The 213,571-nt window shown below is 38.3% G+C and overlaps 6 protein-coding genes, 3 long non-coding RNA genes and 1 pseudogene across 15 annotated transcripts in view; 6 read left to right on the plus strand and 4 right to left on the minus strand.

The window, feature by feature from the left end:
- LOC129771255 (uncharacterized) overlaps positions 1 to 576 on the plus strand; it is a 1,122-nt gene extending 546 nt beyond the window's left edge. Inside the window, exons 2-4 of one of the 2 annotated variants that reach the window (XR_008742318.1) lie at positions 1 to 159; positions 222 to 362; positions 448 to 576. The exon at positions 1 to 159 is cut by the window's left edge and continues 431 nt beyond it. This is a non-coding gene — a long non-coding RNA (uncharacterized LOC129771255). Of the gene's footprint in view, positions 160 to 221; positions 363 to 416 lie in introns of both variants that reach the window. The other variant, XR_008742317.1, reaches the window with a different exon arrangement.
- Positions 577 to 1,273: 697 nt separating this feature from the next.
- LOC129771572 (uncharacterized) lies at positions 1,274 to 2,372 on the minus strand. 2 transcript variants are annotated; one of them, XR_008742411.1, is made up of 5 exons: positions 2,313 to 2,372; positions 1,846 to 2,257; positions 1,668 to 1,780; positions 1,465 to 1,605; positions 1,274 to 1,410 (listed from the first exon to the last, which is right to left on the minus strand). It is a non-coding gene; the product is annotated as an uncharacterized LOC129771572 (long non-coding RNA). The 2 variants fall into 2 exon arrangements; XR_008742410.1 differs by having other exon boundaries at positions 1,668 to 2,257.
- A 15,323-nt stretch (positions 2,373 to 17,695) lies between these two features.
- On the plus strand, positions 17,696 to 140,338 carry LOC129767851 (bone morphogenetic protein 5). Its single transcript, XM_055769089.1, has 3 exons — positions 17,696 to 19,574; positions 121,467 to 121,641; positions 138,436 to 140,338. Exons 1-3 carry the CDS (start codon positions 18,990 to 18,992, stop codon positions 139,614 to 139,616), a joined length of 1,941 nt encoding a protein of 646 aa, XP_055625064.1. The 5' UTR covers positions 17,696 to 18,989; the 3' UTR covers positions 139,617 to 140,338.
- Positions 140,339 to 145,828: 5,490 nt separating this feature from the next.
- LOC129765801 (uncharacterized protein K02A2.6-like) lies at positions 145,829 to 150,029 on the plus strand. Its single transcript, XM_055766231.1, has 2 exons — positions 145,829 to 147,727; positions 147,870 to 150,029. Exons 1-2 carry the CDS (start codon positions 145,829 to 145,831, stop codon positions 150,027 to 150,029), a joined length of 4,059 nt encoding a protein of 1,352 aa, XP_055622206.1.
- A 7,211-nt stretch (positions 150,030 to 157,240) lies between these two features.
- Positions 157,241 to 159,392, plus strand: LOC129765803 (uncharacterized). The gene is made up of 5 exons (XM_055766232.1): positions 157,241 to 157,375; positions 157,514 to 158,390; positions 158,451 to 158,939; positions 158,998 to 159,192; positions 159,255 to 159,392. Exons 1-5 carry the CDS (start codon positions 157,290 to 157,292, stop codon positions 159,390 to 159,392), a joined length of 1,785 nt encoding a protein of 594 aa, XP_055622207.1. The 5' UTR covers positions 157,241 to 157,289.
- A 13,774-nt stretch (positions 159,393 to 173,166) lies between these two features.
- Positions 173,167 to 175,850, minus strand: LOC129770937 (zinc finger protein 501-like). Of its 5 annotated transcripts, none has more exons than XM_055774143.1 (13): positions 175,774 to 175,850; positions 175,575 to 175,651; positions 174,708 to 175,252; positions 174,569 to 174,652; positions 174,429 to 174,512; positions 174,290 to 174,373; positions 174,150 to 174,233; positions 174,010 to 174,093; positions 173,871 to 173,954; positions 173,732 to 173,815; positions 173,591 to 173,674; positions 173,452 to 173,535; positions 173,167 to 173,395 (listed from the first exon to the last, which is right to left on the minus strand). In XM_055774143.1, exons 2-13 carry the CDS (start codon positions 175,595 to 175,597, stop codon positions 173,214 to 173,216), a joined length of 1,506 nt encoding a protein of 501 aa, XP_055630118.1. In that variant the 5' UTR covers positions 175,598 to 175,651; positions 175,774 to 175,850; the 3' UTR covers positions 173,167 to 173,213. The 5 variants fall into 5 exon arrangements, with proteins under 5 accessions (XP_055630118.1, XP_055630117.1, XP_055630116.1 ...); XM_055774142.1 differs by having other exon boundaries at positions 175,707 to 175,844; XM_055774141.1 differs by having other exon boundaries at positions 175,722 to 175,843.
- A 7,651-nt stretch (positions 175,851 to 183,501) lies between these two features.
- On the minus strand, positions 183,502 to 183,630 carry LOC129772164 (U4 spliceosomal RNA; annotated as a pseudogene).
- Positions 183,631 to 186,173: 2,543 nt separating this feature from the next.
- Positions 186,174 to 187,147, plus strand: LOC129771034 (uncharacterized). The gene is made up of 3 exons (XR_008742262.1): positions 186,174 to 186,343; positions 186,403 to 186,515; positions 186,589 to 187,147. It is a non-coding gene; the product is annotated as an uncharacterized LOC129771034 (long non-coding RNA).
- Positions 187,148 to 188,292: 1,145 nt separating this feature from the next.
- LOC129768365 (actin-related protein 10) lies at positions 188,293 to 189,821 on the plus strand. Its single transcript, XM_055769965.1, has 2 exons — positions 188,293 to 188,482; positions 188,547 to 189,821. The coding sequence occupies exons 1-2, from the start codon at positions 188,412 to 188,414 to the stop codon at positions 189,616 to 189,618; spliced, it is 1,143 nt and encodes a 380-aa protein (XP_055625940.1). The 5' UTR covers positions 188,293 to 188,411; the 3' UTR covers positions 189,619 to 189,821.
- A 13,801-nt stretch (positions 189,822 to 203,622) lies between these two features.
- On the minus strand, positions 203,623 to 204,924 carry LOC129770432 (cytochrome c oxidase assembly factor 7 homolog). The gene is made up of 2 exons (XM_055773271.1): positions 204,680 to 204,924; positions 203,623 to 204,558 (listed from the first exon to the last, which is right to left on the minus strand). Exons 1-2 carry the CDS (start codon positions 204,777 to 204,779, stop codon positions 203,861 to 203,863), a joined length of 798 nt encoding a protein of 265 aa, XP_055629246.1. The 5' UTR covers positions 204,780 to 204,924; the 3' UTR covers positions 203,623 to 203,860.
- Positions 204,925 to 213,571: the final 8,647 nt, after the last annotated feature.

Below are 213,571 nucleotides of genomic sequence, written 5' to 3' on the forward strand. Positions count from 1 at the left end.
TGACTGAAGTTGCGTATTTCAATACATAAAAAGTAACAACCACCAGCATCATTAGGTAGATTGACTAACGGATCGTATAGACTGTGACTTTCAACAAAGTCCCCGGATATTGCCCTTCAATGGAGGTCTAAATTTAAAGCTCTTACCAAGGAATGTACGGTATGAGTATTGGGTTTCTATCGTTGTAGTCACATATTTAATGGATTAATGTTTTGTTTCAGTATTGAAAATTGGAGTGATTGCGATGGCAATTTGTTATCCCATTCGCACCAAACAAACACAGTTTATTTGTGCAATAATATACTAAGATGTTTTTATTGTGAAACTCGCAAAAGTTTCCCGAAACAGGACGAGCGGTCAGCGTAAGTTAGGTTATTTTGTTATAAATAACGATTTATAATTTTGTTATTTCCCAGAATTTATTGATTGTTTCGTTCTTCCCGACAGTACGCAGATTTCCAGAGGATGTCACGGTTTGATATAATGGAACGATCGGTAGAAAATCAAACAAAGTAGTAATAAATTTAAATCTCAAAATAGCCATGCATGTATTACAATGAAATGTAATGTGTTTGTGCATATAATAAAATGAACAATTCCATCCACAGCCTGTTTTTATATACTTTCTATTTGACCATGATCGAAAAATGGATAAAACCATAATAAGGGTCGAGCAATTTCGCATTCGGTCGACGTGGTGCCAGATTGGCACAATGTTGGTTCGTAATAGGTGGTCAAATACGAAGAGAAGGTCGACAAAATCATTGCAAAATGGCACGATATCGGCACCGTTGTCGACACCATTTGTTGAGACCAATCTGGCACAACAAAGTAGACTGGGAAGCCATACAAACTTCGATCTCGTTGTCGAAAAACAGGTACAAAGACTTATACGATGGCAAGCGAACCGCTCGTCGCAACTGTACATACACGAGTCGACGAGAAAAAAAAGCACACATTTAAACCAAGCCCGCGACGGTTGGAACCCAGTCTACTTTGTTGTGCCAGATTGGTCTCAACAAATGGTGTCGACAACGGTGCCGATATCGTGCCATTTTGCAATGATTTTGTCGACCTTCTCTTCGTATTTGACAACCTATTACGAACCAACATTGTGCCAATCTGGCACCACGTCGACCGAATGCGAAATTGCTCGACCATTATTATGGTTTTATCCATTTTTCGATCATGGTCAAATAGAAAGTATATAAAAACAGGCTGTGAATGGAATTGTTCATTTTATTATATGGACAAACACATTACATTTCATTGTAATACATGCATGGCTATTTTGAGATTTAAATTTATTACTACTTTGTTTGATTTTCTACCGATCGTTCCATTATATCAAACCGTGACATCCTCTGGAAATCTGCGTACTGTCGGGAAGAACGAAACAATCAATAAATTCTGGGAAATAACAAAATTATAAATCGTTATTTATAACAAAATAACCTAACTTACGCTGACCGCTCGTCCTGTTTCGGGAAACTTTTGCGAGTTTCACAATAAAAACATCTTAGTATATTATTGCACAAATAAACTGTGTTTGTTTGGTGCGAATGGGATAACAAATTGCCATCGCAATCACTCCAATTTTCAATACTGAAACAAAACATTAATCCATTAAATATGTGACTACAACGATAGAAACCCAATACTCATACCGTACATTCCTTGGTAAGAGCTTTAAATTTAGACCTCCATTGAAGGGCAATATCCGGGGACTTTGTTGAAAGTATCAGTCTATACGATCCGTTAGTCAATCTACCTAATGATGCTGGTGGTTGTTACTTTTTATGTATTGAAATACGCAACTTCAGTCAAAAGCTGATGTTTACTCACGTTCGCAGGAATTAACCTTGCATCAATTTTAATAATCTTCAATTGTTGCGCTATCAGCATTCCGTTAGATACGTTGGAATGGAAATGCAGAACCGGAACGTTAGCATACAATTTGATCACCGCACAACTCCAAGCACTTTTATGTAACCGTTATTGTGACGGTTCTCTTCATATTACCGTGACCACGCATAGCTTTCGAATGTGCTTAGGCTACATATCATTTTTACGAGCTTCGACAAATACATACTGTCGTTTTCATCTGCAACTGCTGCATTTTTATTAATTTCTCCTTCGAAATTAAAATATTTGGGGAAATCCGCCCATAGGATAAATCGAACAACTGCTTGGAGCTGCTGTGTTTTGCTTGCTGCATTATGTAGGTATCCCATTTTGTTAATGTTGTTCAGAAAATCTGGAAAAAAAGAGATTATGAATTATGATACAGAAACAACAAATATTGTACCTACGAAAATGATGAAAATGATTCTCGACCCATTTCATTCTACGTTTTATTGTTTTGAATGAACTGTCATTGGAAGAGAGAAAGAGATAAGACTTGATACAGTGATGCCGCTTCGCTCTGTACATGCAATCGTGTACAATTATAGCTTAAACTATAGGCAGTGCGGCCTACGGGAGCATTTTTGTAGCACGTTACTTCGTTTCGGTCGACATCGAATCGATAACTGCTCGATTATAATTGGATCTGGGAAGCGAACGAAAATCATAGCTCTCACCACTACAACGAAACCTAAAAAACCAATGCAGTATTTCACTTTGTCAATTTATTGTTCCATTATTTGCGTAAGGAGTCCAATATAATTACAATGCACTTTAAATCACTATAACAGAGCATACATTTGTCATATTTCGAAAATAAGTATAACACAGCACAAACGCGTACATCTTGTTCTCTCCGCTGAACACTTAAACGAAACTATGCGCGGAGCAACAGAAATTACGTCCGCACCCGACGACTGCCCGACTCTCTCCCAAAATCAGTACTGGTGCTAAGGTTACAAAACTTTATGGAAAGTTTTGTTTTAAAAAATCCTTAAGCGTTAATTTAGAAACTTTTTAACGGAAAATTTCAAAATGTAGCTTCGGGGTGAAATTGATCATTCTATGTTTTTCAGGATTTTCTAGTGTTATATGCACAAAAATGTATAGAGAATCAATTATTGCTCCACCCTAATGTAGCCAAAAACCCTTGAAATGCTCACTTATGAGCTAGTTTTGACAAACCAAGAAAAAATATACTACCACTACAGCAAATAAGTATCCCGTGAAAAAGAACATTCCTTGTTGTTTTGTAAGTGTTTCAAGTTTTTTCCATGTGCGGCTAAACGAATGTCTATCACTGTATTTCAATAATGATTTAAACAAGTTTGGACAAGAAAACATGCATAAACATGATGGGATTCCGTTCTGGTCATTCGTGGTGTTTTTTTTTGTAAAATAGTGTTTTCTAACTTGTTTCACTTGTTTGAATAGTAATTACAAGTATGTGTTAACTTATTCAACTCATCAAGTATCGGCCAGAAGTAAATTAATATGTTTAGCGTCTAGAAATATTGCTTTGATGTGTTGAAAATATGTTTCTTCACCATAATTGAAAATGGAAACGAAAATGCTATTTAGAAAAAAAATAATTTTCATGCAATTTAATAAGTGATTCGTTAAGAACCATTGACAAAAAGAACCTTCAGATGGTATTGAACATGTCCGATTAAAAAAAACTTAAAATTAAATTGCATCATACCTCTGAAAATGTATGTTTGTTTTCAGTAATACGTTTGATCAATTTCCCCCCGGTGATCAATTTGCCCCCGGATGACGGTACCAATATTGACAGCAATTACTGCAGTTACCCGCATGAATCAATGTGAGTGTGAGCAGAACAGCAGAACAGCGGGAAAAAGTTCATTGAGAACTAACAAGAACAATTGTCATTGAATTACTAAAAAAATGAAAAATGGAACTGGAAATAATTCACACAAGAATTACTCACAAAGTTATTTTTATTCAGTTTTCTGAAAACTTTTTTAACTATTTTCATGCATCACTCAGATGAAAAAAAATCATTTTTCAAATCAGGCTGCGGGCCGCATGAACAAAGCCGGAAGGCCGCTGGTTGGCCACCACTGCTCTAATTTATTCCTATCTTTAATCAATCGGCTTGAAAAAACGGTTGAACGTATATATGAAACGTTTACAAAAACGAAACGTTCACAGGAATGTAGGTGATACACTAGGCTAAAACTTTATCTGCAAAAATTAGAATTTACTGCAATATTTGCAAAATTACAGAAGATTTTCTTAAACACTTGAAGAAACGCGTTTTTGGTCCTTTTTTGGAATCGATGTAAAAAATTCAAATGAATATTTTATTCGACAAAGCAACAAAGCCTTGCACATAATTATTGGATTTATAGTGCCATAATAATGTATTAACCCTTTGCGGTCGTATTAAATTTGGGCATGGGTGTCGTACTGGTCGGAACTATTTTTCCTTGAAAAAGCAGTGATAAATACAAAATTATGAAAAATAAACATTGTTTTTATTTTTTTCTAAAATATATATATGTGTTAACTTAACAATGTCTTTTGATGTGGTGTTCTTATATAAAAATTATATTTTATTATTCGTCTTCGTGTGAAATCTTCCAAAACCCTCTCCAAGAGTAAATCATATGAAGTATAATCAACACATAACATTAGTTTTATTATCCGTTTAAATATGAGACACTTTTGCCATTGATGTAATAAATGTGTAATTAATGCCAGCAATGTGTATCCGAAAAGATCAGTACTTTTCTCTTTTAACAAACAAAGGTTTTTTTACATGAGATTATTCAGATTACATAATACACTTATGCAAACTATTATTTTGATCTTTAAACACAACTACTTCAACATAATTCGAACCAGTAGTTACTCAAATAATGATTTATCTGGTTCGAGATTATCAGAACTTTTCGTTTTAGAAGAACAAAAATTTTGTCGCTTGAGACACTTATGCTATTATTCAAATAACATGAGACTCTTATGCAAACAGTAGTTCTGATACTTATGAACAATCTTTTCCATCACAACGAAGTGTTACTATGGCTAAATTCTGCTGTTATGATTTTTGTCCCACATTCCTATGCAATCAACACACTATGGGCCTTATTCCCGAATACACTACACGTGAAAACAATGTGTAGTGAGTACAACCTTATTCCGGAATACACGCCACTGTAAACATTTGGTAGAATTCATTATCAATACACCGAGTTCATCCACCGACATTATTCTCATTTACACTTCACGCTCTCTTTTGTGTAAACAGTCATACACTCTTCCGAAAAATTGGTATATATGACGAGCTTTTTGGTAAATATTACCAATATTTAATAAATGTTTGCAATACGAATTCTTCGTACATATTACACGCTATGATGTCAAATCGGCCAGTATAACCCAGTATAAGTAGTCGGTTCAACGTTCGTTTAACATATACAACATGTTATATTAACCCTACCTTTATGCATATATTGTTATGAATTGAGCTTTTGTATGCATCTTTATTCATTTATTGAACTATCTGAACTATTTAAAATATTTATTGAACTATCTAAACTATTGACATCTGATCCTGTTCGATTGGGTCTGATCCATGGCTACAAATTAGGAAAAATACACAGTTATTACTATGAAAAGCTACGACAGACTACTCAATTCTCACCATTACCCTCTCCCAGGACCAGCTTGTAATTACTTCTCAGCCAAACACATTCGGGAGATATCATGAAACTGACAAAACCCAGATGGCATTAAGAGAAGCTAGCTTTATGCCCCGTTGCAACATTGACTTGACGCGCAGGATACGGAACCTGCGTCGTGACGAATCCGGAAAACATCTAATTGATTGAACCACCGATCACAATCGTCTGCAAAACGTTTATGAAGTTGTCCTTGACCGAATCCAACAGGTAGAACTAGGACTCGACAGGGCTAGTTTTTGTGTATCGAAGTACCCAGATTCCTTACTATTGAAGTTCTCCCGCAGCAGACGAGCACAAATCATTGCTATCCAATATGTATAAATATCAATTAAAGAACATAAATTGAATTGATTTTCACGAATATTACTTACCTATCCCAAATCTGAGTTAATACGACCTTCTTCTGTGATGAAATCAATATCGGAAAGTAGTGCCTTGCAACTCAATTAACAACTCGGTAATTAGGCTAATAAATTTATTTTCTTCGCGGTTGCCAGTAATGACAATCGTAAAAGTTACTAACACCGCGAAGTAAAATGAATCAATCGTTGGTAGGGATGTGTATTTCATCTGACATTCATTTTACAAACGATTGGTAATATTTACAGAAATATGTACATTCTACTGTTAGAATTACAAAAGATTTGGAAGCTTTTTAGTAATCCATTTTCTGGGTGTATCGACACAACTCGAGGATAAACAAAACAAAATACAGCTGACGTTTCTATTATGGTGGGTATAAACTAGTGATATATTCATGTGAAAAAATAGGATGAGATTTATAGAAATCGCATCAACCGTTTACACTAACGCGAACTTATATACTGAATATATTCATATTTTCAGTGAATTTATTCACCTAAAGTAGAACTGCATCCAACTTTAGTGATTTCTCACCAAAGAGAAATTCACCAGCGTTTACATATGCCTGAATTTATTCTATTCATAGTGGTTATATATACCTCGAAGAAGTGTATCATATATATTCTCACCCGTTTACATCTTTTTTCGTGTGAATAAATCCATCTATAGCTATAGATCTCCCAAATGTAAACGCGCCATTAGAAACGACATCGGAAATGAACACAAGGTCATTTTGGTATCCACTCCACATTCTACACGAAGTTCATTTTTACACTTCACGATCGGTGGAAACGCAAAAAAGGGAAGTGAGATGTAAGCGTAGTGGAAACGTTAGTGTAAGTGGATACGGGAATAAGGCCCTATGCGTTTTCTTGTGTGGGTGACTACTTTGTTTGATACTGAGTACCGTTATCTATTACTCGTAGGAGCACCGCATTGATCCGTGAACAGGTTCACTAGACATCAAGCTTAAACTGATAGGGGAACTGGGGAGAATGTGGTCGCCCAAAGAAACATGCCCATTTCCTGTGTCCACATACCACTAAAATTACCGTTCTTCGAAGAATATTGTAGCTCAACTTATTGTAGTTCAAGATAGTAAGCGGTTTTTATTATAAAAATCAAAAAAAGTATATTTTTCATTATTAGAATAAAGGTGAAAAAATTGCAAAAATTTTAGTTAGGAGGTAAAGTGGTCACTTGCACATGTCACGTAAGAAGGGACAGGTTAATGCATGTTTTCTTGTCCAAACTTGTTTAAATCATTATTGAAATACAGTGATAGACATTCGTTTAGCCGCACTTGGAAAAAACTTGAAACACTTACAAAACAACAAGGAATGTTCTTTTTCACGGGATACTTATTTGCTGTAGTGGTAGTATATTTAATTCAATTTTATTGGAAGGACGCGCGTCACAATCACACACACACAAGGCGGCATCGGTGGATATAAACATTCAAACGTCGTTTCTTCCCGAGACATACGTTTAGCCGCAGGGCATAAAAATCAGGTTTTCGCATAATCACTAAGCCTTTATCTGTCTTTTTTGAAAAAATGCTTGGGAATGTTCAATTTACAAGGTAAATATTAGATGTGCAATAAGAAGTAAGAAGTTGGTCAGATTAGTTATCTACGTAGAATGTAAAGCAGGGATTCTCAAACTATTTTGGGCAAGAGACCCCTTTTCCAGAATGAAGTGATACCTTAGACCCCCTATAGCCAAACTTCTTCAATCATACGAAATATTTAACAATTGAAAACTTTTCTGTTCATTAACCCTTTATAAGGCCGGGGAAACTAGGCGAGGAATCGACTCAAACTTCAGAGAACATGAAGAAGAACACATTTCTACCTTTGATAAAAATAAACTATTGAAACAGTTGAAAAAATGGTGGCAGTATAGTTGCCACTGCCCGTTAAACCCAGAAACAATGTCGCTGCCTTGTAAGTTCACCTTATTGCGCCTTTGGTTAAGCAAAAATTTAAACAATATTTCTAATGCAGCGAAAATTTTAATTTTCCATCAAATACACCATTTATTCAAAAACTGCATTAAAATTGAAAAAAACTATTACAGCGAAAAACTTATCAACTTGTTGCATTTTCAGCGAATTTAAACAGAATTTACTGCCGGTACTCTAAAATCGCGGGTTTTCTACATAAAAATGACTCGCAAATTAATATCGTAAATTTTTAGCAACCTAAAAAAATGGAGTATTGCCAGATACCTTTAGAAGTCCTTGGGTAAGCAAAATATTGAAATAATATTCGAAGTGGGGCGAAAAAAATATTTTTGTGGGTGACAATATAGTTATCACGGCCTCATAAAGGGCTAAGTGACCTGACATCATTTTCTCAACGAAATTCAGCAAAGTAAATAGACATAAAATTCGGTGAACACTTTGTTATCTCTTGAATTAAATGAATAGATGAATGTATTATCATTCAAGCTCCGATGAAGGTTCACAAAGCGTTCTCGCAATATACACTTAGAAAACTGTACAGTACTAATCTTGCTTTGGCATGGATTCTATAGGATTACGTCTTTCATTTCTGTACCGGTGTGTAAGTTAAAAGCTTCAGATTCTCAGAATTTGGTACCTAAGTGCAAGCTTGTTATACAGTAAAAAATAAGGATCATGTTTCAACTTGAATATGATCAAGATTGCCTCCTATTAAATCGAGTATATGTGTCAAATACAGTACAAGTCAAAACGTGCCTGAAAGACTTGTACACTCAAGCACATTATGTCGCACGAACTAGTTCACGCTTTTCTACTTGCAGATTTTCCAATCTTGTACGAATTTATGAACGATGAGCCTTGTTAAGTTTTTTAAAGATACAACTATAATATTAAGTAACAAAGGGAATATTCGGTACATTTTACAGGTTTTTTTTTTGATAAAGGTGAAAATGCAAGCCAAGCCGGAGATATTGTAAATGGTGTTTATGGTACCGATACTGTAACAGCTAATAACGTGCAATTTTGATTTAGTCGATTATATTCAGGCATTTTTGAAGATGAAGATGCAGCTCACACAGACATGATAAGAAATTGGAATCAGAAGAAGATTGTGAAAACGATCACTATAGTTTTCGCCAATAAGAACCAAAACTTCTATTTAGTAAAATAACGTGAATATTTTAAACAATTCATATAAAAAAAACAATTTTGGTCGGGATAAAATTCGCCGGGTCAGCTAGTATGATATACTTATCATGATCGTGGGTGTCACCCCTCTAAGAAGGACATCCGGGTAGACCGCGTCCCTCGTCCCCCGTACATTACGCTTCTGATCATCTATATGAAAATTTGCAATTTTTACCAACATTTTGTTTTGTTCAGGAAATGAAGATTCACATACATAGAAATTGAATGAAATCAGTTTTTTTTTGTTTTATTCGGTACCCCGTGCACGATAATATGTCGTGACAATCTGACAAATCAATGATGTAGGCACAGCACAGAAAAATCACATCTGTCAGTGACATTTATCAACGGAACCAAAAAAAAACAATCCACTGCACCCTCTGTTTCTCATTGATTTATTTCATCTTCTTTTAGGCATCAAACGACGAAAGGGAATCTACAATTTAGGACCAAAGATATAGCTAGCAATTAATTAACACATTTAATCCCGATATGACTGATGGCAGTGTAATTGCGGTAGCCGATTTGTGAAAACAACTCATATCGTTTGATCACATCGAAATTATTCACCATTTCGATCCGTCTAAATAGTTTCGTCGAGTGTTCAGTGGATGCAGTTCAGATATGTTAGCTAGATGCGCATTGTTATTATGAGACCGAATGATATCCAATTTCGGTTGGATTTTGGCTTAGTCACAGCTCCAGGCTTTTTTTATGATGCCGGATAAAAGTGAAAGCAGTCAGTCAGCCAAACGAATGCAAGTTGTTTCATTTCATGTTTTGATACATTTTTTTCTGCTGTAGAAAGCGTGTGTTTGTTTTGACTCTATAAGTAATAAATGTTAATAGCTTTCGGGTTGAAGTGCGAATCAAAACAAATTCAGAGGGTTCTGCTTATACCCGTTAATTATACATTTCCATCAACGCTTCGATGAGTAAGTCAACTGTTGGACTGGATTAATAAATGAGTAATTTTTGGGTGATTTATCGACATTCTCAGTTGTTAGTTGGGGAGAAAGCAAAACTGTATGCAATCAAAGCGCAGAGCTTTGAAAATTTGATTAGATGTAATAACAGCTGCCATTTATTTTATTACTCTTTTGAAGCTGAAAGGGGAATTGCTGGATCTTCCAACCGCTGTAATATATCTTGCACGCAAGCAACTGACTTGGGGAGTAATGCCAATCAATGTGTGGGAGTGGGAGTGAATGTTATCGGTAATCAAAATCAGTTATCTAGCACATTCGGGGACATTTCATCATTTTGGGTAATGTGACTGAGTAATTGCATCATATGGTGACAATTGTGGGAAGATTCTCTCCTCTTTCGACGATATGGATATAGTAACTCCGTGGTAACAAAATGCAAGCATCAGAAAACGAACATTTTGTTATTCCTTGTCAATGTTCATTCATACAGGTAATAACATTAAATCAAATCAAACTTGCACGACTTGGAATGAATCATTCCAATTCGACACATTCGCCCACATTAAACAATTGCTGATGAAGTCGTCCGATAGGACCACCTTTCGTCATTCGTTTAGCGTAATGAGCCGGCAAATTTACGAAAGAAATGAAAGGGTGAACAAAAACCATTATCATCGTGATCCAAGAGCACACAATTCTAACAAGGTGTACGGAATTCGCGAGAATTCCGCCCAAAAGTGAATGAATGGTAGTGCTCACCTGTCGATTCACGGGGAAACCCCGTGGTCCAAAAAATTAACATTTTCAGTTCCTTCTCCTTCTCCTCTCTGAACTTAATTGAATATTCAAATCAAATTAATTGCACCGCACATGTTACTCGTTTGGTTCATATTTGTAGGACTGAGAAAAAGTAATTAATCTTTTCCCCATTCGATTCCCAAATTCTATACTTACCGGAATGTTTTTACTATACTCATGAATAAAGTTGTATCAATTTTCAACAATGAAGTAGAAATCAATCGTTCACAGTACACTCATACCTAGCTATATGGCCGCTCTTCATACGGCATTTCGCCATAACGGCCCTAAAATTTTCGATTTATGGTCTAAAATGAGTCGCTATAACGGCGAAAAAACCTTTTTTCGATGTCGATATACAGCCATTCCATGCCAAACCGATATACACTCTGTCCAACTTCTATAAGACCAGGTGATGTTATTGCTGCTTTGTGTCATTGTGAACAAGCAATGCTTCAATTTATATTCTAGTGATATATTGATGACTGATGACTACCGAATGTATTCGTATTTTCAACTGTCAAGTTTCTATAAGACCAGTTACATTTTCCGTTGTTTTAGTTGTTTTGATCAATTAAATCTGGAAAATGCCGAAGGGAAAAGTCCTCACGGAGAGAGAAGAAAGACAAATCGGTGCAAATGAATCACCAAGAAAATGTTGTTATCAATGTTATCAAAGAAATTTCTCGTCGGATTAGACGATCCCATCAAGTAGTGCTCAATTATTTGACGAATCCTCAAGGATACGGTAAGAAGGAGAGAGCTCCACGTAAATCGAAGCACTCTGATAGGGATAAACGGGAAATAGCTAGAACAAGTTCGAATACCAATAGCAATATTTCAACTACTCAACTGCTCGGGTGACAATTCGTCAAATTTTTGTAAAAAATGCTCACATAAAGAGGGCTTAAATGGTTAGAACTCCTCATCTTACACCATCACACATCGGAAGACGTCTGAGTTTTGCCAAAGCTCACATGAACCGATAGTGGAACATGGTATGTTGTGACGAAGAATGTTTCCAAAAGAATACATTTTGCTATATACCATAACGAAAAGTTCTTCAATGTATAGGTTATCTTCACTGACGAAAAAAAAATTAATTTGGGTTGTCCTCATGGTTTCAACGGGTAATGGCGTGATTTATGGAAGAGGGAACAGTATTATTCAACCAGGAATTTTGGTGGAGGCTCGTGCATGGTTTGGGCGGGATTCTGTGCAACCGAAAAGCTCGAGATAGCTTTCACAACATTTAATGATTACACACGTGTTCTGGAATTCTTTCTCCTACCGTTTTTGCGTGGAAAAGTTCACATTCCAGCAAAACAATGCTACTATTCATACCAGCAAGTAAACTAAGCAATGGATTAAGGACCAAAAACTTAATTTTCTGGACTGGCCGGCTCGCTCTCCAGACTTGAATCCTGTTGAAAGTCTCAAGGGGGATCCTTGTACGCAGAATCTACACTGAGGGAAAACGATACACCACGATTGAAGAGCTCAAGGTCGCAATTTCACATGGAAAATATCGTGAAATCCGTTTAGCAGAATTTGGTAAATAGTATTCCAACACGAATTTTGAAGGTTATTTGTCGAAATGACAAGGTTATCAATTATTGTAAATGTAAATGTAAATCAGCCGATAGTTTTTCATTGATAATAATTATGAATTTTGAAGTGGTCTTATAGAAACTGGACAGTTGAAATTATCATATTTAAGCACAATAAACAAACAAACAACTCTTTTGAACGAAATTGACGTTAAATATACTTTATTCTAAGCATTCAACAATGTAGATTTGTAGTTTTATTTCTTTTCGCAAAATATTAGACCCGTTTTTTAATTGTTTTTTCATTGGGGTGCTCTTTTCCATCTTAGAGTGGTTCCAAAAACTTCCTTTTTTTTCTTTTTTCCCAAAAATGACTTTTTTAAAATTTTTAACTTTTGAACTACTGGACCAATTTAGATGATTCATATTTGGGAAAAAAAGAAAAAAAAATATTTTTCGGATCACCCTAAAATAGAAATGGGCAACCTTATGAACAACTTTATCGGTTTGATCTGGAATTGCTGTATACATACACTGGAATTGCTGTATACATACATGAAGTTGTTTCATATCTGTTTATGGATTATTGTTAGTTTTCGGAGTCTGTTATTATTTTATGTACAAATATACAGCCATTCCATGCCGAACCGGTATAGTGGTTCTCAGATTTTCGTCAAAAGTGGTAGTTTTGTTCTTCATCGCAAATTATTAGACCCGCATTTTTTCTTGTTTTGTTAGGGTGACCATTTCTATTTTAGGGTGATCCGAAAAATCATTTTTTTCTCATGTTTGCCAAAAATGACTTTTTTCTGAAATTCATAACATTCGAACCACTGGACCAATTCAGATGTTCGATATATTAAATTAAAGCTAATTAGCTGGTCTTTTTTGGAAAAATACTACAGTTGCAGAAAATTTGAATTATGTTTTCGTTATTATTGATTGTATTTGTTTTTTATAGTTTTCATGGTCTTTTTATATTTTTTCTGGAAAGCTGAGGATTTTTCACATAATATATCTCGAAACCAGGTAGGCATTGTTTTCGTTTTTGAGTTATGATTTTTCAAAATTATCCGATAGTCCAAAAAATCATTTTTTTCCCATTTTTTCCACCACAAAAAATCATAACTTTTTATCTACTAAACCGATTCACATGATCGACATATCAAAATCAAGCCAATGAGCTATTCTTGTTTGTAAAAATATTACACTCTGAATGAAAATGGATTTTGTTTTCTCAATTATTGATTATATTTCTTTTTTATAGCTTACGGGACCAAGGGCGCCATATTTTTTTATATTTTTTCCTGAAAGCTGAGATTTTTTCACATAATATATCCGAATACCAGAGAGGTGTTATTTTTCGTTTTTAAGTTATGATTTTTCATATTTTCAGTTTTCGTTCAATATTTCTATGTGACTAGACTGGATGTATGTGACTATAATGCAATTAATTGGCAAGTGTGTTATTTTTTTCAAAAAAGGCTAGCAAGTAGGCTTTAATTTGACATGCCGATCATCTGAATCGGTCCAGTAGTTCAAAAGTAATAAATTTTTCTCCCTCGATATTTCGATATTTCGGATCAGCCTAAAATGAAAATGGGCACCCTAACAATAAAATAAAAAAAATGCGGGTCTAATGTTTTGCGATAAAGAACAAAACTCTCCGCTTTTCACGAAAATCTGAGAACCACTATATCGGTTTGCCATGGAATGGCTGTATATGTACTCGTTATGAATCAAATGATGTATTAGGCTGTCAAAAAAGTCCTGCGGTATTTTTTTTTGAATTTTCATTTGTTCATAAAATTAGTTACATCTGTTAAATATGCGTCGTTTTGTTCGATGACTTGTTCCCAACGAGATGCCAACTTCATAATACCCCTGTTATAGAAGCTCGCTTCCTTATTGGCAAAAAAACTCGGATAGCCAATTTTCACAGGCCTCTTTTGTGGCTAACTTCTGACTACCTAGCTCGTTCGCCATGGACAAAAACAGGTGGTAGTCACTTGCTGCAAGGTCCGGACTATACGGCGGATGCAAAAGAACCTCCCATCCGAGCTCCCGGAGCTTCTGGCGCGTCACCAAAGAAGTGTGTGGCCTGGCGTTGTCCTGATGGAAGACAATGCGGCCTCTGTTTATCAAAGATGGCCTCTTCTTCATGAGTGCTACCTTCAAGCGGTCCAGTTGTTGGCAGTACAGGTCCGAATTGAGCGTTTGGCCATAGGGAAGCAGCTCATAATAGATTATTCCTTGACAATCCCACCAAACACACAGCAGAACCTTCCTGGCCGTTAATGAGGGCTTGGCCACCGTCTGAGCCGCTTCAGCGGGCTTCGACCACAACCGTTTGCGCTTCACGTTGTCGTAAGTGACCCACTTTTCATCGGCAGTCACCATCCGCTTCAGAAACGGGTCGATTTTGTTGCGATTCGCATGCGTCGATACGGTCAAAGATTTTTTTTGCGTCAACGTGTGTGGCACCCATACATCAAGCTTCTTTGTGAATCCAAGCTTCTTCTAATGGTTAATAACGGTTTGATGACTTATCCCCAGCTCTTGGCCGATGCTACGGCTGCTACTATGCCGGTCTTTCTCGGCTAATTCAGCGATTTTGTCGCAATTTTCGACGACAGGCCTTCCGGAGCGTGGCGCATCTTCGACGACCTCTACACCAGAACGAAAACGTTGAAACCATCGTTGTGCGGTGGAAATGGAAACTGTATCGGGTCCATAATCTGCACAAATTTTATTGGCAGCTTGAGATGCATTTTTGCCTTTGTCATAGTAGTACTGTAAAATATGTCGGATTTTCTCTTTATTTTGCTTCATATTTGCGACACTATAACTCACGAACGACTTAACCAAACAAAACACTGCCAAGGACTATATTATAGCGCGCAAAAATACCTTTCCAACAAGCTATAATATGACTCGATACAATGAATACAACTAGAACTACGCGCTTACAACGACATCTCGCGGAAATACCGCAGGACTTTTTTGACAGCCTAATATTATGTATTTTGTTGATCAAACGCATCTTTATTCAGATGTTTTAGCGTTTGCATGAACTCTTTCGTGAAAAAATATCCAATACCGTGCGGAAAAATCGTGAAATGCTCGAATGAAGAATCGGTAGGACTCTCACTTAATAAGTTAATCATTTTGAGTATGTATGACAAAAATGTCAAATAAATATTAGTCTACCACTTGAGTGTTCTCAACATGATTAATATGTTTCACAAATCCAAGGCAGATTCGGATTGGATTGGATGGACAAAAACAGGTGGTAGTCACTTGGTGCAAGGTCCGGACTATACGGCGGATGCAAAAGAACCTCCCATCCGAGCTCCCGGAGCTTCTGGCGCGTCACCAAAGAAGTGTGTGGCCTGGCGTTGTCCTGATGGAAGACAATGCGGCCTCTGTTTATCAAAGATGGCCTCTTCTTCATGAGTGCTACCTTCAAGCGGTCCAGTTGTTGGCAGTACAGGTCCGAATTGAGCGTTTGGCCATAGGGAAGCAGCTCATAATAGATTATTCCTTGACAATCCCACCAAATTCGGATTGGCTCATATCTGACAAGCACTAATACATGACAAGCATCAATACTTCCAGTGAGAGCTTTCTAGTCGCGTATGGATGCAGCAATTTCAAGGGTTTTAATTCAAGAATTTCCTGAATCTCATCACACTCAGTAGTCCGCAAGGGACTGCTTCCAAGACAGCTAGTGGTTTGCTCAATTTCATCTGGAATATGCTTACACGTAAAGAAGAGCATAAGGCATAACTATAGCAAATACTCTTCATAATGAAAAGCGCTGGACAATCTATTTGAAGCAAAGCGCCAAGCGAGTTGCCTGGTGAAGTCATAGTCATTGTCTTGTCCCTTTTGAACAACGAGACCATTTCGTTATACAACGTTCTAGAATCCGTTTCGGTATCTTGTATAAGAGCATAAAAACAATCATTCACGAACTGCATACCATCCTTTCAATGGCTAGTTCTGACTACTAAGGGTGCTCATACACTGTTTGACCAAAGCCAAATATTTGACTCATTAAAATGAAATTCGATCAATTCATTCGACACAAAATACGACAAGCACAAGCATATTCAGTTGTCTAGAAAATATTGGATACCTAGAATATTTGTTTGATCTATTCTCCGAACCTTAAATATTTCAGTCGATTTTTCCATGTTCGGTGTTTGACATTGTCTGCCACTGTTGATTATTGAAGAGTGGCAAACCAAATAGTGTATGTATAAATTTCAATCCAAACTTTATCTGTCAAAAAGTGCCAACTATTTGACCTCCGGACGAACAGCGCACTGCTACTTCAAGGCTAGTGACTATTTCTTCGACAGATTCGTCGATTCGTCGGCAATTAAACTGAACGGATTGCTTCGCGAATGCTACTATGAGCTACCACTTTGAGAAACCCTGCTCTAGAGCTTGCCCCTCGGAATACATTCAAGGCGTGTTATTTGGCTTAAGAAATCTCAACTAAGTATTAATAAATGACGCTAGTTAATGCATACGTTGAGGCGGCAAAAGTTCCCCAGGAAACGTTAACGCCATTCAAGAAGAATGACTAAACTATACTAATACACTTCAATAATACGAGAATTCGAGAATACGAGAATTCGTAAGCGAGGAGTTAAAATGCACACGTGTTAAAGGAACTTATAACTTAACTTCAAAATGGGTTTTTACTATGAAAAAAATACTAAATAAGCCTATCGAACGAATAGTGCGGAAATAAAACGAATTATTTCACACACATAATTCCCGGCTCCTGACAAACAAAACATAAACAACCCCAACCGATTTTGGCATCTCATAAAACATGTGCAATATCCGTGCAACACGAATCCGCTCCCGCTCTCTGTTAATTTTCCCAACAGCCCATAAATATGCCGCATGTATGCATGTGACATTTTTCAAACTCCACCGGCAGCAGCAGCAACAGCAGCAACGTGCATCGAAGCAACCAATGACACGGCAAGCTCTGCGAAGTGAAGCATGCATTTTCCCACGAAAACAGAGAGGACCTGAGAGAGCTCGCTCGCAACAACAAACAGAGAGACGAGAGAAAAGTGTGGAATGGAATATGCATCTCTCTCTGTGATGTCGTGATGAAATATTGCCGCCCGCCTCTCTCTCACACAGCATGATTTGTTTTGGCGCGCGCGGTTCCGTCTGCCTGGGGAGAGTTTTGCAAAGGAGGAAATTTTATGTTAAGTAACGACGGCCAGCATTGAACGGACGGCAGTTCAACCTCAGAACGCAAGCTGGTTACGTCGGTGTCGAAGTGTCACATGAACCCTCCGCCTATCTTCAAATCTCAAAGTTGCACATGTGCGAGACAAGTTCCACACGGTTGGGATCAAACGATCTCGGATCACGGTCGCTAATCACGCGTTCGCGTAGCACTTGAAGCAGCGATTAAGCTCGAAACTCGTCCGGATAACGCATTTTTTATTTTTGCGAAAAAAAGTCCCATTTCCCCAGTGAAACTTGAACAAAAATAAATCAAAAATTCGGTGCCGTTGAAGTGGAAGAAAAATAAAATAGTATTGGATGCGCCAACTAGACAAGTGCATCAGCATCATCGGAGCGCAGGTTGTGCGCGGTGTGATGCAGTTGTGCAAAGGAAAGCGAAGAGCAAATAAGTGAAAATTACAGTGCAAAGCAAATATACGATAAAATTAAAACATTACTGACAGGTTCGACAAACGTGCGACGGGGAGCATTCGAAAACGCGCAAGAATTTGGCCCTTGATGCACACAGGTCTTGCCACTGATAGTGCACTGAAAAGAATTCAGAAAAAAAAATACATATATGTGTAACAACCGAGCTGAACGCCAAATCACCTGATCATTATCGGGAACGTGTTCTCCGGCAGATGCCGGGTGGGAAGTGAATTTCGACACAGTTACAGTGAGGAAAAAAGGAAGGAAAAAGTGCGTGAGTCGTTTGGAGAAGTTTGGGGCGAAAAAATTGCGGTGAAACATTGGTGGGGCAAGAAGAGTGTCTTCAAGCTTGGGCTCAAGTGGTCATTGGAAGGTTGTTTTGTGGATTTGTGTATGTGTCTTTTTGTTTCTCGTGGTTCGCTGGGGGAGGAAAAGAAAATTAGCATATCTTATTCTCATGGTACACACAACCTAATTCTAAATAGTGAGTGTTGACGGCCAACAAGTTACTCCCATGCGCTAAAATTCAGAAACAACGGCATCTTTCGAGAAATCTATTCGGACTGTGCAGTGGAACGCACAATTTGAAAGTATAATATATTTGTGCGCGCGAATCACCGTACACTTTGGTGCAAAAAAAATTGCAATAGGTGGTGGCAATAAAACATCTCATCGTCGCAAAGGGTAGACCGTAGTATGTCCCTCGAGTGCTGCTGCATTCCAGTGCCTACGATCGGACGACAGCAGCAGCAGCAGCAGTAGCAGTAGTTGTAACATTAGTATTTAATACAGCCACGGAAACAGCGATCAATTAAAATTAATAACCGTAGCCAAGAAGAGTATCCCCACTGGGCCGTTTTCTTCAACCAGAGAATTATGAACTATGTTTAAGCTAGTGCGAACCATGCAACCGCCCGACGACAACTCATACCATCCGGCCAAATTGTGCGTCAGTATCAAGCGAACACTCCATCCGCCACATCCGCTGCCGCATGACAAACACTCCCACCGGTATCCTCATCACTATCAGTATCCGATCGGACGACATCTGCGCCATAGTAGTCAGAGCAGCAGCAGCAGCAGCAGCAGCAGTTTTAGTTCCACCACTAGCAGTAATTTAACAAAATTCCTGATTTTATTGTTCCTATCTATCTGTGATAATCGGGCGTGCAGAACGCTTACCTTAGCAGAGGCAGCTTCCGCTACTGTCGTCAGTAGCACTAGCAGTACCACCGTTCCCATTTTAGCCACCAGTAGTAGCAGTAGCCGTAGTTCCACCACTAGTATTTACCACAACACTATAGTGCATCATCAGCACGAGGAGCAGCAGGAGCAAGAGAACCTTTTAGACGATAGTGATAGTGATGGGTACGTCCCGGCGCCACCAGCTGTGGCGGTTAACCGTACCAAACTGCAGGAGATTGTCATGGAGGGGCTCGGAATCAGTGAGATTCCCAATATGAAAACGGTAAGTTTGGTTTAATTGTAGGGTTTTTATGCCGGCAGATAAGAAAGTGGCGCGTCTTTGGGGCATGTGTTTTAATTCCAGCGAGCGGGTATTTGAATGGGAATTAAATTGTTTGCTTCCGGCGTCGGGATAAACAGATCGGCAGACGGAGACGACCCCCCTATAGCAAGGGCGTCTTTATGGTGAGGGAGGGCCGGTTTGTGTCTGGCTTTATATATATATTTTGACGTAGGACTACGTCTTTGATTTCTATATAGGGGGGTCACTCTACGAAAAATGTAACGTTTATTAAGAGTTTTCAAATTACACAAAATCGTTCTCACGATATATGTTAGAATATATACCATTAAAGGGAAATTTTAACCAAAGTTTTTTTTGTTTGAGACATCAACAGTGGAAATGATAAAACAAGTGAGCTATACAACAAATAAAAGAGGTATGTTTTGCGAGCGGATGCGAAGGTAAATCATGTATTATGCATTCTTTCTTCGAACTTCGTTCCCATGAATGTTGTATGTAACACAAAATTGCGTGCAATAATTCGTTCTATCTATCAAATTAGCAAGATATTAAAGTAATCAGATGTAAGATTTCATGCATCACTCAAACTTCATGCAAGATTTCATTAAAGCAACGAGAAAAGTGTCAACCATACATTGATCGTTCATTTAGCCTTAGGGCACAGCAGTGGAACTCCATACAATTCACTGACTAAAAAGTGTCCACATTTTCACGCTTGTTTACGTGAAGAATATATTTTTTTCAGGCACACTTGATTTGAGAGTGTATGGATTTCTAGCTGTCTTGACGCAAGGTCTTTAATGAAGAATGAGAAGATGGGAAGGTTTATATAAACATGTTTATAATTACATAAGTTTATTCAAATATTAATATTGCTCTTATTTAACTATTCAGTGCAATTTTATCAAAATTTGAAAGAGAAATTAAAAAAGGAATGTTTTTTTTCAATATTTTTCTGAGATGGTTATTAAAAGTCCATGATTAATATTGCTTTATTATTTACCCTCCATTATTTGTTAATTTCTCCTGCTTTTCGTTCTTTGACCTATCATTTTAACAATTCAATTTGAGAGGTTTAAAATTGCGACAAGATAAAAATTTGGTGTGAAAGAGCGTGGAAAATTGTGGAAAATTAAGTCGCAAATTCTCTGAGCGTTATAATTAAAGTTCTTCTGTAGCATTTAATTTTTGAGTTTTTGTGAATGACAGATTACAGTTGATTCATAAAAGAATAAGATTTCATTTGATATGACGATTTTTGAAATCGACTCAATGGTTGTAAAGTTATAAGGTTTTGTAAGAAATCTTACTTACTTAATCAGCAAGAGGCCCTAGTGGCATGTGCAAACCAACATATCATATCTTTTCGTTATCCGCAAACATGCCAAGCAGTAACTTAAAAAAAAACAAACTCATAAACGACAAAAAGAGTATTAGATTGTATATTTTTTATATATTTTTCACAGTTTTACAGTACCATTTGCTTATTGGCGTTGTTTTAGTTGGAGTGCCTTTTAATTGGCGGTTCACCAGTTGGAGCACGCGCCAATCAAAAAGCAGTCATCTGTCATAATGGTATGTCAGTTTTACTATGTTGTTCCAATGCCATTTTTATCGAAGGGTCTTTGAACGTTAAACTCAAAAAATGAAGGCACAGTATAAAAGTATTTAGTTTTGCAGTTTGTTTGACAAATGTATTCGTTTGAAAATATTTATTAATATATATATATATATATATATATATATATATATATATATATATATATATATATATATAAACTGAGACTGAGACAACTTGCAGACGATGGAGTTATTTCCATCACGGGTACTAATCCCGTCGCTCTGCAAAAGTCGTTGCAAGATACCATGAACAATCTGTTCACGTGGGCCCTTAAGCTGGGTATCGAATTCTCTACGGAGAAAACTGAAATGGTCGTTTTTTCTAGGAAGCACGAACCCGCCCAATTCCAGCTTTACCTATCCGGCAAAACGATCCAACACTCTATGTTTTTCAAATACCTGGGTGTATATTTTGATTCTAAATGTACCTGGGGGAGACACATTGCGTATTTGAAACAGAAATGCCAGCAAAGAATCAATTTTCTCCAAACAATAACCGGAACATGGTGGGGTGCCCATCCAGGAGACCTCATTCAGTTGTACAAAACAACGATATTGTCAGTGTTAGAATATGGCAGTTTTTGCTTCCGATCAGCTGCCAGGATTCATATTCTCAAGCTGGAGAGGATACAATATCGTTGCTTGCGTATAGCCATGGGGTGTTTGCATTCGACACATACGATGAGTCTCGAAGTTTTGGCAGGAGTACCCCCGCTTACTCTTCGGTTCACAGAATTATCCTACAGATTTCTCATCCGTTGCAAGATCATGAATCCATTGGTGATTGATAACTTCGAAAATCTACTACAACTGACTCCTCAGTCAAGTTTTATATCTTTATACCATGAGTACCTTACCCACGACGTGCACCCTTCACCAGGCATCTTCAACCAAGTTTGCTTCCCATACTTTTGCAATTCCTCTGTCATTTTTTATCTGTCCATGCGACAAAAAATCCATGGAATACCAGATCACCTACGCTTCAATGTTATTCCGTCGATATTTTCGGAAAAATATGGGAAAGTTGGATCTGATAAAATGTTCTTTACTGACGGTTCATACATAAACGGGTCCACTGGCTTTGGCATCTTCAATGAAAATTCCAGTGCCTCTTTCAAACTCAAAGATCCTTGTTCCGTGTATGTCGCAGAAATGGGTGCGATATACTATGCTCTAGGGATCATTGAAACACTGCCCATCGACCATTATTTTATTTTTCAGACAGGCTCAGCTCAATAGAGGCAATCCGCTCAATGAAAGTTGATAAACGCTCATCTTATTTCCTAACAAGAATAAGACATCTATTGAGTGTTTTGGTCGAAAAATTATTCAAGATTACCTTAGCATGGGTTCCCTCTCCTTGCTCGATTCGGGGGAATGAGAAAGCGGACTCGCTAGCTAAGGTGGGCGCTTCAAAAGGCACACTTTTTGAAAGGCAAATTGCTTATAACGAATTTTTTCACATTCCTCGTCAGGACACACTCGTTAGTTGGCAGCGCATGTGGAGTGAAGATGAGTTCGGTCGTTGGTTACACACGATTATCCCTAAGGTCTCGACGAGTGCATGGTTCAAGGGATTGAATGTAGGTCGTGATTTCATTCGCGTGATATCTCGGCTTATGTCCAATCACTACAACCTAAACGCGCATCTCTATCGCATTGGGCTCGCAGCAAACAATCTTTGTGATTGTGGCGATGGCTACCACGACATCGAGCATGTTGTCTGGTCGTGTATCCGGTTCCATGCTGCTCGCTCTCAGCTCTCTAGAGCACTGAGAGCAAAAGGCAGACAATCGGATATCCCCGTCCGGGATATCTTAGGTAGCCGGGATCCTGATCTTCTGCTTCATCTGCTTCTGCATCACCTGTTCCTGAGAAACGCCGATGTCAACGTTTAATGATGTTTCCTTCGTTGTGTCCCCGTTTCATAACCCTCCTACCCGATCGATAAACTTTTACTTAGTCGCGGCAATACATACACACACTCTTTACAGATGCACGGGCCAAAGGTTGTGCAGTCCACTGATCATTCAACAAGAGCCAAAGGTTGTACCGCTCATGACAACTCTACACGAACTGATGATTGCGCCGGCTAGTGACCATTCTATCCTGGATTCCTCGAGTCGAGAAAGACGCACCACGCTAGATATGGGGTGCAGACTAGGGAGCGTTGCTGATTAATGGTCAGCTGCATCCCAATAGGAAGTAGCCCGTGTCGGGCACACGTATAGAGCATCGAAGACTGCAACATATCAATTATGAGAACACTTGTAATACTAACCTCGAGCCAACCGCGAGTAATCGGTTACATATTACTAACATAGTTGTAAGACAAAAATTGTCAAAATATTGGACTCCCGGCCCCGTCAGGCTAACGCCACATGTGCCTTAATAAAAAATATATTTTGGAAAAAAAAAAAAAAAAAAAAAAAAAAATATGCGTATATTTATATATATATTTCTCCTTTTTTCCAAAAATATTTTTTTTTAGATTCATATCTTTTGAACTACTACACCGATTCAGATGATCGACATATCAAATTGGCCAATTAGCCAGTTTAATTAAATACTATACTTGCAAAAAAAAAAATTTGTTTTCTTGATTATTGATCGTAATTGTTCTTTATAATTTTCATTCAAGGGCGCTATGTTTTTTATATATATAATATATATATATATAATATATAATATAATATATATAAATAAAACATAATATATATATATATATATATATATATATATATATATATATATATATATATATATATATATATATATATATATATATACATATATAAAGTGAATTATATCACATCCACTATTCAAGGAAGTTAATGATATTTTCTAGCATCAATCCAAATGTAGTAATTCTAATTATTATTATGGCCGCACTGAAAGACATGAAAAACAACAAGAAAAACGCGAACTTTGAAATTTGTCAACTATTGCAGTATTACTTCAGCCATTCCATGACAAACTGGTATATTGGTTTTCAGATTTTTCGAAAATTGGTAGCTTGTTTTCGTTATGGTAAAACATTGAACCTGTATTATTATTTTTTTTTGGGTGATTCGATTTTTTCACTTTTTCCCAAAATGACTTTTATCAAAAACTCATAACTTTTGAACCACTAAGCCGATAAAGATGATCGATACATCAAAGTGAAGTAAATTAGCTAGTCTTTTTGGAAAAATATCAAACTTCCAAGAAATTTGAATTTTGTTTTCGTAATTCTTGATTGTATCTGTTTTTATAGTTTACATGGTTTCGGGACCTATGGCGCTATATTTTTCTATATTTTTTCTTGAAAACTGAGGATTTTTTTACACATTTATATTTTTTACTCAAAATTAGATATATTCTTTTTTCTTTTTTGAGTTATAATTTTTTAGAGTTAACCGATAGTTCGGAATATCAATTTCTTCCCCTTTTTCCTATTCTCAAAAATTCATAACATTTGAACTGCTAGAGCGATTCAGATGATCGATATATCAAATTAAAGCCAAGAATTCAGAGTTGTTCGAGAAATAATAAAACGAAAAATAAATTTTGGAAAAATATTGCACTTGCGTCAAAATTATTTTTGTTTTCGTGATTAATAATTGTGTCTGTTTTTCGTAAATAAAAAAACAGGAAGTGGGTTATATCTATGGTATAACCGCAAGGGTGACGTAGGACTATCGTTGATTTAGAGATCATTTGTATGAAGTTGAATCTGAATTCATTCTGAATGAATGAATATTTGGAGAACTTCGAAAACGAGAGCGTTACGTTGGAGGCACAAGGTTTTATGCATCCAATATTGGATACGGAAATATCCTACTGATGGGGAAGAATAATCTTCAGTAGCTATCCTGTTGATTGCGATTGATTGAAAAATCACAAAACCTAATGTATTTGGTCACAGTGTTACATGGATAGAAAACATTAAAATAAACTTTTTCATATGAATGTAATTTTAAATTCCCAGAGGAACTGGCAGATTATTTTCAGTAACGATTAGATATTTCCACATTTTCCTCGATACTGGAAGCCCACCAGTGGTTAATGCTAACTCGATAACCATCTGTTAATAGCACTTGATTGAAACATATTTGGTCACAGTGTTACATGGATAGAAAACATTCAAATAAACTCTTTCACATGAATGTATTTTTAAATTCCTAGAGGAACTGGCAGATTATTTTCCGGATCTTTCTCGATCCAAACGGAAAGAATTCCGTGCGTGTATGTGTGTGTGTAGCGGCTGCTTCGAGATCTTCCCGGGGAACCATTTGTAGCATCACTCTCCTCCTGATGGATTCCCTTCTGGCCTAAGGTGCACAAACAGGCTCTTGGTGACACCGTTCATCCGCGCTTTCATGATAAATGAAGAGCTTCACCACAACAGCGACAACATGCTCCAATCGCTGTTCAATTAGAACTGAGTGGATTTCCGAGCGGCGCTCGCTTATATACCGATTGGTGATTTCAATAGCCTATTTTGAAAGCAAATTTAAGACTATTGAAACAAGTTTTTGGATCCTAAAGAAACAAGTATAGAACGCGTAGACATTTTATCTTTCGAATGAAGTGTTTATCATACCATTTCGTTCAGTTGTTTAGGAGCGATTAACACTCAAAATCTCGGTCTCCGGCGTAACGCTTTCGTTTTCGAAACATTGATTTTACACCCCGATATAGAAATGAAAGACGTAGTCCTACGTCAAAAATTTTTTGCACGTGTGAAATTATTGACTTAAATTAACTATGTCCATTATATGAATCGATTCAGTAGATAAAGGTTTTTGAAGTTTTAAAAAACGTCATTTTTGGAAAAAAAAAAAGGAGAAAAATGATTTTTTGAACCATCGGTTAATTTTGAAAAATCATAATTTAAAAACGAAGAACATATTTTTGGATATGTTATCTAAAAAATCCTCAGCTTTCGAGAAAAAATATAAAAAACATAGCGCCCTTGAATGAAAATTATAAAGAACAATTACGATCAATAATCAAGAAACCAAATTTTTTTTTTTGCAAGTATAGTATTTAATTAAACTGGCTAACTGGCCAATTTGATATGTCGATCATCTGAATCGGTTTAGTAGTTCAAAAGATCAAATCAAAAGAATCTAAAAAAAAATATTTTTGGAAAAAAGGAGAAAAGTAGATTTTTCGAACCACTCTGCAATGGAATGGGATCTAATATTTAACGAAAAGAAACAAAACTACCAATTTACACTAAAATCTGAGAACCACTATGTCGGTTTGGCATGGAATCTATATATAATACTAAAAATATATAGTTTGGTGTTAATTTCCCCTGCAACTAAAAAACTGATTACTAGAAACTAATTGACGTTAACGTTTTATTACCTTGTAAATTCTAGATACAATACCAACAGAGGGTATTTTAAAAAATAAAAATAGCTTTTTATGGGGTGTGTTCAAAACTAAAAAAAAAATATTCAGAAATCATATTTTTATGTTGTTTTTTAAGCGTACCTACATTATTTAGTCGTATAATTATTGTATCATTCAATTTATTCCGATGAGAATGCTTTAAAATATTTCAACTGATGCTCTTACCACATTTTAATTTTTTTTATTCAATGTTCAGTTTCTATGACGAAGCTTCATTCGTAAATTACACATTTGTCATCATTGGTGGAATACGATCATAAATGTTGTTATGAATAGCACAGCAAGTTATGATTACAATACATATGGATTTATTTTGATAATGCATTATACATAAACCGATAAAAATGCATTATAATATTTATCCACAGCGTTTTAGCGTCTATATGTATATTTTATTCAATGATGATCATGATGATGCTAACATTAATAACATTATATACGAACCTCCCACCTTATATATGATGTCTCCCACCCTTTTAGAGACATCTTAACATTATGTACAATTTTTAGAGCGTAAACTATCTGTCAATTTTTTCACTCTTTACATTTTCTTGCCACAAATCGTTGCCACTTTTTTCTCTCAAGTTCCACTTCTCTTCTCTGCTTAGGGCATCCATATACTAATACACAGCATTTGACAGCGTCAAACATGTCCGGGTCGCAAATGCAATTTGCGACCACTGTCACTCGCGAGAACTGCCAAACTCTCAAGCTGGCGTAAATCAAGGCGCCTCACATACTGCCAGGTGGTACAAAATGTGAAAACCACTCTACAGCCATTAATTTACAGGATGACATTAACACACTTCTATAATAAAAAATAATGAATGAAAATTTACTTTTCTATTTCGAATATGTATTCTATGCAATACAGTATTACGTAATATTGAACTGGAATTGTGTTTGATGATGATTTTATATTATAATGGCGAGTTTTTGTAAATGTTGTGTGTTGTGAAATATATAGCCTAATGGTTAAGAGAGCGTCGTTTTTTTCAGTAATCGAATAACTTAAGAATCTCCATTCAAATTTAAAGATTTAAAAAACTGCCTTGTTTAAATTTTCGCGAATTTCACAATTGTTTCGAGATAAATATGATTAGCGAATGGGCGCACCTTGTTACATAGATCTGCCTTGAGCTCACCGATAGTTTGGCAATGACAGCTAAATTTGCGACACATCTTGAATCGCGGATCATATCCTCTTGGCCGGGGCCTGCGTTCATTAATTAGGAGGAGGCAGCGATTATCATTCGGAGACTTATTGAGATCGGCATTACATCGCATCACAAAAATGAAACGAAATGAAATATTAATTCCTTCTATGATAGATTGAGCAGTACAACAAATACGACTTGATTGTGAAGTCTGCAAACGAACATTATTTCACCGAAATAGCTACTGGTCCCGATGCCTAATAATAAGAATAAGACAATGGAAAGAAATCACAATACCATACTGCCGTTCGACGCATAGTTGTCCCATGTTCCAAAACCAGCAATAAGAAAAACGCAATCAAAGCTTTCTCGGATATCTCTCTACCAAAAGCTTTAAGCATTTCAATTTAGCAATACACCGGATTTTTATAAGCACTATAGTATTGTTTAATGAAATGTGATGAGATCCCCTCACTGAATCAATCAAGCTTGATTACGGGTTTAAAAATTCATGGTGGGACTGTTATGCCTAGAATATCGACATGGGACAATTGAACTTGATGTTGTTTTTTGATATACTGGGAACAAACTATATTTTTTTTTATGTTTTTCCGAAAGATTATGCATAAAAACAACGTTCTATACAGAAAAGTGAAAATAGTCAAAAAGTAACATGGAACAACTATGCGTGGAACGGCAGCATAGCTATCCGTTAAAAATAAAGCAACTTCATAATTTCATTTGTATTTTACCTCAAAATATCACGAAATCGTGGGTATTTTTAACTTTTTCTTTCATTTCTTCCCCATAAATTTCACATTCAATGTAATGAATGACGATATTTTTTTTTGTTTACCGATTCACATATACTTCATCTATCATTCCACCCTGTTCCGCTGATATTCATTAATCATTAATCAATTGTTCGAATAATCACAGTCCTACGTCAAACTTCCGTCCGTGCCCCTAGGCTCAGACCCTTCTACTTTTTTGAAAAAGTGTCAGCCCAAGGAGTTCTATCTGTCTGACTCTCTGTACAAAATGTGCTCTCAAATCGTTCGAGTGAAGTGTACATTTTAGGTAACTTAATAGTTCATTGGAATTTCTGAGTAGCGTTTGGGGAAAGTTCAGACTCGATCAGTTTATTGTTACAATGAGATACGCAAGTTTTCCAATCATTTTTACTTTTTTCCTCATTTTAGTTTTATTACAACCTACAACCGTAGGAATTTCAAACTATTGAAATTTAATCTATCTATTCTAATGTTAGAATCAGTAGACGTTGGCACCATATATTGTTATTAAGGAGGTAGTACACTATGGAAACTTTAAAAAATCGATAAAAAAATCTGGACTAAAATGTTCTCTGGGACGTCTACTTTACTGTAGTTTTTGTCCTAGGATTGTTCAATTAATGGACCTAAGTCTTTGCGTAAGGAGCGCTGATCCAAAATTTAAAACGCTTTTTTCTCGAAACTAAGTTTTGCAAACTGGCGGGAGTTTTAAAACGGTCCATCCGATTTTGATGAAATAGTTTTTCCCAGATTCTCCACTAAATTTCCTGTCATCCATAATTCTGGTGAATATTTTTGTCTCGATTTTTGAGGCGAAAACGCATTTTTTTTTACAAAAAATGTCGTCGTTTTGTCGAAAATCAATATTTTGAAAAAATCCTACGTACGATGACAGGAAATATATCCAAGATTAGGTAGAAAAATCATTGGTTGAAATCGGTCCACTAGAAAAACTTGTGGAACTCCCACCAGTTTACAAGGTTCCGGTGCAAGGGGTCAACAAATTGGTTGCGGATATTCAGGTGACAGTCCAATTGATACAATTTTTTGTTTGTACGTTATGTAATATATACCTGATAAAACTATGATATCAGATTAATCATAGTAATTCATTTTTCCGTTGAAAAAAAATATGGGTAGTTGTGTCCAAGATACGACCACATTGTTGACGCAGAACTACGCTGTTATTTTGTTCAAGTCGTTCAAGTCTTGTTAATAACTTCGAATATTATTTTAGAATGTTGCGAAATTTTAGAAATAACTTTTTAGTAGAATGCTTTGGTCACTCTGAAATGTTTTATTGACGTAGAACTACGTCTTTCAGGAAGTGTGCCAAATCAGAAAACAGGCCACGTTTATGAAATAAAGTTAACGTTAATAACTATTTTCACTGTGAACGAGTTCTCATGATTTACATACCAATCGAATCGAAAATTTTCTAAGATTTGTTTGACATGCTATTACAATTCGCTAATCTCTAAAGGGTTTAAATTCATGAAAACTGGAAGAACTTTCTTTTTCCCATTCGTTCTGCCGATTTGTGCGCTAACCCTACCCGTATTTCGAATGCTTATAACTCGAACATTTTTTAACAGATCGGAAAGATGTTTGCATCACAATTAGGAAAATGTTATTTTTCATGAGATGAATAATTGAATAACTGTAAAATGTCAAGTGTTATCTAAACGCCCTAACTGCCAAGTTTTGATTGGCCAGATTTACGGTTTCTACAACACAGACTTCAAAATATATGTACCTTAGGGTGGCAATGGATGTATGGAAAAAATTTCATCATCTAATTTCAAAAACCGACCATGTACATTTTGTTTATTGGCCCAAAAAAATATCTGTGCAAAGTTTCAGCTTAATCGGACATGATTTAAGGGTGCCTCTCAGGCTAAGTTCCAAAAAATCGATTTTCGGCCAAAAGTTTTTCTTCGAGATAACACCAGATCAAGGGGTCTTCGTAGTCACTTGGTTACGCGTTAGCTTACTAAGCGATCGGTCGTGAGTTCAAACTCAGGACCCTCAATTGACCATCTTTGTGTTGTTACGTCCACGCAAACATCATCAGCGATGGAGATCGATCCACGGTCGAAAATAGATCGATTCATCGATACAACTGCTCTGCTCTGCAAGAAACATCGGGCTGCTGTTCTATAAATAACCCAACAATGATCACTATCAACTGTCTCCGCTGTCCGGTCTGCTGAACAATGGAAGAACAGAAAGAATACCCTTACGCCGAAATGGCTACTACTGTGTAATTTACCATAACGCCTACATGGCTACTACTAACTACTGTGTAATTTACAGTTTATAGAAACATAAAAACATATGTACATGTACACGATTAAAACCCGGCTCTGTTACAGCTAAAATGCTAATGAGCCTAATAAATAAATAAATGGGATAAAAAAAACACCAGATCTTGACGTTTTATGCATTTTCAAGTCATTTGGCATCGAGAAAAAAAATTCGATTTTCTAAATTTCCTTTACTCCTCCCTTGGAAGATTTTCGAGGGTGAAAAAATCAAAACTTTGAGCTTTGAGGCGTCGCTAAATCATGTCCGATTGAGCTGAAACATTGCACAGATCATTTTTTGGGCTAATAAACAAAAAGTACGTGGTCGGTTTTTGAAATTTGACATGACCATTTTCGCTGCCACCCTAATGTACCTGTGGGAATCCGCTTTGCAAATACATACAAGTCGGGGGTACTTTTTTGTGTTGAGTACTTTCGTACTCGCTTGTCGTTGTGCAGACCGGAGTATGTTTCCCTAAAACGTACTTTCAAACTAAGAAGCCTGGGAATTTTCAGATACTAGAGATGAATGAACTTTCGCGGTTCGAGAACTACGTAAACATGCGATGTGCAATAGTTTCAGAGGGAAATGTAAAATACAATGATCGTTTGACGATTCTTCCGTTCACATATTTCGGTAGTCCTAGGCATCATATCAAACGTAAAAGGACGTTCATCAAATTTATTTATAACGAAGAACATAATCTATTACAAAAATTTCGATGCAGTCTAAAATAATCGAAGTGGTAAACAGGTGGATTGCATAATATAATTGCGTAGTTCTATGTCGAAAATATGCGGTCGTGTGCTAGATACAACCCCTTACAATTTTTTATTGTAGAATCAGTTGACGATAATTTATTGATGATTGGTTGTTGTCCTCGCAGATCAATACACAAGCTGGTCGCATGTCGTACTTTATTTCTTGTCAATGCATTGAAAATTTCGAACGCTATTCTGGTGGCCTTTTTCGCAGTTGACATACACTCGGCTACAGGCGGTTATATATTTGTTGCACCAACATGATTATTCCACATCTCATAACTACATCAATCTTTCTTTGGCATCGAATGGACACAACAATAATGGTAATATTTGCAAGTATCAAATATCATGCTACATGTTGTTTAGTATTGTCTCAGTGGAATCGCACCTCTGAACATCGTTCGTACAACGAAAACCAACCAGCACCAAACAAGCGTTCAACAGAGCATACATACAGAGCCATACATTGATGGCTTGATGCGGCTAAGAATATAAACACTTCTCATCATCCATCATAGCATGAAGATATTAGGTAATTATTGCATCGCGACAGGACCAATGCACACGGGAGCAGATACAAATAGGGTTCCAGCGTAGCGAACGCATACAAAGCCATTTATCGATGGCTTGAAGCAACTAAATCAGGTGTATGACACGATTATCGCTATCTCACTCTACCTACCGTCACCGCCTATCTCACTATCCCTCTGCTGTAAAAGTTCATCATCGACATCACGATATGTCAGATGGTGGTAAATTGGTAATTCGCGATGACGTCGACGGCTGGTGGCGACTTCAAACTAGAGCCATAATTTGGGTCCCAAAATCGTTAGTGTAATCTCTACCAGATTAGAAGACACGGAGCCGGTTTTCAAATTTTAAAATTTGAATGAAAATTTTCACATTATGTTATTTGATTATTAGAAACACGTATTTCTGACTTTCATTCAACAATATGGTCATACAATTCCAACATTGTTGCTGATTTTTTTCTTTATAATATAAAGTTTTCTTCATAAACAATTTTCGTGTGAGACTTTTTGCCCACCTGCAAACAAGAATGTTTTCAATTTCAACAGAATACTAATTTCATATGGAAAAGCTAATTTACATTCACAATTTTAATTTTGAAAACGTTCACTCCGACTGAAAATCAACTATTCTTTGACGCTCCCATAAACTAGCTAACGAAGCTCACTGCCGTCAACACGGATCGCTGGTTTGAAGAAACCAAATGCTTCTGACGTTTTAGATGTTGGCACTAAATACATGGCGGGTGTCATACGGCTGAACTAAATATACACACACTCATCTCCGCTTTGCGCTCTTCTCAACAGAAGCCCTTTCAATTAATATTTCCGGTCTCGATTAGCTTGGCTGTCATCCTTGGTGGAGATAGTTTTGCTACTGTCATGCGAAACCAAATCACACACAAAATTCCTGAACAATTATTTTCTTGGTGCCAGCCTAATTTGATGACTCCCCACACAATTGTGTAGCTCAAAACCTTAATGGAATGGCGTCAGTTTGATACAATGATTTCAATGCCAGAGACATCAGCGAGTAAGAAATTTGGTCGCGACCACAGCTCAATCTGAAACGAAAACATGTGATGACACAAAACAAGGAAGAACAAGTGATGTTCATTGCTTGGTGTCTAGAACGATACTGAAAGTTTGCCTCAGCAAGATCCAATATTTATGCTCTAGGCAAATATACCCCTTCATTCTTCTTCTTCTTCTTCTTCTTTTCTTTATTCACGGAGACTTTAAGTAATTCCCCTTCGTTGATCTCCGATGAGTTGCTCGATATTGACGGCATGGGTAGGGAAACTCACAAATGAGCAGAACGAATGTATGGGAAAATGGAAATGCTTCTAGTTTTCATCAATTTAAACCGTGTACATACCAGTGGATTGTAATATATAGCATAAAAACAAATCTTAAGGAGTTTCCGATTCGTTTGGTATGTAAATCGTCAAAATCGGTTATTAACGGTAACTTTATTTCATTTATTTCACGTGACCTGTTTCCTGATTTGGCACCCTTAATGAAGGACGTAGTTCTACGGTAATAATTGCGAAAATCATATACTTTTTATGATGTTCATAGTGGGTAGTCTTAATGTTAACTTTATTTCATATAAAACGTGAATTGATTTCTCTAACGCCGAACCTGTGATGCAAAATTTTTAGTCTCAGACAATAACTATGTTATGTAATGAACAAGGAATTCTCCAAGGGACACTTCAAGCTGAATTTGAACAATTTGAGTTATCAATGAAGCAGTCTAGGGTGTGACAGTTTATTTGTGTTCATCTGAAATAATTAACCAGCAATAATTGTCATTTTATTTCCACATCGTGTAACGCAAAATCTCCTTTGCCTTTGGACGAAATCACTAGCATATAACATACCCTTTGCTAAATTTCTTTTTGGATATAATCGCGTGTGTTTCGAGGCGTTCCAAATAGCCTTTTTCATGGCCAAGAGTTTTGTTTAAGTTTAAGTTTAAGTTAAGAGAACTGAGAAAGATTAAATCCTCTATAATCCGAAACATCTTCATCATCTGCTTCGCTTCTATCACAACGTGTTTCATTCCACCGTTTACCAAGCAGAAGGATACAATTTATCAGTTCTTTCTAGAATTTTTTTCGGAAAGAACGCTACGGAAGACGGAACCACAAAACAGTGCGCAACCCGATCAACGCATGCATTATCGATCCAACACACACACAGTGGGGAAATTTTGATCGGTGCAAGTACTGCTACGATTTTCAAGTCGTTTGGTGAAGAGTGTATCCTTGCAGCACATGTACACATTATTGTTGTTTCCATGTGTTGCCAAATTCAGATTTGTGTCAATCATCTTTCACTGTTTCTACAGAACCACGCAAACCATCTGCCCTTTTCAGGGCCGCAAAAATTCTACTAACGAGTTGTTCATAATTTTCGATGCATTTTGAAGCAATATTTGAAGCGATAAACAATACAATAATTATGTAATTATCAGACAACAACGCGGACGTGTCTTTTTGACGTAGGACTACGTCTTTCATTTCTATACCGGGGTGTAAAATCAAAGTTTCGAAACCGAAAGCGTTACGCCGGAGACCGAGATTTTGAGCGTTAATAGCTCCCGAACAACTGAACGAAATGGTATGATAAACACTTCATTCGAAAGATAAAATGTCTACGCGTTATATACTTGTTACTTTTTGATCCAAAAACTTGTTTCAATAGCCTTAAAATTGTTCTCGAAACAGGCTATTGAAATCACCAATCGGTATATAAGCGAGCGCCGCTTGGAAATCCACTCAGTTCTAATTGAACAGCGATTGGAGCATGTTGTCGCTGTTGTGGTGAAGCTCTTCGTTTATCATGAAAGCGCGGATGAACGGTGTCACCAAGAGCCTTTTTGTGCACCTTAGGCCAGAAGGGAATCCATCAGGAGGAGAGTGATGCCACAAACGGTTCCCCGGGAAGACATCGCTACACACACACATACACGCGCGGAATTCTTTCCGTTTGGATGCCATTCAGCATCGAGAAAGTTCCAGAAAGATCTAATCATTTCTGGAAAATAATCTGCCAGTTCCTCTGGGAATTAAAAAATACATTCATGTGAAAGAGTTTATTTTAATGTTTTCTAACCATGTAACACAGCGATCAAATTCATTTGATTTTGTAATTTTTCAACCAAGTGTAATTAGCAGGAAAGCTTCTGAAGATTATTCTTCCCCATCAGTAGGATATTTCCGTATCCAATATTGTATGCGCACGCAATCGATTACTGCTCAGTCGCCGAAAGTTTCGAGCTCAGAGAGTTCATTCCCCTCTAGTTTGCCTTCCAAATTGCCATCGTAAACAACACCTTCTCTCGATTCAATCACACACAAAAGCATACTTAAGCGATATTCTGGTGGTGAGACGCATTCATTTTTCGTGAGGACATCGACAAGACAACACCGTTGCCTAACGCGCTGGAGGAAGTGGACGGCGAAGGATCGACACATACACGCGCAGAATTCTTTCCGTTTGGATGCCATTCAGCATCGAGAAAGTTCCGGAAAGATCTAATCATTGCTGGAAAATAATCTGCCAGTTCCTCTGGGAATTTAAAAATACATTCATGTGAAAGAGTTTATTTTAATGTGTTCTATCCATGTAACACTGTGACCAAATATTTTTCAATCAAGTGCTATTAACAGGTGGTTATCGAGTTAGTATTAACCACTGGTGGGCTTCCAGTATCGAGGAAAATGTGGAAATATCTCATCGTTGCTGGAAAATAATCTGCCAGTTCCCCTTGGAATTGAAAATTACATTCAAACGAAAGAGTTTATTTTAATGTTTTCTATCCATAAAATATCCATATAATACATTTGGTTTTGTGATTTTTCAATCAAGTGCAGTTAGCAGGAAAGCGTATGAAGATTATTCTTCAGAACAAGGTTTTTCGTATCCTATATTGGATGCATACAACCTTGTGCCTCCGACGTAACGCTCTTTTCGAAGTCCACCAATATTCATTTATTCATTCATTCAGAATGGATTTTAATTCAACTTCAAACAAATGATCTCTAAATCAACGATAGTCCTACGTCACCCTTGCGGTTATACCATAGATACAACCCACTTCCTGTTTTATAATTCTTTCTAACTTTTGCACATTTTCGGCAACTCTACAAACTACAAACTGAAGAAGACATCTTCAGCTTGATGAAGACATTGACAAAATAAAATGACTGGTGCTCGGATATCGTCATTTCAGCTTAAGAGATCTAGCCATTGCATCAAACATCCCTCCCGAAACCGTTCGTCATATTTTGGTTGATGTTTTGGGCATCAGTGGCAGCACGACTAGTGCCAAAACAGATCATTTTTTCAAAACTTCTTCGCCATCAAGAGCCGAAGACATGCTTTAACGATCAAATTCTGCTTCCTCGTTCATCCAAAGCACTGGCGACGAGACATGGCACAAATGACAATGATACAAATTACCACTTCGTGGGACCCGTTTTAGCAGCATTGAAGACATAAAAACGAATTCTAAACGTGAACTGGCAATTCCTGAATACAGCTATAAAACCGTTTTGTTGACTTGATTGTTCGATAGAAAAGAATATTGCTTCAGAAGTGGGGCTTTTTTGATGGCGATTATATAAATTTAGATAATAAATAAGCATTTTCTTTAAAAACACGAATTTCCGTAATATATTTGACAGAATGTATGTTATAGGAAGGCGCGACGGAAAAATAGCAATTTTGGAGATGAATTTCGCATCTGCCTGTAATATGTTTCTTTTTTCGGTTTTGCTTCTCACAGATTTGTAAATTTAAACGTTCTTTTGCGCGATGAACGATTGATTTCGACATGTCAACCTTTCTGGCCACTTCCCGTACTGAAACCTTTTTTTTTTACTCTATTTAAATAAGAACTGATAGAATCTGGTTTTCGACCCGTTTCCAGATTATCCTCAAACGTGTCAATTTTCACTGAATCACTGTTCGTTCGATTTTCTCACTTCCAGCTTTAATTTTCTTTAACTTTCTTAGTGACAAGTGGTATTTTGTGAGCAATTTTTCGACATTGTTCTGTTCAAAGTACAGAATACAAATAACACGTTGCTGCACAGGGGCCTATCAGATAGTAAACAACAGGACGCATTAACAAAAATTGGCTATAATATAGAGGATTGCGAAATGACATCCTTGTCTGACTTCGTCCATACTTTCTGGGACAGTTTCTGATTGTTTTATTGTTTTGTTCGTCACTGAATGTTCGAGAAGTACAAAACAAATTTCCAGTTAAAATTCTGTCGTTTTTATGTTGTTACTCTGGTTTTGTGTGTTTTTCTGTTTTTCTGTTTTTCTGTTTTTCTGTTTTTCTGTTTTTCTGTTTTTTTGTTTTTCTGTTTTTCTGTTTTTCTGTTTTTCTGTTTTTCTGTTTTTCTGTTTTTCTGTTTTTATGTTTTTATGTTTTTATGTTTTTATGTTTTTATGTTTTTCTGTTTTTCTGTTTTTCTGTTTTTCTATTTTTCTGTTTTTATGTTTTACTGTTTTTCTGTTGTTCTGTTTTCCTATATTTCTCTATGAACTACACCGTCTCATTACATTACACAATAACATGACTTGTATGCATTCTGAGTGGTAAACTCTAGAATATGCGTGATGACAGTGCATGTCTGAAGGAATTTCTTCAACGAACAATCCCCCGATTTTGGACCGGTGGCTTCACTCGATTATCCCTAAGGTTAGCCTTAAACCATGGTTCAAAAGTCTGGACTTGAGTCGGGACTTTATTCGCACCTTCTCTCGACTCATGTCCAATCACTGCTCGTTAGACGCGCTAGTCTTTCGTTTTAATCTTGCCGATAAAAATATCTGTGCTTGTGGCCAAGGTTATCACGACATCGAACACGTTGTTTGGTCTTGTGAGGTGTATCTTGTTGTCAGATCGAATTTAGAAAACTCTCTTCGGGGCCGGAGGAAGGCAGCCCAATGTGCCGGTGAGAGATGTGTTGGTTCGGTTAGACCTTGATTACATGTCCCAAATATATGTCTTCCTAAAAGTTATCGATCTTCGTTTGTGATTATCCTTGTATCCTTAGATTTTCCTTTTCCTTTTCCTTCGCGAGAAATCAAATCCATTCTTACTAACAATAGAATAAGATGAAATGTAAATACATATTAGATATAAGATAGGCTTAAGAATTGAGTATGATGAATGTTAATGTGAATGTGAATGTGAACATTGTCAACATATCCTTATATCCCTTCCTGTTTCTGAAGAAAATATGTCACCCTTCTAAACTCGAGCAAACCGCGAGTAATCGGTTCTCTACTTCATTAACACTAGAATTAATGAAAAATGTTTATATATACTTGTAACAATACTTGTAACTTGTAACTTGTAACTTGAGCCTGTAAAAATAAACGAATTAATAAAAAAAATCCACCGATCAGAGCATCGAACAGAGAACAGAGAATCGAACCCGAACATCCGGCATGATAATGTGTGATGCTAAGCACTCGGTCACGGATATACGGAGACCATTCTGACTGTTCCAAATAAAATCTTACGTAAAATTGTTGGGACTCCTTTTGCCCTAACCTCTATGATCTTGAATATAGGTTATTTCGTATTACGTTAGTGAAACTAGATTTAACCACGATATTACCCGGTACAAACTCTGTGTTTTAAGTGTTTTAGCACTAGTGTTATGTGAATTTATTTTCTCCAAAAGCATCACTTGATCGTAAAAAAGCAAAATATCAGCCGATCATGCAGTGTTCTTTAAGCGTTGAGTTCAGGACTTAGACAACCCGAGGCTATATCAATATAGTTTTGGTTTTGTTTTTGTTTTCGAAGCACTTCTCAGAGAAGTGAATCTACTTTTACAATTTTTTTGGTAAGTTACAGCTTTGTGGTTTCTACTATCTACTGTGAAAGAGCTTCTTCCCGTCATATGATGCCATGTGTCATGTCCTTTGTTTATCTCTTCCGAGTCGATCAATCACATATAACGATGCGCAATTAAATTAAAGTTAGGTTGACTCGTGACTAACAGCAGCACGAATAGCTAATTATGGAAGACTTAAAAACAAACCGAAACAGAACGAGTTTGAACTATGTTTGCAAAAAATGCGTTTTTTCTCTCGACAGCAAAACAAAACCTGCGATAATAATGATTGTTCTGATAGGAACACATCACGGGGTCCCCAGCTTCCCGCGAGGAACGACTTCTTTCGGACACAACACGTCAATTTCAATCGCTTCCAAATCTTGTGGCCCAACGCTGGGGGTCAATTGTGAAACCGAACACTTCAGCTGATGACCAACACTCCGATTTGGCTTTGAAGAGTGATCGAGAATTTGATCACACTTAAGCAAGTGAATTGATTGACGGACATTTTTTTGCAGCGGTATCAGAAATTGATGGTAGGCCTTCTGTTAGCCGACGTCACCGACAGAAAAATGTACTAAGTAGAATTGAGACAGTCAAAATCAAATGCGAGAAGTAAGATTCCGGCAGACATGCGCCATTTATCAGACCACATCCTATCCCTTGAAACATGTGGGGAAGTTGATGCCCAACTGAGAGCAGAAACAAAAAATTTAACTTTGATAAATTCCGCTGCAAACGCTAGTATACACTCGGCGCACACTATCGTGTTCATCTTGCACGGCCGGCTTCTCTATCGCATCTACCGAACAAGAGCTGACATCCTGTCGCATCCTCCATCGAGTCTCATTAGCCGCCTCTATCCAGCGGGAATCAGCATAATCCACCCCGTTCGCGTCGTCTCAAGATCGCTTCATATAAAATTAATAGCATCGAAGTTCTATATTTATACACACACAGGAGAAGACGCTGCTGCACCACATATGGCAAACGGTGGGGGTGTGGCGGGTACCGATTTGTCGGTACAACATTTTCAAAACCCCTGGTACTCCTTGCCTTAGTACTCGGAATTATACATACATATAGATAGTGAATATAGTAAAGCAGAGCAGTGGCATAATCATCGCCGGTTGAAGTCGCGGGAAAATTATCTCGATTACAGCCGCATTGAATTTTATTTATTAACAAATTCGGTCGGAATAAATACGGCCATACATCGGCGAGTGTCGAGTAGTACTGCACCGGAGAGAATCAAGAGCGCATAAGTGCCGCTTACAGTTTGCGGTGTGCACTGACAGTGACCAACAAAAATACAAAATACATTTGAGCAATACTTATCATTTCTGAAAAGAACTCATGATATTGACACATAAAAACCAAGTACTCAATATCCATTGAGGTTTGGCGATTTTATGCCAAAAATTGAAATGAAAAATGAAATGAGCTAGTAAGCTGTAAGCTAGAACATACTGCCCAAATATGCATGGTTGACGTAAACGCCAACTGTGTTTTTCGATACAATTAAAATTACAAAAATTATTAAACCCCTTTGGCCCGCTTTTGATCGTTAATATTTATTAAATAGATACAGATTCTTCTATATAAATTGTTCACGGTCATGGTTATTCTGCTAGAGAAAAGAAATTCCCGGCACTGAGTATTGTTGGTGGTTACGTCAACCATGCATATTTGGGCAGCATAGCTCAGCAACAAATTAGCGTAGAAATTACAACAACGACGATAATATGTAAATTGTGTTCATGAGATGTATACTTTTCATGAGATGTATCTTTTTTTTTCGAATGACATGGCTGCAACAAAAAACTCAAAACAGCTAATAACACAACTTACCTCTAAACTTCACGCCACTACGATGGAACCAATTACGTTTAATCTATGATAACCTGACTCAACAATACGTCAAACTCAAACCGTGTTGGCGGATATACATGCCTGTGCATTCCAAAAAAGTCAACACGAACTTTTGCCCCGTATTACTCTACTAATTAAAAAATCCGCTAGTAATACTACGTTGAGACGTCAAGTTTTCTTTAAGAACGTTAGTACTATCTAAGAAGAAGACGATTGTGGAGACAGAGGAAAACCATAACTATTTTCAAGCGGTGTTCGATAAATCACATAATAAAAAAAGACAGAAGTGGCAGAAGAATAGTGACTAGTCGTTGGATTGTGCATATCACGATAAAAGATGCCAAAGGGAATATTCTAAAAACTATCCTCGGGGGTCCTGGATGAGATGGCTGCTGCGTTATGTGTGGATAAAATAATGAAAAGTATATATGCTAAATTCCTCAACGCTAAATTGGACTAATAACAAAACAAAATAGACAGCTCAAATCGGACGATCCGTTCTCGAAAGATGCTAGAACGAATTCATTTTGATATTTGAAGATTGAAATAATTTGTTTCGTTTTTATAGCTATTTCCAACAAAACTGTCACCAGATAGTGTTACACTCACACTTATACACTTATTTTCAATATTGTATTATTTTTTCCTGTATACTGCTTCTTCCTCTTTGGTTGTCTTCAAGAGACTTTGAACTTTGCAGTTTATTCACATCTAACCTTTACTATGTGTCGTATCTAAAAAAACACCCGACTTTCGTGAACCTTGTGTAATTTTTTTTAGAAGCAGCTGAAGAAGGTTGATTCATGATTCAATATAGCTGGCCATTGGGTTGTAATATTTTCCTACTCCTGCACTGCATTTCGAGCGAGCGATTTACAACGAGTAATTTGTACCTAAGGCTTTGTAACGTTAGTGATATATGAAAACAACAACAGCACACAAAACCGATTCGAACCGATTGTTTGCGCCCGAAAACTGCGTACCCACGTCATAATTTAAAGTAATACTCGTTCACCTGGCAACCTAACACATGTAAATAACGCTGTCAAATTGATTTTCATAATTAAGCGCCACTGCTCGCTGTCTAGAGTAGCACCAGAAGACTGAAATCGCGGAAAACGGCTTTTATACTTGCTACACGGGCACAGCTAATCATTTAGATGGTTATTTTTAACACAACTGGAGGAGCGCAAATTAGAGCAATCAAAACGTGAGATTTAGCACAACAGAAAATCAAGCATCGAACGCATATTTTATTGTACAATGAAATGAATTTTCGTGACAAAAAGTAAACAAGAAGTAGTAAACAAAGTCTCGATTGATAGAATTTTGTTCTCGAGAGTTTTTTTTTTAAGTATTCTTAGAATATTACATTTTTATCTGCATTTATTACATTTATCTGAACTAATTGAAAATGAACTTTTCATCGTTGAAAGAAGGAGAATATTCATTCCAATATCTAATTTTCATTTCTCAACGTGACCGAAATCTCGTAACACTCAAAACCAATCGACATGTGCAAACATGGCAACCTTGCTTGGACGCAAAACAAACGTCAAAATTGTTCGACCCGTATTTGTAATGCAATTTACTCTCTAGCACATTAGATAGAGATTGAAAGTGTTGACATTTAAATTATTACTTGAAGTTATTTTTGACACTTACTCAACTTTTCTCAACTTAATCCTCAAGAGCAGCATGAATTAAAAAGAAGCAGAAGAAGCTTCAGCTTCAACTGGATTTTATCCATTACCAGCTGACCCGGAAAACTTCGTCCCAGCCACAATTGATATTTTCATTGAAGTATTCTAGTGTAGAGACACGAATTTCGGACGTTTTTTTTCGAGCTCCGTAAAAATAAGGCAAAGAATATTTTCACTATCCATTGTATCATTATTTGTTCATCTATCTTTTAACAATAAAACACAATCTGAACAGAGAAATAAATGTTCATAACAAGAATAGTTTTAAGCTGATGATGTGAGGGGTTCAAAAAAAAGTTGTGACATGGCGTACACGATTCCAGACCTTCTGGTAATCTGAAACAAAGAAATCGAACAGATTCTGAATCAGTAAACAACCTCAGACAAGTCAAAAACATCTTTTTTGACAAAATGGCAGCCGTTTGAAAAACAAAATACTGTATAAAAGGTTTTTTCTTACGTTCCTCGATTTTTTTAAAAATAGTAAAATTTAAAAATGTTATTTTTCGGAGGTTCATGCGATAGAGAGATGCAGGTGAATTTTATTCCTATAAATTCGACATGAATCGGTTCAGTAGAACTTGAGAAATCGTGTACGTCAGTTTGGAAAAACTAGTTTCGAGAAAACGCGTTTGAAGTTCATTGTTATGGCCGTACCAGGTTAGATACCGTATCACTAAAATACCTCTAGTTCGGTAAATAATAGGATTTTCGATAAGTTCTTTCTAGGGTATTTTCTTGAATGTCTAAACTACAGAAATATGAAGGATTAAAAAGATTTTCTTTCAATTTTCTAGACTTGAATACTGCCTTAAAAAATTTCGGACACTCAATTTCCCACAGAAATTAGTTTTTGTGCGTGATCTATATTCGTGGTCTATAGTTTCTTCTTGGCATAAAAACCTACCGCAGACTAAGCCGCATCAAACCTGATATTGACTGTTCAAATCCGTTGCTCCATTCTCAAGTTAAATCGTAAGGAACGGATAGCAAATCATTTTATTTATATAGCCATTCCATGCCAAACCGGTATAGTGGTTCTCAGATTTCCATGAAAAGTAGTAGTTTTGTTCTTTATTGCAAAATATTAGACCCGTATTTTTTTTATTTCTTCGTTACGGTGCTCATTTCCATTTTAGGGTGGTCCAAAAAATGATTTTTTTCAACTTTTTCTCAAAAATGATTTATTTTGATTTAATTATCATGATCGATATATCAATTTGAAGCCAATGTGCTAACCTTTCGTTACAAAATATTGAACTTGCAAAAACAATGGATTTTTTTTCGTAATTATTGATTGTAGTTGTTTTTTGTTGTTTTCATGGCTTTGGACTAGAGGGCACTATATTGTTCTATATTTTTCCTTGAAAGTTGAAGATTTTTTACATAACATATCTCGATATCAGGGATGCTATTTTTTCGTTTTTGAGATTTGACTGCAATTTGATATGTCGACCATCTAAAAAAGTTCAGTGTTTCAAAAATTATGAATTTATGTTATGAAAAAAAAACAGGTCTAATGTTTTGTGATAAAGAACAAAATTACCACTTTTCACGAAAATCTGAAAACCACTATATCAATTTGGCATGGAACGGCTGTATATAGATTTAATAAAGAATAAATAATAATTAAATAAATAAATAAATAAATAAATAAATAAATAAATAAATAAATAAATAAATAAATAAATTAAATAAATAATAAAAATCGCTAAAAATGACTTTCAATTTTTCCATGTTTTCCAATGGTTTTCATAACTTTTTTGGTATATAAACCTGACGCAGACTTAGACTCATCAAATTTGATACTGACTGTTCAAATCCGTTGCTTCGTTCTCGAGTTAAATCGTGATGAACGGACACCAAATCATTTTTATTTATATAGATTCTCAGAAAATTTCCCAAAAATAATAATTTTAGTTTTTGGATTTTTTCCTTCTTCTACATTCGAATATTACATAACCTTTCTCGTTCCGCTCACTGTACAAACTCTGAGCCACAGTAAACGCTCTCCGTTACGATTGCAGCGTGGAACATTTAAATCATGATGCACTTGAAGAAACAGCACGCCGTCTATACGTATGTACCTAGAATCGCGTGTTCCAGAGAGAGGGCAACGAAAAAGAAAAAAAATTCCGGAAAAAGACAACCGATACCGGCGATTGAGGGCGTGAAAATGAGCGGCTGTTTCGGAAGCACTTGACGTGGGAAAAATCGCAAAAAAAGGTGAAAATGGGAATGCACAAATCACGTGACAATCGGACAAAAGCGCCCCCGTGCTCTGCGTTGGCAGCTGTTCCGAATCAACGGAAGCTGCCATCGATTGTGCCTGCCGTGGCAACGGAAGCTGTATCGAAAGCTGCTGTGACCATTAGAGGGCTGACTGTTCTACATACACAATTTCGACCATTCGGCTTATCCCAAAATATCCATCGCTCTCCGGTCGGAAACGGGGACAGTGCATCAATTGTAATTATCCGGGGCAACAACAACGAGAAAAAAAACCGTTATCGTGTATAGTTTCCCGTTCTGCACTTGCTGTAAGTGGCTCACGGAATCGAAGCAGCAGATATGTAGAAGTGGGCGGCAAGTTCAAGTGCATTTCGTGCAGTGGCACGATTCGAAACAAATTACAATAGCAGAAAAAAGTAAAACAGATGAATAATTGAAACGCTGAGCTCTCATCTCCTCACCCGGATGGGTTCCCTCAATCGGAAACGAGACGTCCTCAGCGGGAAAATAGAAATGCGGAACTCCGCACGAGCACGTATCACAACGGGGCGGGACGTGCGACCGGTGTCAATCTTACGCATCTACAGATCTCGAAGCGCGAGGGAGTTAAACAGGCTCGGCAAGTTCTGGACAACAACAGACGTCGTGTCATCACTCTGAATCGACGTTACGTTACCCGTCACGACCACATCGATAATGATGATGATGATTGACAGCCTGACTGGTCCCGGAACGCGACGCGAATCGGTTGCTGCGCGAGATGGCGCTCCGCTCCAACAGGACAAGGAAATGGGGACGCCCGGTGGGGGAGGTGTGAACGTGTGTGGCATTATGACAGCTAATCTGATTCGATTTGATTAACCGGCCAATTTAATCTCCTCCGGGCATTGTCAGGTTGTCCCAGTTTTGTGCGGTCGGTGCGGTCAGCCCGTAGAATCACTTCATGCTCGATTCTAATTCGATTTAATTATAGCTAGAAATTGCTGCCCTCCCTCGCAAGCAGATTCAACCTGCTCCAGCCAGACTTGGGTGGGTCTTCACGAACTCCCCGGTGTGGATGTGTTTGTTTGTGAACCACTTTTTTTCCTGTACCTACATGCAACACACAACCAACTGCTGCACGTCACGGCGACTAGCAGTTATGCATAATTAAAATTAAATTCATCATCACCCACTTTACTCGGCACGATTGGCGTTTTTTTTTTGCCCCAACACTCGCTCGAAAGTACCTAACCTTATAAAGTCACCCGGCTGCAGCACTGGTCCTCCACCGGCATCCAATTAGTGAATTGACAGCAAATGTGGCCGCGATGGGGGAGGCCCGACGTCTGTTACGGGTTACGAGTATATAGATTTTTTTTTGAGTTTGAATTAGATAGTTTTCAACAGGGAGTACCATTTTTTCGCAAAACGCGAATCTGGGTCACGCTGCTCTTGCGCGGCAAAGTTGGCGAATCTCAATCGCAATTTATAGACTGAATATTGTTTAGTCAATAAACTGAGTGAAAATTGAAGATGTTCAAATGATAGATGAGACTGATTCATCAGAAGTGACAAGTGTGGGAATAACGTCGTGTTCTACGTGTTAATTTTGGTTGCATGTAAGCTCATTTATTATCATGAATAATTGACTCGCAAACACTAAATGACTCTGAAGTACCGGAATCATGCCACATTTACAGCGTGTGAGAAACAAACTCAATCGATCGAGACTAGCTGCTTGTTTCAGAGCACTCGATTCATTAACACATTTCATATTTATTGCCGTAACCGCCGTGCTTGAATGGTAACTAATTGGAAAAAGCAAACGACCCCAGCACCAAGTTTAGACCGGAAAATTTATAAGTATTGATCGAATCATTCTCGGATAAGGTGATGGTGTGTAATAAGATTGTGTAGCACAAATGATTCGGACGCTTTTCTAATTCTAAATAAAGAGCTTTCACAAAATATCAGTTCAATTGGTATTCTTAACAGATCGGGCTATCTAGGTTAACCTATTGGGGATATCTCCCCAATAGTCCGATTGCAAATATATTCTTGAATCTGGCTGATGGGTTGAACAATGCAACGAATATTGTTGGCTTATCATTCTCCTTGGCTTCAAAGGAATTGTCAACACGCGCGCTCAGCACAACAATAGCTCCACAAATCGCCATTCATCCTCAAACAGGAATATTGTGTGGGAACAGGAACAAAAGAGATTTCCATTCCCACGTTGTCCTGAACCAGTGAAGGAAAAAAAATCGAATAATCTCAGTTTGCGCAGCTGAGGATGAGATATTGTTCGTACTTCTTACTGATGACGAACCACTATGATCTGAGAACCAAGAGAACTTCATTTTGTCGGGAAGGGACTCCCAACAGATTAAGCGTTGATCATGGATCGAATCATGATCGCCTAATTTCCACTCTTAGTCCTGATGGATCACGAAGCCTATCACGATGACTAATTCTGAAAGTTTGTCCAGGATTACTGACTTCCAATTGTCCAGTTGCAACCACTACTTGTGGGAATTTATCGACTGGTTGCTTGGTAGAAGCTCATAATATAATTTTTTTTCCAATCCCATAAGATACTTAGTACATATTACTTTCTTCGGGTGAAGACCGACTTTGAAGTTAACTAATGGTGGTTCATTTCAGTTATCTCAAGTTTTTTGCTGCTCAACATTGTTGTAAATTATCCATTTTCATCATCTGTCCGACCAGGGTTGCTAATGTTCTAGTTTAAACCGGAATCTTTCAGTTTGTTTCTCTCGATTCAGATTTTAAGATTTCCAGATTTCTATTATTTCAAAACATTATCCAGCTTTATCTATTTTTTTAGATTTGTGCTGCAGTCTTCCTCATTGTACAGGGTTTTCCATTTCGGGCTTCCGAAAGTATACAGCCCTGCGCTGACAACCGTTTGACATAGCTGTCAACCAAAGCGTCATATCGTTAGTTGAATGTCTGCCATTTTACAATATGGATCGTTTTAGCATCGCACAACGTGTTAATTTTGTTAAATTATACCATAAAAATGATGAAAAACCGGCAAATGTTTTTCGAGCATTACGGACGGATTTTGGTCGTCATGGACGGCCTACAGAGCACACAATCGCTAATGTAGTGCGTAAATTCGAACAAACTGGATCCGTAGCGGATATTGTGAAACCTGTGCATTATCATAATGTGCGTTCGGCCGAAAATATTGCTGCTGTTGCTGCCAGTGTGGAGGATGACCCGAATGTTTCGATTCCACGGCGTGCTCAGCAATTGGACTTGTCAAACACATCATTGTGGCGAATTTTGCATTTGGACTTGCACCTACATCCATATAAAGTCCAACTGGTACAAAAATTAGAGCGTGGTGACCATGGAATGCGTCGGGCATACGTCGATTGGGTGAACGAACAACAGCAGCAAAATGCTGAATTTTCGCATCAAATTTTCTTCAGCGATGAGGCACATTTCGAGCTCGGTGGCTATGTGAACACCCAAAATTTCCATATATGGGGCTCAGAAAATCCACACGTGATTGTTGAGAGGCCATTGCATCCGCCAAAAGTCACTGTTTGATGCGCATTATGGTCTGGTGGAGTCATCGGGCCGTATTTCTTTGAAAATGAGGACGGCGAGACGGTACCTGTGAATGGTGAGCGCTATGGCCGCATGTTGACCGATTTTTTTGCCACAAATTGAAGATATGGATACGGATGACATGTGGTTTCAGAAGGACGGCGCCACGTGCCACACAACACGACCGAACATGGCCATATTGCGAACGAAATTTGAGGGACGCATAATTTCACGTTTTGGTGATGCCAATTGGCCGTCCAGATCATGCGATTTGAACCCGCTAGACTTTTTTTTTGTGGGGTTATGCGAAAGACCGTGTCTATGCCAACTCTCCGCAAACTCTTGAACATTTGAAAGACAACATTCGTGAAGTTATGACCGAGATACCGCCCCATATGTGCCGAAAAGTAATCGAAAATTACCTGTTCCGGTCAAGGTGTGCGAGGAAGCCCTAGGTGGACATTTGAATGATGTTGTATTTCACACATAATGGCATAAACCAAACATTAATTTGAGATAAAAGTTTCATCGAAACAGGAAGCAAAGGAGGAAGCAAGGAAGCAAGAAGCAATAATACGAGATTTTTCAAGTTTTAACCAAATAAAATCGTATTTTCTAGCAGAAAATATCTCTAAATATAGTTTCACAGAAATGTTCGAGTGGTGAGAAAAGTTATTTTGATCTGCTCGATTGATAAGATTAAATAATTTTATGAGCAACATATGAATACTACGCGAGGCTCCGAAGGAAATTCAATTTCTCTAGCATTGAAATGGCTGAAAAAAATCGTTTTAGATAAATGAAATTCAACCTTCTTAAAATAAAAAGGTTTTACAGGATCCAGTTTTTGTAAGAGCAATCCTCCAGTTTTTTAAAATATCATTGACAACCCTGTGTTCTGCATTCTGGTTGCGTTTATGAAGCAAGTTGCAGATGGAAATGCAACTTGAGCTCGGGTAGACTGTACACTTCGTAGTTGCTCTCCGTGATTGACCTGAACCAGTGAGATTGCACAAAGAACACACTGAATGACGCTTGCAAATCATTCTCATTATGCTAGTATCAGTGATTCGTGACCTCGTTGGCTTCGTACCACTCCAGGACATCCTTTCAATAGTGGCACGAAGCTAGATTAGGCCAGAAGATCGTAGGGTTGTCGTGTGCGACAGAGGAAGTAGACGCTTCTGTAGACGCTCCTTGAGATAGATCTGCCTGTTTACAGTCCCGGAAGCCATGAACGGCACACTCCATTTGCCATAGAAGCCCCATCATGTATTTCTTGGCACACATCGATAGTTTCTGCTTCCTGGCTTCCTTCGGAACATCAAACTTATGCTGGGCGGTGAAGAACAGTAGCCCCCAAAACTACCGGAAGTTCGCTTTGACGTAAGTCTCATCATCCATGATGAGCCAATGAGGCTTCATCAGCATCTGAGTGTAGGGGAAGTGAGGGCATAGTGGTCACCCTAAGGAATATGCCCATTTCCAGCGTCCACATACCGCTTCAATTCCTGTTTTTCGAAGAATATTATAGTTCAACTCATTGTTGTTCAAGATAGCAAACGGCTTTTACTATAAAAATTCAAAATAGTACATTTTTCATCATTAGAAAAAAGAATATCGAATATATAAAAATAAGAATATATAAAAATTAGAAATCGAACTTTTTTTTTTGTTTGGTGGTAAAGTGGTCACTTAGTGGGGGCCAAGTGGTCACCCGAAAAAATCAAGCTAAATGCGATAAATTTATGCGTTTTTTTCGCCCAAATTTGTTCAAGTCATGTTATATATAGTATGTAAAAGTATGAAATAAGCTTGGCCTATTCACCTAAAGTCTCAATTTCAATTTTCTCATGCATACAAAAACGTAGTAAGAAACACATAACGTTCCGCATAACGAGGCTTGATTTATTTGGAGTGACATATTTCTCCAGGGTCAAAGCCCAAAGGAACCTCTCCAAGAGCAGAATGTGATAAGGTATATCAGCTTTAGTAAACAGAACATTGTAAGTCGTTATTCGCCTATGACCACTTTATCCCCAAACTTCAAAGTAATTTCTATGCTAATTAATCGCTGAGATTAAACAAAATATCTGTTCACCTCCCCTAGAATATGTGAACAGTCGTCCAAACTGATGATTTGTCCAATATATCAGATTGAATAAACTAAATTTCACGAGAAATTCCTTAGATACCATGCCCACAGAACTACGGCCTGATGACTATCGAGGGAGCAATTTCTGTTTTTATTTATATGTTGACATGCGACAGCTCTACTGAAGTACAGGGTTACTCAAAAGTCATTAAATTCTTCAAACATAAATTCACTACCAAAAAGGCACCTATAGTCAATAGTAATACTACCAAACAAGCAGGTGACCACTTTGCCACCCATGACCAATTTGCCCCCACTACCCCTAATTTTGTTTGTTCGCTTACGATGATTTTGGCGGATGAGTTGTCGAATTCGTAGGTTTGCTGTCCCACAGCGCTGGAGTCGACAGCTAGTCGACACGTGGACGGTTGACCGTTGCTCAGCGTCTTCCCTCCTTGACGGCAATCGACAGGCCCAGGACGATATCAGAAAGGCACTGTCGAGAGGGGTCCTCCTTGGTGCCTATGACCAAGCTGGCCAGAGGATTATCGCTGATCTTTTACCCTTAGGCGTAGAGGAGGACCACTAGACCGAAAGGTGTGCCGGTCAACCGGGAGATCGTCGATGAATCCAGACTTTTCGACCGAACTCTGAGACAAACGTCCGTCACATACCACGCCTGAATCCAAAAGCCTCGTTTTGTCTAGCGGGTTCTTCCACCAGCCTCCTCTAATTTATTTGGATCCTTTGAATAGCGGACTGTTAGCATATTCTCTGCACTATGGCTAATTCTCTCTTTCTCTCTTCCTCTCTCTCTCGCTCTCTCTCTCTCGCTCTCTCTCTCGCTCTCTCTCTCTCGCTCTCTCTCTCTCTCGCTCTTTCTCTCTCCCAATCCTCGTGATGCTCTACCGTCATCGAATCGCCACCCTGTTCGCTTCATTTTACAAATATAATACAAATCAAATTTATTTACATCCCTACTTGACAAACATTGTTCCCTACTAAACAAATTTACAAAAAAATACAATATTTAAAAAAAATCATATTTGGAGGGCTTAGAATGCAAGGGGTGTAAGTGCCTTGGTCGATTTCTCTTTATCGACTTTCTCTTTTGATCATAACTTAACTGCAAACACATTCCCAGCTTATTTGACAATGTGGACGATAGGTCAGAACCTCAATTATCGGTTTCTATAGCAAAATCAAATTGGAACGTTTTTGCGCGCTGAGTTATTCACAAAAGAAAAAGTTGATGAAGAGAAATCGATCAAATCACTTACAACTCTTGTATTCTAAGCCCCTCATTTATTATAAAAAAATCAACTATAACAAACGGTTAGAAACTTTAGCAAAACAATTCTTTCCCACTACGTTACACTGTGGTGAGATATTCTGATAAAAAAAATTAACATATCACAACAATTTCATGGATTTTGAATTTCGTTCAGGTTAATCTGTTAATGCATGCGATTAGGTTTTGATAGTTTATTCTTTACTAGTCAAAAATATTTACAGGAATGATTGAATGCGATGCAATCTAATAGTGTTCTATCCTTTTTCTAATGCTGTGTAACGAAAGAGGGCCCATTTTCATTTCATATGTTTATTTTATTTATGCTAATTAGCATTTCATCTGTAACAGAGCCAGATTCAGTCGCGTACATGTTAATCTAATCGATAAAGACGGTGAATTACACAGTATTTTTTCATCGTAAGAGCATTCCTTCACTGTCCAATTTCACTGGACAGCGGAGACAGTTAATATATTGGTTGAAGTTCCATAGTTGTGTTATTAGTAGCACAAATAATCCGATCGTTCTTGTTGCAAGCAGGAGAGCGTGTGTGGATGGAGAGAGTTCAGGATTCCGACCGAAAATCCTTCACTGATGATTGTTGCGTGGACGTGATTCGTAGTTGTTTTATAATAACATACAAATATGGTCAAATTGAGTGCCCTAAATTTTGAACCCACAACCGTTCGCTTAACACGTTGAGCCAAGCGTCGGTCCCTAAGGGCCGACGTTGAGCTTTTTGGTAGAAAAGCGCTGACTGACTGGGACTGACAGTTATAAAATAATAAAATTAAAATATATACGGTTTGTTTTCGGATGCTTTACAAAATGTAACTACTTTCTAGTCGAATTTCTGACTATTTTCTATTCATACAATAAGTTACTGTGGGAATTGGGACCGACACTGATGCTGTGCAAACGCTCTTGGTGCGGGCTGAAGGGAAAGCGCAGCAAGAAAAAATTGGGGCTTAACGTGTTAATAAACGGACACACAACCAATGTTACTACGAAGACCCCACGTCTTCCGAATTAAAACAGCCTTTAATGTCTGCCATAAAAACGCTCTAAAATCATCCAAAACTTTCTAGATGGACTCAACACAAAAAAAAACCTGACATAATAATGAACACGTTGACTAAATATTGTACGGATCAGCCCCGTTGATCGTTCTTCTGTTTGCTCACCGGGCCTTCGTCCATCCATTTAGTCCTAAGTAATAAACGAATGGTTATGTGGATATCCTTCAAATAAAGTTATCGCCGGCGCTAATGGATTCTGGCAGGCAGCTTCCTTTTGGGCAACGACAAACAAATTTCAAAGGACTCATCCTCATCCTGCGCCATTTATTATCAATTGCCTGGCGCAGGTAAAGAACAGAACGTGCGCTCCGTATGGGATTTCCTGCTTTTTTTCTCCCTCCACTTTACGTGTTTACAACTCTAGATAAGCCCGAAAAACTGGCATAATATTTGTAAAAGAGTTGCTGCAGGGATTCAGGGCGTTCTCCGGTACGCAACGATCACATTCCAACCGTCGCCTCACTCTCGCTGATCTTATCGAGGAGGATGCTAATGATGAACGCCAACGATTTACCGCCTCATTTAAGATGTACCATACTTACGCGCTCTTACGAGCATCAACACTTCTGTTGTCTTCCAAACGACACTTGTCGCCCCCCTGTCGAGTGTTTGCGAAAGAATGCTGTCCTGCTGTATGACAAATCATCCAGCGCGCGGGAAGAATATAGCATTTTATGAACTCACTCACATCCGGAAACAACCATGTATGATCATCAAACCACGCGTGGTAATCAATCTTATCTGAGATGACGACAGTATCGGCACATTCGGTAAGCTTCCCGGAGCTACTTAAACCACTCGGGCGCCATGTTCCTCGGCAGAGAAACGTGTGCGATTCAAGTGATAGAAAACCGTTTTCGAACCGGTCCTCACGTGGCTGTAATTTCGGGTTTTGTTTGCAAAACCATGACCGAGTCCGTGTGGGACTGAACAAATAAAGAACTGATCACCCAAAGTACCGTAGGCCAATTCATCTCCGGCTTCGCGCGCGCTGATCATAAATCATCGCACCGATGCGAAGAGACGCTTTCCGTTTAGCGTTTGCTTTGTCCAATCCACGCTATGTATGTCAATACAAATGGATTGACCCACCACGAAGCTGTCACGCTGTGACGCGCTCTGGTCCCCAGCTTCGTCTCGCCGCCCCGACCGGACGAAAAGGTGCTAAACATTTTAGCGCACTGGTCAATTACGCGCAAAACGTGGTTCGCGCGAGACATCAAGACGCTACCCACGATCGGCTGCATATGGTCCCGCCGCCACGGTTTTTCGGTCGTCCACATTTCACTGTCACGGTTAATTCGGGGGGAACACATTTTGATTATCTTCACGCTTTACTGGGGCGCGCCATCTGCAGTGGGGGTGGGCCGACCCACCAAAATGCGCGCTCCAAATGTTGTGAATGGCCTGCGAGAACAAAAATGTTCGGAATTTCGCGAGCAATTACGCGTACTGGCAGGGAAAACATCTGATCGCAATCATTGTTTACCTTTGGCTTAATGCGAAGCGCATATCTGTGGTCAAAAGGAAATACCAGAAGCCACCCACCCGAAGCCGAGGTTGGCTGCTGCTTCTGCTGCTGCCGGCAGCAAAACAAGATAAAACTGCGACCGGAAAAGCCGGCGAAAATTTGCGCGCTCTATTTCTGAATCCGTTTTAAATTGTTGCTATTTTTGGCGTACCCACGTACCCTTCCCCGCCTAATGGCAAGATTCCGGAGATGCTTGCCTCTTGTTTATAAATACCATGAGATGATGTTCCAAAAAAAACCGCTTTTCTAATTCATGCCCACTATTAACCGCTGGCGTTATTAATAAACATTATCAATGAAAGTTTACATCTCGTGCGAAGTAAACTCTGTTTGTTTACGATCTGGCACTTAATATTTGACCAATCAGAGTGAGGGGGCGGAAAAATTTCCCGCACTGCACGAACCTAGCGGTGGTCACCACAAATCGTCGTGTTGTTTTTGCGCTCTTTATGTTTTGATAGAAATGGTTAATTAGGTGAGTTGATCAGTTATTTCATACGGGTAGATGTTTATGGGCTCTGAATTTTATCGCGGCGATGAAATACGAACAGGTAAACAGGTTCCGGAGGGTGTGGGTTTTTGTTTACCGGGGGTCTACTCGCGGAATTTCATTCTGCGTTCTTCAGAACGAATGCTTGACTTTTATCGTTGTTAACGATAACATTACTTGCATTGCCAGCAGTTACAATTATGGAAATCAATGCGAAAAATGCGACGGAATAGACCGTAGCAATCGATTGTGTCAAGTGACGCGAGCGAACTAAATGAGAGGAACTGTTTTGGAAAGAACTATTCGAGAGGGAACTATTTAGGAACGAACTGATGCGAAACGAACTGTTCGCGAGTGAACTATTTGCGAGCGAACTGATTGAGAGTGAACTGTTTAGGAACGGACTGTTTGCGAGCGAATGAGTGCAGCTGAACTGAAAAGATATGGAAAGCAGATTGCGCTGGACGGAATGGATAAATACAACGAGAACGATTATAAAAATAACTAAAAAATATAACGATATTGTCATTTACAAGCAAAATACATGTAACCCAGGGCTTATTTTGTTAATGTATACTCAGTTTTGAGTTAAAAATTAACTTAAATTTTCATAGTTTTGAAGGCAACCCATATCATATGGGCTCCAGAAGGCGACCCATTTTTGAAGAAGATTGTGACTGGTGATGAAAAGTGGATCACGTACGACAACCTAAAGTGAAAAAAGTCGTGATCGAAGCGCGGTGAGCCGGCCCAAACCATCGCCAAGCCCGGATTGACGGCCAGGAAGGTTTTGCTGTGTGTTTGGTGGGATTGGAAGGGAATCATCCACTATGAGCTGCTCAACTATGGCCAGACCCTCAACTCGGTTCTCTACTGTGAGCAGCTTGACCGTTTGAAGCAGGCGATTGACCAGAAGCGGCCAGAAATGATCAATAGGAATGGTGTTGTTTTCCACCAGGATAACGCTCGGCCTCACACATCTTTGATGACCCGCCAGAAGCTACGGGAGCTCGGATGGGATGATTCTATATGTTTGTATGATATGGGCTCCGATACCGGGATACCGATATTAATGCCGCTGAACGAAAGTGCGAAAGAACGGTTCAAAAGAACTGGTTCATTTATATGAATGGTTGGCGACTGAACCGTTCTTCAAAGTGTTTTACCTATTTCTACATTATTTTAAAAAAAATACACCCGAATGTAACCTAAACCGTAGAAAAAAGGTGTCAACTTGTGGTGCTTTTTTATAGAATTCATAGAATTAGGGTCCTGATGACTTGATTAGAAAGGAATTCATTCTAATGAGTCTAAGCCGTTCAAACTTACTGCATCTTGCTTGACCAGTTATATACAATGATACAGCTTCAATAAAGTATATTTACTGTGATCCAAGATCGGTACATGGTAGGAGGTGCTGCCGTAGAAGTTGCGACGTAAAGTATCGATCATTCATATTGTCATTAGTTCAATTGAATGAGATTAAAAATGATCGTGTAATTCCAAAAAGTTGGAATGACTGGCAATAATGATTTTCTGATATCGGTTCATCATTACTAAAATAGGGCACGGCACGTTCGTTTTATCAATAACGGTGGATGAAGTAAGGTGCGATCTAATCATTTTCCAACCATTTCTGAAGGACATCATAAGGAAAAATCCAATTTTTGATGTTATAATTGAAAACCATCAGAAATAATTTTCATTCAAGACTGCTTTCATTGCTTAAAAAAACTTTTCAAACTATCAATTATAATATTTATTTGGTACAAAGAAAAAAAATTTTCCTTAATAATTTTGATTTCGAAAACGTGATATGGTTGCTAGGGATGCTGCAATCTTACAAGCTGTCACAATCGGCTTCTTTGTCGCGAATCATCCAGTCCAGTTTTTTTAGTAATGATGATGATGGTCCCACCTCATTCCCCTACAAAGGTTTGAGCAGGACGAGTTATCTTATTGATAATAATTAAGTTACTGTATTTTTTATTACATCATACTAACCAGTGAGCACATTAAATTGAAAAGGAAACGGACTGGTTATCCAGCAGACATAGATTCCGAATTGAAGAACAACTTATGTTATTAACTTACGTATTTATTCCATGGCATGTCGAGAGAATTTCCAACCCGGGAAGACCCTAGACCGATCGGGAATTGAACCCAATGCCTCTGTCAATATTAGCCATGAACTTACAAGGGAAATCCCGCTTTATCAGATCCCCGGCCACGGCCTGCAATAATTCTAGCCAATACTTCAAGCCCATTACTTTACATACCTCAAGGCATGTCAAGAAAATTTCTAACCCGAAAAAATCCTTGACCGATCAGGAATGGAATCCAATACCTATGTCAGCATTAGCCTTGAATTTACAAAGGAATTCTCGCTTCACTGGATACCCAACAACGGTCTGTTAATCGTTTTCGAGACCAGACTGCTGAGCAAACCTAAGCCTAATTCCAGCCGATACTTCAGGCCTACATTCAACCTGGGATATAAACGTGTCAACCTGAATCTGCAATGAGATCTGCCACAACACAGTGAGTCTTGATATAATTATCTGTTGAGAAGATGAATTTACAAGTATTATAGGAGTGTTAAAAAAAATAGTTGTTTTTGCATATGTTCTATCTCAAGTTGTTTATGTTTGCTGACGCGCGCGGGCTCAAGCTATTGTTTAGGTTGATGTCTACAGGTAAAGTAAAAAAAACCATCATCATTTTAGTCTAAAGATAAGAAAAAATACAATAATCCAAAGATGACGAAGTAATCTTACATACTAACATTAATTATATGCAGGGTCGGAAATCTAAATCATGCTTCAAAAACTCTTTACAAATCCTACGGAATATTCGTAGGCTTGTAGCTGTCTTTGCTTCATTTGGTAATGTGTTATACAGGCGATATCCTTTATAAAAAAGTGAGTTTTGGGTACATGACATTCGAAAGTTCATGGTTCTGAGATCCCTTGCTTGTCTTGTGTTATATCGGTGCATATCTCTTCCATACGTTATCGTGTTTTGTAAATAGTGCGGTGTCATACCGCTAATCATCTTATATACATCTTCTTACTGACATCCATTGTAGGCATTCAAGCATAAATCTTCGTGGAGTAAGTCGATCGCATCTCTATATCAAGCGCATGGCCTTGTTTTGAACAATTTGCATTCTTTTCATTTTTCTCTTATTTGCGAGAAATAGCACAGATGCACAATAACCGAAATGTGGAGCGATCAATGCTTTGTAGATGGTGATTTTACTTTCAAAGGTCAAGAATCGATTAATTCTACAAAGCCATATTTTTGAGCTGCCTTCTTTATTATATAGTTTATATGTTCGTCGAAGCGCAGCGTTTCGTCAAGAATAACGCCAAGATATTTTATTTATGTCGTTCTTTCCACAGTTTGCCCATCGATAGTTATACTAAGACTATCACTGTCAAGATTGCGTATCGCTACTACAATATACTTTGTTTTACTAATGTTTAGCTTAAGTTTTTTTCCATTTCAACCATTCGTCTAAGTTTTGCAGTTCACGGTTCATCTTGACGTAGCAGTCTTGCAATGTCTCAGCAACAATGAATATCACTGTGTCGTCAGCAAACAAGTTTACGTCACTGTCATTTAACACCTGTTTGATGTCATTAATATAAAGCAAGAAAAGCAGTTACCCTGGTATGCTATAAAGATTCACGCATTAGTATAAGTGAAAAAGCTGCAAGATATTTTGTGCAATAACATCGTAGTTCTGCAAACTAAAGGGTGTGTCACATCAAATTGCATCACGGAAAAACGCTGTAGAAATTTAATTTTAAGGAATTATATCTTCAGCTTTCGCTTATAATCAGATAAGAGTGTATAGATCACGTTGGCTATGCTTCACTGTCAATTTTTCGTAAAGGGCCTGGCCGGGTAAGGGAGTAAAAAGTGCCCCCAAACCAAATCACTAGCTGTATGGCAAATATAGTAAAGGATATTAAATAAGAAATTTTGGTGGTTTATTTGAACCCCTATGTGGTTTGACGTAGGATCTATAGTGAAAAACGTACTTTTCGTTAATTTCACGCCATCCTCAAAAGATCCGAGATAAAAATTTGAAAAAAATACTGAATGTGCATCTTACTACGATGTATCAAAAAAAATTATCAAAAAAAAATTTCATCAAAAATTTTAGTACTAAAAAAAATAATGAAATCTTGAAAATTTTTTTTTTGGGATTTAGAGATTCAGTACTACTCTAATTCATATTTTAATGTGTTTCTACGGCTTTTCTAGATATGTGTGATTTTTTTCAGATTTTTTTCAGTGTTGCGCGGTATCAAAAAATTTTTTTTTTATGTTTCCAAAGAGTGGTTAGGTAAGGGAGTAAAAAGTGCCCCCAAACCAAATCACTAGCTGTATGGCAAATATTGTAAAGGATGTTAAATAAGAAATTTTGGTGGTTTATTTGAACCCCTATGTGGTTTGACGTAGGATCTATAGTGAAAAACGTACTTTTTCGTGCATTTCACGCCATCCTCAATAGATCCGAGATAAAAATTTGAAAAAAATACTGAATGTGCATCTTACCACGGTGTATCAAGAAAAATTATCAAAAAAATAATTCATCAAAAATTTTAGTATTAAAAAAAAATTATGAAAATTTGAAAATTTTTTTTTGGGATTTAGAGATTCAATACTACTCTAATTCATATTTAAATGTGCTCTTACGGCTTTTCTAGATTGATAAATATCGTCAAGCTGTTTTTTTTTAAATATCTAATAATAAAAATAAAATAATAAAAAAGAAAAATACACAGTACAAAAAAATGTTATAGATTTTCTGGCATTTCGAAATTTTGAAAAAAAATATAACTTTGAGACCACAAATTCGATTTGTTTTTTTATTTTAATCTTTCAATTGAAAACCACGAATACAATAAAATAATCGATTTCAAAAAAATAAAAATAATAATGCAGACGATGAAGAAAATTATTTTGTGTCACACAATGCTCTTAAAAATTCAGGAAAAATTACGCCACATGTAGAAAAAAGACACATACGAACGCATTTAAATAAAAATTTGAGCAGGAGTGGGTCTCAAAGTTATATTTTTTTTTTCAAAATTTCGAAATGCCAGAAAATCTATAACATTTTTTTGTACTGTGTATTTTTTTTCATTTTATTTTTAGTATTAGATATTTGAAAAAAAAAACAGTTTGAAGATATTTATAAATCTAGAAAAGCCGTAAGAGTACATTTGAATATGAATTAGAGTAGTACTGAATCTCTAAATCCAAAAAAAAAATTTTCAAAATTTTAATATTTTTTTAGTACAAAAATTTTTGATGAAATTTTTTTTGATAATTTTTCTTGATACACCATGGTAGGATGTACATTCAGTATTTTTTTCAAATTTTTATCTCAGATCTATTGAGGATGGCGTGAAATAAACGAAAAAGTACGTTTTTCACTATAGATCCTACGTCAAACCACATAGGGGTTCAAATAAACCACCAAAATTTCTTATTTAACATCCTTTACAATATTTGCCATACAGCTAGTGATTTGGTTTGGGGGCACTTTTTACTCCCTTACCTAACCACTCTTTGGAAACATAAAAAAAAAATTTTTTGATACCGCGCAACACTGAAAAAAATCTGAAAAAAATCACACATATCTAGAAAAGCCGTAGAAACACATTAAAATATGAATTAGAGTAGTACTGAATCTCTAAATCCCAAAAAAAAAATTTTCAAGATTTCATTATTTTTTTTAGTACTAAAATTTTTGATGAAATTTTTTTTTGATAATTTTTTTTGATACATCGTAGTAAGATGCACATTCAGTATTTTTTTCAAATTTTTATCTCGGATCTTTTGAGGATGGCGTGAAATTAACGAAAAGTACGTTTTTCACTATAGATCCTACGTCAAACCAGATAGGGGTTCAAATAAACCGCCAAAATTTCTTATTTAATATCCTTTACAATATTTGCCATACGGCTAGTGATTTGGTTTGGGGGCACTTTTTACTTCCTTACCCGGCCAGGCCCTTTGTAAAAATGTCGTCGAACGAAAAAGAGCGTCGTGAATTAATCCTGTGCACTCATTTCGAGAATCCGGAGTTGTCACATCGGGACATCGGTGAGATGCTGGGAATCGTCTAATCCACGGTCAGCAGAGTACTGAAACGATACTTCGAGAACCTAACCATCGACCGGAAGGTGAAGAACGGCAAAAATGGATGCTCCGTCAGTGAAACACAGTAAATCACAAGCGCGTAGTTAAGCAGTTTAGACGTGATCCGAGAAGTTCGGTCCGGGATATCGCCAATAAGTTGAATTTGTCAAGTTCATTCGTCCAGCGGACCAAGCAGCGGGAGGGCCTGCGTACATACAAGGTTCAGAAGGCTCCTAATCGCGACGAAAGGCAAAACATGGTGGGGAAGACGCGAGCCCGGAAGCTGTACACCGAAATGCTGACGAAGCCGCATTGCCTGGTAATGGACGACGAAACCTACGTCAAAGCGGACTTTCGTCAGCTGCCGGGCCTGTTGTTCTTCTCCGCAGAGGACAAATTTAGCGTTCCGGAGGAGATTCGCAAGCAGAAACTATCCAAGTTTGCCAAAAAGTACATGGTGTGGCAAGCGATCTGCTCTTGCGGAAAGCGGAGCGGCCCCGGCAATGACCGGCACGGTGAACGGGCAGGTTTACCTTAAGGAGTGCCTACAGAAGCGCTTACTACCACTATTGAAGCAGCACGAGGGCCCGACCATCTTCTGGCCGGATCTCGCTTCGTGCCACTATTCAAAGGACGTGTTGGAGTGGTACGAAGCCAACGGGGTCACCTTCGTGCCAAAGGAAATGAAGCAGGCCCTCCCAGGAAGAACCCAAAAGTTGTCAAATCGGAGGCGGACTTCAAGAGAAAATGGATTTCTGTTCAAAAAAACTACAACCTGACGTTGTACAGAACCTTATGGACGGGGTAAAGAGGAAGGTGCGAGCATACGGGCTTGGGCTCGAAGTATGAATAAAAAGAAAATGCCAAAAGTTATTTAATAGTTTTTATTTTACTGTCTAAAATTTTCAAAAGGATCGGTCTACTGGGCGAATTTCTACAGCGTTTTTTCCGTGATGCAATTTGATGTGACACACCCTTTATTTTCATTTTTGTGAACGTAATTTTGGTGTAATGCATAAAAATTCAAACATACTTGTTCAATTACAGACCATAACAATACTGAAGGGAAGTAATGGCAATGGAAATGATTGTGTAGGGTTGAAGAATGATGATAATGTGGATTGAAGTGAATCTCGAATGAATATCATTACAGGATAAATTCGATATAACGTACATTTTACTTTCAAAAAGTGTACGTTCTATCGAAGCATAATAAAGAACTCAAAAACGTAGCTTATATCACTTTATTGTGTTGCTGTTTGGGTAAGGTTAATGGATACATTCAACTAAAAGGCGAAGCCAACCTTTCTCATGATGTTTCCCTTCGTACTGTTGATTAAAGTTTGATTCGGGATTGGTTGAAGACACAAAACAAGCTTTAGTATCCAAATACAGATAATTTATTGTTCTCTTAGAAAACAAAAATATTCAAAAAATTATTCCTTTGGACTTTGGAAATGTGTACGTTATATCGAGGTGAAATGGACGTTGTATCAAGTGACGTTATAGCGAGGGTACGTTATATCGAAGTTCCCCTGTACTGGTAATGTCAATATGGATGATCGTGTAAGGGCCGCTTATGTAGGCTTTCAAGATGATTACCGCAGGGTGGCCAGAGTTTTGGCGTATTGGCTCACCTAATAGTACTTTTCTTTTTGCTGGCAGATTGTGCTTGTCGTCGCTTGTGCTAGTCGAAGTTTGACTTTGATGAGTAAAGCGACGAGCAAGTGCCGGAAACGGCGATCGTAAGAAAAAGATTTCATTCGGAGGATGCACTCGTACTGGCAAAAAAAACTGCCCTTTCTTCCAGTAATTCGACGGGAGTCTGGGGGATTAGAAATGACCAAATAAACAATGATAGACTAAGCCAGGGTAAACTATTCCACCAAGATGCGGTTTCTTGTAAATGTGCTAGATGTATGTCGCGGAACGATTTGCGATGAAGGTTTTCCTTCTCGAAGTTATTGACCGAAGCCAATGTAAGATGATCATAGAGTCTGTCCAGAAGACATTCTTGACATTCAGCGTTGTACTGATTCAAACTTTATGGTAGAAATGGCTCAACAGAAGAGCAGCTTGACGTTCCAATCTCGTAGGTTGATGCGGGGCCATTTTGGATTTGGCGGTCGTGGTTCTACTGTACTCCCAATTCTTATAAAAAATGCTTCAATTCACAACGGGCGATTATCTTGGTAGCTCACAAGATAAGATACTCAAGAATATCTAACCACTTGTTATTCGCTTGTGTATCGGAATCAACATTCAGGACATAGAAACACAGACAAGGGAATAAATTGCGAAAGCTGAGACCCATAACGAGATGATTCAGTATGTTTGTTTGTAAACATTTTGACACACTCTACGTTCAAAAATACCAATCTAATGCGAGTCCAAAATAGCTCTCCATCTTCAGCAACAGTCTTTCAACCGGTCTAAATTAAACCCAGAGGTTAAGTATCACACGATTTATGGCGAAATAATTGGACTATTTCTGGCCCGTCATCATATCACGGATTCCAACCAAAATATTTTGGAATGTAACAGGCGGCACATCGTAAATTCCTCCGCGCGCCTGCCAGCGTCTTCGTCCAAGGTGAAGAACACGAATAACGTAAAGCGGCGCTCCAAACCCGAGGAGGGGATTCCCTCAGCTTGCGGAAAATCCGTTCGCAATTATCACCGTCATCATCATCGTTCGGGGTTGACAGTTCGAAATGTTTGCACTTCTTATTGCAGTCGGCGATAGGTGTGCGATAAAAGAAGTGAACTGTGGAGGAGCTGGCCCCAACAACGTCGCGAGATCAAGATTGCTTCACACGATAAGACCCGTGTGGCAAATACTACCGACTGTCAAAAGTGGACCATGACGCGTGCTTGTCACGAGGATTTTTCATTGCGTCATTGCATGCCATGAAAAAACGTTAATGACTCTTTGAGGTTCATCGATGGTTTGTCCCAACGGTACCGAACAAACAGAACACGAAGCGGACAAATTGTCTCTCTTTCAACCAACCGCGGCTCGTGCTAAATGGATGAGAACATGTGCATGATGTATCTCGTGAGCCATTGCATCTAATCAAGTGTAAATGAGCCCCTGAAGCAGCTGATTTGAGCGCCCATGTTGAATTGGGCTTTCCATTGACAGGCAGTGAGTGGTCGGGAATATTGGTCAAATCAGACTGAACGCGGTCTTGGCAATCGGATCGATAACCCAATTTCAGTCTCATTCGAAAGCTTTTGTACACATAAAAATTACATACTCATACGAGCAAAGCTTATTTCTATCATAACCCAATTTAGATTTGGGACACCAAACCCTGCACACGTGTTCTCCTTCGTGTCGGAATTTAAAACATCTAGATAACCAGATAACCCCCTTATTTTTTTGTCGACCAACATTTTAAATTACGCACATACAGACGGGAGACCAATTATTTTGTTTTCTGTTTGGCCTAAGCACTCTCACTGCGATACAAATTCCTCGAAACGGAAACCAATGCACTTGCCTCCTTGTTGTTGGTCAACAAAAACAGCACAGCCGATTCCACGGAACATGAAGTTATCGGTTAGACACCGATCCACATCGTTTGGTTGGACATTCCAAGCTAGGGCTTTTCCGATACACACAACCAGGAAGCGGTTATTGCCCCCCGAGTGATATCAACAGTAGTAACTAACAACATAAGCGACGCAACGCAGAAGGGAATGATTTATGATCGCTGGACCTGCCTGCGCTCGGCCTGGCCCTGCGGATGTCAAATTGTCATAAAACTAGAATTGGAACATTTCGTACCGCCCGCTTTGATGTCTCAATACTTACATGGTCATTTCCCCGCCGGCAGGGAGCAGCAATATGGTCAAGTTTATTGCTTTCCCAACAAGTGAGCTATTCATAAATAATTCCACCGGCAAAATCAATGTGTGTTGTGTATTGGCGTTTACTTCCTCCGCCCCAACGAGGCGTGTGAAATTAGGCGCCCTAACGGGAAACCGATCAATGAGTTCATCAGTAACACAGATCTTTAGGGTGACTCAAGGAATGACATAAACAAAAACTCCTCCTCACATTCCAAAGCACGTATTAAAACAAATTTGTTATTTTTTTTTCTCTGGCGGGGATGGAAAATTATGGGCGGAATGTGATGCGTAGCGAAACAGTAAATACATATGACCAATGACGTTTTCGGATGGCATTGACTCGAGAGGACGCTTCAAACAGACGCGCAGGGGTGGAGGGAAAATGGAGAGGCGTTTCCTAGTGGCCATGTGGCCGAGTTTTCTCCGTATTTTCGACGGTTACAATCGCCATCTATGGCGATTAAGAATCGTGCCTTCTTTTGTGGGATGAGCTGTTCTCATATTTATTTCGAGTATAAACTTTTGCTCGTCCGCAGATTTTACCCTCCTGTACTCGCGTGCAAAATCATAACACGTATACTCGCGCACGGTGTCACAGACCGAAAATTGAACTTCTTTGTAATGTTGACATTGTGTATTTTTCAGGCTTTATTGGCAATTATTTGAAGAAGAGGGTATGATTGAATGAAAAAACTCCAAAAAATATGCTTTCTTCGTCTTTATGATGTTTCAATAGTCATCTAATCCAACCTCTTTAAAATAGAATAATTTTGGATACTCCAACGCAAATAACGAAATTCGAATTTTTCACTGATATTAATTAAAAGTTAGCAACTTAATATCATTCATGGAAGTATAAAGAGCTATAAAATAACATAAAAACGTATTAATCGATTGTGGTTTCATTGGAGTAAGAATCAGAACATAGCATAACTGCATGCTCGAAACAAACATATTTTTTTTTACATTTCATGCAGTTGTTGCGTGTTTTTTGTGTCTTTTATCGAAAAGAAGAATGTATAACGACCTTCTAGATAATTACCAGATGATAAAGGTTCTTGAATATAAAGTTTGCATATTTCTAATATTCTTTGTGTCTGTTTTCTTGGTAAACTAAGAATTAATGCCTTTTTTTAGATGGTGCATAAAAAGATGATATAAAAGGATTTTTAGGAATTTCCTTTTATTTTTCTTGTTTTCTTGTCGATAATGTCCATTATAAAAAAAAATCCCCGAAACTGTAACTGTTAAAAATTACCATGAGCTACCGATTAGTTTATAGTTTACTGTTTACAATTCTTCCACGAGGTAAATTATTTCACAAGTGTGTATATGTATGACCATTATATTTAGCGAATAACTATACGAAAGTCAAACATTTATATTTAGCTTTTGAACATATGAATCTAACGACGAATAGTTAATATATGGATCCGTTCAATCCAGTTACAAAAGAGACTGAAATCAAATAAGAATAGTCCGGTAAGACTCTTATGCATGATATTCAATAAATATTCCATGCCACTAACATTAATTTATACATTTCATTCATCAATATTCTAGAATATGAAAAAAGGCACTTGTCCAAAAAAGTTACTCCTATACTCGCGTCGGTGTGTCAGACCGAAAGTGTTAAAAAAGTGGCACAAGTCTCCTTTGTACCAACACATGCGATACGCTAAACGATGACGAACGACGAATAACGAAGCTAGAGAGAATCGCAAAGTCGTAGTGTTGATATCTTCTGAGAAATGAACGAATTATTGATTTCTCGGTCTGCCAGACCAATGCGCGAGTATAGGAGTGTTAAGAGTACAAATCACATCATTGGTACCGCGTAGTATGGAGACCAATGAGAGATCATAAAAGGAAATGATTAAAATAAAACAAAAAGTAGAAGGGTCTGATCCTAGGGGCACGAACGGAATTTTGACGTAGGACTGTAATTGTTCAGAATAGTTGTTTTTTCAAATGTAAGTCTTTCCATTGTTCAGAAATCTGTTATTTTAATTCTTTTGAAACTCTAAATAGTAGTCCTGAAAAGGCCGGAAACCGTCAAACGGTTTGTAACGGTTTGTACTCATAATCGAGAGCAGTAGCTTTCTCGGTGGAATAATGTTCGTTTGCAGACTATCACAATCAAGTCGTATTGGTTGTACTGTTCAATCTATCATAGAAGGAATTGAGCCAAGATTAACCCTTTGCGGTCATTTGTCAGCTCTCAGTCACCACAGCAACGAAATCATACTAAATACATCACTAAACGAAGATATAGTTTAATTTTCTTCTAAACGAATTTAAATGTCTAGTGAACTTTTTCACGAATGTATACGGAGTTTCTGTGAATAATAGATAACGGTACATGATATTGACAAAACATTGTAAGCGTGGAAAGATAAGGGGATCTCTTTCAAGGGAAATTAGTTCCGACCGCAAAGGGTTAGTATTTCATTTCGTTTCATTTTTGTGATGCGATTTATTGACGATCCCAATAGGTCCTCACATGATAATCGCTGCGATCCTCCTAGTATTGATATCATTTTTCGCTGTACAATTGCCGTCGTATACCAAAGTCATTCCCTAACTAGAATATCTTCAACTGGACTTATCTATAACAGGGCGTACGTTAACTGGGATGCAAAGCAGTTATGTATCAATAATAGATGTTATCTTCAATTCGAAGTATTTCTTTTGCTGTTTGGCAGTCCAGTTAGCGAGTTAAATTCGATAAGTGTATTGATTTTTCGGCCTAATTAACGAACCTTTTTTATTTGTTAAACTTGTGTTATTATTTCCACTGTCAATGTCTCAGGCGAAAAAAATGCTGGATAAATTTGGTGTCTAATGGTATATATTATAACAGATATCGTAAGAATGATTTAGCGTAATATGCATTTGAAAACTCTTAGACAAATATTACATTTTTCGTAGAGTAACCCCCTATATATAAATAAACAACGTAGTTCTTCGTCAAAACTAAACTAAAAATTTTCATTTAAATGTTAAAATTTCAAAACTGCATTCGGGTGTTCTCCTCTGATAAAAGTGGATCCCTACCTAGATGGGGACAACGGACGTTGATGATGCTGAAGTTAAAGAAGTGGCGTTTCAGATAAACCCCCTTCCGCTTTCTGCCGTACTGTTTTCTACCGCTCCTCTAACCCAGTTTAATAACCAATCGGGTGCACCTTTTTCCATCAATCTACCTTGAGCTCACCGAGTAGTTCGATAGGCTTGGCAATGACAGCTAATTTTGCAGCACATCTTGAATCATATCCTCTAAGGCGGCGGTGACACTGGATGCGCAAAAGTGATCGTACGAATTGTATGCAATAGTGAAAGTAAACAACCACATTGAGTTGTATTGGTGTGGTTACATTGATTGCCCCTTGCTTCGTTCGAATTCGTCAACTTCTATCGAACAAAATTGTTTGTTTCTCTTCGTACAATCAAATTTTCGTGCGTACTCCGATCCAAAGTAACCTTAGCCTAAGCCGGAGCTTGCCTGAAACCGATGTCGTAAACAGCTAAGAGACTATCTTGAATGTTTATATAAACATATCCAGGTAAAATCATGCATTGGTTGCACGAAAAGAACTGATGAGACGATGAGACGTTATAGGAGGGCTGTCGCAATTTCATCTCCGCGTTACATGGGAACCGCGTTCTGAGAGTACCGCGTTATAGGAGGGTTGACTGTATCGAATTAAATCGTCATGTAACTGAGCGAGAGGTTACAGAGATGCTGAAAATACCGAAATCAACAATCTACGATCATATAAAACGGCTTGGACTCGTTAGAAAACTTGATATTTGGGTACCTAAACATATCAAAATTTCATTCAATAAAGCGTGTCGATATTTGCGGTCTGCATTTCGAACGCAATAGTTCGATCCTTTTTTTGAAGCGAATAATTACTGGCGATGAAAAATGAACTGTTTACAATAATTTCAAACAAAAACGACCATGGTCCAAGTATTGAACCTCCACAAACCAACTCGAAAACTAATATTCACCAGAAGAAGATTTTGTTTTCAATTTGGCGGGATTGGAAAGGAGTGGTATTTTTTGAAAACTGTGTTGTAGAATAGACAGTGCTGCTTTTCAACTTATTGTCAACAGTTGACGATTTGTACGATAGATGATTTACCTCTAGAGCAAACCGTTGGTAACATTGTCGGCATTATTTTATGCGGGTTAATCCATGTTTTTTTTAAGCCGAATATCAATTTAAATTGTGTTTTGCATGGAGATTCGACTCATGATCGTTTTATACGCCTTTTTCTTGCGAGAGGTTCTATTCCACCGGAAACTTTCTGTCACCACATTAACTAAACATTAAACAGAAATGTGTATGTTATCGATGTGATGAAATGTTAAATGGTACTGTAGATAAGCTGCTCAAATTAAGATGCGGCAGCTTTTTTGGTGAAACCATAAAAAGTGCTAGATCCTGACCGTGATTCATTACAACTTTGTTGTGGACGAAACGCATCTACTGACTGTGTTTTCAGAATAAACTATGAATATTTAACTCTTTCAAAACATATACATATGAATATCCTGGGTCCTGTCCAATAGAAGATTTCTGTGGGATTTTGAATTTCTTTGTATATGCAAATAACTAGAAGTAACTAACTGCAAACAAGAATCACAGAGTGAAAATTCATTCATTTCTGTTTCATTTGCATCATGTCTAAAAAGTCGTCCAGTTTCGAATGAGTAAATCCCAATAATGAATAGGGAGAGGGGATCACATTCGGATACTTTGTTTTCTTTAATTTTTAATATATTTTTTAAACTTCAAAAAAATCCTGAATTCATCCTGGTTGTCATTTGGACATCAAAGTATCATATGAGCGTGTTAGAGATGTGCCTTGATGCGATTACGGATGGTTTATTCTAATTTTAGAAAATTGCCTTTTTGTCCGAATGTGTCCCATGTGTGGGGCAGTTTCGGACAGTCCTGGGGCACTTTCGGACAACGGAAAAAAAATTAAAGTTTTATGTTTATCAACAAATCCATCCGTTTCCTTTTATTTCCAGCATATTCTGCATTTTTCTGTTTATCAGTATTTCTCTGAAAGGAAACTGCTTGCTATGAGAGTCAGTAGAAATTCGTGATTTTGCTTTCTTCCGTTTTCGAGTGGTGGTTTTCCGTAGTGAAGTTTTTGGAAAAGGTTCAACATTTTCCGGGAACAAAGTTGTCAAAGTATCTATTTGTGCTGTAGACGCAATGTTTTGCAGAATTGTTGTATTACCCGATGAGTCAGTAACTACCTCCACTCCAGTGGATGAAATCATTTGAGCATTCAAAATCCTTGTCCGAAAAAACCTTTCTTGAGAATGGATACCAACCTGTCATTTTGAATCCATATTACTCAGATTGATGGAAGCATTATAAGCCGATGCAACTATAACTGAAAGGTCGTGTATAGAAATAATTTTTCCACGATGGTTGAGAAGCCAATCGTTCTAGGAAACTGAGATCTTTTGCTTGAAAGGACCCACAACTGAAACATCCAGCGATTGTAAGGACATAAAGTGGAAAAGATACATGAATTGTGCAATTTTCTCGGCAATATTTAATTGTTTGCAAAGTGCAATGACTTTTCGATTGATTTTTTTGAAATTAATTCGTTTACGTTGCTTTTTGCTACCTTTTTCAAATGTTCCAGAACATTGAGAAATAGTTTTCCCGTTATGCAACCGTTAGTTGGGAAATTAGCAAATACAATAGACCCAGTTGGACTACCTGTGAGCTAGAATCATGAAAACGTTCTATTCCAAACTCATTCGATAGCTCTTTCTATCTCATCTTCGTTGATACTGGTTCTATCGATTTCTTTTTGTAGTTTCGAACCATCATTAGGTCTCAATCAGACTAAATTTATATTTGTTAGTAAACAAAAATCAGACACAAATTTTATGAGGTATTAAATAGTTTCCGAATGTGCCCCGTGAACGATGTCCGAATGTGCCCCACCATCATCCGAAGACAAATCATAATTTTGTTTAATAAATAGACCTTTATTTTCCCGTTGTATGCAGTTTTTTTTCATTTCATGTTAGTTACTAACTGAGGTGGTGTACTTAAATGTCTAAATCGTTCACAAAGGAATTAGAGAAATACTTACAACTTCAAGCTCAAAAGTTTCGAAACTTGTATGAAAAAGAGCACTGTGTTGTTTTCGTAAGTAATGTTGGTGGAAGAGCTGTCAACTTACTTATATTTTTAATTTGGTTGAAATTTGTACCACCTAATTTTTACAGGCGTTGTCCGAAACTGCCTTTCCCCTATAGAATTTTATTCTTCGAAAGATTCTTCAAATTCCAGATGTAATCGTGAATAGAAACCGAAGAAGACAACTTCATATGTCGAATTATTTACACAATCAACACTGTACTCATCACCATCGGTTCTCATTCTCGCAACTTCATCATTCTTTGACAGGCAATCACCGCAAAATTATGCAATATATCAATTGTTACCTGCGTAAGAAAAAGCAGTATACAAGTATTTATTGACCCTGGGTGGAAAAAACCTCTTACTCTTCGTAAAGAACCGAACGTGTTTCGTCTTCCCACTGATCATCTTGGCCTCACCTCTCGAATGACAGTTAAAATATTGACGATTATTAACACACAGCAGAGAAAAAAAAAACTCCCATACATGAGTCGGGCCGCACTGAGATTGCAATTTAAATCATAAAGCAATAACGGCCCATCCCGATTGGTGCTGGCCGTCCTCGGTAGGTGCCGTTTCTGTCACATTGTGTATCCTTCGCTCAACGCCTCCACATCTGCGCAAGAAACCACCGAAAAGATGAGCCAAGGCTATGCGCCCCTATTGGACGGAGGAACAGAGCTACGCTTGGCAGCAGGTACTTTTCACACCCGTTCAAGGGTCACCAGCTCTCGTAAGTGTTGATAAAGTATTCCCAACGAAAACAGATTGTTACGTGGAGTCTGACAAAATGTTCGGTGAAGGGTTTCGGCCGTGCCTTTTTCGATTGTCATTAATTGACCATTGAGTAGAGAAGATGGTTTTCTGAATGAATCATAAAATTGTCACTATATCGCCACACTATCGATTGACGAAATGTGAATGCTTTTGTTCGATGATTTTTCGTTATCGACCTTCCCGACCGAATCATTTTTTACTCATGTAAGCGACCTGAGTGAGATCGCTCGGCGATTGCTCGCTTGGATAAGCCCATAAAGTGATGATTGAATTTCAACACCATTCAACGTAATGCTCAGCATATCGGTCCCTCCACACCCGGAGCCCCGGTTTCATGTTACACTGGGAAAATATTTGATTAACCATTTATACGCACGCGCGCTCTGTGGATCATGCTCCTCGGCGATCAAATATGTTGAAGTCTGCCGTCACAACATACTCAGCCACACTCAGCCCATGGAACGGGGATCGCACACCGAACATCTGTTTCGCTCTTCTCCCTTTCGGCTGTTGGACCCCAGCCGAGCCATACTTGAGCCATATGCTTGAGCGCACGCACATCGAGTCGTCAAACATACACTGGTGTGTGATTTTAACGATTTATCGAAGATTAGTTAAACAAACGGGGTGCTGGAACTAGGTCGATCCGAGGATCGCGCTACCTTTTTGTCGTAAAAAAGCTACTTTAAAATGTGAGGTATTCAAATGCAAAGCAAATAACTAGGGTCGACGACGGCTGTGATGACGTTTGGCACGAGAGTGCTGGTTGAATGTTGTTTTCCACTTTGGTTGGTGTCTTGAGGGGTGAAAACCAATAAAAGTCTAACAATTCTCTGCTGAGCGAACAAGCCGTTCCGGTCGTTGCTTTTTATCAGAAACGGATATTGTGGTAATCCTTCGGTAGTGCCACTAGACACGTTTGTGTTTTGATAGTTCCCAGGAGCTGCTCCGTAGCATGGAAGGGCACATGACTTCTAAGGAAACTCCGAATTATGATACGCACGATCGGAACATGTTGTGAATATAGGTAATCCTATCAACAGCTAGGGTTTATTTAAAAGTCAGCAGTTTATTTTTAGACCGATTGACTGGCTCAATGAAATCGTTATATTTAGTAATCAAAGAGCAGTTCAACTCGGAACGATTGATCAGCTTTTAATTGAGCTACAATGTTGCTTGGATGGCGATTCCCTGTTTTGAGCTGCAATCATGAGTTACTGGTAAAATTATACACGCGCGTCTGATAGACGATTGACTGAGAATTAAATTTCGCTAATAAAAACTGGATTTCTTTTTGTTTTTTCAAAACTTGTGTAGACAAACACGATGATTTACTTACTATGACAGTAGCTGATCGAACTAAATTCTCACTCCAGATTCATGAATTCATGATACAAAAACTGTATTCATTTTCATGCAGTTTTTTTCTTCTTCATATATTCCCAACCAAATTTAGTTTTAGTTTTTTCCAAGTTTAGGTTCGTTGTCAAGGGCACATTTCACACCAAAAGTATATTTTGTTGTTTTTTATTTGTTCCATTCAGTTGTAAGTTACAGGATGTTAACACTGGTAGTCAACAAAGAGAAATTGCGGTACGTTTTACACGTTTTACACCGATAAAAGCGAAAATGGAAGCCAGATCACTGAAATTGTGAATGGTGTTTATGGTGCAGATGCTGTAATTACGTGAAATTTCGGTTTTGTCGATTCCGTTCAGGCATTTTTGATGTTAAAGATGCACCTTGCACAGGCAGACTAGTCTTCGAAAATGTCAATAAATTCACAAAAATAATCGTAGTTGACCGGCATACGGAATAGCTTCTACTAACGCTTGATGTTTGGATGTCACATCAATTAACACAAAAAAACACGATGAATCGAATTTCCATCTGCCAAGTCTTGACCAACCGGAATGGAATCGGTCCTTTCCTTAAACGGAAGAAGACTGAGGATGAGAAATGGGTCACATACGACAATATTGAAGCAGCTCAAACGGTTGTCAAACCAGGACTAACGAAAGCTTCTTCTGTGTATGTTGTGACAAGTCAACTTGTTCGTTCGGGTTGTTCGAGACTTCGTCTCCTCCCACGGTACTTAATAAAAACAATAATGATTAACAGAGGGAGAACACACGATTATTTCAATGAATAAAGCTGGCTAGGATAACATTAATCCTCAGAATATTAAGTGGAAGTTCCCTTCTGTTTTCATCCGCTCATAACACCACGTTTCCGGAGGAAATTCGGGTGGCGAAAGTAGATAACCATCGATTGTTTAGTGGATAGTAAGAAGGCCAGTGTTTTACACGTGTCCTGTTCTAACTTCTTGTCTCCGGTGCACCAGGCGAGGAACAGAACTCGTACGAGCTTGCGCGCTAGCAGACAGAACCCACCCAGATTATACTCCAGTGAAGCAGCGGGTCGTGAACGAAGTAACGTTGCCGTTACAATCAATAATTACAAGGCCAAAATCCAAAATTTCTGCAAGTATAATATTTGATAAGAGACTAGCTAATTGGCTTTTATTTGATATGTAGATCATCTGAATCGGTGCAGTAGTTCAAAAGTTATGAGTTTTGAAAAAAGGAAAAAAATGAGAAAAAAATGATCTTTCGGATCGCCTAAAAATGGAAATTGTCACCAATTTAATCTGATGTGTAGATCATCCAAATCTGTACAGTAGTTCAAAAGTTATGAATTAAAAAAAAGTCATTTTTGGAAAAAAAAATGGGAGAAATTGATTTTTTGGGCAACCCTAAAATGGAAATGATCACCCTAATGATAAGATCCCCTTAGTCTTTGACCACCATACTAGTGAGGCATAGGTTATCCTAGGCCGCACAATGGCAGTGTAGACCCACATAACAATTTTTGGTTTAAGGCCCCATGTTCAGCCTATCATTTTAGAAGGCAATGTTGGCCTTACTTATAACTGCATCTAAGTGTGCGTTCCAGTTAAGTTTAACGTCCACGATTACGCCTAGATATTTCACTGAAACGCTGAATTTTATTTCTCCTCCAAGATTTAGAGACTGCAGATGCAGTTTCTTCTTTTTGGTGAAAGGAACGATTGTTGTTTTTGAGGGATTTATGCTCAGACCTTCTTTGATACAACATGATATGACTAGATCGCCAGCAAAACCCACGGCTTCGAAACCATTTGCCTCCAAACTTATCAGGAGGTCGTCAACCACTAGTGGCCAAAGGAAAGATGATAGAACTCCTCCTTGTGGGCAACCTTTCGTTGCAATCAAAGATGTCGACGACCCGCCCAGCTCCGAGGTGATTTGTCTATTTGTGAGCATGCCCTGGATTCATTGGACTATGCAGTTATCGAAATGTGTTTTTCTCATAGCCTGTGCCATTTATACATAAGAAGCATTGTCGAAAGCCTCCTCGATATCAAGAAACGCACATAATGCATTTTCTTTTGACGAAAAAGATTTTTTAATTTTAATCACAAGCGTGTATAACGCTGTGACTGTGGATTTGCCTGATTGATAGGCAAACTGATATTTATATGAAGGGCATTTGGACAAGAATACCGACTTTATGTATTCATGTAGAGCTTTCTCCATAGTTTTCAACGGTATTGATGATAAACTTATTGGTCTGAATGATTTTGGGGGTGATTTATCACGTTTCCCAGCTTGTGGAATGAAGACCACTTTAACGAGTCTCCGTGTGGAAGGAATGTGCTCTAGTATCAGACTTGTCTTAAAAATTTCGATTAAAAATGGAACTAGCTTAGATTCTCCTCCTCAGGACTGGAAAAATTCCATCTGCACCTGCGGATTTGTATGGTTGAAAGGATCTCACCGCGCTTTCTACTCTGGCCCTCGCGAAAACCAATCCAGCGACTAAGGGGTGTGTCACATCAAATTGCATCACGAAAAAAACGCTGTAGAAACTCGCCCAGTAGACCGATCCTTTTGAAAATTTTAGACAGTAAAATAAAAACTATTAAACAACCTTTGGCATTTTCTTTTTATTCATACTTCGAGCCCAAGCCCGTATGCTCGCACCTTCCTCTTTACCCCGTCCATAAGGTTCTGTACAACGTCAGGTTGTAGTTTTTTTTTGAACAGAAATCCATTTTCTCTTGAAGTCTGCCTACGATTTGACAACTTTTGGGTTCTTCCGGAGGGCCTGCTTCATTTCCTGGTTCATTTTCTTTGGCACGAAGGTGACCCCGTTGGCTTCGTACCACTCCAGCACGTCCTTTGAATAGTGGCACGAAGCGAGATCCGGCCAGAAGATGGTCGGGTCCTCGTGCTGCTTCAATAGTGGTAGTAAGCGCTTCTGTAGGCACTCCTTAAGGTAAACCTGCCCGTTTAACCGTGAACTTCATCACGAAGTGGGCGCTCCGCTTTCCGCAAGAGCAGATTACTTGCCACACCATGTACTTTTTGGCAAACTTGGATAGATTCTGCTTGCGAATCTCCTCCGGAACGCTGAATTTGTCCTCTGCGGAGAAGAACAACAGGCCCGGCAGCTGACGAAAGTCCGCTTTGACGTAGGTTTCGTCGTCCATTACCAGGCAATGCGGCTTCGTCAGCATTTCGGTGTACAGCTTCCGGGCTCGCGTCTTCCCCACCATGTTTTGCCTTTCGTCGCGATTAGGAGCCTTCTGAACCTTGTATGTACGCAGGCCCTCCCGCTGCTTGGTCCGCTGAACGAATGAACTTGACAAATTCAGCTTATTGGCGACATCCCGGACCGAACTTCTCGGATCACGTCTAAACTGCTTAACTAAGGACCGTATCGTTATTTATGGGTACGCCTTAGAGTCTCCGTCTGAAAAAGACTATAGCTTGTTTTGACAGCTGTTTATTTTTCTCCTGTTGTTGACACAGTTAGCGTTCAGTTAGCATTGTTAAAAGATCGTTTTTTCCTAAAAGTGCAATCATGAGAGGGCTAACAGAAGAAAAACGAAAATCCATTGTGACCAGATACTGCTCCGAAACAGGAATATCAATGAGAAAATTGGCGAAGGCGGAAGGAGTAAGCGTCCATGCGGTCCAAAACGCTATCAAGCGATTTGGTATGTATAATACATTGAAGGATCTACCCGGTCGCGGCAGAAAACCTGGGCCATCCAAGCCAAACTTGGATAAAAAGATTTGCAGGCAATTTGAAAGAAAAAAGGAATTATCGATACGGGATTGCGCAAAAAAGTGTGGAACATCAATCGGTATGGTTCAACGTGCCAAAGAACGTAACTCACTGAAGGCATATAGAAAGCAAAAATGTCCCAAACGCAGCCAAATTCAGGCAAGTTCCGTGAAAACCCGTGCCCGTAAGCTTTACGATGGGATTTTAAGCAAACGCGAACTGTGCATCGTCATGGATGATGAAACCTACGTCAAACTGGACTACAAAACTCTTCCTGGGGCACAGTTTTACACTGTAAAGCAAGGAACAGATGTCCCGAACGCGGAGAAGTCAATTTTTTGCGAAAAATTCGGTAAGAAAGTGCTGGTTTGGCAAGCTGTTTGTCAATGTGGCATGAAATCATCTCCTTTCTTCACTCTCGGGAATATGAATGGTGAAATTTACCGGAAAGAATGTCTCCAAAAGCGTGTGTTACCGCTCATCCGAAAGCACACTGGTCCGACACTATTTTGGCCTGATTTGGCATCATGCCACTATGCACGTTTGACCTTGGATTGGTATCGCGAGAATAATGTCGATTTTGTGGAAAAGGAGATGAATCCTCCAAATTGTCCGCAAATAAGACCTATTGAAAAATTTTGGGCTTTGATGAAGGGACGACTGCGGAAGAAGGACAAGGCAGCCGATGACCTTGAGCAGTTCAAAAAGGATTGGATAAATGTGAGCAAACAAGTCGATGAGACGGTTGTCCAGAACCTAATGAGGGACATCAAGAAGCAGGTGCGATCATTGGCGCGAAAATCAGAATCTTGATTATTTTTTACTGTTACTCCTTTCTTTCATTCATAAGATACAATATTTTGATATCAGAACTGAAAAATAAATGCAATATTTGAAATAAAGCTGTGTTTTGAGCGTACCCATAATTAACGATACGGTCCTTACGCGCTTGTGATCTTTTTCACTGACGGTGCATCCATTTTTGCCGTTCTTCACCTTCCGGTCGATGGTTAGGTTCTCGAAGTATCGTTTTAGTACTCTGCTGACCGTGGATTGGACGATTCCCAGCATCTTACCGATGTCCCGAGTGCGCAGGATTAATTCACGACGCTCTTTTTCGTTCGACGACATTTTTCCAAATTTACGAAAAATTTACAGTGAAGCATGGTCAACGTGATCTATACACTCTTATCTGATTATAAACGAAAGCTGAAGATATAATTCCTAAAAATTAAATTTCTACAGCGTTTTTTCCGTGATGCAATTTGATGTGACACACCCTTTATGTTATATGTTATGTTATATGTTATATGCTTATATTAGTTACCTTTATTATCATATGTTATACTGTCAGTCACCGGTGACAGACGAAACCTGAGCGAAAACTTGGTGTCAGCCACCGGTGACTGACGTGGCAGTCAACCTTTTAATAATATCGAAACCTTTCCGTATCTTAAGTATTGGCTTCATAGTAACTTTATGTCCCTTTTTTAAGCGTTGATAGTTCTCCAGGTTTAGAATTGTTGCTTTGTTATGCTACCTTTTAATTACAACCATTACATTTTTTGTGTGTTCCATAAATATATTATAATGAAGCTATTAACGTTACGCAATGTAGACAAGCATGTTCTGGTAACTGAATCAATCTCCATTACACCTCAATGAGGATTGCATTTTTTCTACAGTGCCGTATTAGTGTTGTTCTTGGAATGTGAAATTCAACGCAGCTGTGTTCAATGAAGGACCCTCCCTTAACAGCTTTTACAGCCTCTTCCATCCGCTAGTTCCTCCATGACTTCCGGTTGCTCTTTTAAACGAAGTTAATGATCATTTAAAAAAAAAGGAGGAGAGGAGATAATCAAATTGTTTTCAAAACAAAATGTTCGTCTTTCCTTTCGATGGAGTATCAAACTTACCCGGTTTGATGAATATTTTTCAACATCAATATTCCTGAAGTAAAAATGAAAAAAATACCGCTGATTCGATAAAATGGAAGGAAAGTGATTGTAAAAGACTCACGCAACGAAAAATACTATAAAAATTACTTGTTAACAGTGAGAAACTTTGTTTTCTGCAGACGAGAATTTACATCGAACTGTTCTTTGCAGATCACTTTTATGTTTTTTATACACAATTTTGACAGAAAATCAGCTAGGTGTAATCAGTAAGTGTCAAAAGTATTGTTATACTGTGTTGCAAGTTTGTACGTCAGTCAAATTTAAAATAACAATGTAATTTATCAATTATACACATATGCGAATGGGGAACCGGACAACAGTGATTTTCGAACCGTACACACCCGCCCCGCCTTGTATGTTTTATATCATACACATTCCAATATCGAGGCTCCGCGGCGGTCTGTCATTGAAAAATCCGCGCGGGAGTGCCGTCCAGTGTGTTATTACGCTAAGTATCGAATTGTTATTAACATAAAATTCAACTCTTTCTAACTTGTTTGGTGGTCCCGAAACGAACCGATGGAATTTGGGTGGCCTTGTAAAAGCAACTGGAAATGTTTGATACATTTTTGTTTTCGTGAGAATAACACGAGATTTTTCATGATCACTCCATACGCAGAATAGAAACTGAGGGCACCATTTCACAGAGAAAACGAAATAAAGTCTATATAACCTTGTATAAAATTTATTTCGTTTTTATCGTGATGTGGAAATATTCATGACTGTTCCATGCGAAAGCAGAACAAAAACATATGCTATTGGATTGCATCACGGGAACACCAAGTCGAATGCGTAAATGCGTGCGAATATTCCTTCGCTCGGACGCATTCACACGCAAACAAATTTTCCCGGCTGTTCCATGCGAAAGCAAAACAGAAACTTATGCTAGTGCAAGTACTCACGCCTTGCGTGTGTCCGCTATGGATTCCCAAACACTTATGCAAACGAGCAAAAGCAATCACAGCTTGCATGTATTCGCTATGACGGTTTCTCCAGGTGCCTAGATTTTGCGTCCGTGTTCGGGAACACATGGCGATCACCAATCATCATCAATGAGCTAGATTGTTATGATTTCAATAGCTTGCTTTCAAAGCAATTTTTAAGCTATTGAAACGATTTTTTTGACCAATAAGTGACAATCATATAATTCGTTAACATTTTATCTTTCGGATGAAGTGATTATTATACCGTTCAGCCGGTAAAGAGTTATTAACGTTCAAAACCTTGCAGTCCAGCGTCACTCTCTTTTTTTTCGAAACTTTGAACTTACACCCCGGTACAGAAATGAAAGACGTAGTCCTACGTCAAAAAAATCTGCGGAAATTGTCCAGGAACACGCAGATTTAAAAACCTCACGGCGTATAACATATGTTCAACGCGACAGTATGAGCAGCAAACAATGAGGACGGGATTTGCCGAAACGTTCCCAATAATAATGTACTAAATTTACGACATTCAGTTGTCATCCTCTCGCGAGCAGCAGTCTGATGTCATAAATTTAGGGCAGCGTTAATGTTAACACAGCGGAACATTCTTACAAGACGGCTGTCGATAGTAATTCAGTGGAATCAGAGGACTAGAATCAGATTTAGAGTTCAAAACCAGGAATTTTCAATTCATTCTAAATTGATATTCAAGAAAATAGTATGAAAATTAAACACAAATAGAATGCTAAAGTCAGAGCAGTAACCAAGTTCCGAAAACATTGTTCCTGGAATAACGTCCAACAAAATGATTCCTCAATTATTTAGAATTAACATATTTTGAATCCCAAAAAAAGGATCGAGAGAAAATAGATATGATAAATGACACCGCTAGCGTGTACAACAGGGCGTTCTGTTTCCGACATTGAGACCGCTTCGAATGTCAATACGTGCTATTTCTCGGTGTAAACAGAACGATAACAAATTGTGGACCCAAATTTTCACAAAGCCTGCACACCAACTGCAGGCTGCATCTGTTTTCAATCCTGCGTAAATTTCAAAAACATTCTGGCCGATAAGTCTCTGACAAAGCCATTCTTTCCCATGGCACTAGGCACTGGGGTCCATTTTTCCACACGCTGCATACTCATTTTGCGGTAATTATCAAATACAAAAGTAAACATCCTTTGGAGAGCGAGAGACAATCATGGGTTCGTACGAAACTCCTATTCTAATTTCCACCCAGAATTTACGACTCCGAAACGAAAAAGAGGAGAAGAACGACTTTCACAGGGAAAGCTTGCGCCGTCGCTTCATGCTTAGCCGAGGAGCCCTTAATCTGCCGCCTGTGCACCGAACGCAGTGAAGTGGGATTAGCCATGCTTACAAGCGGATTAGAGTTCGATCTTGACCGAGGCAAAGCAGGGAAGATGTATATGCAAGCAATAGGTTCGATTTCGTTTTTGGAGATCTAACCTTTTTTTTTTTGGTACTTTTTTCCGAGGCGGCATGTGTTTGCTAACTATTCGTTACGCTTTTGCGATTCTCTTGTATTTCTTACCCATTCGAACAACTACATGAGTACTCCGGAAACGAATTTGCTACCTTCACAAGAGTTTCTGTTGACTACTGCTGTCTCGACAGTAGCTTTCATATCCTACCAAATATTAATATTTATGGTAAAATTTAAAACAATTATACCAACCAACTTCCTCCCACTATATTTATAGAAAGTAAATACCTTCCCCGCTAATCGGGTCAATTCAGCGTGTCTCATGACTGCGCTTAGCTATCTTATCTTGGCGCGGCTGACAGCGCTGTGTCATAAGATCGCGATGTGTAAACCACGCCGAGTGATTGATTGGTCACCTGTCAGTAGAGCTTATCGAAGACTTTCCGTAGGTATAAAACAGCTGTTTCACCCGGTTATACTGACGACGCGTGTTGCCGTCGGAAATTCCTTTCCAAATCCTCTAATCTTGAAAAGCGGTGTTTACCAGCGCCAGGGTCCTCAATGAGTTGGTGCATTGGCATCATTCTGTGGGAAATCACCGCTAAAGCCGCGATGTGTGGGTTGTATCTCTCAGTGCCACCTAATATACCCGTCACCCGGTGATATATTCATTATGCTGCTGAGATACACAACTCGCTGCGCGATTGGCAATGACAGCAGATTGAGACGAAACTCCCCCAACACCTGCCGATCGAGCACGCGTTCTTGAGCGTCGATTTGGTGACCATAGCCACGGTGGGGGTAAATGATGATCGTTCATCGCATTCCTGGCGTAAACGGAACTGGTTTTACTACCGGCGCGCTTTATCATTTTATAGCCACGGTGAAACGCTGTGCGCGCGCCGCATTCCGCCGTTGCGTTATGATGAGTAATAATTCGTGGGCTATTTTATAGGTTATTCACAAAGAAGTATTACTGCGACTGCCCTCTCGGTGAGAGGAAACAGAAATACAGACTACGGTTTGGATCCCAATTAAAATTTATCGCCTTCGCCGACGAAAACAAATAAAAAATGATCGTTGCACTGGAAGTAGTCATTAGTCGGAGGGCAGCCATCGATTTCGTGAATTGCGCAAGGTGAGATGCGCAGGTTCTGGACTATGATTACCTCTGTTGGGGGCTGCTGTTGCGAAACAACATGTCCTCAGAATGTTTGTCGACCCTGGAAGGGTGACCATTCGGAGGCTGTAGGGTAACAGAATAGTTTCGTAGTCGTTTCGCGAGTTCGGCCACGGTATGCTTTCGCATACTTCGAAATGGAACTTTATGCATTTTTCCGTCCAGCCCAGCTCGATTCGAGTGTTAGCTTTTAACCGCTTTATCGCGTACTGCTGTTGCAAACGGATTTCACCGCCGTTTTGGAGAGCTGAGCCGCAGCTTATTAGTTATTTGTGAAGTCGTTAGAGCAAACGCACATCTCCTCGTTGGAGGTGAGATTGGCGAACAAATTGTTTCTGAGCCATAGCGCGATGCTTATCCGATTAGTGTTGCTTGCGCATAGCGATATTGTGCAACAAATGGTGATGATTATCAATGGTGTGCTTAACCCATAGCAGTGATACATCATATGATTCATCTCACCTTCTCGTTTGTTAGGAAAAACTGAACAACTCCTCTCTAGCTTTGTCAATAGCTTCGGGAGCTAAACTATTTAATTTGAATAGTGAAGTTTTAGATTTTAGACAACACCTTTGGTAGTCTCCATTATGGGTCGTAACGTTATTTAAGAGTGCGAATTTTATTATTTGTTTTAGAGAGAAACGAAATCTATTCTTTTTACCCAAATTTAAATATGTACTCTGCACTAAATGTACATGGTTTGTTCGTTAACGTGTTGCCATTTTGAAGATAACTCCATCATATTTCTTACATAGAAACCCTCATCGCTGTTGGCAAAGAACTGGGACTTTCGAAATTGGCGATTTTAGTGTTAAAGACATAAAGCGTCCGGGTCAATCGAAAAAGTTTTAAGACGAAGAGTTCGAGACATTACTGGATCACGATTCGTGTCAAACGCAAACAGCCGAAGCCGCAGAATATATCTAAGCGCAAGAAAATTATGCTTCATACTAATCGAAAGCAAAAGATGTCGAACGGCAATTTTTCATGTCCGGAATGTTGCTTGAACGGCACAAAAGGAAGTCTATAATATGCCATCATGACAACGCGCGGCCTCATGTTGCTGTTCGAGTCAAAAGCTATTCGGAAAATAGCGGATGGGGAATGCTGGCACACCCGCCGGGCTCTGACTAGAACTTGCTCCTTTCGACTACCATTTGTTTCGTTCGAAGCAGAACGCCTTGACTGGTATACACTTTACTTCAGCACAGGGTACCAAAAGTTGGCTGCATTCATTCCTGGCTTCCAGAGATAAACGCTTCGTTCGCGACGGAACCCGTAAAATGCCAGAAAGACGAGAAAAAGTAGTGGCTAGCGATGGCCAATACTTTGAGTAATTTCATTTTATGATTTAAATAATGTATTTTTCATGCAAAAAAAACGAAACGAATTAGGCTCACCTTATAGGAAACCTAACCTGAAGGCTATCTTGGACGCCCTCGCTGTCGCCTGGTAGCTGACTGGAGGGTAATTGATCATTGAAAATGAATACGCCATGTTGCTTCTATTCTGCAGTCCGTGTTAGGAGAACTACTTGCATTCTTGTTGAAAATTGGAAGCTCTCATTTCAACGCTATTTTATCAAACTAACAATTGAAAAAAATATGATTTAATATTAATATTTGAAATAGATTGGGAGTGTCCAACTCGATTGGTACAATAATCTCGCTAATCCATAAAAAAAACTAGAAGTGGGTTATAGCTGAGATGTGGACTACCACTGACTCAGTAATTATTTGTTTTAATTTGCCTCTAAATCAATTCTCAATGAATAAATGAATGAATATTTCGAAAAAATTGTTTTCTTGTTAGTGAGTGAGTGGATGAGTATAAGTATGAAATTGTTTTTAACATAAAATTCTGCTCTTGCTCATGAATTGCATCACGGAACACCTAGTCGAATGCGCAAATGTGTGCGAATATTCCTTCTTTCGGGCGCAATCATAATCAAACATTTTTTATGACCACTCCCTGCGAAAGTAAAGTAGAAACTGTGAGAGGTTGGCGTCGACATCATGCATCATGCCTCAACCACAGTCCGATCGCGATTGAAGTGATATTTTAAATGAATGCTATATTTATGGTGATTTCGAGAATATGTTTCGAAGCAGTTTTTCAGCAATTTTTTGCTGCCAAAAAATTATTAACGTTTAAAATCTTGCACTCCAAGCGTCACGCTCTCGTTTCTGAAACATTGAACTTACACCTCAGTACAGAAATGAAAGACGTAGTCCTACGTCAACAATGCGGTCGATTGCTACCGTAGGACTACGAAAGTATTGCCAATGAAAACAAGCATTGTAGGAATTTAAGAATAAAACTCTCTAGTACAGATATTTGGTAGCAATGAGAAGAGGCAATGAATAAATGCTTGCGCTGTGTGAAGGATGCGAACAATTCGCAAAACAACAAAAATACAATCTGATCAGAGTGCTGAATCTACCCTCTGCATTAGCATGGACTGTTGATTGGTCGAATATGAAAAATCCCACACATTATGCTGAGTAGCACCATTCGCGTGCACCCGTGGCCGTGTGGTTAGCGTCTCACATTATCATGCCGGGTGTTCGGGTTCGATTCCCGTTCTGGCCGGGAGATTTTTCGTCAGAGAAATTTTCTTCGACTTGCACTGTGGTCACGCGTATTCTAGAGCTTGCCCCTCGGAACACATTCAAGGCGTGTTATTTGGCTTAAGAAATCTCAACTAAGTGTTAATAAATGACGCTAGTTAATACATACGTTGAGACGGCAAAAGTTCCACAGGGAACGTTAACGCCATTCAAGAAGAAGCACCATTCGCAGAACGGCAACAGAAAATTCGAACCGAATCGGTTGAGCGGTTGACAGCAACTGAAGCGGAACAAAGTTTCACCTTCAGTTTTCCGCCAAAGAACACAGCTCTCACTGCTGGAAATACTTTCTTTGCATCTAGCTGGAAATGCGCTGCACTATGACACCACTTTTAACCTGGAGGTTCGTGTTCTCTCAAATTGGATAATCGATTGCAATACCAATAGGCCTGAAAACACACCTAAATTCACACAAGTTCTCTCCCAGCAATAAATATATGAAAATCGATTTTCCTTTCATTACTTCAGAATGCATCGAAATTTTTTAAATAACTCTTTAGTGGAAAGTTTCGGTTGCCCTGAAAAGGACCGATGGTTTGCATAGTTTTATGAAAACAACTGACGATGGTTGATTAATTTTTTTTTCTTCCCAAAATATATATTTTATTAAGGCACATGTGGCGTTAGCCTGACCGGGCCGGGAGTCCAATATTTTGACAAATTTTGTCTTACAACTATGTTAGTAATATGTAACCGATTACTCGCGGTTTGCTCGAGATTAGTATTACAAAGATTTCATAATTGGGATTTTGCAGTCTCCAGTACTATGTATGTGTGGCCGACACGGGATACTTCCTATTGGAGTGTAACTGACCATTGATCAGCGACGCCTCCCTAGTCTGTACCTCATATCAATCGTGGTGCGTCTCTCTTGACTCGAGGAATCCAGGGTGGAATGGTCACTGGGCGGTACAATCTTCAGCTCGTGTAGAGTTGCCATGAGCGGTACAACTTTTGGCTCTTGTTGAATGATCAGTGGCCTGCACAACATTCGACCTGTGTATCTGTAAAGAGTATGTGTATGTATTGCCGCGACTAAGTAAAAGTTTTTCGATTGGATAGGAGGGATATCATACAGGGATACAACGGAGGAATCATCATCAAACGTTGACATCGGCGTTTCTGAGGAACAGGTATAGATGAAGCAGAAGATCTGGATCACGACTACCTAAGATATCCCGGACGGGGATATCCGATTTTCTGCATAGTGCCCTCAATGCTCTGGAAAGCTGAGATCGGGCAGCATGGAACCGGATAAACGACCAGACAACATGCTCGATGTCGTCGTAGCCATCGCCACAATCACAAAGATTGTTTGCTGCGAGCCCAATGCGATAAAGATGCGCGTTTAGGTTGTAGTGATTGGACATAAGCCGAGATATCACGCGAATGAAATCACGACCTACATTCAATCCCTTGAAACATGCACTCGTCGAGACTTTAGGGATAATCGTGTGTAACCAACGACCGAACTCATCTTCACTCCACATGCGCTGCCAACTTACGAGGGTGTGCTGACGAGGAATGTGGAAAAATTCATTATAAGCAATTTTCCTTTCAAAAAGTGTGCCTTCTGATGCGCCCACCTTAGCTTACGAGTCCGCTTTCTCATTCCCCGGAATCGAGCAATGAGAAGGAACACATGCTAAGGTAATGGTTGATTAATGATTCATCATTGTTCTCACAAGAACAATACACAAGCTTTGCAGCCACATCCGTTTCCTTATTCATACCACCATCATCACCACCATTGACAACGCATAAAATGCAACGCAAAAATGATTACGTGTGACTCAATCATAAACAATCACTCTTCGCCTAACTACGAAATACATTTCATCTAGTCACGACATCGAATTAATACGAATAATTTAGAAAAAGATCAACATCGCAATTCGGCTTGACATCTTTCATTTACAACTCTACCTCCGAAGCGATCCCTGGCTGAAGAATTGATGTTTTCCGCAAATACAATTTATGATGATTCTCATCTACGCGTCAGTATAGGCTTTGCACCATGCACCATGCCTTGAGAAAGGCTATTTGGGAGTATCGCCGCCGCTGCCGTCCGGTTGCTAGTTGGATAACTGATGCAGCATGAATGAGTGATTATATTTTGTTCCATCAGCACCATTATTCCACATTTCTTAACCACCTCAAACCACCTACAACAATAATGTTTGTGTGTAAGCTTGAGCTTGAGCTTGGGTAGACTGTACAATTCGTAGTTGCTCTCCGTGATTGACCTGAACCAACCAAATTGCACAAAGAACACACAGAATGACGCTTGGGACTAGCAAATCATTCTCGTTGTGCAATTTTCGGTGATTCGAGCTTTAAATGGTCAATAACGACGCCGGCCACGTCCTTACAGTCACCAGGGGAAGGGAAGGAATGTTAGTATGATAACCGCCACCCGAAGGCCAGAAGGGTCGCCTCTATAGCGTGGTTCCCTAGCGATTATCATGGAAGGGATAGTTGTTAGTGGGAGGAGGTAAGAATCAGGATTCACTGTGGTAAGTGATGTGATTCTGTAAACGCGAATTATCAGCCACTCGACGAAATGAAATTCTGAAAATTCTACTTGTCACAACACGCGGTAAAGATTATCTTCAGGTATCCTGATAAGGAAAGCCTGTGTTGTTAATATTTATCGCACGTACTTTGAGAATTTTAGACAATTTGAAAAAAAATTCTATGATCATTCTATGAGTGTCTACGAGTTTTATCATCCTTCGAACGAAGTGTATGAATATCGCACAATTATATCCACATATACCATAAATAACTACAGGTAAACACACAAATCGATGACCGTCCGAAAGGAAATATGAGATTTGGGAACACAATATAAAAAACTGAATTAGGAAACTGAAGTCTGAATAAGGATCTAGAATCATTGACAGAACTCCAAAAGAATATGAATCTGATATCTCACAAACTTTTATAAAAGTCGTTATGGGATGGAACTTAATTGAAAAACATCTTTGCTGCAAACAAATCTAAAGTAAATAATGATGTTCATATCCGACGATGAGCCTTTTCGAAGATAAAGGCAAATTAAAAATACTAACTCACCAAAAAGACTGGCAACCATGAACATCGCTAAATGGAGCTCATGCCTGTATTTGTTAAATTTAGCTGAAATCACTCGTTTCGCGCAACACATGGGTTTAACTAGCCGCTCAGAGAAACGCATAACACATACAGAACAGAGCATGATCAGATAATTCTAAAGGTACGACCGAAACAAAAGAGCATGAGTCTTCCACACACTGAAAAATTACTTGATGGCCTATAGACTCACTATGGAACTCGTTTTCGCGAATTACACAGCAGATCATTCAATCCCGAACTCCCATACCGGCGAATGATACAATACTGAAACTAAGCTAGTTCATCTGAACTAAAAGGACTATCTGTGGGTTAATGTATTCATTTCGTTAATAACAGGAGCTTCTAAAACCTTTATATACACAAACACACGAAAGAAAACGAACGCTCTGTCTTTACAGTAAGTTCCCAGAATGAAGCACGTCACGACACATCGCCTCCCTCTATTCGGCGGTGGACGCCCGGCAATGTAACACAATGCAGAACATTTTCGAAGTTTCCTCATAAACCACAAAAATGCTCCATACTGCATCACACCATCAAGCAACCACCGAAATATAAGAAATGGTACATCGTGACGCATCTCACTTCGAAAACTTTCTGTTAATACATTACAAAATAAGTGAAGACATTTACAGATTTCCTGTTTGCAAAACGATTAATATTTAAAAAAAAAATCATCTGGCATCTCTGAACATCAAACGCACGAACACATAAACACCTATGGAGGAGAAACCAAATCTTCCGACCTGAACCAAACACAGGGCGCAGCGATATAACCAGATTACTATTACATATGAACGCAGCAAGCGCCTTATATTGTCATATAGTACCACTGCCACTATAGTTTACGTGTTTACACAACCCAAGCCTTTTTCTGTGCGCTGATCATGCCCCCTGCTCAACACTCAAATGCGATATTTTCACTGCAGCAAAAATTTCCTATTGAATATGGATCAACACTTAAAACACCTTTTGGAATGAGCGAACCAACTTTATTCCATGTCATCGTCTGCCATTAACCATACACTCGCGATTCAAAAACACGTCACAACATGAGAGCCAGACAAACGCCGTAATGAAATTCACAGGCAGAAACAAAATACATGTCTTCGCTTCTTTCCAAGATTGATTCAGTAAAATTAATTTGGATTTTGGATTTAAACTGGATTTAATATGGATGCGGGAAACACTGATTTTCACAATTTCAAATCGATTTCTACACATGAAAATTAACACTTGGTAATGAAAAATTGAAGGGTAGAAAATAACGAAAGTGAACACGGAGCAACGAAAAACACAACCACACTCGATCAGCTCGATCAGATCTCACAATAATGTTTGTGTGTGATGTAAAAATACAAAAGCACTTTCCTTCTGGCAGCATGAAAATCGACGCGGTGTCTCAACCCAGGGGTTAGACATCAATTGAATATAGGCTACCCAAAATCAAAATCAATATGGCGTCATTTGTTTATCAACATATCATTTACGAGGATTGAAATCGAAAAATGCGCTGCTTTATTCTAACTGCATGAGCGATATTCATATTTTGGTTTCACATGGAGGGGTTCACATTTAACATGGAGTTTAAAGTTAGCCACTATTCGACTATATAACCGCACCGAGTTGTACACAACAGTAATTGATTGAACCAAAATGTCAGTAAACCGCAGCAATATTGGGTACACTGGCAATATGAGTGATTTGACGTTTTAGTCGTACCCCTGTCTCAACCAGCCGGGTGACGTCTTTAGAGAACCCCCATTGAACTGACAGGAGCCAACATATTGGGTATCCCACTGACATTTTCCCTTTGTTTTCATATGAATTGGGTATCCCACTGACAGTTCTGCTTGAGATTTTGCTAACGATCCTTGCATCAATCATAGCACCCGGCTGGTCTCAACCGAACAAAATTGCATCACTTGTGTATTGATTCGATAGCATGAGAACGGAAAATTGCTTGACTTTGCAAGTTGTGCTGTGGACTTTTGGAAAAAAAAAAGTGCTGATATCTATAAACCAAACATGTTGCTACATGAGCGAAGAATAAACATTTTCGTTAGGTTGTGACAGCAAATTTGAAAGTCGTTTGCTGCTACTGATGATGATGATGATGTAGTTGCTGTTGATGCTACTGCCTTGCTACCACTCCTGTTGTTGATTTGGATTTGATTACTCTGCTTCTTTTCGAGTTCTCCTTCCTTTTGATTGATGACATTAACTACTTCACTGTTAGAAAATATGTGCCGCAATGTTTCATTTCTCTTCAAGAACTGAACAGTGCGCTATATCTTCCATTCTTCCGTTGCATCAAGCAAAACCTTTGTATGAGATGTCAGCATTTAAAAAGACTGTTATCTGCCGCCTATCTGGTGCAAGACTGAGGTTCATGAGAGCGAACCCAATTTTTATATGGAGATTACTGTTTTCTGATTTTTCTTATTTCCCTTGAATAAAATTATATGCCCGTAGATAGCTACTATTGTTTTCGCAGTGTTGTATTGGAATTGTATTTCGCTTCTCAGTACATCTTGAAAAGCATAAATTAAACCAAACAAACGATGGGATATAGCAAAAACGTCACTGACGCAGCTCTAATAATACCGTTTTTATAGAAAAATCTTCGAGAAATCCGTGATGTTTTTGTCTGATCGTACCCGTTTTATATACAGAGAAACATTGAAAATGAGTGTCGTGTCAGAATGGTAAAAAATCGCCTTAAGAAACTCCTCCTTACCCAGCGCACTGATCATTTATAGCGACTTCTTGACAAAAAATGAGACATATAGTTGGATTCAATTGTTTGTTTTTTTCGTCTGAAGGCAATAACAAAATATTTCTGAACGTTGCTGGTCCGATAAATATCACAGGATTAGCTTCACAGTTGGCTACTGACTCGCTGCGGTTCTTTGAAATTAAGCTGTCAAAAATTAAATGAACATCCGGAAGGGACAAACTTATCGGTATAGGTAAGTGATCCCGGATAGGAGACCACCCGGAAATTCATAACTCGCGATACTTTTTTAGAAGACCTCATATGTTTGTTGTGTTTCCACCATTATTGCACGTTTCAAATAAATAAAACATCAAAATCACTTAATGCTAATCATTTCAGCCTACATTTGGCAACACATAAAACCCAACAACAATGTATGCGTGTGGTGCGAAGACACACAAGCGCTCTCCATCAGACGGCATGAAAACCGACAGTTTGTATTATTTGGATTTGAAGATTCACAACACGACAAACCCTCCAAAGTGATGCATGAAAAAAATCGCAAACAAAAGAGGAGCACAAAAATAGATTTGACTGGGATTCAAAACATCACAAATCCAGATAATGGCAGTGGTGGAACAAATATACAATCGTCTGTGACCACCAGAGTTGCCAACCTTTCAGTTTTTCCTGGATATTGCCAGTTGTTTTAATGCATTCCAGCAAAACAGCCAAAGGCACAAAATCTCCAATTTTTCCCAAATTTTCACAATTTTCACAAATTTACACGCTTTTTGATAATTTTTTATTTCTTCGTCATTTTCAAGTGTTTTACTCCGCCAAATTATACTCTTTTGTTTCCAGACTTGTTTACACTAGGATGTGTTTGCCATAGTATGCTCCTGTGTGCATAATTTGCATGTAAACACCAGAGAGATGCCAGAGAGAATCGTTTGCCTGGTGCATTACGTTCGCCCGGTTTATTTTTTAATAAAAAAAACTATCCGGACAATCGTTGGAAAATAGGCTTACTTGCGAGAGGCCGATTCGGATTGCGTTATGTTGGCGGCTTGAGTCCGCTTCGGTTCCATATCCTCGTTAAAAAAGGATTTAGACCTAATTACATAAAGAGCATAACTTTCATTACGAAATTAAGCTCCTGTGGCGTTAATACGTAAGTACCAATACTACATAGTGATACTGTCACTGTATATCATTATTTTCATTGCTAATTAAAACAAAACTGAGAATTTTTTTTTAAATTTTTTCCACCTTTTTACAGTTTTTTTTTTCAAATTTTTCCAGCTTTTAAAAAAATTCGGTTGGCTTATCTGGTGGCCACAGTGTGTGTCAGCTGATTTTCATTTTTGTAGAAGAAGGAGAATGTTTGCACCACCCCTATATTTTTTCCGTTGGTTCTTCTTCAGGAATGTAGCAAGGCGATTGTTATCCAAAATTTGACTCTGTGATCAGATCTAAATAAAAGTGCATCCTAAACTTTTCTTACAATTTCAAATATAAAGAAAGTCCAGCTCCTGCCCGGAGCTGCATGAATACAAGTCTGTATCACTATATACTGGTTGAATTGGTTACTGGTTGCTTATGATATCTCAAGCTTACTTATGAATGAAATCTACGCAAAGAAATGCAGCACACGACCGTCGATATTCGCTCTAAATATTTACAACCGCGATCATTGCCCACCGGGGAACCTACCGATGATCACCTTTCAACAAACATCACACACTATCGCGCATCGAGATCATGACTGTTTACAAACACGCGTCACACGAGCGTGGTTCTCGCGCGCTTTCTGACCAAACGATCGCCGACCTCAAACTGTCAGTCTTCCCCTCCGTGGCATGTTTTATTTTTATCTCCAGAGGGCTCGTCGCGGGTGTTGAAACGTTGCGTTCGTCGTGCCTAATAGAAGTTAATTCCCCACATCGAGAGCACCGTGGTCCGATAGCGTCTGGGGTCAATCATGATTTATTAGCTTGCGGCTGGAAATCTGGATCTGATTTGCACAAAGCCCATGATTATATAGATATATTCAGTTTTAATGAAAGTATTTAGCGGAATAGTAATCGACAGCTACAGCACTTATCGTAATTGTACCGGTACAAAACCCGTTCATCGCCCGCTTCGCTGGCGCTTTATGGACCTCAGGGATCACGGTTCCACGAACGTGGGCAACGGGATGAGCTGCGGCACCGATTGCGATAAATTCTCGATTTGCTGACAGATGCAATTGTTTTGGCGGCTGATTCTATGACCCTCGATGACTGCCGACTGCTTCGAGTCGCTCCCGATGTGTGTTTATGTGGGACGAAGAGTACGTGCTCGATTAAAAAAGTGTCAAATTAATGCAATTGTACCTCCCTCCAGTGGTGAACTGTACACCCCGACAATGGACTGCAAGTTGCCGGAATGAACCGCGAATGATCGAGTGCCTGTCGTGCTAATTAATTTGACTCCTGTCCCATGGCGGGTTTGTTGAGCCATTTGTTTTGGCGGAACGTTTATCAACAGTAGCGGAAAACAGGAAGTGTCGTAAAAAACAACGATCAAACGTGTTTGGTAACATCATGGGAAGGGGTGAAGAATTTTATTTGGCATTTCACAAGTCAATAACCAGCTTTCAGAGGATATTAACACCACTGTGCTTAGGACAAAAGAATGTATACTTCCAATTTCACCAAGATAATCCCTTTTATCGATTAGAGAGAGTTGAACAGAGTCTCTGGGGAAAATACACCCAACATCTCTGCAGTTGTTGTGCTAACCTACTTTACTGTTTATCCTATTCGACCTTCGTGTCCGGGTCCGATGATGATCATTCCGAGAAACGTCACATCACATCACGATAAGCAGGGTCGTAAAATGGAGAGGAATGAGAGGTTGCTGAAATGCGAAATTTTTTCAGTCACAGCCCACAACAGTACGGAGGTGGGCAAAATGAGATAAAAAACCCCCTGCAGTTTGGGACTTCCAGAATCAGCTCGAAAAGCATTCAACAAGTCATTGTTGCTAAATTACAGCTCCGAATAGTTATCCACGCCTATTTTTCGTTGCTCGCAAGTTAAGCAGCTAATTACGGAACTCTTTCTGAGTTCAATTGTAAGTGCATAGGCAAGCGGAGTTATTTCAAACTTTACAAAAAACAACCAAAACCGAAGAAGTTGCTCTCGTCTAGACACTATTGTCGCCAATGTCCAGCGAACTATTCTAAAAGCAACTCTCCTGGCATCTCTATTCATCCTCGTAAAACTATGATTGATGATGCGGTAAATCCACTTTTCGGTTTCCATCCCACTGACCGAAAGGATACTCCATCTGATAACCTGCTGAGACGAACCCAAAACGAAGCTATAAAACCCACACCAACTTCCCGGTGGTGGGCATGGATAATGAGGCCTGCGATTGGCAAGTCCAATCCTTGCGAAGGTCGTGGCAGATCATCCCCACAGCCCCCCAAACACCTGACACTGAATTGACGAAACGGAGAATGATGATCGTTAATCGTTTGTTTGCGTTCTAAATTGCTGCTCACTCAGAACCGGAACTAAGTTTTTTTTTGTTTTACTCAGCATCCAACAAATCGCGCGCGCTCAGTTTGCCGCTCGCGAACGCGTGCACAGTTGTGCACCAAGTGAGAAACACACGCACGCATACACACCCGAGCGCACAGCATAGGCGCGCGAGATGATCGACCGCGTTTACAAGTAGTCGTTGAGCCGCACTAATAAGTCATGAACGACGCTTTTAAGATTGTATACATTGCCTCCGCCGGAAGGGGGATAGTGTGGGTGGAGGTTCGGAGGTGAAGTGGTGCGTGGTCCTGGGTTGTATCCGAGTGCGATTCACGCGTTCTGCCGGTCTGCTTCTCGTCTCCTCCAGAAGTGGAACTGTGTCGATGAGACGACAGAGAAGAAACCGGAGGCGGCTGTGAAGGCAGTTTGTCGCGAAAACAACTCGAAAGCGGTGGGTTGGTTTGATATGGTTTTGGAATTATGTGTTTTGCTTTTTGTTGTTGCCTATTTTTGGAAACTTGGCCGTGTGGCATTCGTTCGAGTGATTCATCCTTTATGCTGCAGATTTTTTTTTTTTTTTTTATTAAATCGTTTATTTTTACAGGCTCAGTTACATAAGTTTAAAGGAGCCAAACTTCTATCTGTATTGTTACAAGTATATATAAACATTTTTCATTAATTCTAATGTTAATAAAGTAGAGAACCGATTACTCGCGGTTTGCTCGAGTTTAGAAGGGTGACATTTTTTTCAGGAAAAGGAAGGGATATAAGGATATGTTGTCAATGTTCACACTCACATTCATCATACTCGATTCTTAAGCCTATATTATATCTAATATGTATTTACATTTCACCTCATTCTATTTTTAGTAAGAAGGGATTTGATTTCTCGCGAAGGAAAAGGAGAATATAAGGATATAAGGACAATCACACACGAAGATCGATAGCTTTTAGGAAGACATATATTTGAGACATGTAATCAAAGTCTAACCGAGCCAACACATCTCTCACCGGCACATTGGGCTGCCTTCCTCTAGCCCGAAGAGAGTTTTCTAAATTCGATCTGGCAACAAGATACTCCTCGCACGACCAAACAACGTGTTCGATGTCGTGGTAACCTTGGCCACAAGCACAGACACTGTCATCGGCAAGATTAAAACGAAAGAGTAGCGCGTCTAACGAACAGTGATTGGACATGAGTCGAAGGTGCGAATAAAGTCCCGACTCAAGTCCAGACTTTTGAACCATGGTTTGAGGCTAACCTTAGGGATAATCGAGTGAAACCACCGGCCCAATTCATCTTCGCTCCACTTACGTTGCCAGTTAGCGATGGTATTTTTGCGGACTAAAGAATAAAATTCATTGAAGGCGATTTGACGCTGATAAATATCGCCTTCAATTGCACCTACCTTTGCTAATGAGTCAGCCCTCTCATTTCGAGCCATTACGCGGAAGGGACCCACACAAAGGTAATGATATAACAGCGTCTGGTTAAAGCACTCAAAATTTCTCGTATTCTCTCAAGGAAGTACGGCGAGTGCTTTTCCGGCCTCACTGAACGGATAGCTTCGACAGAGCTAAGACTATCCGTTAAAATGTAATAGTGTTCAACAGGTCGTGAGGCGACGCTGTCCAGCGCCCAATGTATTGCTGCCAATTCAGCAATATACACTGAGCAAGGATTCTGAAGACTGTGGGAGGTGCTAGAAAATTCGTTGAACACTCCAAATCCTGTGGACTCATTCATAGAGGACCCATCAGTAAAGTACATATTATCACAATTGATACGCCCATACTTTGCATTGAAGATCGTAGGAACGATCCCCGATCGATGATAATCTGGAATTCCATGGATTTTCTCCTTCATGAACAGATCAAAATGTACAGAGGAATTGATGTAGTCAGGAAAACAAAAACGGTTGGGAGTATACGAAGAAGGATCAACCTGCATAGAGATGAATTCATTATATGAGCTCATGAATCCAGAATGAAAATTTAGCTCGATAAGCTGCTCAAAATTTCCGATCACCAATGGGTTCATAACCTTACACCGTATGAGGAACCGAAGAGATAATAAATTGAAGCGATCTTTTAGTGGGAGTACGCCTGCCAAAACCTCGAGACTCATGGTATGCGTTGAGGGCATACATCCCAACGCAATACGGAGACAAAGATACTGAATTCGCTCGAGTTTAATGAGGTGTGTTTTGGCAGCTGATTGAAAACAGAAACTGCCATACTCCATCACTGAGAGAATAGTTGTTCGATACAACATTATAAGATCTTCGGGATGGGCTCCCCACCAGGTGCCGGTAATTGTACGGAGAAAGTTTATTCTTTGTTGGCATTTTTTACTCAGATACCTAATATGGGCCCCCCAAGTACATTTGGAGTCGAACCAGACCAGATACTTGAATGACATAGCATGAGTGATCGGTTTACCCAAAAGTTGAAGCTTTGGTTTTGCTGGTCTATGCTTCCTAGAAAAAACCACCATCTCTGTTTTCTCCGTGGAGAATTCGATCCCTAGCCCAATGGCCCAGGTTGAAAAATTGTTCAAAGTATCTTGTAAGGGTTCTTGCAAGTCGGATTCGTTTGATCCTACGACAGACACCACTCCATCATCTGCAAGTTGTCTTAGGTTGCAATTTTGTGTAAGGCAATTGTCAATATCGCTTACATAGAAGTTGTACAAAAGGGGGCTTAAACATGAGCCCTGGGGGAGTCCCATGTAGGAGATCCGACTTACTGTTGAATCCCCATGAGAAAAATTCAAATGTTTCTCACAAAGCAAGTTATATAACATATTATTCAATAGAGGTGGCAGACCCCGAGAATGGAGTTTGTCTGACAGGACCTCTATTGAAACAGAATCAAAGGCCCCATTTATGTCCAAGAATACTGAAGCCATTTGTTTTTTTTCGGCGTAAGCCATTTGAATTTCTGAAGAAAGCAACGCAAGACAATCATTCGTCCCCTTGCCCCTGCGGAACCCTAATTGTGTATCTGAGAGTAGGCCATTCGTTTCAACCCATCGATCAAGGCGAAACAAGATCATTTTCTCCAACAATTTCCGTATACAAGACAGCATTGCTATTGGGCGGTACGAATTGAAGTCGGACACGGGTTTTCCGGGTTTTTGAATAGCTATAACTCGTACTTGTCTCCAATCATCCGGAACAATATTATGTTCCAGAAACCGATTGAATAAATTCAACAAGCGATGTTTCGCCACATCAGGGAGGTTTTTCAACAAGTTGAACTTAATTCTATCCGTTCCTGGAGCCGAATTGTTACAAGAAAGGAGAGCAAGAGAGAATTCTACCATCGAAAACTCGGAATCAAGATCGCACCTACCTTGTGGTATATCTCGAACAATTTTTTGCACAGGTGCGGAATCAGGACAAACCTTCCGTGCAAAATTAAAAATTCATCGATGTGAATATTCCTCGCTTTCATTCGTTGAAGAGCGATTTCTCATGTTTCGAGCCACTTTCCATAATTTTTTCATTGACGTTTCTCGTGACAAACCTTCCACGAAATTTCGCCAATAAGCACGTTTTTTCCCTTTGATCAAGTTTTTAAATTGATTTTCAAGGTCCAAATACGACTGAAAATTTTCAATGGTTTCACGTTTCCGAAAAGCTTTGAATGCGTTCGATTTATCCTGATAAAGCTTGGAACATTGGCTATCCCACCATGGATTGGGAAGCCTTCGGCGAAGAGTGGAACCTGGGATGGGTTTCGTTTGAGCGCGAACCGCGCTGTCAAAGATCAAAAGAGAAAGGAAGTTATACTCCTCCAATGGAGGTAAACCATCTCTGGAATTGATGGCTAGATTAATCGCGTCCGCATATTTTTTCCAGTCAATGTGTCTTGTGAGATCATATGCCATGTTTATAGATTCAGAAGAATTCGACCCAATGGTGATGGAAATTTTGATTGGCAAGTGATCACTACCGTTGGGGTTCTGGATTACATTCCACTCGCAATCTAACGATAGTGAATTCGAGCAAAGCGAGAGGTCAAGAGCACTTGGGTTAGCAGGAGGTTTAGGTACACGTGTTGTTTCCCCAGAGTTCAAAACGGTCATATTGAAGCTGTTACAAAGGTCATATATCAACGATGAACGATTGTCGTCGTACTGTTCCCCCAGGCAGTTCCGTGAGAGTTGAAGTCTCCCAAGATCAATCGTGGCTCAGGAAGGAGTGAGCACATGTCAACAAGTTGCTTGCGGCTAACCGCAGCTCTCGGAGGCCAATACAAGCTGATAATACAAAGGTCTTTGCCTCTGATGTTTGCATGACAAGCAACAGCTTCGATCCCTCCAATAGGTGGAAGGTCAATTCTAAAAAATGAGTGGCACTTATTGATCCCCAATAGCACCCCTCCGTATCTGCCAACATGGTCCAAGCGTATAATATTAAAATCGTGGAAAGAGATATCATCTCGCGAAGAAAGCCAAGTTTCGGACAGAGCAAAAACGTCACAATTGAAGTTATGAATTAAAAATTTGAATGTATCCAATTTAGGGATAAGACTACGACAATTCCACTGTAAAACAGTGATATCTCCGACCTCTCTATTTGAATTAGACATCAAGAGAGATAATCATTGCAAGGAGGGGCCATGTTTGCATCAATTGTTGCAAAATTGTCTTTAATACTGGAAGCATTGAAATGACAATGGTTCTGATGGAGTCGGAAACATTAAAGCATGTGAAGATTTAAGCCAGAAGGTCAGTCAACTTAATAAATCCCGATTGGGGAGTTGAGCTGGACGGAAAAATAGGGACATTTGGGGTTTTTGATGTCCCCTCGAGTGCTGGGTCGTTCGAAGGTGAACTATTCCCACGGAAGCCAGGAGGACCTGATTTTGCTTGTCCGCTGCACTCGATTTTTTAGGCATGCTAACAGGAGGTATAACCGGAGGGGCTTGTCCTTGAACTTTGGGAGTGGTCACATTTTTGCGCCGGGGATTCCCTTGGAAAATGAACGGTGTGCCCCCGTTAGCTGTGTCCGCTTCCATTTCGTCAACGGGCAACGTGGCGAAGACATTTTGTGTGTTGATTGGTTGTTGTTGTTGGGCCAGTGGAGAAGCGCCCTTTAAAATATCCGCAAAAGTGCGTTTCGAGCGTTCCTTCAAAGAGCGCTTCTGTTTGTCCCAGCGACTCTTGTAAGTTTCACAAACTGAGAGCTCGTGTGGGGATCCCCCGCAATATGGACATTTATGCTCAGTCGCACTGCAGGATTTCCCCTCATGTTGCTCTCCGCAAGTGGCACAGCGCTCCTTGTTGGCACAATAATCTGAAGTGTGACCAACTGACTTGCATTTTTGGCAAGTCATGGGCTTTGGCACGAAGAGTCGCACAGGTAGTCTTAATTTGCCCACCATGACGTAGTCAGGGAGAGCGGAACCAGCAAAAGTTACTCGAAACGAGTCTGACGGCGTGAATTTAGTTTTTCCCTTTTCTTGGGATACTTTCCCTAGTTGGCGGCTGTCCAAAATTTTAACGCCCACCAACGGGAGTCTTTTAAATTTACCAACTCCTTCCTTTATCATTTCACACGTCAGACCCGTTTCAGTTATCACCCCCGAGATTTCTACGTCATGGGACGGCACGTAGACACGATACTCTAGGGAGAATCTCTCGTCGATCACAATTGCATTTGCGTGTTTCCGATCACTCACGACAACACGCAGTTTGTTCGGTCTAACATTAGAGATTTTGACCACGGAGGAATAATATCTTGCCAGATCTTTCAAAACCTGAATGACATTGATGGATTTTCCTTTCGGTTTGGGCCGGAAAAAAACAACCCATGGGCCAGCTCCAGGTGAATCTTCTGGATAGACCTTGACACGAGGAGAGGAAGCAACTGAGGGGGAGGTCGAGGTCGATTGTTGAGCGGGAGCGGTATCAGTAGGGCTGGGAGGCAAGTTCGGGAGTTGAGCGGAAACGGGAGCGGGAGAATGAGGGGGTGAAGAGGAAAGGTTTGCAAATTTTCTTGAGGGAGGCTTGTTGAGGTGAGTTAACTCTTCCTGTGAAGAGACATCTTCTGAGGGGGGAACGCGTTTAAGCGACTTCCCAGCACCCGTAGCTGGGGAGGGGGAGACAGTGGATTGGATATCCATGTCAACGCTTTCTTCCCCTTCTGCCATTTAAAATGGCAGATGTACACTTTCTTATAATTTTTGCAATTTTTTTTATAATTAACCTTAACCTAATAACCTTAACCTATTATTTCAGTATACTTATTATACACACCAGTGCGGATTATTTATAACGGTGCTGCGTGTTGATCGTTCGGTACAGCTGAACCCGTGTATCGCACCACGCGGTGATGATGTCGAAGACGGTGCTACGGCGATAACACACCAGCACACAGCGCTCGCGTGCAGGGTTTCTTCCTCTCGCTTGTTGTGTCTGCTTCAATGAATTCACAGGGAATCCCGTTAGTGTCCAACACTCACTTCACCAGCCACGAAAATAACGGTATCACTTCAACGATGGACGATAACGATATAAAACCGTCCGGCGGCTTCGAGCTTAGGAAGACGAATGATGCTGCAGATGTTGCATCAATGAAAATAAAGTTTATCATGTTTCAATATCATCACTCACATAGCAAGTATGTCCACAATTATGTCACAACCTTGAATATGGTTGACTAAACCCAACGATGTATATAGCCCACCCAACAAATTGCGCGCGAACGGTGCCGGATACTGCACTATTGCCTGCAAGCAGTCCTTAATTCGAGCTACATAGAATCATTTCCACAATATCAGCGTCGGTCCCCGCTCCCAAAGATATTTATTGTGTATAAAGAAAATAGTCAGAAATTCAACGTTTTCAACTTTTTTCTAACGGAAAACCCAGCGTCACTCCCTAGGGATCGTCACAGGGCTCAACATGTTAAACCAAAAAAAAATATCCTATGATCTAAAATTTCCATGTGACGTTCGGAAGCTATTTTTCATCTTGCATCCTTACGAAAATTTACATTATCTCTCGCCAAATCCAACAATCACTGAATATAAACAAGGCAAGTATAATGACCTTTTAGAGGACACTTGTTTCATTGTATTTCAAAGCACTTTACAACTGTCGAACTTGCATAAGATATGCGTTCCGCCAAACTTATGGCTGATTTAGACAAAACGATAACTGGTTCGAAAGTAAAATTGAAATCCAAAAAAGTACAGGTACCTACTTAAAATTTAATCTCAGTCGTGAATGGTCAGATGTATGTCGTCGGGTGGCAGAAAAAGCACTATGAATATTGTTCTCGCCCTGGCCAACTCACCAAGACATCATTTGATGTTTATGGAACGAACATCGTTTGCTGACAGGCGTCGAGCGAGAATGAACTGTCTTTCTCAAGCATGGTCTAGGAGGTGTTCCCAGCAAACATTAAATCGCATAACTTGGCATATTCTAAGTCGCATATAAAGTAAAATCGAATCAAAATATTATATAATGTCGATCAAAGGATGCATTTGTATAGCTAAAATCGCATAAAATGAGAAAACCTTGATTTTATTGATCACTACAAATAAGGTCTCAATTCGGTGTAATAAGCATCGGTTTTATGATATACATATGCATATCAGGCTGATGCAGTTTGTGAGTCGCATGAATTGAATCAATATATGAATCAATATAGTACTGCGAAAAATTGTCATACATGCTGTGGAAAATCGTTCAACAGTGTATCGTATTAAATCGCGTGAGTCGATGGGTCGATGGGTATCACGAGTTAAGTGAGCTACACATACAACGTCCCGTCACCGTAAAGTCAACGTAAACGAATGAAATGTCAAATATTGTCCCATGAAAATCATATGGAAATGTAAGGGATCTTTCATTCGATATCAATATGCAGCAGTTGCAGGAAAAAAGTAACTGTCCATTTTGTGATTGCGTCCATCTTGGATTTGCATTTTTCATTATCTATCTGTTAATCAAACCCTTTCATTTAGTATTCATATTGATGGAGTTTTGAGAAGATGTGTAGTCCTCCATTTTATAGCGGCCGTCATCTTGAATTCTCATGATCTTGGAATACGTAGTTTCATAATGACAGCAGAGATAAAGGGATGTTTCAAATTTTAGATCAATCGGCTAACAGGAAGGGGATCAAATTTCTGTTAATGTGGGACAACCCTACAGACATACCAACAGGTCAAGCTAAATAGATCCGTTAATTAATAACAACAGAAACGTTAGGCGAAAAACCACAAACGAATTTTACTCACTGATGATCCCATCTTTACAGCAAAAGATCCTTCGATGAACAGAACGATTGTGTCTATAATAGATATCATAAGAAGCATTCGAGTTTATCTGGCGAGTCGAAAAAGATAATCATTTCGCATGATTTATGACGGTTTGATGGGCAGTGAGTAACGATAGCGTAACCGAGATATATTTTTGCGAAAAAAGAGTGAGAACATCGGCCCACAATTCCCAAAATCACCATCTGTGCAATGCTAAAACGTTTCAATCTAACGTCTGTCCCTTTCCCAGAAGCTTGAATCAAAGCGCCGGAGCGATACAATGGAACGGAAACTACGTCTGATCTACGCACTCGATATTTTCGCAGTACAGTTTGGAATATACGCATTCAGGAAGATTTCTTCAAGTATTGGGCCATTGAGAAACCAAACAGGACCGCAAAGCAAAACATTACTGCAAAAACGCGGGCCCGCAAGCTGTGTGACCAGATGCTGACCAAATTCAAAGGATATGGATCTTATGGACGATGAAACATATGTTAAATCGGACGTCAAACAGCTTCCAGGAAAGATGTTTTATGTAGTCTCGCGGTCGCGGCGATGTTCCCAAGCCACAAAAGTGTTATCGAAAAGAGCAGTGAAAAAGTACCTGGCGAACATGGACATACATGTCAGGAAGCGGTCTCGTCCACTGGTCTCGGAACTCCAGACAATGACGCAGCGGCTACGGCTGAATAAGATAGTCAAGTCGATTTTCCAGGCGAATCGGTAGTAATGGACGACGAGACCTATCTCACCCTGGATGGTAACAACTGGCAGGGCACTTCGTATTTTACTTCTCCCACGAAGGAAGTGAACTCCGAAGTGTTTATTTTACACACCAAGTTCCCCAAGAAGGTGCTGCTGGGGCTTACAATCAGCGAGAATGGGATGTCGAAGCCGCTCTTCTTTACCTCCCGACCATGAACGGGGAAATTTCTAGTACGAAGTGCCTGCCGAAATGTGTGTCGTTCATCAAGAAACACCATAAGGGCGAAGACGCGGTGTTCTGGCCGGATCTGACGTCGGCTCACTGCTCGAAGCGATCGCTAGACGAGATGGAGCGGCTGAATATCGATGTGGTACCCAAGTCGGCGAACCCACCCAACGTTCCCCAGCTGCGCCCCATCTAGAATTTCTGGGTAAACCTTAAGCGTGAGATCTACTCCAACAATTTTGTCGCAAAAACTGAGAAGGAATTGATAAAGAAAACGAAGAAAGAACTCAAAAACATGCCTACACGCATGTTTTCGTCCGCCATGGCGGATGTTGCGGTTAACTGCCGCAAGGCCGTTCGCAAGGGCGTAGAATTTTTGTCAATAAGCTAATATAGTTACCTTCCATGAGAAATTTATCAAACTTAATTATCTGTCTTAGATTTTTATCATCATCTGGAAAAAAGTGCATTTTTTTAATGTAAACGTTACATTTTAGAGACAAATAAACACATATTTACTTAAAAATAATAAACGATGATTAAATTTTCCGTTTAGAATGAATATCCTTTAATGAGGTATCCAGTTTTTTACAAAAAAAACCTTGAATAATTTGAAGGCGTCTTCAGCCATTTGAAGAAATAACAAAAAATACAAGTTTTGGCCTCTCCTGTATACCCAAGGTGATTTAGTATGTTTCTGCATGAAAAAAGTATTTGGATAAGGATGAGACTGCAGATAGAACATCGACAACCCTGGATTGGGAAGTTATTTCAATTACTTATAAGAAGATTCAAGTTATCAAACTTCAACCTATTTGGGCCCGAGTTTTAAGTTCGGAACAACACTAAAAGCCCGGCAGAAAATGTTATTACAGTATATTAAATTCCTTGCTATGAATCTTCTGAGATTTTCAGAGCGCTTAAAAGCATTTCAGTAATCAAACCTTATTTTCAATTAGCATTAGCATTAGAATTAGCATTGAACAAGTTGCACAATATCGTAGGTGGTACGAATTCAGAACTGTTAAGTTAAAAACTAGCCTCCATCCGTTGCTGATGATTGGTAATATCTCTTAGATGAAATCAAACCTTATTTTCAATTATGTATGAATTATTTTTCATCTTGTGTTTTTTAATATCGGCCAGATGGGTAGTTACCGGATGTCCGTTTCATCTCTATTTCTCATTCAACCAATATATCTAACATAACAACCGTTTTTCAAATTTGTTCCGCGGTTTTATATTAACAAATCTTAAATGAGTATGCGAAAATAAGAACATTCGTATTGGACATTAATCCTTCAATGATAAATTAGCATCATGTGTATTTTTTCTTTCACCGCCAAAGAGATGATATTTGCATAAATAATTCAGATCAATGAAATTTCGTTTAAAACAACATCATCATCATGTAAACATGTTAAAGTGACTGAATATATTCACACCATAAATGTAAATTTTCCTAAGGTCTATCATATAATATAAATCGATCAAAACAGCAACAGTTTTGTTTTCATAAATCCGTTTCGAATATTTGCGATCAAATTAAATCGGGGATTCTTCCATCGTCCCACCTTCCTCCACTATGCTGAAACGCCTTATCTAATGTGGAGCTATCACTTCTCACACAGAACCGGCGCTCGTTTATCGCGTCTCGTAAATTTGAAATTCACATATTCGACAAATGCAGACGACACGTTTTGGAATAAAATATAATATGCAAAAAAAAACTAAAACAAACTCGATGGGTGCAAACGGTGACGGAACCAGTTTTGTGATAACGCGGACAACAGCAGGTGACCGCTGGGAATCCCTCGCATTTTTGCGAGTTGGGTTTAGATGCGTTTTTGGAGGGAAGTAGTCTTATATGTTTAATGCACAAAAATTTGTCCATCTAACTCCACATCAGTGGAGTCCACTCCCTTCCGCAGCAGATTTTATCTCCCGTTCCACTAACTCCGAGTGGCAGGCGGTCCTCTGCGTCATGTTATGACGTTGTCCCTCATTAGTGTGTGCTTTGGTTGTATTTTGCCTCCCATCACTGAGAGGCCGCGTTAATTAGAAATCGTGGGTAAATTGATAAACAATCTTCCCGCCAACAATAAGTGAGCTGCTGTTCGACAGTAACAGCCATCTATTGTTCCGACCTACTCCCGGCCTGCTACGAGTATTGCCGCAACTTGTTAACCATTTCTACATAATTGCCGATTTTCTTACAACGTGGATTTCTCACGAGTCCGACAGCGTTTTATGAAATCGACACGCACGTCAAGCATTCGTTAACTTAATCGCGAATCAATGCTACCGGAGACTGGATTTTAACGCCGTGAAAAATGGTACGCTGTGTTCGGGATTAACCGCTCCGGAAGAAACGGATCACATGCGACCTGTTTCGGGATGACCTTTAGGATACAGCCGAAAACACAAAGACACAGGCCCGATAATTTGCTAGCCCGGCATCCGGTTCCGAAGTTAATAGTCAAACAGTAAACCCGTACACAAGCAATGAGTTGTCTGTTGTTGGTAATCACCATTATTAAAGCATCATCAAGCTGCGAAAAACAAACTGTTAATGGTCGCGTCTCGTGTGATCCGAGTGATCCTCCGACTAAACGGCCTTAACAGCGCGGCTACAATCAACATCTTCATTGCCACCTACTTAGCAAGGGAATTATTCCATCAACAACAACAGCGCCACCATCACGTCCACCCCGGTGAAAAATGTCAACTTTTGGCACAGCCGGCGATCAATCACACTTTTTTACGATCGTGACGAGTCAGTGATCGAGGCAGAAAGTCCGCCTCGCTAGCCCTCCCTACTCGAACGGAACCATTGGGGACCCCTGCCAAGCGATGTGTTTTCTTCGTCAGGAGGCGCCGCTGTCGCAGCATTTGAAATTCCAGAAATTCTTTCGCCAGCGGTGTATTTTTTTTCTTCCTTTCACCACTCGCCTACATGATGTTACACGTTGTACGTGGGAATGCGTGAGAGAGGATTTTGCCGTCCGGAAGCGTGTGTGCACAGTGTTTTTAGGTAAGTGTGGGAGGGGGTTTGGATGGCGGAACCTTCAGCGGCGCGCAAATCATATTTGTTTGACAGCTTTCGCGACAGCAATCGATCGGTGTGTTTCTTTCAGTAGCGGTTTCCGCAAGGTCACACGAGCAGCGTGCAGACTGGACCCGGAGATGGGGATTAGACGAGTGCTATTAGGGTGTTTGTTTACGGAAGAAGATCGTTAGAAGCTCGCAGGAATACTTCTCGACATGCAACATTCAAGTTATTTTGTTCACATGGTTTAGTGCAGGTATTCGCTTTTGTTTCATTATGATTATGTTATCATCGAACGGAATTAAGTTCTAAAACAAATTTATTAGCTAAATATATTAAACATATATCGGTAATTGATTATTTAGAACAACTGTCATCGATTCTGACAACAATGTGATCCGTCATCTAGTTTGTTTACAGTGTTCGATTTCTACAGTTCATGTCAAGTGTGTTTTGCTACGTTCACAGCTTAAAAAATTATCGAAAGAAGAAATTGTTTTCAACGCATTGCCGCTTGAATAGCGTCGTTAGAGGCTACATTGGACACTTTTTCAAGGTTTTTCCACTTTGGTATACACTGTCCACACACTATCAACATATACAACGTGGCAAATATATTTTGTCACAAACCAAACTTAGGAATTACACCATCTCTTACTGACCGTACAAGTCTAAGTCGTTTGACAAAGTCATTACAAGCTGCGCGCATATGATCCTCCGGCATATCATCCCATATTGTGGAGATAACTTTTTGACGTAGAACTACGTCTTTCAAGAAGGGTACCAACTCAGAAAACAGGTCACGTTTTTGTGAAATAAAGTTAACGTTAGTAACTATTTTCACAGCGAACAAATTCTGATAATTTGCACACCAATGGAATCGGAAAATCTCTAAGAATTGTTTGATATACGATAAAGTACAATCCACTAATGTCTAAACAGTTTAAATTGATGAAAACACGAAGCATTCTACACAACGAGCGGATATCATTCATGCCTAATGATGATTTCACACACATACACATACAGCTCGATACACGGAGAGGAAGTCCTCTGTATCGAGGTGTGCTACGACAAAGAAGAGCAGCATACGAGAGTTTTTTTGTGTTAGTGTGGATATGGAAGAGTTTCCAGAATTTTGGAATATATATATATATATATATATATATATATATATATATATATATATACACTGCATTTATTTAGATAAACGTATATTTCATGAAAGTATGCAAATTCCAGCAGGATGACCTTACTGCATGTTGTGGGGTTTGATCACATCTCAAGCGGAATATAGGAGCAAAAAGGTTTATAGTTTGTGATCGATATCTGAGTGGGAAGGAGAAAGTGTGATGCGAGTAGAACCAAATAAACGAGAAGTGCTGATAGCTTTCGACGATTCTGAATCGCATGCATGAATCGAGTCTACTGAAGTAAAAAAAATAAATGACTGAAAAGTTATTTCAAAAATTTCTATGCATTTTTAAAATAATATCCGAAGTGATAAACAAGTGGATTGAATAATATAATTCCGTAGTTCTACGTCGAAAACTGCGGTCGTGTCTAATAACAACCCACAATTTTTTCAACTTGAATTGAGCTTCGAATTTTGTAGTCATTAAGCTTTGAAAGCATGTACGACCAAAGAAAATAATCTAGTGGGTTAAGCTCGGGAGAAGATGGAGGCCATTCATCATTGGTAACACAATTAGTCAAATTTTCCTGGAACCATTGCTGTACCACCTTCGCTGTATGGGAAGGAGCACCATCTTGTTGAAAACAATAATGTTTATCTCCAAATAACTCTCTTGAGCGAGGAAATACGTTTTGCTTCAAAACTGCGTCGTTTGAGGCTACATTGGACACTTTTTCAAGGTTTCTCCACTTTGGTATACACTGTCCACACACTATCAACATATACACCGTGGCAAATATATTTTGTCACAAACCAAACTTAGGAATTACACCATCTCTAAGTCGTTTGACAAAGTCATTACAAGCTGCGCGCATATGATCCTCCGGCATATTATCCCATATTGTGGAGATAACTTTTTGACGTAGAACTACGTCTTTCAAGAAGGGTACCAACTCAGAAAACAGGTCACGTTTTTGTGAAATAAAGTTAACGTTAGTAACTATTTTCACAGCGAACAAATTCTGATAATTTGCACACCAATGGAATCGGAAAATCTCTAAGAATTGTTTGATATACGATAAAGTACAATCCACTAATGTCTAAACAGTTTAAATTGATGAAAACACGAAGCATTCTACACAACGAGCGGATATCATTCATGCCTAATGATGATTTCACACACATACACATACAGCTCGATACACGGAGAGGAAGTCCTCTATATCGAGGTGTGCTACGACAAAGAAGAGCAGCATACGAGAGTTTTTTTGTGTTAGTGTGGATATGGAAGAGTTTCCAGAATTTTGGAATATATATATATATATATATATATATATATATATATATATATATATATATATATATATATATATATATATATATATATATATATATATATATATATATATATATATATATATATATATACACTGCATTTATTTAGATAAACGTATATTTCATGAAAGTATGCAAATTCCAGCAGGATGACCTTACTGCATGTTGTGGGGTTTGATCACATCTCAAGCGGAATATAGGAGCAAAAAGGTTTATAGTTTGTGATCGATATCTGAGTGGGAAGGAGAAAGTGTGATGCGAGTAGAACCAAATAAACGAGAAGTGCTGATAGCTTTCGACGATTCTGAATCGCATGCATGAATCGAGTCTACTGAAGTAAAAAAAAATAAATGACTAAAAAGTTATTTCAAAAATTTCTATGCATTTTTAAAATAATATCCGAAGTGATAAACAAGTGGATTGAATAATATAATTCCGTAGTTCTACGTCGAAAACTGCGGTCGTGTCTAATAACAACCCACAATTTTTTCAACTTGAATTGAGCTTCGAATTTTGTAGTCATTAAGCTTTGAAAGCATGTACGACCAAAGAAAATAATCTAGTGGGTTAAGCTCGGGAGAAGATGGAGGCCATTCATCATTGGTAACACAATTAGTCAAATCTTCCTGGAACCATTGCTGTACCACCTTCGCTGTATGGGAAGGAGCACCATCTTGTTGAAAACAATAATGTTCATCTCCAAATAATTCTCTTGAGCGAGGAATTACGTTATGCTTCAAAACTGCGTCGAGGTAATAATCTGCATTAATTTCCGCATTTTTATAAATGAACATAAGAGGAAATTTCCCTCTTTTACATTGCTTCCAAAACCATGACAGATGTTTGACTGATTGCCGAAGAATCCTCCGACATAAGCACCAAAAAAATTGGATTCCAGCTGTCGACAGCGAGAAGCACAAGCCATATTATCGCCGATCTAAACTACTGCATATCGTTGACTATCAGCAAAACGTGATCGTGACAAAATGAATGGACGTAGATTTCCTGTGATGAAGACCATCCCTTTCTAGGATTTTCCGCTTTTTTGTGAAAAAAACATACAGAAAAACGGGTCTATATCAACAAAACTCCCAAATTTGTCAGTGTTTCTGAAGACAACACTACACACTATTTTATATATGTGAGTAATTTTCGTGTACGATACAAAAAAAAATCTAGCTCATATACTACGTCAACCCGTGTTGAACTCAAACATCGATACATGCATACGTGATACATGAGAGAGACAAACGAATTCTTTTTGGGATGAATCACTTCAAGCAGGGCTAGTTATTTTCGAAGATAATAAATGTGACTGAACTTCATACATACACCTCTCACTTTCACTACACTCATTTTCGGTGAATTAATTTCAGTGTATCGGGATGAAGTGGAAACGAAATATTCTCTACGCATACTGAAACATTGATTCTTCTGTTTCGTTTCTTTCCTCCTTCGTTCTCTTACAAGTATAAAAGCAGAAGCTTTCACTGACGATTAAAATAGCTTGAACGGGTTATATTTATTTTCATTTCGCATATTAGACAACGTTTGCTGCTTTCAATCGTAAGTTTTATTTCACCAAAATGGATCGTCGCGGACCGTGTTCAAAATTCTTCAATCACTTGTAAATAACATGTTTCTCCGTTATTCGGAATACATGTTTGATACGGAAAATATAATAAAATGAAAGACAGCTCAAATTGGACTATTCCTTTCTGGAGTTTTAGGGGGTAAGAAATATTACTATGATGGTTCGACACTCCTCACCCCCTCTCTAAGCGGGTGGCTGCTATACAAATGAGACACAAAATTTTGCATAGCTCGAGAACTATCAAACAAATGGAGCAAAACTTGGCATGTGAGGGTTTTTGGGTACGAGAAATGTTTTTTCGATGGTATGACATACCTACCTCCATTTCTGAGACGAACCAGCCCAGGAGGCTGAAAGTCTCAAAAATAAAGAAAAAGAAAAAAAGAGAAAAATACCTACCTCCACTGAAGGAGGGGGGGGAGCGGTTTGGTACTATACTAACAAAACACAAACTTAACAAGCATAATTCAAGAATGTTACCGACCAATGATGCAACAGGGAGGGCAATTCAATTTTTGTTTAATTAAATTTAGTAATTGTTCAGAAATTGTGCACCCGTGGCCGAGTGGTTAGCGTCATAACTAACATGCCGGGTGTTCGGGTTCGATTCCCGTTCTGATCGGGGGAATTTTTCGTCAAAGAAATTTCCTCCGACTTGCACTGTGATCACGCGTATTCTAGAGCTTGCCACCCAGAATGCATTCAAGGCGTGTTATTTGGCATAGAAATTTTAACGAAGTACTAATAAAAATGACGCAAGTAATACTACGTTGAGACGGCGAAGTTCCTCTAGGAACGTTAGTGCCATTGAAGAAGAAGAAATGTTCAGAAATAGTCTTTAAGTAAATTAATTGTTTTGTTCATTGTTGGCTGGCTCATTAATAAGATTGTCGTTAAATGTAAATTTTTTGTATGAATTGATGATTGTAATAACTAACCTTAGTTTTAAGTGTATATTGTACTAACCCAACTTTGTAATTTGCCACGATCGAAAGCCCCCTTGAGTAACATCGGCGGACAAGCTGATGGTGTTCCGGAAGTAGGAGAGAGAGAGGAAGGAATGAGATAGAGGAATATTTGGGAGAGAAAGGATTGAGAGAGGAGAGTAGACGGAAAAAGGAAGAAGGATCAAGGTTTCGTGGAGGGAAATGAAAAAGGCCTCGGCCACTTTAGCTGGAGTCTGGAAACGAAGAACAACTATACGAAGATAGTGAAGTAAACGCTGTTAGAAAGTTTATATTTACAGTGAGTGTTATACTCCTGGGTGTGTGACAAAGAAAACAGGGACGCTCCGGTTCACGCCACACTGTTTCCAAGCGTGCCCCCGGATTAGGAAACCTCCAGCCGCCCGTGCACTGGTTAAGCGCTGCAGTTAATCCAGCGATTTCTACAACAGAACCGCAATTCGCTGTCAAATCCGTCTGTGGTATCACAGTTCAACCCACGACCAAGGTACGTGCCGAAAGTCTCTCCTCTCTCTCCGTTTCATCAACCATCAACCACGTGTTCATCGAAGGGCCCCAACGGTCGACGAACGGGCCGCAACGAAGAAATTATTGAATAAAAATTGTAAATTGTAAATGATTTAGTAGTTTTCACATATTTTTCCATTTCGAACCAGCCCTTTTGAACTTCTCTTTCGGTTGTGGTAGTGTCGTGGTAGTGGGCGGTTATGGAGTAATCCAAAACTTTCAAGAATTAATAGAGCAAATGGAACCAAAATTAGAATGTGAGCATTTAATAGTAGAAGAAATGTTTTTATGATGGTTTGACACCCCTCCCTTCTCTGGAAGAATAAGGAGGACAAACATATTAACAGCTAAATATGATAATCTAAAATATTCGGAAAACTCTGAAAGAAAATAAGAAAATTCGAAAAATTGAACTCCCAAATGTTCTACAATTACATCGTGATAAGCGATTTTAGTCCATTTGATGTTTGCGATTATGAAATTGATCTGTGTTCGAAAGTGGAAATGGATTTTCAGGTGGAAAAACCCTATGTATTCTAACTATATAAATAACTAGCTGACCCGGCAAACTTCGTCCCGCCCAAAATTTGTTTTTTTTGTTATCAATACCTTCAAACACTCACGTTTTCTTATTAAGCGCAAGTTCATGAGCCCAATCGCAGAACTGTTCATTGATTGATCTTCTAATCGACCCCGTTAAATTTACCTTTTACTAAAAAAAATCCTTATACTTCTATCAAAACTCATCATTATAATTTCAGATTATTTTGAGACACAATTCTCGTTCAAGATTTTTCAACCACTTGCAAATAACATATTTCTTCGTTACATGTAATAAATGTTTGATACAGAAAATATGATAGAATAAAGACAGACCCCTCCCCTCTTCGCCACTTAGAGAGGGGGTGGAGTGTCTATTCACCATAGAAACGTTTCATGGCCCCTAAAATCTTCACATGCCAAATTTGGCTCCATTTGCTTGATTAATTTTCGAGTTATGCAGAAATTTGTTTTTCATTTGTCGGTCAAGGATTTTTTCGGGTAGGAAATTTTCTTGACATGCCTTGAGATAAGTAATGGGCCTGAAGTATCGGCTAGAGTTGGGCTTGGGTTTGCTCAGCTGCTTGAACTCGGAAACGATCGCATCGTGGCTTCCCTTGTAAATTCTTGGCTAATACTGACATAGGTATTGGGTTCAATTCCCGATCGGTCTAGGGTCTTCGCGGGTTGGAAATTCCCTCGACATGCCATGGAATAAATACGTTCATATAATGCCTTAAATTGTTCTTTCGACTAGTAATCTATGCCTGCGAGATAACCAGTCCGTCTTCTTTTCAATCTAGCTTGCCTACTGGTTAGTTGATGAAGAAAATGTAAATACCGTAATATAATTATTATCAATAAGATAACTCGTTCCGTTCAAACCTTTGCAGGGGAAAGAGGTGGGACCATCATCATTTATATATTTGTATGACAGCCCGCCCTAAGAGAGGGGGAGGAGTGTCGAACTACCATAGAAAACATTTATTGCATCCTAAAACCTCCACATGCCAAATTTGGTTTCGTTTGCTTGATTAGTTCTCGAATTATGCAGAAATGTGTGTTTCATTAGTATGGCAGCCCCCCTTAGAGAGGAGGGTGGAGTGTCTAATCACCATAGAAACATTTATTACAAACCTCTATATGCCTAATTTGGTTTCATTTGCTTGATTAATTATCGAGTAATGCAGAAATTTGTGTTTCATTTGTATGGCAGACACCTGTAAACATGCACAAACACGTGCGCACGCAAACGCAGGTGCACAGGTGCGCACGCACCTGTACACACTCGCATACACGCACACACATGCACGCACGCAAAAAAAACACGCACATGCACGTTCACGCACCACAGTTTATGGTGGTGCACAAGCGTCACTTTACCGTGTCTTCGGGGATATTCCGATCTTTTTTTCATCAATCCAAAGTGAAAATTTATCATTTGTTGTCGGTAGCGACATATTTGACATTTCGACATTTCGACATTTCGCCATATTTTAGTATCTCATGATACATCATACTCTCCTGGTCACACCACACACAGAGCACCGTCTTTCGGTCGAAATGATTTGGCTTTGCAGTGGATGGTCCAGCTTCAGCATGTGAGAGCCACAATTGCTTGCGCTTAGGATTTGCATGTACCTGCAAAGACGATTTACCAAAGCCCCTCGGTTTTATAGTCCTGTTGGGACATACAACCCATCTACCAACATCTGAAACATCAATCGCACAATACAACTAGAACAACTCGGGTAAAGGGTGACATTTCGTATGACTTTGAACTACTTCACCTTCACATTAACCGCCCCAAATTCGGCACTATCGTCAAACGCTTCGTATTCGCCTTGGATCGATTCAAACATATTTTGTGATAGTAACCAGTCGAATTGTCGTAATTCGTCAAGAAGTCGTGGATACGTTGGATGTAATCCAGGACTTATTATTCCGCTTCAGGTTCTTCGATCTCATTTTCAGCAATCAGCCTGGAAATTCGAAGAGTCGAAGTAGTAGGACTAAAACCAAAACTAATTTCGATTTGTTTCCGAATTGAAATCAACGCAACTGTTGCTGAAATATAATATACGAACATTGGGCCCTATTAAAGAAATCGAAGCAATAATAATTTTGATCGTTAGCTCTATTTTACTATTACACCCAGGTTTTTTTACGTGGTTTTTTTTTTGCGCGGTTCTTTTTTACGATGCTTTTTTACGCGGATTTTCCAATTAACGCGGTTTTTTTTCCGCGGTACTGTAAAAAAAGACCAGTGCAATATCACATCTTCCCCTCAGCTCACATTTTTCTCTAATGTTCCCTCAGAGCATATTACGGTAATTAGTGCTTGTAACGGAGCTTAGCGCTTAGTGCCGCACCTCATCACGATTCTTACGAGGATTTTGAGTGTTTTGGGCGCGTAAAAAAAACCTGGGTGTATAGATATCGAGCAAGCCGATAAAATCGACCGAGAGATTGCTATCGATGCAACTGTCATACTTTTTCGAGTTGTTTGGTTTGCAAGTTGCATATCTTTAGAGACATATTTTGTTTTAGTTTTCGTATTTTTTCGCTTAAATATATGCAATTGCAACACATGAAATTCGAGCTCGGTAAGAGATTATCTCGATTTAGAAAATACGAAATTTTGCTCTGTGTGACAGTGATATTTATATAATAGGGCCCATTGTTTTGAAGTGATCTTCAACTTAGCGCAATTTATGGATGATAATAATAATGCTTATAGAGCAACTGAAACGGTTCTTGGAGCTGTTTATTGTATTTTTGATGACAGATTGGTGACAGTTTCTTCATTTCATGCTGATAAATAGTTTGTAGTTAAAAGTGTTTTGACGATCAAAATTTGTTGCAAGCCATCCTACTATGACCATCGAGACGAGGAATACAATGTCACATGATGTAATGAACATGTACACTTGTGGCAATTTGTATAATAGAAATTCACACGTTTCCCGGGGTGCCGTTGTTTAACGTTTGCATTAAAAAAATTACTTTTTTCGGACGGTGATAAAAAATTGTAAGGGGTTGTATCTAGGACACGCCCGCATATTTTCGACATAGAACTACGAAATTCTATTATCGAATCTCACTTGTTTACCATCTCGAATATTATTGTAGAATACATCGAAATTTTTGTAATAGATTATGTTCTTCGTTACAAATAAATTTGATGAACGTCCTTTTACGTTTGATATGATGTCTAGGACAAAAGATCATTGTATTTTACATTTCCCTGTGAAATTATTGCATATCTCATAATTACGTAGTAGTAGTTATCGCTTCTTAGTTTAAAAGTACGTTTTAGGGAAACATATTCCGGTCTGCACAACGACCAGTGAGTACAAAAGCACTCAACACCAAAAAATACCCCCGACTTGCATGTATATATGCAAAGCGGATTTCCACAGGTACATCGATTTAGAAGTCTGTTTTGAGGAAACCGTGAATCGGGCCAATCAAAACTTGACAATTGGGGCCTTTATATAAGGCTTGACATTTTACAGTTATTCAATCGTTCATCTCATGAAAAATAACATTTCATTGATTGTGATAGACGCGTAGAAATATTTCCTATCAATTGATGCAAACATCTTTCCGATCTGTTATGAAATGTTCGAGTTATAAGCATTCGAAATACGGGTAGGATTAGCAAATAAATCGAGTGAACAAATGTATGGGGAAAAAGGAAGTTCTTCCCGTTTTCATGAATTTAAACCGTTTTGAGATTGGCAAATTGTAATGTAAATCTTAGAGAATTTCCGATTCGATTGGTATGCAAATCATGAGAATTCGTTCACAGTGAAAATAGTTATTAACGTTAACTTCATTTCATGAAAACGTGACCTGTTTTCTGGTTTGGCACCCTTCCTGAAAGACGTTGTTCTACGTCAAAAAAAACTAAATAGATTGAGTTTGATAAATTTCCCATGGAAGGTAATTATATTAGCTTATTTGCAAAAAAATCGAGCAGCCTTCCGGCAATTAACCGAAACATTCGCCATGGCGGACGAAAACATGCGTGTAGGCATGTTTTTGACTTCTTTCTTCGTTTTATTTATCAATTCCTTCTCAGCTTTCGCGACAAAATTGTTGGAGTAGATCTTACGCCCATCTTACGCAGGCTTGCCCAGAAATTCTCGATTGGACACAGCTGGGGAACGTTGGACAAGTTCGTCGACTTGGGTACCACATCGATATTCAACCGCTCCATCTCCACTTACGATCGCTTCGCGTAGTGGGCCGACGTCAGATCCGGCCAGAACACTGCGTCTTCGCCCTTATGGTATTGCTTGGTGAAGGACGCAACTTCCGGCAGGCACTTCATACTACAAATTTCCCCGTTCACGGCCTGTCCAGAGCTAAAGAAGAGCGGCTTTGACATCCCCTTCTCGCTGATTGTCACCCAAGCAGCACCTTCTTGGGGAACTTGGTGTGTGAAATAAACTTCCCTTCGGAGTTCGCTTCCTTCGTGGGGGAAGTAAAATACGAAGTGCCTTGCCAGTCGTTGCCATCCAAGGTGAGATAGGTCTCGTCGTTCATAATCACCGCCACGTCGCGATTCGCCGGGAAAATCGCTTTGACCATCTTACTCAGCCGCTTCCGCTGTGCCATTGCCTGCTCCGAGACCAGTGGACGGGACTTCCGCTTCCTGACATGTATGTCCATCTTCGCCAGGTACTTTTTCACTTTTTGTCCGGTTGCACCGACCTCTGTCAGATTTGCGTCTCGAACACAGTTTTAGACTGTTAGAATATGAAAGAATATTAATTGTTATTTTTTGAATACTCAATTGAATAATAATTGACCTGACCTGAACTATTCCTCACTCCACTACACCCATATCTCGTTATACGGCCACTCCTTATACGGCATTTCGTTATAACAGCCCTCTTCAATTAAGGCATGTTTTTGATTTACGGCTTAAAATGTTTCGCTATAACGGCATGAAATCGGAGTTAACAAAAAAAAGTTGATGTCAAATGTCTACAAATTGCACGAAATTTTTCGATTTTCAAAAAAACTCAAACGTTGACGGCTGTGCGAGTGTAGTTTTTCGTGGGAATCAACATTTTTAAGGTGAAGGTGGAAGCTAGCCACTGTAGTAATATAGGTAAACCCACGTGTAAAAATGGGGTAATAGTGTTCGTGAGAGAAAGGCAAAGCACACGTAAATAGATCAATTCACTTATCAGACTGTGCGGTGCTTCATTGACACGAGTCTTTGAATACATTTGAAAAAAAAAATCAATTCAATACTAAAGTAAAATGTATGAACGATATGTTCCGATGAACAAATGAAATTATAAATATATATAGAAGGTGCATTTGCATATGAAATAAAATTCTGATTATACGCGAGCGTAACATGAGCAAATTTATAACATATGCGAATTGGGGCTTCCGCATAGTAACTCGATGTTGATAATTCCTTTATATTTTCGTTGATCGTATTGTTTTCACATATTCACGTTGGAGAACCTTAACCCTTCTTCTCGTTGACCGAGGCATTTGATTGAATGTAATACTTTTCCGTTTGCTATTTTTGAAAGCATAGGCAGCCGTGGCAGTGTTCCGAGCTCTTCAATACAATTGCTAAAACTTACACTATAGACCCATTAAACGTAAAAATAATAATTGTACTGATATCAACACAATTTTATTCTATTGATTTTCATGACATGAAACGCTATGACTCAGGAATAACATGCTCTTCCGATGATGTTGTCTGGCATCAGTGTCGAAAAAATAACGATACTTTCACCAATACAAACAAACTCATTGCCGAAAATTGAAAAATGAAAATTTAACTTTCAGAGCCCTAGCTCGAGTTTTCCGGCATTTTTCACTATACAGTGCGACAGCAGATGAAAATTTAATATCTTTTGAGTAATCGATTAGAGTTTGGTTGATATTGCTTTATGGGAAGTGTGCGAAAAAGATAATTTTCTTCACACTGTTTCGCAAAATTATTAATTTTCGGGTGAGGGAGATGAAAGAAATGAGCGCCATTGTGACAGCCATTTGTGGTTAGCTTCCACCTTCACCTTCAGAAAGTCCCGTTTGAAAATTCGAAAATTCATTTTTTTCCCATACTCTAATGTATTTATCCTTTGACCTTCGACACATATTTAATGTAACAGTTCTTCCATGTTATTCTTTTATGTACAAGTATATGTACTTTTTATGTATGTATTTTTGATTTAAATGACAAAAATGCATTTTGAATGATGAATCATGTTACATATTTAATAAATTTGGAACCGATCCGATATGGATTGTATGGATTCGTATTATAATAAGTGATTTCTTATACGGCTTTTCGCTCTGCGGCCAAGGTATCGTGGAACGTATCTAGGTATGCGAGGTGGCGAGGTATGGGTGTATTATTCTATGAAAAATCTACATCAGACACAATTCTCGTTCAAAGTTTTTCTCCGCACACAAAAAACGGATTACATAGTAGTTGGTACGAAAAAGATATTTTTTTCCATATTGTCGTCCTTAAATTATGTTCATTCCATCAAAAAATACCGTTTCCATTTCCAGAAGCAAAAATACGACGGCTTAACGCCGACTTTGCAAGCGATACGATAAATTTGAATGAATAATAAATGTTTTGTGTTTTAATAATCAATTCTCGACGTCTTTTCCGACACAATGTCACCACACAAGCTAAACATCTGAACTGAAAAGTAACCCCCCATGTCAAGCTCCGCATGTTTAAGGTTAACCATGGTTCAAATAACCATGACAAAAACAACATTTCCATAATTACCTTATATTTATGACAGCGTATCAATTTGAGTATCAGATGGGTATTATGTAAATATGTTCACTTTGATCATGTGATAAAGTCTGATATTTTAGGCAAACGATCGTTCACAGCTCATAATGACCCTAAAGATGAACTTCCACGCCCCCTTTTAATCGGCTTCGGAATTTTTCATCCATTATGAGATTCGCCTCTTTTTGAAATGGATATCATCAACGAGGATAGACATAGATCTTCAGATGGGATTTGAGAACAAGTAATCCGCTACATGGTTTATGTTACGTTAAAAAATTCCAATCTAGTTTATTAAAGGCTTATTCATAATTAAATCCCATGTTGCATTTCGAGCGCCCAGCTAAAAGTGGAGAAGCAAAAGATTGAAAACCGAAACAATATTCCCACGAACTGTGTTTAACGCTATCGTCGCTAGAGGCTTCCACTGAAACATATACCGAAAACTGCATCCGGCTGCAGCCATCGGGACAACTGGTCTCTCGATGGTTCACACAAATGAATTCGCTTTTAAAACCGACCCGACGCAATCTTCTCAAGAAGTCAACAATCCTGCCCACGGACACACTCTCGAACCCGGCCGGCTAGCCGGCCTGGGAAGGGGAACACACACTTAACGCATTTGTGTAAGAAAGACTACTCAAACAATAATCAAATCCCGTGTCGACAGGTTGCGAAAAGCGACACCTTACCCGGGTATCCCTTTTTTCTTCTCATCGCACACCGTCTTGCATAAAGCAAGCATAGTTAAAATATTTACATTTCCAAGCTCGGTCTTTTCTTTCCGATCATTTACCTGTGACGAGAAGACGACCAGAAAGAAGCGACACTTATCAAACACAGCCTGATAAAGTAAATGATCCCCCAAGGCGCACACGGCACCGAAAAAAGGAAAGCAATTAGCCATCATGCCTGGCTGTGTCCGGGCTCGAGGGGACCACTCCGCAATTCAGTGCTCCTGTGGTGGGTTGGTTGCATGATGGAATCATCCGACCGCGGCTATACACTTTGATGATAATAGACGATACTTACTCGAAAGTGTCGATCCTTACAGGCTCGATTTTTTATGACTCTCTTTTCATAATCTATAAATCCGAACAATTAACGACAAATTGCTGAGGTGACATCACCCTCAAGGAATGTTTGAAAGTCTTCGATTAGTACAATAAATATTTTAGGAGACGCCCTAAAGCTGTTATTGTTTATTGGCCACATGCACAGCGAAGTTATCCTGTCTTCACCAAAGAACTGTGAACATTCCAAAAAGTCACGCGTCCTCTAAGTGCTCACGGTAGAGGCACTTTGATTGATCTGCTATGGTTATTCATTCAGATGAATAAACATTGATTCTGATTTAAACCGATCCGTACCGATCGTATGATCGTATCGGGGAAAAACTTTGACTTTGCAAATGAGACAATCAAAAACCAAGAGGCACATAAAATCCAACCGTTTTGATGCTAATGCCCGTTCGGTTCAGGCTGCCTAAGTGGCACAAATGTGCTGTCGTCACGCAGCTCTCCTTCCAATCTGCATAGAAAACACATAAATTTCTTCGGAAGCAACCTGCTTGTAGCATATTTTCGTCCAGCGACTTCATTTCCTACTCGATTAAAGTGCCATAAATGAGCGATTTATTCACGCCCGCATATCAAAGCGATCATCCGAGGGTGCCAAAGCTTTTGAAAATCGTTTGAAATCTTATTTGAAAATAATCGCCCTGAATCGCTCCCCAATCCGCCGCTTTCGTTGTTTGAATGTTTTTACTCATTATGCTTCTTTGTTTTGAAATGTTTCCTTCCAGATGAACGTCAGTCAGCAAGAATATGAAACCAAATATCGAGAGTACCTGGAACGAGTCAACAGACGTAACAGCCTCCAGCGGTTGCAGCGTCAACTTGACCACGATGAGACTGATGACTACGTGGGTGCGGATAGCCTGCTAGAGAGCCGGCATCTGTTCAGCTTCCCGGATTCAGGTGAGGAATCGAAGAATGTAATTCCTTAGAATTATTTGGGAATTATTATAAAAAAAAAGGAAAAAAATTATTGAATTATAAAAATCTTAATCTTAATAATTATCTTGTAGATCGTTTGTTCGGTGTCAAAAAGTTGAGTCCTAATGAGACCCCATTCAAATGATATGAAAAACTTTGATCGTCGAAATTTTTTTGTAAGAATCGGAATAAATAATAGATTGAGATCTGAAAAATATTTTCGGCGTAAAATTCACTTCCTGTCCAAGCTGCAGAATGATTCGGCGAATTAGCAAGCTTAGAAGAGGTCAACTTTAGTAAAGGGTATGTCACATCAAATTGCATCACGGAAAAAACGCTGTAGAAATTCGCCCAGTAGACCGATCCTTTTGAGAATTTTAGACAGTAAAATAAAAACTGTTAAACAACTTTTGGCATATTCTTTTTATTCATACTTTGAGCCCAAGCCCGTATGCTCGCACCATCCTCTTTACCCCGTCCATAAGGTTCTGTACAACGTCAGGTTGTAGTTTTTTTTAAACAGAAAATCCATTTTCTCTTGAAGTCCGCCTCCGATTTGACAACTTTTGGGTTCTCCCGGAGGGCCTGCTTCATAATCGCCCAATATTTCTCTATTGGGCGAAGCTCCGGCGCGTTGGGCGGGTTCATTTCCTTTGGCACGAAGGTGACCCCGTTGGCTTCGTACCACTTCAACACGTCCTTTGAATAGTGGCACGAAACGAGATCCGGCCAGAAGATGGTCGGGCCCTCGTGCTGCTTCAATAGTGGTAGTAAGCGCTTCTGTAGGCACTCCTTAAGGTAAACCTGCCCGTTTACCGTGCCGGTCATCACGAAGGGGGCGCTCTGCTTTCCGCAAGAGCAGATCGCTTGCCACACCATGTACTTTTTGGCAAACTTGGATAGTTTCTGCTTGCGAATGTAGTATGATTTCAAACCCCGTTCCAAAGTCCATCTTAAAACTCCCAATATACAAATTATCCTTCTCCTCATAAGCAGTTGATTGTTTCAAAATAAATGACTCATGCGTGGTCACTTCAATTTACGATTCCCACGAAACATTCCTCAAGCGCAACTGCATTATTTCGTTAATTGTTTTTCTCCCACATTCGTCCATGCCAACATGCGCGGGCGATATGAATGCACCCTTACATCATGTCGCGCGCAGCTAAAGGCAATAAACCAGAAACCAAAACAAACCCAGTTCTATTCTGATTAAATACGCGACCGTACACAAAGTCGTCGTGACACTTTACGATTTCCCATGAAATCGATATGCGCGCTTATGAGCGCAGTAAGCAATTTTATTTCTTGACACCATTCACATCGAACACTGCATTCGATTGATTGGCTATTCCCCTTTGAAATCGACTTGGCTCCTCCCAATGAAACTCTCCACAAACTGTTGGCTAAGTTAGCTTAAGACACATGTAACTAGCATTAAGACAGTTCTTGTATGACACTCGACGCGGATGCACGCGTGGAGTGACGAGAAATGAATAAAACCCTTTTTGAATAAAAGTATAAAGAAAATATAAGACATGGCGACCGTGAAATTAAACCTGCAATCTTCGGAAGTGATTTATGTGAAGAATATTGAAAATAAGTACAAGGCCGCGTGTGATGAACAATATTGGTGATGTGAACAATATTATTGGCATTACAATATAAACTATATAATTACATGGCGAGTGGTAAACTTGAGTGCAATTACCGCCACAGCTCAATGGAAAAGCCAAAATAAAAGTATGAGAAGAAAAGTTAAGGAAAGGGAGAAAAATCCCCGAAGTTTGTGTAATCAACTTTAGCGCAGACTGAAAAAAAAAAATATATATGAAATATATATTTATTATGAACAACTGGACAAGCTTAAATAGTGAATATTAAGTGTCGTGCCAACAGGCGAGTGATAATTCGAACAGCAAACATTGGAACAATAGCGAAATCTAAACAAATAGTGCTGGGAGAAATTCAAAAAGTGTTACAAACAATGTGATCGGAAAAGTGCCAGAAAAGCGGTGTAATATAAATACTGACACTGAATAGGAGGGAAACAAAATAAAAAAAAAAAACTCCTTACGAAAATAATTTCAATGAAGATCAAACCAAAAGTGCTGGGAGAAAATCAACAGAGACAACTTATTTTACCATGTGAATAAAATGAAAAGTTAACCTTAATAAGGAGAAACAGCAAGAGCAGCAGCGGAAAGTGTAACGCGAAGATAAATGAACAGAAGCAGGAACATCGGAAGGCGAGACCATTGTCAGCAATAAGGAACTGACAGGCGGGACCAACAGAGAGCAGAAGGAGCTAAATCTGGAATGAAACCGACGATATGAAGTAAGCAATTGAAACTGATGTATATCAAAATAAAACGTACAGCACTTATCGAACTGAACGCATAGGCTAGAATGATTATATGTTTCTTTATGAAGTGTTCGAATTACATACCCTCGGTTACAAAGTATTTATAAAAATTATTTCCAAATAATGAGTTTTGATAATAATATATTCGGTATAGAAACAATAAATTTCGATACATTTACCAATGACTATAATGTATAATGCATAATGAAAAACAATGCATGTAATTAATTGAATATGCTTCGAGAAAGTAGAAATGGGCCTGTTTGACAAGAAAACTATTCAAAATACAGGAGACCCACAAGTAAATATCCTAAACCACGTGGAACAACACACTTTATTCCACGAAACGCAAGAGTTATTATTATGGATTATACTTGCGATTTTATTAATATTTGCTTTCATTAAACTATACAAGAATTATAAGCAGTGTGTACGTAAAGAAGCACTGAAAGCTGCACAGTCGGCACAAACTATGGCATCAATTGCCTACAGCTTTAGACTATATATGAATGGCCGCTAATAGAATAACTTAATATACAAAAATTACAGCAAAGAAATAATATCATAAGAAAATAATATAACGAAAATTATATATTATTTTTTTTAACCTCTACTTCAAAAATCTTATAAAAATGATTAAAGACGATTTTGAAGATTTTCTGAAATTATTAGCCGATGTAAGCAAAGGAAAGGGCGAAGGAGCTTTCGCACCTGATATAGTAGTATTTGGAGAAAATACTAAACTCGAATCGTATGAAGAATTACTAGACAGAATAGATGAATTACCCGGATGTGATCCGATTACGTGGCTAAAACTTCCCGGCCAGAAAGAGAGAAGACGACAAAGATTGGCCGAAGCAAAAAGGAATAGAAGGCAAATGAAAAATAATCAATAAAATAATATATATATTTTTTCGCAAATTTGTTCTTATCATTAGTCCGAAAAGATAAAATTCTGAGAATTTATGAATAAAAATGAGTCTTCCTAAATGGAACAACTCAAAGAAATTGAATCATATCTGAAAAAGGGATATCAGAATTTGAACAAAAATAAAAACAGACCAAGAACTTTATATAATATTGAAGTCAAAAGGCAACAGTTACAAGAAAACTTAGCCAAATATCGAACAATACTAAAATCTTTCGAGTATAGACTTGGAGCTTCAGTCTGGAATGACGAAGTTGAAACTTATGGTGCACTGAAACAAATATATCAGAAGGCCATCAAAATTTTAGATGAATCAGAAGTAATACAAAGGGAATACGATAGTGAACCAGAGACACTTGGTAAATCAAGTGGTTTACTAAAACCCTATAAATTAAGCACTGACGATTCACTATTGAGAGTGAAAAGTGAAATTAATTTAAAACAAAGAAAAATTAAATTTAAAATATTGACAAAAATTTTAATTTGGTATATTAAAATACACAAAGTATCCAACATGGCTCTTAATATTAAAACAGCCGCTGAATTAGCAACGCTGATACCCACTTATGACGGAAACGCAAGTGGTGTTAAATCATTTATAGACGCGGTGAACTTGGCAAAGACCATAGTTCCAATCGAAAGCAAAGCAGCCGCAATTCAAATTATACTAACAAAATTAACTGGAAAAGCGAGAAATTTATTCTCAATATCTCCAACGGATTATGACGAAATAGTCGCAAAAATCCAAACAAATTGCGAAGAGAAATCAAATTCAGACATAGCCTTAGCTAATCTGATGAATTTGAGACTCAAATCGACAAATGAAATCGAGAAATTCACTAAACAACTCGATGAATTGACAGATAAGCTCAAAGATACCTATATAAGAGAACAAATTCCCGACACAGTCGCAAGGAAAATGTCTCAAAAGGTAGCGATCAAAACACTTATCAAAGAAACACCCAACAGAGAGACCAAAATGATGCTGAAAATTGGCAAATTCGACAATTTACAAGAGGCCATCAACGTAATGGTAGAAAATGAAAAGGACAATACTGATTCAAACGCAGTCGTACTGCAGTCGATTAAGGATAGACAACCAAATCATTATAACACAAACCGAAATTTCAATTACAGAAACCCTATGGTTTATGAAAGAAATAATCAAAGAAATTATTTCCATGGAAGATATCAAGCAAGATATCCAAATAACCTCAATAGAAACCTCAACCGACAATATCCCATTAACCATCAGTATCCTACTAATAGAAATTCAATCCAAAATTCCCGACAACAACCAAATTTCAATCAAAATTTACAACAATACCCTTTTCAACGAAATTTCAATCAAAACCAAAACAGAAACGTTAACAGAAATTTCAATAGAAATAATGTACCAGCGAGAATGTACGTAGTAAATCAGCAAGACATTCCTCGACTGAATAATCATGCAAACAATAATGGATTTCACCCACAAAACGAATCAGATAATACTTGCCAAGCTATGGTACCGTTCAACAACAATATTGCAAATAATGGGAACAATCAAGCAAATACCGATTATTTTTTAGCCAACCAGTAACAATTGCTAACAGATGTCGACTAACTGAACAATTGTTACGGACAGGCATACCGATTTTGACATTAAATTTAAATGCATCAAATTTTATCCAAGTCAAAGTGCACATGACTGGAAATAAAATATGCAACTTGATCATTGACACCGGTGCAGATATTTCGTTGTTCAAAGCACGAAATATTCTCCCAAATCAACATGTAAATACTAACAATAAGATTAAATTAACCGGCATTACGGAAAATAGTGTAGAAACATTAGGTTTAACAAATACATCTTTATGCTTTAATAATACATTAACTTTAAATCACGATTTTCACCTAGTTACCGCAGACTTACCAATTACGGCTGATGGTATTCTAGGTCGAGATTTTTTAATAAATTATAAATGTTTAATAGATTATGAACATTGGCTACTTACATTTAATATAGCCAATATACAAATTTCAGTACCAATAGAAGACAACTTAAATGAAGGCTTCATGCTACCAAGTCGTAGTGAAGTTATCAGAAGGATACCATATTTAAACATTAGAGAGGATATGGTAGTCCATTCAGAAGAAATTTACCCAGGAGTTTTCTGTGGTAACACTATAATTTCACCTTTAAAGCCTTATGTAAAATTTGTAAATACTACGAATAAACCTTTGTACATACATTATTCTAAATTTAAGCCTACATTAAGTATTTTAAACGATTATTCTATTCTTAATGTAAATACCAAAAATATTAATAATAAGAGATCCGAAGAGATTTTTAAAAGCATAAACACGGACAAAATTCCTCCATATGCTAAAGATAAATTTAAAAAATTAATTAATGATTATCAAGACATATTTTGTCTTCCAGAGGAGGATGTTACTCAAAACAATTTCTATTCACAGAACATTGTTCTAAGTGATAAAGTTCCTGTATATATTCCTAATTACAAGACGATTCATGCGCAACAAACCGAAATTAATCAACAGGTAAACAAAATGTTAGAGAGTAATATAGTGGAACCTTCAGTTTCACCATACAACTCTCCTATACTTCTAGTACCGAAAAAATCCCAAAATAATGACAAAAAATGGCGTTTAGTCGTTGATTTTAGACAACTAAATAAAAAAATTTTAGCAGACAAATTTCCTCTACCAAGAATTGACGATATTTTAGATCAACTTGGCAGAGCAAAATATTTTTCAACATTAGATCTCATGTCAGGTTTTCATCAAATACCTTTGGACAATGAGTCTAGAAAATTTACGGCATTTTCAACACAAAACGGACATTATCAATATACAAGATTACCGTTTGGATTGAATATAAGTCCAAACAGTTTTCAACGTATGATGACAATTGCAATGGCTGGTTTAACCCCAGAATTAGCTTTCATTTACATCGACGATATTATAGTCGTAGGATGTTCTGTAAACCATCATATTTCAAATCTAAATCAAGTTTTTGAAAGATTAAGATATTACAATTTGAAGCTAAATGCGCAGAAATGCAAATTTTTTAGCACTGAAGTTACCTTTCTAGGTCATAAAATAACAGAATATGGCATGTTACCAGATGATTCCAAATTTTCAACTATTCAAAATTATCCAGTTCCTAAAAATGCAGACGAAGTTAGAAGATTCGTTGCATTTTGTAATTATTATCGTAAATTCGTACCAAATTTTGCATTAATAGCAAATCCCCTTAATCAACTATTGAAGAAAAATTCACAATTTATATGGACCAATAGTTGTCAAAATGCATTCAACACCCTAAGAAATTCATTAATGTCACCAAGATTATTACAATATCCAGATTTTACGAAGCAATTTATATTAACAACAGATGCTTCAGATATAGGTTGTGGAGCTGTATTGTCTCAACAAACACAACATGGAAATTTACCAATAGCTTTTGCAAGCAAAACTTTTACACCTGGTGAAAAGAATAAACCAGTGATTCTAAAAGAATTAACAGCCATACATTGGGCTATTAATTACTTCAAACCTTACCTGTACGGTAGAAAATTTTTAGTACAAACGGATCATAGACCGTTAGTTTTCTTATTCGGTATGAAAAATCCAACTTCAAAATTAACTAGAATGCGTCTTGATTTAGAAGAATATGACTTTACAATTGAATACATAGCAGGAAAATCAAATGTAGGAGCAGATGCTTTATCAAGAATAGTAACCTCCTCTGATGAATTAAAAAATTTAAATATATTAGGAGTAAGCACAAGAGCGATGACTCGTAATTCGAAAAATAATTCAAATATGAAAACATCTGATAATCAAATTTCTGTACCACGAGAAACTGATCACTTCTCTACGTACATGACAAATAATCCATCAGAAACGAAGAAATTAATTAAACTCGAAACACGCGTCGACAAATATGGAATGATATTTTATTTAAAGAAAAACAATAAAATTATTGCCCAAGTGCATCAACAAATTTTACATGGAAGTCAGACATTAGAATCTGCACTTCTGAAAATAGAAGGAACAATGATTAAAATGAACCAAAAGAAATTAGCGCTGTCGACAAAAGACGAAATATTTAAAATGATATCAATTGAAAACTTTAAAATATTAGCGAATACTCAAGTGTATTCAATAGAAATTATTATTTACAATCCACCAATGTTTTTAACAAAAATAAAAGACATCCAAAAAGTATTGAATGATTACCATAACACCCCTACAGGAGGTCACATTGGTCAACATAAGTTGTACCTTCAAATTAGAGAAGTGTATAATTGGAGCAATATGAAAAGATCGATTGCAGAATTCATCAAGGCCTGTGAATTATGCAAACGAAACAAAGTCATAAAGCATACAAAAGAAAAACAAGTAGTTACTACAACACCAAATCACCCATTCGAAAGTATTTCAATAGATACAGTTGGACCATTACCAAAAAGTAACAACAACAATAGATATGCAGTTAGTATTCAATGCGATTTAACGAAATATGTCGTATTAATTCCAGTACCTACTAAAGAAGCAAACGTAATTGCTAAAGCATTAGTAGACAATTTTATTTTAACTTACGGAACATTTTTAACCTTACGTTCTGATCAAGGAACTGAGTATAATAACGAAGTCTTTGAACAGATCTGTAAAACGCTTAAAGTTGAACAAAAATTTAGTACAGCCTATCACCCCCAGACGATTGGATCGTTAGAGAGAAATCATAGATGTTTAAATGAATATCTGAGATCTTTCGTTAACGAACATCAAACGGATTGGGATGAGTGGTTAAAATACTATACTTTCAATTATAACACAACCCCACATTCACACCATGAATTTACCCCTCATGAATTAATTTTTGGAACTAAAGCTAAATTACCACAAGAATTATTTGAAAAAGGAACTGAACCAATATATAATTTTGAACAATATAGTAAAGAACTAAAATTTAAATTACAACGATCTAATGAAATAGCAAGAACCAAATTAATTGAGCAGAAAATTCAAAGAGCAAAAAACTCAGAAAATGTCATTAATCCAATTCATTTAACAGTAAACGACAAAGTTTATCTAAAAATAGAAAACAGAAGAAAACTTGATCCATTCTATGACGGACCATATATAGTTCAAGAAATACTAGATACAAACTGCAGGATTCAGAACCCCAAAACAGAACATACACAGACAGTACACAAAAACAGATTGATAAAAATATAAAATCAAACAACATTCATTTTTAGAGAAGTTACTTCATTCGCAAAAACCAATTATATTACAATTATTTATAGAAATCTTTAGAAATATATCAAATTACCAATATTATACAAAACCACATACCATTGTTTACAATATACCAACAGCTTTGGAAAATAAAAGTTTAGAAACCTATAAAAAGTCTATAAAATATTTGTAACATTGAGAGAAGCCAAGGAATAATTAATCCATAATCTGAATACTAAGAATGATTCCATTGCATTACATCATTCTCTTAAAGAGGGATGGTGTAGTATGATTTCAAACCCCGTTCCAAAGTCCATCTTAAAACTCCCAATATACAAATTATCCTTCTCCTCATAAGCAGTTGATTGTTTCAAAATAAATGACTCATGCGTGGTCACTTCAATTTACGATTCCCACGAAACATTCCTCAAGCGCAACTGCATTATTTCGTTAATTGTTTTTCTCCCACATTCGTCCATGCCAACATGCGCGGGCGATATGAATGCACCCTTACATCATGTCGCGCGCAGCTAAAGGCAATAAACCAGAAACCAAAACAAACCCAGTTCTATTCTGATTAAATACGCGACCGTACACAAAGTCGTCGTGACACTTTACGATTTCCCATGAAATCGATATGCGCGCTTATGAGCGCAGTAAGCAATTTTATTTCTTGACACCATTCACATCGAACACTGCATTCGATTGATTGGCTATTCCCCTTTGAAATCGACTTGGCTCCTCCCAATGAAACTCTCCACAAACTGTTGGCTAAGTTAGCTTAAGACACATGTAACTAGCATTAAGACAGTTCTTGTATGACACTCGACGCGGATGCACGCGTGGAGTGACGAGAAATGAATAAAACCCTTTTTGAATAAAAGTATAAAGAAAATATAAGACACGAATCTCCTCCGGAACGCTGAATTTGTCCTTTGCGGAGAAGAACAACAGGCCCGGCAGCTGACGAAAGTCCGCTTTGACGTAGGTTTCGTCGTCCATTACCAGGCAATGCGGCTTCGTCAGCATTTCGGTGTACAGCTTCCGGGCTCGCGTCTTCCCCACCATGTTTTGCCTTTCGTCGCGGTTAGGAGCCTCCTGAACCTTGTATGTACGCAGGCCCTCCCGCTGCTTGGTCCGCTGGACGAATGAACTTGACAAATTCAGCTTATTGGCGACATCCCGGACCGAACTTCTCGGATCACGTCTAAACTGCTTAACTACGCGCTTGTGATCTTTTTCACTGACGGAGCATCCATTTTTGCCGTTCTTCACCTTCCGGACGATGGTTAGGTTCTCGAAGTATCGTTTTAGTACTCTGCTGACCGTGGATTGGACGATTCCCAGCATCTTACCGATGTCCCGATGTGACAACTCCGGATTCTCGAAATGAGTGCACAGGATTAATTCACGACGCTCTTTTTCGTTCGACGACATTTTTCAAAATTTACGAAAAATTGACAGTGAAGCATGGCCAACGTGATCTATACACTCTTATCTGATTATAAGCGAAAGCTGAAGATATAATTCCTAAAAATTAAATTTCTACAGCGTTTTTTCCGTGATGCAATTTGATGTAACACACCCTTTAGTATAAATATTTGATAAGACCTCAACAAAAATCATTAAACAATATTGAACAACCGTTTTCTCAAATAAGCTTTAACATTTCAACTGTCAAGCAAATCGGTCTAAGTGCGAAAATACGTCCAACATCTGAAAAAATAGAAGTATGGTGCAAGACACGACCGCAAAATCATCGTGGTACTACTAAATTATTGCAGACGAGAATAAACATGATAGAAATTTGCAAATGAGCTCTTTAGTACAAATATTTGGAAGTAATGAAAAGGGGCCGATGAATGAATACTTGCTCTGAGAGGAGCGAGCAATTCGCGAAGCAATAAAAATTGAATTTGAGCAAACAGTCAAATTAACTCTTAGCTCTTATATGTACTGTTGATTTTTGAACTTAATGAATATTCAAGCAGTTTTCAGTATCTCCTAGTAAATCCTCAAACCTTCCAAAAATCTCCAACGCTCTCAAAAACACAATTTTCCACCAATTTTCACCTTCTGTTTTCCATCGAGCGCCTAGCACTGGAAAATATATTTTTCACATCCGGCTTAAAATGCGCTGCAGTGCACTTTTAACCCGGAAACAATACTAGATTTCACAAAAATGAAAGATCAATCGGAAAAAGTCACCAATAAGTCTGAACCGTGACCAGAAAAAAATCAATCCAACAACCGTTCAGAAGAAATGTAATGCTACAAGTAAGCTAGAAATATTGTGGCTCTGGAAAAATATCATGGGTAAAAATGCCTCACAGAAAAAGCGTAATTTCTATTATAATTTTTTTTTTTCGTTTTCGTTCTTCGAAATTTATTCTGAGGTCAATGTAATGAGGGCAAAGTCCACTTTTAACGAGGATAAGGAATCGAGGCGGCCCTATCCTCAACGACGCGATCCGAGTCGACCGCCGACCCGCTGTCGGAAGCGGCGGTCTCTCGCACGTAAATCTGTGTTCCACTGGTTGCCCGGTTAAATATCAGAGTACCAGTAATGCAAAACAGAGGGATATTGCTTCATTATGATGCCACGACCGGAAACGATTGAGAAGCATTTCAGCTAGAGGTGGGCAAAACGGTTCATTCCAGTGAGCGGCTCAGAGCCGCTCGTTCATTGAAACGAGCCGACTCATTTGAGCGGCTCTTCTTGGAACCGCAGCTCGTGTTTGAGCCAGGACTCTTTTGAACCGAGACTCTTTCGAAAAACGGCTCTTTTTTCAATCGCGGCTTTTTTTAGCCGAGACACTTTCAAAAAGCGTCTCTGAACAGCTGCTTTTTTGAGCCGAGATTCTTTTGAATCGTGACACTTTTTTGACCCAATCTCTTTCAAAAAGCGGATCTTTTTTTGAATCGCAGCTTTTTTTTTTGATCCGAGACTCTTTGAATCGCAGCCCTTTTTTGAGCCAAGACTCTTTCGAAAAAGCGGCTCTTTTTTGAACCGCGGTTCATTTGTAAAGAACCGTGGATCGTACGCTCGTTCTGACGAACCGGTTCAAATGAGCGGCTCGTGAGCCCTCGCCCATCTCTATTTTCAGCATACGAGGGCAGTCCGATAAATACATAGCCTAGAAAAAAAAACTCCAACTTCTTTAATCCATCTAAAAAATACGTTTTCTCGAGGTCTGCAAAGTAGACCTCCATGGCGGCGATGACCTCCTCATTCGACTCCAACTTCTGCCCGGCGAGTGACTTTTTCAAGTTTGGAAACAAAAAAAAAGTTGAGGAATACGGTGGATGGGGCAGCAGTTCGTAGTGCATTTCGACCATTTTTGCGATTAGTAATCTCTCTTGCGATACTGGCACCATCGGGCGATGATGCTAAGTACTTATCGGACCGCCCTCGTATGCTTTAAGCTGGGTTCAAAATGTCGCGTTTTTGACTCGTTGACGTTGACGTTTATTTCAAAAATGTGTGTTTACATTAGGGTGCGCAATTAAGCGTAGTAAAGGTACATGAAATAAAAACATATATAATGTTTACAGGTTTCAAAAATTCTTTTTGTCTTGTCTTGGGTTTATGCGATAGCGACATCTGTACTGATTCAGAATCTATTCGAGTTTTCAGAAAGGAAGTGGGTAGGGAATCGTGTCCGCCATGGCACAACTTTTTTAAACACCCTCACTTCTCCCACGTGTAAATATTCCAAATTTGAATATTTTTTTATGTAGGACTAAGTCTTTCATTTCTGCCTTAATTATTGCCCTGAACACTTGTTTTAATAGCTTTAAAATTGCTTTGAAAACAGACTATTGAAAACACATAAATCCGTAGATAATCTAGCGCACACTTCGGAAATCAATTTAATCGTTAGGGCGATGTGAGATAAGGAAGGTCACACTCACACGCTCTCACGCCTATGAAAGCAGTTCTCTTCCTATTCCATTTCGTTTCTGCAGCTGACCTGAAAGAAACATTTTGCGAAAATCAAGATGTCGATGATAATTCGATAGAGATGGGTGCCATTGAGTATGGATTTGATACTGAAAAATACGAAATATTTTATATGATGTAGTGAATATTTCGCCGTATCGAAGAAATCATAATGATGAAAGCAGTGTTACACAATAATTTGTGTGCGATGCTGTAATCGATCGTCAATTCCAATTGTTGGGAAGGGGGTCTTATTTTTGCTGTATAATTCCGATGAGGAATCCATTCCTTCTCAAGCGTTAATAATCCTGCTCCGGAACAATGATTCTTCCAATTGTCGGGGCTTGGGGAGGGGGTACTATTAGCGCTGGGTATTCCCGAGGAGGAATCGGTTCCTCCTTTAAGCATCAATAATTCTTTTCCGGCTGAACGAAGTAGTATGATAATCACTCAATTCGAAAGACGAGATGTCTAGGAGCTATATGCTTGTTACTTATTGATTGCTAAGCCAACGTTAGTCCTACGTCCACCTCGCGATTATATCACAGATATAACCCAATTCTAGTTTTTCCGTTCAACTCCTGTTGTATTGGTAACCCGTTTTATGCCAAGCGTTCGAAGAATCGAACAGCAACTTCGATAATTTTTCGTGGCTTTGGAAAGCAACCAAATAATAAGGTTTTGACATCAAATGATAGCTTAGTCTATTAGCTACCACTTACTATCAATTTCATTCAAATTTGTATCACTTCATTGGGCATAAAAATCGGTTTCAAATAACTATGTGCGGAAACTACATAACCTCACATAACCTAACAAAAAACAAAACCATAAAAAATTTCAAAATATGTAAACTTTTCTACAATATTACTTCGATAAAAGATCATAAGATAAAAGAACCTCCTACAGGAACAAAATTGGCCAATGTTTTTGTTTGGCGCTTTTTTGATTTTTTGTCATTTTCCGGAAAACGGAAGCACGGAAAAAAATAATTATTTAATATTGGGGTTTCTGTAACGCCAATAATCAATATTACACCAATGGCTCTTGTTAAAAAAATAATATAATTTTTACAGCTTGGTCGTTAGTAGGTTAAAAGACAACAAAACAAATAACGAAATAAAGAATAGTAAAAAATATGCTTTGTTTTATTTATTCAGAGCTCGAACAAAACGTCCAAAATTTGTGCCCTTAAATATATTCGCTGTTAGTGAATAGTCTAAATAATGAATAAATGTGTTGTAATTGGTCTAACAGCGTTTTTTATTCATGAATTTGACATCTAAGACATTTCGCGAAAGGGGATCTGACACAAATTGGCACACGATCACTTTTGCGTCGCAACAGCAACAAGGATACGATAAGTGATCAGCTACCAGACAGTTTTTTGACCTATTCTATGAGATTATGCACCGAGGAATCAAATTTCAGAACAAGTTTTAGGAGGAAAATTATAACGTTATCTGAATAAACACTGATGATGATATAAATTCTTCGAAACGATTTAATTTTTTGCACCTAAAGGGTGTGTCACATCAAATTGCATCACGGAAAAAACGCTGTAGAAATTTAATTTTTAGGAATTATATCTTCAGCTTTCGCTTATAATCAGATAAGAGTGTATAGATCACGTTGGCCATGCCTCACTGTCAATTTTCCGTAAATTTGGAAAAATGTCGTCGAACGAAAAAGAGCGTCGTGAATTAATCCTGCGCACTCATTTCGAGAATCCGGAGTTGTCACATCGGGACATCGGTAAGATGCTGGGAATCGTCCAATCCACGGTCAGCAGAGTACTAAAACGATACTTCGAGAACCTAACCATCGTCCGGAAGGTGAAGAACGGCAAAAATGGATGCTCCGTCAGTGAAAAAGATCACAAGCGCGTAGTTAAGCAGTTTAGACGTGATCCGAGAAGTTCGGTCCGGGATGTCGCCAATAAGCTGAATTTGTCAAGTTCATTCGTCCAGCGCACCAAGCAGCGGGAGGGCCTGCGTACATACAAGGTTCAGGAGGCTCCTAACCGCGACGAAAGGCAAAACATGGTGGGGAAGACGCGAGCCCGGAAGCTGTACACCGAAATGCTGACGAAGCCGCATTGCCTGGTAATGGACGACGAAACCTACGTCAAAGCGGACTTTCGTCAGCTTCCGGGCCTGTTGTTCTTCTCCGCAGAGGACAAATTCAGCGTTCCGGAGGAAATTCTCAAGCAGAAACTATCCAAGTTTGCCAAAAAGTACATGGTGTGGCAAGCGATCTGCTCTTGCGGAAAGTGGAGCGCCCCCTTCGTGATGACCGGCACGGTAAACGGGCAGGTTTACCTTAAGGAGTGCCTACAGAAGCGCTTACTACCACTATTGAAGCAGCACGAGGGCCCGACCATCTTCTGGCCGGATCTCGCTTCGTGCCACTATTCAAAGGACGTGTTGGAGTGGTACGAAGCCAACGGGGTCACCTTCGGGCCAAAGGAAATGAACCCGCCCAACGCGCCGGAGCTTCGCCCAATAGAGAAATATTGGGCGATTATGAAGCAGGCCGGAAGATCCCAAAAGTTGTCAAATCGGAGGCGGACTTCAAGAGAAAATGGATTTCTGTTCAAAAAAAACTACAACCTGACGTTGTACAGAACCTTATGGACGGGGTAAAGAGGAAGGTGCGAGCATACGGGCTTGGGCTCGAAGTATGAATAAAAAGAAAATGCCAAAAGTTGTTTAATAGTTTTTGTTTTACTGTCTAAAATTTTCAAAAGGATCGGTCTACTGGGCGAATTTCTACAGCGATTTTTCCGTGATGCAATTTGATGTGACACACCCTTTATTATCGAAGAATTTATAACCAACTAGAACCAACAGATCTTGTTTCGGCGTGATTTCACAAATTTACCAAAAACTTCTGTAGCGTAACCGCTGTATATATAACACTCCTATACTCGCGCATTGGTCTGTCAGACCGAGAAATCAATAATTCGTTCATTTCTCAGAAAATATCAACACTACGACTTTGCGATTCTCTCTAGCTTCGTTATTCGTCGTTCGTCATTGTTTAGCGTATCGCATGTGTTGGTACAAAGGGGAAGTGTGCCACTTTTTTAACACTTTCGGTCTGACACACCGACGCGAGTATAGGAGTAACTTTTTTGGACAAGTGCCTTTTTTCATATTCTAGAATATTGTTGAATGAAATGTATAAATTAATGTTAGTGGCGTGGAATATTTATTGCATATAACGCATAAGATCATTACCGAACTATTCTTATTTGATTTCAGTCCCTTTCGTAACTGGATTGAACGGATCCATATATTAACTATTCGTCGTTAGATTCATTCGTTCTAAAGCAAAATATAAATGTTTGACTTTCGTATAGTTATTCGCTAAATATAATGGTCATACATATACACACTTGTGAAAGAATTTCACTTGTGGAATAATTGTAAACAGTAAACTATAAACTAATCGGTGGCTTATGCTAATTTTTAACAGATACATTTTCGGGGATATTTTTTTATAATGCACAATATCGACAAGAAAACAAGAAAAAGAAAAGGAAATTCCTAGAAATCCTTTTATATCATCTTTTCATGCCCCATCTGAAACAAGGCATTAATTCTTAGTTTACCAAGAATACAGAGACAAAGAATATTAGAAATATACAAACTTTATATTCCAGAGCCTTTGTCATCTGGTAATTATCCAGAAGGTCGTTATACATTCTTCTTTTTGATAAAAGACCCGACAAATAGGCAACAACTGCATGAAATGTAAAAAATATGTTTGTTTCGAGCATGCAGTTATGCTATGTTGTGATTCTTACTCCAATGAAACCACAATCGATTAATACGTTTTTATGTTGTTTTATAGCTCTTTATACTTTCATGAATTATATTCAGTTGCTTACTTTTAATTTATATCAGTGAAAAATTCGAATTTCGTTATTTGTGTTGGAGTATCAAAAATTACTCTGTTTTAAGGAGGCTGAATTAGATGACTATAAAAACATAATTAACGATGAAGAAAACATTTTTTTTTAGTTTTTTCATTCAATCATACCCTCTCCTTCAAATAAACACCGATAAAGCCTGAAAAATACACAATGGCAACATTACAGAGAAGTTAAATTTTCGGTCTGTGACACCGTGCGCAAGTATACGTGTTATGATGTTGCACGCGAGTACAGGAGGGTTAATAATGCTACTTGAAAAGCGAATCTACTCAAATGCTCAAATTGTGCTTTCTTTAGTTCAACAAACAAGTCAGCAAACATTCACAGAATATTTATATTCCTTCCAGGTCACCAATTAAATCACCAGAATCTTCGGCGCAAGCGCTCCCTCAACAACAACTATGATCTGGTGTATATCCGGTTCGATATACCAACCAGAAATGCATCCACCGGTGAACTATCCGGTATCAACTCTCCCTCCATGCTCCCGGCAGCAGCTGCTGCTGCAACGCATCATCACAGCAGCCAGAATCACCATCAGCGGCACCAGCAAACGCTCACGGAGCTTCCACCAATCTCGCCCGAGAACATCGAGGAATCATCACTAAACATAATGTTAACCAGAAGGCAAAACGACGAGCGCAGCACAAATATCAATAGTAAACATCAGCAGCATTTGACACCGGCGGCCGGCGAGGATCAGCAACAGATGCACTCTCATCACGGAAGGCGCGCAGGGCGAATTAAATTCAAACATAATATTCACAATAGTGGAAGCGGTGTCACTGGTGGCCACAACGGCTTCTCTGCGGACAACGGGAGTCACAAAACTGGGAAAACTATCAATTTACACATCTATCAACTGGTTGAACCCTACGAGCGACACTGGCTGACATCGAAAACTATCGCCGTCTCTGAAATTGCACTCAACGATAAGAAGTGGTTCCAATTGGCACTGGACGAAGCTGTGCGCACGTGGCTCGATGGTTCAAGGAAGAATCTCGGATTGGAAATATACTGCGAAAATTGCTACAGCCACGATATCTTTGTCATTTATGACTCGTCCCCTTTCTTTACGAGTTATGAAGAAACGCCCGTCCTCAATGTGGTGGGAAAGCTGATCCAGCGAGAAAAACGTTCCAAAGTACAACGCTACCGGCCCACCATGGGTGACTATCTCTCCCCACCGAAGTCAACCTCTTGCACGACCAGCAACAAACGTTGCTGTCGCCATCCGCTGCTGGTGGACTTCCGTGACATTGACGGATTCGATTTCATCATTCAGCCAAAAATTTTCGACGCCGGTTTCTGCCGAGGTCGATGCCCACTGAAATTCAACCCCGCTAGTCATCACGCCATGCTGCAGAGCCTCCTGCACGAGCACGCCAAGTATGAGGTCCCGAAGCCGTGCTGCGCTCCGTCCCGCCTGGACCACATCGACGTTCTGTATGCCGATCCGAAGAATACTCAACGATTGAAGGTGGCCACCTGGAGTAACTGGCGGGTTACGGAGTGTGCCTGCTCGTGATTCACACGCACCGGATACAACGAACGCAGATGAAATGCTTGCATTTATGAACCCTGAACCCCCGAAAATCCTAGAGATGAAAACGAAAGTATTATTTGCGACAAACAAAACGTGTAGTTTTTTAAGTAACAGGAAACCAAAATTTACGCCGAAGGAAGCAAGTGCTACTACATTTTTTTTTTTGCTTTTCGGGTTGAACGACGCTACGAGAAAATCTCAGTATAGAACACAGGTCCATACAAGTTAGTTCGAATGTCAATTGTTCCCAGACTTTGTAGCAAGTAGCAATATGATTTTATTTATACATTATTTATTTGTAGAAAGTACTGATACCTTTTTAAGATTAATTTTAGCACTAGGCGTAAGCTTTTCTCTCTGCAGAGAAATCATAACGAAACTAGGAAAATTTTACTGCACAAAAACATGGATAACTCAATGTTGGCCAAAGGAACGAATCACTGAATAGCAGAAAGGCGTGAGTCGATTCTATAGATTATATTTATTACTTTTTCCGTCTCTTGTACTTTCTCTTGATTACTGAGCGATCTTCGTAGGGTATTTGTGTTAACGCTAATATATATATATTTTGTAACAATTTTTTTTGCAATACAAACAAGCCAGAACAGACCTACTTATTTTGTGAAGCCTTCCCAAGAAACGAAACCATATGAAAGAATAAAAAGAACGATGTTTATGAAGCGAGAAATGTCCAGTAGCAAAAATGATACGTTTGATCTTTATTGAAATCCGAAAATTCAGGTCTTATATCATACAATATGTGCAATGAACTAGCGTGGTTCTAAAAATTTTATTTTCTACCTCAGATAACCATAAGCATTGAAACAATTACTTACTTTTCAAACAGAGGTTTTTTGATCGCGACTGGTGATGTCCGGTAATCACTCGATTGAAGGATGTACCACATCAAATTCCATCACGAAAAAAAATACCTTGTTGACCGATCCTTTTCAAACTATCAGACAATAAAATATAACCCAATAGTAAGCTGTTGGCATATTTATTTTATTCAACTTCAATACCATAACCGTATGCTTGCACCTTACGCTCAACTTCACATCATAATTTATTTATTTATTTATCTTCGACACAAAATCGTACAGACGTTTTCATTTATTAAGTCTAAGGGACTGTCCACGTGGACAGAAAAAGCATTTAGACACCCCCCCCCCTTCCCCTCCGTGGACAAGTGTGGACATTCCTTATACCCCTCCCTCTGTTGTCCACGTGGTCATTCCTCGGGATTTGAGGAAAAAATCAAGAAATTCTATTTTTTTCGCTTAAATTTCATTTCAAGTTTGTTTCTGTTTTCTATTCCATATTTTGTTGATAAAAATTATAGCCTTCCCACTCTACATTATTGTGCCAGATTGGTCCCAACAAATGGTGTCGACAACGATGCCAATGTCGTGCCATTTTGCAATGATTTTATCGACCTATCCTTCGTATTTGACAACTAATTACGAGCCAACGTTGGCACCAACCTGGCACCACGTCGGTCTATTGCCAAACTGCTCGTCCCTCATTATAGCTCTAATCGATCTAAAGAAAATCATACAAAATATAAAAATGAAAATGTTTACAAATATTTATTTAGGTTATACATTCAAAACATTGGTACATTATTTTCTTCTCTAGCACTGTATAAGAATCCGCTATACGGATTGAGAATTATTTGTTGTGAGCTATCTAAAGATAAACGGTCCCCGATACTAAAATTGAGTAATAACAAGTAAGAAATAAACTTTGAAATAAAGGAATGTTCCCCCATAGCATTTCCGTCCGGTCCATTACAACCGTTCCCAGCATCAAGGTTTACTTTTTCGGTGCAGTTTGCGAATTCGTACTGGTTTTCTTCTGATATCGAGATGGTAGTTAATCATCACTGCTGGCATTTCGTATATAATCCGTCATTATATCATCACCAGTGAAATTCTGACAGCTGCAAATTTCTCCATCGGAACATTCGTCACACCCGCGCTCTACAACGGAAGCAGCAACACCTAATTCTTATGGCATCAACCATAATATGAGTTTGTTTCTGGAATAGAATTAAGAAAATAGTATTTACATCATATATATATATATATATATATATATATATATATATATATATAAATTAAAGCTAGTCATAGAAGTTAATTTTAGCGATATGCGTTGACCTGAGTTCATCGGCAATACTTCACCGGAGCTGTAAACATGGGTTGGAAAGTAGTCGGAAACATAATGCACATCATCATTACCTTCATCATCCAATAACATTTTATAATATACGAATCCTAATTTTGTCTCATTTTGTCTCAACAAGATTGAACGTTTTTTGTGGAATTAAAATAGGAGTTGATTACACATATTCTATGAGTACAAAATAAAAACTATCCATACTTACGAATTTGATTCTCGATCCATTCTCTGTTGTGTTTTGAATGACAGTTTAGAGAGAAAAAAAGAGAGAGAGAGAGAGAGAGAGAGAGAGAGAGAAAAACAATCTCTGCAGTGATTCCGTTTGGCTCAGTACAAGTACTCACGATAGCTGCAACTATAGGCAGTGCTGCTTGCGGGTGCAGGGTGGAGGTAGATTCCGGCCTTTTTGTAGCACTTTATGGCGCTCGGTCGACATTGAACCGACAACCGCTTGAAAATAATTTAGAGCGGGTTACCAATGGTAACGATTTGTCTTGAAATCTTCGATTTCTTTCAACATTGTCCGGGAGCTCATTATTTTCTTCCGAATTCCATTTACTTTATCTCCATATCCATATCAAAATATCGATTGTGAACCTACTCTCGAGTATTTTTATTAAAGCTGACTGGCTATTTGAGTTTTAAAAAAATCAGACAATTATAGAAATCGAATCGAGGATTCGATACAATCACTATCACTATCACACCGAGTAAAATCTGGAATTATAGAAATCGAGGAAAACTGCTCGATTCGTTAGCAAGCTTTCACCTCATGTCAATCCAAATCTGTAATTTAAAAAAATCATTATTGTTTTGCAAGACATTTCAGCTTTAGCATATGGTATAGAAAGTTTGGTATAGTATAGCAATAAAAAAGAAAATTGCTGATAAAAGTAACACGTACTAACATACGCTAGCAGGAATAAAAAATGTTTAGGTAGGAAATTCGTTTGATAGTAATTCAAACAATATGATAAAATTTACTTATGAAGTTGTATGTATCGTGGAAGAAACACTTACTTTCTGGCATTCTGAACCAAGACGCATTGATGGTCTCAGCGCATTAAGCTCCTCACTGAATTTCTCCCACGTTTCTCTAAACCGGGATTTTATTTGAACTGCCTCCACAAATACCTCGAGCAGTGTTTACTTTCGCTTCCATTGGTTCAACGAGTCGTTCAAACAGGTGGTGATTTGTCTGTCCACTCGTTTTCAGCCACTGAAATATGTGCTGGAAGTAAGTTCTGCATTGTAAATTATAACATAATTAATATGAATAATGTTGGATTGAACACTTACCTTGTATAGACTATTCTGGCAGCACCGTAAAACAAATACTGATCAAAACAAACGAACATGTGTTGAAAATTGCATATATTCAAGCGTTTCTGAAATGTTTCCTAAAGGAAAATATCAGGGACGCAAACCAAAACAAAATAATTCTCTGAAGATATACAACAAGTGAACCAAACAACTCGAAAAGTTCTGACACTTGCATCGATAGCTATCACTCGCTCGGTGCTGTCGAATTGCTCGATTTCTATAATAGTAAAATAGGTCTAACGAGCAAAATTCTTATCGCCTCGATTTCTATAATAGGGCCCAATGAAATCAAGCACTTTGTTTGAAAACAGAATTTTCTCGTCTAAACATCAATGACTTTCGCTTTTACAGGTTCGGTAGTGCCTGATGGCTATTATGAACCTAGTAAAAACAAAACATCTGCAGTATCATCGTGATCGATGATTTCGTTGACCTACAACCCTTAATTGATAAATCATGCTAAATATTGTCCTGAAATATTCGTGCCGATTCTAAGGAAAAAACCCAAAGCATATTTTTGTAGACATACATCTTTTCGATCATAGATGCACCGTTTTTTCCGGAATATTGCAGCATCCTTCATACAACTTGAGAATTCCATCCTCTCAGAAGTTATGCTATGCAGTAAGTTGAAGTTCTTACAAGAATATTAACAGTTAATAATCAGAAGATGCACTATCTGGTGAGTAAGGCTGGTAGAGTTTTAGAAGTGCCCGAGAAGCGTTCTGGATCGTTGATTTTAACACGTTCAACTGCTAGCAGTACTTGTTGGAATTCATCGAAACTAGTTGCTTGGTAGAAGCTCTTGATACAGATCTTCTTCCAGTCCTACCAGACCCAGCCATAACTTTCTTCAAGCGAAATCCTGCTTCGGGGTTCCATTCACTTGCTAAGATTTTTTCCAACTAGTCATTCTTGTGAATGATTTGCCCTTTACAATTTGCTACAAATATGTATTTTCGTCGCGTTTATGAAACGAATCGCAGATTGAGATAAATCCCTTCAAGTGTTTTTCGGTACAATAAACCCTTATTCCGGAATCCGGTCTAATTTGAAATTAGCACAATATTGCGTTCTTTAAGAGGGTATTCTAGTCTAGAAATTTAAAAAAATAATTTTTTTCATATTTCTTTAATTCAGACATTGAAGAATATACCATAGAAGATACTTTTAGAAAATCTCATTATTTACCAAGTTATAGCCATTTTATCTAGTACGGCCATAACAATTAACTTCAAACGCGTTTTTCTCGAAACATGTTTTTTCGAACTGGCACACGATATCTCAAGTTCTACTTATCCGATCTATGTTTATATGAATACAATCTGTATACATACATCTCTCTATCGCAAGAACCTAGAAAAAATATCATAATTTCGTAACTTTACTATTTAAAAAATAAAGAAACTTGAAAAAAATGTTTTAAACAGCATTTTTTTTTCTTCAATATTCCACCATTTTGTCAAAAAACACGTTTTTGATTTGTCCGAGGTTCAAGCGATAGTGGCATCTTTACTGATTCAGAATCTGTTCGATTTGTTTGTTTCAGATAACCAGAAGGCCTGTGTAGTGTATTGCCTACCTTGTATTAATAAACAATTGCAACACACCTATTTACTCACACCTTGTATTGCCTCACATTGTTATTCACCGAAGCATACCTTCTATATTCATATACATTGATGGGTGGGCTACGGGCTGTCATTCGGGCTACGAGCGTAGAGAAGGACGGACACAATTTTACAACTGGCGACGAGGAGAAAAAATAATTGAGGAACGAGGTAATTATGCAACCAGCAAAATATTTTCATTGTGTAAGAAAATTGCGTGGCCTTTATCACAAGGTAAAATCCAGTAGCAACTGGAAGTGGAATGTTTAGCAAACGCGAGAATTATGAAGAATTCTCCGTGGGGTCGAATTTTGCGAGAATCAGAGTGATTCTCACGGCGTTGGCGGGAATCGGAAGGATTCCTCCTGTTTGATTTGCGAGAATTGATAGAATTCTCCAGGGGGCAAAGTTCGATAGAATTTAGACATTCTCGAGGAGTGCGGAAGTTTCATGTCTTCCCTACTGTGAATGGTTCGCATCTCGACGAGAAATGTTATGGAAGAGAAAAGTTTGTTTCCTGCATAAGAGGTTATGTCATAACCAAACGAAGCCGTTCGGGATACGGCCGAATGATGTAAACACAAGACGAAAATTCGAGAATTTTCCCTGTTGTTTTTGTTTTGGCTCAAGGAAGGATTCGTCCTGTTTGACGTCGGAAGGATTCCTCCTGTTTGATTTGCGAGAATTGATAGAATTCTCCAGGGGGCAAAGTTCGATAGAATTTAGACATTCTCGAGGAGTGCGGAAGTTTCATGTCTTCCCTACTGTGAATGGTTCGCATCTCGACGAGAAATGTTATGGAAGAGAAAAGTTTGTTTCCTGCATAAGAGGTTATGTCATAACCAAACGAAGCCGTTCGGGATACGGCCGAATGATGTAAACACAAGACGAAAATTCGAGAATTTTCCCTGTTGTTTTTGTTTTGGCTCAAGCTAAATCTAGATCAGATTCACAAATCGAAGTGCAGGGAATTAGAACTGGGGCCAATTCGATGTATAGTAATTCGAATTGGAGACGCACTGATGAAGCAGACGGGCATAATTGAGATTGTGTTATCGAATACAGATGGAAGATAAAATGTTTGTCTCTCTGTGGTTTCAGATGGATGAATCACGGGCGGTTCCGGCTTTTAGATGTGATAGAATCGAAACAAGTAAACTTGCTCGAGAATGGAAGGTGTGGAAGGAGTCACTGGAGTGCTTCTTTGCGGCCTACGATATAACGGATCAGAGAGTCATGCGAGCGAAAATGCTCCATATGGGTGGTTCTGCCTTGCAGACGGTTTTCAAGAACCTGGAAGATCATGATCACGTTCCACTGGTCTCCCTGGTTCCGCGATGGTACGATGTAGCGGTTGAAAAACTCGACGCATTTTTCGAACCAAGACACCAAAACACTTCTGAGCGCAGGAAGCTCCGGCAAATAAAGCAGAATTCTGGTGAAAGATTTGCGGATTACGTCATCCGTCTTAAGCAGCAAGTTGGTGAGTGTGGATTCGAAAGATATGGAGCCGATATAGAGGAAATCCTGAAGAATATCTATCTAACGGATGCCGTTGTTGAAGGATGTTCTTCAAACGAAGTGCGCAGAATGATTCTGCTGAAGGATTTGCCTTTCAAGGATATCGAAGCATTCGGAGTTACCCAAGAAGGCGTGGACCAGCAATTGGTTGAGATTACCCAATCGGGGACTCACACGATGGATAAGGTATACAGTGCTCATTCGCAGAATCGAGACCGCCGTAGTGCTGTTAGAGATAACTCAAACAGGGTGTCGATGAAGAAATGTTACAATTGCGGTCGGCGGGGACATCTGTCAACCTCTCCAATGTGCCCGGCACGCGGTCAGCAATGCCGCAACTGTAAGAACTACGGTCATTTCGAGAAACTGTGCCGTAAGCGAAAGTCAACGCGATCAGAACCATCGCAGAAGAACCAAATCCGAGTAATTGAAAGCATCAGCAACGACAATGATCTAAATGTAGTCGTACCAGAAGACAACCCAACCCAAGTCAAAGTGTACTACGCCTTCTACTCAGGTAATGAATCAAACATGCTTACATGCAGTATCGGTGGTGTTTCTACGGAAATGTTGGTCGATTCTGGTGCTGATGCTAATTTGATTAGCGAGGTATCTTGGGTGAAAATGAAAAATAGTAGGATTTCGGTGTATTCGTCAACCAGAGGGAGCAGTCGAATTTTAAGAGCGTATGGCAGCGATATTCCATTGACCATTTTGGGAACCTTCGTTGCGGACATAACCATTGGAGAGAAGACAATTCAAGCTGAATTTCTCGTAGTCAAAGGAGGCCAACGTTGCCTTCTTGGTGACCGAACAGCGAAGCAGTTAGGTGTATTAAAGATTGGTTTGCACGTCAATCGTGTCGAGAACTCTACACAGCCGTTCAGCAATATTAGGGGTATCACGGCTTACATCCCTATGAATCCTGAAGCCATCCCAGTTTTCCAGCCAATGCGTCGCATTCCTTTGCCATTGGAACAAGCAGTTGCGAAGAAAATCGATGAATTACTGAAGCGGGATATCATCGAAATCAAGACAGGTCCAACCAGCTGGGTGTCCCCGTTGGTTATTGTAGGAAAGGCAAATGGTGAGCCTCGACTCTGTGTTGATCTCCGCCGAGTAAACGAGGCTGTTCTTCGTGAGCACCATCCGATGCCTGTTGTGGAAGATTACATTGCGCGCCTGGGAAGAGGATTGATATGGAGCAAGCTCGATATTCGCGAGGCGTTCTTGCAGGTCGAATTGGCAGAGGAATCACGTGATGTAACGACCTTCATGACCAACCGGGGGCTATTCCGGTTTAAGAGACTGCCGTTCGGCTTAGTAACGGCACCGGAGCTTTTTCAAAAAGCTATGGACGAAATACTGGCAGATTGTAGCGGCACCTATTGGTATCTCGACGACATAATTGTAGAAGGGAAGGACATCGAAGAGCACGATAATCGACTTGAGAAGGTATATTGATTTCTGACAATTTGATATTGTTTGTATTTGTTTCCCCTTTATACGAATAAAATTACTTTCTTGGATTAAACTTTTGAATTTCTTCATAAAATATACACTGAACTGTGAACTGAGTCCAGGGTTTCGATTCCAGGTTCTTTCGAGATTGAAGGACAGGGGAGTGGAGCTCAAATGGGAGAAATGCCAATTTCGGGTTACCGAACTCGAGTTCTTGGGCCATCAGATCTCCAGAAACGGGATAAGTCCTTCCGAGTCAAAAGTAGCAGCGTTGATGTCATTCCGAGAGCCTGAAAATGAAGCAGAGGTACGTAGCTTTCTCGGATTGGCCAACTACCTGAATCGATTCATTCCGCATCTTGCGACTATTGATGAACCGTTGCGCAAACTTTTGGTTAAGGGTACTAAGTTTGAATGGACTAGCAGAGAATCTGAATCTTTCCAATCCATCAAAATGGCTTTAAGTAACGTGAGTAACTTGGGGTTCTATAAAGTAGAAGATCGTACAGCTGTAGTAGCAGATGCCAGTCCCCAAGGGTTAGGAGCTATTCTACTCCAAATCAACGACGAAAATGTCCAACGTGTGATCAGTTTCGCTTTCAAATCCTTAACAGAAACGGAACGACGGTACTGTCAAACGGAAAAGGAGGCCCTAGCTGTCGTGTGGAGCGTGGAACGATTCCAATACTATCTCCTTGGCAAGAAATTTAACATCCTGACAGACTGTAAGGTTCTTGAATTGTTGTTTTCCAAGCGCTCAAAACCCTGTGCGCGAATAGAACGCTGGGTCTTGCGATTGCAAACGTTTGACTATAACATCATACACGTCTCAGGTAAAGAAAACATAGCTGATTCGCTATCTCGATTAGCTATCCAGGAACCTAAGCCATTCGATCAATCGGAGGAAATATTCGTACGCGAAGTAGCCATTCAAGCTGCTAACTGTGCTGCGTTAACTTGGAATGAGATTGTACAAGCAACAGAAATCGATGACGAAATCTCAAAAGTACTGGAAATTCTGAGGAATGGTGATATGCAGAACTTATCTGTTGAATACAGAGTAGTTGCCAATGAATTGTGCAATTTTCAAGGCGTACTGCTACGAAACGATCGGATTGTCGTACCTTTTTCATTAAGAGAAAAAGTGCTGATTACAGCTCACGAGGGTCATCCTGGCATAGTGATGATGAAAAGTCACCTAAGATCAAATGTCTGGTGGCCTAAAATGGATCAGGCAGTTGAACGATTCGTGAAGCGTTGTAGAGGTTGCGTATTAGTTGCTGCTCCCGAAGCACCAGAGCCAATGCAACGTAGTCACCTCCCTTCATCACCGTGGCAAACATTGGCACTCGATTTTTTGGGACCTCTGCCTGAGGGGCAACACCTGTTGGTTGTTGTTGACTGTTACAGTCGTTATATAGAGGTAGTTGAAATGGATACAACAACAACAACAAATGTTACGCGAGAGTTGATGACCATGTTCAGTCGGTACGGAATTCCATCGTTCTTGAAAGCCGATAATGCACCACAGATTAGTTCCGATTGTGAGGAGTTTAATGAGTTTTGTTCGACTAATGGTATCAAATTGCTGAACACAATACCGTACTGGCCTCAATCAAACGGAGAGGTTGAACGGCAAAATCGTTCGATTTTGAAGCGCCTCCGAATATCTCAGGAGCTTGGGAAAGATTGGAGAAACGAGCTACGGCTGTATCTATTAACCTATCATTCCTCGAAGCATCCAACCACAGGCAAATCACCAGCAGAGTTGATGTTCGGTCGTCAGATAAAAAGCAAGCTACCAACGATTTCGAGTTTTCTTGAAGATGAAGGAGTACGTGAGAGAGATGCTGTCATCAAAGAAAAGGGGAAAGAGTACAGTGACAGAAGAAGACAAGCAAAGGAGAGTAATATAAAAGAGGGTGATGTCGTACTTGCTAAGCGGATGCGAAAATCAAATAAACTAGACACCGAATTCACTAACGAAGAGTTTGTAATTCAGCGTAAAGAAGGTACTGATACCGTCATACAATCGAAGGCCACTGGTAAACAATATAGGCGAAGTTCAGCTCATTTAAAGAAAATTGAAGATCCAAGAACTTTCCGGAAAACTCAGGAAGACAGCTCAGAGCCTATCTCTCCGTCAGTTCAATCTGAAATCGACGGCGACAGGAGATGTGATTCCAGGGTCGAGTCAGAAAACACATCAGTCGAGGCATCCGTTTCATCCAGATCACCTGTAACAAGACGTCCGAGAAATGTACCGACGAAGTATCAAGATTATATACCGTATTAACTGTAAAGACCAAACAGATCTAAATAAATATTTAAACTTGTTTGCATTTTTAAATCAAAGGAGGGATTGTAGTGTATTGCCTACCTTGTATTAATAAACCATTGCAACACACCTATTTACTCACACCTTGTATTGCCTCACATTGTTATTCACCGAAGCATACCTTCTATATTCATATACATTGATGGGTGGGCTACGGGCTGTCATTCGGGCTACGAGCGTAGAGAAGGACGGACACAATCTTACAGCCTGGAATCGTGTACGCCATGGCATGACTTCTTTTGAACCCCCTCACTTGATCAGCTTCTAATTGTGAATATATTTTTTATCCGTTCAATTTTTGTTTTATTATTGAAAGATAGATAAACAAATAGTGATATTATGGATGGTAAAAATATTCTTCGTTTTACTTTTTCGGAGCTCGAAAAAACGTCCGAAATTTGTGTTTCTATTTCCTTAATCTGATCGAGTCAAATCCTATCGGGTTGTGCAAATGTTGGAACCTTGAAATGCAGAATGCAAAAGTTTATTTCGTTCGGATTGCGATATGTCAAATCCGATCGGGTTCCGTAATATGGGTTAATATGTAGTCCATGCATTGTAGCGTTTTTCGTGTCGTTTCGTTTCTCATGAACGGTGATTTTCGACATCTGTAGCTAATCTGCTAATTCATGTACATCAAGGATTATTCTTGATAATTGTCTCCATTTGATTGCCAGCAGTAGCAGCATGAACTTTCCAGACAACTAAAAAGAAGCGTATTACAAAAATTACCAGACATCAATGAAGAACCACATCAAGAAATAGATCTGCAGAGATACGGCCCGTACACTCATGGAAGAATTTGTTGTTCGTTTCAATGTTCAGAAATCCTTGAGAGTTCTCGAACCGCTCACGAGATTTCTCGTGTTTCGCGTTCCGTCTGTAAGGCTAGGCGCAAATTGAGAAGCGTATAGCGCTCGTAAGCGAACGCGAGACTACCAACACGATTCATACGTGCCACAAACGTAGCGTGGTGGAGCGCATATTGAGTCGCAGTTTGATGTAAATAACATGCCACTCGCATACAATGACTGATTAACACAGAGTTGCGCGATATATTTATTTACTAACACAATCACCCGACCAGTACATCCATACAGTGTCAAACCCACGGCGCTATATGATTGTTCACCAACACAACTAATACACCACAAAAACAAGCACTATATCGCGCCAAATTACTCGCGCTATACGCTTCTCAATTTGCACCTGGCCTTAGGCAAGGCGCAAATTGAGACGCATATAGCGCGAGTAACTTGGCGCGATATAGCGCCTGTTTTTGTCGCTAATGAAAACAGATAGAACGGCGCAAATTGCCCAGATGACGCGAGATGGTGGAGCGCTCGTGAGACACGACTCGCGCGACGCTGTGGCTGAACCACAGTTTCTCGTGCTGGTCATGCCGGCTGTGATGGTTGTGGTGGTGAACAATCATATAGCGTCGTGAGTCTGGCACTGTATGGTTGTGCCGGTCGGGTAGTTGTGTTAGTAAATAAATATATCGCGCAACTCTGTGTGAATCAGAAATTGTATGCGAGTGGCACGTAATCCACAGCAAACTGCGACTCAATATGCGCACCGCCACGCTACGTTTGTGGTACACATGAGTTGTGTTGGTCGTCTTGTGCTAGCTCACAAGCGCTATACGCTTCTCAATTTGCGTTTATGCCGGATTTACAATCGTTCACATTGAGCGCGATTTTTTTTCTTCAATAACGATTTTTATTCGTCAACCAATCAGAGCAAAGCGCGAAATTACCCGTGACAGTGCGAAAAAAGATAGAACTCTCCAAGCTTTTGTTGTGAAAATCGCGTTGTTTTGACAGGAGACGCTACATACATCAGCCAGGTGGAACAAGATATGCTAGATGGGAGGAATGATATATCGAAAAAAAAAATCAGCTTTATTCATATGAACCGCTTCAATACGTGAGAGCTAAGTCGATCACCTATTGCAAACATATTGCTGCATAATCATAATTATTTTTACACATTTTTGTTAATATCCTATTGAATTAGCTAGTTTTTCAATTATTAATTATTTGGAATACTTGCATTCACACATCTAACGATATAATTTTGTTCCACCAATCTAGTACGACCTTGTCCATAACAAATAATGGCAGTATGATTAGAGGGATGCAGGTTTGACAGACAGATTATGACAGATTATCGCGTAATATCGCGCACCATTGTGAAGAGCTGCTCTGAAAAATAACGCGCGTGAGTCTATCGCATGCGATTAAAAGCCTGCATTGTAAAGGAAGCATTAGCCTAACGGATGGAACACGAAATAACGCGTGTTTTCTACACTTGATGCTTAAATATACATTTCAGGAAAGAGGTTCAGTCATATGAAAAAATATGGATGTTTGACCGAGCAACACTCTTAGGTAGTTCAGTTTTTTTTATTGATGAATACTAAGTACTCAGGGCGAGCGTGAAATTAAAAAAAATCGTGTAAATAAAAAACAGATCTCATTAAATTTTGACTATTAACTTGAATGTTTTACTTTAAAAAATACTAAACGTGTCCACGTGGACATTATCAAAACCCTCTCCCCCCTCACCGTGGACAAGCGTGGACATTTTCGTAACACCAAACACCTACCTACCCCCCTTTCTTCATGAAAATCACATATAATTGAAGGTTTGTTGAAAAGCCCCACGTCTCTAGTTGCTAATACTACCATAAGCCATTGAAATTATTCAATTTTTTATGTTTTTTCACGATTTTCCTCAAAGAGGAATTATGATGCCCAGAATACGATCATGGTTTGTCCGGCTTTAGAAATCACCATTTTTGAATGAAAACATTCGAATTCTCAAGTAGATGTTGCCTTTATCATTGCTTGAGTTTACTGTCATCATATTGACCCATTCATAATTTAGGCTTTCTTCAGAATATTGTATTTTCTTGGGCATTTTGAAAGTGTTCTCCTCAACACACTCAATATAGAAAAACTTTATTTCTGCTATGCGCGAAGGACACAATAAACAAACTGCAGCGCGCCAAGCGGTTGCCATAGAAATCATGTGGACAAAACAACATTACATTTAACACTCCTATACTCGCGCATTGGTCTGTCAGACCGAGAAATCAATAATTCGTTCATTTCTCAGAAAATATCAACACTACGACTTTGCGATTCTCTCTAGCTTCGTTATTCGTCGTTCGTCATCGTTTAGCGTATCGCATGTGTTGGTACAAAAGGGAAGTGTGCCACTTTTTTAACATTTTCGGTCTGACACACCGACGCGAGTATAGGAGTAACTTTTTTGGACAAATGCCATTTTTCATATTCTAGAATATTGTTGAATGAAATGTATAAATTAATGTTAGTGGCGTGGAATATTTATTGCATATAACGCATAAGATCATTACGGAACTATTCTTATTTGATTTCAGTCCCTTTCGTAACTGGATTGAACGGATCCATATATTAACTATTCGTCGTTAGATTCATTCGTTCTAAAGCAAAATATAAATGTTTGACTTTCGTATAGTTATTCGCTAAATATAATGGTCATACATATACACACTTGTGAAAGAATTTCACTTGTGGAATAATTGTAAACAGTAAACTATAAACTAATCGGTGGCTTATGCTAATTTTTAACAGTTACATTTTCGGGGATATTTTTTTTATAATGCACAATATCGACAAGAAAACAAGAAAAAGAAAAGGAAATTCCTAGAAATCCTTTTATATCATCTTTTCATGCCCCATCTGAAACAAGGCATTAATTCTTAGTTTACCAAGAATACAGAGACAAAGCATATTAGAAATATACAAACTTTATATTCCAGAGCCTTTGTCATCTAGTAATTATCTACAATACGTTATACATTCTTCATTTGATAAAAAAAAACCCGAAAAACCCGCAACAACTGCATGAAATGTAAAAAATATATTTACTTCGAGCATGCAGTTATGCTATGTTCCGATTCTCACTCCAATGAAACCACAATCGATTAATACGTTTTTATGTTATTTTATAGCTCTTTATACTTCCATGAATTATATTCAGTTGCTTACTTTTTATTAATAACAGTGAAAAATTCGAACTTCGTTATTTTTGTTGGAGTATCAAAAATTACTCTGTTTTGATGAGGCTGGATTAGATGACTATTAAAACATAATAAAGACGAAGAAAACATATTTTTAGGAGTTTTTTCATTCAATCATACCCTCTTCTTCAAATAAATGCCAATAAAGTCTGAAAAATACACAATGGCAACATTACAGAGAAGTTTAATTTTCGGTCTGTGACACCGTGCTCAAGTATACGTGTTATGATTTTGCACGCGAGTATAGGAGGGTTAACAAGGAAGCTGCAACTCTGACTAACATCCGACCGACCGACCAAAACCGATCTGGTCAATAACCTTGGTACGATCGCCAAGACCGGAACGAAAGCATTAATGCAAGCTTTGCAAGCCGGAGCCAACATACGGAAGATTGCTAGCAACTGTTTTCATTTACAGCATGCTATCTTTGAAGATTATTATAATTAAATTGACTATTTGATAGATGTAAGCGTTAATATTTTTTATTTTCTTTATTGTTTCTTCTCTTTTTTACTCTTCGGCTCATCTTCATAGACAGATATTGCCCTAGGTTGCATTTTAGAGTAGACTGGAACAATCCAATAAGCATTTTCTTCTACATCCTTAGCATATTTGAGAAGTGTCTCACGAGGATCTTAATCATCTTCCACTCTCTTGTTCAGACCAAGATTCCTAATTACATACGACGTCAAGGTGCCTCCGGAACTGGTGACACGCCCCCTTTGTTCACTGGTAGTGGGAAAATTTGGTCATTTGGATTTATTAAGAATCAATCGATCTTTCTGCATCTTCTTCCGATGAGAGCGAGACTTCTCCTGATGGAACATCGAAAACGCGTGGGGAGTAATGACTTGGGCGCCTCCGATCACTTCCGCATATTTTCCGGCGATAGGCACGATCCGCGCAGAGCTTGACTCCTCTCATACTTCGCTTCTCATCGCACAATCCACAGATAATTCCATTTCCACACCCAAGGAAAATCTGGTTCAACTTCGGATGCCAATGAGTTCGAATGACATGTGAATCAGTAAATGGAATAATCGTTCCGAAAGTGGCTTGCGGAGAAAACCTTTGTTTTTGTTTTGATTTCACAGTTGTATGACAGCTGCGATGAAAGTTCGAAAATCACCGCCCTTTAGGATTAGTGGCGAACGGGCAGAATGCAAAATATTCGAACTCGTTCGGATTGTAAAATCCAATCAATCCAATCGCCGATCGTGAACCGGAATGAAGGTGAATATATGGATCCGCTCAATTCAGTTACAAAAGGGACTGAAATCAAATAAGAATAGTCCGGTTAGAGGCGAATGAACTGCAAAGTTTAAAGCCTCTTAAAAACAAAGAAAGAAGAAGAATAGTCCGGTAATAATCTTATGCATGAAATTCAATAAATATTCCACGGCACTAACATTAATTTATACATTTCATTCAACAATATTCTAGAATATGAAAAAAGGCACTTGTCCAAAAAAGTTAATCCTATACTCGCGTCGGTGTGTCAGACCGAAAGTGTTAAACACGTCCCCTTTGTGCTAACACATGCGATACGCTAAACGATGACGAACTACGAATAACGAAGCTAGAGAGAATCGCAAAGTCGTAGCGTTGATATTTTCTGGGAAATGAACGAATTATTGATTTCTCGGTCTGACAGACCAATGCGCGAGTATAGAAGTGTTAAAAATGAGCTTGATAAACAGCTCCTTGTTCGCTGTCCAATTTTAAGGGTTCGATGAGCGATTTATAACGAATTTTGTCGAGAGCATATGAAGAGTTAGTGATCAATTCACGCAAGAATATTTCTTTGTTCGGGTAGAACGTGTTGATGATAAGCGACATCAGCTGAGAGATCTCAGCCTTAAAGTTTCCACATCTCCGGTTGGTTGTGGCATCTGAAAAAAGATAGTAAACCTATATTATAAAATCACCCGAAATTACGCAATACTTTACATTTTCAAATGTAAGAAAATTTCGTATTTCACATCGCAAATAATCGATATTGAGAATAGGAAATATACATACCTTCGAGTCCTTTTGATCTTTTTGTAAAATATTCAAAAGTTTTACTGTAAAAGTTAAGCTTTTCAAAAACACGCTCTGGAAAAGTCTGCACTGCAAACATCTAGAACTATCAGCTAATGAAAACCATTGAGAAATATGTTTTCGTTTTGGGTTTTGCCAGAGTAAACGTCATCGCCTCCAGAGATGCCAGATGATTTTTTTAGTCTGCTACGAAAATGTTGATGTGTATAAATATCCGCCAGCTACCTTTTTAACCGTTAGAATCGCAAAGTGATGTCTAAAAACGAGGTTGTTAGCGCAGGAAACTGAACCAAACCATAGAGAAGAGAAATACCATATCCCTGCAGTCTGCAACTGAAAATATAAGTCTGCAACTAAATAGAGCTTGCGACGAAAATTAAATATCAGTAAAATTGCGAACAAGTCAGCGAATTTGGCATCCTTGCATTGATGAAAAACAAATTTCGAAATAATTCGAGGTCGAACAGATTGATAAAAGTGCTTATTCGAAGTCGAACGGGTTACAAAATGCATCATTTTGCTAATTTCAAACCCGTTCGTGTACCGGAATAGAGGTGATTAACTATTCGTCGTTAGATTCATACGTTCAAAAGCAAAATATAAATGTTTGACTTTCGTATAGTTATTCGCTAAATATAATGGTCATACATATACACACATAAAGAGAGAGTCGATGTAGAGAAATCGATGAAATCACTTACACCCCTTAGAGTTTTTTCATTCAATCTCTTTTTCAAATAAATTCCAATAAAGCCTGAAAAATACACAATGGCAACATTACAGAGGAGTTCAATTTTCGATCTGTGACACCGTGTGCGAATATACGTGTTATGATTTTGCACGCGAGTACAGGAGGGTTAAAAGAGATCTGCATGGAGGGGTACAAATTCGAATTTTAGTCACTGTGATTAAAACGACAAATCCTCTGAAAATTGTCACGACAACCTCTCTAAATTGCTTTGTACTAATTTGTTCTAATTTATTCGTTAGCTGTCAACTGAATTTCTGACCAGTCATAATTTTGAATTAGAGCACGTGAATTTCTACTGAATGTTTTAAATCAAAGAATTGTTAGTAAAACATTCCTTTTACATTGATTAATCATGTCTCATTTTATTTATCTAGACTTGCAAAAAAGAAAACTGGTAGAGACCATATCAATTCAAGAGCAGATAAATATCTACCGAAGGTAAGAAAAAAATTGCCCAAAAATGGCTGTCTAAAGTATCGTCCGAATATTTCCAACTGACTGTATTTTAAAATATGTTTGAAAAACTCGACCTTAGTTTCAAATTTTGCTTTTATTCCTCTCATCGGGTCCATATAGCAAAACTTATAAGAAGCCACTGATCATAATTGATTTGATGTACTTTGACCAACTTGGGGGATATTTACATAACAGCAGCACCAAAACGAAAATGAGGGATCTGTGCGGAATTTCTTCTCAGCGAGTGGAGGAACTGAAGGATTTCCTCGCTGACTTGAGTTCTTGGGGAGCGAATCTTACCTTCATCACAAACGGTCCGTTTCATGACGTTAGTGGACACATTTTCCAGGATCCAAACTATCAAAAAGAGTACACCAAAGAATGTCGCTACCGGCTTCAGTGCGGCATAATCGATCGGCTTGGAAAGGAGCACTACAGTGAGGTGGCTTCCAATGCAAAATTGATCCCAATCGAGCCCATATGGACGGACCCAATTACGAGAATTGCCCGAATGTATGGAACCATTCTTCGCGCCTGGGATAACACCCGACATCAGGAAGTTATCCGATATGCTAGCGAGCACGAGGCGTTCGCAATAATAACGAAGAATTTTTCACTTTTACTTTATGCTGGATCCGTGATGCCCAAGTACAGACTGTGGTCGATGGCTAACAGTAACAAGATCGGTATGACGATCGCCCAGATTGAGCCACTTGCTGTCCGGAGGACGCTTCGTCTCTCGGTCAAACAGCTACGATTGCTCGGGGTTTTCTGCGATTGGTATTACACTACACCGACGTTCAGTGGGTTTTTGGAGCGAGCGAAGATTGAAAATAGCAAAATAGGACTGTTCAAAAACCTGATTGATTACGTAAAACGTTCCGTTGGTAATCTACAGGATGATGATTATCTACGAATTGCCCACGACTTGTATGGGGAGGACAAATTCATCGACAGTTGTCATCAGTTGAAGTCCGTTTGTGAGAGCTACAACATCGTGAGTTTGCTTTGTTTGAATAATATAACTTTCACTTGAAGTCAGGATTTTTTTCTTTAGGATAACATAAAACTATCAACAGAGCAAAATAATGACATCATAAGCATGAAGTTGAAAGGGCAAGATTCTTTCAATTACGATATCTATCATGATATATGTTTCAGCTGCTCGATCACGTTCATCGATTATCGCTATTGGCTTGAACAAGGGGTCAATTTTTACGACATTGTTATGTCTATTTACCAACGCATAAGCGGTTTGATTTTACAACACCGAAACGATTCCTCTCTCAGGCGATATATTATGATTAAGCGTAATCATGATGAGCCTTTCGCGACAACGGAGTTGAAACCCGAATATCCGAAGAATTTCGAAGTACTCTCGCTCGACGACTTATTCTCTTTCAAGGAGGAAACATTGGGGCTCAATATACGTTTTTTGGAGTTTATCACCGGTCTCAAGTTCGACGAAACATCCGTGAACTTCTTCCACAGCACTGAAAATCGCAACGACTTGCATGATACCGTTACCCTACTCTTCATGGTCACGGTGAGTACTTAACGACCAGCTATACTCTGTGAGTTTTGGCAACAGCAAAATTTTGCAGTCGAAGATCATTATCCCGTTCGAGGCGGACATATTTCTACTCGCCATTCAGGAATGCCGCAAGGAGTCTAGCGAACCAAATCACCTGCCGGAAAATTTGAATCTACGAGCGTTTCATTTGTATTTTATGTACCTCAAGATGCGCGTATTGATCAAGCATTGCTTCTACGGGGCCGGATTTGACGAAACATTCATGGTAGGCGAATTGATTGTGTGCCATTTTTGGGGCTCATTATGACTAGGGTGGTTTTTTTGTAGGATGAATGTAAGCTTGATGGCACCGTGTTCCAAACAATGTTCCAGAAGTGGATCGCTCGTGGCGCAACGGATGATTTTAGTGAGGCAATTAATCGATTGGGTACCTATCGCATGCACGGATCCTGCCCCCCTCGATGAAGAGTAGAAAAAAGTATTTGTTTTATTTTTATTTCAACTGCTTTTTTAATTGTTAATTGTAATTAAAATTTAATTGGAAGCATTGTTGCTTTGGTAAGGTTGTCCTTTTTCTAGTATTTTTTATTCCTAGCGTGATTAATCATACCTGGGTTTTGTGAATAAAACTTTTCCTTTAATGGATTTCTTGCCTATGGGAAATATACTATGGGTCCTATTCTAGATGGCGAGACGAACAATTCGGCTCCGGTCACTGTCGAGTCGAGCAAAATATCCTATTCCAGTACACGAGTTTCATGGATAAAGTACTGGCAATAAATAAGAATACACTCTGTTAGTTTTAAAAATGTAGTCAAAAGGGAGACGAATTCAAAGCAGTAATCGAGATTTTATTTTTCCAGGATTATAATTGCATATCATCCTACCCAGTGAAAAGAAAGAAGTTTCGTTAAAATTTGGTTTGTTCTTCAAAATAGTGAAATGAATATTAATTGCTTATTTTGGTCTGGCAAATATAAAGAATACATATCGTGTATTTGAAACCCGTCACTGAAATACTGTCCTCCTTTGGCACAGATAACTGCCTGCAGGCGACACGGGACATGCTTTCAACCAAGTTTTTCAGATATATTGATCAATTTGTTCCTACGTCGTTGAAAGTTCCTCAAACAGCAGAGTTTTGTTGGTCATCGTGGTTTTATCCATTTTCATGAATTGACCACAGATTTTCGATCGGGTTCAGATCGCGTGGTTGTGGCGGCCAATCCATCAACTTCACACGAGATTGACGGAAGTGGAACGACGTGTGCCGTATGCTTTGGATCGTTGTATTGCTGAAAGATCCAATCCTTCGGCAAACCGATTATTCGAACTGAGTTCTTCAAATTGTGCTTAACCCTCCTGTATTCGCGTGCAAAATCATAACACGTATACTCGCGCACGGTGTCACAGACCGAAAATTGAACTTCTCTGTAATGTTGCCATTGTGTATTTTTCAGGCTTTATTAGCATTTATTTGAAGAAGAGTGTATGATTGAATGAAAAAACTAAAAAAAAATATATTTTCTTCATATTTATTATGTTTTAATAGTCATCTAATTCAGCCTCCTCAAACCAGGGTAAGTTTGATACTCTAACACAAATAAAGAAATTCGAATTATTCACTTACTTTTAATTAATAACTAAAAGTAAGCAACAGAATATAATTCATGGAAGTATAAAGACATTAAACAATATAAAAACGTATTCGGCCTTATTCTGCGTGGCGTGTGAGGTGAGATGACAATTGTCACTTATGTCACGCGATTCCACCAGGCGTATGCCGTGAGAAATCTCACTTGAATGAACTCTCACTTTATTCCCGCTCTCAAATATACGTGACGATTGTCACATGAACTGGGATTTCTAGGTGACAATCGTCGACATGTCTTGAGGTGTCGACAGTGCATGAAAACAAATGAAAAAAGGAAGAGGAATAATAAGTGTTTTTTGGGTCGTATAGAATCGATAGTAATGGTATTATATGTATCAATAAATTCAATTTATCTTCAATTTTCACAGTACGAAAGACAAATTGCAAGTAGTTTTTTTTTGTGAAAGCGGTAGTGAGTCTGTTATTCCTCAATTGGGCGAATAAGCACACCGAAATTATTTTCATTTCATGAAATCTATTTATTTTCTCTAAAATATATCTATCATATGGGTCTTGTGTTTCATCTATCTATCCGCGAGTCATCGTCACCGAACTGCATATCCATTTCAGAAGCCGTGGTATATGCCCGAGCCGGAGCCAGAGCAACAATTTAACACTGAGAGTGCAGAGAGCAGCAGCAACTACGACCAAAACAAACAAAAATGCTAAACTTTACAGGATGCAATCAACTGTTTCACCAAATCTAAATCAAATACCTGCAAATTCGGCAGAATGTCCTGATACACTAACAACAGGCCAGGTTAAATCAGATCTATAGATACGGTACTGACTGCAGCAAAACAAATATCTGACCTCTCTGAGCGAAACAAATAAAATTCTGGGATGCCAGATGTTTTTTCTCAAATATATGCGATAAAAATCTGAAATATTTGTAAATATGTGCTAATGTATGTAATGTAATGGACATACTGACCAGCTTCGTTTATCATATGGAATCAATAATGTTTTGTCACTATTTTAAATAGCCTGCAGCAGGAATAAAAGGTTATGATAAAAGTTAAATGTCTACAAATTCGTGAACACATGTGCGAATGTGGCATCTCTGATCAGATTTGGCAACCAGCAGAATGAACGCCTTGTCACTTGCTGTTCATCCTCTCACATACATCAAATGAACCTCTCACGGCATCCGAAACGACTGTAGGAATAGAGTGAGGAGAGTTGCGTGATGGTGATGTGACAATTGTCATCTCACCTCACACGCCGCGTAGAATCAGGCCGATTAATCGAGTGTGGTTTCATTGGAGTAAGAATCAGAATATAGCATAACTGCATGCCCGAAACAAACATATTTTTTTTAACTTTCATGCAGTTGTTGCGTATTTTTCGGATCTTTTATCAAAGAGAAGAATGTATAACGACCTTCTAGACAATTACCAGATGATAAATGTTCTTGAATATAAAGTTTGCATATATCTCATATTCTTTGTCTCTGTATCCTTGATAAACTAGAAATTAATGCCTTTTTTTAGATGGTGCACTGAAATCAAATAAGAATAGTCCGGTAATGATCTTATGCATTATATGCAATAAATATTCCACGCCACTAACATTAATTTATACATTTCATTCAAAAATATCCGTGGAGGCGATCCGGCGTAGTGGTAACATCCATGCCTCTCACGCTAAAGGTCACGAGTTCAATTCTCACTCCCGACATTCTTTCAAAAATGGAAGTAAAAGTGACGAACCAGCCAAATGAGTTGAAAGTCACTATAATACAGATAAAAAAAAAATTCAAAAATATTCTAGAATATGAAAAAAGGCACTTGTCCAAAAAAGTTACTCCTATACTCGCGTCGGTGTGTCAGACCGAAAGTGTTAAAAAAGTGGCACACCTCCCCTTTGTACCAACACATGCGATACGCTAAACGATGACGAACGACGAATAACGAAGCTAGAGAGAATCGTAAAGTCGTAGTGTTGATATTTTCTGAGAAATTAACGAATTATTGATTTCTCGGTCTAACAGATAAATGCGCGAGTATAGGAGTGTTAAGAATATCGATGTACTTGTCAGCACTCATAATACCATCAATCTGAATCATGTTTCCAATACCGGACCAAGTAAAAGACCCCCAGACCATGATGTTGTCGCCACCGTGTTTCACTGTCTTCTGAACGTTTTTATCAAGCAGCTCCTCTTCTCGCTTAATCCATACATTGGGTTGTTGTTTCGTTCCGAAAAGCTCGAGTTTGCTTTCGTCTAACCACATCATCTTTTTCCAGAACGATTGTGGACATATTTATTAGCGAACTCCAAACGTTTGATCTGGTAGACCTTGCGGACTAACGGTTGCCGAGATGCAAACTTGCTCCTTAATCCTTGCTGTTGAAGTTCAATCGCACTGTTCGTTCCGATATGTTCAATGATAAACTTTCTTTTATAGTTCTGCTTGTAGCTCTTGGGTTTTTTTCGCACTTCTCCGACGATTCCTGCATCATCCCGGTCGTTGTCAACCGTTTGCGTTCACGTCCTATCCGGACGCAAACTGACCCAAGCTCTTGGTACTTCCTTTCATGCTTCTGAATCGCACCAATACTTACGTTTTACTTGGCCGTTATGTTCTGATAGGATCCTTAACTATTAATTTCCGCACAGAAATTTCGATTATCATGATCTACAAGAAAAAAATTATAACAACTCGCGGAACAGTACTCAGAATAAACAAACTCAATCTGACTTTAGAGAATGATGGAACCCAAACACCGAAAACGTACAGAAATGTCATTGATATCAGTAATGACGCGCCATCTTCTACTGAATACGAATACTGTTCACCTGTATTCTTTTTTATGCCACATTCAATTTGACCATTCATTCATTCATCCATTGTGCAAATCTTATACCGCAATTCTAAAACAATATTTCTAGTTATAGCTAATGTAAAACAAACGATTCATGAGCAAAGAGAGAAAAATTTAAACAGTGGGGTTTATTCCACGCCGCGAATGACGTGAGATAACTCAAGTCACTCGTGTTACTCTATTATCTCTGACTCGTGTTACTCTATTAAAATACAAATTTCTGCATTACTCAAGAATTAATCAAGCAAACGAAACCAAATTAGGCATATGGAGGTTTTAGGGTGCAATAAATGTTTTAACGGTGGTTAGACACTCCACCCGCCTCTCTGAGGGGGGAGGAGGGCTGCCAAACAATGAAGCATACATTTCCGCATAATTCAAGAACTAATCAAGCAAACGGAACCAAATTTGGCATGTGGAAGTTTTATGGGGAAGAAACATTTCTAAGGTGGTTCGACACTCCTCTCCCCTCTCTAAGGGGGGCCTCCCATACAAATGAAACAAAAATTTCTGCATAGCTCGAGAACTAATCAAGCAAACGAAACCAAATTTGGCATGTGGAGGGTTTTGGATACAATAAATGTTCCTATGGTGGTTCTACACTCCTCCCCCTCTCTTAGTGTGGGCTGTCATACAAACGAAAAACAAATTTCTGCATAACTCAAAAACCAATCAAACAAACGGAGCCATATTTGGCATGTGAAGATTTTAGGAGACACGAAACGTTTCTGTGGTGAATAGACACTCTTCCCCTTCTCTAAGGGGGAAGAGGGGAGGGGACTGGGTTTTATTCTATCATATTTTCTGTATCAAACATTTGTTCTATGTAACGGAGAAACATGTTATTTGCAAGTGGTTGAAAAATCTTGAACGAGCCTTGTGTCTGAAAATAATCTGATATTATGAAGATGAGTTTTGGTAGAAGTACTAGGAATTTTATAGTAAAAGGTAAATTCAACGGAGTCGATTAAAAGATCAATCAATGAACAGTTCTATGAATGGACTCATGAACTTGCGCTTAGTAAGAAAACGTGAATGTTTGACAAAAAAAAATGGGCGAGACGAAGTTTGCCGGGTCAGCTAGGTGATTATAAATATACATTCTGACATATTTTAGACTACACGTAGCGATTCCGCAATAATTCCAAGAGCATGTACGAAGAATGGAGGAAAATCCTACGATGGCAAAGGGTTTGATATCTGCTGAGGCAGCGTGCACATCGAAGCCAATTTTCGCTTCGGTGTGGGTGGATACAACTGCAGCGCCTAACAGTCCTGGGCCACCAACCAAAAAATCTTTGGAATGACAGAAGGTATGGAAGTAAATTTTAATTTGGCCCGAATCGTTTTACTTTTATTTCATTACAACAGGCTCGTGGCAACATCAAAAAAGGAAGATTATTAATACAAAAAATGAGGCCGAGGCTACTGAAGAAGGTCTTAGCAAGATGTATACTTTCTCGGCCTGTAAAGAAGCTATAGTTAACTTGTTATCGCTAAACAAAACCGTTAACCACGAGGGTAATTGATGATTGCACCTACAACAGACTAGCACGAGTACATCGACGATCTTGCCTCTAAACCTGTCTAGGAAATGGAAGGCTACATAAACAGTCGGTATGCTTCAACACAAACCAATTATTTGAAGCAGCTAACCAATTCCGCCGAATGCGAATTAAAAAAATCATCATTTTAATTATATGATTAAACAGATTTTTTTATTTTTCTAACCCACCTACACAGCACACCACACTCCATTGATTTGATGGCAAAAATATGTTCATCCAGAAATGGATCTGACAAATCTATAATCATACACTTAGTTGTAAAAATATTACATTCATGAGCTTTATTTGACTTGTAAACTTTTCCCTTGTGCCCTTTTCTTTTAATTTGTTTTAAGAGAACCAAATCATTGAAATGAAACAATAATTCGAATTCCTTCAACATTAATATTTTTACTGTTGGGCTTGATTGGGCTTCAATTGAGTAAATCATTTGTTACTAACAGGTATATCCATCATTGAGCATACTAGCTACAACATAAAATAAGGATTTGAATAAATTCAATTCTGGAAACATTTGATATTTTCATATAGATATTGAATATGAGAAAAATCTTAATTTGTCGAAAGCTTAAAAAAGATGGAAAATTTGGATATTGATATTTTTTTTAGAGTTAGGGGTGCCTCAAAGCTCTCGAAGTTTTGATTTTTTGATCCTCGAAAATCTTCCAAAGGAAATTTGAAAATTCGATTTTTTTTCCATGCCAAATGATTTAAAAATGCATAAAACGTCGAGATCTGGTGTTATCTCGAAAAAAAAATTTTTGGCCGAAAATCAACCTTTCGACCCTTGGAAGATTTTCGAGGATGAAAAAATCAAAACTTTGAACGCTTTGAGGCACCCCTAAATCATGTCCGATTGCGCTAAAACTTTGCACAGATCATTTTTTTTGGGCCAATAGACAAAATGTACATGGTTTGTTTTTAAAATTCGATGATGAATTTTTTTCCATACATCCATTGCCACCCTAATGTACACGCAATAGGCCAATCAATTGATTGAAAGCAACGATACAATTTTTTTTCTCAACTTGCAACAAGAAGATTTTATGTTTACGTAATTCATGAATCGCCCCAGCTCCCTCAGATTTTTTTTTCTAATAATCAGGAAGTATATGAATGTTACGCGAAATTGAAAAATATATGAAATTGAGAATATAGAACTTGGCCTTATAAACTACGAAAATCTTATTCAATTTTTTAACACAAAATCGAGTATACATCAACAGTAATGCTTTCCTTACAATGCAGGCTTTTAATCGCATGCGATATACTCACTCGCGATATCATATTGGCAGCTCTTTACAATGGTGCGCGATATCGCGAGATGATCTGTCATAATCTGTCTGTCAAACCTGCGTCTCTCTAATCATACTGCCATTATTTGTTATGGACACGGTCGTACTAAATTGGTGGAACAAAATCATGTTGCTAGAAATGTGAAAGCAAGTATAAAACTCTAAATAATTAATAATTGAAAAACTAACGAATTCAATCAAATATTAACAAAAATGCGTAAAAATAATTATTATTATGCAGCAAAACACTTGCAATAGGTAATCGATTCAGCTCTCACTTTATGAAGCGCCTCATATGTATAGAACTGAACATTTATTTCGATATATCATTCCACCCATCAAGCATATTTTGTTCCACCTGTCTGATGTATGTAGTGTCTCTCATCAGAGCAACGCGATTTTCGCAGCCAAAGCTTGGAGAGTTCTATCTTTTTTCGCACTGTCATGGGTGATTTCGCGCTTTGCTCTGATTGGTTGACGAATAAAAATCGTTATTGAAGAAAAAAGACGGGTGGGTAATGTCGGGGACATAACCGGAGTGACGTAGGACTATATAAAGGGGACAGCTTTTGTTAAATATTTATTTTAAATATATTGTTTTATTTTCTTCTCCTACGTGAATACCTACCTATCTACCTGAAAACTGGATTAGTTTACTGTTTACTCTTTATGAATATGTTGATGGTTCTGAAAAAAACCTTTGGTGTTGTGTTTTTGCTATCACTCGATATTCCCATCTTGTTCGGTTAAACCTTCCTGTTTAGCTATTGCGTTTGCCACTCGCCACAGCTTTCACAGTTGGAAAATTTCTTCCCATCCAGCTTGTGACATGTTGTTCAGTAAATTTAATGCGACGTGCCGGAGAAACACTTTGCCACTCACTGAAACTAATTGTTGCCTTGATGTGCGCCGAACCGAAGCTGCTCTGTTCTTGATGCGGGTTTTCTGATTGTCGTGAGCAGCTTTGCAAGCCAACTCGAGCACTCCGACGGCCGAAACTCTATAATCGCTGTTAGGTATACTGGTGCTCCGGCCTCAATCCGTTCGGCCTAGTTACCCTTGCGGAGCAATCAGTGAATGCGACCAACAGGGAACTGGAGACCTGCACGGTTCGAGTGAGACTTTGCCTTTCCCTTAACTTGTCCTCCTTTGTTACGTCCACGATGCCGATTCCGTACAACCACACGGGTTTACGGTTTGAAAGAAAATAACATATTTTTTGGGGTCCGTGTGTTTTATACTCTAGCAGTACACACTCACAGGATAGAGACAAATCGGCAGACTCAGCCAAAGGGGCGAGTCCAACGAGACGAACGAATGAGCGTTAAAAGGCAGCGATGGCAAACAAATACATTCATCACGATTTGTTCGCTCGTTGGATTCACATGCAGGCTAAAAAGGGTCCTCTTCAGGATCACAAAATTATCTTCAATCTAAAGAGTTTATTGTTTTGTTATCACTCGATATTCCCATCTTGTTCGGCTAAACCTTTCTGTTTAGCGATTGCGTTTGCCACTCGCCACAGCTTTCGCAGTTGGAAAATTTCTTCCCATCCAGCTTGTGACATATTGTACAGTAAATTACATTCAATGGCTCGTCGCATTACCACCACTCAGTGTCGGATTGGAGGTAATTTTAACCTGTAATTGAACATTTTCGATGACAGTGGTACAGTGTCGACTTTCAATGTGGGGTCATAATTTGGATCTCTATGTTTACAAAAATGTCGAACTAAATATGTCGCATTACATGTCCGTCCAATTAGCTAAATGTCGAAATAATTGTAAATTACTGTACTTTCAATCTGGAAACAATTTAAGAATTGGTGAAAATTGAATAATCAGGAAAGTCCCCAACTATCAATAATCTCAGAACAACTGCCAAATTCACATACTCATCAGATCCTGGCAAATAAATTATGAAAAAATCAATTTGTGTTTTATTATTATTTTGGATATTATTGTAGAAAGCATTGAACTGTATTTTGTAAACTCTTTTTTGAAAGGTTTAATGACCCTGATAAGCGCCTTGTTTTATGGAATGGTTCCAATTTAGAAAACTTTGTACTCGTGGTTTGAAATGGAAAACCATTTCGAACGCCCTCGATACCGCCTTGTTCTGGATTTGCCACCAAAGCAGATTGTAAAAAGAACAAACTTTTTTCTTATGCTACCTGCTGCCGTTTTGCGATTGCGTTTGCCACTCGCCACTCGCTACAACTGACTGTTGTCTTGATGTCCACCGAATGTGTTCTGATCCGAATGCAGTTTTTCTTATTGTCGCGAGCAGCTTTGTCAGCTAGCTCAATCACTTCGGCGGCCGAAACTAAACACGGTTCGAGCGGGATTTTGCCTTTCCCTTCACTTTTCCTCCTTTGCCATGTCCGAACATGGCTGCTTGGGTTGGTTTGTTGATGTGTTGTGATGCGAACTGATGTGGTGTACGGTTTGAAAGAGAATGATCGTTACGGCAGCGGAGCGGGGATTTTTAAGCTGACTGGCTGGCTCGAGAATTACGCATGTGTGAGACTGCGACCAATGTTTCGTTCATATTTTTTCTTTTTCCTTTCCAATCGTGCTTCATTCTATTTCGCTGCTGCTCTGGTTGCCCGTTTTGGTCGGTTCGATTTGAGGAGCACAAAATGGACCAATCAAAAATGGGCACATAGTGCATTTTGACAATGCTTGATATTTCACAATCATTCAATTATTTATCTCAAGAAAAATGAAATGTTATTCGTTATGATAGATGCGCAGATATATTTCCTATCAATTGATGCAAAAACCTTTGCGATCTATTGAGAAATGCTCGAGTTATAAGCGTTCCAAATCTTGCATTTTTTCCTACTTGTTCAGTGCCTAGATTCCCATTTCACCCCCTATATCTTCCGGTTAGACGTAGTCCTACGTCAAAAATCGCGCTCATTGTGAAGGATTGTAAATCCGGCATAAGTGACAATATCGTTTTATATTTCTTACAGGCATTCTCGTTATGTTTATCCATTCCGTCTAGCGAAAATCAGTTCATCTGCACTCGTTCGTTCGCAAACAGTTCGCTCGCAAACACTTCGTTCTCAAACAGTTCTTTCCCATACAGTTCACTTGCAAACAGTTCACTCTCAATCAGTTCGCTATCAAACAGTTCACTCGCAAACCGTTCTTTCGGAATCAGTTCGTGGGGAGAACTACCGTTCTTTGAAAAAGAACGACCGTACGTTCACTCTTTTCGTGAACGGTTTGTCCATCTCTATTTTCCACTCTTTGTTTTGTTATGTTCACTCTCAGTCCCGAATAAAGATGATCTGAGAGTGAAATATGATTCATCGTGCAATGACACGATTGCTTGCTGCATTCTCTTCGCCATGCTTATTCCAAGCAGATACAAGAGTGATTTATAATTAGGTGTGGAGAAATGAGCGAATAAACTTTTCCATACTTGACGAATTTCATGCCAACTCGTCTTAGGGAGTTGGCAGCACAATCTCAGATAGTAGTGAAACGTTGTGAGTGTTAAGATGTGGGTCATTTAAGCAACTTTGCATACTTGAAATGTTCGAAAAAGAATTGGACTACTTTTTGGGAAAAGCCATTTTTTTATTAATGTATTACAAAAAATTATAATTCAAAAACTATGATACCTACAAAATTCTTGTCAAAGGACGAATTGTAGAAAGTTGTTTAAATTTCCACAAAAAAATACCAAAAATTTTTTGGAAAAAAATTTCGCTGACATTTTTTGTCAAAAAATATTTTAAATTTTAAAAATTAAAATTCATTTTTCTCAAAAACGTATTTTTTAAAAATTCCCAAAATATATATATATATATATATATATATATATATATATATATATATATATATATATATATATATATGAATAGCCCTTACAATTTCCAACAAGTCGACCATACATCGGAAGATGGGCACTTTTACAGGGAAAAAGTTTTTCGAACAACAACTTTTTCATGTTTTCTTTCAAAAAAATACAACTTGTCTTAATTTTGTTTAAAGTCAAGATAGCGATATAGCGTATTCGACAAAGTTTTAGACCTTGTTAAAATATAAACTTTTGTCGAAGACATCAACTTTCTGTCTTTTATAGTTTTTGGAATATAAGTCATTTTTGTATGAAGACTCCTGAAAAAAATAATGTTTTGCTCGTAACATTTTTGTGTGTAAATTCTCACGTTTGACATGTTCTTGACATGTTCCTTAATGGAAAAAAGTAGCAAAGCATGTAAATTGCGATAATTTATACATCAAAATGTTACGAATTAAACATTAACAGTTTTTTTTTCAAAGAAAAAGTTGTTATTCGAAAAACTTTTCCATGTAAATGTGCCCATCGTCCGATGTACGGAAAACTTGTTGGAAATCTTAAGGGCTATTTACATCAATTTTTTCAGAATTTTAAAAGCATATGTTTTCGAGAAAAATGAATTTAAATGTTCAAAATATTTTTTTTCAATGATTTTTTTTTCCAAGTAATTCTTTGATAATTTTTAATGAAAACCAAAAATGGCAACTTGTGGACGTATTTCATGTTCCTGCTCTTTTAGTGTCCTCTTGGTTCCAACGGCTTCAAAGGGAAAGGCTATACGAACTAAAGAATCGACTCAGCCGGCAAGTTACAACACGGAGCAACTGCGCCCATCATGCGCTATCGATATCCCTATCGTCCGCAGGCTGACGCATGGACTCTTTATGCGCTCTATCGTGCCCTTAGAAAAATCCTCGGTCGAAAACTACTAAAAAAACATTTGGTAATGCAAAATTAGTAGAATGTACAAATTTTTTGTACATATTGTCAACAAACCCGCATCCCTACCAGAGATTAGTATATTTTACTCGATAACATTAGTAAGCTTGAATATTGTCATATCTGAAAATTGGTGAGAAAAGAGAGCATTAACCATTTTCATTGTTCCCATAAGGCAATACGGAGGTATAATAAGGATATAATTCTGATACGTGCATTTTCGGCGAGAAAATGTAGCCGATATTGGGCTTCCGAATCATGGTTCTGCTTGACATATGTGTTTATTAGTACGGTCGAAAATGACTATAGATTGGTAGTATTTACCAAAAAATTCGTTATATTTACTAATTATTTCTCTCAGTGTGTACACCTCTTAAGCCGGGTTCAGACGGTGCGAGTAAGCATACGAGTCGATCTAGTCAGTTACTGCAGTGCAGCTACTCACACCGTGTGAACACATCATGCCAGTTAGTGTCATGTGTGATTCGGCGTGCGAGCTACTTCAAAGTTTTTTGAATTTACTCGCACTCGCATCCCTCAAAACGTCAAAAAACAGAATTTAGCGTTCGAATCAGGGATGCCAAATGTAAACAAATGTCTCTATTTTTAAGATATTTGAAAATATGCGAAGATATTTATAGACTTGAAAAATATTGGAAAAACAAATAAAACCCTAATAGTTTCTAAACGGAATCGTTGTTATTTTGTTTGGCACACTGGCGGGGCACGTTTTCTTATTGAGACAGTTTTATTGGGAATCTAAATATAAAATCATCATCGGGCACAATTTTCATTCAAAATTCACTCACAACTTGCAAAAAAAAGTATTGTTCTAAGAAACAGAATACATATTCGATTTGAAAAAAGTATATTTTCATTCATTATTTTAGTTTTTGAGACGTATTTATTCCTCCGGCGAATCTACTATCATTTTCATTTCACAAATTGGTACACGAAGCTGCTGTCAACGCGAAGTAAATCAAATTTTGAAAAATCTTTTAGACTGCCATTTGTAGCACCACATACTTTCGGAATTAATTAAGCTATGGATGCTTTCGAGGTTCTAAAAAATAGCGACAATAATCTGATATATATTCCATATTCCAGAAGAAAGGCACATCATTTCTAGTTTCACTCATGAGTGTATATTGGCGTTGTATTTGTGGAGCAATTAAATCCAACAGTTTTTTCACTTTTTCAGGTGTTATTTCCAACACTGCTCTGTACTCTCGGGGATCATCATCGTGGAGTTACTCCAGTATTGTATTTGTTACTCCTTTTCTTTGCATCCAATTCCTGGCCCGAATCCTTTTTTCTTTCTGCTTTTTTCGGATAGTACCCTCAGTTCAAAGAAATTCAGCACAAAGTATTTGTAAACACGGCCAGCGTGTGTCTCGCGATAAAATTTAAAATTGTGTAATGATAAATTCAACTGAAAACCTAAGCCGAAAACAGCCAATAAATAAGTTGATTTCGGATCAATCATCTGTCAAATTCGGACCTGATTGCTGTTTCTGACTATTTGATGGACATTTGAAAAATCGTCTGGCATCTCTGGTAAACCCGTACTTAGTATCTAGTTTCTTGTCAGCAGCTCACATTGTGTGAACGGACAAGGCGAGTCAACCATTTGTCAAGCGAGTTCACCGGGTCAGTAGCTGCTCGTTGTGAAGTCAGCTACTAGCAACGTATAAATGGGCCTTTACGCAGGCTGACAAGAGTTTGCTCCGCCTTGTTTCCTCCACTTGGTGGATACCCTGCATGTACGTTTCATGCGTTCGCTCGGACAGTGCTGGTCCTGTACACATTTTGGTAAAAAACTTTTGCTACGCACTGATATTTGTTTAGTACACGTTGATCAAATTTGATCTGTCAAATTTTTATCAAATCAAATCAAGTCAAATATTTGACTTCGGTCAAACAGTGTGTGAGCATCCTCAGATAAGAACATTCTAACGAATAATGTCATTTTTTGAACCACAAACTTGTTATTTAAGTTCAAGGCTCATTGAAGCTGAACGGGTTGACTCAACAAATTTTGGGAATCAAGCTCACTGAGACTTCGAGTCCACGTGTGGAATTAAAACTCTGGACAGAGCCATTTGCTTTCTTTCTGCTATTAGCTATTTGAAACGTATGTTTGGTATTTTTTGAATATATTCATCCTATGAACTTACTCATTTTATTTTTCAATCGCTTTCAGGGATTGATAAGCATGAATGGATACTTCTTCTTCCTTTACGGTCAACAGTGATTCCTGCCCTAAGCCGCCTGTATCTTTGCCATGTGTTTTTAGGTGCGATTTCAACTTGGAAGATTGTGTAAACGCTAGGGGACAATGTGGACACATATAGGGACGTTCACCTGCGAAGAAATTAACCTGTCGAATTATTCATGGTAGTGGGCCATTTTCAACCTACCCGTATGCAATCGAATGTGCACTTTAAGAGTGGAACGATCCATGAAACCTTTCGAACAATGTGGACAAGAAAAGGGGCGTTCACCTGTGAAGGAATGTTTCTGTTGAGTAATTCATTTTAGTGAAATCAGCTTACCGACCCGTATGAAATCGAGTGTGCTTTTGGAGATTGGCCCGAGACTTAAACTCTTTCGGACAACTTGAGCAAGAAAATTGGCGTTTATCTGCGAAATAAAAACTTTGCTGAATGTTTCATCGTAGTTGAACGTTCTCTAACCAACCCGTGTGTGTTCGAATGTGCGCATTCAGCGCTGAAGGATTCTTAAACGCTTTCGGGCAACGTTCGCAAGAGTAGGGGCGTTCATCTGCGAAAGAGAGCCTAGTTCAACGGTTCGTGGTCGTGGAAGATGTTTTACTAACCCGTATGAGTTTCAATGTGCAGTTTGAGCTGCCTTGGTTCCGCAAACTTTTTCGAACAATGTGGACAAGAATAGGGTCGTTCATCTGTAAAGGAAAACCTCTGCTAAATGATTCATTGTAGTAAAATCGATTCACCAACCCGTATGAAACCGAGAGTGCCTTTGGAGCGCGGAAGGATAGCTAAACGTCTTCGGACAACGTGAGCAAGAATAGGGGCGTTCATCTGCAAAGGGAAGACTTTTTCGAATTGCTCATCATAGTGAAACAATTTACACCAACCTGTATGAATTCCACTGTGCCTTTGGAGATCCCAAGAAGTCCTAAATGCTTTCGGACAATGTGGGCAAGAATAGGAAGGTTCATCTGCGAAAAAAAAACCCTACAAAATGATTCATTATCGTAAAGCATGTTCTACCAACCCGTATGAGTTCGAATGTGCTGTTTGAGCGTCGTATGGTCCACAAATGCTTTGGGACAATGTGGACAAAAATAGGAACGTTCACCTGTAAAGGTATGACTCTGCTGAATGGCTCATTCTAGTAAAACTATTTTACCAACCCTTATGCATACGAATGTGCTTCTGGAGCGTTTGAGGATGCTTTAAAGTTTTCGGACAATGTGGACAAGAATAGGGTCGTTCATCTGCATAGGAATGATACTGCTGAATGATTCATTAAAGTGAACTATCTTTTACCAACCCGTATGAGTGCGAAGGTGCTCTTTGAGAATTGTACGATGCGCAAAAGTCTTCGAACAATGTACACAAGAATAGGGACGTTCACCTGCAAATTAATGATCTTGGTGAATTATTTATTGAACACAACTTTATCAACCAACCCGTATGAGATCGGCCGTGCAGTTTGAGTCCTACTTTTGATCTAAATGTTTTCTCACACTTTCCACATTTTAACTTCTTCTGTGAACCATTCGAATTACGTTTTCGTTGTGTATTTGTTTTAGCCACCGAAATCAGTGGTATATTGTCGGCATTTTCGTCCATTTCGCTGACGAAGAATTCCTCTCTTTTTTCTTCCTTGATCTGCATTTCAGCTTCCTGTGCAATTGACGCAACGTCCGATATTGTGGCTGTTTCAAAAATATTATCACCATTCGACAGTTCGTGGTCATCAATAACTAACTCTGGCTCAATCTTGATGTCACTCGGTTCGACGCTGTGCATAATCTGAAAGCAGCACTCGGGAATGTTGTGGACGGCAATGAATTCCTGGCGACATTTGTCACACGTAGGATAACTACTCAACTGAGAAGTGATACTGCGCAATTTCTGCAGGATAGTTTTCAGCTTCTGGCCTTGATGTTGAGAGGGAACCAATGCATGATATTCCTTATTGCATGTATCAGAACAAAAACTGCATTGGTCACTGTCGAGATGAAATGTGGTTGAACATCAATACCATTTACTAGGCAATTGTCTGGTCTGGTTGAATCAGGTAAATTCGAGTTAAACATAAAGTCTCAGTCTCATACGCTTATACGCTCTTCCATGTTTTTTTTGTGATCATGAATAGATAAAGAATAATATTCAACGTGTGGAAATATATTCTGATATGGAAAAGCATGTAAACAAACGGCTTCCAGTTTCACCCTAATGGAAATGTGCCCTAATATATATCAACATGAACAGATTACCTGCCATTGTTTGCAATGGTGCAGGTTCATTAGATTTTTTTTCAATAAACTTACAGGAGGTTACTAACAAGCGCCATCCCACTCCTCCAGCAAAGTTGTAATCATTCGAACGTATTCCGAGCTCAAAACTCCTACAAAATAGAAATTTTTACGTACGCTGTTTCGGGGTGGTCGTGTATAATGTACAAATAAAACACCCACTAACGTGAATTCTAACAAATTAAAAGTATGTTTGAAAATACTTAAAACATACTGTGTACATTGAACAAAGACGTCCTTGCACTGTATTGTTTTGATTCAGTTATGCTGTTGTTTGCTTTTACGGGTGACAGCAAGCCACCAGTGAGTCAGCTGTGTTGATGTTGATAATGATCGTTAGGGATGTCCATGTTCCTAATTGACGAATTTACGTTAGAATTGCAACCAGATGTCGCAGCAAGTAAAATGATGATGTTTTGTTTTTTTTTTGTATGGAATTGGTTTGATTTGTTTTGAAAAATCAGAAATTTTCTGCAAATTTCTCGGATTCAAGTATTCTTTCTACGCTGAAAAGGATAGAAAATCATCATTTTGAATTGTTTCATTCATAGCATATGACAAATGACTCGGTAAAAGTATTATAATTTACATTTTTTTTATTAGATAAATGATGGGTGGCATTTGTTGCGCTTCAAATATTGCAGATCCTTCTCGTATCGGTCGAAACGAATCCCCTGCATAATCAATTGTATCAACCATCTTGGTGTGATATCGATTGCCATTATTCACATTATTCACAGTTTGAGCTTCTGAAATATGTCCGGAAGTTAGTACTCATAACCTATATTCACTATCAAACATAAACATTTCGAAGATTATCTATGACTTTGGTCAAATCGCGTGTTGAAACCATCATAAATATACAAAACTCCAACTTTCTTACCACATACTGACGACATTCAATGGCTGAAATGAATCTAAATTGAAATAAAATGAATAATCACCACCGAATCTTGCTTTTCAGTGGGTAAGATAAACAGACACCCTCACTTTTGTGGTTCTGAGCTCTAATGTAGATGTCGTATGAGCTGATTCAGCTTGGAGTAAATTCGTCAATACTAACAACCTAGGTAGTGCGGATTGAATCAAAACGGCTGTCTAAAAAGATCCAATTGAAATGTCAGAACAGATCCAACGATCAGGAGTGTTATTTTTCTTATGATAATCAACACTATAAAAAAGGTATTGTTATCAAAGGCAAAGGGGGTCTCCGTAGCCACATTGGTTGCGCGTTCGCTTAGCAAGCGATCGATCGTGAGTTCAAAACTCAGGGCCCTCATTGACCATCTTTATGTTGTTACAGAATAGCTACGTCCACGCAACAATCATCAGCGATGGAGATCGATCCACGGTCGAAATAAGATCGATTCATCCATACAACTGCTCTGCTCTGCCAGACACATCGGGCTACTGTTCTATAAATAACTCAACAATGATCAAACAACTGTCTCCGCTGTCCGGTGGTCCAACTGGATAATGGAAGAACAGAAAGAATACTCTTACGCCTAAATGGCTACTGTGTGAATGTACCATATGTAATGGTATAGAAGGAATACTGGCGAATGACAACTGTGTAATGTGCTAATTATAGATATGATAACCATATGACATGTACACGATTAAAATTCGGCTCTGTTACATCTAAAATGCTAATGAGCCTTAAATAAATAAATGGGATAAAAAAAAATCAAAGGCAAAAAAATTAACATTATAAAATGAATGAACTACATTTTCCGTCAATTGTTTAATTGATCATTGCATCTCTGAAAGAACATCTCATATTGCAAGGTATCAAAACCTGACAGGATATCAACAACCTACGAATAACGCTTAGTTCACTTCAAGATTTCAATGTGGGAGCAAAATTCGCCATTGGCGAATTTCGATACATAAATACATAGCAAAAGTGAAATTTTTTTTTCTAACGTCGGTGAAAACAGCCTTGCTAGTGAAGCTGACCGAATGGAATTCGCGTAACTATGATCCGGTAGTGCTGATGATGAATATAACGGTAAAGCAATCTGCACTTTTTGTTGATGATGGACGTAATCCTCCGAGTCAAATGCCGGTTTAATTGTTGGGAAGGCATTACAGTTTCTCACGAGGTTTCCTTTCCAGTTGAAACGAAACGATGTATTTCTATCAAAACGATCCTGAAAATATGTATGAAAGGTTTGCTACACTTGGTTTTCAATAATTCAAACATCGTACTTACTCCACAGATACGGGAATCCTTATTCGGAACTAGTTTTTTTGTCTCCGCAAAAATCGACCCAGTGCGTCTGTAAAAACGTTTCCAAGGGTATACAATAAAAGCTTACGCAAACATTTTCACTCGTATTCGGGCAGCCTTTCACTGAGTTATGCATTTTCAATGGCCACTTTCCCTAATATAATGTTTTTCCGAACGAAATAAAAACAAACGAAGTCACAGTCACGTAAATGTTTACTCCTGCGATTTGAAAATATTCGATAAAAAGTGGAACGAAGAGTTACCAGATGATTTTTAAAAAAGGTCTGTAAAAATATGTGAAAGTCTGTTAAAAATGTGGAAATGTCTGTAAAAGTGTGCGGATCTGTAGAAATGTCTTTCAACGTTAATTTTCACAGATTTATTAATGCTTTATACATCGAAATGCACGTAAGATTGTCTTTTGTATATTACTATATATTTTGTGTATGTATATTTTGTATATATACAGCCGTTTCATGCCAAACCGATAAAGTGGTTCTCAGATTGCGATGAAAAGTGGTGGTTTTGTTCTTTATCGCAAAACATTAGACCCATATTTTTTATTTTTTCGTTGGGGTGACCATTTCCATTTTAGTGTGGTCCGAAATTCCCACTTTTTCCCAAAACTGACATTTTCAAAAATTCATAACTTTAGAACCACTGAATATGTTTAGATTATCGACATATCTAATTGAAGCCAATGGGCTAGCCTTTTATTAAAAATATTGAGCTAGCAAAAAAAATTTCATTTCCGTAATTTCGTTTAATTTCATTTCGTATCGATTGTAGTTGTTTTTTAATGTTTTCATTGGCGCTATATTTTTTTATATTTTTCTTGAAAGCTGAGGACGTTTTACATGACATATCTCGATTTCAGAGATGCTTTTTTATTTTTTTAAGATATGTTTTTTCAAAGTTAACCGGTGATTCGAAAAATCATTTTGCCCCTTGAGAACCACTATTTCGCATTCACATGAAATGGCTGTATATATATTTCCAAATTTTCGTGAAAAGTGGTAGATTTGTCCTTTATAGCAAAATATTTGACCAGTATTTTTCCATTTTTTCATTATGGTGCTAATTCATATTTTAGGGTGGTCCGAAAAATTATTTTTTTCGCTTTTTTTTTCCAAAAATGACTTTTTCGAAAATTCATAACTTTCTAACTGCAGAACCGATTTGGATGATCGAAATATCAAATTAGATGGTATTTTTTAGAAAAATACTTGCAAAAAAATGGATTTTGTTTTTGTAATTATTGATTGTATTTGATTTTTGATGTTCTCATGGCTTCAGACTAGAGGACGCTATATTTTTTTGAAAACTGAGGTCTTTTACATAACATATCCAAAAATCAAAAATGTGATTTTTGTCATTCATGAGTTATGATTTTTCAAATTGAACCGATGGTACGATAAATCATTTTTTTGCCTTTTCTTCCAAAAATTACTTTTTCAAAAATTCATAACTTTTGAACTAATGTACCGATTTAGGTAATCGACATATTAAATTGAAGCCAATGGGCTAGTCTTATTTAAAAAATTGTTGCACTTGTGATTCCAGCCGCATATATTTAGTCTAGCTTCATAGAAGTATTGAACGAATACTGAAAACAACTTCAATTTGAAAATTCATAATTCAAAATCTGAAAAGACACTTCATTTGTTTCGAAATACATTACGTAAAAAAAACCCCAGCTTTCAAAAAAAAAATATTTAAAAATATAGCGCCCTCTATCTTCAATCGAAAAAACTATGGAAAACTAACACAATCAATAATTACAAAAACGAGAATCCATATTTTTCGCAAGTATGTATATTTTTTCAAAGAAGATCTATTATTGGCTTCAATTTGATATGTCGATTATATGAATCGGTTCAGTTGTTCAAAAGTTATGACTTTTTAGCATGAAATTTCGTAGTATAGTATAGTAAATGTATAGTATGTATAGAAAATGAATGCAATTTTTCATTCATCGTGAAGAATCATATCGTCTCTTTCGTCTGCAATGATGTCAGGGCAAACGTACTTATGAAATCATGAAACGTTGACGTGTACAAGATATTGTTACAAAACAAAACACCAACAGAATGCAAAAGATACTGAAGTACTGTCGTCGGCCACTGAGCGATACTAGGCTCAGATATCACTGCGGTCCGACCTATTTTGCGCACGTAACCACTGTGGTGACACCGGCAGAAACCGATAATTGAGGTTCTATCCTATCGACCACATTGTGAATTAAGCTGGGAATGTGTTTTAAGACATGTATCTTCATTTGGCAACCATCCTCTCACATGGGCGCTATTATAAGAGGGGCTTAGAATGAAAGGGGTGTAAGTGATTTGATCGATTTCTCTACATCGACTCTCTCTTTTGGTCATAACTTAGCTGCAAACTCATTCCCAGCTGTATTTGACAATGTGGAAGGTAGTTCAGAACCTCATCTATCAGATTCTATAGCAAACTCAAATTGGAACGTTTTTGCAGTTGAGTTATTAATCAAAGAAAAAGTTGACGAAGAGAAATCGATCAAGTCATTTCCACCCCTTGCATTCTGAGCCCCTCATAAATAATGTCACTACTCCATACAAACATATAGGGGCTTAGAATGCAAGGGGTGTAAGTGACTTGATCGATTTCTCTTCATGAAAAACGTGAAAAACGAATAATTTTACAGAGGCACTCGCTGACTCAAGCAAAAGTTTTCAATTTGATTCTCTCACCATCTAACGTGCAAAGTTCTCTGAAAATAGATGAGCGGAATCGAGACAGTATTTTTCCGTTTATATCGAGAATGAAATTTGCGCAGATGATAGGTGAATGTTTTCTATCTCAAATAAAGTGAGGCATAATCGGAGAATAGAGGGTGAGTTTTATCTGTGAATGAGTGTTGTTGAACGAATTTCGATGCGATTTTGCCCATACACATTTCGGTGGGATCAAAAGTCCCTCCTCAACTTACAATGCCAATTTCTTCAGACATCTTGGTTTTTACGACTGTACTGGGGAAACCACAATTCGGGCCAATCAAATCGAGGCTGTTAATCCGTTTAGATAGCGCTTGACATTTTACAGTTATTCAATTGCTTCTCTTAGGAAAAATATCTTTTTATTGATTCTGATAGATGCGTAGAAATATTTCCTATCAATTGATGCCAAAATACTTCTAATCTATTAAGAAATGATCGAGTTATAAGCATTCTAAATCTTTCATTTTTCCTGCGTGTTCTGGGTTTAGGTTTTCATTTTACTTCCATATATTCCGGTTAGACGTAGTCCCGCGTCAAAAAATGATCTCGAGGCAAGCGGAGAAAGTAATGTTCTGTGTCAGGTGAGATTGGAATTTCAATTTATTTACAAAGTCAACAGTCTGAACATAGATGCCCTAATACTTCAAATTAAAACTTCGTTATATGCATAATTTGTTCGTGTTGTGGGGAGGCACAAAGAGTTTTGGATACACAAATTCCGGCGATTAACCCTTTCGTGTATAACGTCGATTAGCCAGAACGTACAACATCGAACCTCACTCGTGGTGTATCGATGTGAAATGATTGCAAAGCTCCAGGCGCATGGTGTTCGTGGGAAAGCAAAACAAGGCTTAAAACATGTCTAATTCACCGGCGCAATTTACGTACACACGCACAGTACAATAGGGGAACGACTCGTTGTGTTTGGTCCATGATGTTTGAAATTAATTAATAAGGCAAGGAGTTAATGTTAAAATTTACCATCCGGAGGAGCTCAGAAGAATCAATATAAGATGTGATTAAGTCCGATGTGAATAGCGCTTTTGTGACATTCCTTCATGAGACCAGTAAGTCTAGCATTATCAGCTTGCAGAGCTCCTCGTAGCTGGATCGTTTCACAGAAGAATACATAGGGTGACTGACTTCATTCGTTGAATATTTTTTGGTGGTACGGCGACCACATTGCACAAGCAATATGCAATATGCGAGAGTCGACCGAACCAAACCACAACAGAAAATCTTGATGCAGTGCAAACAGTCGAAGATTTCACCAAGTACTGCTCGCAACTGAACGAATTAAAGTCAGAGATCCGAAACAATTAGTCAATATGATAGGCGTCGTATTACACCAAGACAATACCAAACCTCAAGTCTTTTTGAAAACCTGGCTAAAATTGTTGGAATTTGGCTTGGATGTGCTACCCCACCCACCGTACTCAATGTCTGATTATCACCTGTTTAGCCTCTTACAAAATTTTATTAAGGTCAAGAACTTTGACTTATTGGATAATAGAAAAGCATCGTGCCCTGTTTTTTACGAGACCTGCGTTGGCAAAAGATTGTGGAACAAAACCGTACTTCGGTGGTTCAGAACGGACTTCCCGATTTCGAATAGATCATATGGCGGCTGGAGAGAGGGTTGAAGGGCCGATGCCGTACCTCTATGTTTGTATTGAGATCCCATTTCCCGTTATAATTGTATGATAGGGTGAGCATCGGAGATTCGTAATCTGTGCCAGGAAATTATAGTGACTGAAAATGAGGTCCTGCCACGCTACATTCGAAACCATGGAGTCTGTTTTGAGCCACCCTGTATAGTCGCATAAATGTGTGTCTATTTTTTCATAAATCGTTTATTTGTACAGACTCACTTACATAAGTTTAAAGGAGCCGAATTCTATATCTAATATTAGTTCTAAAGCACACTTCTAATTTTGCTTACTCTATGGTTAATAGGATGGGGAATCGATTACTCGCGGGCGACTCGTGAGGGTGACAATTTTTTATCATGAAGAGGAAGGGACATAACAAAGTTTGAACAATACTGATGATTAAACACGGATATCGATGGTTTTGAGGGAAAGATAAATTTTGGACATGTAATCAAGGTCTTACCGAGCCAAAACATCCCGCACTGGCACATTGGGTTGTTTCCCTCGGGTCCTATGAGAGTTTTCTAAATTCGATCTGGCTACAAGATACATCTCGCACAACCAAACAACATGCTCGATGTCGTGATAACCTTGACCACAAACGCAGAGATTGTTGCTGACAAAATTTATACGAAATAACAGCGCGTCTAACGAACAGTGATTGGACATGAGCCGGGAGAAGGTGCGAATAAAGTACCGACTCAAGTCCAGACTTTTGCACCATGGTTTGAGGCTAACCTTAGCAATAATCGAGTGAAACCACCGGCCTAATTCATTTTCGTTCCACTTGCGTTGTCAGTTAGCGATTTCGGATTTAAGAATAAAATTCACTGAAGGCGAATTGACGCTGATGATTTCGCCTTCAATTGCACCTACCTTGGCTAATGAGTCAGCCCTCTCATTACCCGGAACTGAGCAATGTGAAGAGACCCAGACTAAGGTAAATGTGTGTCTATAATAATTATGCTTTGAAATCTTTTCTCAAAATCGACACTACATTCCGAACTACCCAATATTTCCTAAAATTTGCAAAGTTGTTCAGAAGTATCATTGTTAGATGATACCTTTCATCACGATGATATACTGCAAATTTGTTATTTTGGCTAGGTTTATTGTAGCTGCCAAGTACTACCTAAACTGGTTTTGTGTTCTGTGGAAGCAGGAGCGCATCATTGATGCTTAGACGAGAGGAAATGTTAGTAAATAATAATTTTGCAAAACTGATCTATGGATCAGATTCGATCCAATTCTTAGTTTTTGACTTTGCAGTTTATTCGCCACTATGGATCAGATGAGAGAACGGCATCATATATGACTGACCAACATCAATGAGTCTGCACAGCGATCCGGGTGTTGAATTAAAGTTTTTCAATTAGCAATAATCGCACCTCGGTAAAACTTCATTAGATACGATATGGCCACTGCGGAAAGTTGAATAAAAGTTTCGAGATTGAAATTTGAAATTTATAAGTGTTCAAGTTCCGAGTATTGTTTTGGAAAAACTAAAAATAAAGACTATGGAAATGGAAAACCTGCTGCTCTTGCTTTTGTATTATTGGAATCGTAATCCAATTCGGATTCTGGTTTTGAGCAGTATATTCGTGTAGACGGCATTAAGCTCCGTGTGCTTTCATTGGGAGGCGAAAATTATTATGGATATTCAGGAGGAATAAACATGCCCTCAAAATAAAAATTATGACGAAATTTTGCAAACGAAAAACATTGAACGAAAACTGTGTCTAACGATGATTTTATATTATAATAGTAATTATTTGTGGAACAAACAGGAAATGCATCGACAATTGATTAAGTGAGTGTCAGGACTACATGTGTTAGGTAATCAAACAATATGAAGTAAAAATTTTCATTCAAACTTTTATATTTTTACACTGCACTTGGCCCTTCTGATCTGATAGAGAATAATTTACCTCCCAAGCCCTAATATAGCTACCAAACGTCGACACTGTACATTTGTCGTCACAAATATAAACAAATCAGACTATATAATGCACACCAACAAACCACCGCATTCGTGAAACTGAAAACGTTTTTGACGTAGGATTACGTCTTTCGGGAACATATTGGGGTACAAATTGAAAATCGAAAATCGAGCGCACCGTTAAAATTGTCCAATTTCAAACGCTTATTGCTCAATCATTTCATGATGGATTGATGAGATTTTTGCGTCAATCAATTTCGGCACTCCATAACAATTTTTTACATTGAATGAAATAATATATGTCATGAAATTAACTATCGAACAATTGAAAAATCTCAACCCCTATCCTAACAGAAATACCCACTTCTGATAGGTCGAAATTGACGACATATGCGGCGGGTCCCAAACAGAGACATCAAATCAAGCTGCCTAGGGGAAATTGGCATTGCAGATACATGAAAGTAGAGGGAGATTTTTTTTCCACCGACATGTATATTTTCCACCGACATGTATGTATATGTAGAGATTTCAAATCCATGGTGTTTGGGAGAAATCAGCATGTAAATACCCTCGATAGTTTAACTAACGACGCGCACAAATGTATAGTGCTCATTGTAACTAGCGTGGGCATTGCTGATTGCATACGTGCTGGCGAATAAGTTGGGAGCGATGAACAAGTGTTTTTTCGTTCCAATAAGAATCTTTCGATTGAAGAATGATGTTTCAATGAACTGAATAGAACTTATGCTTGATATAATTTAAAAAAATTGGAAAAATGAAGAAATATTCGAAAAAGTGATCTAACATATGCTCTACATACGTATTGGGTGCTGTTAGCCCAATTGAAATTCGCATTGAGGCATGTAGCATCGTGTTCCGTTGGGTTTAAAGTGAAAAGAAAATGGGTTGAATAAATACTCAGAAAATAAAAATTTATGAATGAAATTACTTTTCCATTCAAATATATTTTCTCTATACTAAGGTAACACTTTTTTTCTGGTGAGAAAAATTGGGTTCGATAATGATAATTATCTTATATTGCTTTGATGAGCTTTTTTTCTTTATTTCATCCATGCATAACACAGGCGCCATCTCGTCCAGGACCACAGAGGGCGGCTTTGGTACGTGATACGCACCATCTAATGACTAATCACCATCCTTCTATCATTATCACTCGGTTATGGACACTGGTAGAGTGAACAAACAATACCTAACAACCAGACAAAACGGAGTCAAATCATTATCGAAGAGTTTAACAATGTAATTCTTCAAACATATCCAAAATCAGCGTGCAGCAGATAGCCTAACGGAATCCTACGTCAACTATGCGGTCGTGTCTTGGACACAACCCTCCTGTGACTTTTTTATTACAGAGTCAGGCCGATTACACATTATCCGGTTTCCGCCGGACCAGTTTGAAACCCAAATGGCAAATTTTGACCGGACCAACCTCTTTACGGCGCCGTGATGCAGCCGTCTACTGCGACTACAATGTCCGGTGACCGGACAAGCATTTTAAGCGATGATAGTAGTATTGTGTCGACGTCTGGTGGAAACATCGGTTTGGGAAGGCAAATCATTCTCTATAAGATTATCACACCTCAAGACAGTTTTAAGTTGTTTAAATTTTTAATGAAAATTTTTACTTCATGTTATTTGATTGCTTAAAACCCGTGGTACTGATTCTTCCTTAACCATTTTTATATAATTTTCTTGATATTTTCACTAAAACTCATCATTGTAATATACAATCATTATCAAACACAAATATTGTTCAGGAGGTTTCCCAACATGCAAAAGAACGTATTACTCTCTTACATAAAGAACACTTTAGAAGAAGTTAATTTTCATTCATAATTTTTATTTTAAGATATGTGTTTAATGCACCTGAAAACTCATTATCACTATCATTTCCCAAAAGCAGAGCACGAAGCTCGATACCAAAAAAGCGAATTGACAGTTTTTTGTCATGTCTGTTAGTATTAGTACAATTCAGGCAATTTTCCGCCCCATGTATTAAATGTGTGTGTGCTATTGACGTTTGTTTGTTGATTTTGAAATTAATCAGAATTTGCAAGTGATATGGATACCGAAATTTTTATTTCGCTTCTTTATTCAGCTGCTGTGGAACAAGTTCGATGATAAAAGTTTCTGCAAAGGCGCACGAGGACATTATGAAGCATATTGCCGTAGACTGTGTGTGAACGGTGGGTGGTGTTTTTCAACAAATTGAGTTTTTTAACTTCTGTTTTTGTTTTGTTCATAGATAAGTTCCTTTATTAGAAATCGCTACTAAATGAGTTCGATGATGACAAACAGATTTCTAAATGGTTCACCAAGGGATAAATTTTGAGCGACTTTATTGAGCTGAATGTGAAGGTCAGTTTTTGATAATTTGAACGCATTAAAAATAGTTCTCCCTCCTAATATTCTTATTCGATATTCCACACAGTTAAACCTGACCCGGAACGCGATCGACTAAGAGGTGTTCGCGACCAAACTGTTCGATCTGTACTCGGTGGTCAAGATGTTCCGCTGCCCAACGCCGAAGCTTCGGCACTGTCAGAGCGGAATCAACCAGCTGTTGGCATATCTGATTCGGTCATTCTTCACCCAGGATCCGTGTATTGACAGATGTGCCCTAGAGAAGCCGTTTCTGCCCAAGAGGTACGTGCTCGAGGACTTGCGGCATATGCTGAGAGCGTTTCTGGACGAGAATCTGCGGAAGCAGCAGTGAGATAGTGTTTGAAGGAAAATTATGTTATTTTGATTGTGAAGATTATTATTGCAATGGTGGAATAAGAAGACTCTAGAATGGATAGATGGGCACACATTCTCTCGTAGGAAAATTCTAAGATAATCACACACATATCACATATAATTAAGTAGTGCACCTAGGTTATTACGGAATGTTATTATTATTGGTTCATCAAATTCTTTACTTTCATATAACCGTGTTTTTGCGACTATTGAAAAAATGTGTGGCTACTGAGCATGTGAAATGAATTATGCTATTTGTGTATGTTTGGAAATAAAACAATTTAGCGTATGGATAAGTACACTGCAACTGGATTGAAGTTAGTTTTGGTAATACTGTTGACGACAACCATATTTTTGTCCAGTAAGTTTGTTTAAGTTCATTCATCATGCAAGTTTACATCGCCGTCGTTATGGGACACGTTATAGATCCACAAGAGCCCAAGACGAACGTGTGTGCTCTGCGAATTACGGAAAAGTTTCGCGAATGTATTCTGAAATGGGGCGGGGAAATTAAAACCTTTGACCGCTCTGATCGCACCTATCGATAAAAACCTAGTCCTGATGCAGGGTACACGTCATCTCCGCGAGATCTGCTCTCACTTTGGCCGTGCTCTTAGAGCTCCAAGAGACGCAAATTTGAAAAGGTTCGTGGTTGCCGCACCAGCTGGAATTACAACATTTTGCGTAGGCTGCATGTAGCAGGAGGATTCGCGTTGACGGCATTGAGCTTTGTTTACCAGTTCAGGGGAGCATAAAAAATAATTGGTTTCCAGGCGGAATGGACATGTTTTTAATATTAAAATTATGAATGAAAATTAACTTTTCCGTATCAAATTAATATTCTATTCAAATAAAAAACACCTTTTCTGTAAGTAGTGGAAAAATCTCATGCGAAAACTGTTTTTGAAGACAACTTTATATTATAATGAAAAGTATTTAAAACTGGCTTCGTGTCTTCTAATCTGATAAAGATTACACTAATTGAGTTTGGGACCCAAATTATGGCCTCTAATTGAAAGTCGCCACCAGACGTCGACACTATTCCATTGTCATCGCGAATTTGCAGCAATGTTTATCTGTCAAATCCACATATATATAAATGCATGTATGTGTTTGTGAGAGATGTATGGTTTTGTGTAGGGCGAGGTCTCTTTCACATTGTTGTCCGGTTTTCCGTCCAAACCCAGCGGCACTTTTTGAAACCGGTCCGGCAGAAACCGGATAATGTGTAATCGCCCTCAGTGTGGCACTGACTCAGTTTTAAAAACGAATTCGCTATAAATTGCCCAGAACATCTTCATGTATAATTGATAGTATTTAAGTCGAATGGAACAATTTGCGATTAGTGTGTAAACGCTGACAAAAGCGCACCAATTCGATATCTGTTATTCTTATTTTGATTACGAAGTTGTCATCATGAATTAGTTTTTTTTTCCTATCCTGGAATGATTCTTCTGCGACAGAAAAGTGGTTCCGATACAGTGAGAAAAAGTCCAGAATAATCAATCAGCTAAAATGCCACTATTCGATTCGGTGCTTCAGGAAAAGCCAGCGATAGTGCTGGAAATGGGCTACGCCTTTACCAAGTATGGCATTCTCGATAATTACAAGAGACTAAATTATTACTGATAATTGGAACTCCCTCCATAGATTGGGCTTCGCTGGTGAACCGAATCCCCGCAGCATCATACCATCGGAGGTACTCGATCACAAAGCTAAAAGCGCCGGGAAGACTGCCGCCAACAAGAAACTGTTCGATTTTGCCAACGAGTCCGAACTGTATGACCAGCTGGTAGAGTTCCTCAAGACCATATTTTTCAAATACGTGCTCGTGAGTCCCAAGGAGCGCAAGGTGGTAATCGTTGAGTCGGTCCTCTGTCCAACGCAAATCCGCGAGAATCTAGCAAAGGCATTGTTTTGCCACTTCGATGTGTCGTCCATATTCTACGTTCCGACGCATTTGGTGGTGTTGGCTACGCTTGCCGTAGAAACGGCCCTCGTGGTCGACATTGGTTACAAGGAAGCGATTGTGGTTCCTGTGTACAGTGGAGTACAAGCCGTTTTCGCTTGGGAAGCGCAACCGCTAGCAGCAGAAGCGGTTCACGAGCGGATCAGGACCGATCTGGTGGCCAATGGTGTCGCTAAAGAGCTACTAACGGATTTCATCGTCGAGGACATCAAAGTTCGCACTTGTTTTGTTACCACCCGGGAGCGAGCGCTGAAGTGGCAACACGGAGAAACATTCCAGGCCTGTCCAGAAGTCGAATATCCCATCAAGGGGGACGAGGTGATTAAAATTCCAGGAATACTTCGTGAAACGGCTTTCGAGGTGCTTTTCCCGGACGATAACGATCGTCTGAACTTGGCCAACATAATTTTGAACTCTATCCTCAAATGTCCAAAGGACATGCGCAAAGTTTTGGCGGAAAATATTGTTCTCATCGGAGGCTCGGCAATGGTGCTCGGATTGGCGGCACGATTGAAAAATGAGCTTTTTGCAACGCTAGAATCGGACCTGTACAAAGATAAGCTGTTTGTCAAATCGTTCAAGTTTCACAAGCCACCGACAAAGGCTAACTTTACGGCCTGGCTTGGTGGATCCATTTACGGAGCAACGGATTTGGTTCTTTCGAAATCGCTTGCCCGGGAAGCGTACAGCAAAAATCAGCAGCTGCCCGATTTTATCAACTACGAGGAAACACGGTTTTACGCGCGGGGCTAGCAGAGGAGGATGCGTAGGCGCTAGATTCTTATATTTATTCTAACACGTAATATAATTACTGCTAACTGTTGCACTGATATACACAGGCTTTTTAATTAAATTTATTTTCAACTAGCTCGGCAATATAAAGTGTCAATGAGCCGTGTTCATGAATAGAGAAAAGCCTCTGTAAGTAGAACAATGCAAATGTTCTTTCTCCAAAAGGCATAAAAGTCCTATCATCCTATCATTTTTTCAAAAAATGGTACAATATAAATAATTATATAACAATTAATAAAAAAAAATATTATTTGAGGCTTCTTGTTATGGATTTTTTGATAGAGAAAATCATGGAACCAGTCTTCCAAAAAACACTCACACATGTGCACGCGATGTTCAAATTCCAAGGTTCTGTTGTACACGAACATGCTTTTCGCTAGTTTTCAGCGTTATCCCAAACACCCCAAAAAATATAGAGAAGACACGCGTTTCTCACATCATAAAAAAAACACGATGTCCCATCATGTACAAGACATACCACCCGTTGTCCCAGTATTCATTGCTCTTCGTTTTCTTTCATGCGCGGAAAAAAAATATTTCTCCTAAAACATTTCTTTGAAGAATACTTTTTCACTGATTAAAATAACTCATAGTTTTTTCCCGTGAAAATAAAACTAAGCTTTGTATGAGATTTTTTTCCGTGCGTGTTGCCTGGGGAAGGAATTGAAGTCTGGGGAAGCGATTGCACAGCGAGGCGACGGCATACAAATGCTGGCCAAGTCTATATAGGGTAGATAGGGGCAATATGGTCCCCCTAAGAACGAAACTTCCTAAAACACGTAGAAACGTTTTTAAATTATGCTACAGGTTAAAACCTCACGATTTGAAACCTTTTTGATCGATGTGAATTGTATGAATATACTTTAAAAAAGATTTACGTGGAAAATTTACACTTTTAAAAATGTGTTCCATTTCCGTCGATCGAAAGTACTACGGGGCAAAATAGTCCACCATGCGGGGCAATATGACCATGTTAGTTGATTCAATCTTTTGAGCATGTTCTCGCTAGGAAATAACGTAACAAGTTCATAAAAGGAAAGTTTATTCTATTTTGCAACTATCACGTATATTTCATTGGGTTTCAATCTGTTACGAATTATTCTGGTGCGGCTGCACGATAGATACAATACGGTACCGCAACTTATGAAAAAGGCCTTTCAGCCATCTTGGAATTTGTATGTAAACAATCTGCAATATTTTGCAATATTTTTTTTTGTGCTTTGTGTGTGGAATTGTTTTGGTGGCAATAAGAGCATTGAAAAGTTGAAAGGTAAGTCTTTTACGGTTATAGTTAGGTTTGGTAATATACTCTATCGCATTATATGTTTCAGCTCAAGAGAATAAATCGACTCTCGGTGTCGGTTGGCGATGGAGATATTTTACCCGCGTTTTGCAGCTAGAGACGTCGGTTAATTGTTCGATTAATTCAAATAATCGATTATCTGTATCAGTAATTTTATATCAAATAATGAAAAATCAAGGTATGAATACATCGAATAATTATCAAAGTAATCGCGATTAATGAAAAAGGGAACCATTTTTTTCAGAAAATACAGTGCAAAATTTGTTTAACCGTCATGGTGTTTCGTCGAAATTCATAAAATATGCTAAATCATTTACGGTAGAAGCTTGATTCCTAGGTGGTGGAGGAGTCTGAGAAGAAGAATTCAGGGTCTACAGGAGTAAAATGCGGACTTGAAGAAGGTGGTCTCAGCTCCCGTCCTAAAATAGTAGTATTCAAATTCAGAGCGCCGAGGAAAATATACCATACTAGTGATCAATGATTCTATGACCAAGCAGAGATATTCAAACAAATCAGCTATTTCAACAAACATCATTCGAAGAACAAATAATTTTAAACAGCCAAAATTTTGGTTGGTGCAAAAAAAATGCATGTCGGACTCGACTAATATCGACAGACTCGATAATATGTGATTCGATTATATACAATTTTGAACTCGATTATATACAGTTTGGAAAAAAATATTTTTTTTATAATTTAAGTATGACTTATTTCAAGAAGGAAGGTAACCTTTTAACGATAAGGTGAAATTTAAGTGGCTATTACATGTACAGTGGGGTGAAAATCGTCATTTTTGAAGATTTTGCTTGAGTTTTCACCAGTTATATCGTTATATCGTTATTGCAGCCAAATTAAAAAAGCAGAAGTTGGGTGTCAAAAAACAAATCTTAGAGCGGTTAGAGAGCTTTAATTTAATTGATAGAAATGATCTAGTTCAATATAAATTTTCAGGATAAAATTAATAATAACACATTAAATATTATTAACTTTCAAGTTTTCCACTTAAAAAAAGGTTAAAATCCACTAATTTAGATGTTCCACTACTATATCCTGTACAAAATTTTCTCATATTTCAAATGAAAGCAACAGAATCGTCTTCCGTAGCGTAGTTTTTAAAGTAGAGCCAGTTTGAGGCAACAAGTCCGAAACAAAAAAAAATAGTTCTATTACTATTTCATTGTTGAAATTCGAACATATGCGTAGAAGGATTTTTATTCATCAAATATGATCGTCTATTACCTCCTGAAAGAATCTGGATAAATTTATTTTTTTCATGCTAGAAAGGTATTTTCTGACTTTGAGGGGGTGAATCAAAAATCAAATTCCTCTTTTATATTCAAGAAATGAAAAAAACAAAAAACGATTAAAAACTTTTTTCTGACTCGATTATATACAGTGAAAAGGAATCAGAAACTGTATATAATCGAGTCCGCCCTGTATTGTGCATCATTTTCATGGTGTGCTCTTTTTTCAATCATCCTCAAAAAAATCATGAACTTCAAAATTATGACATATTTTTTTTATCATAAATGTCTGTTTGTTTTGATTACAAGAAATAAAAATTCGCTCGATTAATCGAATATTGAAAGACAATTATTCGAATCAATCGAATATATAAAAATCACCACACGATTAATCGACAATCGAATAAACGAAAAATTTAGACATCTCTATTTGCAGTCAAATCCCTTCCCACAATCCTCTGTATATTTATACCGTTTCCCCTCGCGCACTTATTGACCACATGGTCACACCTTTATTCTACACATCTTGGTGCGGCTGCTCTCAGCCCCCGAGGGAACGATTCACTGGTTCCAGGAGGGAACGCAGTCTAAGCCCCCAGGCCTTATCTATGACCGTGCAGGGGTGGACGCGAAAGGTCTTTTTTGGGTCCTCGGGTCTCAGGGTCGTCGCGTGAGCTGTGTGGGGAGGCTTTCGGATTTGGGTTAGCGAAAGAAGTAGTTTTTAGGTTAACAAATTTATTGGCTTACGGAAAACTCTCAAATTTCTAGTAGTTGACGGCTTTGGGCTGGCGGGTGGTGATCGGCTACGGCGTGGTCGGGAACGGCATCGGCGAGATGGTGGTCGTGTGGGATAACGGCGATCGGCCGCTGACGTGATGTGAAGTTCTCCGTCGGTTGTTTTTCCGGATCGTGGCTTCGGCGGGAGGTCGCAACCTCCGTCTCGTCCTTGGGGATTAGCGAGTAAAGCGTGACAAGAAACTCACGACAATTCGCCTGCGTAGCTTCTTTGCAGTGAGCCCTGTCAGCACAGGGCTGATGAGGGCGAAACAGGTACACTCTTTTCGCTGGTCCTTGGCGATTAGCTGAGTAATTTGATTACCAGCGACCAGGGCTATTTCAGCCGGTTTCACCGCCTAATATGTCTGTTTCACCACGAGGTATTACACCAGAAAATTAGACAAACTTGTACAAAAACTTCGGTTTGCTTTTTTGATCTGCACACTTTCGCGGTCGAAACCCAAGAGAGCTCAATCCCTTTTCTATTCCTTTCTCGAACCTCCTTCGTTCCTTCTTCCAAAATTCATCCCTTCCAACCATTCCATTTTCCGGCCGTTCCAATCTGTCATCCCGTCCTCCTACCCATTGTAGCCACTTAGTGGTTATATCCACCCAACCACCCACCATTACGGAGATTCAAACTTAAATAGGGTTTTCCCGTTGGTTTGGATCCATACATTTTGCTGTCGTCGATTATTGTCTTTCCCCTCCGACCGTCTCTCCCGTAAACCAAATAGTGAGAATCGAATTTTCATATTCTTGTGCTAGATTCTAATTTGTAACAATCTATGGTTACAAATCAGCTAGCATTTACAAAATATAACCATGTGATCAGAATGATTGGACTGCAATTTTTCGTTACTCAAAGCGGGAACAGAGAATATCTGTGCCGTTATGTACCCAATATTGGCATCGATAGCATTGGATCCATCCATCGCCGCCCGCAGAGGAACTGAATTGTGCCGAGAGTAGCAACATAGGGAGTCCTGTGGAAGATTCTATGATCGTTATTCCGTGTTCAGCACTCAGCGCTCAGCTGAAGTTATAGCGCTTTTCTGCCTTTTCCCCGCATTGTTAGAATTTTGGAATTTCTGGTCTGTACCTGTTGAATGAAGATAATAATTTTTAGTTTACTTGCTTCTCCTATTGATGAGAGATAGTTACTGGAATCACTGAATTTCCATCGACATTGAATTGCCTTAATGGTGGAATGTTTTACTTCTGTTGAACGTCCTCCAGTAAATCGTAGAATTTCCCGACTGCAATGCGATTGAATTCTTGTGCCCTGGCGCAGAGGTTCAGATGTCCGAAAAGAGAGTTGTGGGTGGTGCTTTCGAAAGCCAGCCAACCAATCTATTCCTGCTAATTGCTTTCGGCTATTGGAAGGGTGAGGAATATCATTTCTTTCGGCCAAACTAAACGCCAGCTTCCGGATTTCTCTTGTTGTAAAAACATTACCAAATGATCCGAGCAGCTGGAGCTGCAAAGGATCTGCACAATGTAAATAACGTTCAAGTGTTTTCCGCGGGACACAATGCACTAAGAATGCATGTCGCACTGACGTAACACTCATCACCGCTTCGATTGCCGCGTTCAAGCCATTCTGTGACCACTTTTTACGATCGGATGTTCTGGTATAATTCCGCACCATGATTCCACATCTAGCTATTTCCAACTAAGTTTACAAATGTTGACAGCTGTATTTACAGGTTATGTTGAAAAAATACATGGCCCCATCATACCGCCCCAAGCAGGTATGGCCATCCCGCCCCGTACATTTACGCTCAATAAAAATGAACTGATCGTTTACATGAAACGTTGAAGCAGTACAATAAATCAGTGGAAATGTTCAGAAATAATACCAGTACGAATTCATATAAAGAGCAGAGTAATAAATTTCAGTATGAAGCGTACAGAGCTTATTTTGTTGACTGCTTTTCATATATGGTTTTCGTCATAATCAGTCAGTATGAGATTCGTTACAATATCTTTATAAAACAATTGAATTCGTATACGGTTTTTACGGAGATACTTAATAAAAATATTTCTAACACAATTGTCTAAAAATAAGTGCTATTGGTTCAATAACAAGCTCAAACCAAGGGTGGCCCATTTCGCCCCACCTGGTCATATTGCCCCTATCTACCCTATATAAAAATGGATTTCTGTCTGTCTGTCTGATTCTTATGGACTCGGAAACTACTGAACCGATCAACCGATCAAATGAAGCCAAATAAGGTATCTGAAGGCTTAAGGGTGCAATAAATATTTCTATGGTGGTTAGATTCGCCAACACCCCCGCCCTCTCTAAGGGGGGACTGCCATACAAATAAAACACAAATTTCTGCATTATTCGAGAATTAATCAAGTAAATGAAACCAAATTCTGCATGTGAAGGTTTTGGGGTACAATAAATGTGTCTATAATGGTTAGACTCTCCACTCCCCTCTCTAAGGGGGCTGCCATACAAATGAAACACAAATTTCTTTCTGGAGAAAGGGAAAAATCTGAAAATTTAGTTCCCATATGTTCTACAATTACATAGCGACAAGGGCTGTTAGTTCATTTGATTTTTGCGCTAGCGAAATTGATCTTGGTTCGAAACTGGAAATGGATTTTAATGTGATGAAAGGCACTCCTATATCTTCTTCTATCTTCTAGATAAATAACTATCCAAAAATTAGTCTTAGATGCATGTTTTCAGGAAAGTTTACACATATTCTTGGTATTTTTATGAAAGTTTAATTAGAGCGGTCCAAGTTAAGGCGTTCAAAAAATCAATTCCAAAAAATACATTTTATAGTGACAAAGCGCCTGGCCGGGTAAGGGAGTAAAAAGTGCCCCCAGCTGTATGGCAAATATTGTATAGGATATTAAATAAGAAATTTTTTATTTGAACCCCTATGTGGTTTAACATAAGATCTATAATGAAAAATGTACTTTTTTGTTTATTTCACTCCATCCTCAAAAGCTTCGAGATAAAAATTTGAAAAAAATACTGAATCTGCATCTTACTACGGTGTATCAAGAAAAATTATCGAAAAAAAAATAATCAAAAATTTAAGTACTAAAAAATATTAAAATTTTGATTTTTTTTTTTTTTTGGGTTTAGAGATTCAGTACTACTCTAATTCATATTTAAATGTGTTCCTACGGCTTTTCTAGATGTGTGATTTGCGCGGTACCAATTTTTTTTTTATATTTCCATAGAGTCTGGCTGGGTAAGGGAGTAAAAGTCTCCCCAAACCAAATCACCAACTGTATGGAAAATATTGTATAGGGTACTAAATAAAACATTTTGGAAGTAGTACCATATATTTTAGTCCTTATATGGACCATGGGATCTATGGAGAAAAATGCACCTTTTGGTTTATTTTACGCCATTCTTAATAGCTTTGAGACAAAAATATGAAAAAATACTGAAAGTACATCGTATTAAGATGTATCGATAAATTTCTTCAAACTAAAAAAAAATGAAATACGCAGTACAACAAAATTTTATATATTTTCTGGCATTTCGAAATTTCGAAAAAAAATATAATTTTGATACCCACTTCTGCTCTAATGTTTATTTAAATGCGTTCGTATGTGTCTTTTTTTCTACATGTGGCGTAATTTTTCCTGAATTATTAAGAGCATTGCGAGACACAAAAATAATTTTCTTCATCGTCTGCATTATTATTTTCATTTTCTTCAAATCGATTATTTTATTCTATTCGTGGTTTTCAATTGTGAGATTAAAATAAAAAAAATGAAAATAATTCGGATTTTTTTAAGTGTTCTTCTCATTAATCCGAATGATCTTTCCACAAGGACTTTATTTTTCCTCACAGAGCTCTATCGTACTGCTCACTCCTATGAATTTGGTAAACCATCTAAATCCAATGTAAAAATAATCTCATATATTTTAAGATACGAGAAAAAAGTCTTTGTGCAGCTCTAAATATACCGACAAAATTTAGACATATGAATTAACCCTTTGAATAAGGGGGAGCGCGATAGCGCTCCTCTTGTTATATGCCAAAAGTGCGGGGAGCGCGATAGTTAATGTTTTTGACTTGGCACCACTTAACGTAGAATTTCGTCTTGCGGGGACATTTTTGCGAATGAAATTGTGTAAATATAATGTTTTCATTGTTTAAAAAAATTATATACATATCAATAAGAAAGTTAATGTTAATATATTTTATAAAACCCACTTTTTATGTGTTTTTTTTCATTAATACAACTTTGTAACCTAATCAGTTTTCTGCGTTCTTTAGTATTTTTCAAATATACCCAAACTCATGCGCATTTTTGGCATATGCTCACAAAATTCGCTCCGCACTCAAACGGTTAAAGCAGTAATGGGTGTCTAAATTCAAAATAAATGAAAAATGTCCAAAGGCCAAAAAAAATTTTTTTCTCGCGCAATCCTCTTAAAAGGGGGTCTCCGTAGCCACATTGGTTGCGCGTTCGCTTAGTAAGCGATCGATCGTGAGTTCAAAACTCAGGGCCCTCATTGACCATCTTTGTGTTGTTACAGAATAGCTACGTCCACGCAACAATCATCAGCGATGGAGATCGATCCACGGTCGAAATAAGATCGATTCATCCATACAACTGCTCTGCTCTGCCAGACACATCGGGCTACTGTTCTATAAATAACTCAACAATGATCAAACAACTGTCTCCGCTGTCCGGTGGTCCAACTGGATAATGGAAGAACAGAAAGTATACCCTTGCGCCTAAATGGCTACTGTGTGAATGTACCATATATAATTGGATAGAAGGAATACTGGCGAATGACAACTGTGTAATGTGCTAATTATAGATATGATAACCATGTGACATGTACACGATTAAAATTCGGCTCTGTTACAGCTAAAAAAAAATGCTAATGAGCCTTAAATAAATAAATGGGATATAATAAAAATCCTCTTAAAAAATTCAAGAAAAAATTACGCTACAAGTGGAAAAAAAACAAGAGATACGAACGCATTTAAATAAGAATTAGGGTAAAATTGGGTGCAAAGTAATATTTTTTTTCAAAATTTCGAGATGCCTGAAAAAATATATATTTCTTTGTACCGCGAATAACACTAAAAATTCTGAAAAAAAATCACATATACCTAAAAAAGGCGTAGCAAGAAATTTGAATATTAGGGTAAATGATCTTGGTTTGTCCAGTCGAAAATATGATCATGGTTTGCCCACTTTTTTGAATGCTCTAATTCAGCGCTCCTGTGTCAAATAAGGCCTTCGAATGTTTCGAAACATATAAATGAAATTGCCTTTTACATGATTTATAGTAGTTTGATAGTATATTTTTACGAAATCACATGTTTTAAAGGATTATAAAATACACCTTCTATTTGTGTCAATGCGCCCCTCATTCGAGCTAACTTTTAATCGATCACCAGATGATTATTTGGCACGTATTCAGACCTTTTCTGGATTACAACACTTATAAATATTGTAAGCATGATGGCTCACCATTTGTATCGGATTTACATAGCTAAACCATTAAATTAACGTATTTTGATGAACTCAATTCTGATCATGAGTTGTCCAATTCAATAATGTTGTTTTGTCCACATGATTTCTATGGCAACCGCATGGCGCGCTGCAGTTTGTTTATGTTTGTTTATGGTGTGCTTCGCGCATAGCAGAAGTATGGTTTTTCTGTGTTGATTGTGTTGAGGTGAACACTTCTAAAATGCCCAAGAAAAGGCAATATTCTGAAGAAAGCCTAAATTATGAATGAATCAATATGATGACAGTAAACTCAGGCAATGATAAATGCAACATCTAATTGTGAATTCGAATGTTTTCATTCAAAAATGGAGATTTCTAAAACCAGACAAACCATGATCATTTTTTTGGGCAAACCATGATCATAATTCTTCTTTAAGGAAAATCGTTAAAAAACATAAAAAATTTAATAATTTCAACACCTTATGGTAGTATTAGCAACTAGAGACTTGGGGCTTTTCAACAAACCCAAACTCGTATCGATAATGTGTGGTTTTCATGAAGAAAAATCGATTTGCATTTACTAGTTGCGTAAAAACACCCCAAATTGGACAAACCAAGATCATTTACCCTACTATATAATCAACTAGAGTAGTACTGAATCTCAGAATAAAAAACAGGAAGTGGGTTATATCTATGGTATAACCGCAAGGGTGACGTAGGACTATCGTTGATTTAGAGATCATTTGTATGAAGTTGAATCTGAATTCATTCTGAATGAATGAATATTTGGAGAACTTCGAAAACGAGAGCGTTACGTTGGAGGCACAAGGTTTTATGCATCCAATATTGGATACGGAAATATCCTACTGATGAGGAAGAATAATCTTCAGAAGCTATCCTGTTGATTGCGATTGATTGAAAAACCACAAAACCAAATGTATTTGGTCACAGTGTTACATGAATAGAAAACATTCAATTAAACTCTTTCACATGAATATATTTTGAAAATTCCCAGAGGAACTGGCAGATTATTTTCAGTAACGATTAGTTATTTCCACATTTTCCTCGATACTGGAAGCCCACCAGTGGTTAATACCAACTCGATAACCACCTGTTAATAGCACTTGATTAAAACATATTTGGTCACAGTGTTACATGGATAGAAAACATTCAATTAAACTCTTTCACATGAATATATTTTGAAAATTCCCAAAGGAACTGGCAGATTATTTTCCAGCAATGATTAGATCTTTCCGGAACTTTCTCGATGCTGAATGGCATCCTAACGGAAAGATTTCTGCGCGTGTATGTGTCGATCCTTCGCCGTCCACCTCCTCCAGCACGTTAGGCAACGATGTTGTCTTGTCGATGTCCTCACGAAAAATTAATGTGTCTCACCACCAGAATATCGCTTAAGTATGCTTTTTGTGTGTGATTGAATCGAGAGAAGGTGTGGTTTACAATGGCAATTTGGAAGGCAAACTAGAGGGGAATGAACTCTCTGAGCTCGGAACTTTCGGCGACTGAGCAATAATCGATTGCGGGCGCATACAATATTGGATACGGAAATATCCTACTGATTTTTTTTTTTTTCCAAAATATATATTTTTATAAAGGCTCATATGGCGTTAGCCTCACGGGGCCGGGAGTTCAATACTTTGACAATTTTTCTTATTATCTATGTTAGTAATATGTAACCGATTACTCGCGGTTGGCTCGAGGTTAGTATTACAAGTGTTTTCGTAATTGGGATGTTGCTGTCTCCAATGCTCTGTACGTGTGCCCGACCCGGGATACTTCCTATTGGGATGCAGCTGACCATTAATCAGCAACGCCCCCCTAGTCTGTACCTCATATCTAGCGTGGTGCGTCTTTCTCGACTCGAGGAATCCAGGATAGAATGGTCACTAGCCGGCGCAATCATCAGTTCGTGTAGAGTTGTCATGAGCGGTACAACCTTTGGCTTTTGTTGAAAGATCAGTGGACTGCACAACCTTTGGCCCGTGTGTCTGTAAAGAGTGTGTGTATGTATTGCCGCGACTAAGTAAAAGTTTATCGATCGGATAGGAGGGATATGAAACGGGGACACAACGAAGGAAACATCATTAAACGTTGACATCGGCGTTTCTGAGGAACAGGTATAGATGAAGCAGAAGATCAGGATCACGGCTACCTAAGATATCCCGGACGGGGATATCCGATTGTCTGCCTTGTGCTCTTAGTGCTCTAGAGAGCTGAGAGCGAGCAGCATGGAACCGGATACACGACCAGACAACATGCTCGATGTCGTGGTAGCCATCGCCACAATCACAAAGATTGTTTGCTGCGAGCCCAATGCGATAAAGATGCGCGTTTAGGTTGTAGTGATTGGACATAGGCCGAGATATCATCCTACTGATGGGGAAGAATAATCTTCTGAAGCTATCCTGTTAATTGCGATTGATTGAAAAACCACAAAACCAAATGTATTTGGTCACAGTGTTACATGGATAGAAAACATTCAATTAAATTCTTTCACATGAATATATTTTGAAAATTCCCAAAGGAACTGGTAGATTATTTTCAGTAACGATTAGATATTTCCACATTTTCCTCGATACTGGAAGCCCACCAGTGGTTAATGCCAACTCGATAACCACCTGTTAATAGCACTTGATTGAAACATATTTGGTCACAGTGTAACATGGATAGAAAACATTCAATTAAACTCTTTCACATGAATATATTTTGAAAATTCCCAAAGGAACTGGCAGATTATTTTCAGTAACGATTAGATATTTCCACATTTTCCTCGATACTGGAAGCCCACCAGTGGTTAATGCCAACTCGATAACCACCTGTTAATAGCACTTGATTGAAACATATTTGGTCACAGTGTAACATGGATAGAAAACATTCAATTAAACTCTTTCACATGAATATATTTTGAAAATTCCCAAAGGAACTGGCAGATTATTTTCAGTAACGATTAGATATTTCCACATTTTCCTCGATACTGGAAGCCCACCAGTGGTTAATGCCAACTCGATAACCACCTGTTAATAGCACTTGATTGAAACATATTTGGTCACAGTGTAACATGGATAGAAAACATTCAATTAAACTCTTTCACATGAATATATTTTGAAAATTCCCAGAGGAACTGGCAGATTATTTTCAGTAACGATTAGATATTTCCACATATTCTTCGATACTGGAAGCCCACCAGTGGTTAATGCCAACTCGATAACCACCTGTTAATAGCCGCGCGTGTATGTGTGTGTAGCGATGTCTTCCCAGGGAACCGTTTGTGGCATCACTCTCCTCCTGATAGATTCCCTTCTGGCCTAGGGTGCACAAACAGGCTCTTGGTGACACCGTTCATCCGCGCTTTCATGATAAATAAAGAGCTTCACCGCAACAGCGACAACATGCTCCAATCGCTGTTCAATTAGAACTGAGTGGATTTCCGAGCGCCGCTCGCTTATATACCGATTGGTGATTTCAATAGCCTGTTTTGAAAGCAATTTTAAGACTATTGAAACAAGTTTTTGGATCAAAAAGTAACAAGTATATAACGCGTAGACATTTTATCTTTCGAATGAAGTGTTTATCATACCATTTCGTTCAGTTGTTTAGGAGCTATTAACGCTCAAAATCTCGGTCTCCGGCGTAACGCTTTCGTTTTCGAAACTTTGATTTTACACCCCGGTATAGAAATGAAAGACGTAGTCCTACGTCAAAAAATAAAATTTAATTTTAAATAAAAATAAAAATTAATTAAAAAATTTTTTAGTATTTGATTTCTTGATGCAAAATTTGTTTGAAAATATTGATCGATACACCTTAGTAAGATGTACTTTCAGTATTTTTTTTTTCATATTATTGTCTCAAAGCTATTGAGTATGGCGTGAAACAAACGAAAAGATGCATTTTTTTTTGCCATAGATCCTATGGTGTACCATATAAGAACTCAAATATATGGTACTACTGTCAAAATGTTTATTTAGTACCCTATACAATATTTTCCATATAGCTGGTGATTTGGTTTGGGGGACTTTTTGCTACCTTACCCAGCCAGACTCTTTTAAAGTCTAAAAAAAAAATTTTGGTACCGCGCAACACTGAAAAAAATCTGAAAAAAATCACACATCTAGAAAAGCCGTAGGAACAAATTTAAATATGAATTAGAGTACTGAGTACTGAGAGTACTGAATCTCTAAATCCAAAAAAAAAATTCAAAATTTTGATATTTTTTTAGTACTTAAATTTTTGATTCATTCTTTTTTCGATAATTTTTCTTGATACACCGTATCAAGATACAGATACACTGTTCCCGAAACTTTTGAGGGTTGATGTGAATCCCGATTTTTTTTCAGCGAGTTACGACGTTTTTGCTTTTCCGTGTAACCTAGCTTTTGCTGTAATTTTATTTCATTTTGTTTTAATTTTAATTCATTTTTATAATTTATTTAGTACCTACATAAATCGGTTTGCAGGTAATTTTAGGACAGTTTTCCTGCTTTGTGTAGTGTTAACAGGAACAATAATTTTAATTTTCAATTTCAATGGTACTTCAAATTGTATAGCCTTTTATAATTTTTTGGACAATAAGTTGCAATTGATGACAGATATTTTATTTGTTTTCGCTAATGTTGGCTGCCATCGATGATCGTACGTTTCATGCCGTTACCCGAAGTGCTGCCAGTATCAACATACACATTCAGTATTTTTTTCAAATTTTTATCTCGAAGCTATTGAGGATGGGGCGAAATAAACGAAAAAGTACGTTTTCACTGTAGATCCTATGTAAAACCACATAGGGGTTCAAATAAACCGTCAAAATTTCTTAATTAATATCCTATACAATATTTGCCATACAGCTGGAGATTTGGTTTGGGGGCACTTTCTACTCCCTTACCCGGCCAGGCCCTTTCTGCATTAAACGCATAAAACCAGCTGAGTTGAAACTAATTATCACCCGCAAAATTATAATGGAAAAATCTACCATATTCATGATTTGCTTTTGCGATGACGATTTGTGAAAGAAATACCTTTACTCAATGTTCTGTATGTCGTTGTGATGATGAAAATATACGTCACCTTTATTCCATGGTTTACTGATCAATGATGCACAGACTTTGAAAACATACACATCCAACGATGCAAGAGCTTGTTTCTTTCCAGGGAAAAGATCACAGAGAATTCCACATCTACACGAATTTATTTCGCATTTCAGGTAACCATTAATGTTTTGTTTCTCATATTTAACTTTTCATAGTAGCACACAGGGATAGAGCAACTTGGGAAGGATGTGGCATGCGTCGTCAATTCCGGGGGTCCGATTATTTCGCCATTCCGTGTTTGTCTATTTTGTCATACTTTCTCACTAAATACAAATAAAGTTATCCCACGAGTCTTAGCGACGGAATGTGTTACGTGTTTACGTGGGATTCAGTCCCTGCTGGAAGGTGAGCTGTTGCTGTTTCTTGATTTCGTCCTGCATTTCCATCGCTAGCTTCTTGTATTTTTCGGCCTTCTTCTCATCCTTCGCGATTCCATCCCCCTTAGCATACATTTGGCTGAGATTAGCACAAGCGTACATGTTCCGTAGCTCGCATGCCTTGTAGGCAAACTCAAATGCCTTCTGCATGTCCCGTTCTACCACATAGGCCGTTGCCGGCAGCGACGCTGCCTTCCCGGGGGAACTTTTTTCCTTCTGCTCCAATGCTTCTTTCACCTTAGGGACATTGTATTCGTCCTTCAAAATGCCGGAAATGTGCATCCCAGATAGATAAAAGCACGCATTGCCATTGTTCATTTCGCAACTCTTCTTCAGAAACTCAAATGCCTTCGGAACGTCCCGTTTAAGTTCCTTTGGAACCGATTTGGATACCAGCAATAGACCAGAGTGCAGACAGGCGTCCGGGTCGTTCAAACCACATCCCTTCTCGTAGTAGCTGTACGCCTTCACCGGATCGCCATTGTCCGATGCTCGGCCCTTGCCCAAGAAGCTATAGTTACCGTATTTGAGACAACTTCTCGCGTACCCATAGTCGTCGCAGTTCGACCGGTAAACCTTTGCCGCTTTGTCGAAATCCTTCTTGATGCTCTCTAAATAATCTCCCAACAGATGACAAACTGGAATTAGACACACGCAGAAAAAAAATCCTTATCAGAAAACCACCGGCTCAACGGGTTCCCGAACCTAATCAAAGAGGTGTTGTGTAATTCATTTTCAGACGTAGTTTACTTTGTTTACCTTCTGGTTTTTTCTCCGAATAGCACCCAAATCGATACTCGATCCCCAGGTTTTCTAGGTAGTCTTTGACATCCGTTTCGCTCTTTAAATCATACGACATTTTACCGAGGGGAAATCACTCCTCCGTGCGAAAGAATTTGTTGTTTTTATTCAAGAAAGCCGTATGCAATTCAAGTGTTTCACTCTGCCCAAATCAGCTGGCCCGGTGCGATATAATGCCTGTCCCGGTGACAGCGGCCGATTGGCAAGTGATGATGGCCAGGGATGCCAGGTGTGAAGACATGTTTCCATTTTGTGAATAAGGGCCTGGCTGAGTAATGTGCGATTCACATAGAACGTTACGGAGAAGAACGTCTACGTTCCGTCTAGAGATGTGCCATCCGCTCATGAGCTGTTCCGAAGAATCGACTCTTTGAAGTGAGTTGACGCGGAACAGCTCGCAAAAAAAATCAAACAGCTCTTCAGCTCACTTTGATGATGATGAAGGAGAGAAAAGAGCTGTAGAATTGAAGAGAGTGTGTGAGCTGTAAGATTCAAATGAACTGACCGTCTCTCGCTCTTCGTGTTAAGACATCAGTTTAGTTTCATTTGTCCCTCGTCTTTTCAACTGTTATATTCGCGTTGACGGCATTGAGCTTTGTTTACCAGTTTAGGGGGCGCCAAAAATAATAATTGGCTCTCAGGCAGAATGAACACGTTTTTAAAATTCAAATTATTAATGAAAATTAACTTCTGTGTATCAAATGAGTATTCTATTTCAATGAAAAACACTTTATTTGCAGGCGGTGCAAAAATCTCATAAGATTTTTTTTTTTGAAGAAAACTTTCTATTGTAATGTAAAGCCTCAGTAAAAATGTCGGAAATGTTGTACTCGCCGAGTCTGTTGTAAATAATAGTCTGGAATACGTGTTTCAAGTAATTAATAATATGGTGTAAAAAATTTCATTTGAATTTTAACATTTTCAAACTGGCTTCGTGGCTATCGAGTTTGGGACCCAAATTGAAAGTCGGCACTGACAACTGAGCTGAAGAGCTGTTCATAAAGAACAGCTCATTTAGATGAGCTGATATGATCAGAGCTGTTCATCATGATGAGCTGATTTGCACACCTCTAGTTCCGTCAACGTCTCCACCAATTCACACATGCAGTCAATACTTCCACCAGCCCGTCACGTCAAATGTCAAACGAATGGTTTATTTAATGTATTCATGGTGTCGCCATCTACAACAATTTTAAATTGCAATGCCCTCTTTCGAATCAGCATGCCTAGAATCAGTCCTAAATTTTGAAAAATTCAATGAAAATCATTAAATTAAAATGCTTGAACCCCTTAGTCCGACCCTTATTCAACAATAATAATAAATAGAATAATTCTCTCAACTAGTCGCGAATGATTTTCACTCCGAAATTTGGAGCTAAGAGATATATTGGTATAAAAAGTACAGTAAGTTACTTATAATGCAATATGCTGAGGCACCACTCAGTGTCGCACTGGAGTCGATTTTGACCAGTAATTGGACATTAGCGACTGGTGGCGACTTTCGATGTGGGGCCATAATTTGGGCCCCGAACTCAATATTTACAAAAATGTCCAATTAAAGGTAAACATGTCTAATTAAACATGTTGCATCACAGATCTGTTCAATCAGCTTAATGTTGATTTAGATGTAAATTACTGTACAACCAAATCAAAACAAAAGCCGAGACACAAAGTCCAGACAAAAACCAAACGAGCCGTCCGTCTCCGTCAATTATTCTTTTCTACAAATCCTGCCGGTCGTTTTCGTTGAACGTATGCTGCCGGGTCGTTACGTTGCTGGTGTATGGGAATGTTTTCATGAAAATTGCATGGTAGAATCATTGACGTATCGTGACGTGACGGGACGTGAACGTGACGTGTATGTTGTATGTGAATCGCACTTAATGTGCGATTCTCATAGAACGTTAAGCGGTCCATACATCTACAATATTATTGCACAACATAGGAGGTTGTGAAATACTATAGAGCGCGTGTTTCTGATATTGAAATATTGTACAATATATTGTACGATTAAAAAATCGATATTTATCGTTCAACGATTGAAATCAGAGATCGAAATCCTCGCTCGGATGCACGATAAATATTCAATCAATCAATCTAGTTTTCGATGAACCGTGTATTGTTGATATTTTCGTTTCTTCGTTTTCACCGAAAATTCTTTTTCAGAGAGAAACAGATGTGGAAAATCTCGTTCTCGGAAGTTCAACGAGAATGGTTTTTCGTCTCTCATTTGGTACTGAAAATATGGAGCGAAAAATCATAGCTAACTTTACCAACGTTAATCTGTTAGGACAGCGTCCAAACGATCTGCATTTGGACAGCGTCTGAATTGTACAAATATTAATCCATCTCATGTTCACTTCACGATGAAACCCAATATTGCCGCATATTTTCATGCAATGTTTTCAACTGTACTGAAGAAGTGAAAAACCATTATCGGCATCAAGGAGTCACTGAAAACGAAACCATTTTTCGGCAATTATAACTCACCGAAAAATAAAAATCGGCTTTGCGTTTCTCACGAGAATCGAAGTGAGCGTATAACATTCTCTCGCCTCCTATATTCTCAGCTATTTTTCCCTGGGGGTGAAAACGGATGTTTTTCGTCTGAAATCGGCGAGCATTTCGATCTCTGATTGAAATCGTTGGTCGTGACGTTGTGCTAAATGGTGTCAGTTAATGTCAAAGTTCATGCTTACATTAACATAATCCCGCGTGTAAAGTAAGTGTTCTCTCAAAAAAAAAAAAAATCAGCTGGTATTTCTAAGAAAAATATTACACTTAGAATCTGTTTTCGTAATTATTGATTGTATTTGTTTGAAAAATACAACAGTTTTTTTTCTTGGAAGCTGAGGTTTTTTTACACAACATATCCAAAAATCTGAGATGGGATTTTTTTCGTTTTTAAGGTATGATTTTTCAAAGCCAACCGATGGTACGAAAAATATTTTTTTGCCTTTTCTTATGAAAATTACTTTCAAAAATTCATAACTTTTGAACTACGGGACCGATTCAGATAATCGACATATTAAATTGAAGCTAATGGTCGCATAGTCACATAGCTATATAGAACGAAGACTGAAAACAAGTTAAACCTGAAAAGCCATTACTCAAAAAAAAAAAAAGATACATTTGAAAATGTTATGTAATCCAAACCTCAGCTTTCAAGGAAACATATAAGAAAATATAGCGTACTCTATCCTTAGCCAAGAAAACCATGAAAAACTAACGCAATTAATAATTACTAAAATTAAAATTAAAATTTTTAGCGAATGTAATATTTTTTCAATGAAGACTAGATCGCTTTGATATATCGATAATCTGAATATAAGTGGTGCGGACTCAATTCACTTCATTTTCAAGCAAATTCATGCATTCTTCAAGCGATTTCTTGCATTAAATTCTCCGGCCACCAGAGATGCCTAATTTACAGATATGTTTGTAAATTTACAGATTTATTATATCTGTAAAATATTTTTTATTTTTGTTGCAGACTTTGGATATAACAACAGGTTTTTGAGAAATGAGAGGCTCTATTAATCACATCAAAGATATTTGACTCACCGTATGATATTTTCCATAGTTATAATACATAAAAAGTTTTTATATTTAGTGTATATCAATACACATGACGTTAGACCTATTTTTTGAGTCATTCATTAACACTTTGCCGTCCGGCGTAACCACAGTGGTTACGTGCGCAAAATAGGTCATACTGCAGTGATGTCGTGAGCATAGTATCGCTCAGTGGCCGACGACAGTATTTCAGTATCTTTTGCATTCTGTTGGTGTTTTGTTTGGTGACAATAACTTGTACACGTCAACGCTTTTTTGTGATTTCATAAGTACTTTTGCCCATCATTGCAGACGAAAGAGACAATACGATTCTTCACGATGAACGAAAAATTGCATTCATTTACTATACATACTATACATTTACTATACTATACTTCAAAATTTCATGAGAGTAAGGGAACAGAGTCGAGAACCTATGAGCACTATCGAAGAGATTGGTAAAACTAAACAGATGTAATTTCCCGATAATGTCAAAAACTGAATTAGCGCTGCCTGCGTCAAGCGAATTATTTTTCAGCAAACGTGCGGACGGCAACATGTGCGTTGCCAATTTTCTTAAAAATTACTCTCCTGGAGGGGTATCTTTTAAGCAAACGACAATGAGTTGATTCTCAAACCCCCAACTGAACATCTTCGAGTAATATTAAGATTGACTACAGCGATAACGTAGACGGTTTCATCCCAGTCCTTGAGCATCCCTTCAACCTCGCTTTGTTAGCCTATATCTATACACTTAGAAAAATCCTCGGTCAAAAACTACCAAATACATTTGGTAATGCAAAATTAGTAGAAAGTACAAATTGTTTGTACATATTGTCAACAAACCCGCATCCCTACCAGAGATTAGTATATTTTACTCGATAACATTAGTAAGCTTGGATATTTTCATATCTGAAAACCGGTGAGAAAAGCGCGTATTAACCATTTTCATTGTTCATATAAGGATATTATTCTGATACGTGCATTTTCGGCGAGAAAATGTAGCCGATATTGGGCTTCCGAATCATGGTTCTGCTTGACATATGTGTTAATTAGTACGGTCGAAAATGACTATAGATTGGTAGTATTTACCAAAAAATTCGTTATATTTACTAATTATTTCTCTCAGTGTATATACAGCCAATTCATGCCAAACCGATATAGTGGTTCTCAGATTTACGTGGAAAGTGGTAGAGTGGTAGTTTTTTTCTTTATCACAAAAAATAGACCCGTATTTTTTAATTTTTTCGTTAGGGTGACCATTTTCATTTTGGGATGGTTCACTAAATCAATTATTTCCAGTTTTTCCCAAAAATGCTTTTTTTTAAATTCATAACTTTTGAACCACTGATTTTAGATGATCGGCATATCACATATTGACATTGGAAAATCATATCTCAAAAACAAAAAAATAGCATATCTGATATCGAGATATGTTGTGTAAAAAATTCTCAGCTTTCAAGGAAAAATATAAAAAAATATAGTGCCCTCTAGTCCAAAGCCATGAAAACAGCAAAAAGCAACTACAATCAATAATTACGAAAACAAAATCCATAACTTTTGCAAGTTTAATATTTTTTAAAAAAGGCTAAGCTCATTGGCTTCAATTTGTTAAGTTGATCATCTAAATCGGTTCAGTAATTCAAATGTTATGAATTTTTGAAAGAAGTCTTTTTTGGTGAATAGATGAAAAAAATGATTTTTCGGACCACCCTGAAATGAAAATGGTCACCCTAACGAAAAAATAAAAAAATACGGGTCTAATATTTTGCAATAAAGAACAAAACTACTACTTTTCATGGAAATCTGAGAATCACTATAGCGGTTTGGCATGGAATGGCTGTATATATACATAATATACATATACAAATAATAAATAAATAGTGCACCCGTGGCCGAGTGGTTAGCGTCTCACATTATCATGCCGGGTGTTCGGGTTAGATTCCCGTTCTGGCCGGAGGATTTTTCGTCAGAGAAATTTCCTTCGACTTGCACTGTGGTCACGCGTATTCTAGAGCTTGCCCCTCGGAATACATTGAAGGCGTGTTATTTGGCTTAAGAAATCTCAACTAAGTATTAATAAATAACGCTAGTTAATGCATTCGTTGAGACGGCAAAAGTTCCACAGAGAACGTTAACGCCATTCAAGAAGAAGACATATACAAAATATTTAATAATATACAAAAGGAAATCCTCATCCTCATCTTTAATGTTGGACGCTCTGCAATGGTTATCCGTGAAGCAAAGGATTGTTTATTTAACTATGGTGTTCATTTTCAAAGTAGTTAAAGGTTTGCTGCCTCGATATTTGTGTGATCGAGTTGAAAGAGGAAGTGACTTTCACAGTTATAACACAAGAAACGCGAATGAATTGAGAACACCCAATTTCTTGACATGTGCTTCACAAAAATTCGTTGTATTTCAAAGGTATAAATGTGTTCAACTCGATGCCAAGACATACTAAACGTGCAACAACACTTACAGAATTTAAGAAGCACTGTATTTCACATGTGAAAGCTGTGTTTCATTAACAGCCGACCGATATATTTTTAAATTTTATGACGAAGATTGTTACTGACGAAGTTTTTTTTTGAACGGATTATATTTTGCAAACTTAATTTTTTAAATTATCTTTTTTTTTTAATTTGTATTTAGGTCCTCTCTATTATGTCCGTCATGATCCTGGTAATGATGGACTATTTTTATTTTTATTTTGTTGTTTTATATTATATTAGTTAAAAAAAATAAAAGTAGTCTATATAAGTTTGAGCGTCGCGCGCGTAACACAGATATAAAGGATATTAAATTGAAAGTTTTCTAAGTGCCGGTCTAGAAATTTTTCGTTAAGGAAATATTCTCGATTTCTCTGGATGAGGATATTCATAGTCAATCCAATACAAGGCTGGCGGTTTGGCTTGTGCTCTGGTGGACCACTCGGCTGCAAGGGCCACGTCGGGACCGTATCGGCTCTGTTGCGGACATGACTGAGTATTGGCTTGTCATTTGACATTGCAATTTTTTGAACTTATATCTGTAAATAAAATCAGTTCGTTATTTTTTTTGTTTGCCTAACTGATTTCAATGCTGAAAAAAAAACTAAATTATCTTTTAGATAACTCGTCTTGCTCAAATCTCTGTAGGGGAAGGAGGCGGGACCATTATCATCATCTTTATATATAAAAAAAAGACAATCTTACGTTAATGAATCTGTGAAATTTCACGTTAAAAGACATTTCAACAGATCCGCATACTTTTACAGACTTTCACATATTTTTACATACTTTTTCAAAAATCATCTGGCAACTCTTCGTTCTACTTTTATCGAATGTTTTCAAATCGCAGGAGTAAACATTTACGTGTCTGTGTCTTCGTTTGTACGTTTGCACAAAGTATTAATGAATCTGTGAAAATTAACGTTAAAAGACTTTTCAACAGATCCGCATACTTTTACAGACATTTCCACATTTTTAACAGACTTTCACATATTTTTACAGACTTTTTTAAAAATCATCTGGCAACTCTTCGTTCCACTTTTATCGAATATTTTCAAATCGCAGGAGTAAACATTTACGTGACTGTGTCTTCGTTTGTTTTTATTTCGTTCGGAAAAATATTATATCAGAGGAAGTGGACATTAAAAATGCGTTGCTCAGTGAAAGGCTGCCCGAATACGAGTGAAAATGTTCGCGTAAGATTTTATCGTATACCCTCGGAAACGTTTTCACAGACCCGCTCGGTTTATTTTTGCGGAGACGACAAACTAGGTCCGAATAAGGGCTCTCGTATCTGTGGAATAAGTACGATGTTTGAATTATTGAAAACCAAAAGTGTAGCAAACATTTCATACACAATTTCAGGATTATTTTGATATAAATACATCGTTTCATTTCAACCGGCAAAGAAAGTTCGTGAGAAATCGTAATGCCTTCTCCACAGTTAAGTCGGTAGTTGACTCAAAAGATTACGTCCATCATCAACACGAAGCGCAGATTGCTTTACCGTTATATTCATCACCAGCACTAGCGGATCATAATTACGCGGATTTCATTCGGTCAGCTTCACTAGCAAAGCTGTTTTCACCGACGTTAGAAAAAAAAACGTCCCCAAAATATTTCACTTTTGCTATGTAAGTACGTATCGAAATTCGCCAATGTTGAATTTTTCTCCCACATTAAAATCTTGGAGTGAACTAAGCGTTATTCGTAGGTTGTTGATATTCTATCAGGTTCTGATATCTTGCGATATGAGATGCTATTTCAGAGATGCAATGGTCAATTGAACAATTGATGGAAAATATAGTTTGTTCATTTTATAAGTTTAATTATTTTTGCCTTTAATAACAATATATAACAATATATAAGAAAAATCAAAATCCTGATCGTTGGATCTTTTTTGACATTTCAATTGGATCTTTTTTGACAGCCGTTTTGATCCAGTCCGCACTACCTAGATCTGAATCGGTCCAGTAGTTAAAAAGTTACGAATTTTCAAAAAAAATATTTTTTTGGAAAAGGGCGAAAAAGTGGATTTTTCGGATCACCCTAAAATGGAAATGAGCACCCTAATGAAAAAAAATAAAAGAATACGAGTCTAATATAATATAGAAAAGTACCCAGCAAACATTAAATGGTATAATTTTGCACGTGCCAAGTCTTACAAGAAATCCGAATAAATCATAATCGCATATAATATCAATCAAAGTATGTATCGTGTATATTTGAAATCGCATAAAATGTAAAAACTCGATTTTATATACCATTATCGAATTAAGTCGCAATTCGGTATAATAAACATCAATTTTATGATGTACATTGTCGTAAAATATATTTAATCCGCATCATATGCGTATATTACGCTGATGCAGTTTGTGTGTCGTATAAGCGTATAATTTAAATCGATTCAGTACTGTAGTAAATCGTGTTGTATGCTGAAGAAAATCATGAGACAGTAAATCATATTAGATCCTAATAAAGAACATATTACATCATATTGAAATGTCAATGAAATGCTGATGCACTCGGAAGTTTTAACCGCTGTTGAATTAAATTTCAGATAGCCGCGCGAGATAGCTGATGGATGATGACCCAGACGACCGGAGTTCGAACCCACATCGGAGCAGTTTTCACCAAACATCAATCTGTGCAATTTTAAACATTCATATTCCACTCCAAACACAAGTCAATCAAACAATTAGTATTTCTACAAACATAAATACTCATATATAAAAACAGCGATCCGTGAGGCTATATTAAACATTTCACGAAAATATTTTGCGCCATTTGTTTTTTTTTTCTA

This window comes from Toxorhynchites rutilus, chromosome 2 (assembly GCF_029784135.1).
Source record: "Toxorhynchites rutilus septentrionalis strain SRP chromosome 2, ASM2978413v1, whole genome shotgun sequence".
In the NCBI taxonomy this organism is placed as follows: domain Eukaryota; kingdom Metazoa; phylum Arthropoda; class Insecta; order Diptera; family Culicidae; genus Toxorhynchites; species Toxorhynchites rutilus.

What these genes read in the sequence shown, in the direction of transcription:
- LOC129767851 (XM_055769089.1), top strand. Translation starts at nt 18,990, where the DNA reads ATGTTTAAGCTAGTGCGAACCATGCAACCGCCCGACGACAACTCATAC. An exon ending in AGATTCCCAATATGAAAACG is followed by an intron (nt 19,575 to 121,466) that starts GTAAGTTTGGTT and finishes GTTTCCTTCCAG; the next exon opens with ATGAACGTCAGTCAGCAAGA. An exon ending in GTTCAGCTTCCCGGATTCAG is followed by an intron (nt 121,642 to 138,435) that starts GTGAGGAATCGA and finishes TATTCCTTCCAG; the next exon opens with GTCACCAATTAAATCACCAG.
- LOC129765801 (XM_055766231.1), top strand. Translation starts at nt 145,829, where the DNA reads ATGTTTGTCTCTCTGTGGTTTCAGATGGATGAATCACGGGCGGTTCCG. An exon ending in ACGATAATCGACTTGAGAAG is followed by an intron (nt 147,728 to 147,869) that starts GTATATTGATTT and finishes TTTCGATTCCAG; the next exon opens with GTTCTTTCGAGATTGAAGGA.
- LOC129765803 (XM_055766232.1), top strand. Translation starts at nt 157,290, where the DNA reads ATGTCTCATTTTATTTATCTAGACTTGCAAAAAAGAAAACTGGTAGAG. An exon ending in TTTGTGAGAGCTACAACATC is followed by an intron (nt 158,391 to 158,450) that starts GTGAGTTTGCTT and finishes TTTTTTCTTTAG; the next exon opens with GATAACATAAAACTATCAAC. An exon ending in CCCTACTCTTCATGGTCACG is followed by an intron (nt 158,940 to 158,997) that starts GTGAGTACTTAA and finishes AAAATTTTGCAG; the next exon opens with TCGAAGATCATTATCCCGTT.
- LOC129770937 (XM_055774143.1), bottom strand. Translation starts at nt 175,597, where the DNA reads ATGGCGCTTGTTAGTAACCTCCT. An exon ending in GCACATTCGTATGCATAAGG is followed by an intron (nt 174,374 to 174,428) that starts GTTGGTAAAATA and finishes ATACCTTTACAG; the next exon opens with GTGAACGTTCCTATTTTTGT. An exon ending in GCACAGTGGAATTCATACAG is followed by an intron (nt 174,094 to 174,149) that starts GTTGGTGTAAAT and finishes TTCCCTTTGCAG; the next exon opens with ATGAACGCCCCTATTCTTGC.
- LOC129768365 (XM_055769965.1), top strand. Translation starts at nt 188,412, where the DNA reads ATGCCACTATTCGATTCGGTGCTTCAGGAAAAGCCAGCGATAGTGCTG. An exon ending in ATGGGCTACGCCTTTACCAA is followed by an intron (nt 188,483 to 188,546) that starts GTATGGCATTCT and finishes CTCCCTCCATAG; the next exon opens with ATTGGGCTTCGCTGGTGAAC.
- LOC129770432 (XM_055773271.1), bottom strand. Translation starts at nt 204,779, where the DNA reads ATGTCGTATGATTTAAAGAGCGAAACGGATGTCAAAGACTACCTAGAA. An exon ending in TTCGGAGAAAAAACCAGAAG is followed by an intron (nt 204,559 to 204,679) that starts GTAAACAAAGTA and finishes GTCTAATTCCAG; the next exon opens with TTTGTCATCTGTTGGGAGAT.